Source organism: Pinus tabuliformis, chromosome J (assembly GCF_031772625.1).
Source record: "Pinus tabuliformis cultivar Carrire ecotype Pingquan chromosome J, CPIR1, whole genome shotgun sequence".
Lineage (NCBI taxonomy): Eukaryota > Viridiplantae > Streptophyta > Pinopsida > Pinales > Pinaceae > Pinus > Pinus tabuliformis.
In genome coordinates this window covers 1,163,975,984-1,164,264,341 of record NC_142295.1, presented here as the reverse complement: position 1 = coordinate 1,164,264,341, position 288,358 = coordinate 1,163,975,984, and positions in this window count along the sequence as shown.

The window sequence follows — 288,358 nt, the reverse complement described above, 5'->3', positions numbered from 1 at the left end:
AGTCCCACAAGCTCAATTTATTACTGAGATTAACAAATTTTTGTTTTAACCAATTATGGAGTTCGTAGAGATCAAAATCACAAATGGTTTCAGAGATTTAGTAATGTCAATCTATGAAGGGTTGGTGATCTAGTTCAATAACACATGGAAGCATAGGGTTTTCTACTACAGTTTTAGATTTACCCTTACAAGACATTCTGAAAAAAAATGGAACAGGATACTCTAGTTATCGAAGATCTATTTGGTTATGAATAATTTATTGGTTGCGGTAGTAGGTTGAGTTGCTCAGTTCGTAGGACAATACAAAGAATTAAACAAATGAACGAGGGTTTTTATTTGATAATGAAATTATTTACTGTTTAGAATATTTGACAATGGAGCAGGTTCATTAAATTTGACAAATATTATATCCTTCAATGGATAATTAATGGTAAATCATGGTTGAAATAGGAATGGGACAATTGGCGAAGGAGGATTGGTTGTTTAATTCTAGCGAGAGCAAGAATGAGTTTTTATTTAGGCGATTTCGAGGGGGAGAAGTAAGTGGTTTAGGCAGAGGGGGCTCTCAAATCCTTGATGAAGTGACACGTACATAAAGCGGGATGGAAGGAATTCAGTTTGTAGACCCCCCCTCATTTGATTAACCTTTGGAAGGGAAAAGGGGGTCTGAAGTCAATGAGAGCCATCGATCTAGGAAGAAATTATTGTGGCACTTTATTGTAGTGTGGCCGATACCATATACGACAAACAAGTCGCATCAAATAATTTTTTTATTAGAAACTAACTAATAGTAATTATAATTGCAATTTAAACTAATAAACTTTAGTAATTTAATATCTACTGCAGCATTTAAGCTTCCTCGCATATTTTTTAAATTTTTCTAAGGGTTTTCATCAATTTTTTATATTCATTTTTTTTAAATACCCTTTTGCTTTTTTTTTTGTTATATATATATATATATATATATATATAGTAATTTTCTTTCTTTCTTTGTTTCTTTCTTTTTCATTTCTGACATATAAATGTAAAATGAAGAATAATGTTACAACAAGGCAGGTGGCCATCAATATCCACATGAATCAAAGTCATCATTGTCAAGTTGTGACTTGTATCAATGTCATCATAATTTCATGTGTGTCCATGTGTCTTGCCACATTATTTGTGGATATAATGATGTAATTATCAAAAGGAAAGGAGAAATTGTAATTTGTTGAAGTCCAAGAGTCAAGTGTGGAATATGAAAAGTCACATCGCCATATATAGACAAAAGAGTCGTTAGGAAAAGTCCAAACTCATATAGAAGTTCAAAGGTCACATTAGAAGTCTAATATTGATGAAGGAGGCTTGAGAGTCATGGGGTTATGAAAGTTCAGTCCTCTTGTTATAAATACACCCCCATAACTCAAGAAAAAGACTTTTGGAGGCTTAACCTTTGGAGAGATAGCCTTGACTTCTCTAGCTTAACATAAGAGATAAGATCATTATTTGGAGAAGCAAGAAGTGAGTTGATGTTCAACTATTGGAGCTAGTGGCTCGGTACTGTAATTGTGTACTTGGACCCTTCACCTAATAACCAAAAGCTCTTTCAGCCAACACTCTTTTAGGCACATAAATGTTGTAACATTGTTGTTAGAATGTTTGTGATATATGTTGTTCTCATATGTACTAAATAAATTGGAATATTTTGGTCACTTTGGTTCTTATCTTGTTGAATGTGTGTTATATTTTCTTTAATGTTCATTGTGGTTGTGTAAACTATTTCACTAGATAACTAACAAACATTTGCCTTTCTCTCATGTGTCTCTCTTAGGATGGTACTATTACATTCCTTCTAGAGACTAACTTGTATTTCCCTCTCGTGACAGTCTATGTTTACACATCACAATTGCTGTTTCACAATGTCATCTTACTCGCTGATTCCAAAGGTTATGTGCATACTCTCTTATGGAATCCATAGCAGGTAAGGCAAATGTTAGACTTATGGTAGTCATGCTGATACTTTGGATGGGGCTCCTACTCCAAACAATGTGAAGTCTAATTGGGACTTCACATCAGGGAGACCCCCTTGATTGAAGGATTTCCAACACCATCAACAAACAGTGCTATAAGGAGGGCCAGATGACAAGTTGTGCCCACTGAGTCTATTTTGAATCTCTTATCCTAAATGGCTCATCCCCAAATAATACTTTTGGGGTGTTTTTCAAATAAATCTGATTGCAAACATTGAATCCATGATGAGTCTCTTCATAACTTGTCTAAATTGAAGTTTGATGGTGAGGGTGAAATATCCATAGCCAAGCAGATCCCTAATTTTCTCTATTTTTGTCAAAAGTTTTAAAATTGATCATGAAGATGACACTCTTATAAGTTTATTCCTCACTCTTGATAGCCAAGCTAACTAATACTATCATACCTTACCATCATCTTTCATCCACTCATTTTATCAATTCCTCTAGGATCTTCATAAAGGCATGATTACCGGGATGTTATTGAAAGGATTAAAAAACTAATAATGAATCCTAATGAATCAAATGAGGATTTTACTAATCGAATCCTCCAACTATGTTATGAATTTCTTGAAGAAGTTATGGATTGGGATTCCTTTAAACAAAAGTTTTAGAATTTGGTTTATATCTCTTTACACAACAAGTCTAAACCTCTTGATAATTCTATTCTCCACACTTTTCAAATAAATGAGACACCACTAATTTTAGAGGAGGAACCTACTATTCCTTTCATTTCATGTGCTCCTTTTTCTGTCCTTTTTGTTGAAACCATTGAAATCCGAAGATACGATAATCAGATCGTTGATCAATATTTTCAACCTTCATCCACTTCCCATGATTATGATCTAGGTGGATGTTGGTGGCCACCCACCTATCCCACTTGGACCCCCACAACTCTCTTTCAGTTTTTTAGTTTCCTTAATTGTAGCACAATTTACTATTTTTAGTAGTTTTTCGGGTGCTGAACTTCCGTAGCCATTTTGAGGCCCTAAACGACATTTTCTGGGAAAACTAGGAGCAACATGAATTGTAATGTTTCTCTTCCCAAAGTTATAGTCCTCGGATAGATATTCCTAATGAGATATTGTGTGCGTCAAATGGAGATCGTATGCCAAAGTTATGACCCTAGGAAGTTGATGTACCAATTTACCCTTTACCCAAACGGGGCCCATAGTTTGGCGCTTCATCTCCTACGGTTAGGTTTTTGGATGTTTATGGTTTTCCATTGTTTCTCAACAATAAATAGGCCTTCAAGCCTCATTGTAACACAATTCATAGGCATGTAGCCACCACATCTCTTCTCAGTGATAAGCTACCATTGCCCTAGCTGGTTTATTTCCATTTCTATTTGTAAGCATATTTTAGTATTTTATAGTAATGAAATGAAGTATTATTTCCATTGCATATTTGTATTTATGGTTATCTTTGTAATTTGTTGTGTTCCTGTTTGAATGCGGATCAGTGGTATTAGAGCGGTCTGCTCTTTCTTTGTTTTTCTTTGCATGTCCCCAATGAGGTTGGGATATAAGGAGTTAGGGCTTGAACTGGTCAAACCTTTGCAAGACCAGCCTTGCAAATCCCGATGGCCTCCCATGGTGGATGAATATAACGATGAGGGGGTAGGAGATCCTAACAAAATCTTGCTCAAAGAAGCCCTTGAGTGATAAAGGAATGCGATGATGGAAAACTTTGCCCAGATCCTTCAACAACTACCCAGAGGTGATGCATCGGCTTCCAACAGCTACTTTGGAAATGCCACACCCTTTAAGGTACATGTTAACTTTGAAATCCCCATATTCGAGGGTCAGATAGATGCAGATTCCGTAGATAAATGGTTAAATCTACTAAAGGGTTATTATTCTGTTCATGATTTTTCTAGTCAGGAAAAGATTATTTTCGATCTTCTCAAAGCAGCCCCCCACATCAAGGACTGGTGGGAAACCTACTACGAGCAAAATGATGAAAGTACGGGCTCACTATTTTTAGCCACAGTGACTTGGAATTCCTTCTGAGATGCCATCAAGGAGCAGTACTACCTTGTCAAAAGCTATGAGGACAAATACATAAAGTGGACCACGCTGCGGTAGGGGAGGGACAAAGATGTACCGAAGTTCACAAACATTTTTCATACCCTTCCCACACAGTTGGGTATCAAGGACTCTAGGCTGCATTTTGTTCTCAAGTACCACGTCTTCCTACACAAATACATCCAAGACGAGATGGAGATCCTAAACATCTCCTCGCTCAGCACGACGTACCGATACACTGTCAAAATCGAGCAAAAGTTTAAACAGAAGAAGCGAGACTTTGGATCAGCAAATTTGAAGCAAGGGAAAGGCTTCCCCAAATCACAGAACTAAGGATAAAGCTAAGATGGGGCAACCCAAGAAAACCCATCGAAGCAGTAAGAAAAGAACAACACCATGAAGTGGAAGAAGAACACAAGAAAGTGGTGTGAGTTCCACAAGAGTCCAACTCATAACACAAGCGAGTGTCGGACTAAGCAGTCGATGGTGGCTGAGTTGAAGGCTTTAGAATTAGATGCATGTTCTGACCCTGAGTCAAAACTTGACAAGGAGAATGGCAAAGGGAAGTAGATCATTGATGCAACTCCCAACGCCACTGTTGCCACCACCAAGATCCAGAAGAATGAGCCCCAAGATCCAGAAGAGGGGGAGCATCTTTTCCACTCATAGATGTGAGTGAAGGGTTCACCGCTGCAATTCATTGTCAATAGTGGTAGCCAAAATAACCTCATTTTAGTAGAGGTTGTGAAGCGGTTGGGCCTATCGACTACATCACACCCATAGTCGTACAGTATCGGGTGGCTTCACCAAGGATGAGATCTTCGAGTCCGCTAGTAGTGCTACCTTCCCTACAACATCAAGCTCTTTACAGATGAGGTATTGTGTTATGCTACACATCTTGATGTTTTTGGTGTACTATTAGGCCGACCATACTTATGGAGGCGACATGTTGTGTACGAATCAAGGCCTCGCATTGTTTTATCACTTTTGGTGATTCATTATATAGGGTATTGGAGGTAGCCCCACCTACCGCCACTTCTTTGATATCTACTAAGAAAGGCAGTAAGATCATCTCCAAGACTAGGAAATTTATTTTCTACCTGGTCCACTCCTAAAGTAAGGGGAAGATCGTCACCATATCCATGACCCCTGTGAAGGGTTCCTCCACGCAGCAACGACAACAAAGGGATACTGTCATCAAAGAACAGAGGAACAACTTCTCCTCACCCACAGGGGTATCACATGAGTTTTAGGCGGGCAACAAAGTCTGGTTGCATCAGCAGAAAGAACACCTTACCAGAACCCATCAGAAGCTTAGACCACTCCGACATGGCCCTTACTCCATTACCAAGGTTGTGGGAAACAATAATTGGAGCACAACATTCCCCCATTTATTTTCTTTCACCGAGTGTTCAATGTGGACCTCCCTCGACCATGCTTCCCACCATTACTGGACACATCAAAGGTTGCAGAACATCTCACCAATGACCCAGCTCAACAGAACCTTCCTCATCTCAGGGACGAACTCAACGCAACGTTGACCATTGCTTCCTAAGGGGGGAGTAATGATCCAGGTGGATGTTGGTGGCCACCCACCTATCCCACTTGGACCCCCACAACTGTCTCTTTCAATTTTTTCAGTTTCCTTAACTGTAGCACAATTTACTATTTTTAGTAGTTTTTCGGGTGCTGAACTTCCAGAGCCATTTTGAGGCCCTAAACAATGTTTTTTGGGAAAACTGGGAGCGACATGGGTTATAATGTTTCTCTTCCCAACGTTATAGTCCTTGGATAGATCTTTCTAATGAGCTATTGTGTGTGTCAAACGAAGACCGTATGCCAAAGTTACGACCTCGGGAATTTGGTGTACCAATTTCCCCAAATGGGGCCCATAGTTTGGTGCTTCATCTCATAGGGTTAGGTTTCTGGATGTTTAGGGTTTTCCATTGTTTCTCAACAATAAATAGGCCTTTGAGCCTCATTGTAACACAGTTCAAAGGCATCTAGCCGCCACATCTATTCTTAGAGATAAGCTACCATTGCCCTAGCTGGTTTATTTCCAGTTCTATTTGTAAGCATATTTCAGTATTTTAGAGTAATGAAATGAAGTATTATTTCTGCATCATATATGTATTTATGGTTATCTCTGTAATTTGTTGCGTTCCTGTTTAAATCCGGATCAGATTATGATCCAATGGAGAAAACCTTGGAATGGTTCATGGATCCTAGGGTGAAGACTAATCCTTCCATTCCTCAAGATGATATTAGCACTCTCAACCCCCTTCTTGAATTTGGTGCCACTGAAAGTATGACTTATTCAAGGGAAACCTATCATCCTCTACCTTCTATGTGACATGACACGTTATACCTTGATCCACTAGAACAACCTACTCCACTAGCTAGTTCTTCAAACTCTATTAATTTTCAAGTGGTTTGTTCGAATTTAAATCAAGTATAAGGTGGTCACATTACACAAGTAGAGGATCAAAAAGGTAGAAAATATTTCTATCTTTCTTCTCTTTTTCAAAGTCCTCCATGTGAGGATGGCGCCTCTTCATTCTTGGATGATTTTGAATCTAGTAATCTTGGTAGTCAGTCAAATGAAATTAATTTACTTAATCAATCTAAAGTCTTGGAAAACCACCATTCTGATGATGATGATTCCATTGATGTATACAATGATCAATGCCCAAGTGCACCTACTAATATTCTAGTTTCCTAAGAAATTTTTGATTTGAAATATTTAGATAAAGAGCTTGTGTATATAAAAGAATATGTTCTCATGGAAGCTTTGAATTCAATTCCTCATTCCTTGTGTCCTATTTCTTTAATGTCCTTCTTTTCTGATCTCCCACATGATAAGAAGAATTTTGAATGGTCACAAGGCAGTCAGGTCATCCATGACGAAGAAATCAATTATTAAATCATTGAGTATCCATTCTCTCCCTTGTCATTTCCGGACTTGCATGAAGAAATTTTTTTGTTTAGGTTACTCATAAGATTGATCCAATCTATCCATCCTTAGATGTTCAATTGGAAGAATGTTTTGACTTGAGTAAGATGATTGTTGAAGTTGAAAAATCTAATCGAATTAGTGATGTAGATGGTTTTCGTTTGGATAGACTGATCTAGTTGATGTTATTGATGGTGGTTGTCCACACACCATGCATGATCTAATCCAATATTAACAATGTGATTCTATAATTTTTGAAATTTCTCAGACTTTTGTTGATGTTTATGCCATGTTCTCACAACTCTAGTAATATCCTCAAAGTAAATCATATTTTCATTTTCTTGCAAAATAATTTCCTTAGCATGGTTTCACTAGATGTAAACTCCCTCTTGAAAGATGTTTGGTATCTTGGATATGGCCCTTTTAACATTCAAAATTTGATTTCTGATTAGATTGAAGATAATAATTTAGTTAGTTCATCTTCATGCAAATATCTTGTACCAAATTTGGGTTTGGAATGTATATCTTTCATGGATACAATGAGCTATGAATCCGTTCATTTTAAATATCTTAATTGGCTAAGGGACTCATGCTTATCAGGTTCTTTTGAAAATAATCAGCTCTTGGTTTTTCTTGGGAATTTTGTATTGCTAATAATTTTCTTCATCACACTAGAAAGCCTCCTGAGTGTTACTGAATTCATGTGTTATTTTGTGAATCGAGTTCCTCTTTTTCATCCACTACATCCTAATTGGTTTGATATATTTTCTATATTGGAACCGCTTTTAAATTATTTTCATGATTATGATGCTTGTACAATTTTCCACTGGCTACAAGGGAATGGTTTGTTACATTCATCATGTGAGGAAGATGATTTTATTATTGAAATCGTTTTCAAAGTTGTTCAAACTGGCCTCTCTTTATTGTCTATTAATCTAGAATCTTATGCTTTAATTATTCCATCTGATCATAATTCTAGTCCTCATGACTTTCATTCAACTTATCATTCTCCTGCCATCATATCTAATGACAATTTTTTTACATCCTCTGATATTTATGGCTTATTATCTCACTATTCATAGACCTATCAAGAAGTTGAGGAACTTCAATCCTCACCGATGGTTAAGTCTAATCCTCACTATCTTGAAAATCCTTCTGAACATGATCATATTCGTTTTCCCTCACAAGATTCTCATCCTGATCCAATAAATTTAATTGAAAATTCATCATTTCAAGGATTTTAGGGTTTTTCAGGAGATTGTTTCAAATTTCATTATCCAATATATGAACAATTTCATGTATCATACTTAGAAATCCCTTTTGCTAATAACAAACCTTGATTTCTTCTCATGATTTCTAAGGAGGAAAATATAGATGAAGATACATTCACAAGAGTATTTTGAGGTTTGTTCGATTATGGTTTTCATTGAAAGGGTAAGATTGTAATTTGGTTAGAATTAGTGGCCATGAAACATCTCTCTAATGACAGAAAACACCTTCAATTTGTTGTGCAAGTTATTCAAGCTCTTATATTTTCTATTGCACATTATTTTATACTTATTTTAATTTCATGTATCTTTATGTATGCAGGTGATTTGAAATGAGGGTTTAACATCTTGTTATATCTACAAGAACCTGCTACTTCAAAGCTTAACAAAAATATGATCTAGCTTATGTTGACAATTGCAGAATTAAGTACTTGAAATTGGTGTGTCTTTGTTTTAACTGTTTAAGTGCTTATTTGTTCATGTTGATATTAAACACATATAATAGTAAATGAAACAAATAGACAACCACATATAACAAAAATATAATCTAGGAGTTCACCCTAATATCATGGACTACATCTCCTTGAGCTCTTGTCAACTTGACTTGGCTCTTTGGGATTATGGTAAAGCTTATTTTACAAGTTCCACACTTAACTCCAAAGGTTACTGAATTGAACCAGTGGGGTTAGAATACCATCTATATCCCTATCATGGCTGTCATCACTACGAAAATAGATCTAACCTTCCTTAGACTTGATTCCTTCAATCAGTGCTCTAAGCTTGCTTAAGCTTCTTGATGGCACTAACTCCTTCAGAATTCTACAACTGTCTCTGAAACTTCTTCTTCTGTCTTCAGCACACATTAGACACCAATAACAGATTTGATCATTTGATCATTTGTTGCCTAAAACTTCCTTCATGGCTTCTTGGCCCTTCGAATTATTCAGATGCTTATGAAAATCCTTGCAATGGATTCAAAATGTCCTTTACAATCAAAATTGACTGTTGGTTCACTGAAAATGAGCTCTGGTAGCTCCTGCAACTGCCTCCAACCTCTGGTGGCTTCTGAACTCCATAATAAATATTCTTGGGTGGAATTCTCCATGAAGATGACTTCTTTAGCTTCTATGGACTATTCCATCAGCTTCAAAATGCTCTAATTAGTCTAGTGAGCCTCTTGGATCACTCTCGGGCTTTACTTCTGTCTCTTGGGCTTTGCCTCTGTTTCTCTAGAAAACTCTGTTTCCTCTGGAATATGCCTTTAAAAATACTCTTTGAGTGATTTTATGTGATATCTCCACCAATATTGGTGACTGCACCTGACTTCAACTAAACTTAGCATATTCGCTAAACATTAGCCGCTCCACCAGGCTGACCATCAGAGGTAACTGTTGCCGTAACCGTTGGGCATGTTCATGAAGGATAATTCATTATCGCACGTATATTTGGTGGTTAGGGATAATCCTCCATAGAGCTTGTGATCGGGTTTACTCTCAACCATCGATCTATCCCATCCATCCAATGGCTGTCACGATGTCCACTGGCCAACTTTCTCAGACAATCTCCGTCGTTGATGTGACCCCGCTCAATCCAATGGACATCGCTCAATCTCGTGTAGATTTCATGCACGAACGATATCAAATCGAGGGTGTGCGAGAAAAGCAGTTTTGCTCTGCTATGTGTCGACCGCTGAGTGGAATCGTGTGATTTTGGTAGATTACCACTTCCAGCCTTTGACGCATGCGATAAACCATTTACCGCTTGGCTGAATACTGCCCACGTGCTTAATTTGAGATTTAAAGAAAATGAACTTTATAAAGGTTTTAGTGCTTAATAAAGGTTTTAGCCCTTTACAAAGGTTTTAGCGCTTAAGGCCAATATTAACCTTTTAACACTAATTCATGTAGAACTGTAACCACATGTACAAACATTGTTCTTAACCTTTGTTCTTTACCTTTGTTCTTAACCTTGGTTAAGGTCCTCGATCAATATCTGATCACTCCTCCCCATTGAGAACCTTTTGGACCCCAAAAGACTGATATACTGATCTGTACAGTAGATGAGAGTAACAATTGTAGAATTTTTCCTACAAATTAGCTAGCTTTGATACCATGTAGAACTTTTTCTACAAGTCAGCTAGCTTTGATACCATGTAGAAATTTTCCACCTGTAGATCAACCTGGTAATGCAATGTACTAAAGCAAAACAGTTGATCTACTTCTACAAAAAATTTAGCGGAAGCTTAATCAACCATGAGCAACATCAATAGGACACATATTACTGATAAGAAGGAATCAATCACACATAACACAAAAGAATTTACTCGGGGAAAGCACCTACCTAAAACCACATCTCTGTATTATCATAGAAGTGGAAATATAGTCCAGATTACACAAAGCCTTAGCTTGGAAGCTATATAGCTCTCAGTACAATCCCTCTGCTGCTCATAGAAAGTTAAAGGCTTCTCATAAACCTTCCTCTCTTCCCTCCAAACCTCCTATTTCTATGCACAGTTTTTCTTGGGTCCTCCAGCTGCAACCTGTGTGATTCTCACCTCACACACAACACTAACCTCTGAAATAACTACACAAACTTGAAAGAGATAAATCCTCATCATGGATGAGCTTCCTTTATAGGAAAAATATTCATCCAATTGATAGTACACTGTCCCTTATTTGATCTCAACTGGGTCTCTGTTTGAACTGCCATGCATCAGTTATCCATGAGAGAATACTCAGTTATCTGAAAATAACAGTTATAACATGCATGCAAGCATTAACAAACTATGTCTCATTAATTTAACAACTTGTTAAATTAATCTAACTGAACTTGAGTAAGTTAAACTAAGTCAATTGATCCTCTCAATATAGAAATCATCCTTAATTCCTCAATCAGTGGAGCAAATTAAGGACACATTCCCCAATTAGTAGAGAAATAATTGCATGTTCTCACAAAGACTTCAAGTTTGATTTTCCTTAACTAATTAACTCATGGAGAATTAAATAATTAATATTCCAAACTACTAGTAAGACGAAATTCAAATTTACTTCCTATAAATAGACCAAGGACTACTATGAATAGGAAGGGACCCAAAAATTCTATTTTTAGAAGTTTCTATTTTTAGCTGTTTCACCTCTCACCTAAGGTGGCCAAAATGCTCATTGGCCAAACTGCTATTTTAGACATGCTATTTTTAGCAAATCTATTTTTAGCACTTTCTAAATTTAGCATTTCTTGTTGCACATTTTTCAACACTCCCTCTCAATAAGAAAGGATTCCTCTCGAACTCGATCCTGTAACTCTGGAATGTTCTGCATGCAACACATCTACCAAGTGCAGTTGCTCCAGCAACACTCAGAATAAAAAAAACTCCCAACCGACCTTTCTGTTGGGCTAGAAACATACTCTGATGTTGAAGCTCTACCTACTGTTGACAAGTGCTCCCTCTCTAACCTCTGCACTACTGCAACATCTCCATGCATCTCACACCGTTGCACCCTTCTCTATGCTACCCTGAACTGTGCAACACACTTGTGCCTCTCGCATTGCTGCAGCCTGCATGCTCTGCGCTGTCCTGGGATTCCCTGCACTGTAGCTCTCTTTACCGCTCCATCCACATCTGCCTCTACCCAATCAGTTAGCTCCTGTTGCTCCACATTAGGGCTCCCTTAGTAAGGTCTCATCCAAGAGGTTGGGTACCTCAAGGATCCTACCCCTCCTCCTTGGGACGATCACTCTATATCGCCCCACCTCCTACCTCGAGGTATGGCTGCATGTGATCCCTCTTCCCACCTGGCTTGAAGTTCCCCCCTACTGGAGGTCTCTACATGAGTAGATGTCTCTACTCGATCTCCACTCAGCTTCCCCTGTTGTGGTTGCTCCACAACCTCCTGAAGCTGCTGCACCAATTGTGGCTCCTCCACAATCATCTGAGACTTCTTCTGGCGCTGCATGTTGAGAGGTAATTCACTCTCCCTCTCAACCACAAAGTATCTAACCTTTGCCTTGCTCCTTAAGGCTTTGTATGCATCCTGTACCTCAAGTGCACACAGGTTCTTGGCTAGCACACCAATCTATTTCCACTTTTTCACTGTCACGAAATTTTCTAGAAAAAGAGCTGATTTCAAATTAGCGATATCTCCCTCATCCAAACTTTGATTCAGCCGATTTTTTATTTTATTTTTTTTTGGTATTTTTCTGCAAGGAATCCAAATCTACTATTTATTTCTAAAAATTTTATACAGAAATTTTCAGATTTTCTCTGCAAACTCTCAACCCAAAACTCAAAACTTTGAAATCTGCTCTCAGTATACTGTTCTCTCCTAGATCACTTGTGCTCTGATACCATGTAGAATTTTTGTAGAATTTTTCCTACAAATCAGCTAGCTTTGATACCATGTAGAAATTTTTCTACAAATCAGCTAGCTCTGATACCATGTAGAAATTTCCCACCTGTAGATCAACCTAGTAATGCAATGTACTAAAGCAAAACACTTGATCTACTTCTACAAACAATTTAGCGGAAGCTGAATCAACCATAAGCAACATTAATAAGAACACATATACCTAATAAGAAGGAATCAATCAGACATAACATAGAAGAATTTACTTGGGGAAAGAACCTACCTAAAACCCCATCTTTGTATTATCATACAAGTGGAAATACAGTCTGGATTACACAAAGCCTTAGCTCGGAAGCTATCCAGCTCTCAGTACAATCCCTCTACTACTCATAGACAGTTAAAGGCTTCTCACAAACCTTCTCCTCTACCCTCCAAGCCTCCTATTTCTATGCATAGTTTTTCCTGGGTCCTCCATGTGATTCTCACCTCACACATAACACTGACCTCTGAAATAACCACGAAAACTTGAAAGAGATAAATCCTCATCATGGATGAGCTTACTTTATAGCAGAAATATTCATCCAACTAATAGTATACTATCCCTTCTCTGATCTCAAATGGGTCTTTGTTTGAACTGCCATGCATCAATTATCCATGGGAGAATACTCAATTATCTGAAAATAACAGTTGTCACATGCATGCAAGCATTAACAAACTGTATCTCATTAATTTAACAAATTTCAAATTAATCTAACTAAACTTGACTAAGTTAAACTAAGTCAACTGATCCTCTCAATATAGAACTCATCCTTAATTCTTCAATCAGTGGAGAAAATCAAGGACACATTCCCAAATTAGTGGAGAAATAATTGCATGTTCTCGCAAAGACTTCAAGTTTGCTTTTGCTTAACTAATTAACTCATGGAGAATTAATTAATTAATATTCCAATCTGCTGGTAAGACCAAATTCGAATTTACTTCCTCTAGATAGACCCGGGACTGCTATAAATAGGAAGGGACCCAAAATGCTATTTTTAGAAGTTTCTATTTTTAGCAGTTTCACCTATCACCCAAGGTGGCCAAAATGCTCATTGGGCAAACTATTATTTTTAGACATGCTATTTTTAGCAGATCTATTTTAAGAACTTTCTAAATTTAGCATTTCTTGTTGGACATTTTTCAACAACAACACCCTCTTCTTTTAGCCTTCGTACACTTTCCATGCATACCTAGTGCCTCTGAACCAAAAAATTTGAAGGTATTAACACTTTCCTTCTTGGATGTGCTTGTCCTCCTGTCAAGAACTGTCTTTCTTGATCTCATTCAGAACTTCTGCTGAGAAGGTTACAGAAGGTAGTTGAACATCTCTTCCTTGATCATTGATCTAAGGTGGCTCAAACAAATGTGAAATTACATCTTCTTAACATAAATTTACATTTGTAGCAATGTAAGTATGTTTTACTAACATATTGTCAAAAACAACATAAGCTCTTGCTTCATCAAAGAAATAGATTTCACATCATGTGAATCGTCATCATGTCTTTACAGCTTGTATACAAATGATTGACTAGATAACAAGCCAACAAAAACATGCCTTTACAAACAATTGACCCTTCAATTCAAGCATGTACAAAAAGAAATTTAAGGATTCTTTTTCAAAGATGAAACACTTCATCATTATCTCCCTTTTGCAATCTTGGAGACAAAATCAACTTTTCCAAGTCAACATGGAATTACATGCATGTTTAAAACAAAGCAATCGACCATCAAGTCAATTACACATACATGTTCAAATACAAGGAAATCATCACCATCCATGTGTTCATACATACTATTATCATGTATGTATTCCATTCTTCAACTTTCTCTTAACATTGTACTTACAAACCTGAAATGAATATAATTTTTCTGCAATAAAGCGAGTCTCACACTCAACTTTTCTATTCCACCTTTTCGGTAAAACCCTACAAATTACATTCCATTGGCAAAGAAATGCATCAAATCAAAAGACATGCAACCTGAATTGGATAAGAACTCTAACCATTTCTTACCAATCCATATCAAAGGTTCTTCCTTTCTCTGCACATTGACATCAACATGTGAATCATCCTGCAACACATCAATTATGAAAACTTCCTTTCCTTTCTTGCCATTTTCTCTTCCCACCTTCTTCAAATTTTGTGGAAGCATTGTTGGATTCAAAGTCTAGCACTTTTTAGCAATATGTCCTTGCTTATGGTAGTAAGTGCAACACATGAGCATCTTCTTAACAACGTGATTTGCCTTGTCCAATGGACCTTTGGATTTTTGCATCCTTTCCTTCAGAAGTTTCCTGTATGTGCCCATTCTCTTCCAACATCTAGGAATACTATGGTTACCCAAACCACAAAAGGAACATGCAATTCTTTTCCCATGCTTATGTGGAAATTTATCATGCTTTACATAATCAAAAGGAATATGATTGAAATCATATCTATACCTTTCCCTATCACCTTTGTTACCTTCATGAGGAGGTGAATCGAATGAAGAAGTGGCTCCATTTGGAACACCGTCAATCTCTTCAATGCTTTCAAAGCTTTTACAATTCTCTGGTTCAAGTACCTGCTTATGAACACCTTCTTCCTGCAAAGCATGTTTCAAACTATTGCATTTCCCAAGAATACAATATTTACACTATTGAGGTAGAAGACTTGACATGAAACTCATTTTAGGAACTGTTTCATTTGCCTTCATGGCTGCTTTGTAACTTTCTCCATCAACTTGTCCATAGCCAAGACCCAAATACTTTGGCCTTTCCTCAACCATTATTAGCTCAAAAATTCCCTATGCATGTTTTCCAAATCCTTTTCCTTCATAGCCCATCCTTGACATCAACTTGGACCATATGCCTCTTGTATGTTTTTCAAAAGAACCAACATAATCATTTTTAGAGGAAATGGAAGAAAAACTAGAATTGTTTACCTCTTCTCCATACTTGACTAAGGCTTCTTTGGCAATAAGGATATGTGTCTCCATCTCATGCATCCTTTCCAGGTTCATATTTTCAATATGAAGTTGGCTTTTCACTTCCTGCAATTTGTCAGAAAGCAACTGCTTCTCTTCCATCATGGAATTGAACTGCTCTCGACGTCTGATGCTCTTCCTTTCATCCTCATACATTTCTCTCACCATATCCATCATGATGTACTTCTTGCTTCATGCATTCATCAAAGAATCTTGTGAAGGAGGAGGATTTTGAGAACTCACTTGTATAAGTTGTCATTGTAATGATGAACAAAAATAACTTCAACAAAATTTACAAAGAGCTTATTCAAGCAACTTTTTACACACAAACCTCTTGTGCTTCAAGGATTGCCTTGAGGTCCTTGGGGTAAGGAGAATTCCTTCTGCCCTTCTTCCTTCTTGTCCTCTTGTGGACTTAGCTATCAGTAGCTTTCCCTTCACCTTTGCAAGCTCAAATAATAGTTAGTTTACAACAATCAAACAACGAAATCCCTTGTACTGTTTAAACACCGTTCAAGTCAAACAAGCAATATATTTCTCTATCAATCAAGCAACTATGCTCTATCAATTAAGAAGATAGATGTGATACCACCTGATCTGAGATGAGGGTTTAACATCTTATTATACTTACAAGAACCTGCCACTCCAAAGCATAACAAAAATATGATCTAGCTTATGTTAACAATTGCGGAATTAAGTACTTGAAATAGGTGTATGTCTTTCTTTTAACTGTTTATGTGCTTATTTGTTCATGATGATATTAAACACATATAACAGTAAATGCAAAAAATATACAACCACACATAACAACAATATAATTTAGTAGTTCACCCTAATATCATGGGCTACGTCTCCTTGAGATCTTATCAACTTGACTTGGATTTTTGGGATTATGGTAAAGTTTCTTTTACAAGTTCCACACATAACTCCGAAGGTTATTGAACTAAACCAGTGGGCTTAGAATACCATCTGTATACTTGTCATGGCTGTCATCACTTTGCAAACAAATCTAAGCTTCCTTAGACTTGATTCCCTCAATTAGTGCTCTAAGCTTCCCTGAGCTTCTTGATGGCACTAACTCCTTCTAAATTCTACAATTGTCTTTGAAACTTCTTCTTCTATCTTCAGCACACATCAGACACCAAAAACAGACTTGGTCATTTGATCATTTTTTGCCTGAAACTTCCTTTATGGCTTCTTGGCCCTTTTAAGTCTTCATATGCTTCTGAAAATCCTTGCAATGGATTCAGAAGGTCCTTTATAGTCAGAATTGACTGTTGGTTCACTGAAAATGAGCTCTGGTATCTCCAGCAACTGCCTCCAACCTCTGGTGGCTTCTGGACTCCATAATCAATCTTCTTGGATGGAATTCTCCATGAAGATGAATTCTTCATCTTCTATGGACTATTCCATTAGCTTCATAATGCTCTAATTAGTCTAGCGAGCCTCTTGGCTCACTCTCAAGCTCTGCCTCTGTTTCTCTTGAAAACTTTGTTTCCTCTAGACTTTGCCTTTAAACCTACTCTTTGAGTGCTTCTATGTGATATCTCCACCAATATTGGTGATTTCACTTGACTCCAACTAAACTTAGCATATCCGCTAAACTTTAGCTACTCCGCTAGGCTGACCATCAGAGGTAACTATTGCCATAACCATTGGGCACATTCATGAAGGATAAGTCCTTATTTCACGTATATCTGGTGGTTAGGGATAATCCTCCATAGAGCTTGCAATCAGGTTAACTCTCAACAGTCAATCTATCCCGTCCATTCAACGGCTGTTGTGTCATCCACTGGCCAATTTGCCCGGATGATCTCCATTGTTGATGTGACCCCGCTCAATCCAATGAACATTGCTCAATCTTGTGCATATTTCATGCACGAATGATATCAAATCGAGGGCACGTGAGAAAAGCAGTTTTGCTCTGCTATGTGTCGACTGCTGAGTGGAATTGCATGCTTTTGGTAGATTACCGCTTCCAGCCTTTGAGGCACATGATAAACAGTTTACCGCTTGGCCGAATACTGCCCACATGCTTAATTCAGGATTTAAATAAAAGGCACTTTATAAAGGTTTTAGTGATTTACAAAGGTTTTAGCACTTAAGGCCAATATTAACCTTTTAATGCTAATTCAAGTAGAACTGCAACCGCATGTACAAACATTCTTCTTAACCTTTGTTCTTTACCTTTGTTCTTAACCCTGGTTAGAGTCTTGGATCAATATCTGATCAGCAGGTCAGAATCAATTATGTTGGATACATTAGAAATTCCATTACACATGTCCTTGAGCTTTTAGCTAGTTAGGTAAGGAGTAGGTCTAGTTGCATACTAGTCTCCCTTGAACACTCATCCTACACACACTCTCTCTAGTATTTCTTATGTTTTCTTACTTTCTCCTCACATCCTGTTTTTGGTGTAGCCTCCATTTTCTCTTTCCATTTGATTTTGTTTTCTTATGGTGTCTTGTCTCTTCTTCTCTGTTTTTTTTAATAATACTTTTCCTGAATTATGTTCCCTTTGGTTCGAAAGACAATTTGACAAAATTTGAAAAGGGAAATTATGATGACAAATAATGCTTGGTTGATTTGTTATCCTCTTCTCTATCTTGGATTATATCTTTTGGTCAATGATGTTTTAATGTAAAAGACGACCCTTTCATTAGGAAAGATTTGTGTATAATCGTGATACCTGTATTTATTTTAGGAACCTAATTTCTAAGCTCAATTTTGTAATGTCTCATGTTTTTCATGTTGATCAAATCAATTAGAGAAGGACAAGGGGAAAATATATAGCGAGAAAACCTATATCAAAGGTAAAAATATGCTTTTATGAAGGGACAACCTCTTCTTCCCTTTATAAGTCGAGATCCCTCTTCAACCCCAATGAAATAATAAGTTTCAAAGCACAATTCTATAATATATAAATAAATAAAGGGCGAAAGAAGAGAAGGCTTCATGCACGGAAAGTTGAAGCCACAAACATCACCGAGGAACTTTCTAGGCTTCCTAGAAGAAAAGCAATGCTTGTCTTCATGTAGTGATTCCACTAGGATACTGTTAAGGCCTGCTGGCATTATAGCAACACTAGAGATGAAAAATCATACTGTTATTATCTTAAACTTGCCATTATATATTACCCTACTCCTGAATCGAAAAAATTGTGATAACAACTAGTTGTGTGAATGTGTTTAACCGAGAAAGCAATGAATGGGACTACATCTATAGCTGGGCTAAGTGGTAAAACAAGAGTGACCCACACAATGAATCAATACTTCCTACAAAACTAGAACTTGTGCATAAAGGTAGACTAAGGCATAGAAGATGTAGTTATACCAATGTGTCGCCAAGTGTTGTTGTTGTGACAAAAACCCTCCAAAATTTTGTCTACACTTGAAATTTGGAGCCTATTATAGATCTTGTTATCGATTGATGCTTTGTTAAGTGTTTGAGTCTTCTTCCTAAATTGTAAGTGTCGTAATCTATTGCTCACACATGCTGCATCTGTAAGGAGCTCATGAGCACATTCCTTTGTGCAAGATTGAACATGAATAGTACAACCATCAAGATAGTTCATGTGCAATGTTCAACCTATTTTGGCTATGATTGTTCACATTGTACTGAAAATATCTCACTTTTGGCTGTCATTGTACTTCTATTTCAGTGAGCTTTTCTAACTATCACTTTTTGCGCAACTTCACTTTCACAAATCTCGCTTTCATATTTATGACTGTCACCTTTTCTTTCATTCAATTTGATAAGTTTAATTTTCATTTAATCTTCACTCTGACATGTGTCACTTTCAATGTTGTTTACATTTTACAAGTGTCATTTTCACTTTCCTCTTACCATCGTAAGTGTCATATTTTGGGCATGAGAAGTGTTTCACATTGTAAAAGTAGAGTTGTGATTCACTGTAAGAGGAAAATTTGATACCAATGGGTTCTATTTATCACACATACATGTATTTGACTCATTCCCAAAGTTTTATTCATTGTCGTACTAGTGTCATCAATGTCTTTGAAAACTATATCTTAAGAGTCGCACCTAGTCGAAGGGTGTCAATTCTAAATTATTAAAGGGAAGCTATGGTGCATTCTCCTGTACTCCTATGTCATATTCATCATAAGGAAATACATCAGGCACATTCTGAAAGTCTTGAGCACTATTGTATAAGTGTCGTCAATGTCGTCATAAAGTGTACCCCAAGTGTCGCACTTGGAGGAGGTTGTTGTACTGTTGTTGCATTCAGGGGATTAGGTTTTCTTATGTAATGAGTGTTCAATGTTGTTATTTCAATTTTTCTAAGTGTGTGTTATCATTCATGAGTTCAATATTTCTCTCACTTCTACCTTACTAATTTCACACTTAGCCAAACCCTAAAAAGCTTTCTACCCAACCAACTTGACCCTACTTAGCCTCCTTGAACTACACAATATGTGGTATAAAGGCTTAATTTTCCCCCTTCCCTCATGGTACTATGCAATGTAGAGTTCCTTCCTCCAAGGCATATGCATTGCGGAGTTTGAGTGCTCAACGATTTCCTCATTGCCCTTAGAAACTATGCAATCCTACCTCCTAGACAGTCTCTTGTTTCATATTGCACAATCTTAGTGATCAAGTTGTCTCCCTGAGTCCTTGAAATGCGAAACTATTCAATCCACCAATCATTATCCCTCAATAACTATATATTACATAGCCTTAAGGCTCAAGACTTCCTCACTCCCTCTTACATTTATTTGTCAATCCAGGGTCTGTCTAGTTATTTCATGCTTATCTTTTGAGATTTTATGACTCAAAAAAGTTTCCAACAATCCCAACTCGGTTTTAATTTCACCTTATTACTCCCATTCAGTTAAATGCCCTTTCCCATAAATATACATTCAACATATAGAATTGTGGAAATGAAATTTTCAGATTAAAACACATGGGACTCTCAACACATACTGAAAATAAATATGGACATAACCAGACCAGAAACACACATAAAAATACACACAGATTTTTGGTCAACTAAGACCCAGGCAAAACCCATTCAATCTTCTCTGGGGAAAGCTTGTCAGAGAGCTCTTCAAATTTATTTATATTTCAAGTTCAGGAAAACTGCATTTGTAGACAAAAAAAAAAAAAAAACATAAAAATACAACTTATCTCCTCAACCCAAATGCCTTGAAAATCATGCCCACTTTGCCTTGATTCACGTGCCCACTTGAAGCTAAAAATACAGATTGTATGGAATTTTTTTTCACTTTTTTTTAAAACTTCTCCTGAATAGCGTGCAACTCATAGAATTTAATGTTGTTTGTATTGTACCTTCTATTTTCTTCTAAGCCTTGATTTCCATGCCAGGATTTGCCCAGAAATCACTCCATCTTGCTGCAACAAATTTCTCCTTCAGAACTTTTCTTCAGCTATCAGCCTCCTTTCTCCAATATGCTCATGAAGAATCAATGCAGTCTCTCTTTTCTTTTCCCCCCTTTTGTTTCCCTAAATGACTTTTTGGAAACCCTAAGATCTAATGGCTCAGATTCATTTAGATCAAGGGATGAGAATAAATGTGCATTTGATTCTCACTTTCTATTTTTAAACTCAACCATTAAATAAGGTAACCACATTGTACTTTATGTCTAAAGTCATTTTCAACTTATAATTTAACATTTACTTTACCACTTATAAAGTCAATTTCACTTTATAAAGTCACACTTACGAAAGGAATTATTTTGGACACTTTCCCCTAGGTAAAGACTAACCCATGCATAACCACTTCTCCAAGGTACATTAAAAATCAACACTCCCTCTTACAGAGGAAAGTGTTTCTCACCACACCCATTTTGTCCCTGAAATGGACATGCTTGCTTCTTGGAAAGGACTTCATGAAAACATCGACCACTTGATCATCTGTTGATCTATACTCCAACTTCACTGCCCCCTTGTGAACATAGTCCCTGATGAAATGATATCTGATGTCAATGTGTTTTGACCTATCATGAAACACTAGATTCTCCATGAGTTTAATGCAACTCTTATTATCACAGTGAATAACCATCGGTCTCAACTCCTGATCAAGTAGGCCATACAACAACTTGTGAAGCCAAATGGCCTCACAACTAGCCTCACTAGTAGCCATATACTCAACCTTAGAAGAGCTCAAAGCAATTGAATTTTTCTTTTGGCTGAACCACGACAAAACTGTCGAACCCAATCTGAAGCAACATCCTGAAGTGATTTTTATGTCAAAAGCACAACCTACCTAATCTAAATCTGTGTCACCTACCAAACTCACACCATCTCCCCACCTATAGTTGATACCATAATCAACAGTCCCCTACACGTAGCGAAGAGTGTTCTTTGCATCTACCCAATGCACCTTCTTGGTCTCAACCATGAACAACATAAGTGTGTTCACGCAAAGAATATATCTAGTCTAGTGTTGACCAGTTACATCAAGGACCCACTAAGCTACCTATACAATGTGGGATCCACCAAAGTAGAATCTGAAGCATGAATCCTCTTCTAGTTGGTGATCATAGGTGTAGACATGGGTCTATAGTCTGCCATGTGAAATCTGCTCAACACATCCACATCATACTGCCCCTACCCCAGAAATATATGCCCCTCATGCATAAGCCCATTGTGCTTCATCTCGAACTCCATAGCAAGATCCTCCTTGAAACTAGTAATTAGTCTCTCTACCCCAGTAATGAACAAGTCATCAACATACAACACAAGAATGAGCGGATCATCCCCTACAACAATGTAGTATAGGTTCAGATCTGCATCACTCTTCATGAAAACCATCTGCTGCAACTAAGTATCAATCCTTGAATCCCAAGCTCTCAGAGCTTGGTTAAGTCTATAGATTGCTCACCTCAACCGACATACATGGGTCTCCCGCCCAAGTACCTCAAAGCCCTATGGTTGCTCAACATTCACCTCGTCCTCTATAACTCCATTCAGAAATGTGGTCTTCACATCCATTTGATGGATTTGGCAACCCATTTTTGTAGCAATAGAAATAAGGGACTGGATAGAAGTGTACCGAGATATGGGAGTGAAGGTTTCATCATAGTCAACTCCCTTTATCTGTGAGAACCCTCTAGCCACAAACCTTGCCTTGAACATTTCAATACTTCCATCCACATCATGCATGATCTTGTATAGCCACCTGGAAGTGACCTGCCCTCAGGCCTAGCCACCACTTCCCAAACATTGGTCTTAATGATAGAGGCATACTCCTCCACCATAGCCTCTCTCCATACCTCCGGCTAGAAGCCTCCTCATAGCTAGCACGGTCCGAGTCAACAATGCTAGTAGCCTTGGCTACATAACTCCAAAACTACTCAGGTTGCACACCCTCGCTGTTCACCCTCTTCGGAGGACCAACGAACTTCGCTTCCTTCAAGGTGTCTTGAAGCCACTTGGGCCTCCTCTTCCCTGAAGAAGCTTCTCCATAGGGAACCTCATCCTTTGCCCCCCAGTCTAGTGATCTTGAAGTTCTTCGAACTAACCCTGGTGTCTGTACCAGCACCTGTCCTCGAAGAACCTGTACCGACATTTTTTCCTGTGTCAGTTGAAGTGCCATGTGAACTATGTACGATTTGACTCCCTAAAGAAGTGCTCGGTGAACTCACCACTGGTGTGCTAGATGTCACTAACACTAAAGTACCTCATGTCCTAGTCACTCTAGAACCCTGAGGTCGTACTCCCTATACCTAACCTCAATGTTGAGGAGAAGTTTGTGAGTCTCTCTCATCATACTCCCATGATCTCCGATAGGCCCCCTCCTCCTTGAACTTCACATCTCTCCTAATCACCACTCTCCATTTAGAACGAATGAAGATTCTATATGCTTTCGAAGTCTCATTGTAACCCATAAAGATACCCTTCTCTTCTATGGGTTCTAGCTTCATCCTCTGCACCTTGGGGATATAAGAATATGTGAGGCATCCAAAGATAAAAATATGTGCCACATGAGGCTTATCTCCAGTGAAATCCTCCTTCAAAGTCATATTCCCCAATACTCTGTGAGGACTCCTATTTTGAAGATAAACAACAGTATTGCAGACCTCATCCCACAAAAACAAAGGCAACCCTTTATCATAAATCATCTTTCTAGCAGCCCCAAAAATATCTTTGTTCTTCCTTTCAGACACCCCATTTTGCTAGGGGTTGTAAGGAACTGTGAACTCTTTCCTAATTCCCTATTATGCAGAGAAGTAAAAAAACAAACCATTGGTGTACTCACCACCATTGTCTGACCTCAAGATGTGAATCTTCTTACCAGCCTGCTTTTCCACAAATGTTTTGAACTCTTTAAAGCAACCGCAGAACCTCACCCTTGGTCTTCAGGAAATATATCCAAGTCCTACTAAAGTAGTCATCGATCAATATAACATAATACTCATAACCAACCAAAGACACATGAGACACACGACCACTAACATCAGTATGAATCAAGTCTAGTATACCTATAGATCCATTGGCAGTCGTTGGGAATGGTAACTTGGTGTACCTGCCCAAACCACACCCTCTACAGACCTCATAATGCTTAACACTAAAATCAGGAACTCGAGTAGTGATCTCCCTCAGTACTCTCAAAGCTCCATGATGCATATGCACCATCTTCCACTGCCACAACTCACAAAAGTATCCACTTCTAGTGGTACTAGTGTGAGTGCTACCGGACATGCTACTCACCAATGCTCCTGCTGACTGAAAACTGAACCTGTATAGTTTCCCATAGCGGACTCCAATAACTTTGTCTAAAGTGATGGAAGCTCCATTGGGATAAGTCAATACTTTCACTCCTGAGAAAGTGACACCAAACCCCTTCTCCTCCTTAGCAAACACCGAAATCAAGTTCTTCTTCATCCTCGGAACATAAAAAACATCCATGAACTTCAAACAAGGAAAAGACTCCCTCTCAAAGGTCACAGTCCCCACACCAACAACTCTCACAGTGTGGTCCTTAGTACAATCTCAATATCAAATGCCCTCTCTGCAAGCTCTGAAAAGAACTATCGTGCACCTGTCATATGGTAGGAAGCCCCATTGTCTATGTACCACACATCGAATGATGTACTCATACTAGATGTAGAAGTAATAAATGTAAAGTCTAGGTCAAACTTTGAAGCAAACTGCACCACCTCTGCTAAAGCTACAATACCCTTCTTCCCCTTATTCTTCCTCTCAGAACACATAGCAACATAGTGTCCCATCTTCCGACATGCCCATATTTTGACTTTGGACATATTTGTATCTTTCTTCTTCTTCTCCTTTCCCTTAGCCCCATCTGACGAGGCCCCTTTCATGGCGTTCCCTTTGTTCTTCCCCTGGATGTCAAGGCTACATCCTCCTCATCTGTTACCTTCACCCCACCACTGACAACCTTCTATATCTCATGTTGCACACAATCATCCCACAATATGCCCAATTGGGAAGATTCTCCCTAGAGGTAATAACATCTCCAAAGACCTCCCAAGACTTATGAAGTCCCACTACAGCTATTTAGACTAACCTTGTGGGTGCAACTATCTCACTAATAAAAATCAAATCATCACGTACCTGTTTGAACCCACCAGGATAACGAACTACAATTTCAGCCTTTGTCATCTTAGTGTTCTTCAATTGTTCTTTGAGTACCATATTCCCGCTCACATTGGTACTCTGATAGAGAATGGTTAGAGTTTTCCACATATGATATGCATATGTGTTTCCTCTCACCTGAGGAACCACATGATCCTTTAGACTTTCCATCAAAATATTTTTGGCCTTTGCATTATTTTTTGTGAATTCATCTAGTTCATCTGTAGCAGTAAGAGGTACAACCACTTGTTGCACTATGTCCCAAATTGATGCCTCATCAAACATTGTTTGAATTATGTCCTTCCAAATGACATACTTGGATATCCCATCGATTCTATCCTCTATCCTTAAGAACGTGGCCATGACTATTGTCCGAAATTTACAAAACCAATAAAATTGAGAAATGAACTTTCTTGCACACCTTTGTGAAATTTCACCTTGCTGTCTCAAAATATCAGTTTGTTGTCCAAATTGAGTTTGTTGTCCAAACTAAGTTTGCTGTTGAAAACTTTAGTTTGTTGTCCAAACCACTGTTTGTTGTCCCAAACTATTTTATGCTATTCAAACTACAATTTTCAACTTGTGGCTTTGATACCATGTTGAAATTTGATGACCAAAAAAAAAGTTTCCAACAATCCCAACTTGATTTTAGTTTCACCTTATTAATCCCATTCAGTTAAATTCCCTTTCCCATAAACATACATTCAACATATAGAATTCTGGAAATAAAATATTTAGATAAAAACACATGGGATTGTCAACACATGCTGAAAATAAATATTGACATAACGAGACTTGCAACACACAGAAAATACACAGTTTTTCCATCAACTTAGACCTAGGAAAAACACCTTCAATCTTCTAAGGGAAAAACCTGTTAGAGAGCTCTTCAAATTTATTTGTCTTTAAAGTTTAGAAAAAATACATTTGTAGACAAAACAAAATAGAAAAATAAAACTTATCTCTTCAACCCAAAACTCCTTGAAAACCGTGCCCACTTTGCCTCAATTTTTGTGCCCACTTGAAGCTAAAAATATGTATTGTATGGATACGACTGTATGGACTATACGAATTATTTTTCAATTTTTTTGTTCAAAAACTTATCTCGAATGGTGTACAGCTCACAACATTCAATGATGTTCATACTGTACCTTATGTTGTCTTCTAAGCCTTTATTTCCATGCCCAGCTTTGCCCAGAAATCACTCCTTCAGCTTGCTGCAACAAATTTCCCCTTCAGAACTTTTCTCCATCTCTCAACCTCCTTTCTCCAATCTGCTCATGAAGAATCAATGTATTCTCTCTTTTCTCTTCCGCCCTTTTGTTTCCCTGAATGACTTTTGGGAAACCCTAAGATCTAATGGCTCAGATTCATTTAGATCAAGGGATGAGAACAAATGTGCATTTAATTCTCACTTTCTATTTTCTAACTCACCCATTAAATAAAATGCCCACATTGTACTTTATTTATAAAGTAACTTTTCACTTTATAATTTAACATTGACTTTACCACTTATAAAGTCACTTTCACTTTATAAAGTCACACTTAGGAAAAGAGTTATTTTGGACACTTTCCCTAGGTAGAGACTAACCCATGGGAAACCACTTATCCAGGGTACATTAAAAATCAACATTATGGTGCAAGGTCTATGCAGGCCACAGGTTTCCTACCAAGTATTGAGCAATTACAAAACACAAGGTCAATGGCCCAAAAGAGTTCTCAATCAGTTTAACAGAAATTAACAAACCAAATAAGAACAATCTTAAATATTAACTCTGAGTGAAAACAATCAGGAGTAACAAAAATTATTAGTAAGAATGAAGAAATAAACAACAATCATAAGATATTAATGATACCAGTAAAAAACATACCTAAACCACACAAACTATATTCCAACAACACCTCATCCAAAGAGTGGGCCCAACTCTCCCATCAGGGTCGTGGATGAGAATTATAGAGTACACAAAATTACAATTTTATGATATTCTCATTAGTTTGTAAGAAATAATTACAAGCTAAAGTTCTATTTTTACACACCAAATGAAGATCCTTAAATATTTGATCTTCTCTATATGTTTTATCTCACGTTTCTCCCTTATTTATGTCTTTTAAATACAGAAATAATAATGGGAAATGTACAACACACTCATTACAAAAATGATTCCCCTTACAATTTAGATTAATTACAAAATCTCCATAAGATAGATGACATATGATATATATTTCCATCGTGATTAAGTTGGAACAAATTGAATCTATTATTGCAATTGGAGTAATTTGGGAAATGGCCACAATAGAAAATATACAGAAATGTCCTTCGAAGAACTTTTCTTTTGTATCAATCTAGACCAAATTTTGGAAAACTGCGCATTAAGAAATTAATTTGGTCCTTCTACACAAAACCAATGTCTCATATTTTCAATATTATTTTTCGTTTGCCTGAAATGTCCAACGCAAAATGATCACTTTTTATCCCAACGAATTTCTGAGTTGGAATATTTGATTATGTGTTGAAGATCAAATTTTCAATCTGGAAGAGATCTTGGAGGCTAAAATTGTCAGTGATGTTATAACAATTTCATTTATAAAACATCATTGGAACAATGATGCATAATAATCATCAATTTATTAAAATTAAAGAACAACAAGTATTACTTATCTACAAGAGCATAAATAATTACGAAATGGAATGATATGATGAATTATGATAAATAGAATAGTAGAAATGGATGAAATGGATGTTAAGAAGTGATAATAATGATAAATTAGTGGCCCAACATCTCCCCCAAACTAAACATGTTACGTGTCCTCATGCAACCCAATGCCTCTATATTAACCAAGTTGTAATATAATAATCGAAATGCTCACCCCAGCTCATGATATTGATGGAACACCATGGTTCTTCCCCAAATACTTCTTTAAAAAAATATAGTTCTAACAATGTTGGTGAAGCTGTAACAATTTTCACTTTGAATTTCAACCATATTTATATGAAGTTGTAGCAAAATTTGATAGAAGTAACAACAAACTTCATTAACCATTTTCTCAAAAACTACAAATAAGATCTTGCTAAAAGTTTGCAAGAAGATTTCTACTATATTAATACCTCTTCACTCCAAAAATCAGAGCTATATGATCCATAGATCCCGAGATACAAGTATAATGGTTGTAGGTGATAGTGTGTGATTTTTAGAGTCTTACAAACCAATTTACCTTGAAATTTTCTGGGTTTGGTCATTTTAGTGATAGCTCTTTGTTATCCAAAAATTAGAAGAATATAGTTGATATTTTTAAGATATAAAAAAATAAATTTATGCATTGTATAAAAAGGAATTGTATGCCTTAAATGAGGAAGAAATGAGAAAACATCTATCATGCATAAGAACTCCTCCCGCAAACTGAACATGTTGCATGTTCTCATGCAATACACTGTAAAACAAATTGAGGTGGTTGTTTTTGAAATTCTTGCTTGGTGTATAAGAACATAGAATAAGGGAGGTTTTGAGAATGAATAAGAGGATCGATGGATGATAAATAATATTAATGGCATGGTCATGATAAATAAATTAATAAAAGTAACACTCCCCAAAAATGGAAGATTTTGTGTCTCTGAAAAAGAAAGTTGGGAAGTGGTAAAGAAGGGGAAATAATGGTTGAAAAATATGAGTGAGTAATGCTGTGCTTTTTCATGACATTCTCCTAAAATTTTAATAAATAAAAAAATTATGTTATTTTACCTCAAGTTTTACCTCCGTAAAAATGTGGAATGGCATGTATGGTCTGGTATTTGTTGAAGTTGATGTAGGGTGAGCTGATGCTGAAGGTGATGCGAAATGTGGAAGCAATGCAAGATGAAAGAAAGCAATTAGAAAGTGTAGCAGAGTTTCCCTCCCCAAAACTGATTAGTTTCCATGTCATCAAGATTTCTATAACACATCTAATGAGTATCTGCAATCAGTAATTCATCACCTTAATTACCTCATTATATATAAAAGTGACATAAGCATGTTATGAATGCCATGAGATAATAATGGATAAAAAGGGAATATAAAAGAGGGTAAAATGACGAGAAAAAGATGCATTCCCTAGACCCATAAGCTTTGGTCGTTATAAGCACAAAAATTGTGAGAATTAATTATCTCAATCTTTGCTTCTCAAGGTTTAACCAATTACCTGGGATTCAAAATCTGAATTAGGCCTCTTTATCCTACGCGAAAATAATAGTAGTATTGTTAAGTTACAAATAAATGATGACTGATTGGGAAAAGTAACTATCTTTGGTTAAAGATATGCAACTTATAGATTAAAGGAATGATATATTAGATGATACAAAATGTCAAATATAAAATATCCTAAAAGTTTCATCCCTGACATGTAAAGTGAATATTTATAGCTCAATAATAGATATAAACCTTAACCATCACCATTTAAGAACTGATTAAATATTACCCCATCAACCATGAGTTCTAGCAAACCTTATATATGCAACAATAGGCTTTATCATAAATTATTATTGAGAAAACAAGGTAAAAAAGTAGATCATAGTATTGAATTAGCTTCTATACCAAACACATGGCCACTGCTTCCAGCAAGCATCCATAGCCTCGATAATGATGAATTTTTAACCCATTGAGATGCCAGTGTCCCATCTATTATAAATAAGTACATAGTTATAAAAGCATTTCAATTTCCTTAGATGTTACTGAAGATCATTATTCTGGATTGGTAACCATTTAATAACAATGCCATTCATGGGAGCTAACAAAAGTAAACAAGTCAGCTCGTGATGAGACCTCTTATCCTTGAAGTTTATGACCAAAAGCCATCACTATGGCTTGGTGACCAATAGTGGTAATGTCATTCTATTAGGACCTATGATCATGGTAGGTCGACTCATGGTGAGACATCCTATCCTCCAGTTGACTATTTATGTTTAAAATTCAACTATGGTTATTGGTAATCAACAAAATATTACTTAGTAGATGGGCTAGTAGGTCGACTCCTTAAGACCTAGGGATGGCGTAAAATGTTTTGTAGAAACTATTTTCAACTTGGGTAATTTTGCTTCTCAAAAACTAATAAGCTTCAAATGACTATTGATAAATATATTTTTCTATGTTAAGATTGCAATTGAGGAACAATTCATTAGATAGTGATGAAAATATTTAAATACAATTTCGTGGTCATCATCTTAAATTTTAAAAGATTAGGGAACTGACAAATTAGGAAAGTTGAAACTTGACATGATGAAATCATATTTGCATAATTATTCCTTAAAAATAATATTATGTTTGTAGATAAACAAACATAAATTGACTACCCAATCATTATGTAAAAGAGGATCTAGACCATTAAAAGTATTTCCCATTCACCAAGGAGAAATGAAAAAAATCGAAAAGACCTACATGTGTTGAATCAAACATGAAAAAATAACCAATAACAATAGTTCTGATTGGGGTAACAATAACCGTGACTTTGGTAACAACAACCATGACTTAGGTAATAATAGTTGTGATAGAAGTAACAACAGCTGTGACTGAGGAAAAAACAGGGAATTGGATAAAGGCCATTGTGACTGGAGTAGTAGGAGGGAAAGGGAAAAAGGGCGTTGTGACTGGAGTAGTAGCAAGGAAAGGAAAAAGGGAATTCTAACTAAAGTAGTAGCAGGGAAAGGAAAAAGGGTATTGCGAATGGAGTAGTAGTAGGGAAAGGAAAACAAGGGTATTGAGATTGGAGCAACAATAGGGAAAGGGAAGAAAGGGTGTTGTGAATGGAGTAGCAATAGGAAATGGGAAAAAGCGAGTTGCGACTGGAGTAGCAACAGGGAAAGGGAAAAAGGGTGATGTCACTAGAGTAGTAGTAGGGAAAGGAAAAAGGGTGTTGTGACTGGAGTAGCAGCAGGGAATGGAAAAAAAATGAAAGAGTAGTTGTGACATAGGGAAAAACAATTGTAACTAAGGTAGAAAAAATTATGATTCGATATTTATTTATTCATTAGTACCATTGTTTCTTGTTACAACCTTGCAACTACCCATACCATTCTAATCTTGTAGACATAAAGTATCAAGTATGACTATGGAAATCATTCGCAGAAACTAACTCAGTGGGCAATCCTAGCAAGGTGACATGGAGGAGTATTAGTCATCCAAAAATCATAGTCACTTTATCTTGGGCATGGAATCCCCCCAAGGCATGTTTTGTGGCTTAAAGCCCAAGTTTGGACCAATTCCTTTCTAAAGACTCCACGATTTATGGGCGCGTGAAGTCATAATAGAGTCATAGGGTTGTCCGCCCTTGTTTTTGTAATGTAATGTTGGTTTGAGTGAGGCTATAAGTGTAGAAGATAGCAAGAAAAGAAGAAGTAATAGAGAAGAAGCATGGGGAGTCTAAGAGCTTGAGTCACAGTGTAAAGTGTGTCTTGGGTCGTAGGGTAGGAGAAAGCTCTGTAGCTATGTGCATAGAGGCCTAGTAGTCTGCAGCTGATTGCACGAACCCTTGCAGTTGAGTGCATAGGGCAGGTCGAGTCTATAACCTTGGGAAGAATTAATAAAGAGAAGTTTATCATATTTCTATGTATCTTTCCCTACTTTATGTGTTATTGGGTATAATTTGCAAGTTTATTGTTTATTGGCTGTGTGAACTTATATGTATGCACTGTATAAATAAATATAACACAAGGCTTCTACTTACGCAAAGATAACTAATTGGTGTAAAAAGGCAAGTAAGATCTCGGGTGTGATTTAGGGAAATAGTGCAAAACATTGCTCCAATAGTGTAAAAGCCCCATAGCCCGTAGTTAGGGTTGTACAAAGGAAAATTAAGAAGGCACGAAGGCCAGGGAAGTGCATGAAGCAAATTACACATAGGGATTAGAAGTTGGACCAAATCAAACCCTCAAACATCTCAAGGGTGTGGAAACCTGGTTCCTGCACGCCCCCATAATACTTCGAGTGACCTTAGTCCACGCTCAACGGACTGTTGCCGAAAGGGCTAGTAGTATAGTGATTTGTTTGGCTAATTAACTTTGAATGTGGGTCTTGCCCCAACAAGCCAACAAATGGTTCATTTCCGGGACCGGGATATGCATAGAGATGTTTGATGTCGTATCATTGGAATCCAACTAAGAAAGGAAGTGAGGATTGGTTGGATAGGAATATTCGCGAGTTCGTGGCACGAGAGAAAAGGAACCCACGACTATCAAAAGACTAGTGGTTAGGTTGCTACTTATACAGAGATCCATGAAATTTTCTTTGCATCTTTCCCTACTAAGCTATACAAGTGGATCGCGAAGCTAGCAGATAGCCAAGGAAGGTGGAATCTCGACATACCTATTGTGTGGATTCCAGAATTGGTGCGCAGATTAGAAGCATCAGAGGATAAAATCGCATGCGATGTTGATCACTGGCTCAGTCGAATTATAGAAGGATTCATCACCAAGTTCATGGTAGATACTTTAGTTAGCTATAGTGAGGCAGAATGACGCTTCCTCAAAGGACTGCGAGGTAAGTACCTTAAATATTTGAACACTTGGATTAAAATGCTATTGTGTGAAAATCGAGTTATGCGAATAAATTGAAGTTTGGGGCTATGCAAAGTGGGAGGATTTACAGAAATGAAGGTAGTGTGAAACTAGAAACTAGCCCCTTGAGTTCACCTCCATGAGGGGACGAGGAAGAGCTTGCGAAGGTCTCACCAAGAAGTGCGATCAATTTTATAAGGCAGAGGATTCCGCGCACACCACCCCCACGTACACTGCCACAAGTTTCATTGTCTTCACCCCCATCTTCACCCATACCACCTCGGCTACCAGTTTTGCTTTGTAATACAAGTTGTATGGGAAGCATAGGGAGTCATGGAAAATAATACAAAGAAAGCAATGTTGGTCAGTGCTCTGCAGGATTGAGCGCTGGCCTGGTACATTAAGCATTCCAATGATAATCCAAATGCGGGGATCGTAGATATTCAAATTGCGCTAAACAAAGAATTTAGTAGGCCGAAGTCAGAGGCGTAGTCAATAATTAGGTTCAAGGAAATCACAATGCTACCATGCGAGACCCCTTGGGAGTTGGATCAGAGACTGAAGTGCACAATTCGCGAAGCTAACATGATGCTGATGGATGGACAACACCGCAAATGGTTTGTAGCATCATTAACGCCGCATTTAAGGAACACGCTGTCACAACAGAGGCTAACAACTCAGGCATAGGCCTTGGAGATTGCGATGAGACTGCATGAGACCCCGATGTACGATCCCAACTTGGGAGTTTAGCAGATCCACGTGTAGTTGAAAAACTTATGCCAAGAGATGTAGAGTCTGAAACAAGACAAGGCAGCTTGCCCAAAAGTGCGCGACGAGGTATGGTGCGTAAAGTGCAAGGGCCCGGGACATGATAAGGACCACTGCCGAGTGTTCACGAAGTACCTCATGGGAGGAGGACCAATGCCATTAAGACTGGAGGCACAAGCAGGACCGAGTGTGTTGCCTGCATTATGGTGCAAGATTTGTTAGATAGGAGGAAAGCATGCTACAAATAATTGCCATTTATTGCAGAAGTACACGCAGAATTCACAACAATTGTTCTTTAATTTCTGTAGGTTAGTGGGACATGATGAGTGCACTTGTAGAAGTTATGAGCTGATGATGGATTGGACTCCTACCTATAGATTTCAGGCTGAAACGTGGTCCCTTTACTAGAATGCAGGGATGTCGCGAAATGAATTTTAGGGGCGCAGACGAAACCGAGGTGGAGGAGGACCTGGAAGAGGTCGCAGATAGCTGATATGTTACAGTTGTGGAGGGCCAGGACATTATGCCCGCTATTGTACGAATCCAATGCGGCCATCATGCTTGTATTGTACATTGTTTGATCATGAGATGGAGGATTGTCCCACATTGATAGCGAGGTTGCACAATAAAGGAGCACTCCAACCTCCCCTAACTTAGAACCTACAAATGATGAGGTCTGATCCGTGCGAGGAAGACGCTAATGTGAATATTGTGCTCTGAAGTGGAATTATGACATGGGATGACAAGGGAAAATAGCCCGAAGAAAGTACTTGGGTTCGCAAGGCTCCAACGAAGGAACCAGAGTTTGATTTGGAGCGCGCAAAGGAAACCTTCATGGAAGCCAAGAAGAGATTTGTTGATGCCTCCACTTTAGGAAGACAAGATAGACTGGAGTCAGAAATGGACACATCGATGCTCATAAAATTCCTGGAAACATGCATGAAGCTACTGTGTGACAACAAGGCTATAAAGGGGCTGCAAGAACTCATAAATAGATGTGCTGGGACTGCACTGGGAGAATTGCGTGTCGTCTGGAAGCTTGGAAAGAACACGATGAGGATGAGAAGGGAGATGAGATTGACCACACAGATTGGAGAATATGAAATGGACCAAGTGATTTTGGACCTAGGATAAGATGCGAACATTATACCGAAGAAAACATGGGAGTGTATGGGAAGGCTGCGCTACAATGGTCTCCTATCCAACTACGAATGGTGAACCAACAAAATATCCTACCTATGGGAAGATTGCAGGGAATCACAGTGGATATTGAAGGAGCAAGCACGCTAGCATATTTCGAAGTGATCAAGATTGTTGATGATAACAATCCCTACCCTGCGCTACTAGGAAAAGATTGGGCCACTCAGATGAATGGGGTGATAAATCTAAAGAAGTGCAAGATGATTTTTTAGAAAACGTCTATGCGTGTAGTTGTACCTTTGGAACCTCCAGAAGGATCATGCTACATGGAGCCAGTGCGCAACTATGATAGCGACGACGATTTGGACTGTATCTACAAGATAACTGCGCGAGAACAAGACTGGGTGAATCCAACCGCAGATGGACGAATCTCATGGGAGCGCGAATGTTCCTGCACATCGGATTTTGATGAGGAGATAGAATGATGGTAGAACTGATTACATGAGGTAACCACGTTGAAATGTAACATGATGATGAGATTACTGCGTTGTGTATCAACCGAGGTAAGGGATCTACCTACATATGATGGGTTAAGTGAGATAGATGACTGTTACAAAATTATATATTACAGAGCAATGGAACACATAAAATATTGCAGAAATATAAACACAGAAAACGCACAAAACAAGAGAGACATAGATATACATGGTTCACCTAGTTTGGGCTACGTCCACCCCGAATAGCCAGTCCTTCCTTTCTATTATCCAGCAAAATGAAGAGACACAACCTACAACATATCCGCTGTAATATCCTCTGTTTCTCTCACAGTCTCACCTCTCTATTTCCCACTCACCAGAATACACATCTATCACATAGCCTCAAATACAATGCCCTCATACAAAGAGAGGGGTTGCCTTCTATGGCAAAAAAACCCTAAACTAAACATAAGTTCTACCGTCAGATCATCCGCCTAATGAACGACCCAGAATGACTATAAATTATTATACCTTTACAAGGAAATTTTACAGTTGTTTTTAGCTTCGGGGGCGCTGCCCCCGAAACCCCCCAAAGGTCGCAGTCGCCCCCCCCCTGGACCCCCCTGCAGTGAATATTTTACGGGATACATTGCTGCCCCCATTTCGATCTGGGGTCGAATGTGGCAATACCTTTAAATATAGAAGATAATCAGGCTCCACACCCAACAATGACTTCCTGAATAGATTTGAAATAGAAGTGTTGGAGCAGCAATGTGTCGAAGCTTTGAAATTGGTACTACATGCTACACCCGTGAGGTGGTGGGGTATGCACTAAAGAAGCTTTGAGGACTGGCGCGAATGAAGAAGGATGCTGCTCATATGATTTGGGAAGCCTCAGATGTAATTAACATACAAGATTGCTAAGCGAGATGGTCCACGCACCCACCTATCCAGATGGAAGTAGGCATATGGTACGAAACCTACGCAGATGTACACAGTCTTCACATTAGGAGACACGGTCAGTAAGCATGTGTGGGTGAGGCAATGGCGCGAACAACCCCTTCGATTGAAACCATAGAGTATAGAAAGAGAAAGTGCATAGAAGGTTATCCACGTAGAAGCCTTTAACGAAGTATGGGAAGCACTGAACAAGGTCCACAATGCACAATGGACTATTTAGGACCTGGGCATACTAGTAGTTCTATGGGCTTATAGGACCACATGCAAGAAAGTGATGGTGCACACACCTCCGAGGCCGCAGTATGAGGCACATGCTGTAATCCCCATAAAGAATGAAATGCCTAGTCCGTGCATGGCAGCACTGACAGATACAACGGTTTGTAGAGCCTTCAAAGAAGGGATCACACAACTAAAGGAAGCAAAATTCTTGGGACCTAAGGAAGAAATCCAACAGGGTAATTTTAGGCTCCAAGAACTTGTGAAATAAAGGGTTTGATTAAGGGAGAAAAGCGCTCTGGTGGAAGTGGAAGTGGAAGTCATGAAGCTGGAGGAGGAGATAAAGGAAGATTTTCTCGATAAGAAGACCAAGGTGATAAAATGCGGTGCGCACGATCACACTGACAAATTTGGGGACTATCATCGCCAATTGATTAGTCTGATTCCTTGGCTTGGATCGCATATTACTACATGAATCAACCATGGTGGTGAGCTGCAGATGATAAAGTGCGTGATGTTTCCAGTAACAATAAAAGGTGGGTATTTTTCAGGAAAAGTGATCGATGACTGGATGAAACCCTATACAGGTGGCACGACCACCTGACTAGCCATGGGAAGTACAGTCTTAGCACTCTAGGTAGTTGAAAGGAGGTGCTGGGGTAAGGGGTCACAAGGTCTGCGACTACGCAAGGGGGCTGCACTACCGCATGGGTTGGCTGGAAAGTGACCATTGGAGTCACTATTCACGATGTGATGCTCGAATCGAGACCAAATGGAGTGGGTGACATGCATTTAAGATGGGATTTATGGGCAAGATTTGGGAAAATCTTCCGCCAAGGGGGCATTAATGAACCGTATTTGGGGGGAACGGTCGAATTCAAATTCAAAAGGTGCTATAAATTACAAAGGGCTTCCTAGCAAGCAACACATGGTCATTTTTGAATTGAGCTGTTGTATACCCCGCGCATTCTGTGTAGAGCCCTGGTTGACTTATCTAGAGCGTTGATTAAGATCCTAATTATGCGAGTGATATATTTCTGGATGGACACAATGACAACATCTTAGGAAGTTATGGAAATTGCAGAGATGACCATTGAAGAGGCCGTGTAGTCCCTAACTGTGGGGGATGCCCCTAAAGGCATTGGGATTGTGGCAGAAATCCATAAATCACTGCACACGCTGAGGTCAAAGAAAGACAAACATCTAATGGTTCCCGTACATGTGTCCCCATGAAACCCGCTGCGCCCTAGGTTAACGATGGAGGAGAAAGGGAAAGCTGTTAAATTGGAAACCGACGAAGAGGAGGAAGACCTGGACGACCTTATCATCGAAGAAGATGAGAGCGAAGGCATGGAGGAAGAAACTAAGCCTGCACACCCTACAACAAAGCTGCCCACCTATATCCCCCGGCGGGAGGGGAAGACAAAAGAGCTCAAGGATCTCGACCAAAGCAAGAGCTGTCTCTAGACCCCACTCCTCCCAAATAACATCATTTTTTAGGGAACGCACCTGGGATAGGTGCCTAGCTTTAAATTTAAAGATTGGGATCTCACTGACCACGAGAAGTTCCCTCACCTAAACATTACACATCTCATGAAGCCAAACAAGAACACCGTAGTGGGGGTTTCCGAGTTGCACCCGTGAAAGTGGTTACATCGAGTGGAAAAGGCAGGGTTACTAAACCTGTTCTTGGTGCCACATTTCCACCGTTCCCCAATAACAATTTTTGTCATCAGGCAACTGCTCTTCCTGGTGCATGGTGGGTGTTTGTGGCTAGAGGATCCCATCTCCATCATGGACCATTGAATCCACCGCATTACCCAACTCCCATACAGAGGAGAGTGCCTTGCAGACATCTTAGAGGGGAAGAGCAGTGACTTGGCCATTGTGGAGGCCACGAATAAAAAATATAAACTAGAGAAGAAGAAAAGGGGCTACGCCATATTTGGCATCAACAACAAAGTAGTTAAAGTGGTGACCCAAATACTGGCAAGTAAAGTTATCCGCAAGTGCCGCGTGGACAAGGTACCCGCGCCGGTGGTGGCACTTGCTGAGCAGTGCATGGAGGGGGTCTAGTTTAACTGGTCCAAGTTCATCTACAAGGAGTTCATGGAAAATTTCCATGAGGCCCAGGAACAAGGAAAAACGTTTCACTATGCATGAATTCTGCTGTCCATAGTGCTCGTGGCAGAAGAATTGCTAGAGGATAGTTAGTTTACCACAATTGACAGAGATCTACCAGATGCCATGATGTATGCTTCACTCTGGGCCATGAATGATGCGAACCAGATTCATGACAGTAAAATATTCTGGGTGTTCATGGAAATGAACCTTAGAATGGGGATTAACTGCAAGCCATGGTTGTCATGCACTGTCTATAATAGCCTGCAACTTTTTGTAGAATTTAAAGCGGATCTCCACAACATCTATATTAGAGCATGCAAGGACCCCACCAAGAAATGGAGAGAGCTACCCTTTGTAGCCATGGATGACGTAATTTTTTATGTACTAGAGACATGGCCGCCAGAGTGGAGCGCCCCAGACATCAAACCAATGGAGAAGTCTGCGGCACAGAGGAAGAAAGAGGAGGCCAAATTGCGCATGGTAGAGTTGGCAAAGAAGAGAAGGTAATAAGCAGTGGCAGCAAAAGCACAAGAGGCATGGGACGCTACACAGATAGTAGTAGAACATAAAAAGGCAGTAGCAGCTGCAACACAGGAGGCAACCAAGAAGGCGTGTGAGGGCCAAAAGTCACCTTTGCATGGGCAGGAAACAGAGGAAGAGGATGGCGGAATGGACGCACAAACTACATCAACATAAATGAAGCGCCAGTGCCAAGCGAGTGGACGGGGCCGCGCAAGAAGGTTAGTGCATAAAAGTTGTCTATTGATCCGATCACCCTTACTGAGGGTGATCTGCATGACATCTGTAAGATGGTGCATGATGTCACCTCCAAGGCCATCCAGAATTTTTCGTAAGAGAACTGGATTGTGTTGGGGGACCTTAAAGCGCAGCTGCAGGAGTTGCAGGTGTGAACTCATTAGACAGGTACCCTCTCGACTAGCCTCGCAGTAGGGACAACTACAATAGAGAAGATGTTGCACGCCTGGACAACAAACACCATTCCACTGCCAGAAGGGGCACTGGTCACCACAAATGAGGTCAAGAGGCCTACGATTAGTGCACTGAAGGGTCTAGTGATCAACATGGCTACACTCCCATGGGAGACACTATACATTCTGCAGGATGGGATTACTGCAGAACTACGGGGTAGGGAGAGCTGCATGCTGCAAGTGCTGACCGAGGAAAAGATCAACATGGAATAGTTGAGCTTGCAGCGCGATGAAGTAGTGTCGTAGAATAGGTAGATGGTACAGGTACTAGTAGAGGCACCATCCAATGAGCTGGCCATCCCAACAGACGCACCAGTAGAGGCACGCATCCAATGACTAGTAGCAGGGGTGCGTGAGGCACGGGAAGAAATGACTAACGTTCAGCTGGAGCTGAACCTTTAGATAGCAAAGTTATAGTTAAAGGCACAGTCATCCAGTCCTTTGGAAGTAAGAGAATAGTGCTCCAGCACTATTGCATTAGGGATGGAAGATATCAACAGTGCAGTAAGGGACTGCACCAGAATGTTGGAGGAATCATTTGAGGTCCTCACCAATCTGCAGGAGGACCCCAACATCCATTGCTTAGAGATATAAGCGCCTGAGCTCCAGCAGTAGTACAACAGTGTCAAAGGGACCATGCAGATGGTGGCCATCACTCAGAGGCTCACACGAATGAAAGAGGCCAAAGCGCTAAAAGAATAGGTGGACATAGCATGGCACAAAAAAGCAGTCCTAAAGGCGCACGTTCAGCCTTGGATCGACGAGGCCTTCATTATCATAGCAGCAATTGAAGGCAAGCTTGCACAAATGCAGGGGACGTAGGAACAAGTCTAGGGATGTAGTTCCAACACCGTGGACTTGGAACAACGCGTATAGGAGATTCAGGAAGCAGCTGCTCAATGCGTTGCTGACCTTGTAGTAGTTTGAGTAGAGTTGGAGGGACTCCACGCGACGATCTTTGCACTGATAGAGTGACTCGAGGGTGAGTCACGATGTGTCTGTTGGGGGCCTGTTGGGCATGGAATCCCCCAAGGCGTGTTTTGTGGCTTAAAGCCCAAGTTTGGACCAAGTCCTTTGTAAAGACTCCATGATTTATGGGCATAGAGCGTGAAGTCATAATAGAGTTATAGGGTTGTCTGCCATTGTTTTTGTAATGTAATTTCAGCTTTATAGACATACCCATGGTCCGTAAACCATGTGATTGTATAAATAGAGCGAGGCTCTAAGTGTAGAAGATAGCAAGAAAAGAAGAAGGAATAGAAAAGAAGCATCAGGAGTCTAAGAGCTTGAGTCACAGTGTAAAATGTGTCTTGGGTCGTAGGGTAGGAGAAGGCTCTGTAGCTGTATGCGCAGAGGCCTAGTAGTCCGCGGCTGAGTGTGCAGACCCCTGCAGTTGAGTGCGTAGGACAAGTCGAGTCTGTAACATTGGGAAGAATTAATAAAGTGGAGTTTATCATATTTTTGTGTACCTTTTCCTGATTTATGTGTTATTGGGTATAATTTGCAAGTTTACTATTTATTAGCTGCGTGAACTTATATGTATGCACTATATAGATAAATATAACACAAGGCTTCTACTTACGTCAAGATAACTAACTGGTGTAAAAAGGCAAGTAAGATATCGTGTGTGATTTAAGGAAATAGTGCAGAATGCTGCTCCAGTAGCGTGAAAGCCCCAGAACCCCTGGTTAGGTCCGCGTGAAGGGGAATCTATCTGGGTTCGAAGGCCAGGGAAGTGCGCGAAGCAACCTGTGCGTAGGGATTAGCAGTTGGACCAAATCAAACCCTCAAACATCTCAAGGGTGCAGAAACCTAGTTCCAACACCCCCCCATACTCCTTTGGGTGAGACCTCAGTTCATGCTTCGTGGATTGTTGCCGAAAGGACCAGTAGTACAGGAATTTGTTGTGCTAATTAACTCTGAGCCTGGGTCAGGCCCCAACAAGCCAACACTTTACAAAATAATGAGGAATTAAGAGTAAATCATTCCTGACAAGACTTACCATAAGATTTTTTGATATTAGATTTGAGGAAACCATATACTTGATAAGACTCAGGAACAAATGTATAGATGTGGAGCAACATCATGAAACTTAAGAACTTCCTTCTTTTATTTTGAGATAAAAAGGTGTGACTTCAAAGTAGTCAACACCTGAAACATAAAAACATAAGAAAAATTAGAAAAGAAACAACACTTTATTGAAAAAAAATAAATAAATAAATAACTTAAGTTACAACGAGTGTGATTTTGGTTGTAGCAATGTTGTTTCCTAAGGGAACATAAATTTGTTTATAGGAACAACAACTATTAATGGTGAAAAAAATGATATTTTGGAAAAATTCTTTGGTGGAAATGACTTGGATCTTCAAATGGAAATCAATTCCCCATTTCTGTTGTTATGAATCTGTTAAGTGATGAAATTTCTTCATGTTTTTTTCTCTATGTCATCAAAATTTTGCAGCAAGCTCTTATGATACATTTTTTTTTAGATAATGGAACATAGAAAGATTCAAGTTATATAATATTAAATTTCTTAGTATATTCTTGGATGAAATGCTCTTATTTAATTATCATTTCCTTCAAGAACCACTCATTCATAAATTTACCTCTTTATTCTCCTCGGACCTACAAAAAATGCGCATCTACCTTCAATAAAACATGAAATCATGGAAGAAGAGAGGTGTATGGGCTATCTTTAACCAAGAAATATGCAAAAAAAGGAATTATTTACTCTATAAAACAAATACATAGAAATAAATAACATAGTAAAATTTATTTGTCACTTGCGGGAGAATAGTGGTTGACATACAAACCAACAGTGTTTTAATCATAAATCCTTTGTTTTTCATCCAATTTGAATAATTCCAAATAAAAATGAAATATAATTCAAAGATATATCACCAATAGAAATATGCTTTAAAATTTCCATGATATAATTGTTAAACACACATGGATAGCAAAGACAATATGAAAGATAAAACATGCAATACATTTTTTATTAACATGAGATATACATTTATAGTACAATACGTGACTCTTGGGTTTCAGATCCCAAGGTCTCTTGGACTGCTTTGGTCTATTCGGCTTCCACACTAACCCATTTAGGATTAGGTGTCCAACATTCCCCCCCTTAATCCGAAGGGTTATGTATGAGTCCAAGAGGAGAGCTGTAATACAAAATGTGCAAAAAATGCATGGCAGCACTAGGTTGAATGTGCTCTCTAAAATGTTGGTATAAAGGGCGGTGGTTTAAGGATGACCACCAACACTGGAATCCTTAGTGCAGTTCCCGGAACTCTTCCAAAACTGGCAAGAAACTGAAGTTTTCTACTAGAGGAAGTGATCCTATTGTTTTAAAGAGGGAAACCTTCAACCATAAAAGGGAGGTCTCACCCCGCATAAAAGGTAAAACTTCAACCTGAAAAGGGAAGTCTCAACCTGTGATGGTTTAAGGATAACCAACAACTTTGGAATGCTTAATGCAATTCCTGGAACTCTTCCAAAACTGGCAAGAAGCTGGAGTGTTCTGCTAGAGGAAGTGTTCTCAATTGTGTTCCTGGAATGCTTCCGAAGCTGGCAAGAAGCTGAAGTCTTCTGCTAGAGGAAGTGTCCTAGATTGCCAATTGAAGGCATGTTCAGGGGCATCTTTGTCTCTGGCTACAACTCTGAAACTGTGTGGCAGGTTGTGGCTTAGGCTCGTTTGATGTGACTTTGAAGCTTGTAGATGACCATCATTTCCCCCCTTGTCAGATACAAGGTGAGATGATGGAGAAAACTCAACTGCAAGACTGTTCAATATTCTGGAACAAGTTCTGACATGTGTTTGGAATATCTTCTTGGCTGTTGATGCCCATTGCCAAGAAGCGATCCATCCAAGATGAATCTTTGTTCTTGCAGGACGTTTGTTTCTGAAGCATCTGTGTGAAGGATGGCATTTCTCAATCTGTTGTTGTTTTTGTTGTTGCTGTGGAAGAGGAGCAGAATCTGGAATAGCTGGAGGTGAACTGTCATGAGGAGCAGATGAACTGTCATGAATGAATCCAGCACTCTGAAATTGAATGGGCTTGGCGTAGTCTGGAAAATGAAAGGACAAGTCCTTGTCATATCCAAGACCAGTTCTGTGCTTGTTGTGGACAAGCTGTTCCCAAGGTCTGATGATGGGCTTGGGAAGTGCAGATTGAGTTTCTGCATCTGCATTTACAACTGCTGCTTTATTGGGAACTAAATCTGAATCAAGTGTAGCATTATTGACTTGCTTCTGATGGGTTGCAGTCTCAATGTTCTGAACAGAAACATGTCCAAAATGATGATTCCTCTGTTTTAATTCTTCTTGCTGAAACTGAGATTCAAGTTGTAAAAATTCAATCTTTTCATGTACATCTTGTAAACAACTATGAATATCGGTGAGAAAATCCTTGCTGATTTTGATTGTATTATCCATAGTAGAGAGTATTAGATTGTCCAGTGACTCTAATATTGCACCAATTGGAGCCATTTTTAACCTCAAAAAATAGTAAAACAATGAGGAAAAGATGGACACCAATTGCTCTTTTATATCAACAACTTCAAATCAATCAGCTTGCAATAGATTCAACACACAAAGAATGGTGATATCTGGAAAATAGACTCCTCATTCAAAAATGAATTTTCTTCAATTCACCTGAGAATTTAACTTCCAACAAAACTACAAACAATTTACGCCTCAAAAAGATATTTTCCTGTACCAACCTAAGGGAACTTGTCCTGGCAACAACTTCAATCTAGTTCAATAACAATCTCTGATATGAACAACCTTTAAGAAAATACACCAATTCGATCTACAAAGGATAGTCTTGGCTTGAAACAATTTCCACTAAACTCCTAATTAATGCCAAATTGCTGCAACTTTAAAGAATATAAACAGTCCCCAATTCTTATGAACATTGAACTCTGTCATTCCCAAAAATCCCCGAGCGTAATCACTTTTAAAGCAGAAATGATGGCTATCAAAAGGCAATACCCTTGTGGATTATCTTCCTCTCGAATTATAGAAATGCAAGTATGGAAATTAATAAAATAATTATTTGAAGTACGTGGGAATAATTATTTGAAGATGGAATTTTGAGTGCCAAATTGATAGTATGACAGGGCGCTCAGAGTAATACGATAAGAGTATTCCGATCGACATACACTGATTTTCTGTGGATTGCAATGATGAATAAAGAAGACAATCTGAGGCAACAACTTCTTCAATCTGATTACACAGGCAAAGCTGGAACAGCTGCAGCGGATTGTTTATTCGAAGCTAGATGCCGAGGTTCTGACCACCCCGGAGGCTATTATAACATTCCACCTTCCATACGCTTCAGTCATGACACTGCTTGGAAAGTTATCAAAAGTTCAACAATTGTTCTTGCAATTTCAGGTCATAGGCAAACAATTAAATTATGTCACTTTGTTGTACTTGAATAAAAAAGGTTGTTGTTGAAACCCAACCAGACATCCACATTACAGTCAGTGCTACGTTGGCTAGTGGAACACGAGGCTGCTTCTTCATTGCATTCTAGCTACAAAGTTTCTCCTTCAATATAATGACCTAGCATTATGCTTCAATTTAAATGTGACGCACCAAGAGGGAGATACCACCAACACTAATCTCCACAAAATAACAGGTTCTAGATTTCTTCCAAATTTATTGAATTATCGTGCAGGTAAAAATGTAGTGATATGAGCGGTCAACGTATGACTAGAATGTATGGACAGTAATTATAAAGGAGGTATATAACCAGCGTTCAAGAGTCGGGTCCCACATCGTTAAACAGAGCGTAATGGAGTATTGCAATGGTAACAACATAATACCTTTAACGAAGCATTATTATGACAGAAGTATGGCGGTATGGGAGGGCGTATTGGAGCAGTGGACTGGAGCAGCGCACTGGAGCAGCTGTTGCGTACTGGAGCAGGGCATATATAGGAGGATATGCAGTGTGTATTTTGTGAAGAATGTGAAGGGCTATTGTGAAAATGAAATGCTGTTCTGCGACAAATGTGACACGCACGGTGCACCCCATCTCGGTTTTAACCAAGGGAAAAAACCGGGATTCGAGTTGCTCTCATCTCGGTGAGTTTTAGCAGCGGGATTCCCGTTCGCAGACCAGCGTTCAATGCACTCAACAGTCGTTGGATCTTAGACAAGTGTTTTGCGGATCTATTCCAACGGGAAATGGATCGTCCAAACTATACCCGCGTCCTTCGGTCAGACAGCTGCCGCAACTCCCTCTGCCATAATAGTCCCGTGAGTGTCTCACTTTACCCCTTTTCAGATTCGACCATCAATAAAATGGTTCATACTCAGCCAGCATAGCAGATATAAACTCAGCCCTCATTAACAACCCAAATTGACTCTCAAATAGCAGAGATAAGCCAGCCTCTTTTAGCAATGGGAACTCAATCACTTAGTCAACAAAACTCGTCCAGCACATAGTAGATAACCTTGGCCCTTTATTAATGGTAGAACTCAGCCTTCAGAAAGAGATGGGACTCGACCTCCTGGCTATTATGGGCACGCCGGCAAGAAGTGACAGCGCTGGCATGTTATGCAGAGGAGAGCGTTTATGGACAGGAGCTGAAACGTTCAACTCAAAACATTTTATGTGCTATCAGGCTTAGCCAGAAACCAATTGACTATTATTTCGACTCCTCATGTAGCAAAAACGTACACAGTGATAGAGGTTATAATTAATGAAATGGCCAAGCGAACAGTGGACGTTGTAAAGAAAGAGCACTGACAATGGCAGAGAATGCCCAAAAATGAGAAAACGCCTTTCTGACAGAGCCCAAATTAGTGGAGCGTTAAGATTATTACGGATAGGTGTACAATGAGGAATAGAACGCTTATTTATGAGAATCAGATAGGGCAGCGCTGCATGCAACAGAGACCATCGCTACTACAAAGAATCGACAACGCTGAGTAAATGTCAGGGTTGGCAGGAATTTCATGGTAGAAGACCTAATGCATAAATGGTGAGATAGAAAACTACGGAATTAGAGGTTGAGAAACCCATGCAAGAAGCCACACATCATGGCTTTGATACCATGTTAAACACACATGGACAACAAAGACAATATGAAAGATAAAACATGCAATAAATGCTTTATTAACATGAGATATACATTTATAGTACAATACGTGACTCTTGGGTTTTAGATCCCAAGGTCTCTTGGACTGCTTTGGTCTATTCGGCTTCCACACTAACCCATTTAGGATTAGGTGTCCAACAATAATATATCAAATATACTTAGAACAACCGTCAGTATTTTAAGCATAATGTTTTCATTTGATGACGGATTGAACTAATTAAAATTGGAGATTAAATTAGATGCATGTAAATATATCCAATAGAGACATGTTTTGAAGGCATGAAGAATTGATGGGTCAATCGTGCTAAGGAACGACCGAGAAAACAAAGTTTTAAGGGTATTGATTAAGTTAGATAGTCAGTATTTTGGTCATAACGTTGTCATAAGATATCCAATTCGAGTGATTAAAATTGCGTTGAAAACTAGATTGACAGAGGAATATACCATATAAACATGCTTCCAAAGTCTAGTCATTTGGGCGTCCAAAAACTGACTGTCCCAACTTTGTTCATGAGTTTCCTACTAGACAACCTGTCAATGTTTTGGTCATAACTTTTTCATTTCAAATCCAAATTGAGTGATTCAAATTGGATTATAAATTAGACATAAATTTTTACTTAGGATAGAAACAAAATTTTAAAATATTTACATTTCTCCCCCAAAACATGACTGTCTCGACTATGTTTTCAGTATTTTTATCAAGCCCACAAGCCATAAGATATGATAATCAAGCAATTTTTCCAAAATTGTAATAAAAAACAATACGAGTGCTTGTAGAAATTTTATTTTTGATATAATAATATAAGTACATTAATAGCTTCAAATATTTATCACCGATTTAATGTTCACGGTGTGTTGCAGCAAAAAAAACTATTTTTACATATAAAGTAATTTATTTATTTATCTCCTTATTTATTCTATTTTCTACACTAACGTACTATATCTTGAAAAATAAAACATACTTATGTATAAGAGTAATTCCAATGGATCCATTTTCTAAATAAGGCCTCAAGTATGCACATAGCGAAATTTGAAAAATGCATGTTAATAAATACTAGGGTTTGAGAAACCAACTTCCCTATGAAGGATGGTGTTAGGAATTGTTGATGTATGGAGTGATGTTGCAAGCAAACCATAGAGTGAAATCAGACTTTAATATAGTCTTAATTTCCCATAGTTTTTATATCGTGAAGTTCTTATTGACCTCGACTGGGTTCTAGATTGTGTTGATATTTCCTTCCTTGACCTCTACCTGTGATTTTTTGGGGTCTTCCTCTGCCCCTTGGCTTATTTCCCCTGTTAATACAATCTAAGAGACAGATAATTAATTCAAAACAACCAAAACAAATTTAATGCTCAGGTTTTGGAAAATGGTTGGTACAAACCTTGCATGAACATGATAAGAGAGTGGTTTTTACAATAAAAAAGGTGGAAAATTAAAACAAACAAGGAAATCTAATGCTCATGTTTTGGAAAGGGGTTGGTACAAACCTTGCTTAACCAAGAAGAGAGAGTGGTTCCTATAATCAATGAAAAGACAGGGAAATTAAAACAATAAAAGAGATCTAATGCTTGGGTCTTTGAAATGGTTTGATGTACAACCTTGCCTAACTACGACGAGAGAGTGGTTCCTACGATCAATTAAAAGGTAGAAAATTAAAGAAATCAAAACAGTCTAATGCTCGAGTCCTAGGTTTGGTGCAAGCCTCACCTGACGAGGATGAGAGAGTAGTTTCTTTGGTTAATACTGGTTGTAATTTTGTGCCATTCTATGTCAAAATGTTGGAGTCTTAATATAGGTTTATAAATTCAGTCCCTCTTGCATTTATTTTTCAATCTCTGGTCCATCTGGTTATTTCAAGGTTATCGTGCAAGGTCTATGCAGGCCACAAGTTCCCTACCCAGTATTGAGCAAATAAAAAACACAAGGTCATTGGCCCAAAATAGTTCTAAATCAATCCAGCAGACATTAATAAATCAAATAAAAACAATATTAAATAACAACTCTGAGTAACAACAACTAGGAGTAACAACAATTTAGAGTAAAAATAATCACGAGTAACAATAATTTGAAGTAACAACAATTATGAGTAACAACAATCAGTAGTAACAACAATTATGAGTAACAACAAGCAAATAAACAACATTCATAAAATATTAGAGATACCAGTAAAATACATACCTAAACCACATGCACTATATTCCAACAACACCTAATCGAAAGGGTTGGCCCAACTCTCCGATCAGGGTCGTGGCTGAAAATTATAGACTACACAAAATTACAATATGTTGATATTCTCATTAATTCATAAAAAGGAATTACAAGATAAAGTTTTTTTTGTTACACACCAAAGGAAGATCCTTCAATATATGATCTGATCTATATGTGTTATCTCCCTTTTCTCCCTAATTTATGTCTTTTAGATACAAAAATAACAAAGGGAAATTTACAACAAACTGATTACAAAAATGATTCCCCTTACAGTTTAGATTGATTACAAAATCTCCATAAGAAATATGATATCTGAGATATCTTTCCATCATGAGTCAGCTGGAACAAGTCAAATATGGTATTGTATTTGGAACAATTTGGAAAACGGCCACAATAAAAAATCTACAAAAATGTCCTTCAAAGAACCTTTGTTATCTTTCAATCCAAAACAAATTTTGGAAAAATTCTCATAGGAAAATTATTTTGTTCCATTCTACCCAAAACTCATATCCATATTTTAAAGATTCTTCTTCATTTTCCTGAAATTTCCAACGCAATATTGTTACTTCTTATCCTAGCAAATTTCGGAGTTGGAATATTTGATTATGAGTTGAAGAACAAATTTGAAATTTGGAAACGATATTGGAGGCTAAAATCATGAGTGATATTATAACAAATTTATTGATAAACCATCAATGGAAAAATAATGCATAATAATCATCAATTTATTGAAAATAATGGAGAGGAAGTATTACTTATCCAAAAGAGAATAAATAATTATGGAATGGAATTATATGATGAATTATGATAAATAGAAGAACAAAATGGTTGAAATGGTTGGTAAGAAGTGATAATAATACTGATAAACTAGTGGCCCAACACATTTCACAACGACAATACTGAGGTTATGCATTGGGAAACTTCAAGTCTCAAGATTGCCTCACTAAGCTCCTCAATTATCCAGTCTCCCTGCCCAAGCCTCCAGATTTGTGGATTTTTCATTTTCAAGCTTCATTCCATCACCCTTGGTGCCTGGAACTACACATTGCATAACCCTTGAGTCTTCCTCCATGTCTAGTGCCCAGTTCCAGGTCAATCAATAATTTTTAGGAAGAAATCTAGACTAGGAGATTTCAGACTGATGTCATCTTTCCATGAGTGGATTTCACTTGCAAGTAATTTATAGTGACATGAGACGATGATACTCAAAGAGGAGGAGAAGGATACTATGCTAAAATGTACTTGTCAATATGAAACCATGAAGAGGTCATCAAGCGATAAGATGAAGGAACAATATTTTATGACAGAAGACCAAAGATTAGGACCACATGAAGACTCCATACTATTCAGCCCCTTGGAGGGTGAAGATGAATAATAAAGAAGATCTTTCATGAAGATGAAGTATTGAACATGGCTCTCATGAATATTGAAGACAGATAAGCGAGAGAAGCAACTTGGAACTACCACTTCATCATGGATTCCATGTCATCATTGTCAAGTTTTGACTTGTATTAGTGCCATCATAATGCCATGTTTCCATGTGTCTTCCAACAGTATTTGTGTATATAATTATGTAATTATAAAAAAAATTGGACAAAATGTAATGTGTGGAAGTCGAATAGTCATGTGTGAATATGAAAAGTCACATAGTCATATATGGACAAAAGATTCTTTAGGAAATGTCCAAGGTAATATATAAGTTCAAGGTCACATTAGAAGTATGAGAGTCTTGAGGGAATCTCAAGAGTCATGGGGATATAAAAGGTCATTCCTCTTGTTATAAATACACCCTCATAACTCAAGTAAAGGGATTTTGGAGGCTTAGTCTTTGGAGAGCTAGCCTTGGCTTCTCCAACTTAGAATAGGAAAGAAGAACATTCTTTGGAGAAGAAACAAGTGACTTAATGTTCCACTATTGGAGCTAGTGAATCGCCATTGTAAGTGTGTACTTGGACCTTTAACCTAATAACCAAAATCTCATTGATCCATCATACTTTTATGCATATGTCATAAATGTTGTAAGACTATCCTTTAAATGTTTTTGATATATGTTGTTCTCATTTGTACTAAACAAATTGAAATATTTAGGTGGCTTTGGTGCTTATCTTGTTGAATATGTGTTGTATTTTCATTAATGTTTGTTGTGTCTATCTAAAATATTTCGCTAGATAAATAACAAACCTTTTCCTTACATTCATGTGTCTCTCTTAGGACGGTATTATTACTTTCCTTCTAGAGGCTCACTTTTATTTCCCTCTCATGAGAGTCTTCGTTTACACATTACAATTGGTGTTTCACAATGTCAACTTACTTACTTATTCTAAAGGTTACGTGTGTATTGTCTTATGTGATTTATTGCAACCAAGGAAAACCTTAGAGTTTTGGTAGCCAGGTCGATACTCTCGATGGGGCTCCTACTCCAAATGGTGTGAAGTCTAGTTGGGACTTGACACTGGGGAAACCCACTTGGTCGACAGATTTCGAGTACCATCAACAATGTGTGAGCTCTTGTTTTAGCATGAAAATATTAGCAAGACCCAGCTAAGGAGAAAAAGGAAGGGAATCCCTGTGAAAGGTTAGGTAACTCAAAGCGATGCCCATAATGTATAGTTGAATACTTCCTTTCATCATTCAAAAGACTCGATCTATTGCAACTATGTAGGAAGAGATGTTGGATCCTACCGATGGTTCACCAATTGTTGTATCCATTACAACACTACCCAAGCTTTTATCCTATATATATATATATATAATTAAACTATAATTAAAAGTTAAAATTGCAGTATATTCAAGAGGTATGGCACCTATGCTGGGTTTTCCTGATTCACCCTCTACACTACGATTTATGGCATTTTACATTCATTCATTTTGCAAAAGGACCTGACAGTTATGTTCTTCAATGTCTATTTATTTAGGTGAAAGTTATTTTGTCTATATACTTATGTGTGCCTTGTGTATGTCTAGGGTTTTTGATGAAGTTATAGCCAAATCAAAGGGATGATCACAATTAGAAGTAGCTCTTAAAGGATGATTCCATATTAACTTTGCAATGCAAGAAAAGTAAAATTCCCAAGGATCAGACTGCATGAAGGCTCTAGGATGACTCCAAAAGGAATAAAAGGAAAATTGGTCCCAAGCACTCATTTAGGTTCCATATGTTCCATCAAACCCAAATAATATAGTGCAATATTAACCTAGAGAAATTATTGACATATTGATCGAATGATTATGACTAAAATTACAAAGGAAGTACAATGAAAGGTTGAATGTTGTCTAGCAAGTAGTAGAAAAGAGTTTAAGCTCAGAACTTGAAGAGGTTGTTATAGAGGTTTCTCTTGGAGAATGGTTTCATTCTTCTACCATGGAGAAGGTAGAAAATAAGGACAACCATGAACTAAATGGGAAGTAGAGTAACAATGTGCTTCACAAGGTTTGTACTAGTTATGGTTGAGAATACCATGGCTTCTTTCTTAGAAATAATAAAGGAAGGTTTTCAAAGTAGGAGCTACAAAAGTGGTTTATCTGCAAATGATGGAATACATTTTATTGACATCTTGGAAGTGTTTATAAGTTTGGATGAGACTGGATCAGAATGGTTTTTATCCAATTTGTTGGAAGATTCCTTTAGATTAGATCATTTAAATACACATAGAAAACAAATTTATTTCTTATATGAATCATAAAATTCATTCTAAGGACTATTTATCATGGAGATCATTTGTGGATGAATTTGAAGACATTCGTCACTGTGGGATGAATTTGAAAGAGAGGAGAAACTCAAAGTTGTGCTACCTTTCAAATATAATAATATGCTAGATGATAAGCTTATCAACCTAATTAGAACCACTGACACTAATGGTCTCCTGAATATGAAAACATCCAATATGTATATGGCTATACTTTTCCATGCATACAAAATATAGTCTATGTGGAGGAATTGAAGAAATATAGATGAAGCACTGAGATTATATTAGATAATGGGTTTGAGGCTAATATACAAGTATAACAAGATGAGTCAATCGACAAAATTTTAAATGCATTGCAGATGAAATCAGATTCAATATTGTTGAATATGTTTATGAGTGTTGAAGTTTTTTTGGAGACCCCACACTCAAATTTCTATCATGTTCTTCCTATAGTTTCCTAAGGTTTAATTCTTCCTTCACCCTAGTTAAGGCTTCCATTTTCCTGCTAGGAAGCTAATCCTTAAGGTCTCAAATTTTATTTTTCTAACCTGGTTGCAAATCACAATTTCCATTTACACTAAAAGTCCCACAAGCCACTGAAACAATTACTTGTGACCTCCTCTAGGCACATTTGAAAGTAGGTCAAAAGTCTAATTTTAAGTTTATAGTGGTTCCTCATTACAATCTTCAATTGTGACTTGCAACCCCATTGAGCCTATCACATAAAATAAAATTCAATATATACTTTGAAGTTGTGACTTCTCCTCTCATAACATCATTATATTTTTCATATACACTAATAATTTAACCAATTCATTCTCCTCATCATGAGTACTTATGCCTCCCAAATGCACCTTACCTTTCTCCTCTTAGCGTCCATCCTTAATTAAACACTCTTTATTGATTGTATCGCGTGCATGAAGCCTAAATATTTCCTCAAAAACTGTGCCCACCATCTCACTTTCAAGGGTATTTGACCTTGAAACCCCCTGTGCATCATCTCCTAAGTCTCTTTTCACCCACCTTTCATCAAAGAACCTAATCAAATATTCATAGAGTATGATTTCTTGTGCATATGAATTGAATTTGTGGGGCCTCATTGGATGAATCATATGAGACATTGATTCATTTATTGAACCAAATAATTAGAGGTTATCAAATATTCATTGATGTGGGATCGTTCACGATCATGAAATTTATTTTCATGAATTTATTAATGAGATCACAAGCTCCTTTCACTTGCAATCATATGTATCTATTTGGGTACAAACATGATCGATCTCACTGGTTGAAGCCCCTATTAAGTTGCATTGTTCATTATGATGGAGTAACTTCTCCAAAACCAAAAATCACACTTAAAACTTGTTTGTTTAGTCACATATTACAATGGTACTTTTGATTGTATCTTGGGACAACCTGCGATTAGTCTAGCACCTCCTCTCAACAAATACAAACAAAACATGTAGTGAGCAGTGGAATTATAACTTGCAAGTGTGAAAAGGCCTACAGATGAAAATTATGACCTATAATATACTTGGTCTAATTTCCCTTCAGGTCACAAGTCACACATTTAGTCATCACTGGCGCTATATTTTTAAAATGTGACTTGCGTTGTAAAAAGAAAGTGTGACCAGAATTGAGTTTTCCTTCAAACATTAAATTGTAGAGCTACCTTTGGAAGGCTAGTTTTGGGGTATTATGATCTTATCTCTAACATTCAATGGAATACTAGAAAATTTCACATTGATTGCAGAATGAACCACATATTTCACTCTTATGAAAAGACTTTGTGTAAATACCAAAGGATTAATCTCAAATGAAAAGGAATTTTTCATTACCATTGAGTCAATATGAGCGGCTTGGCAATCAATTTTAGAATGGTTACAATGCCAAAGATATAACATTAGTAATTTTAACTCAAAGTTAGTCAGCCTAAGTCAAAATTTTGACCTCCAATGTTTGTTGGTGTAAGTTTTGGTTAAAAATTCATTTGATACGATAGGTGAATCCTCGGGGAGAGAGGATCATGAAGTGGACCTAAATTCTCATGCATGATGAGATCATGTAACTAGTGAAATAATTTTGTACCTCTAAAGATTGAAGGATGCTAATATTTTGGTGGCCATATATAAAGGAGTTTCATCTATGAGAATTGGAATCTGGACCCAAAACTTTCCACAACTTCTAGAATGGTAATACACATATTCCTAAGGCCTTGATAAATATTTCAGTCTATCTTGATACATTGAATATGAATGAATCTTATGTTGACATTGTTGATGACATGGAAGGGGTGCTACATGATTTAGAGGAAAGTGGTGAAGGTAGGTTTCTTCAATTTCACACTAAAAGACTTTAATTAGGACATTCTTCCAGAGGTTTATAGCAATGGAGCTTTAGGTACCTCTACATCTGGTATTGATAATGCCCATCAACACCTGTCATATATCCAAAAGTTTTATTGGATTAAGGTGGTTGGAGCAAAGCAAAGAAAAGGAGCTTCCCTTAGGGAAAGGTTGGCTGGTGTAAACGAATATATTATATACCAAATAAGAGTTCATAGTGGAAGAAATCAATGGGATATTGGCAAGATATTTCATGACTTCCTTGGTCTTTACTATCAACTAAAAAGCACATTTTCTCCTCAAGGGAGGAGAAAGATCCCTTCTCAACGGGGACTTATTGGAAAGGATTCTTATAAGATATTTGGAAATGCTTCCCCAACTATCGTTAGTGAAAGAAGTATTCTTATTCAAGAACTCTCCCTTCTCTGTGTCGAAAGTCCATTTGATTCACCACCACTATTATTTTGGTTCTGGTTACTAAAGAGAAATTATCTTGAGTCACCTACTAGTTTTGAAGGACAAAAATATAGGTTACATTCCCCTATAGTATCATACTTTCTCATTGTTCTCAAATAATAGGCCATACCATCTTTAGGCATTGCCATGTTTCAACCATTGGAGCTATTATCAAGGGACCAAATATTGCCATCTTAGTAGGAAAATATATCTTAGATTCAGGTGCTTCTTGTTTCCCTGACACCCTCGGCTAAGTATTGTTTCAAACCTTAGAATGAAAATATTTACATTTGCGAGTTTGAGAAGATATTTGTGAAATCCTCTCATCCCTCATCAAAATTTCTATAGGAGAGAAATAGGCTCATTTATTCATTTTGTAATTAATGTTTATTGGCTTACGAAGAAATGCTTCCAATCATGTTTAAAGGAAATAATTGATGAAGGTGCTTCACTACATGCATTTTTTGGTAGTAAAGAAACATTCTAGTCGAACCCTAATTTTTTTACCAGACACAACATCCCTCACACTCCAAGTTATTGGGAGCGTGGTTAAAAAAATATTATGTTTATTTGCTAGCCTCCAAATGTTCACTTCACACCTTCATTTGATTCAAGGTTACTAAGCATGACATTGAAGATATTAGCCCATATTAACATAATAATTTGAAGTTCCTACTTGAAGGGATATTCCTAACCTTACATCTAGTCTGGATACGAGTGAAGAGAAATTGATACTATATGAGAAGGAAAATATGTGCATCTTCCGTTGCATGAAAAAGTTGGTCAATATTATTAAGATGTAAAGTAAAATTTCAAGAAAAGAAAGTGCAGCCAAAGTACTTGATCCTTCATGGACGAATTAAGCAACCATTTTAGTAAAAAGGAAGATTTTTAACTTTCTGAGGAGGTACCAAGAAAATATACATGCAATATAGAAAATGAAGATTTAAATCCATCACGTGCAAGTATCCATGACTTTGTAACAACATTAGAAACAAGTTATCTTGTGTTTTTTATAACAACCTATATTCTCCTCATAGCTTCTCTTCTATCACAACGTAAATATTTCTTACCATAATGCCAACAACTATGCAAAGATTGATTTTAACATGTAATAGGCATTATACATTAAATATTGATGAGGAAGTTCAAGAGTTATGAAGGTAGATGAAAGGTCATAGGAGAAGGTGAAAATACACCCCTGTCATTTCTATAAATCTAACATCATGCCTTATTCAATGGGATGTGAGCATTTGAGCTACTCTAGCTATAGATTGTTGTTATGTGCTTAAGTAGTTAGAGGCATTCAACTCTTCGAGACTAGAAGGGAGAGTTGTGGTGAGGCTATGGTTTTGTTTTGAAGATGATATGAGCAGCCCATGTTCCACTACTGGGTTTTGATGGTTGCAGGACATGTAGTTGAACTTGCAGCATGAATAATGAGAAGTTCTTCACTTTTGGCATTCATTGACATGTATCTTCATTATGGTCGTATTTGAAGTCTCATATTTCCATTTTTTTTTATGTGTGTGATATGTTGATGATTTAATTCATGGCTTATTGCTTGAATGTTTTCTTTGAATCTTTTTTTTTTACTTCACACTATGTCAGTAACTTATTGTGAACTGATTTGCAGTTAACTTCTAGCACTTTCCTATTCATGTATGTATGATATGGTTCTATATCACTAACCATTCTTTAGGCATGATTCCTCTTATCTTTTTTTCAATTAAATTCTTGTATCTGATTCCACAAGTGATCAATCGTGAATTAATCTCATCACAATTCTCCAAACATTTCATTCTCTCCCTCACTCTAACATCTCCACATTTGATAGGAAGGAGAAAAAAATCATGGTGGTAGTCAAGCCCACATATTGGATGGGGCTCCTATACTAAATGGTGTGAGGTCTAATTGGGACTTCACATCAGGGAGACCCCCACACTATTTCCAAAACATTCCCCCCTTATCAACAATATGCTAATATTCCTTCCATTAGAGCAAAGATAATTTTAATTATAAGTGAATGTGTTTAGGGGATAGGTTCTATGGGTTGGAAAAATATCGTTGGCTACTAAATTGAGTTCATAATATACTGTTGGAGTGGCTACAACCACCCTCCAAAATTTTTCCTTAGCTTCATTTTGGAGCATCTATACCAACCTTTCACAACACATTATCTTGCTTCGTCAAGTACACAATCTTCAGTGTTTTTCTTACACAAAGGAAGCCTGTTGATCATAAATTGATGAATTTCCCTCATAAATTGTTCATCTGGACTTGGTCCAACTACAGGTTGAGCAGCTCCCCCATGAAATTGTGCAATTCTAGAGGGAAACTAACCTTCCCTCCAAACATTGCACAATCTTGTCTCGTAGCCTACCGAGCTTCAGAATTGCACAATTCTGCCAGCCAACCCTCACAGTGAAAATTGCGGAATTTTCTCTAGCAGGGCTACTTAGCCCAGAATTTTCTCAAATCTAGGAAGTAATCAGCTGCTCTGAACAAAAATTATGCAAATCTTCTAGGAAGCCAGTCCAGCTCCTAGTCAGAAATGCGCATTCCCTTCAAGCAGTTGAGAAGCTTCATGCATGAGCAGTTTGGTTGACCAATTCCACCTGGGACCAAGGAAACTCGACTTGGATGCATGGCTTGGTTTTTCCCAAAATAGAAAAAGGCAACATGAAAAAGGCATTCCATGGTTCAGGGAGCTATTTTTAGCAGTTGGAAGTTACATGAAAAGTTGTTTTAAAAACATTCCTCGAATTGTCGCTTTTTCTTGGATTTGTGGCATGTGCATCATGAGCTCAAAACTTATTTATTCGACACATCAGAGCCCATTCTTTCACGTCAATATTGGAGCTCTGACATCCCACAGCACATCCAAGACTCTTTGACACATCCGGCTTAGCTATTCACGGGCAAGTGGCCTCATCTTGTCTTTTTCAACATTTTTGTTGCTTTTTGTGTTTTCGCTTGTGTGAGTGTTGTTTGCTTGATTTCTTTGAACACTTGCTGTCATTTACATGTATACTAGCTTTTCCTAGCACTATTTTAGTTTTCGTTGCTACCCCACTATTGTCGCATGCATGAAACTCTTTTTCACGAACGGTTGCCTTTTCGGTGACTCGCTTCACTCAAATGCATGTTGATTTGTTTGCTGAATCATTCTTTCATGTTTGCATGCACTGTTAATCATGTATTCTTTCACTTAGTGTCACCATTCATTCACTTTCATATTTTCTTTTAGTTGCCCGTTGGAGAGTCTGGCCAACCTTGGCCCGGACTCTACCTTCACCGAGCCAACATTGCGCAATCTGGGGAAGGAAGGCTCTGTTGTCCTATTGAGAAATGTGCATTTCCTCCTAGGCACTATCCTCCAAGACTATTTTTTGCATTTCTAAGGGACAGTGACTGCTGGCCCAGAAAATTGTATAATGCGGTCCCTGAGCTTGCAGTCACTCCTAGATGGAATTGTGCATTTCACAACCCCAGCAGCTAGCAGTCAGTCTGGATTGTGCATTGCACAAATCCAATGGCTAGTCTTGCCTCCCAGATAGCCAAAAATTCCTTTTGGGTAGTTCTAGTAGCCAGTCACACAGCCTTCAAGATGAAATTGCGCAATCTTTCCTATCAGTTCCCCAGGTATGTGCTATGTCATTCCCCGAAGCTGCTTTGGTTTTCAGTGACAGATTTCTTGCCATGCATGTTGCTTGTATCCAGATCTTTCAGGTATTCATCTACCTCTTAGAATTATATGATCAATGGCTTCCAAGAAAGTGAGATCATAGGACACTCACAGAAAGGCAGTTGTAGCAGCAATTGAGCGAGTGTCCTCTAGTCTACCTATCTATGAAGATACAGAGTTGTTTCTAGATAAGGACATCAAAATGAAGTGGCAAGAGGTTAATGAAGAATTCGAAGGCACTTCTGAGGAAGGCCTCGAAGAACATCAGGTGTATGTGAACATTCACAGGTATGGCTTGTACCAGATTGAATGTAGATACCTCGCGTTCGCATGCTCGGACATGATACACTAGATCATCTCCCACACTTATCCTGAGACGATGACCTTGAGCAATGTTAGTGGGATGAAGCTTGCAACCTTATGGGCATGAGAATATGATGAGATGTATCAGATGTTAGAGCCTGTGACTATCATGAAGACTCCCTTCAGCTTACCCAACAACAGTGCTAACTCCAGAGACATTTTGAAGAACTAGGTAAAGGAGCCTGCTCAAATCAGGTTGACACTGAACGAGATATACAAGATGAAGATACTACAAAAGGTGTATCAATACTTGGTCATATTCACATGTCGACTATATGGCCATGGAAGCATAGAAACCTTCCCAAAGAGTTGGGTGATCGTGCTGGACCAACTGGCCAGAGAAGGAAAACCATGTAACTGGTTTGAAATGTTGGTTCATCGGCTAAAGGAGTAAGTAACGAAGTCTCTATAGTCATCCGAAGGTATGCACGCAGAGATTTACATGTCTGCCTCCATATTATATGCAATATGTGCCTGAAATGAGTTCTTGGGCTTGGAGTGGGCATGGTCACCGACGGAGGAGTAATCACATGACTGTCTGATCATCTTGTCACCCCAGTTTACAAGATGATATTTAAATAGGATCCACCTTACATGTCAAAGGAAGCAATGGATACACTGTTAGATATTGCTGATTGGTATGCCTCACCATCCAACACCTTCATTCGAATGTTCAATGTGGATAAGGCTTCGCATGGTTTACCAAAGTTTACCTTGGACATACATGTCATGCAAGAAGTAGCTTATAACATCTCGGCAGGATTTACACTAGACTGCATCAGAAGAAGAAGGTACCTTAGCCCACTCTTCCATTGCGGATTGGGTTATATGAGATCTAGAGTATCAAGCAAGTGGTTGTCAAAGCAGAACAGACAAAGAAGTATCCATCCTACCTTTGAGGTTACAATCCGAATGACCCACATTGAACTGTGAAGGATCACTGCACGAGGGTTTAGTTCAACTAGATCCACGGGGAATTTCATTGAACCGAGGAGGACCCATTGAGATATTGCTACAGTTTCTCTAGACCTAATTAACAGGTCGACTTTGGTATGGAGTGGTTAGTGAAGCAACATGAAGCAGCATCACGGAGAGGCTAGTGAAGCAACATGAAGCAGCATCACAGAGAGCAACAACACCAACACCAGTAGTAGTAGCAAAGGAAAACATATTAGTGCACGACAAAGGTAAGAGGAATATTTTTGATCCCATGGAGGAGGAGCAAAGCCGCAAGTTCTAAGATGATCCATTAGTAGAGAAAGAAACTATGAATATGGAGGCAAAGAGGCATGAGCACAACATGTGAATCATGTATAGGTAGAGGGATAAGAGAAGAATGGAAGAAGTAGAGAAGGAGTTGCATGAGCTAAGCGAGAAATTCCAAAAAGAACAAGAGATGTGCAAATAGGAGAGGGAAGAGTAGTAACAACAGATACAGCAGGGGGTGCAACATGTGCAAAGAGATGAAACAATGAAATTACAGGTAGTGGACTTATCAGATTAGTTGGCATTAGGCCAACTGGGTGAACCATTGTAGGAGAAAGTTTTCGTTCATGAGATAGAACAAACACTTCAACAGCTTGATGTAGACATGGAGCAACAAGAGTTGGAATAGGATGCCGACCTCATGCCTCATCACCAAGAGGTTGACTTACCTACTTCACCACATCTAAATAATGAGAAAGTCTCGAGTGACCAAGGGGGAACTGAGATCCTTGGTGATTAGCCAGGAGGAGAGATGCATGACATCTCATTTGACGAATCTCAACATAGAGATGTGAAGTCTTGCAGAGTATCAACTCCGGAGGATCATACATCTCCTATGCAAGTTGAAGAATGAGTGATCGTGACTTATGTGCACAACATCTAGTAGCCTTAGCTAATGAAACCAAAGTGTATTCCAAGGCCATTAGCTCAGGTGTTCACTTTCTGATAGATAAGAATGAGCGAATCGTGAAGGAACTATAGATGGCCAAGCAAGGAGTATACTTTGTGACAACGTTCACCACAAATGAACTGAAGAAGGAAATACTAGATGAAGTATTGTCCCTTGACACAGTGATGCGAGCGATGTACTCCAAGTTTGGTACCATGCATAAGGTAGTCATCCATCTCAATGGATGGTAGCAGTGATGTGCTAGAAGAGCATGTATCTTAACGAACTTGCATCCTGTTGTTGATGACATGCAAACATGGACAATGAAAGCCAAGGGAGCCCCGATTCACTTGCCTAAGATGATGAGGGCCAATGTGGTCGAGCTGAAAGCACGTATTCGGAGTCAGCTGTGGAACAATGAAGATCTCCCATAGCTCATCACTAACATACAAGCTTCCCATGCACGAGTATTCAAGAGTATGGATGTTGTGGTGTGCACACATGCGATCCCATCTATTGGGACTCTCACCCAAGCGAAGAAAAAGAAACATGTCTGACTAGAGCTTGACTCGTACTTCGATGAGTTGATGAGCATTGCCACCCACCCAGACTTTCCCATCAGTGCAGACATCATACACAAGTATGTTGCTGGCCTAGCTGCATTGAAGACAATGATGCTGAAGCTTTCAGATGAGTTGGATAGAGGAGCCCGATCAGTGTACCCAAATGCTATGGAGGCAAGAGTCAGGTTTCTGATAGATGTCACTGTGGAGCACATGGACACCATTAAGGACTACCAATCTTGGAATCAGTGTGTTACTATCGATCAGCATGAGGATTTTGAGGAGTTGGACATCCATGGTTGTCTAAGTAAGAGTGATGTCTAGCTTGGCTTGCTCAAGCCATTTCGTTTCACATGGGTATATGTGCATTGTAATTTCAAGTCATGTCAAGTGTAAGTCAAGTTGTGATAGTTGGATGTAATAGTCATAGAGTAGGTGAAGTGTCATGAGGGTATTTGAACCATCACAAAGGGGAATGTCAAGGGCTACCCCGCCCTTTGCTATAAATAGTCCCTCATAACTCATTTTAAAGGCTTTTGGTCAACCAAGCTTCCAATAAGACTATCTTGGAGAGAGCATTAACAGTATTGTAACGAGCCTTGGCTTCTCCACTGTGCAGAGCTGGTACATATCTTTGGAGGAGCAGGCAGGTAAGGCTGTAACGTTCCACTATTGGAACTAGTGGTCAGACTTGGATGTATTGTATGACTGGAACTTACACTTCTTTATATAATAAGAGCCATCACGTTTCATGCATATGTTGTATTGTATTCTATGCTATCTCGTTTACTCTAAATGATATATGTATTGGTTTTCTTATGCATGCATGTATGGACTATTTTGTATAAGTATGTATGAATCCTTTTGAAATGTGTTGTTGGTTTAACTATAAGTTTGGATTTCTCGCTACCTTACCTTCCATGTTGTGATGTATCTTTGCTCATTTGTTCCCTTCCAAGTCGAGCACTATTACAGGTTTCCAAGCGGCGCACTCATCTCAAACCTTGTGTGTTAGAACATGTCATTCACCTTCCTTGAATCAATGTAGCTATCGCACCCTTGCTACCAACAGAGTTATCTTACTTACCTCTATGTGAAATCATGGTCAGGGCATTACCATACTACCTACTATTGGGACTCCTACACCAAACAGTCTGAGGTTTAATTGGGACTTGTTACCAGGGAGATCCCCTGACATGTTGGCGGGTGCATCGCCATCAACATTTCTGGCACTAGAAGGAGGGCCAGATGACAAGATGTGACCTCCCATTAGGTTTTGAACCTTTGCATATATTTCATGGATTCTTACACTCTTCTACCTCCATGATGTTTTTCGAATCATGAAGATGTCACCATCACAAGGGAGTTTTTGGATCACATATCCACTTACACATATGATGTTGAAGGTGAAGTGGCATGACCTGAGTACTTACATGACTTTCATTCCATGCTTCATGAGGAATATGGGTGTTCTACGAATAGGCCAACTTGCTGCTTCCATACACACTTCACGAATCTCCACTTCGATGACTATTCAGTCTACTAGCTGACAGTGTGTACTCACTTGAGCACTTCTGTGATCACATTGAAGATAATTTCTATCATTTTGATCTAGACCATTTTGACCAAAAACTGCTACAGCAACAGAAGGCTCTGCATGAATCAATTATGGATTTTTGGCAATGCTTCCGTGACTTGTAGTTTGAAGCTCCAAGGAGCCAGATGAAATTTTCCTATCTTTGGACCAATTCGAGTATTTCGTTAAGAAATATGCTCGTCCTAAGAAGAGGTTTGAAATCAAGCCCCACTCAACCTTCTTCAGTGAGGGAGCTACACAATCTCAGTTAGATGCGGTCACTGTCACAAGTGGTTATCTGCCATCCCCTCATCAAACAGGTCCACCATTGTCGAGTGATGTTGAGGATCATGCTCACACACCTATTCAGCTTTCACATCCTCCCAAAATCACTTCACTTAATTTTCATGTAGATTTAGCTGAGTCCTTCAAGTTGTCATATGAATTATGTTCCACAACTTCCGTCTTCGCACTCGAATATTCCTTCAGATGATATTGTCTTGTGTTCTTCCATTCCAGACTCTTCACTTGTTGTGAACAAGGAACAAGCAACTGATGGAGCACAACCAACATGCGCTTTCATTCATGAAGAGTATGAGTGGGATCTTGAACATGAACACTCTATGAAGGATGACTCCCTTTCGTTCGAACCTCCTCTGATCTTTCCTGACATCTTTGGTGAACATTCCATCCATGATTTTTCATGGGTATCTCCATCCACGGATGCACCCATTGTTGATCACTCACAGGATACACCAGATGTCAGTCCATCATTCGATAACAGAGAGGATAAGTTATTAATTGAAAATATAGTTGATGTTTCATCTGCATTTTCCAAAAACATAGAGGATGAGTTTGTTTTAGTTTAATCTACCCCTCTATTTAATTCATCTGATCATGAGGATACCGATGAAATCATTTATTTTTACGATCATGGTGGTCGTGATCCATTTACTACCATATTTGATTATGATCATGACTCTATCGCAGTTGATATTTGAAGCCATTGCTTTATGATGATCTACCTAATGATGAAGTTGAAACACCCAAGGTTATCGAGGCACTTCAGCCCGAGCTGATGGTTATGTAAGGTCCTTTCTCTCTTGGGGTTAGTCTCGCTTTCGATCAGGATGTTCAATCACCCAAGGCTCCTCATCATTCATCTATATGCATTGAAAATCCATCTCACACATAGATCATACTTCCTTCACTCGAACTACACAATCCTATCACTCATGCATTGGAGGAGTTCTACATTGCAAGCACATGTGCACGGCACAAGTTATATTTGTTTCTTTTGTTTTCTTGCATGTAACAATCAAGAGTGTGCTTATGCTTCAAATTAACACGCAGTGTCACGCAGCTTCATGATAAGTCCACGAACTGCTCGCCATGCACTTGTACTCACTTACATCCCGTGGGAACTTTGAAACACGAAGTGTCATTGTCTTCATTGTTATATCTTTCTTTCTTGCTGGTTCACACAACTGGGTTGCTCAAGGACCAAGCCTTCCCCAGCATGGGTCAATCAATTCACTAGTGGTTACATTTGAAATATCACTTCATGTGATCAGGCCCATGCAACGTTAGCTTAGGAGAAGGAGTAGTGTTTACTTTCAGTCAGTTTTCTTGCATGCTTGTTTTGTTACTTTCCTTGTTTGTTTTTTCGCTTGCTTGCTTACTCACTTTTATTTCGCTTTTTCTTGTTCTCTTGCTTTGTTTTGTTGTTTGTTAGTTTGCTTGTTCCATTTATAGGCTAGTTTCACATTAAACCATGTATGAATCTTGAAATGAGCTGGGTAAAGTACAAGAGGGATTGTACAACTATCACTACTTTGTTATCTATCATCATTCCTCTATATGAAGAACCTGTTACATTTATTCCATGATACGTCAAAGGAAAATACGTACTGTTTGAAGTGAACCTTGGTGAAAACACAACTCTTTCATGCTAACTAGTGTGACCAACTATAGTCGGTTGTTTTTGGGTTAACCCTTGTCAGCTTAGTCAAGTAGAGTAAGGTGAGGGGGAAAACCTTAACAAGCACGTCAGAGATATAATAAACTACTTCTCTGTTGGAACAACCTCTTTTGCTCTCAATAGGTCAGAATCCCTCTTCCGCATATGAAATGAATAAGTGCTATGCATAGTTGAGAAAATGAAAAATGAAAAAATGAAAAGTAAGAAAAATTCAAAATAAAAATTAATAAGGCGAAAGAAGAGAAAGGCTTCCTACACAAAGAGGTGATGAAAGTAACTCCGCTAGGGCTGGCCAGGCTCACTGGCAGTGAAGCCATGCTTGTGTTGCTATGTGACTCCACTGGGAGACTGTCCAGGCCTGTTGGCAACAGAGCAACACCAGAGATGAAACCAAGACTCTGAAGACTATACTGCTTGTGCACCAATATACCCCTCAACCCCAATCAAAACAACTGTGTTGTCTTGGATTGGAATGTGTGTCAACCGACCAAGAGCTTGGCAGATGCTACATCTTCAATCAAGTTAGCGTGAAACCAATATGAGCTGCGAACTGAACAATGCTTCTAGAGGTGTTAGAATTTATTTTCATGAACAAGGTCCATTAAGAGAGTTGGAGTTATGCCAGTGTGTCGCCAAGTGTTTTAGTGGCTACAACCACCCTCCAAAATGGGGGAGCCTTTCACAGTTCCTGTCATACGTATGATATCCGAATCCGGCCAGTCCTTGGCATATTTTTCCTTCTAGATGCTTTCCCATTGAGCTTTAGGATCCTTAACCCACCTCCACCAAAGTTTGGCTCCCAGAGCCTTGTTGAGAATCTCTGGGTTGTCTAAACCCAGGCCTCCTTGGTTCTTGGGTTTGCAGACTTTTTCCCAAGGGACTAAAGCCCATTTTTTCCTAGTTTCCTCTTTGCCCCACTGAAAGTCTCATTGAATATTCCAAAATTTCTGCAAGACTCCTAATGGAGCTGGGAGGGCTGATAGCATGAAGATTGGGATAGCTTGGAGAACTGCTTTAGTAAGAAGCATTCTACTAGCTAGATTTAAAGATCTATTTTTCCATTTCCTGACCTTGTGTTGCATTTTAGTTATTAAAGGATCCCATATACTCTTGTGTCGGGGTTTAGCTGTAAGTGGAGCTCCAAAATACTTGGAGGGAAGAGATTCTCTTTGAAAGCCTAAAATTCTGGAGACATTTCTCTGGATGGCAATATGAGTGTTAAAGAAAAACACTTTTGATTTGGTAAAGTTAACTTCCATACCTAAGGCTTTTGCAAAGTCATCCAAAATCTGTTTGTAAGCAAGTGCTTTTTTGACTGTAGGAATTCCCTGTAACATGGTATCATCTACAAACTATTAATGAGTTAGAGCTTGGCCATTCTCTGCAAGTTAGAGACCTCGAATTCTTCCCGTTACTCTTGCATGCTTTATGGACCGCCCCAGCCCTTCCATCATGAGGATGAAGAGGAAGGGAGAGAGCAGATCTCCCTGTCTTAGACCCCTGGAAAGGAGAAAAAGGTAAGAAGGAGAGTCATTCACTAAAATTGAAAAGCTGGACGAAGTTACAAGGGCCATGACCCATTTGACCCAATTATGATAAAAATCAAATGCTGCGAGCACTTTTTCGATGTATAACCAATACACTTTGTCATATGCTTTGGCTATATCCAGTTGCATGATCATTCCCGCTCTCTTGTTTCCAGTTAACGAGTGAACGACCTCGTGAGCTTATATTATGCTGTCTAGAATTTGTCTTCCTTCAACATACCCTGTTTGTTGCTCAGAGATAAGTGTGGGCAGCAGGGTTTTGAGTCTATTGGCCACCTCCTTGGAGATTATTTTGTAGACAACATTGCATAAGGCGATGGACCTAAATTTCTCTGGTGTTTGAGCATTATCCTGTTTTGGAATAAGGGAAATAAAGGAAGTATTGAGAGTTTTCAAGATGGTATTGTTTCGCCTAGAGTATTCTACTATCTCTACAATATCCCTTTTAACAATATTCCAGCAAGTTTTGAAGAAATCCACATTAAATCCATCTGGGCCTGGTGCCTTGCCATTTTGCATTTCCTTGAGGACCTCACTGATCTCCTTTTGAGTTACAGGTCTGTTGAGGTTACCATTGTCCTTTCTGGATACAAATTTAGGTATGTGTTTAATTAAATTCTTAATGAAAGGTTATCTTCCTGAAAAGTTTTCCTTGGCAATGTCCCGAAAATGCTTTACTAACACTACTTCTATCTCCTCATGGGCTTGATGAATTTGGCCATTCTTGTCCTTGATCGAAGATATTCCGTTGTGAGTTCTGTTCGCAATGGCAGATCTATGGAAAAATTTAGTATTGCGTTCTCCCACTTTTAGCCATAGAATTCTAGATTTTTGTTTCCAAAAAATTTCTTCTTGTTTGCACAGCCTTTCCCATTCTTGGTGGTATTTTTTTGCTTGATTATTTTTGTCTTTGTCAAAGCCATTCTTGATCAAATCTTGATTAAGCTCTAGGATTTTGGTTTCCACAATTTTTTTACTTGTGATAATATTGCCAAATTCCTTCTGGTTCCATTCCTTTAGCTTCTGCTTGATGTGTTTTAATCTTTTAAGTAGCAGGAACATAGATGATCCCTGAATTTGCAAGTCTTCAGCCCACCATTTTCCAATGTTGCTGATGAAATCCGGGTGTGAAAGCCATATATTTTCAAACCTAAATGGTTTATTTCTTGGAATGCCAATGCCCTTGATCTACATTTGAATAGGCTAGTGATTTGAGCCTCCAAAAGGAAGAATATCCGCTATTATTTCCTTGTCTAGAAGCAGGAGCTCTTCAGAGATCATGAATCTGTCTAGCTTAAAAGCTACCTGGGAATCCCCTCCTCTTTTGTTGTTCCAAGTGCACAAACCATTGTTTGTCTCAATTTCCACTAGCTTCATGTTTTCTGAAAAATAATGGAAGGCTAAGGAATCTTTGTATAGTGCTCTTGTCCCCCCTTTTTTCTCCGAGAGATATCTGATCATGTTGAAATCTCCTCCTATAACCCAAGGTATCCCTGCGAATCTACTCCGAAGGTCCACTAAGGAATCAATAAACTTGATTTTGTCATCTAAACTTTGAGGGCCATAAACATTTGTTACAAGATATGTGTGCCTGTCTCCTACAGGCTGTATAAAAAATGATAAATAATTTCTTGATGCCTCCACATCATTAATACCTATTTTTTCGGGGTTCCGGAGGATGAAGATACCCCCTACTATATTTTCTGATTTGAATTTCATAAACTCATATCTGCTGAGCCAGCTACTATGGATTTGTCTTATCTTTTTCATAGAGCATTTTGTTTCTTGGACAAAAATTATATCTAGAGCTACCTGTTTCATTCTATTATTTAGCATTCTCTATTTCCTTTTGCTTCCTAGACCTCTTACATTCCAAGTTGTAAACTTCATAATTACAGATTGGTAAAGGAGTAACTGGTTAGATATTTCATCTTACCTGAGTCTATCATGAGCTTTCGACATTCCATTAGAATCTCATTCTGCTTTTTCCTGCCCCTTTTCTTACCCGGGTTTCTTGGAGCTAATTCTGGGGTTGATTTTATTTCTTTTCTTCCATGATTACCCAATATTTCAATGCTATTATTTTCTACCAAGCTCTTTGCCTATGTTTTCCATAAGAATAACTGCTTTTTTCGATTCCATTCTTCTTGTGGTAGAGATTCTACCCCACCCGTTGTTCCCTCACTCAAGAATCCTTCTAGATCTAGGTTTTCTCTGTCAAGAATCTCTTGTAACTCATTGTCTTCCAGTTCCATCTCACTCTGAGTGATTTCCTGATCCATATCCATCTCTAATTCACTCATCATTATCCCTTTCTATTTTTCCTTTACCTGTTCTTGATCCTGTTCTTCTTCCTTTTCCTGCTTATCATTTCCCTCCTTCATTACTTGATTTTCACCTGCTGTATCTTCCTCCTCTTCAAGAACATGGAATTGATTCGGCCTCCCTTTTTGGTCATCTCTTGGGTGTTGATTTGGCCCTTTTTTTCCATTTTCTCCTTTGTGAGCTACCTTTTGAAATCCATTTTTTTCTTTCATTATGTTAGGTTTGCTTTTGTTCTCTACCTTGCTGAGAGGGAAGTCTCTAAGAAGGTGTCCGTGTTCATGACATTTTCGGCATCTAAATGGAATATGCTCGTAGTCGACAGTCTGTACCCATTCCTCATCATGAACCTCCAGTATGACCTCATCCAGAAGTGCTCCAGATAGGTCCATCTCTACACAGATCCTGGAAAAGGAGGTGTATTTACCCCTTCTTGTAGCTTCAGAAGTTTTAACATACCTCCCTAGTTTATTGCCTATGGCTGTTAGTGATTCTATTTGCCAGTAATCCAGAGGAAGCGAATAGAGTCTTACCCAAACTGGGACTGAGGTAAAGGTTTCCCGCTCCGGCATGAAGTTCATCATCCACGGCCGCATGTAGAGCCCTACTGCTGCATAGAAGTAGGGCCCACCTTCAAACACTCTGTCTTTGTCCTCAATGTTTGCAAACACCACAGTGAAAAAACCCTTGGATCCTAGATGAAGATCGATGCTTCCTTTAGGCTTCCAGTGGTATCTAATCCATGTTTGTAAAACCTTTTCGGTGGGGAATAGTCCCATGAACTTGCATATGATAGCGTAAGTCTACATGTGCTCCCTGTGGGCCGGTAGCTCTAGATTATTTAAGATTAGTCTGGGAGTGATTTCAGATTTAGGTCTGCACGGTCCCTTTTGTTTCCTGTCTTTTGTTCCCTATTTTTTGTCATTTTCCTCCTTGTCTTTTGTGCCTTCATTCTTCTTCTTCTTATTACCTTCTGTATCCTCTTCCCTATTTTTTCCTCCTTCCATCTTACTACCTCTGCCTAATTCTGGGGGAGTCTTGCCCTTGTTAGCAACCACCTCTCTGAAGGAGGAAGGGGAGCTCCCTCCTCGACCCTCATCCATGGAGAAAGACACGCGTAGATACCCTCGACCGTGTTTTTCTGATCGTCCACTCTTCCCACTCGGTCGATCCCCCTTATTGTTCCTTTTCATAATACATTACATTTTTCAAAAATTATGAGATGGAGTATATTCGAATGAATAGAAAGATAAAGTTATACAGAATTATGCCAAACTTAGCGGTCAATTGAGATTTGTATAGCAATGTACCTCCTTAAAACGCAAACACAAAGCCACTATTAACTACCTGCAACAAACAAGATTTTGAAAGATTGTTTGCTCGAGTAGAAAATTTAACCTTAAAACCAAGTTTAAAGGTATAACTTGTCCTCCATAGACATACATAAAACTATTCCATTATAGCACCAGACCACTGTCCCTTTTCACAACATATTACAACATCTAAGGATTATATCAAAATTACATTCAAGATATTACAAGTTATATCAAAATTTAGAAATAAGTTGAGATTCCTCCAACAATATACCTCCTCAAAATTCAAACACATAAACATTGTTAACTGTTATTAGTGGACAAACTTTTGAAAGCTTATATTCTAGAGTGTTCAGCTCTATATAGATGTGGAGGAATGTAGAAGTTGAGAAAAGGGCCTACATAAGCTTAACATAACCTAGATTGAATTACACCTTTAAGTTGTGTAATGTAGCCAACATTTAACCTACGTAAGTATCACTGGTGAAACCCCATAGATCTAAGGCCATTTTTCACTAGAAGATTCTAAAGGGCCTTCAATGTTGTCATCTTGACATAACTATTAGTGTGTTTGCCCAAATATACTTTAAAGATAAAAATAATTCGAAATATACCAACAACCTTGTCAGCACTAACAAAATCAATTTCTTGACTTGCTCCATAGAAAAGACCCTCAGAATTGATCTAACATTATGATAAGTTTTAATGATGCTTGCCTTAGTTTGGAAAAAAGTTTAAAGTTACCAACCAAATCTCTAATTTGAGAACCACATTGTAACAAATAATATGTCTATCATGAAATAAATGAAAAATATCTGAAAGCTTTTAAATCATTTTTTTGAATCCAGTTTTTGATGTCCACTTCTATAGTTGATCCATGCCACCCCTTCCTGAATTCTCCATCTTTTTTATGAAGGGTAAATCTACCAAACCATTTTTACTACACTTTTGAAGCACATCCCATGTCAAGAATTTTCTCCATACCACCAACAATACGTACAATTTGGATCGAAGACGATCCTTTTTTTCCATTGTACTTTCTTTCAAGAAGCCACAGCATATTGTTGAGCTTCTTCACATGAGAATCCATAACATTGACTTCACATATACTACAATAATACTATTTTCTTGGAACAACCAAAATGTGTACTTTATCATTTAGTCTACTATGAAATTTCTAACACTGACTAGTATAATACTTCTGCAACATTGCATCTGATTGGGATATTTATACGTCCTTCCCTCCTCTCTAGCCTTGTTTCCATAAGAAGTGGTTAGGTTATTAGTTATGTTCTAGAGTGCATATTCCATTCCTCTAGAAAGATTGAATTAGAACTTGAAGGAGCCTAAACCATTTCCCCAATGCCAACCCATGAATTAGCCCTTATTTTAACTCTATCCTCTCTTTCTAATTTCCAATCGTTGGAAAAGTCAATATTAAGCTCTTCCAAACTATTCACCCATTTTGAAACATTATGAAATAATTTCTTATCCATTCTTATAAAGATTGTGGATATATGTACTTTTGCACCATCACTTGTGTCCACATTCCATGTGTAGAGATAACACTCCTTAATATTTTTACAAGGAAGGCCTTACCAAAAAGATGAACATTTTTTAGGCGCTAATCACCCTCCCTCTTGTGTTTGGAAAATAATTGTTTTTTAAGAACAAGAATCTCTTACTATATATCTCTCTCTAGTTTATAAGTGCAAAGAAACTCAAAACATCGATTATTGAGATATTCAAAAACCCCTTTAGTGATATAGGCCATATGGTGCCAATATATTGGAATCACTTCTAACACTGGCTTGAACATAGTTAATCTTCCTCCAAGGGAAAGCCAATGATTACACCACTTCTTAGCCCTATGTTTTGTTTTATCAATAAACCATTGACAATATTTTTTCTAGTTAGTCATTTCATTTTAAGAAAAATATTAAATACTTAAAGCCTACCCGGCCTTTAAAATGGACAACTTGTAAAATAATTCTATTGGATTCTTCCTCCACCAAGGATCTCCTTTAACTGCTCTACCTCTCTCCTTACGAACTAGAGGATATGGGAGTAGTGGAAGGTCTAGGTAGTGTATGCAACCTCGAAGAGGTTACTTTGAGGGGAGATTTAAATAAGTGGGGAGGAGGGCATTTGTTGTGAATGAGAACCCCTTTGAGACTCCTCCATGTTCAGAGGCACTCTGTTTATTGCTTTTCTATTCATTTTATGTTACTATTGGATATTTTTGGTGATATTCAAACACTTTAGATATTAACATGAGCTATGATAGATCACTGAGTTGATGCCTTGAGTTTGGTATAGTGGGGATACTACTCAAATATGTCTCTCCTATTCATGTGTGTTACTGTCTTCCCATTTTACATTGAGTAGGAAAATGGTTTTCCTAGTTTCCTCCCCTCTACTAGAAAATCATTCTCCTTGGATATTTGGAGTGCTTCAATAGGGCCCTCTTAACCAAAGGCATTCCCCAAAAAACATCCTTAGGCTATGTTCTAGATTTGAACCTTTACTTCTGTCTATGTTGTTTGAATACGTTGTTTGAATCAAGTTCAAATAATTTTTCTCCTTTTCCATATAATCAATATCTACTTGTTGTTTAGGTTTTACCTTTTAGATTAACTCCCTTATATTTTTTTATTTTGTTTTAAAATTAATTCATTTGGTTCTCCCACATTACATTGATAGGGATATTAGAGATTAGTATAATTTCTTGTTTCTTTTTTTATGAACAATGCAAGAATACATGTTTTATAGCTCAATCAATGCAATATGTGTTATGTTTGTTTAATAATTTAGATATGCATTGTGAATTTTTAGTTGTAAAGATGACTCTCAAATTTTCTAATTTATGGGCTATAAAAAGGTGCATCATAAGTTTATAACTAACTTATAATTATAATCCATTTCTTTCTAATTTTGAAATTGAAATTGTCTTGTGGAACAAATGATTTATATCTACTGAAATGTTTTTTTTTTTTAAGGATCCCTTTATGTTGGGAAATTAGTCATAACAACTTATGTTCAACTAAACCTTTTCATTGTCTTAACCCCTTATTATAAAGAAATTTTTTTTTATTCATTGCATGGACTCAACTAAACTTTTCCATTGTCTTACCTCCTTGTTATAAGGAACTTGTTTTTTATTCATTTCATGGACTTTAGTAGGAGAATGAAGATGGGATATTTACTATTTTCTATTTGCAAAAAAAAATTACTCATGTTGGTATGTACTAGGTTGTTCATATAGTTCAGAGCATTTAGCTTTGATCACCTCAATCCATATCAATGTTTGTTCATTCACTTTTTTCATGTTATTAAACAAATAAAATTTATTGAAAGTGTGCAATGTAGTAGTTAGTAACATGTCTTGAATGACCTTGACAAAATAGAATATCTTCATCACTAAGCATCTAATGGAGGGTAAACACTCACCAAGTCACGTTTGAGAGATGAATATGAGGAAATTTTTAGGTAGGTTGGGCTTATAGTCTTATGAAATTTGCAACCTAAGTTAGTGTATATATGGTTTTGATACTCTTGTTTTGGTAGTTAGAGGAAGGGGGTGAAAGCATGGAGCTAGGTTACACTTTTTGGCAAGAGAGGGTGTGTTTGGGTGGAAAAAATGATGGCTTGATCAAGCCATTTATTGTTAGAAAATTATTTATTATGGAGCAATGGAACACATAAAATATTGCAGAAATATAAACACAAAAAACACACAAAACAAGAGAGACACAGATATACGTGGTTCACCCAGTTTGGGCTACGTCCACCCCGAACAGCCAGTCCTTCCTTTCTATTATCCAGCAAAATGAAGAGACACAACCTATAGCAAATCCACTGTAATATCCTCTGTTTTCTCTCACAGTCTGAGCTCTCTGTTTCTCGCTCACAGAATACACATCTATCACACAGCCTCAAATACAATGCCCTCATACAAAGAGAGGGGTTGCCTTCTAGGGAAAAAAACCCTAAACTAAACATAACTTCTACCGTCAGATCATCCGCCTAATGAATGGCCCAGATTGACTAGAAATTACTATACTTTTACAAGGCAATTTTACATTTATTTTTGGCTTCGGGGGCGCTGCCCCCGAGCCCCTGCCGGGGGACCGCTGGCCCTCGGACCCCCCAGCAGCCCCCCGCGTGGAGGGTGTACAAAACTTGTAGGGGTATACATCCGTCTGAAACAAAGACCTCTGAACAATCATGCTCCACACACAACAATCTCCCACTTGGAGAATGATTGTAGCAACTCCACCACTGCTTCATTTGCTGGACAATGACTCCTCTTTGGACCTGGCTGTTTCTCATCTTCATCGTCATCCTTGAAGACCAATTGAAACTGAGCATGTTCTCAGTTTCTCCCTGGTTACAACTTTTGTTAGCATATCTGCAGGATTCTAGCTAGTGTGTATCTTTTCCAACTTCAACTCTCCATCTTCCAACACTGATCGTATGAAATGATACTTGAGCTGTATGTGTTTAGTCCTGGAATGAAATGATGAGTTCTCTGCAAGATGAATGGCACTTTGGCTATCACTGTATAACGTGCCCATATCATGCTTCTTACCCAACTCACCCATAAACCTTTGTAACCAAATCATTTCTTTACTAGCCTCTGTAGCAGCAACATACTTTGCTTCTGTTGTTGAAAGTGCAACAACACTTTGGATTTTTGAAACCCAACTGACAGCTGTTCCTCTAACAGTAAATACATATCCTGTAGTGCTCCTCCTATTATCTCTGTCACCTGCCATATCTGCATCAACATATCCTTGTAGGGAGATGTTTGAACCACCAAATCATAATGCTTGATTTGTGGTACCTTTCAAATATCTGAGAATCCATTTCACTGCCATCCAATGTTCCTTTCCTGGATTGTTCATGTACCTACTTACAACTCCCACTGCATGTGCAATATCGGGCCTTGTGCAGACCATTGCATACATTAAGCTTCCAACTGCTGATGCATATGGAACTTTAGACATATAATCCATGTCTTCTTGGGTCTTTGGGCACATTTCCTTGCTAGTTTGAAATGGCTAGCAAAAGGTGTACTAACTGGTTTTGCATTGTGCATGTTAAATCTTTTCAACACCTTTTGTATGTACTCATTCTGAGACAACGTTAATTTACGATTTTTCCTGTCTCTAGTTATTCTCATACCAAGGATTTGTTTTGCAGCTCCCAAATCCTTCATTGAAAATGAATTTGCCAATTTTCTTTTGAGCACATTTATTTCCTGCATGTTAGATCCTGCAACAAGCATGTCATCTACATACAATAACAATATAATATAGCTGCCATCATTTTGATTTTTCAAATAAACACAATGATCAGAGTGACATCTAGTATAACCTTGTTCAGACATAAACTTGTCAAATTTTAGATACCACTGCCTTGGAGCCTATTTTAAGCCATACAAGCTCTTCTTTAACCTGCACACTAGTTTCTCCTTCCCTTTCACCTCATATCCTTGTGCTTGCTGCATATATATCTCTTCCTCCAAATCCCCATGGAGAAAGGTTGTCTTTACATCTAACTGCTCAAGATGCAAATCTTCAGCTGCTACAAGACTTAAAATAGTTCTGATTGAAGTCATTTTAACAACAAGAGAAAATATTTCATCAAAATCAATACCTTTCTTCTGTGAAAACCCCTTCACCACAAGTCTAGCTTTATACCTCTGTTTTCCTCCATCTTCTTCCTTCAGCCTGTAAACCCATTTATTCTGCAATGTTGTTTTACCTGCAGGAAACCTGACTAAGTCCCAAGTCTGGTTATGTGCTAAGGAGTCCATCTCTTCTTTCATGGCTTGCTCCCACTTCTTCCTGGTTTCTACCTACACTGCTTCTTCATAACATTCGGGTTCACCAGAATCAGTCAGCAATAAATAATATAATGAAGGAGAGTAACGTTCAGGGGGTCTACTTATCCTGGTAGATCTTCTAACACCACTTTCGGGTGTTTGGGGTGCCTGTAGCCGTTGTGGTGGTTGGTGTTGTTGTGGTTGTTGATTATTATTATTTTCAGGCACTTTACTTTTTCAGTGATTTCGTCAAGAACTGTGTATTCCTTGTTTTCTTTTTCTTGCTTCTTTTCCTGCAATTGATTCTTATACAAGACCTTTTCATTGAATATTACATCTCTGCTCCTAATGATTTTGTTATTTTCATAATCATATAAGCGATAACCAAAATCATTAACACCATATCCAATAAAGGTACATTTCTTTGACTTTGCCTCAAGCTTTGTTCTATTTTCTTTATCAATATGGACAAAGGCCTCACAACCAAAAGGCTTTAAAAAGGAGTAGTTTACCTTTTTACCTATCCATGCTTCCTCCAGAACACCACCATCCAAGGAACTTGAAGGCCCTCTGTTTATTAGATAAACAGCAGTATCTATAACATCTGCCCAAAACTGTAAAGGCAATCCTGCATACAGTCTCATGCACCTTGCACGCTCCATGATTGTTCTGTTCATCCTTTCTGACACACCATTTTCTTGTGGTGTTCTTGGAACTCTCTTCTCTCTACGAATTCCATGCTCTGAACAGTACCTATCAAACTCTTTGTTGCAATATTCACCTCCATTATCTGATCTAAGACACTTCAATTTCTTTCCTGTCTCAATCTCAACCAAAGCTTTCCATTTCTTGAAAGTATCAAATACATCAGATTTATTCTTAATACAATAAATCCAAGTTTTTCTAGTTGCATCATCAATAAAAGTAACATAATAACGAGAGCCACCGAGAGATGATACCTGAGCAGGTCCCCATACATCTGTATGCACAAGCTCTAATTTTTCATTCTTCTTTTCTTTCCCAACTCTGAGAAATCTGACTATCTTCTGTTTTCCATAAATGAAATTCTCACAAAAGTCCAAATCAACATTCTTCAAATTCGGCAACAGATTTCTTGAGTGAAGAATCTTCATCCCCTTTTCACTCATGTGTCCGAGCCTATGATGCCATAATGCTGCATCTGCTCCTTTGGAAGTTAAAGCATTAACAGAGTTAGAAATACCATTGCATAAATACAATGTACCAACCTTTTTGCCTTTTTCTATTACCAAGGCTCCTTTGGTGACCTTCCAAGCTTTATCTGTGAAAGTTGTCACACAACCTTCACCGCCTAACTGCCCTGTTGAAATTAGATTTTTCTTTAGATCTAGAACATGCCTTACCTCCTTTAATAGCCATTGGTTTCCATTCTGCTGTTTTACAAGAACCTTACCCATTCCAACGACTTTACAGGGTTTATCATCACCCAAACGAACTTGTCCAAAATCTCCTTGAACATAGTCATGAAAGTATTTCTTATCAGGTGTGGCATGGAATGAAGCCACTGAATCTACCACCCAGGAATCAGTAATATTTTCGAAAGAAAGAATCAAAGCATCTTGTAACACCTCACCTGTCACATTTGCTTCATGATTTTTTTCTTGCTGTGCATCTCCATCCTTTCCCTTCCGAGATCTACAGTATTTCTTTAGGTGTCCTTTCTTTTCACATTTCCAGCACACTATCCCCGATCTGGACTTGGATCTGCCTTTCCTTGATTTACTGCGATATCCTAACCTCTTTCCTCTTTCCATTTTTCTTCCTCTAGACTCTGCACTCAAAGCATTTCCCGATGTCTCATCAGAGCTTTTCCGTCGCATTTCCTCGCTAAGGATAGCACCGACAACATCATCAAACTTTAAAGTACTAGATCCAGAAACGGAGTTACTAATGGCCATTACCAAACCATTCCAACTTTCTGGTAATGAGCACAAGAATAACAGAGCTCTAACTTCATCATCAAAGTTTACCCCTCCAGAACTTAACTGACTTGTAACTGTATTAAAATCATTTAAATGGTTTGCAACAGATCCACCTTCCAACATATTCATATTAAATAACCATTTCATAAGAAATACCTTGTTTGAGGCCGAGGGTTTTTCATATAGTTTTGACAACGTCTGCATCAAACCCTCTGTCATGGTTTCCTTCGAAATGTTGAAGGCGACTGACGCAGCAAGGCACAACCGTATTGTTCCGAGTGCCTTTCTATCGAGAAGGTTCCATTCTTCGTCTTTCATACCTGTCGGCATCTTTGTTTTTCTGCCCAATGGTAGGTATAGGTCTTTCTGATACAGATAATCTTCCATCTGCATCTTCCACAGCGAGAAGTTTTGGCCGTTAAATTTCTCGACCCTAATCTTACCATCTTCTGCCATTGCTCCCACTCGAACCAGGAACCCTTCTTTCCTGCGAGTTTATCAGCCAAATAGACCTTTGGCTCTGATACCAATTGTTAGAAAATTATTTATTATGGAGCAATGGAACACATAAAAAATTGCAGAAATATAAACACAGAAAACACACAAAACAAGAGAGACACAGATATACGTGGTTCACCTAGTTTGGGCTACATCCACCCCGAACAGCCAGTCCTTCCTTTCTATTATCCAGCAAAATGAAGAGACACAACCTACAACAAATCTGTTGTAATATCCTATGTTTTCTCTCACAGTCTCAGCTCTCTGTTTCTCGCTCACAGAATACACATCTATCACACAGCCTCAAATACAATGCCCTCATACAAAGAGAGGGGTTGCCTTCTAGGGCAAAAAACCCTAAACTAAACATAAGTTATACCGTCAGATCATCTGCCTAATGAACGGCCCAGATTGACTAGAAATTACTATACTTTTACAAGGCAATTTTACATTTATTTTTGGCTTTGGGGGCACTGCCCCCGAGCCCCCGCCGGGGACCGCTGGCCCCCGGATCCCCCAGCCAGGGGGGATGGGCCCCCTCGGACCCCCGCGGGTGGGACAAGTCCACCCCGCACCTCCCCGCGTGGAGGGGTGTACAAAACTTCCTGGGGTATACGTTCGGCTGAAATAAAGACCTCTGAACAATCATGCTCCACACACAACATTTATGCACTCGATCGAGCTTATTTTAAGTGATCGATCGAGATGTTTGAAGGCTTAAACAATGTAACCAATGGTTAGCGAGGAGCTTGATCGAGCAATAGGCTTGATCAAGCCATTTTTTTGAAATTTCCCACCAATAGATCCTAGTCATGGAATTAAAAAAAGTGGCTTGATCAAGCATTAAACCTAGATCTAGCCTTAAAGCTAGATCCATCATTAAAGCTAGAACGAGCCTTTATTTAACCATGGTAAGGGCTCAATCGAGCTATTTGAATTTTGAAATCAAGCACTCGATCGAGCCTCCTAAGTCCTAAAATTCATAATTTTAGCAACCCTTCTGCAAAATTTCCCGCAACACCATTTTGTACCCTAGCATACTTCTGACTAAATTTGTCCTTAGTTGGGAGAGTTGATCACATTGAATTCATGAAGGGATCTTCTATCCAATGGAATATGAATTTGAAATTTTTGAATTCATACGATATTTTTCATCTAATTTCTTTTAAACATAATGCTTGAAATTTTCTTGAACTGTTTTAAAGAGGATAATTAAAAAAATCAATATCAAAAAACATACACAACGAAGAAATTTAAAAAAATACCACTATCTTTGTTTATGAGTCCTCTTCAAAACGATACCTTTTTTGTCAATTTATTTAAATAGTTGAAAAAAAACTTACGTGAACACATATGTCTACAAAATTCAATTGAAATATTACTTCGCCAACTTCAAAAAATAATAAAAAATATTTTTTTAATATGAAAAACTTAACTCTCTCCTTGTAGATAATGCTCATATATATATTTGTTAAAAAATACACATTTTATACTAAGTTATGCTACATGAACACACACATACCTCTTAAGATTTCTTTTAAACATAATGCTTGAAATTTTTATTTTAAAGAGTTTAAATAAAATATCAATATCATAAAATATACCAAACGAAAAATTAAAAAAAAATACCAGTCCTCTTCAAAAGGATACTTTTTTTTTCAATTTATTTAAATGGTTGAAAAAAAGCTTACGTGAACACGTGTCTACAAAATGCAATTGAAATATTACTTCACTAACTTCAAAAAATAATAAGAATTATATTTTTACATAAATTACATTATATATATATATATATATATATATATATATATATATGAAAATGCAATTGAAATATTACTTCGTTAACCTCAAAAAATAATAAAAATTATATTTTTACATAAAAAAAAATTGATATGAAAAACTTAACTCTTTCGGTGTAGATCATCCTCATATATATATTTGTTAAAAAATACATATTTTATATTAAATTATGCTACATAAACATACACATACCTCCTAATATGTGTGAAAATTTGTAAGGACAAGCATTTCATTTAATGAAAAATTGACATATTATACGACACTAAATATTTTTGCAAAACATATCATTAGGACAACAACATAATTCTCCACAATTTGTCTTTTTACGTTGAATCAAAATTAAATGTGAATTTTGAGGGCTTCAATTTGATAAAAGAGGAAAAACTCGAAATTTCATTGCCACATTTGGACCAAAAATGTAACCATATTCATGCTTTCACCGAATAATATACTATAGAAAGGCTTTAGAACTGCAATCTTTTCTAAATATGGGAAAACCAAATTGTGAAACATTGTTTATAAATATTTTGGAATCTTCTTGAGCTTAAGAATCTTTAGATCAATTTCCCCTACGATTGAAATTGATCATGTAATTGTTTTATCCGGTTCTATTATAAAGGATTTCTTTTGAATTTTTTCATAATATGCTGTTGGAAATTATGTTGTGCTCATTTGCTTTTGCTTTGAAGAAATTTTGCAACACCACAAGGTTGTTGCTCTTGAGAAAGACAATAGCCAACGATCAATGTACTACTAAATAAAGGGGCTTGTTAAGACATTAGTTTGATATGAAATAACGATTTCGTCTGAACTTACCCTTTTTCTATTTATTATTTATTTTAATTAATATTTATCGTCTCTTTGGCAACATAATATAAATCAATAAATCGTGTTACCCTCTCAAATCTTCATTTTGTTTTTGAAACTCTAGTGCTCTATCTAGGTCAGGGTTTTGAAAACTCGAGTGCATTGTCTCATTTGGGAGGATGATAATTTCAGCGATTCTTGAGGATGAGAAATGTGGACAGGGTTTTGAAACTCTAATGCTTTGTATCATTTTGGAGGATGAGAAATGCAACCATTATTTAGGATGAGAAATGTGGCCATCGTTGGTGAGTTAGACTATCACCCATCGAACATTGGGCTATATCAATCAAATTTGAAGCAACTTCCAGTTTTGTTTTCCAATTTATTATATTTTTCTACCTATTGGCCCTATCGTTTACTTGGGGTGTGTTAAAGGGTCATTGATAACAACTTAATATATTAGCTAAAAGAAAATCTAGGTGAGGTACTTGTAGAGTGTACAAACACTCATATAATACACACACTATGTTACCTATTAGATAAGGAGAACAACCTAGTACATATAGGGTGTCACACAGTCAAGTGGTTTGAACCACTCCCTAACAAATAGGATCTCAATCCTATTTAAGCAACAAACACATAAACATAGGAAAGCTTAACTTTCTCCATTAATGGTAACACTCCCCCTTATGGAGAGAGACTTCACTAAAATACTCAAATGACATGTGGTGCATGTTGGTCTCAGTCTCAGCTAGGCTTACAATGGTAAAAGACAGAGCTTTCATTTTTTTCTTCTTGCAGGCCCATACTTGTTCATTTGTGGATGAGGCTTCATCTTCACCTCATTTCTTCCCTTGTGAAGGAAATCTTGAATTCTTATTCTCACCCTTCTCAGAATTATGGCTTGCTGGTCACTATTTCCGGTGTCAACCATATGAATGTCAGCGATGATGTCTTCATCATTTATTAATGAAACTTCTGTGTTGACTTCATAAAGACATGGTGTTTCAATCCATGCTTCAAGAAACTTCAATTCTTCTTCAAACTTCGTTGCTTTTTCTTCGTAGATTTATAAAGAGAATGACATTTTCTTTTGTCTTCCTGCTCCTTCAGGAGAGCTTTCATTTCTCCATCTCTCCCCACTTCATCCCTTTCTACTGTCATAGTTATGGCTTCAACCACTTCACTCAGTTTTGTTGCTGTAGGCATGTTTTGCATTTGATCTGTATGTCCGGATAGGCCTTCAAACAGTAATTCATCAATAAGATGTTTTTCAATCATAAAATTTATCCACTCATCATGAGGTATATAAGTCTCATCAAACTTTGCATTAGGAAAACTTTCAGGTTCTCCAATAATGGATGTGTTTTGATCATCACAAGTTTCAGTTATAGACACACATTCATCACCCATCATTGCATCTTCAATTTCACAATCAAATATGGGATTATTTTCAAGAGCAATATATTCAATATCATTGCCCTCATTCAAACAATATTTCATTTCTAAAACATCCCATAAGAATTTTGCACTAAGAATCTCTCCATATTCATATATTACGCTGAGTATGATGTTATCATCTAATGCAGATGTTATAAAACTTAATGTTGATGCATCTCCACTATCATTAATAACATCTTCAACATAATCCAGTAAATTTACCTTCCATAATACTATTTTCATTTGCCCATATTTCATAATTCATACATGAAAAAGAGGGTAGATCAAGCATTAACATCTTAATGATTTCATCAAATTCTAGATCTGCATCATGATCCATGATTTGATCAGCTATAAGTCCATCAGCGTCGACTCGAAACTCTTCACCAAATTCAGCAAAACAATATATTGCACTGATCCCTTGATGCTTTCTCTTTGCTTTCTCTTTAGTTTCCTTTGAGACTCTTTTAGTCTCCTTTGTTGACCCATTTTTCCTTCTATTTCCTCCGCTGCATCGAGTGCACAATAATGGTCGCACTCCTTTGATCAAGCAATCTACAATGCCCTGAACTAAAACCAGTAGCAATCCAAGTAGATATGGATAATCCTTTCTTGATTTCAAGTTTATCTCGATGCCTAGAACAACAAATAGCAGAAATTAAAGAAGAAAATAAAGACTCCAAAGGCTCACGTCACCATAGATGAAGTTGGCGACTAGTATTAATATTAATAAACTTGATCATGTGGTCTGGAGAGAGAAGACTTTCAATTTGGTCGGTCGACTTCTTCTCAAGTCCGAAAGACACAAAGTTCTGCCAAGAGAGCTTGAAGTTGACAAATGTTCATCCAATACAACTAGCTTGGTGATGAAACCATCATGAGTTGGCAAAATGAGCCCGTCAAATGAATCTCCCACGGAGAACGCGTAGGGCTTGGCAGAAATTCGTAGGGACGGGACTCTCAATAGCAACAACAAGTTGATTTCAAGCAAAACACTGCAATATCTAAGCATAGATCGGCTCTTTGCCTCCTCGATCAATGCCAAGAAAAACGCCACCGTGAGCAGGCACCCTCGCTCCACGGGAAACCTCCACACAGAAAACATGACACATAAAAATCAAACAGATAGCAGCACCTCTAGGCATATGGCACAGCCACACAATGCCTCCACCGCACCAGATCCGCCAACGATCTCCACTCAACTATTGCAATGTCCACACATGCGACCTTCAACTCAGTCACAACAAATCCTCTTAATAGTCTCGATCCCTTTTACAGTGCCCTTTGGCCTTCTCGACAGTCTACAGATCTGGCAGCTCTGATAGGAGATGTTGGATTCACTGGAGGAATCAGGGTTTTGGAAGGGAGGAACCTGACTGGATAATATCCCAACATGGTTCCCGCGAGGCTCAAAGCTACTCTTACACCCTGCTAATCGGCGAATTCTATAAATGCAAAACGAAGAACTAAATTAGGATCACCACATATGCGACAGTCGATAACCCCTTCGCAATCGATGAACAACACTCATTTTGCAGCAGTCTTCTCCACGGCCACTAATGTCATGATCTACTACTGCCTCCTCCAACCCTCACAACTTGAAGGAAAAGATCTCCTCCGTGCAGCCTCTATAAATCTAGAAGGCACAGATCTCCAGATCTGCACTGGCTCAATCGATAGATGCAGCAGTGGGGCGGTGCAATGGCCCAATCACAGTGGCTTCCTCCTCATCCCAATCGATAGCCCTGATCTCGATTGCTGTGGCCCAATGCAATTTGAAAATCGTAGGACTCACATTGTAGTACTCAGTTGCGACAGACAAATCCTTCCACCTTTCACCACATACTTTCTCCGTCAGCTTGTTCACATACCATGCAACTAAATAATAAACAAAATACGACACAACATTTTCACGTAGAGATTTACTCTGTCGACGGTCGGCGCGATTTCACACCACGCATCGATCTACTCTATTGAGCTATGTTCATGGATCCAACTTCCCGTTTTTGATTCAAAACGTGACTGTTTAGTGGCTTTTCTTCGTTGGATTTCAGTGTGTCTCCACACAATGTGCAGAATTGGTCATCATAGCAAATCAGCCCTCCACCAGATCCGCCCTATGGCAACCACCGTTTCCATGTTCACTCAGGTCGATGGATCTTGGTCACACTGACAAGATGCAAACCACATGGATTTGGTCTTTGGCACGAACAGAGTTCCTTCTCGACAGAGCACCCCTTGTGTCTTCGGCCTCTTCCACGGATCTTTTTGACACAACAAGCTTTCCCAACCACGCAGCCTCCATCTCAGGTTAACAACTCTCCCTAACAGTCACACAGCTTAAAACAGTCAGCACGATTTACCACCGCGGACTCGCGAAGGTCTTGGCGACTGTACACCAGCTATCTGCAACGATAAATAAAATAAACGAGCTGGGAAGTGTGACAGTGGGATCAAGGCGATTATGCACCAAAAACTTACGATGATTTCGCCTTAGTTGTGCTTTCCATTCAGCTTGTAGGATCCACAACCCTGAAGCTCTGATACCATGATAAAAACTTAATATATTAGCTAAAAGAGTCTAGAGGTGAGATATCTGGAGAGTGTACAAACACTCATACAATACACACACTATATCACTTATTAGATCAGGAGAACAACCTAGTACATATAGGCTTTCACACAATCAAATGGTTTGAACCACTTCTTAACAAATAGGATCTCAATCCTATCTAAAGCCACAAACACCTAAACCCAGGAAATTTTAACTTTCTCCATTAATGCTAAGAGTCATTTGATGGATAAACCATTAAATCCATCCAAACCATGCCATGAACCCTTGCTCGTTGGGGAGTTTTGAAGTCACAAGACATTGTATAGATTCAATTGTTAAAAGTCATCAACCTTAACATTATTTCTTTCCTATCATTCCTATCATTCCTTTCATTCTTAAATTCTTTTTCCATATTTCCTTTCCTTTAATTCTATTAGAGGTGAATTATATCGACGAGAAGGAAATAATTTGTTACAGTTTAAAACTAATTTTATCGATAAAGATTCAGTGAAATTGGTAAAACTGCTTGTTCATTTCTTCTATTTTAGTTAGAGGCATATGTTATTACTAGGAAAAATTGCATTTGGTGTTGATATTAACTTTATTTATTTTATTAGTTCAAGATGAGTAGCGAGGAGTAATTAAATTGCAATTTTTGTTGCCAGTTTGAGTGACGATCTTATGTTGCTTGATCAAACCCTGCAGATTTCCCTCCTTCCTTTAGACGTGATTGAGCTTTTGATAATAAGATCAAACCCTGCAGATTTCCCTCCTTCCTTTAGACGTGATTGAGCTTTTGATAATAAGAAGGAAGAAAATAAGGAATTATCAAAAGGAAGAAAAGAAGGAAAATTTACACACTTGGTAACAAGTTCCTGCAACTTATCTAACTTCGCAAGATACGACAATACCAAGTTCCTGCAACTTATATGATTTCTCAAGATACGACAATACCTTTTTTGAGGTTAGGATTCATTCTTTTTGTTTTTTATGCCTCTATATTAGACTTATGAATGGATTTTTGGGTAATTGCATTGGAGCAGATGTCTATGATGATGTATGACTATTGTCTTTGAAGTTAGGCCTTATATTTTAGTTGGACATCCTTTCCTTTTTGGATATATGGTGTTGTGCCCTTGTCTATTGGATGTTTTGCATGAATATCATGATAGACTGTGTTAAAAGTTAGAGAGATCTATGATATAAGTCTGCTGACAAGGAGTTTCCTTCATATAGTATAAGTAAGTTGTGGAATAAATGCGGCCCTTATTCAATGTTTTGAACATGTTTTGAGTGTAGTGAGTTCATCATTATCTTGGTTTTTAGATTAATTTGTCACTTTGGTTGGTGGAGTAGGTCCATATGGAAATAATATATTGATATTTAAAGAATATTTACTCCAACATTTGTAAGTATTCATTGGTAACGTTCCACCTTGTTCACCACAACTTCACACTTAATGCTGATGCATAAGTGTTCAAAAAGCCCAAATTCTCAACTTGTTTCTCACTGGGAATGTTCAATGTGCTACCAAGATCAAGAATAACATTTACACTTCAAATTTTTAATAGGTGCATGAAAATTGAAGGCATCAACCTTACCCAAACCAGCGATTGTAAAAAGGGAAACCAAGGATTCTATCGTTTTTAATGGTGGAAGGAATAGGTTTTGTGACCTGGAGTCACTATTTTGTTCTTCTTAGAAGAGTATAAATTTCGTGTGCAAGTTCATATTTAGAATTGAATTGGTGTAGGTTGTTTCCAGAGTGTTGCAAATGTGGCCCTTAAACTAAGGTCTAAATAATTTACAACATTTGTGTTGGTTGACCAATAGAGAATTTGATTTGTGGCATTTTATGCTTTCCCTCTTCCTTGTCCCTCATTTTTAAAAAATATTTAGTTTGAAACGTTTTCACCTCAATCTTGGATTCCTTACATTTGGATTCTTCAGTTGGGATTTAGGTGTAAAATAGAATAAATAGTTTTATTTTTCCAAAAATGTAAGCATCAATTGTATGTATTTTAATAACATGAATTGAAGCAATGGTTTGGCATAGGCTCTCACTGTTCATAATTATAGTTGATTCACGAGTGTGCATCGAACATATCATTTTGCTTGACGTAATAAACTGAACTCTAACCTCTACTATCCTCTACTAGTTAATGTCAACTAACATAATGTGGAATTCTACCTTTGGGATCTTAAGGTATAACACCATAAGATCTCGAGGTGAATCCATAATATCTAACATGGCGCAAAACCCAAATGATTATAAACTTCGTAGAAAGCATGGTTCGATCCACACTTAAAAAATGATACTCTAAGATATTATCATATTGTAGGGACTTGGTTTTAATTACAAATAGGCTGCTAATAATAATCAATTATCTTGGTTGAGGGGATCATATAAAGTTCTTATTGCATAAGGATTTGGATAGATATTTGCAGTAGTTTGGTCGCAGAAAATTCCTTAGGTTATGATAATTGCAACACTCGAGGATTGATATACACCCTTACTCCACAAGTATGTGAATGATGCATTGTCACTCTGAATTTTGTTCCCGATTGACAATATAGTTTAAGAGGATCCGAAAGATCCATGACTCACGGTGACCATACACTCTTAATGTAGTATTAAAGGAAACTAGCACTCTTGGTATATTACAGTACTATTAAAGGAGACTATTTGTTATCAACAGTTATGTGGTACTTGCCCACCAATTTAGGGCAGACTTTTTCACCAACCACTTTCAAATTCATTGTTAGTATTAATGATTGTTAATTTATATTTTTGCAACTATGATTGTTCCTACTATTACATGATACTAGACTAGAGCTACCACTCTGTAAGGTTTTAATCAACGTTATTCATATTATGCAGGGACTTCATATCATGTAGGGAACAAAATTTAAATCGGAGTCAGACTACTGCTACGTAGTATATGCCCTGACAACCTCCCTCATCCATGTCTCAAGATGTAATTATTCGTATAAGGTATGATTAAGGCCGTATCATGCCAAATATAGTAAGATTAAACTTTAATCTTAATCTTAATTATTATTGTATTTCCCTCAATCTTGAATTCTATCTGGGTTTCCACCAGAGACTGTTTTTCAATCCCTTCTTGAATACAACCTTGTTTCAAAGGGACTTTTTCTTTCATACGCAATAGATTTTTTCGAGTATCTATTTGAGAACAGTCTCGATGATCTCCTAACATTGTTGAAGCGAGGGAAAATAGAAGATAATATTATTGATTTGTTCTCAATACAGAAACGCACCACTAAAGCATTTGCAAAACACCTCAATTGGGAGAGCTTTTTCTTGGAGCCGAATTGTTTACTTAAAGCTAAACGTAATTGTTGTTTATTGTTACTAACATATGTCTCTTAGACCTTTTGTGTGGCAGTGAGGACGGTTTCAAAGCTCTTGTTGAATAAAATGAAAAGAAAATGCTTGATGTGAAATGAAAGGAAATAAAGAGTGTGTTAACCACTCTTCTTGCAGAGAGTCTTGATATTTCAGAAGTCATTGAAAATGTGAAGTAGTGCCAGAAAGAGTCAAAGTTCCTGAAGTGAAGCCGAGACCACTCTTGCATAAGAAGCAAATATGTTAATTTTTACTGACTACTAAATTCATTTCTTGCAGCCAGATTAAAAATGCAGTAAGGTTTGGGTTCATGTTTTTACTTGCTCGACCTTCTTCAAAGCTTCTATTATTGTGTTGTTGAAAATTGGATTTCAAGGATATTTTCAGTTCAATAAAGTCGGTGATTGAAATCCTTATTTGCTTCAGAGTTAGTGTAAAATTCAGATGCGAATTCTCTAATTGAAAGTGTAGAATTTCCTTTCTTTTTTAAAATGGGGCAAGAACCTAATGATCAATATGTAACTTTGAAGGGTTCACTTGATTCAAACACAATTGTTCCTTCCAACTGTGCTTCAATTTGTTGTGTAAGCTTTACATTCTAGTTTCTAAACACTGAAATGTTTTGATACCTTTGCAATCCTCTCTTTTTTTCAACGGTGAATGCTTATCTGCGTCTAGAAATGCCAAACATTATTATACAAGAGAATTGATACTATCGTTTACTAAAAGGGACAATTAAAATAATAAACCAAGTGGGCTTGATCCCCATATTCTAAGATGCATCCCTGTTTCATAGTCAAGGATGATAAAAGTGATATTTGGTAGTTCCTGAGTGTTGTTTATCATTTTTGAAAACATATGAGATGAAATGGAGAGGATTTAGAAAAAAATTCTTTGTACAGAAAACATATCGTGGAAGTAGAAAATACTAAAACATCATCTTCAACAAGAGGCTTGATTCGTAAAGGTAGGTATGGATACATTTTTTTCTGAAAAAAAAGGTATGGATACATTTTGAGTGAAGAACATGACCATAAATTTTGTCTTACAATTGGTATAAATTTTGTCTTACAATTGGTATTCGACCTGGATCTGATGTTTCTTTGTGCCCAAGGCTCTAAATGTAGTGATGAAGGTGTAACTTCCTTTACTAACAACTTCAATAATAGGCCCATGTTGGGGGGGTGCCGGAACAATCATTCATGGATCAACCGTGAAAATCCTAGGTGGAAAGGTTATGGAAGTCACGAAAGGTGGGAACATAGATCAGGAGGCAACGACAAAGAAAGGGATTTCTCAAAACATGATATGGATGTTCGCGAACAAGTTTATTCCTTCTTTTCATTTATTTTTTTGTGTATGTACTATAAAAGGAATTTGGGTGCATGCACGGAATTTAATGTTCTAGCACTACTTTTAGAACATATTGTTTTATATATTGGAAATTTCTTTAAACATGGGTATACCTTGATTGTATATTTGAAGTTGACTATATTTTCATTTATGGCATAGTATTTAATAAGTATTTGTTCCTGAATTTTTTTTTGCATATTAGATCTCTCTATATGTTATGTTGTTTTTCTGTTTTGGGGATAAGTTGTATGCTTGATTGATTCTCTCCATGCTTAAGAAAAATGTATTTATAGATGGAGATATCCTTGGGATGGGGGTTGTATTCTAGTGTAACTATTGTGAAATATAAATAATTTAGTGCTACATTGTATAAGCATGTTTATGGTCTCCTTAATCACTAGTGCACCACAATTAACATGGAATAATGAGCTTAAAAGTTACTTTGTCTAGGTCTATTAGAGGGAGAGGGAGAGTGAGGAGAGAGGGGAATGAAAAAAAATTAAAATAGAATATAAATATTTTATTATACCATCTATGAGGCCGAGTGACCTTGATCTGAATCGGATCCTAAAGAACTCTCTAAGTTTTCATAACTCTGTAAAATTCATGCCAAAGTTTCAAAGACTTACAAAGGTCGATCTTATCAGAAATATCCTCGAACAGTTGTAATTTGAGAGCAGCGCCGAACAACGAGGACCCTCGGTCAAGTGAGCCAAACGTTGGCCCATGGTAACGCGCACTGCCACAAAATAGCAAAATAGGAAGCCCTTTTGAAAAACGGGGGAGGTTTCTGATATGCAATTAGTGACAAGTCGCCAGGCAAACCCCTCAGAGAAGAAAAAGCCTCGAGCGACCCGGACTCGAAAAGTAAAAAACCGTACAAAATTCATCGATTCTATTAGAGGCGGGTCCCACACGAAAATTGGCAGGATATCGGAAATGGATATTAAAAGATGATCCATTTTCAATATATATATATATATATATATATATATATATATATATATAGTCCCTATACATAGAATAATGTAGTTTGGCTTTATAAAACATAGGTATAATTATTTTCAAGTTGTAATAAGGTCCATGAAGGTTTCTGAAATTGATGCTTATCTTTGTAACAACTTTTTTTCCTTACTTTTTAGACTGCATTTGTTAAAATAAATTACCTTCTCAATGCGTTGTGCACACACATACATATCCAAGTCACCCAATGAGTGAAAACCTAATTTGTTCCCCTCATTTCATGTATGATACCGAGCAGGGTAAACCCTAAAATCTATAGGGCACCAAGGCTTCTCAATAACTACGAGTGAAGCCATAACAACAATATACTCGTGCAGATCTCAACATATCACTTGTCTTGGGAAATTAAAAAAAGGGCCAAGTGACATTACAGTTCTAAGACTTGGAAATGAGAAAAATGAAGTTTATATTTACTTAATATAGTTTAACTATTTTCAATTTGAAATAAACTCCATGGAGGGTCTACGAAAATAATTCCTTTCACTTAAACATTTTTTCTTCCTCATGTTTATTGTTTGTAGCAATAATGTTAAAAGGAATTCACTTATCTATATGTTTTACCTATTTTTACAACTATGTTTAAAAGAACTACAAAACACTTTCGGATAAACACATGCATTATGTGAAGAGATTAAATTCATAGTTCAAATCAAGAAGGTGATCGAATAGGAATTTTTTAAACATTTAGTACCTAATCTATGTCAGTAATTGACAGGTTTCATGATGCTTGAGTTTGGAGTGGTGGAAAAATTAGACTTGAATAAATCATGGACACTTATGTACAACATGTAAAAGCTCAAGATGAGTCCAAAATGATAAGAACAATAGAAATAATTGGGAAGGATAAGACCTTTGAGATGTTGAATTTCTAGTTTGTTGACATGGAGGCTTATCTTGTTGTAATGATGTATAAAAGACAATAGTTAAATCACCATAAACCCAATTTGAAATCCTTATACAAAACATAGTTTTTCTGTTGCAACTTGTATATATTTAGATTTTGAATTTGTATAATATCAAATTTGTCTTGAATGGGTTGGGTACAAGGTGTAAGTTCATGAAGAATTCACTATAATATTGGGGATGTTTCCTAGGGCACCCTAGGTCCCTCAAAAGTTGGAAGAGTGGGAATGGATTTTTTCTAGGGGAGTGAGTACCCACACGACATATATTTTATAACTTTTATAGGTTGTTGAGAGTGTACCTAGTGCTTAGGATAGGTTTTATACTGATTTTGGGCATATGGAGTCAATAGGGAAACATTACTAAGTTGTTTTCTTATATGATGGGGAAATCATGAAGTTGGAATAACAAGGCTGCAATAGTGTTACTTGATTGGCTATAAGTGCAGAATATTTATTTAAGGAACCCTAATGAAGGACTAACTTCAAACATGTAGAGGGGTGCATCTATAACTAGATGATGTATATTGCAGCCAACTTTGATTAAGAATCGAAACATACCTTGACATTTCTAGAAATAAACAAAGAAATTTGGAAGGGATATAAACCATAAATAAGCTATTCTAAATAAAGAAACAAGTTTGCTCAGATTAGCCCTTCATAACACATTTGATGTGGGAAATTTCAAACAATTATCTTTAGTTGAAGAAAATCCCAAAATAAGTTCTTTGTGTTATAAACAACATTCATGGAACCATTCAAATGTTGCGTATTTATACTTGATGGCATTAATAAGAGGAAAGAAAGTGAGAGTTTGGATTTACCTCTCTGTATCAAAATTGTGGAACTTTCTCACAATCAAAAATATTTATGATGTGTGATTGTTTCTTCTCTCTTGCATTAAGTGCAACAATGGAGACAAAATAGCTAATGTATTGGGTTATATATTGTATTGTTTGTCTTCGGCTCACATATTTGAAATTAAATGTGGCCACATTATTATTCACATTTACCCTCCAAAAGGGATAAAAGGTGCTAAAACTCATAACTTCTAACAAATTTATGGTTTTTGTATCAGAGTTTTTTATGTTTTAATGTTTTATAAAAAATATATGAGTAGGATAGTGGAATTTCCATTTTAATACACACGTAAAACATTAAGTTAAATATTTCAGTACAGATTCCTAAATTAAATATTGACTATGGTAACCTGTAGATATTTTGAGATACCCCAAAATTAAGTATCACACAATAGGCTACAAAGTTCAAGTGCAAAATTTATGATCATTCCAAGTGAAAGGTTAAGAATCTTGGTGATTTTAAAAATTTCTGTATTTAGAATCAATTACCCCTAAGGCATTGACATGATATGAAAATTAATATCCCTTATGAAAATCAATAACCCTTTATAACTAAACACTACTAATAATATGGAAATTAATCAACAACCTTCTCTACAAGTATTGATATCACTCATAAACTAGGCTTTTTGTAACAAAATTGTGGGTAGTTCAATTATGAGGAAAAAATCGATGTATGACAAAATAAATAAGGCTAGTTCAAAAATGGATAATTCTCCTTTTATGCTTAAATATATAGGCCAACATTATCTAATGTATGTTACCTTTTATGTTTAAGATCGCCTCACTTTTAAGCCCTTATAAATGGAGTCATAATGGAAATTCAAGAGAGGCAGAAGAAGATCATAAACCTGAGCTAGAATGGAGATTCAACTGGTTTTGTTGTGTAATATATATCTATGGAATCATTAATGAAGGCACAAGATTCACAAGATTGTTGGCCTAGACATGATTTTCATCTCAATTTGATGGTTTAAGATTCGTTTTTAATTCAATGACATGGTTAAGATCAAGATTTGATTTCTTCTATTATTAATTATGTTAGAATTAATGGAGAGTAGGCTATTACTATTACGTAGTTGTGAATTTTCTTCCTATAGTTATTCAGTTCCTATTCTCCTGGGATATGATTTGTCATCCCTAACAAATTGTATCTATTTAATATTGAATATTGTGAAGCCCGTGTGGCATTTCGCTTGAGGTAGCTCTTGCTGATCCGCACCTATGAGCTCCTCTTGTTTTGGTTTATCATTTCATGTCTTCCCTTTGATACTCTTGACATGGTATCATAGCTACAGGATTTTCAATCCTATACGTTGAGTGAAGGGTGCAACTGAGGCGAAATCGTCACGCAGTTTGGGTGGAAAAATGCGACGATCACACTGTAACACTTTACACAAGTTTTATTTTATAAGCTCGTCGCAAGTTTGGGTGGAATGTCATGACTTTGTGTTGAATAGTTGTGATGAACTTCAAGAATACTTGGTGGATAAATGCGACGACCTTGAGGTGAACAAGAAAATAGGTTGTGTGTTCGTGGTGGTCGTGGAATAGCCTATGTGGGAGGCTGCTTGGAGAAAGACTGTGTGGGTGCATGCGTGGCCATGAGGGAGAGCTGTTAACCCGAGAAGGAGGATACGTGGTTTGGAAAGTCTGCTGCATGAAAAAGAGGCATGTTTTTTTTCTTCATTTGCTGCATCTTCAGCCATGGAAGAGGTTGAAGTCCCGAGGAGCGGTCTGTCAAGGAAGAACTCTATCCGTGCCAAAGACCACATCCATGTGGCTGTGAGTGAAACTAGTGAGGATTTCCACGAAGGCTGCGTGGAGGAGTCGACCGCCAAGGGATTGGTGTGGATCGTTGAGTTAACTTATTGTTGACCACAAGGGGGAGGCCGAGGATGCCGAATTCTACTCTTTGTTTTTTGGCTGTGAGTAGATCAGTAGCAGCGGAAAAGAATTTGCCATTGAAGCCGCAAGAGGCATGCAGGAGATTGATATCCACGGTATAGCATGAGATCCCCATCCAAATGGTGATAGGGAGTGAGAACTGAATGTTCGGTGTTGTGTTGAATTAAAGTTTCTGCATTGAATTAATGTGATCTGCCAGTATTTTTTTAATATCTGTTGAGATGGCACCTTGTAACAAGAAGTTTGAATAATTATCACTCAGATAATTAATTTTTTTAATCAAAGTTTTTTTCCCTAAATCTTTAATTAAAAAATATGGAGTTTCTTTAAATTGAAGAGCTCTGCATTATTTTTGAATGGTTTATTATCTGATATAAGGGGGGCATTTTTGTAAAAAGGAATTTGGGCTCAACAAATTTTTTTTAAAGAAGGTCTGGGGTTTGTTTAAATTTATTGAAGTTTTTTGTTATTTCAAAATGAATAATCAAACCACAGAATCTTATCTCAATGAGAGTAATAAGCTTGATGGTTCCAATTACACTAATTGGAAGTTTAAGCTCTAGACTCTACTTGAGGGACAAAATGCCTATGGCATTGCTACCGGTGATGAGGTCAAGCCGACTACTACAACTGGTGGATCGAATACAGCAATTCAAGATTGGGAGAAAAGGGAGATGAAGGAAAAGGTTCTCCTAAAGTTATCAGTCAAAGATTGCATCATCCCTAACATTCGAGAGTGCAAGATGGCGAATGATATATGGACGATTCTCAAAGAAATGTACGAGATCAAGAACACCAGTCGAACTTTGTACCTCAGGAAGAAGGTTCTCTCCATCAATATGGAGGAGAATAAGTATGTTTCTTCATTCATATCCTGGATAAATGAGGTTAAAGATAAACTAACTGATATCGGTTAGACTGTGGTGAATAATGATCTAGTGACGATTACCATGAATGGTATGACGGATGATTATCAGATGTTTATAATAGGATTGAATGCAAGAGAAAAGCCTCCAAGCTGAAGAGCTTATCGGGATCTTGCTACAAGAAGAAGAAAGGAGGTTGTCCCTCAAACCTCAAAATCCAGATCTTGCATTGATGACCAAGTTCAAGCCGAAGGGGAAAGAAGTGGCTGATCACAGGAAAGGCAACGTATCATGAAAAAGGGCACCAGAAGGTATGACCTTGCATAAACATGAATCTGCTCCTAAATGTTTTTATTGTGGTAAGATAGGCCATATTACTAAATTTTTCCATAAGAGAAAGGAAGGTGGGGAGAGGTACAAGCAAAAAAGACATGCAGGTTGTTTGGTTGATACAGACTAGAACCAAGATGTCTGATTATTTATGGTTGAAGCTGCACTAGCCAATGAGGAGGATGAATCAGATATTTGGTTCGTAGATTCTGGAGCCTCCTCACATATGACAGGTAAAAAGCAATGGTTCGGAAAATTAGAGAATCCAACACTGGAGTAAAAGTATACCTTGGAGATGATAGAGGGTATGAGATCAAGTGACGTGGAGATCTCCTTGTCACTTTTCTTGATGGAAGCATAAGGAATATATCTGATGTGTGGTATGTACCTGCTATTAAGAAGAACTTGATTTCTGTATCAAAGATTACAGATTAGGATCTCAAGGTAGAATTCTTTAAATCTTATTGTATTAATAAAGACTTGTTGGACCAGATGGAGCCTATTACTATAGGTGTTGATATAGGAGGACTTTACAAACTGGATGTGAAGAGTACACCACTGCAAGCATTGATGTCATCGGATAAGTCTGCTAAAATCTTGTGGCATCAGTGACTTGGACACATCAATTTTAGTGCTCTTCTTTTATTGCAGAATAAAGGTATGGTAGATGGTATTCCTGTTTTGAAGAAATTGCATATTGATTGTGAAGCATGTGCATTTGGTAGACAACATAGAGATGAATTTCCTACTATTAAAGATAGGAAACAGAGGGATAAACTCGAACTTGTACACACTAATTTATGTTGGCCTATGCAGACAAGATCATTAGGTGGGGCCAACTATCTTCTAATCTTTGTTGATGACTATACAAGATTCACATGGGTGTATTTTCTTAGACTCAAGAGTCATGCCTTTGAGTAATTTAAGTAATTCAGGAACATTATTGAAAAGCAGACTAAAAATTTCATCAGGTTTCTTCGATCAGATCAAGGCAGAGAATTCAAGAAAGGGGATTTCATCAAATACTGCAAAGAGCACGGGATACAACAATAGTTTACAACACCTTACACTCCTCAGCAGAATGGAGTAGCTGAGTGGAAAAACAGAACATCGGTGGAGTGTGCTCATTGTATGTTGAAAGGTAAGAACCTAACTAATGGTTTTTTGGCAGAAGATGTCAATATTGTAGTGTATTTGAAGAATAGGGGTACCACTAGTAGTCTTGATTATAAAAATCCTTTTGAAGCATTGTTTGGCTTCAACCCTGTAGTAAGTCATCTTAGAGTATTTGGTTGTAAAGCTTTTGCCTATGTTCCCAAAGAAAACAGGAAGAAGTTAGATTCAAAGGCCATTAAATGTACTTTCATTGAATATTGCAGTGAGTATAAGGCTTATAAGTTGTTTGATCCTTCTACTCACAAGGTGTTTATTAGTAGAGACGTATTATTCCATGAACAGGTTGTTGATGGAAATCCTGTTCAAGATAATGAAGAATGACATGTACCCTTACTTTCAGATGAGGATGTTGAAACAGGGATCAGTTAGCAACAACAACAACAATAACAACAACAACAACAGCAACAAGATAAAGAGGAGGGAATTGAATTCAGTCCATAAAGAGAAGAACAAAGAAAAATAGTTGACACCCCACCACTCAGGAGATCTAGCAGGACATAATAGTTACCAGCTCGGTATAGGGATTGTGCGCTCATGACTGGTATGTTAAACATTGCAAAACCTTCTAATTTTCATGAAGCTAGTAGGAGTTGTGAATGGAAGGAAGCAATGGAGGAATATGAATCTATTATTAAGAATAATACTTGGGATCTAGTAAATCTTCCTCATGGTAAACAACCCATAGGTTGCAGATGGTTATTTAAGTTGAAATTTAAAGCAGATGGATCTATTGATAAGTATAAAGCAAGGTTGGTTGTGAAGGGGTATTCCTAGAAAGAAGTTATTGACTTTGAGGAAACATTTTCCCCTATTGCAAAATTAAATACTATTAGATTGATTATTTTTTTAGCCATTATGCATCATTGGAAAATACATTAATTAGATGTTAAATCTACTTTCTTAAATGGTGATTTAAAAGAATAAGGATACTTAGTGTAGCTTAAGGGGTTTTTTTAAGAAGGGAGAATTGCAGTTAGTCTATAGATTAAAGAAAGATTTATCTTGGTACGACAAAATTGATTAGTTTTTCCTCATGCATGGTTATAAACGGAGAAAACATGATCCTAATTTGTATACTGTGTTTAATGATGAGGGGCAGATAGTGTAGATTTCTTTATATGTAGATGATCTGATCATGACAAGAAGTGCAAACAATCTCATTGAAGAAATCAAGCAATAGTTATCACAAAAATTTGAGATGAAGGACCTTGGAGAATTGCATTACTCTTTGGGTCTAGAAGTTTGGAGAGATTCAAGCCAAACTTTCTTGTCCCATGGTAAGTATGCTAAGAGTTTGTTGACTAAATTTAAAATGCATGAGTGCAAGGCTACATTCGTGCCTTTACAACAGAATAGAAAACTTTAGGTGAATAATGGTTCGAAATATGCAGATGCAACATTGTACAGACAGTTGGTTGGTAGTGTTATTTATTTGATTACAATGAGACCAGATCTAGCTTATGCGGTAAGTGTTTTGAGTCAGTTCATGAATCAACCTCATGAGAACCATTGGCTTGCAACGAAAGGAGTACTGAGGTATCTGCAACGAACTTCAGACTTTGGTATTTTGTATTCTGATTCATTTTATGTTAGCTTGACAGGTTATACAAACTGTGACTAGGCAGGAAATTTTGATGATAGAAGATCAATTACATGTTACGCCTTTAACATTTAATCTGGGGTCATCTCTTGGTGCAACAAGAAGCAACATAATGTAGCCTTATCCTCAGCAAAAGTAGAATATCAATCTATCTGTGCAACAACATGTGAGGCAGTTTGGTTTCACATACTTCTCCAAGATGTAGGAGAAGAACAAAAAAAAGCTACGATTATCAATCGCGATAATCAAAGTTCCATCAAACTGGCTTACAATCCTCTCTTTCATAAAAACACTAAGCACATAGACACTCAGTTTCATTTTGTTAGGGAAAAGGTTCAGTCCAAAGAGATTTGTGTTGAATATTGTAATTCTGGTGATAATATGGTTGATATATTTACTAAGCCTCTGGGAAGACTGAAGTTTGAGTTGTTTAGGGACATATTAGGTGTGTTTAAGAACCATTTCTCCATTAAGGTTGAGTGTTAGAATTAATGGTGAATAGGCTATTACTGTTACGTAGTTGTGATTTTTCTTTCTATAGTTATTCAGTTCCTATTCTCCCGGGATATGATTTGTATTCGCTAACAAATTGTATCTATTTAATATTGAAGATTAAAGTGAAGCCTGTGTGGCGTTTTGCTTGAGGTAGCTCTTGGTGATCCACACCTGTGAGCTCCTCTTGTTTTGGTTTATCATTTCATGTCTTCCCTATGCTACTCTTGACAGATTATTCTAACCATTCCATTCAAAAAACTCTTATCAGCTCCAGAAGTTGACATTGTGGTAAATGTTCTTGGACATCCTGTTGTGACCTTCAAGAAAATATTATGGATATATCATAGTGAACGAAAGGAGAGACAGGGCTTTGTTCTACTAGTTTGTAGAAGTTGAAACAAATTTAGATTTGAAGCCTTTGCTTCTATGGCTTAGTGGAATGAGAATTATTTATTTTTTATTTTTCATTTTTGTGTTTTTTAAATGCTACCGAAGGGGAAATAATGGTTGATATGGTTCTTAAGTTGTTTAGGGTGATGGGCTAATTAGAATATGACTCTCTCTTTTCTAGACTCAAAATATTTCGGGTGTTCTCAACAGGGATGGAACTTATTACATATGTCATAATTTATAGAAAAAATTAATTACAAAAGGTGTTCTTCTTTTCATATACAAGCATTTTGTTGTTGCTCTTAAAGAGATTGAATTCTTAGGATGTTCAAGGCGATAATTTATTTTCCATATAATCTTTTTGTTTGGTCTTAAAATTTGAAATGTCTATTCTTCATTAATATCTTATTGGGATTTTGATATGAATATTCAAAACCTTTTTAGTTTTTAATGTGAATTTTCATGCTATATATAGCAAATAGAAATAACCTAATATTCTAACCTTTATTAGGAAAACAATAGCACAATTGATGCAATGCTTTTTCCAACCTACCTACCTCCCTACTTGCTACAAGGTCTCTTAGAAATATATATAAACATGATATACTTTATTATGGTTACAAATTTTATTTTGGTTGTGTTCTCACAATATATTAGTGTACTTAAATAAGATGATCTTAATTGGGAGATCCCAATTACTGTGTTACCTCGAAAACTTGTTATGGTTGGCATATGGGTTTTGATTTACAGCTACACATACCATTTTGATTTGAAGAATCCAATTCCGTCTATCAAGGTTGACTCTGTAATCTAACATAAAGTTATGATACATTTATATAAATAATTTGCTTGTTTCGAGTGCATATGAGGAGTCTATCATACCTATAATTAGTACATGCACATTAGTTAACAATCTTGCTTGTTCTTTGCAACTAAATACAACAATTCCCCATAGTATCTAGTTTCAAGGAATGCTCGTAGAATTCGATATGAATAATATCTAATAAATCATATAATTTTGTTATTGTCTGAATTGATATTTTTCCACGTGGCGGGATGGTATAGTTTTATGGAAATATTTTGTCATACCTCACAATAGGAGGAGCAGGTCATGTAGCAATAGGTAATGTAATTTGTCTTCATTAATAGGACAATATATTTTGCCTGGCCGATTTTTGTTCTTTTATTAAGATGAGACATTTTTTTAATAATATTATCTCAATGGGAGAGCACTTTCCTTGCAAGTATGAGGTTGGTGTTTTGGTTCCATTATGACCTAACATGAATTAATTATAGGAGAAACAAAAAAATCACATTCTATATTTTGTTTCTAAAGAGAATTCTTAATTGTACATATTATGTCTTTAATCATAGCAATAGTCTTTTAAAAGATAAAACAAAAGTGGAAGATGGTCACATAATCTCTTTTATTAAACCTCACATTATGTATGACTTTGTCGTAAAATTCCTCTAGTGAACTATATTGACCCTAATTTGCCCATATTTAACAATAAAGTTTTGTTATAGCCTTTGGATCCACTTAGCTTTCTTAGCTTAATCAACCCAACACAGCTCTCTGAACTATATTCTTCTATATATATTCTAGTCATTACAAACTTGTCTATATACAATTACAAATTTGTCTATATACAATAGAATGGTTTGCTCAGATCCACCTAATCATTCATCTCAAATAGTGTATTCCATGTTGTTGTGGAAATAATCCCTTATTTCTCTATTCAACACTATTACTTTGAAAAATCAAATTTTTATCTCAATTACAGTAAATTAAGTTAAGGGAATCCACTCTCTTTAGTAAATGGGGTAAGAGCTCCTTCGTCTTGTTGAGAAATACTTGTTGTATCATCCAAATTTAGACATTATATGCTAACTAAGATTGCAGATTTTGAGAATATTTTTGAATTTAATGCTAGAATTAGTATGAAGAATTCTTGTGATTAACATGATAGCTAAATTTAAAAGGATTACGGATTTTAAAAATATTCTAGAATTTAATAAATAAAAGTTAAGAAAATTATTTTACCTAGCTTAAATTCCTCACATTCCAAAATATTTCAAAACCCTGTAATAAACATTGAACATGAAAGTTTATATCATTTTTTGATTTAAATCCAACAAGGTCTAGAGAAACGAAGGGGCGTTAAAGGATTGTCGAAACAACATTGCTATTGGGATATCATGCATGCACATGCAACCATCTCATAAAGCTGGGGATTCTCACCTGTAGTATCTCCTGTCAAAAGCTGTGGTGCCTAGCAAACAGACATGGCAGAGTAAGAATTCCCATTTCCATATATGATTTAGTCGTCATATACTTCTGGAATTTTATTGGAATTTATATATTAGAAGGGGGAGGAGTCACAGCGGGTCAGAATCCCGCCGACGGTTCTCTCGGGAGATTGCTGTGTCATTTTGACTATTCCGTAGACGCTGGCGCACTTTATTGTCTGAGATTATGAAACTCGCCTGCGCTTGATCACACATTTTTGGGGACCAATTCATTTCTTCCAGGAAGCACGAATCTATAATCTCGCATGCGCTTGATCACACATTTTTTGGGACCAATTCATTTCTTCTAGGAAGCACGAATCTGGCTCATGTCAGGGCCGACGGTCAGGCACTCAGGGTTACATATTGTTCACACAAATTTATAATTTTTCTGTCTGACTGCTAAATTAGACAATCGACAAAACGCATGACCACGTCGATGTTTCTTTTAAATATTCTTTCGACGAGGGATATCCGACAAAATAATGTGTAGCACATGCTGTGCGTAGATGCGTGCGCTTTGGTATTTTCATCAAACAACATGTGCGATTGGTTCAATTTTCAGTCTTCTGACGTGTTCATTAAGGTGCATATCTGGTCTTATTTGTAGGCCACTATATCTATATCGTGTGCTTTCCATCTTGCACCAGACTCATTGGGCCAACCAGCTTCCATGTCTTCTTCCAACTAAACTTGGAACAATGCAATGTGAATTTATTTTTCAACATGACAAAACTATTCTCTTCTAGTACTTTCTATCTATCGCATGGCATGACATCCATTGGATGATAGGGCATTTCCCATCTCGTGCCTTCGTTAGCCATTGGCGACTTATGTCAAGTCGCTCTGTTCATAGTGCCAATGCACATTCCAATAGCCTGCACGTTGATTATATTAACCATCGCTTGATTGATAGTCTAGGTTAATTGCGAGCCCCCTTCTATGCTCGACAGTTAATATAGGTGTGGGAGCGGTACGCAATTTGTTCTATTCACGAGTAATCCCTGTATACGTTCCTCAATGCATGCCATGAATTAACATGATGCACCTTTGATCCAACGATCCACATAAATTATGGGGACCCCTTTGAGTTCGATAGTTAATCATGGTCCACAATTTAGGATTTTGTGGAATGAAGTTGTTTTGAACTGTTTTATTTTTCCACAAGAAGAAAACAAAATAGGACGCCTTCATTAAAAAATAAAAATAAAGGCTTACATTTACATAGTTTTTTTCTCGTTGAACATTTAGAAAATCCATCAAAACCATGATTCATATGGCTTAGTGACACAGACATAGGAAGCAAAACTCTCTAAGAAAAGCTCGAAACTTATGTCAAATGCAGCCAAGCAGAGTATACATATAGATAGATCTAAAAGGACAAAAAGCATCGAAATACCAGAAACCCAACCTGATATGAGGATACTAAACAACAAAAAAGAACCTCCTTCACAATGCAACCAGAAAATTGGATCCTAAGGAAAACCTGCATGTTTACACCTCAAAACAACCATTGCTTTGAATATAGTTGTGAACCATATGTTCGAAAAAAATCAGCCGAGGAAATATGGAGAACCCACATCTAGGCAAAGCAACTCCTTGTTGATTTTTCACATGAAAGACATGCTGGAAGGTGATATCAAGAAAGGAGGGGAGAAGCGACCTGGTGTTCTTCATCCATATGACCAAAGAGGAAACCTCGAGAGCATTGTGCCCCTGAATCTACTGAAAGATTTACAAAACGTCTCTAACTACAAGATTTTTGTCAATTGCAAACTAGAGGGCACACCATAACACCCCCCAGAGGGCCACCAATTCAACCCTGCAATTGGAACCATCACCTCCACAATAGCAAAAACTATACACCTCAGAAGGGATAATTCGGATATGAACCTCGCATCTGCAACTACCCCCGGAAGAGGCCCCATCAAAATATCTGATCGTGAACTTATCCTCCAAGTCTACATAGGAAACAGAGTGGGAATGCGACTGAAGATACTGTGGACCAATCTCCATGAAATTTGAAACGATCCAAGGGTTGAAAGTTTGAATGTCACGGTATATGCCCTAAAAAATGTAATCATTCCTACTACCCCAGATTCCCCAAATGACATACAGATGCAGAGCGCTATAGGCCTTCTGACTAGATGACGAGGAGTTTAGGCATGAAAGGTTGGAGAATTGATTCACCAGAGCAATAATCTTTAGATATCTTACGACATCCTCCCAAATGAAAACCACGAAGGGGAAAGATTAGAAAGACATGAGTGCAATCTTCAAAGTCCTACCACAAAGCGAGCATCTGGCCAGTCAATGAAAGTATCCCTTCATCAGGTTCTCCTAAGTAAGTATTCAGTTGTGGATGGGCAACCTAATGAAGCATTTGATCTTGAGAGGGACCTCCCATTTCCACATTTGTGCAGTCTAATCAACAACAGGAAATGGTAGAATATGCGATATATAAGAGTAAGATTCCTTAGCAAAAAAGGATCCCTTAGCCACATCAACATCCCAGAGTAGCTTGTCTTATTTTTGAGATAGCGAAATACCAACTTGTCTTAATTGACAATGATAGAGCTCCCATTCAGTGAAGAAATGCTCCAGAAGGCCAATATCCCAAGTGTGAAGCCATGAAGTTGAAGAGAGCATAGAGTCATTTGGCACCAAGGTTGGCTAGAGAATGATAGCGAAGCATGTTGAGACTTTGAATGATGGGAAGAGTGAGGATATGGTTTCCAAATAAGTCCTTCATAGTATCCACACTGATGAGCACCTTAGTCCCATCAAACACCTGCCAGTGTAAATTGGAACAAAACCAAGGGCGATTGGCCATTAAGCTATGCCAAATGAAAGTTGTGCTATAATGAGATGGTGCCCCTGCCATAATCCAATCCTCCAGATTGGCAGTTCGCATATATTTATAAAATCTAATTTCTTGCCATAGGCCCTTGGCATTGAATACCCACCAAAGAGTTGAGGCCAAAAGAGCTAAGTTGAAGTGTCTAAAGTCCTGAATACCACACCAACCCACTTATATGGTCCAGGAGATATAATCAAGTCTAATGAGATGTATCGCTTTTTTGTTACCTTCCCTAAACCAAGGGAATCACATAATGATGGAATCTATTCTATTTATGATGGCTCCAGGAATGTGGAATAAATGCATCCAAAAAGTGGAAATTCCTCGCAAAACATCCTTCACTAGCGTGACCATGCCTCCAAGAGTGAGTCATTTATTTTCCCAAACAATGAATTTTTTTCATTGTTTTTAATAATCCATAACCAATTTGGTATCTCATATTTGCAAGGCTTTAAATTAAAGCCCGGATATTTAAAGCCAACAGAAAGAGGGTGAATTTTAATCCCAAAAATAGAAGCAATATGAATGATGTCCTATGAAGCCCCAACATCAGAAATAATCTCAATTTTTCTTTATTAATTATGAGGCCTAAAGCTTTTCCAAAATTTGAGAAGGCCTGAAAATAAGTGCCCCATTCAGTAGTTTTTTCTTCGCTAGGACATAGAACGTCTTTCACGAGCATAAGGTGTGTTGGGCTATTGCTCCTTGTGATCCTATAGCCCTTAATTATCCGTGTCCCCTTTTCATCTCTTATTCCTCTACTAAGATCATCGATCACCGGAATAAAGTGTAAAGGAGACATGCACATCCTTTCCTGATCCCTCTATGTATTCCAAAGAAGCTGGTGGCCTCTCCATTGATTAGGACAACCAATGTAGCCAAGGTTATGGATGCCATAATCCATTTGACATTCCTATTTGGGAAACCAATTTTATAGAGGATCATCTGGAGGAATTCTTAGTCGACCCTATCATAGTCTCTAATAAGGTCAACTTCCATTAAGCATGCCTTCAATTTCCTAGTTTTGATTGAGTGGATGCACTCTTATGTGATTTCCATTGCGTCTTGAGTTTTCCTATCAACCAAAAATTCGAATTGCTTTGAAGTAATGTGTTGATATAAAACTAGAGGTTCTAGATTCTTCCACCATATGGATCAGTTTAGGTCCCATAATATAAAAGAAGGAGATAAAGAGTCGAAGGATCAAACGATTAGGTCTCAGGCTCTTTTGCTTCTTTATTTCCTTCAATGTTTGTAAGAGTTCATCTTCTGAGATAGGGACATCCATCTTTGTTAGATGTTCTTCCGTAACCATTATTGGATATAGATTCACAAATTTCATTTTCCCTTCAATGTTTCTCTGCTCTGCATCCTTGTATTGATTGTAGAAGAACAAAAATGCCTCATGTCTGATATCTTCCATGGATGTTATACTTCAACCATCATTTCATCTAATGGCCAAAATAGTGTTGATCCGCTTTATTTTTTACGTAGCCTCGTGAAAAATATTCACTATTTTATCTTCACCCTTAATCCAAGTGATTTGACTCTTGAGCCACCACTCCTCTTCCTGAAGTCTTAAAATATTTTTTTCCCTTTCCCCGGATCGATAATAGGTTTCTAAACATTCTTATAGAAGTATTTAGGGATGGATGGGTCCAACAATGAAGCAATATCTTGATCAATAGTTTCCAACTCTTTAGAGAGCAACAATTCGTGATTCTTGATCCATGCTGGCACCTCCCTTTTAAGCCTCTTCAATTTTAAATTGATAAACAATGATGGCTTGTTGATATCAGCCACAACAAGGGAATTCTAGGAGCATCTAACTAGGTCAAGAATTCTGGCTCATTCAACCTCATTTGATTGAATTTGAAAGGTACAAAATTAGGGCACATCTCCTCATCCCATTCTAGAAGGATAACATCTTGATTTAAAGCTTTTGAAAAGAAAGAAGAAGTCTGAATCCTTTTCAATCTCTGGAATAAGAATGAATGAACAAAGAACTAGTCAATTCGTTCGAAAATTCTCCAAGCCCTAATCCTCCCAATCGTCTAGATCAGGGATAAAGGGGATGGGATAATGTCACATAACACTTTCTCACTAAAGAGTTCTTTGAATAGAGAAACTAACAGATCCAGTATGGCCTTATGCCTCCAACATTCCTTTCCATCCAAAATGAATTTAATATCACCAGAAATGATCAATGAGTGCATGTCTAGGATCGTAGTAGAATCAGCTTTCTACCAAAAAATATTTCGATTGTTATATAGAGCATAGATGTTAAGTATACAAAGTCTATGTAGAAAACCCCTACAGAAGCCAGACATAAAAATTCCAGCACATGTCTTGTAATATTTCAAGGTGAAAGAATTTGGATTCCACATGGCAGAAATCCCTCTAGACAAACCAGAGGCGTTGGTAGCATAGACCTCTCATGCAAGGCATAGATTGAGAAAAATTTCTTATTCCTTTACCTTCTCCATCATTGTCTTGTGTAAAAGGAAAATATCTAGATTTTGTATTTGTATACTGTTAATAAGGGATCCTTTAGTTTAAGAGGTTCGTACCCCTCTATTGTTCAATGACATTATTTTCATTTGGAATATCTAGAGTAGATAAATGGTGATCTAAGGTCTCGATAATTTGAGTTTTCCAAGAAATATACCGATCCATTAGATGGGCCAAGATCAAAGGATGGGAGTAATGCCTCATCTATTGTATCATAAAAACGAGAATTAAAGTCAGCGTCCATACCATCATATAGGGAAATTTTTTTATATTTTGTTTCTTTTCTTTTCCTCTTGTCTGGATCATATATTTCCACTTCTGTACCTACAAATCTTGCCCCAATATGAAAGAAATTTCTCTTTATATACATTGGTTCTAGTTCTAATGATGAACTATCCGCTAGAGCCTTAGGTTCAACATCAACCATTGTGGGGGAGAAGTAAGTCAACTAAGAATATTAATGGCATATGGTTGATAATAACACATTTTTTGTTGCCTTATGACCTGTAGAGTACTTACCTTTAAGATTTCATTTTTTTGTGAGCTATTAGAGTGAGGAATAATAGTCTGAAAGTCCTTATGACAATCAACCATAACATGATTTTTAGGAAACTTCTCAGTGTCGACCCAAGGATCAATCTGAGCCTGATTTTTAGAAAGACCCAAATCCAAACTCAATTTTCGAAGGATAGAACAAATTGGGTCAACCTCGAATGGAAATTGAGTCCTCATTAGTAATCGATTTTCAATTGTACTCATCATGTTCACACAATACCTCCCACTACTATGGCGACTTGGTGTTAAACACATACATGGCAGAAATAGAATATTAAAGATAAGCATGAGAGTATATCTATTACTAACAAATGATATACATTTATAGTACATTCATATCACCTTTGGTTTCATATTCAAAGGTCTCTTGGACTTCCTTAGATTATTCAGCTTCCACACCAACCCTTAGAGGATTAGGTGTCAAATGTTCCCCCCCTTAATCAGAAGGGTTATGTATGAGTGCAAGAAGAGAGTTGTAATACAAAATGTGAAAAAATGCATGGCAACACTAGGTTGAATGTGTTCTATGAAATGTTGGTATAAGGGAGGTGGTTTAAGGATGACCACCAACACTGTAATGCTTAGTGCAATTCCCAGAACTCTTCCAATTCTGGCATGAAGCTTAGGTCTTCTACTAGAGGAAGTGCTCTTGATGTTTTGAAGAGGGAAACCTTAAACCATGAAAGGGAGCTCTCACCCTACATAAAAGGGAGAACCTCAACCTAAAAAGGGAGGTCTCAACCTATGATGGTTTAAGGATGACCAACAAATCTGGAATGCTTAATGCAATTCCTAGAACTTTTCCAAAACTGGCAAGAAGTTGAAGTCTTCTACTAGAGGAAGTGTCCCAAATTCTTTGAAGAGGAATCACCAATTGAAGGCATGATCTGGGGCATCTTTGGCTCTGGATACAACTCTGAATCTGGTATGGCAGGTTGTGGCTCATGCTCACTTGATGTGGCTTTGAATCTTGTAGATGACCATCATTTCCCGCTGTCGAAAACAAGGTGAGATGATGGAGAAAATTCAACTACAAGACTGTTCAATACTCTAGAACACGTTTTGACATATGATTGGAATATCTTCTTGGCTGTTGATGCCCATTTCCAAGAAGTGATCCATCAAATATGAATCTTTGTTCTTGCAGGAGGTTTGTTTCTAAAGCATCTGTTTGAAGAATGATTGGTTTTAATACAGTGCTTACATGGATGAAGATCAAAACAATGATCTTTCATATGGCCAACTCAGTCACAGTGTTGGAATTTCACAATCTGTTGTTGTTGTTGTGGAAGAGGAGCAGAATCTGGAACAGCTGAAGGTGAACTGTCATGAATGAATCCAACACTCTAAAACTGGATGGGCTTTGAGTAATCTAGAACATGAAAGGAAACCTCCTTATCATATCCAAGACCTATTATTTTGTTGTTGTTGACAAGCTCTTCCCAAGGTCTGATGATGGGATTGGGAAGTGTAAATTGAACTTCTGCATCTACATGTAACTCTACTACTTTATTGGGCACTGGATCTAAATCAACTGTAACATTATTGTCTTGCTATTTATGGGAGTCTGTTTCAATCTTCTGAACAGAAACAGGCTCAGAATGATGACTCCACTGCTGTAATTCTTCCTGCTATAGTTGAGATTCAAGCTGCAAAAAAGCAATGTTTTCTTGTGCATGTTGTAGACAGGTCTAAATTTTGGAGAGAGAGTCTTCAATGATTTTGAATGTGTTTTCAGTCGCTGAGTGTATCATAGTATTGAGGAATTCTAATACTTCACCAATTAGAACCATTTCACAACAAATGCACCAATATTACAGCCAATACAAATGTCTTCTCTCCTCCACAAAATAATTTTTTTATATAAACTGCAGAGAATACACTAAAAATGGTTCTATTTATTTATAGAGACAAATCTATAAACAACATTGGTGCAATCATATAGCTTTTCCAATACATAGTAGAGGCATATTTGACCCATAACACTAGTACAGCTGCACTTAGTAGCAATAAATATGACTCTAAAATTAGTGTTTAACACACATACAATGGTTTGCAACTGCAGAATGCAAAGAATGGCACCTAGATAACGCAGAAAGATGCACATACATTCCTAAACACTCACACTATATATAACACACATTTACTCTGCATCCCATCTCACAAATATATTGTAGCTCCAATGCACATATAACACCAGCCTTCAATAAACTTGACAATATGCATTCACAATCTAGCATTTTATCCAACGAATGAGTGTACAAACTTCAATGCTTCAATAGAGAAATAATGCACAGTTGAGGAGATATTCTATGTTTCAGTTTAGAGGTAACAAAGATACTGCTTAACAACTCTAATGTATTAGACTATTTAACGACTCTAATGCATTATCAAGTTTGGTATCAAACTTACACTTTAAAGAAACTGATCACAACTATTAACCAATGAGGAAGAAGCAACAGTCACTCACAATTCAATTTTACTGCAATATCCTCTGTTCTAGAAAGTCGCATAATAGTTCTTACTGCTTTTGTGCTCTTATGTCGATAACCTACCTCTAGCTTTGTTCAACTATATGGAAGTCGACTTTGTAATATCCTTCTTAGCCAAAGATAGAATCAACCAGAACCATTTGTTGTCCTTGTTCGAGATATTCCTCCTACACCAACTAGAATAACACACAAAGAACAAGTGGAATATTTCTTCAGGAGGTTGTACACGAAAAATTATGAAGGATCTGTCATTGTCACTGACATAGCAGAGGTATTTGAAATTTTAGACAATCTTATCCTTCTCATTGATGTTCTTGCTAACAGTTTTCAGAGAGGCCAGAAATTATTTTTCTACTATGTAGTGTATGGTTGAATGAAATAAAATTTTGTACACTAGTGAAGGGGTCCACAGAATGTTCGGTTGAGTCCAACTCTATTCGAGGACCTAAATTGTTCTTGGCCAAATAAACTCCCCGAAATCCCACACTTAAACCTTACCTTTCTTCCATTCAATAAACCTTTGCACATATATTGATGTTGTCCTTAACGCATTAAATCTTCACCATCGATCTCATTACTCAATCCAACAGTTATCACGCAATAACTCATGCCAACTAGCCTCAACCTTTAATTATAGTTATTTTTCTAAAATAAAAGAACTATTTAATTTACCCGGTATATGGAAAATCTTCAAACTTTCCACGATACCAAAAGGAATTAAAACCCTAGTTCATAATATTATCGCGTCTGAAATTTAAAGTAACGCACATGCATCTTCTGATGCAATCATTGTCAGATCTGACTCGTCTAATCGAACGGCTATTGCGTCACCCGCTCAACAACTAGCTTGGCTGATCTCCACCATCAATCAATCCCACTTGATCCAACGGCTATCGCGTAATCTCGTGTGAAATCTTGCACGATCCATCACAAGTCGAGAGCACGTGAGAAAAGTGGTTTTCCCTTGCTACGTGTCAACCCCTCAAGTTAGTTGCGTAAATTTGAAAAATACTATTTACAACTTTTAGGGCACGTGAGATACTGCTTACCGCCTATGAAGGCTCCATTATTCTACATGTTTTCCACCCTTCTGTCGACACATGCCTTGATGTGATCCGTCCATTTCTTAACTTAATATCCTACGATAAGATCTATGTCTCTCATATTCAATTAACCCTGTCCATTGATCTGAATAATCCAACTATTACTGTGTACTGTCGCCTGATTTTCTAGACCTCGAGCTAGAAGGATTTCCAACCTCCAGCAATGTATCAATTCTGGATGTTCAGCGTTGTGGCCTGCTTAAGGGTTTCAGTGTTGGCTTTGAGCTTCTTGGGAAGTCACCTATGGATGAGAAAGTCACAATCCATAGATCCTCTAATGCGGCAGTAGGGGAAATGTTCATATAACTAGACGGTGTATATACTAATATGATTCAAGGCAACCACAGCCACTGTGTACAATCATGGTGTACATGCCAACACAATTTCATTGATAATTTTACTGACAAGGAGGAGGTATTATGGTGCGGAGTCATGAGTATTAACTGTGCATAAGGAGAGGTGTTAACCAATAAACAGTCGTGGTAATGCAGTATTATGAACACAGTAATACCGCATGACAATCACTCCAGGTCAAGAAATACAATGTTCATCCAAAATGTAGTCAAAACATACCATTCAACTCATAATGCCATTCAATGCAGAATATTTATGGCTACATTACATACTTACTTCACTCATGGCACTCACCGTAGTCATCTCAGTCTTCCATGCAACACAGACTTTAAAGGTCATTCGATTTTCTATCAAATGCAGAGTGTTCAGGTGCAGAGTTTATGCACGTGCATTTTTCCTATTTGAGGTAGTGGATAGAGAACCCAACACAAATATAGCTAAGAGAGGTCATCCAGATAGTGTGAAGCATGAAATAGGCATGCACACAATAATAAAATTTCTATCCGTGGGAATGCAGAACTTACATGCACAGAGAGGCCACAACACAAGTGGCTCAAATTGGAGCAGGGCAGGAGTACGCTCGCTTTGATACCATGTTAAACACATACATGGTAGTAATAGAATATTAAAGGTAAGCGTGAGAGTATATCTATTATTAACAAATGATATACATTTATAGTACATTCATATGGCCTTTGGTTTCATGTTCCAAGGTCTCTTGGACTTCCTTAGACTATTCGGCTTCCACACCAACCCTTAGAGGATTAGGTGTCCAACACTTGTGATTTCTAAAAGAAAATGTCCAGTATTATGACAACCAAGGCACCGGTAAGGGACCCCCTAGTAATGAATTTGTTGTCTAATGTAGAAGGTACCCCAATATATATCGATGGCAGTTGGAAGAATCCATAGATTTCAACTTCAACCATAAAAAAAGTCACCGTTTTTTCCAACAAACCCATGCATCGCTCATCAAAATAATGTAGTTTTCCAATCTTGCTAGAAATTTCCTTGATTTCATCTATAATTCTATGGGAAGGCTAGGCAGTTTGGCCCATATGATTTTCCTTTAGGGCGACCTAGAAATGGGGTCAAAGCCAACTTACCAGGTTTATAGCATGAGAAACCCCCGACCTTTTACCCAAGGTAATTTTGTAATCCTTGAGGCATCTTCCTCCTTAAGGAAATGAAAATTGAACCATCCATTCACTATCACACTAATTTTAGGCTTATATGCAAGTAGGTAGGACCACCTCTTTTGAACCCAATATTTTATTTGTGCTCCATTCATCCTCATGAATTTCCAAGGTCCCACCAGCATGCTTTGTCTGAATTTGACCACATTCTCCCATTAAATATTGACACCCATAATGATTTTTAATATTTCTTTTGTTGCCTTAATCGAATTTCTACTTTGTCCTTTGTAATTTCTATTCTAACTATTAATCATGGATGATATCCCCCCTGGAAATGTGGCAACATATCCCTTTGGCAAGCCCATTTGTCCTGACATAGTGATGCCCTTTGATTTCTTATTCATATGTCTAGTTGTCGCCTCATTTTCAGTTTCCACAGTGACTCCAATAAGTTTATCCACATCAGTGATGTGGTCAATTAGAGGGGATTAACCCACCATTTGTGTTGAAATTAGCTCGTTACACCAACTACCAATAAATTTGAAAATTCCACCAATTAATTAATGAGGGTCGAAAATTTTTCCAAGATCAAATGATGAATATGCCTACATATTATGCAAAATCCAGGCCCAATAATATTACGGATATCGTGATCAACACCAACACCCACCAATGGAGCGTTTGCATCTGGGATTACCACTTTGGCATACCGTTAGTCAATGAACAACTTACATTATCAATAGAGTTGTTTGAATTCGTTGTCAGGATCTAGGGAGATCTTGGTTCATCATAGGAGGAAGAAGTTGATTGGATCCTTCCTACTAATATACTTGCTATGGTCCTCCACCCTATAGACATGCCAAAAACACCAAGGGAACTCAAACTGTTGTAGGTATTTCTTAATTGGGACCATTTCGGTGACACTTGATAACTTAATGGCAAGGAAAAACCAAGTTTTCATAAGATCTCCTGGGGATTTCTCTAGATCTACTTAATTATGTCTTTGTCTTTCCTTCATTAACAACTATAGATCTCATCATACAAATTAGGTCATGTTCACCAAAGTCATTAATTGTCACTTAATGCATGCAATCACATGTTTCTGCTCCATGACCTAAGAAATAGCTAACCCATGAGATATATGGAGTAACCATGTTTCTTAGACCTTATTTCATCATAACAAGAACTAGAATGATTGTTCCCCCACCTCCATGTTGGTTCATTCAATTTAACTTATCAATCATAAGAAAGGTGATGATCATTGAATTCAATCAGGGATAAAATCTTACAATACAAAACTCCCACTAACTAACTGACATATTGAGTCCATCTGCAACAGATTGTATACCAATAAAGACTACATTTCAACCATTTCTCACCATATTTTCATTTGAAGCTCCCATTAGAAATTCTAGTTCCTCCACCAACTGCAACAAATCCCTTGTTGTTTGTGACTTCCTCCTCCCTCACGAGCTGTTGTAGAGTTTTGAAAGGTTGCATTGGATTGTAACTTTTGACATAAAATTTATATTTTTGAAACAAATCCTTCCAAATTATTATACCTCCTTTATATGAATTTTTGACAATCTGCTACCAGAATCCTTTTTGTGGGTGTATTTTATACCATCCATCCTTTTTTTTAGAATATGGGATGGGTATCTAGTAAGATTTTCATCTTCCAAGATCTGTATAATAAGCTATAAGCAGAAAAATGAAATAGAAAGCTACAACTACTAACCCCACCACTTGTAAAATTTCTAATATTGACCTCTGTCATTTTTTATTATTCAGTTATTTTCATGCATCCAAAGATCTATACAGAAAGGTACTTACCACTTAAATTTATGACCAATGCACCTCCACTCTACTTCTGGGACTACCTTGGCATGGCACGTTCATTCGATGCTCCTGATCGCAGTTCCTGAAAATATTTCTTCCTTGTTATCTATGACACGTTGCTACTACATGGTTGTTACACCCTCTAGCACAATGTCCCATATCTAATTGAAGCTATTTCCAGGGTAGTCATTGGAAAGGTTGATGCCCACCACACTATAGAAATTTTATGACCATACTTAGAATCAATGTCATAGGTTCCATTCTTACCAATTTTCTTGGAACGCTACCAAATTTCAAACACCATAAAATCCATGTCCCTTCGGAGTTTTACCAAGTTCCATATACCATTCAGAAGGCCTCTGAGAAGACTATCCAACTATACACTTTTCAGGAGCACTTGACTTGATATACTTCAAACAAAATGGATTTAAATATAGGCCTCAAAATCATAAGTCCACAAATACTACAAGACTCCACAAATACAAAAAACACATAAAAAAATGATGAAAATTATGACTTGATGTCAATTAAAACCAAATTTCATCCTACTCAATAATCTCCAATATGCTCCTTTTGAACTTAACATTGTTTTCATTAATGGCTAATTCTCTGACATTAGTGAAGAAACTTTGCTGAACAAATTTATAAATTAAATTCCTAACTTAATTTCATTAAATTCAATTCAATTAAGGAAAACCAACTTCCTTTAGTAACTTTGGTAAGACCTCCTAGGTCTTGTTGGCAAATGATCTTGCCTCACATTCCCAAAGTGAAAATAATTCATGCACCCTTGTTCATGAGTCTTCTAATTGCTTCTGCTCGTTGTACCTTCCATTAATTTTCGATTGCAGGTTCACCTACTATAGTTTTGCCTAATTTTGGATCCCAAAATTATTTCATTATTGTTCATTTACATTAATTCCATCACCATTCTCAGCTAACTATATTATGATGTTGAGCTTCCTCATTAACTATGTCCTATTTACTTCTACTTATTGTTGCAACTTTCCAACTTTCCATACTTTTAGTTTGCAACTATCTACTTTCCCTACTGGTGTGCTCTCTTACAGTCAAATCATTTCTATGGTTGTCTATTATCATCACTTTAGTATGCCTCCTCTTAATTTATTGATCATTATTTATAACTCATAAATCTGAGTGTTAATCATATCTCTTTGTTGATGCATGTTGCTAGCACTATTTAATATTTATCTGTAGATGTAATTCAAAATATAAAATTTTATGAATTTGATTTCTATTTCCTTATTTCCATACCCTCCCATTATCTCAATAATAAATTTTGGCTTGAGACCTTTACTCCACCCTTTTATTGTTTCTATAATAGTATAATGTACAAAATATATACTCCATGCTTCATCATACATCTTCACAAATATGGTTAAGGAACTTATTAGCCTTCTCCTTAGTTGTTTTTCAACAAGTGTACTTTCATATAGATTTACATATATATAAAATATAAAGTTATGACAAAAAATATTTTATTATATTAGATTATTGAAAGCCATCACTAGTCATAAGAATGGTTGCAATTACAGATTGCTTGTCTTCACTGTTGACTATAAATATGTATCATGTTGCTCTTTCCTGTGCATTAAACTCTTTTTGAAGATCGAGTTCATCTTTTGCAACCTATTGGTTAACTTTACTACTTTTCCCTTTTTTATTGTCTTCCAAGATAATGCTTGGCTTTGCATCTATTTGTCTTTCAATTTTTCTCTCATATTCCACTAAGACATATAGCTACTCCATCATCTCATGAATGTCTTGTTCTTATTGTCCCCTATTTATGTATTCTAAAAAAAAAAAATCATTATATTCTTCAACTATCTCTTTCTCTTCATAGTTTTTATTTGCAATCTCTATGTAAACCTCCTCAATCCTTGGATTCACTAGATATTCTTCCAACATATTCAATTGTTCGTTAAAGTCTATCTCTTTTGTATGGTTTAAGGTTGTCATTCCACATTCCACATGTTGGAAAATTCTTGCTCCTTTTGTTATTCTCTTGCTTTGAATGAAATAAAACTTCATTTTCATGAGATATTTTTGTCTCGTCTCTCCTTGTCTCAGATTCCTTGGAACATGTACTTGTGTAATTTGGTTGAAAAAGCTATTTTGTCTCCACTTATGATTTAAACATCCCTTATTTGCTAAGTATTCATGAATATTTCTCAAACTTAGGTTCCTTCATAAATTTGTCCAATATATTGATCTCCTCATCAAAACCTATTAGCATCAAAACTAAATTCCTTTTTTCTTTGTCCTCCTTTTGGTTGTCTTAATCGTGGTCTTAATAAGCCAGTTTACCCTATTTACTTGTCCTTCAATAACTGCATCCTTTGAATTTGTACATGTTCCTCTTTTATCTACTTTATGAGACAATATTGTCTCTTTCATTACTATGACATATTTCCAAGCATGTCCTTCCTTAATGCGTTGAAAAAAATTCCTTCATCTTCCTCCATCCTTATCATATTTTGTAACGACTGTCTCTTATCTTCACTACCTACAAGAACTTGCATTCATACACAAATTATATTCTTGAAAACATAGGGCTCTTTAGCCTTTTTTAATGGCCTATTAGATCCTCATGTTAATCCATGAGACTCTCATCAAGTCTTCCACTCGCGTATTTACCATCATTTTTTCCAAGGAATAATCTCTACTGTTGTCAACAATAGTGGACCTCTCCTTCCTCATCCTTAGATATCTTGAGTTCCTCTTCCTTCAACGAAGCAATTAGCCTATGCCTAATCTTCTTTATGAACTTTATTACAGATAATTTCTTAACAATTTATGTGACATGCTTCTTCATTCTCCATTCACATCTCTGGTCTCCATCCTCATTGTCTTGTAGTAGCATCATCATTACACTATAATTGTATTTTCTGTTGAAAATAGCAACATGAAATGCTAAAAATAGAAGTGCTAAAAATAACACTGTTATAAATAGCATTTCAGGATACATTCAAATTTAATTAGTCCCTGAACTAAAATTGAGAATTAAAATTCAAATTTGATTTTAGGAGTTGTTTGAAAAATAATTGATTAATTCATCTTGAGTTGGTTAGTTGGAGAAAATCAAACATGAAGTCTATGTGAAGACATGCAACAGTTTCCCCTTTGATTGAGGAATTTGTCCCTTGATTAAGGAGATCAAGATGAGTTGTACTTTGAGTTGTAATTAGTTAGCTTAGTTAACTGAGTTAAGTCCATTTAGATTAGTTCCAACAGTTTGTGGAATTGATTGTGAGTTTAGTTAGTTAATGCATGCATGCATGTAACTGCTGCACTTCAGATAACTGAATATTCTCTCATAAATAACTCATGCATGTTAGTTTAGTCAAAGACCAAGATGAGATCAGATGATGGGATAGTGTACTATTAGTTGCAGGAATATTCCATTGAGGATATCTCTTGCATACAGAAGGAATTCATTCATTGGAGATTGCACAGTTACTTCTAAGTTTGGTGAGCTGTGTGAGAGGTCAATTCACACAGGTGGCAGCCAAAGGACCCAGGAGAAACTGCGCAAGGAAATAGGAGGCTTGGAGGACTGGGGGAAGGCATATGTTGTGTCCATTTAGTCTATGAGCAGCATTGAGGGATTTGACTGAGAGCTGGATAGCTTCTGAGCTAAAGCTTTGAGTAATCTTGACATATTTCCACTTGTATGATAATACAATATCAGGCTTTTAGCTGAGGCTTTTCCTAGAGTATTCTTCTGTGTTCATGTGCGATTTGTTTCTCAATCTCTATTATATGTGTTCTATTTCATCTTGCTCAAAGTCGATTAAGCTTCTGCAAGTTTATTTGTAGAAGTAGATCAAGTATTTTGCTTTAGTATATTGCATTATCTGGTGACCTACAATGAGAAATTCTACATGGTATCAGAGCACAGGTGATCAAAGTGAAGAACAATATACAAAGAAGGGAGAATTTCGAAGTTTGAAGTTCCTGATTATAGAAATTGAATTCTTATCACATCTAAAATTTCACCAATGGCGTTCAATGGTTTGAGACTCGAGTATGCCCTTGATGGCAACTTGAATTTTATAGCCTGGAAGGATCGCACATAAGTGGTATTAGAGGATAATGGTTTGAAGGAATTCATTGATCAAGAAGTCCCCAAGCTAGCAGCTTCTAATGCCCAAGAATTGGTAGAATGGAAGAAATGTGTGGCTAGAGCAAGGAGGATTCTTTTGGAGGGAGTTCGAGACCACTTAGTCTCGAGTCTCCATGGGAAGGAGACACCATCTTCAATGTGGAAAACATTGAAATATCTATATCAGAACAACAATGATCAGAGGAAGCTAGCGCTAAAAGACAAGCTTTGGAAAATCAGGTGTGAAAAGGGCGACACGATCTCTACATATTTGAACAAGCTCACCACCTACAGGGATGAGCTTGGAGGTGTGGGATCACGACATCTGATGATGACATGGTGAGTCTTGCTCTCCTCGGTCTTCCTAAGAGATGGCATAGCTACCAAGACTCAGTAAATGGAAGAGAGAAACTGCTAGGTTGGGAATGACTTTGGTCGGATCTAATTAAGGAGGAGATAAGGAGAAGCACCAGATATGGATCTTCATCAAAGGAAGATGATGAAGAAAATATAGCCTTAGCGAGTAAGGCGGGGAAAGGGAAAGGGAAGGTGTCCCATTCCAAATCCAGCTCTTCCCATGGCAGGAAGAAGATTGACAAATTGAAAGTGAGATGATTTCATTGTCATGAGGTGGGCCATTATGCTACGAATTGCCCATAGAAGAAATCCAAGAAGGAATCCTCGAAGGGATCAGATAGCGAGGCACTAGCCTCATAGTTCGAATTGGATTTCACACTCATTGCCTACATGGTTTCATCGATGGTGGGATGTGTTTGGTACTTGGACAGTGGAGCTCCATTCCAAATAACCGGTGACAAGAATGTTTTTAGTACCTTGGAGGAGAAGGATCTCTAGATGCGGATCGAGATGGGTGATGATGAAGTACCGTGTTTCAAGTGAAGTTACAATTTTGTTTCAAAGGGAGCATGGAGCTCCTCTCACCCTGATTGATGTAAAGTATGTACTGGGTCTGAAGTAGAATCTTGTGTCCGTTGCTATGCTGGAAGACAAAGGCTATGATGTAGTCTTTAGTAAAGGAAAGGCATTCCTGAGGCATATCAGCACTGGAGAGACGAAGAGGATTGGAATTCGAGTAAAGAATCTATACAAGCTAGAGGTAGATGATTGTGTTGCATTGAGTTCCAAGATAGAGTTGGTGCAGAGCCAAGATGTTGGCAAGGTATGGCATAGAAGATTGGGCCACTTGCACCATGGGGCCTTGAATATCATGCAAAATATTTCTACTGGTCTTCCAAAGGGAAAATTGGAGCAAATGGATGCATGCAAAGGTTGTACCTTGGGTAAGTATGCGAAATATTCTTTTTAGGATTGAGACAGTAGAGCTGGAGAAATCCTAGAGTGAGTTCATACAGATGTGTGTGGACCGTTCTCTATAGCCTCCACCACTAAACAAAGGTACTATGTTATTTTTATTGATGATTTTTCTTGTAGATGTTGGATCTATTTTATGTAGAAGAAGGATCAAACCTTCTCAAGGTTTTGTGAGTTCAAAACCTTGGCAGAGAAAGAATCTGGAAAGAAAATAAGGGCCTTGCAAAGCGACAATGGTGGAGAGTATGTCTCCCAACAGTTTAGGACTTATACGTAGCAAAAGGAATTAAACAGGAGTTGACGACACCCCATAACCCACAACAGAATGGGGTGGATGAAAGGAAGAATAGATCGATTGTGGGAGTAGCTCGAGCGATGCTGCATGACCAAAGCCTACCACTTCATTTGTGGGCTGAGGCATGTAATATAGTAGTATACTTGCAGAACAGAAGCCTGCATCGTATATTGGGAATGAAGACACCTATGGAGGCCTTTTCCTGGAAGAGACAAGATGTGAGTCACTTTAGGATCTTTGGATCATCTGTTTATTGCCATGTGACTAAAGATCCCCGGAAGAAGCTAGATCCAATAGCTGAGTTGGGGATACTTGTGGGGTATACTGATACACCCCACAACTATCGGGTGTTCTTACCTACTAGTCAGAGGATAGTGGTACGCAGAGATCTGAAGTTCGATGAGCAAAAAGCCATGTGAGTATCACTTGAGAGGGAGCTCAAGTTTCATGCAGAGGAGGAACTTTTAGTTCCTAAGGAGGAGCAGCCGCAGACTAATGCGGAGCAGCCGCATGTAGAAGATCCGGGAGTGGAGACATCCATTCATGCAGAGTCTTCCAGAGATGGGTGGAAACACTTAAGGGAAGCTGACAAGTTGATGTTGGATGCTAGAGAGAATGTGGGACAACCATCTTCTCAGTGCAGACAGAGGAGGTCACCCAAGCAGTACAATGGTTACATGGCCCTAGTTGGGGAGTGTGTAGAGACTGAACCTTCTTCATTCGAGGAAGCAATGTAGCAACTAGTCTGGGTTGATGCTGTGATGGAGTACGACTCCATTGTTTGGAACTGTGTTTGGGATGTTGTCCCAAGATCGGAGGACAATTCAGTGGTGAGTTCTTGATGGCTTTACAAGGTAAAGCAAGCAGCTGATGGTAGTGTTGAGAAACATAAGGCAAGGTTTGTTACCCGTGGTTTCTCACAGGTCGAGGGGATCGACTAGGATGAGACTTTTTCTCCTGTAGCAAGTTACTCATCTATCAGATCGATGTTTGCACTATCAGCTCAGATGGGTTGGAAGATCCATTAGATGGATGTGAAGACTGTGTTCCTCAATGGGAAGATTGAGGAAGAGGTGTACATTGAGTAGTCGAAAGGTTTTGAGACCTTCGATCATGAGTTGCATGTGTGTCGACTCAAGAGGGCTTTGTACACACTGAAGCAAGCACCTCGTGCTTGGTACACCAGGATTAACAGCTATTTCGCCAGCTTGGGCTTCACCAAGAGTGAAGCAGTTGTGAACCTTTACCACATCATAGTAGAAGGTAAGCCATTGATGATTGTTCTTTATGTTGATGATTTGATATTGATAGGTGATGATCAGTTGATCAAATATTGCAAGGAGGACCTTGCAAAAGAGTTCGAGATGAAAGACATGGGTCTTATGCACTAGTTTCTAGGCATGGAAGTGTGGCAGAAGGATGGGGAAGTGTTTGTGTCTCAAGGAAAGTATGCCAATGAGATACTCAGGCGATTCCACATGGAGAAGTGCAAGCCCATGTAGACTCCTCTAGCTGTTAACTGGAGGAAGGAGGATGTTACTACAGGTGAGGTAGTAGCTGCTACTGTTTATCGGTAGCTTGCGGGTTCATTGACGTATCTAATGAACACATGACCAGATTTGTGCTTCGCGGTGAACCAGCTGAGTCAAGCTATGGTTCAGCCTACCAAATTGTTTTTGAAGGCAGCGAATTATGTGCTAAGATACCTCAGAGGCACATCTCAGTATGGATTGTGGTATAGACAGACAGAGGGAGTGAAGCTTTAGGGCTTCACAAATGCAGATTGGGTAGGGAGTCCAGCAGACCAGAAAAGCACTTCAGGAGGAATTTTCAACCTTGGTTCAGTTGCAGTTTCTTGGTACAGCACGAAACAGAGGTTAGTTGTGCTTAGCTCAGTAGAGGATGAATACATGGCTGCCAGTCAGGCAGCATGTGAGGCCATTTGGATGCGGGAAATTCTGGTTGGATTGTTTTCATAGAGGATGGATCCAACTGTGATCTATTGCAATAATCAGAGTTGTATCAAACTCTCTAAGAATCTAGTATTTCATGATAGGTCCAAGCACATCTATATCCGGTATCATCATCTTGGAGACTATGTGGTGAAGAGGATCATGTTGTTGCTGTATGTTTCAACTAAGGAACAGGATGCAGATATTTTTACTAAGGCATTGTCAAAATGCAAGTTCGAGTTCCACAGAGACAAGATTAAGGTGACTGATAATCCCTTTCCTGTTGAGAGGGAGTGTTGAAAATAGCAACAAGAAATGGTAAAAAAAGAAGTGCTAAAAATAGCACTGCTATAAATAGAATTTTAGGATACATTCCAATATTAGTTAGTTCCTGAAATAAAATTGAGAATTAAAATTCGAATTTGATTTTAGCAGCTATTTGAAAAATAATTAATTAATTCATCTTGAGTTAATGAGTTGGAGAAAATCAAACATGAAGTCTATATGAAGACATGCAACAGTTTCCCCTTTGATTGGGGAAGCTATCCCTTGATTAAGGAGATCAGGAAGTTGTACTTTGAGTTTTAATTAGTTAGCTCAGTTAACTAAGTTAAGTCCAGTTAGATTAGTTTCAATAGTTTGTGGAATTTATTGTGAGTTTAGTTAGTTAATGCATGCATTCATGTAATTGCTGCACTTCAGATAATTGAATATTCTCTCATAAATAACTCATGCATGTCAATTTAGTCAGAGACCCAGTTGAGATTAGATGATGGGACAGTGTACTATTAGCTGCAGGAGTATTCCATTGAGAATATCTCTTGCATGCAGAAGGAATTCATTCCTTGGGGATTGCAAAGTTACTTCTGAGTTTGGTGAGTTGTGTGAGAGGTGAATTCACACAGGTGGTAGCCAGAGGACCCAGGAGAAACTGCACAAGGAAATAGGAGGCTTGGAGGACTCGAGGAAGACATATGTTGTGTCTATTCAATCTATGAGCAACATTGAGGGTTTGTACTGAGAGCTGGATAGCTTGTGAGCTAAAGCTTTGTGTAATCCGAACATATTTCCACTTGTGTGATAATACAGAGATCGGGGTTTTTAGCTGAGGCTTTCCTCAGAGTATTCTTCTATGATCATGCGTGATTGATTTCTCATTCTCTGTTATATGTGTTCTACTCGATCTTGCTCAAAATCGATTAAGCTTTCGCAAGTTTGTTTGTAGAAGTCGATCAAGTATTTTTCTTTAGTATATTGCATTATCTGGTGATCTACAGTGAGAAATTCTACATTTTCACTCAACAACTTCATTTTCAAGTTCCTCTTAACTCATATTCTTAATTCTTCTGCAAATTCTCACATGCCTTCGTTCATCTTGTTGTCGTTTCTCTTTGAACCCTTTTCATGACCATGAGTAGTTATCTTCACTCTACCTTTGTTAATTTATCTTTGTTCACTTGTGAAGTGCACCAATCCTCTACAATAACAAATCTTTTTCACCTTGCTACACAATACTTCAACAAGCTTCTCCTTAACCTAATATTATGGTCTTTTTGGTTCTATCTTGTGGATACTTTTGAGCTTCCTCTACTACACTGGGATTTTGCACTATACTTAATTCTCTTGAAAATTTCATACACAATAGCAACTATGGAATTGTCTCAAAATGACTTCTATCCAACCTTAGTTTGTAGTTGTTATAGCTTCTCTCTATTACGCAATGTCCGCAACATTTTTCGTTTACTTGTTGCTACATGCAATGAACAATTTTTTTTCCCAAATTAATTTGAAAATATGAAGACCACGTTACATCTGAGATTTCATTAGATATTCCATTCCAAAAACTTATGAGTTCTTTGCTTCAAACTCTTGAAAGATTCTTACTACTAACAATTTTCTAAACTTTTCATCAAAACTATCATTAACAATCCTCCCTAGCCCGGCTCGTTGGCTCTAGTTTTCTTCTCCTTTAGAAAAGACCCTTTATTCTCTATTTCCTTATTCAATGATCCATTCTTGCCTATATAACTAGTTTCTCATCACTTATCAATCATATATTCAAATTCATTATCAAACAAAATAAATCCATTACCTCAATATTTGTAATTTCTCTTCCATGCACATTTCCTTTTGATATGTTCTTTTGTATTCCTGTGCTAATCCATCATTAACTTCGCTAATCCACCATTAACTTCCTGTAATGCTTTCAAATCTCTACGAACATTGAAATGAGCAGGTTTATCCTACTATGATACCATTTGATACCAATGCACTCACCTTTCCCTAACCATGGTCGCCCAAAATAACATTTTCAATTTCCTTTCTCTATCGTTGTTTGATTTCATACAGAGGATTGCTTGAAAGCCCTCGAATCAAGACAATTAAGGTTAAACTTTTAAAAAATGGCATTAGTTCTTACCCTATCACCCAATACAACCAAAATTTACCATCAAATCTTTGTGCAAACCCCAAATTTATGTTTACAAGAGAACCCTCGAATTCCTTCTAAATCTAGATATGCGAGCAATCCAGTTCCTTCCCAGTCTGGATGTGATAGTGTGTTCTTCGATACTTGTACACCTAGATGCTTTTCAATAACGATTTTCCTTGTATATTTTTTATTTCTACGTGTAAATTCGGGTATCCTGTCATTCCTCTAGTCTGGATACATCCCACCTGGTCCAAATAGTTCGTGTTGATCCACGTATTGCATTATTTTGAATGCCTCCCTTTAATCCAGATAACTAGCTCCCTTGATTTCGATAATTGCTACTTGTAACTTTCAATCTAGATGCCTTTGTCCGGGTTAACTTGATTCATAATTTCCCAAGTTCTTTCTCCTCGATGTTTGAACCAAATATTTTATCCAAGGATTTAGATATCTAGCCCCTCGCTCGACTTCACAGTTGAATTAGCAACCAAATACACGAGTCAAATTAACATTTGAATGCTTTTATAGGTCCACACCTCATTGAGTCAACAATGAGGCTTAACTTCTTTCCATAGACCTTGGTTAAACTGGACATATTACAAACTGAATAGCTTATAGGTTCATTCTCGTGGACTTACCTAGACAAAATTTATTCCCGTCTCCATCAATTAATGGATCTGGGGTTAAGAATCGACTCCCACTTAACATTGCGCTGCTTATTTGTCGTGGATGTTGGACTACTATATTAGCGACATATGATGCACAATTCTTCATTCTTATCAACGGATCGGAATTTTATGCTGAAATATTAATCTCCCTCTTTGCTAGGTTTCATTATGTTGAATTTCATTTCAGTTTAGTAGAGTTTCACTCTAGTTATTTATTGTTGATATTTTCTATGTATTTTATTTAACTATTCTAAATATTGAGAAGAACAATTTTTATTTCACAATTTCTATTTATTCTTTATCATGGTATCAAAACACCATGTTACATAAGATTCCAGAGAGAAAAAAACAGAGACCAACAAATCAAAAAGACAAAAAAACGAAATTGGTTATTAAATAAAAAAGACGAAACTGATCATTATCTCAACTATAAGTGATTTTTTTTTTTTAAATATGCCCAGAGCACCATGCTGTGAGGAGCAGGGATAAAATTTGACGGGCAATTTACCTGAAGTGATTTGCCCATTAAATACAGTCAAAACTTCTTTTTACAAATCGTCAACATTTTATATTAAAAGGATTGAAACATTTATTAGAGTTGTTCAAACGGGTGCTTAGGATTTAAGATTCCTACTCTGGTGAGGAGCAAGCACGTTACTCAAAGTTAAGAAAGTCCAAAAAGGAGCGACTCACGTGTACAATCTTAATAGGTACGTTGAATTTGAAAGTCAAAGATTGACTCCTCATAACGAAGGCACGTATTCTCCATAAAAACCCCTTGCACAAACGACGAGCCATATTTGCAAAATACGAAGGAGCCTCCATTTATAACGTTCACGTTCTCATTTTTTTGTTCCTTAATTCTGCGTGATTGATTGAACGTTGTTTTCTTTTTATTATTATTATTATGAATTTTCAAATGCTTAAACGAATTGGAGATTTTGTTTTTTAATAGCTTCCTTAAAAAGGTTTTAAAAGGCAAGATCTCCTAACAAAGCTATTAGTTTTGTTTGGAATATTAATTCCTTTTGAAAAGGCTTAATTAAAAAGGGGTTCCACATTTTGAAAGGATGAAATATATTCTAAAAGAGGAATGTTATTGAAATTGAAAGGGTTTTTTAAGTTTTGTTTGGAATATTAATTCCTTTTGAAAAGGCTTAATTAAAAAGGGGTTCCACATTTTGAAAGGATGAAATATATTCTAAAAGAGAAATGTTATTGAAATTAAAAGGATTTTTTAAATTCAAAAGTTTTTTTTAAGACTTTTTTAATTAAAGAAATTTGAATTTGTTATTAAAAAAAAGGGAAGGCGTTGAAATTTTTAAGGGAGATATTTTTGTTTTGTAAAAAAGATTGTAAAAGTTATGTATATTTGCATTTCAAAAAAAATATTTTTTTTAGCTCTTTGTTACAATTTTTGAATTTGCTTGATAAAAATTACAAGTTTTGGTTTTTAAGAAAGAAGATATTTCTACAAGCTGGAGAGACTTGGGATACACTTCAAAATGAGTATATAGAGTCGACCCAAGAAGCATGAGTGACCATGATCAATAATCAAAAGAATGCAACTATTGAACTTAGAGAAAAAGAGCATAGAGCCAAACGTTGGATAAAGAACTCAGTTGATAACTATATCTTTGACAATATCGCTAGCACATACATAGTAAAAGAAGGTTTTGGTATTTTGAAAAATGCATATTAAGGTAATTATACAACGAAGACTGTTAAATTGCAAACATTGAGAGCTCAGTTTGAAACCTTCAAGATGACTAACATAGAGAATGTGGACCAGTACATGACTAGAGCCATGGGAATAGTAAATAAGATCAAACTCATTGGTGAAACCATTACAGATCAGAAGATTGTTGAAAAAGTCCTTCAAAGCCTGCACAAGAAAAATGACATGGTTGTAACAACCATTCTGTAATCCAAATATTTTACAACTTTCTCAATAGAACAACTCACTGGATCACTTTTGGCACATGAAACAATACTCGACTTGGTAGAAGATTCCATGGAACAAGCTTTCAAAGCACAACTCTCATTTGGAAAAGGCAAAAGCAGAGGATATAGAGGTGGCAGAAAGTGAGGCAGAGGTTGAGGGAGAGGCAAATCAGAACATCATCATGCAACAGAGCAATGGATACCTCCACAAAACTAAACTTAGAGAAGTAGAACATGGAGAAAATTTAATGTCCAATATTATTAATATAAGAAATTTGGGCATTATGAACATGAATGCAAAAAGAAAGAGTCGAATCAACAAAGAGGTAGTTTCATCTCTCTGAAACAATGTTTCTTTCATGCCATATTTCTAAAGACACTCATAGCGAGAAATTTTTGTTGTTGAATAGTGGCTGGAGCTATCGTATAATAGGTAACAAAAATATGCTTTCTTATCTTGATGCTTCCATAGCATCATAAATTACTCTTGGAGATTGTTCGTTTATTAAAGCTAAAGGGAAAGGTATTGTCATTTTTCTTACTAGACATAATCAATAGAAATACATATGTGGTGTTTATTATGTTCCATATCTGAAGCACAACCTCATTAGTGTAGGACAATTGATGGAACATGGTTATGACATGGTATTCCAAGGAAACACATGTTTTATCTACAACAAACCTCCCATTACAAGACTGACAACAAAAGCTTAAAAGCCCAAGAATAGGATGTTTCCATTGACTCTTAGAAATCGAAATCCCTTGCAGCCTTTTGCGCACAATGTATCAAGAATAGATGAGTCTTAGCTTTGACATTCTAGGTAGGGTATATCCCATTCAAGAGTCTAAGTCTACTTCAGAAACATTTAATCATCATTGGTATCCCTGATATGAATGAAAAAGATTGTAATTGTGAAATTTTTGTTCTATCTACGCAGAAAAGAGATAACTTTCCCAGATCTTCCTCTAGAGAAAAAGAACCTTTAAAGCTAGTTCATACAAATATATGTGGCTCAATGTAGACACAATCCATTGGTGGTAGTATTTATTTTATGACATCCATTGATGATTATAGCAAGAAGGTATGGGTGTATTTTCTCAAAAATAGATTATATACTTTCTCAATATTTAAAGAGTTCAAAACATAAGCATAAAAGAAGAGTGGAAAGCCTTTGAAAGTACTAAGATCCGAAAGAGGAGGAGAATACAGTTCCAATGAATTCAAATATTTTTTTCAACAATAAGGAATCATCATGCATAACACAACAAGATATACTCCGCAAGAGAATGGAGTAGCAGAAATGAAAAATCAGTCAATCATGAACATGGCCAGATGTATGCTCTGTGAGAAGGAGTTGTCAATTAACTATTGGGCTGAAGCAGTTTCGACAACAATGTATGTTCTCAACATATCTCCAATCACCAACTTTCAAGATACAATACCTCAAGAAGCATGGGATGGTAAAAACGTAAGCGTATCTCACTTTATAATTTTTGAATCACTATCTTTTTCACATGTTCCTCAACAGATAAGAAAGAAGCTTCATGATAGGAGTGAAATATGTATTTTCATAGACTATAGTGAGAATTCAAAGGTCTATAGACTTTACAATCCAGGTACCAAGAAGTTTGTGTTGGGAATCATGATTGTCGTTAGACCAAAACACATAGGTGTTGTTAGTCAACAATCACTTTGCAAAATATAAGGATCCATAAGAGTCGGTTAGTCTGGATGTTGTGAAACACATTAGGAGCATTGGTTTATCCAATTTCTAATAATCTCCCCCCAATGTGAGTTGGGTGTGTATCGAACTTGTGACCTACACTCTGATACCACTTGTTAGAAATCACGATCGTCGTTAGACCAAAACCCACATGTGTTACTCAACGATCGCATCACTCGAAATAAGGATCCACGAGAGGCAGTTAGTCCATGTTGCGAAACATATGGGGAGCGTTGGTTTATCCAATGTCTAATAATTTTTTTTAAGTAAAGATGTTACATTTTTTGAAAATAAATCTTGGTTTGATCATGTTGATGAAGGTTCACATCAGTCCTTTTATCGACCACATCTACCAATATTGTAGGTTCAAGAAGAGCCATACCATTATGAAAATGGTACATCTTCAAGCAGTGAATCTACTAGTGACTCAACATCTTCAGAAGAAAATTAGAAAACAAGAAGCATCAGAGAAATACATGAGCGAGAGAATGAGTATGACGAGAAAAATATGTTTGCATTTCTTTCATCCCAACTAACCCATTTTGAAGAAGCGGTTAAAAAAAAGCATTGGTTTGATGCAATGAACCAACAAATTGTTTCCATAAAGAAGAACGAGACTTGTGTGTGTTATATTTTTTCTATGACTAGTCACTCGTGTGGGGGGATAGAAACCTTCCCTGTTTGTTGTGCCGATCGTAGCAGGGGGGTCATAGGGGGTCTCAGGGGGGTGGTAGCCTCCCTGCACAGGGTCTGGGGCAGTGCCCTGAGAAATTTGTTTTGGACCCTATATTAGGTGGGTGGACCTACCTATGGTTTTCTGCATGGTTTTTCCACATGGTTTTGGGCATGATGGTTTTATGCCCATGGTATTTTGTAGATTCGGTCAATTGAACTACGGTTATGTTCTAATCTAGTGTTAATGAATTGGGGTTTATGAATGTTTCAGCATGTATATATATGTATCATAACATTGAAAGGAACATGATGAAAAATCAATTCGGTACTCCTTGTTTTGGGATCGGGAAAATCTTTCTGTATAATTGTTTTATGTTTTATGTTCTCACCATTTTTATTTTTATTTTTTTAGAATCCGTATGTAGGTGATTTCTGTACAGGTTTAAAACCTACAACTTGGTAATTAGCTAATCTCCAAAGAGACGAAATGAAGATTGATGTAAAATGGGTATATAAGACCAATTTGAATGAAAAAAGAGAGATTGAGAAACATAAGGCAGGTTTGGTTGCCAAAGGGTTCTCACAATAGTTTGGTGTCGAATATGGTGAACCCTTTGCTCCAGTAATAAGGTTAGATACTATAAAAACCATTTTATCCACAACAACTCAACACAAATGGAAGATCTATCAAACTTGGTGTAAAATCTACTTTCTTAAATGGTATATTGTAGGAAGAAATTTATGTAGAGCAACCTCCTAGTCTTGAATTTTTAGTAGATGAGCCTAAGGTATACATATTTATTAAAGCTTTGTATGGTTTGAATCAAGCTCCAAGACCTTGGTATAGTCGCATTGACACCTATCTCATCAAAAGTGGCTTTTGTAGAAGCAGTCATGAGCCAACTTTGTATACCAAAATACATTAAGGTAAAAGTCTTACTTTATGCCTTTACATAGATGATCTTCTTTATACAGAAAATATGATGTTAGAAGACCTCAAAGCAACACTGCAAGCAAATTTTGATATGACTGATCTAAGGGTCATGAAATACTTCTTAGGCATTGAAATTCAAGAATTTTGTAATGAAATTTCTGTTGATCAGCAAAAATATGCCAGTGACATCATCTAAAAGTTCAGAATGACCAATTACAAACCAACTAATACACATGTTGCTCAAGGCACCAAGATGAGCAAAGAAGATGTAGTACAAACAATTGATCCCGCATTGTATAAAATTCTAGTTGATAGTTTGCTATATCTCAATGAAACTAGACCTAATATCATGTTTGTTACTAGTTCTATCTCCAGGTTTATGCAATCACCTAAGATTGTTCATTGGAAGGTTGCAAAAAGGATCTTAAGTTATATTGCAAGGACCATAGACTATGATTTGTTCTATACACATTCTGAAAATTATTCACTTTCATGTTATACAAACAATGATTTTCCAGAGAGTTTAGATAACCACAAAAGCACCTCAAGGTATGTTTTTCATCTTGGAACCAATCTGATTTTATGGGAATCTAAGAAGCAGTCATGTCATTTCAATATCTTATGCAAAGGAAGAATATGTAGCAGGAAATTCAACATCTTGTAGTAGTGTGGATTTTCCAGAGTTTAGATAACCGCAAAAGCACCTCAAGGTATGCTTTTCATATTGGAACCAATCTGATTTCATGGGAATCTAAGAAGCAGTCAGGTCATTTCAATATCTTATGCAAAGGAAGAATATGTAGCAGGAAATTCAACATATTGTAGTAGTGTGGTTGAGAAGATTATTGAAAGATATTTCAAATGCTCAAAAGCAGTCAAATCTTATATACTATGATAATAGTTTAGCAATTTCTTTATCAAAAAAACCATGTTTTCCACAAAAAGAGCAAGAAATTTGACACATGTTTGCATTTCATCAGTGATCTTGTTAATGATGTAGACATAGTTTCACAAAGCCATTTAGCGAAAAAATATTTGAATTTCAAAGAGGAAAATTAAGCATTGTATGTGCCTCTACTTGTAACACTTGAGATTAGGAGGGAATGTTGAGATTCTAATCTCAATTTCTGTTAGGTGTCATCGCATTTGATTATGTTGTCTGCTAGGTGTCATCGCATTTGATTATGTTGTCTGCTAGGTGTCATACTAAATTTGGTTTTACTCATGGTTACCAAACTTGAATTTGAATACGAATTTGAATTTGAATTGATATGGAAAAAAAATCAGCTACCTAAAATTCAATGCGAAAAAATTCAGAAATATAAATCTTGCAATTTTATTTTATTTTAATTTAAAAATCTTTTATATATTTTTACTTTAGATCTTCTTAAATAATTAATTATAAACTAAAACAATCAATAATATTATATATATATCTAATATTATATAATTTAATTAAAAAAACCATAAAATTGTATCATTTTTAGAAAAGTGTAACAACCTCAAATAATATAATTAATAACTTCATTGTTAATTAATAACTAAAAACTAAATATCTTATTGTAGATTTTGTCTTTCCATCGAGTTGAAAGTGCACTCTGTTCATACAGTTAATAGATGCACATTCTACTCAACCCAAAATAGGGGGGAGGAGGGAAGAAATTTATTATTTTTAGCAACTATAAAATTACTATCTCTTATTTATTATTTTTCACAATGTAATTTTTTAATATGAAATTTACTATTTCTTATACTTTTTAATATAGAAATTTTTGTTTTTTAGCTTTTAATATTAATTTTTTTATTAACAAAATTATTTCACCAAATTAAATGAAAATTAAAATGTTTTAAATTTTAATATAATTTTTTTTTTTGATATTTAACTTTAGATTAACAAAATTTGGATATATCTTCGAGTTTTTCTGGTGAAATTGGTAAAAATGGTTTTACTTCAGTTTAATCAAGTTTCACTCGAGTTATTTATTGTTGATATTTTATGAGTATTTTATTTAACTATTATAAATATTGAAAAAAGCAATCTCTACTCCATATTTTGTATTCATTCTTTGTCACCTTAAAAAATATTGATGATTTGTAGAATTTTTGTGTTACAAGATATTAATTTTGATCTTATTTAAACACCTTAGACTGCACTATAACTCAAATCTCATTCTACAAACCCTTCCCTACAAATTTTCACCCTGCAATAATGAGTTCAATGATTAAGCTTTACACACAATATTGTTCAAATTTAAATCAATCCTTCAATAAATTTTACAAGAATCAGAAAACTGCTCAGATATGAGAGTCATCGCACAATCTCTTTTATTAAACCTCACATTATGAGTGAATTCATTCCAAAATTCCTCTCGTCAACTATATCAACCCAAATTTGGCCATATTTTACAATAAATGCTCATTATAACCTTTTGAATCTACTCAGCTTTCTTAGATTACTCAACCAGACATATCTCTCTGTTTTACATTATTTTATATATACTCTAGTCATCACAAACTTGTCTACATACATTATTTTATATATATTCTAATCATCACAAACTTGTCTACATACAATGGTTTCCACCTGATCATTCACCTCAGGTAATCATTCACCTCAGGTAATGTATTACTTGATGATGTGAAAATAATCTGTCATTTTTCCCATCAATCTCTATTACATTTGAAAAATCAAATTCTTATTTTAAATACAAAATATTAATTTAACCCATCAATCTCTATTACATTTGAAAAATCAAATTCTTATTTTAAATACAAAATATTAATTTAAAATATTAAATTAAATTAAATTAAGAAAATTAATTCTCTTTAGTAAACATGGTATGACCTCCTTGGTTTTGTTAAAAAATACTCCAGCATGACACATTGTATTTTGGGTGGTATTGCAGAGAACAAAACATTGTATTTTAGGTGTTATTGCATAGAAGAAATTTAATTGCATTAAATAGATTAATGCTTCTCTTGAAGGTTGGAATTAGTATGAGTTATTGCGTGTCCAAAATGAATATGTTAAGTTTAATTAGGTTGCAGATTTTAAAAATATTCTCAAATTTAATGTTAGAAATAGTATAAAAAATTATTGTGCTTAACAGTGAACTTAATCAAATTACAAATTTTGAAAATATTCTCACATCTAATATTGGAATTACTATAAAAAAAATTACTGTGATTAACATCAATGATGTGAACTTAATCGAATTGAACATTTTGAAAATTTTCTCAAAACTAATGCAGAGCTAGGTAAATTGTTTTACATAGCTCCGTTTCATCAAATTCCAAATGACCATCAAGGTTTATATCAATTGTTTCGAAAATCCAATATGCTCCGGAGAAATGAAGGGGCGCTAAGGGATTGTTGAAACAACATTGCTATTGGAACATCGTACATGCACATGCAACCTTCTCATAATGCTGGGGATTGTCACCTGTAGTATCTCCGGTCAAACTGCGGCGGTGCCCTGCCCCGGCAGAAAGACATGCACAGTAAGGATTTCCCTTGCTATATATGATTTAGTCGTCATATACTTCTGGCATTTTATTGGAATTTATATATTAGAAGGCGGGGGAACCACAACCGATCAGAATCCCGCTGGTGGTTCTGTCGGGAGATTGCCGTGTCAGTTTGACTATTCCGTAGATGCTGGCACACAAATTTGCGGTGTCATTTTGTCTTGAGAATCTGAAGCCCACCTCACCTCATCACAAATATTTGGGGACCAATTCATTTCTTCCGGCCAGCACCAATATGGCTCGTGTCAGGGCCGAGGGTCAGGCACTCAGGCTTGCCTCTTGTTCACACAAATTTATAATTTGTCTGTCTGACCGTTAGATTAGACCATTGTCTGACCGTTAGATTAGACCATTGGCAAAATGCATGAACGTCGATCCTTCTTTTAAATATTCTTTCGACGAGGGGAATCCCAAAATAATAATGAGTACCACATGCTGTGCGTATATGCGTGCGCTTTGGTATTTTTATCGAACAACATGTGCAATTGATTCAGTTTTTTGTCTTCACGTGTTCATTCAAGAGCATATCTTGTCTTATTTGAATGCCACTTTAACATCATTGATCTGTTAAACATGATTAGCTTGGTTCCTTTCTATTGCACAAACCTAATGAACTAAACTTGTTATCAAGCCGACGTGTCCATGAAGCAAACAATATTGAAACAACGAGAGAAATTGATGTTTGCATAGTTAGAAACAAAAATGAAACATCGAAAGAAATTGGTGTTTGCAGAGTTAAAGAGATGAATTTGATGGGTTAATTGTTCTTAGCATTTTAAGTTTTCGATAGGTAAAGTGTTAGTAGAGTTGTGCATTGAATCAAATCTTTTAAGGTTTGAATATGTTTTTAGAGTAAAAAATTTGAAAGAAAAAATTTCTTACCTTTAATGGATGTGTAGTGTTTTTTTCTCCTTAAAATTTTTTAGAGTGCAAATGTAAAAAAAAACAATTTCTCTTTCTCAATCAATCTGCAGTGGTTTTCTCTCTCTACATATATTATCTTTTCATTATTTAAATAATATTTTTGAGAGCAATATAAAATATATAAAAATTGACAACAAATAAACTATGCAAGAACCAAAACCAAAAAAATGCTACCTTTTCATTATTTAAATAATATTTTTGAATGCAATATAAAATATATAAAAATTGACAACAAATAAACTATACAAGAACCAAAACAAAAAAAAAAATGCTAGAATTTTTGAAAAATTGACAAGAAGTAAATTATACAAGAACCAAAATATAAACTAGTGAGACTACTTCAAACCCTTTAAATATAAAAACTTTTTTTTTCAATTTTTTTATATGATTTATACATAAATTTTTTAAACTATTTATAATATATACATATTTGACATTAAAATATTTGACATAACATATTTTATCTATGTACTACAATTCCCAAATTAAAATGGTTTTTTTAGTAATATATTTTAAGATACTTAAAATTACTTAATGCACCATATTAAAATATTTTACCGATAATAACACATCTCTCTCTTATTAGGTCTTCAAATAGTTTATTTAAATTATGTGTTGAAATAATTTTGAAAAGTATTAGGGTTAAACATCGTACTAACACAATTTTTAACTTCTATAAAGTAATTCACACCATTTTTAACTTCTACTTACTTTATGTGAAATTATATGATATGTTTACTACATACAATACAATATTGAGTTACAATAGTGAGGATGGGGTTATTGATGTTTTATAATGATTTTAATTAAAACTAACATAACATGCATATTCCATTTTGTTTAATTAAGGAAATTTTTTTAAGAGAGACACATGTCAAGTCCATGTTAAGGATAGACATAATTGTCGTAATAAAGCAATATTGAGAGGGCAGTGTGAATCAATATTGCAAAACCTTTATAAAATTTTATCTTTTCAATACTTAAAACAAATAACAAATATGCAACAATAAAAGTTCAGTTAGCACAACAAGAGAACACTAGGATTTTAGTTGGAAACCCTTGAATGGAAGAAAACCACCAAAATCCATTTGCTTGCTTCTCCTTTATTTTTTGAAAATATTATTCTTTACATAAATAAGCTAGCCCCAACTATCCATTTTATTGGCCACTACCAACAAGGAGCCACCGCCCCTGCAACAATATTACAAGCCTCCACTTGCTTGTGTTAAACACACAAATTGGAAACCAATTCAACTATATATTATTAAGAATGATGTACATAGTATACATATAAATACAACAAGAAAATCGTTGATTCAATTTACAGGTTTTCTTGGACCCTAAGAACTCATTACAATAACAGACCTACCCAAATCTCAATCACGAGGATTAGGTGTCTAAGTACCCCCTTAAACCGAAGAGATTTATCAAAGTCTAAGAATGAGAGCTAAAAATGCAAAAATGTGTCACAACCAATGGTTGAGTAGGCTCTGTCATGGTTTTTAAGAGAAAACCACAACTAATAAAAAAATGTGGGAGAGCCCAGTTTCTTAACTACTGATGGTTTAAGGATGGCCACCAAATAAGGAATTATCATAGTAGTTCCTAAAACAAACCAACTTTGGAACTATCAAAGAAGTTCCTGGAACGAATCTCAACATGCCAAAAACATACAGTCTTGCTCATAGAGTATAATTCTCATGGTGCATAAGTAAAAAAAGGTATGTCTACAACTCTGAATCTAATTTCTAAACTCAAACTCTAGGGTGTCGCAGTAATATTTGATTATCTCTGACCCAGGCTTGATTGAAAAATCTTCAAACATGTAGCAGACTATCAATTCCCCCTTGTTAGGTACAGGGTGAGAAGATGAAGTAGTCTTCACTACAAGGCTAGTTAATACTCTCGAACAAATTGTGTGGCATGACTTGTAAATCTTCTTGGTAGTTTTAGACCAATCCCAAAGAGAAATCCATCCAAAATTAATTTTCTCTCTTGCAGTAGTCTTATGCTTGAAAGATCAGTTAGAATGATGATTCTTTTGTTTACAATGTTCAAAAGGGTGAAGACCATAATAATGATATTTCTCATGTCCAACTCTATCATAATTTTGACATATAATGAATTTTTGTGGGTCAACATCATCCAAAAATGCAGCACTACAAAAATGTATAAGATTTGAAAAATCAAGAACATGAAAAGAAACATCATTATTATATTCCACATAAGTTATGTTTTTGTTGTGGACGATTTCTGCCCAAGATCTAATGAATTCTTTAGAAATGACAATTTTCAAATATATATGCAAATTACCGTTGCATACACTTGCTTTGTTGGTGCACTGAACTGCTCAATTATCATTTTCTAATTGTTGATCAATCTCCAATTCATGCTCAAATAAGTTGTTCAGAACAAAAACATGTTCAAAATTGCAACTCATCTTTAGTTCTTATAGTTCATCCTTTTGTAACTGCGACTCTATTTAGAGAAATTCAAATGTCTTTTTTACATCATGTAGATCAAATTTGATATCAACAAGAATAAATTTGTTGATATTTATTGTGTCATCAACATTAGATTTAATCAGAGTATTCAATAATTCTAATACTTTATCAAGCTTGGTCAAACTAAGGGTGTCGGCTTCAACTGAAAATGCACCCATTTTACAATCAGTAGTGAGGAACTATGCAAATCAACTAGAAAGGATTAGTCATGTAAGAACAATTCTAATATGATGTTGAATACTAATTGAACCAATAAAACATATGATGTTATCTTCTTGTTTCCCAACAAGTGCAATGAGTATCACAACCTCCAAAATTACCTTCCTCTTGTAAAATAAATAAATTACCAAGCACAAGGATTTGAACTTGTGACCTTTAATATACCAAAGTAGCTATATTAGCTTTTCTCACCACAATGTCATCTCCTTTTCTTGATTGTATACTCATAAATTCTATAGTTTAAACATAACCAAATCAAAATCAAATCTCAACAAAAATTGAAACCTGATGTCAACTTCGGAGGCTTCAACATCACTCCTCAACAACCATGTTCAAACATAAAATTTCTCATATTCTAGATTTTTAATTTTGTTTTTTCCAGTGATGGCAATAGTGACATCATTCATACTAAGCATTAATTCAACAATTGTGACATTGCAAGGAACAAAATTTCTCTTTGTTCAATAATTTTTCATCCAGAGAACTCAAAATGGATAGCTAATTCAACAAACATGCATTCATTGTGGGAGCTTTGTTAGAGCTGATGAGGTTGCAGATGATTTAGTTTGTCACCAACACTCGGTGCCATGGACGAATTGCTCAAAAGGATTTCCAAAGACACATCCAAACTTCCAGGCTTCACAACTAAAAATGATTAAAGAATTTGGTGAATTAACTAGGGTGATTAGCAACCTTTGAGGTTAGTAGATTGAAATGTCACAACATAATGTTCCATAGACGATGGAGGGAAAATGGAAATTATGTCTAGGGATGACCGTTTCCTTCTAATATTGGAGAAACATAGGTGAATTATCAACACCACTTGACTATAAAAGGAAAAAAAATATGTCACAGGCTCATGGAATTCGGTCATGTTGGAATATATGGATTGATGGCGAATATCTTGGATTGCTTGGAGAATATAACTCGTGTATGGCTATCAAACTCTCTTGGGGTGATTGGTGTAAATCTTGACAGAATAAACAGATATGTATGACGTGTAAATGAGCGATGTACAGTTATGTGTAAATGTGTGGTTTCTATTTGGCTTACAACCTAGTAATAGCATAAACTAATTCGAATTAGCATTTACTATTATTACAATCTTGGATGATAATCACAATCAACATAAAATATATTGGATTTGTACCTCATACCAGATTTAGGGGTGGCAGAGAAAACAATGGACAAAAGCATCAAAATAATTCAAGAATCTTAAGAAGTCTTTGGATTCCCTCACGCGCTAGTCCTTCACATTGGCATTCACTATGCTTAATCTGCTAGTTCTTGTATATCCTATATTACTCAGATTTTCCACTTGAATATGAATCAAATGCAACATATTATACCCCTTATTTCACCTTCTAACTGGTCTTTAGAGATATAGCCATACACAATGCCCTCGATTTTTGTTTTGATCCCTATGGAGGCTCTCTGCACAATGCTTCTTTTAAAGACCACCTCTCACACCATGGTTTGGTCAAAGATATTTCTTACCAACAAGAGATCATACTCATGAGTTGTAACACCCCCTTCTCCCAAGTCCACCCAAGCAATCAACCAGTCGAGGTAAACATGTGACGAGAGAGGCTACTATAAGGGATTCAAATTCCTTGGTAACCTTAAGTAAATGGGACCGACGGAACATATCAAACAAGCCTATCCACATCAACAACAACACCATTAGGAGACATGTCAGCCACTCAGACATCTTGCCCCTAAGTCCCACTGATGATTTAAGCATTTTAACCCTTGGTCGCTCTCATGCTATATGCATGATAGTGTCCAACAACCCAAAGTCGCTCTCATAGGCCTATGTGTTAGCGACTGTGGAATTTTCTCAACAGACCTGTGCCAACGACCCCGAGATTGAGCCACTTTTCTATCTCAAATTCCCAGCCTCTACCCACAACCTGCTACAACCTTCATAATCCATCAAAGACATGATAAAAATGTTGATAAAGAAAAAATAAACCTTACGAATAGGTCCGAGCATCCCCAACTAAGACTTGACATTCTGTCAAACACTTGGCATCAATGAAATCTACAATTCTAAGATACAAGACATATCATAAATGACTGAAAGAACTTATGAAACATAACGAGAGGGATCACCTACTTATCCATTGAACTATTATATCATCAATTAGGTCTTGCATCCATCAATTTAACAATTACAAGAAAATACATGAAATTACCATGACATGAACCAGTCATTTAACCATGCTTATAACCAGCATAAAACCATATAAATATTAGCGACATGATAGTCATTAAATCCACATATAAACCAATGAAAAAGTAAGACAACTTAGCTTTTATTAATCATAGGCAAATTCGACCAGGTTTGTGACTTCCACGTACCACCCGACCATAGACATTGCTGAACCAAATCTTTCTTTCAACTAGTCACCCCTGTGCCATATTCCAAGCAAGAATGTGGGATCTCATAGAAAAAACAATCAATGAACAACCAATGGAATCCAGAGGTTAAACCACCTCCATCTTCGTCAAACCATGATCACACGAAAACCGATGCTTTGATCACAACCCAATTGAACTTGGAATGTCATCCAGAATCCATCACTATCCTTGAGAATTTTTTTGTCTCCTTATCTCTCAGGCTTTACCGCAATCTAATCCTGGATCACTAGGCCATAAACTGAGACCAGTCTCTTAGGATTCACTGTAATCCAAACCTAGATCACTAGGCTCTAAATTGATACTTCTCCCTTGGGCTTTATGATGTATGCCGCCAAAACTAGTCAAGGGATTCATAGGCCTTTGGGAATGAACCTTGAGACCACCTTCGCCTTGGATTCCGAAATACATCCGGAAAACCAAATCTCAAAACCGAGATGAACATCCCAACATACCATGGCATCCAGAAAAAGGCAAGGCTAGGCTGAAAACCATTGTCATAACCTGAAAAAACCATGCCACCAAAAGAAAGAGCACCATACACCAACATGCAAAGCCATGCATGTCCAAACTAGTTAGGAAATCACACATACAAAAGGTTACCTACAAGTATTCTCGCTGAAGCTGCTTGATCCTTCTCCTCTTCCCTGATCCTTACTTTCCTTCCTTTCCCTTTCCATTATTTTCCTTCCTTTATCCAAAACTACAGTGCTCCAAGAAAACTCTAAGTGACCAAGAGTGAGAGAGAGAGAGAGAATAATGAGAGAGCTCCAAACTTGAACTGACAAAAGGTTACCAACTGATCCTCAAAATCATTTTTATTAATGAGGCCTCCATTTTCTTCATTTTCCATTATTTTCCTTCAATTTCCTCCTCACATGCAATTAGTGACCTTTCACCTTACTTTCTCCTAATTTCCTTTATTTTCATAAATAAATGTGCCAAAAACGCCTTTTTACCTTTTAATGGATTTTCCTTATCCTTTTCCAATTTTCCTTAGCCAAAACACACATCTAGTGATGCCCACTAGGATATCTTTGCCTAACGTTCAGCTTAGAATAAGTGTCCCTTGCCTGTGGTCTTGTTTTTCCTTTATTAAATTTTATTACATGAATATCTTTGACAAGGGTTGTTACAGAACCCTCCCCCTTGGGGTATACCATCCTAAGTGCTAAACCACACCATGACCTCAACAAAACCACTGAAAAGAAAACATACTTCCCATGGAGCTTTATAACTTAGCTTGTTGCAGTATTTATAATGAAAGACTTGGTCCAAAGAAAAACATCATAACAACATGACAATATAACAACCATAATAACATGACACCCATAACTTATTGGAGCTTTATAACTTAGCTCATGGAAGTATTTACATTCATATACATATACATACATATACCAAGATTGTTATAGCATAATTTACCACCTTTGTATTCTTGATGCTCTGAGTCATGGCCCCTTTAGACTTGGTCCAAATAAAAAAATGTTATTTTAAAATCCATACGCGACTCTTCCCTATAAAATGTGTGTGAACACATGGGTTCAGCTATACCCAACCCATGTATATGCTTTAAAATATGAAAAAAATATAAAATCCCTATTTTTTGGGTGGGGTTTACGGGCTACACCAAAAGCCTACTTACAGGAGCTTGTGGCCTAACTATTTCCCAACTGGAAAAATTGATTTGAGGTCATATAAATACACCTCATGGGGAAGGCCTAAGGGGAGAGAAATATATGATATCGATATTTTATCTAACTTGTCCTTGATCAACTCTGATTTATCCATGTGCCTCCTGCACTCCCAACTAGAGGAAACCCTTGTTACCTCATTCTGGTCTCCATCTCATTTATATGGCATCCACATGTATGCATTTGAAAGAGGATTATTCAGGCTTGGGCTGGACGGATATGGAGGATGGTTTCGCTTGGAGCCGTCGACGAATTAGGTTGTATTCTTCCAAATTCTTTTGCAGTCATCAATAAATAAGCCATGTCTTGTTCCTGATGTTTAGATCTTAATGCTTTAATTCATGTTTTAATCTAACTAATATATGATTTCATGTTTTATACTTATATGCTTATATGATCTAACACTTATATCATGAACACACTTTCAATTACTACTATTGTATATTCTTTTATTGAATGAGTTGTAGGTTTTAAGGCATTGGAGGAAGCAAAGGGTTTGGACCCTACAGGAATGACCTCAAATGTAGGACCTTTGGGTAATACTTCTTCTTCCTACTTTAATAGTTAAAGTATTAAGTGTTATAGACATTTTTTTGCCTTACAGCATTGAGCATGAAATGTCCATAATCTAAGGGATCCAAAGTCCCTAAACATGTTGTTCCTACCCCTAGAGGAACAAGGCTAACAAACCACAACAATTCACAGAAGTTCTCCACCAAAAACTACTCAAAACAAGTCAATTCAGGATCATTTCAGTGGCTACACTAGCTGTCTGCGCTGAATGTCAAAGCCAACACTGGCTACCTGCGTTGAATGTCAACTGGAACACTGGCTACCTGCGCTAAACGAGAGTGGACAAGTGGCAAGCTCATTTCTCAAGGTGTCAAAACCCAGGAAGCTTCCAAAATGACACTTGCCTCAGGGAATTCGACTGGTGATGAGTAAGAGGTTCCAAATCTCCAAGTGGAATCAAGAACCTCCAAGTGGACTCAAGAACTGACAGAGGGAGAGGACACTAGTCAGATCTCAAGCTGACTCATCCTCTCTCCAAACATCTATATATGGATCTCTCCTCCATGAGATATGGAGGCTGGAATTTTGTTATTGCAAAGAATTGCTGTTGGTTTGAGACTGGAACTATTGGGTGCTTAATGCTTTGAAAGGGGTGAAGATAGGAATTCCATTTGCTGGGAAGGAGATGCTGGATTGGAGCCCTCTGGGTTGTATCTCTTCCTGAACCTTGTTATTCATCAATAAAGCTATCTTGGTTTCTCCTATATGCTGATGTATTCTTGATGTATGATTGCATTAGTATGTTTAGTTTATTTCTAATCCCGAACTAGTGATGAATATGAATCCATGTCTTGTGTAGTGTTCTCTTCTTGTGATCTTGCAGAAACCTCTTGAAGCTGGGCGAGTGAGAAGACAAGTAGCTGGGAATCCTCCAAGAGAAGAGAGACCGGATCGAAGGACAAACAGAAGACACCGGTGAGTCCATCTATCTCTCTTCATTCTTAATTCATAAAGGAAGAAATATCAGAATAGATGTCTCTGTTTGTTGCTAAGGCACTGTCACACCTTAGGTGGATAGGATCGTCCTGCATAGGCATTTTTCCCCACAACAAATTGGTGACTCCACTGGGGAGATTTGTTTAGTCATTTTATTTGTGTTTCTATCATTGTTTACTTCATAGACTTGACAGCAACAATCGAACTGCATCTGCTTTTCCCGGATGCAAAGTAGACAATTGCTGCCTTGATCCGATCACTAGACTTGTCTATGATCTGAACAATGGATCCACAAATGATTTGATGATCCTTTGTGATAGATCTTAGTACCCCTCAAAGCATCCCTTTGATTGTACCTTGCTTGTTGCTTTTATTTGGCCTGAAACAGTTGATTAAATAGCAATCTGTGACCCAGAACCTGTGGGAAACGAGAGTTTCTCCTTCAGCGCAGACCCAGTGAAGGGATTCTGCATTTCAACGCAGGTCCCGTGAAGGCTACCTGCGCTGAATGTCAAATACTCTGTGTTGAGGTTGCGCTGAACCAGTTTGTCTTAGTGCAGTTGGGGTTCTCTGCTCTGTTTTGCCTTGTTTTGATCTTTGATTTTTGCAGCCTGTAACCAGCATAGGTACCAGTCTGATAACTCCTTTTCTCTGCTTACATTCCGCCTCCTTTTGTACAAAAAGACTGTGAGTGTTTTTATGTGTTTGTGGTGTCATTTGCAGTCTTCCTTTGCATGAGTGAAATAGTCATCCTGTAGCCTTTGATTCAGATCTGTTGATTGTGATCTTAGAAGAGAGTTCATTGGCTATTTGCAGATTGATTAAACATTTACTTTTTCTTATTGGTTTGAATTTGTCTCTTTTAAGTGTCAAAACAAGTATTCATTTCGAAAATCGTTAAGTGCTGTAATCTCTTCTACTCTCTCTGATTTCAAAAAAGTAAACTTGTTTGTATTGGTAATTTAAAAGCAAATTCAAAGTTGTGCAAAAAGCTTTCTTTGTAGGCATCAATACTAAGAAAGCGGAAAACAAACACCTGCATTGTGCATTTGCATTTTGATAAGTTTGCATGTTGGATTTAGGAAAAGTGCATTAGAGTGTGCTGATTGCTCTTTGAGAAAAGATGGTGTCTTTCTTTTCCCTTAGTAGCTAGGATTTTCAAAGTTGAAAAGATATAAAGCTTGCTTATCATCTTTAGACTGCATTTAGGAATTTGTATCATACATCTCGTGGTGAACCTTGAAAGGCAAACTTTAAAAAGATCAACCTAAAATAATTTGAATGAACTTAACAACGCTTTGTAACATAACGCACAACATAGAGGTCTAGGCTAGAGACGTGTTCTGGCGTCGTTAAGCCTGGTGACTGTCGATCTCGTGGATGGTGGGTGATTCCTCCTGAGAGACGATAGCGCCAGTACGGATTGTGCTCCCACGTACCGTCGTGTATATATTGGGAGACCCCTATAGGCATAAAACCTTTATCCTTAGGAAGCCGTGTCGGCCGCCCTACTAATCGCAATGCACTGAACACAGCATTCAGGAAGATCGACCGCTCGTACCCTAAAAAGTATTCTGCAGTTTTGCAAAAATTTTGGCACACCCTCTACCTAGAACTCCAGAGCAATTTATTTTGGCCTTTTTCAGACTCTATAACAGAAAACGTCCATCCGAGCATTTGTCACTTCAGGCTCGTTAAAACATCGAAGGAGACTAGAGTCATCTTTAGCTTTTTCTCGACTCTTTAAAAGTGAAAAAGCAAGTTGTGTCTAAAAGCGTCTAAAAAAATCATTTAATTCGGAAACATACTTTCCCCTTTTGTATTTTGGTTGATCGAGTAATCCGCAATCGTGGAAGAAAGTCAATTGAAACCCCGTCGTTCGCGGAGGCTTACGAGTCAACCGTCTTTGTCTCCGGAATCGAAACCAGTACAGACAAAGCGAACTCGTTTAACCGGTTCGAAATCTCCTATCAAAGTTAGAACAAGTGCTCCGACAACATTTGAGATTCCGGTTACTCCAAACATTTCTGGAAACCCTGCCTCTGTAGAAGAAGTTCAACAGCCACAGAGGGACAGTAACATTGATCCTAGTCTAGGGGCAAATACTTGCCTTACTGAACCAGTTCCATCTGTAACCGGTTCAGAGAGTCTTGCTCCTCAAACAACTGTCGCTGTCGATTCAACCCCTTCTTCAGCACCAGAAATATTTTACAGACCTGACGGTCTTCCCCTTCCACCTGATTTGATTGCGATAGAGGAAATTGTAGAGGATATGCAAGCAAGTACTCCAACCCATTTTGGAGTAGGGATCACTCTATTTCCTTCTACATCAGAAGTTAGTCTACCACAAGTGGAAGTCCCTGTAGAATCGCTAGGCAATCTATTGGATAGACTTAAAATGTCTGAACAACCATCAACATCTAGGACTGTGTCGAATGACACAGCGACAACAGAAGCCCCTGCCATCACTCCGACAATGTTTGCCGGCATACCATCTGTCCCGACTAGCTCACAACCGCTAGAAGGAGTCCACCAAGGGACTATTTCGACAGTGTGGTCTGTTCCAGTTTGTTCATCCAGAATAATATCCGGCAACTCTTATGTTGAGACTCGCCAGATTGATCCATTTGGAGGTCAATTTGGGCAATCTAGTCCCCAAGGACAAACAATCCCCTTGAGTTCCAGATTGCTACCGTATGGGGGGCAGTATGCCCTTTCATTACCCCTTCCGGGAGGGTATCCATACGGGAGTTCACAACAGTATTCAGGTTATACTGGAATTACGTCAAGTGGTTGGGTACCTATGCTACCTCAACAACCAAGGGTTGTATATTCTATGCAACAGTGTGTACCTATGACGAACATCCCAACCACACCGGCTATTGTGACAGTGTCGCAAGTTCAAACGTTGCCTATTGTATGTCAACCTCAGATTTCTCAGGTCGTAATGCAACAACCCCTTGACCCTGGGACACAACCACAATCGCCAACGGGTGGGATGACACAGGTCCAAACGGGTACAATTACCCCACACCTTGGTCCGACAGTTAGTATAGCGCAACAGAACATGGCCTCACAACCATGGCTGGTGCAATACCAACAACCACAATTCCAGCAAGTGTACCAAGGTTCTGAGCAGCAGATCTTTGTGAACAGTGGACAACCGTATATTCAAAACGGTCAAAATCAATCGCTTTACAGTGGTCAAGTCCACCAACCGTATCAATCATATCAACATCAATTACATTATGCTGGTATGCAAAGGCCCACTGCTCAGGCAATTCCATCGTACCCTGGGTATGCCTCACCTAACCTGAATCAACAATTACCATTCGTGGCAACTTTAGAGTTACCCGATTTACACCGGTTAACCAACGATCTGATTGCTTACGCCCCTTGGTGGCCAGTGATTCCTCACAAACTTCCATCTGACATTCCTAAATTCAATGGAAATCCAGGTGAAGATCCATTGAATCACGTGATGACTTTTCATCTGTGGTGTTCATCAAACACCCTAAATGATGATTCGATAAGGCTTCGCCTTTTCCAGAGGACGTTAACGGGTCCAACGACAAAGTGGTATATTGAATTACCTAGAGGCTCGTTCGACAATTTCAGCTCCCTAGCCACAACTTTCTTAACCCATTTTCAATTACCGATAAGGTATGAAACGGGAACAGAAATCTTAACCAACTTCAAGCAGACAACGGCCACTCATATATTTGATCATATACATGAGTGGCGTCATCGTCGTAGGATGGTGAAAACATACGTTCCCGATCAGCTATTAGCTAAATGGTTTATTAAGTCGTTACTTCCTGCCATAACAGAAGATGTGGCCAAGGGGGGAGTCGTAACGGAGGAGCAAGTTATTGCTTGTGCACAATATCTAGACTTAGTTTATACTCAGTCTGGCACGCTCTATGACAAAATACCTGATGCCTATAGACTGGGATTCTCAATTCCTCCTCCTAAATCAAATAGTGACTCTCATGCCGGCGATGGCGTGATTGGCATGACAAACGCGAAATCGACAAAGGCTTCGTGTAAGAAAGCCCGTAAGAATTCGGATCAAAATGCAAAAGAAGAAATTCTTGCTTCGGAAGTAAATGCCGTATCAGCAGATAAAGGCAAAGAAACCAAACAACCAGGGAGCAAGAAAAAACAAAACAAAGGGAAGAAGAAGAAACAGGGTGAGTCATCTCCTGGAAAAACTCCTTCAAACCCTCCTGGAAATAGGAAAAATCCATGTCAAATATGTGATGAGGATCATTGGACAAACAAATGTTCGTACAAAGCTGAGCTTAAGAGATTCTTTAAAAGTTCGCAGACCTCAGCTGTGTTAACTGATCCATTTCCCAATCCAGGTCAAAATCTAGTTGATAGTGGAAATGCTTCCCCGTCGCAAGTGCTTATGTTGTCGGTTTCAAAACAGCAGAATGATGCTTTGATTTCGACAAGGAACAAAGATTACGGGAATCCGCAGCTGTCGAACGACAAAGGTAAAGATCAACCAAGTAGTTCGACAACAACTTCGACAGAAGTTTTACCACCCATCATTCCTGAAATAACAATAAAACTGCCAAAGGGAGTAGTACACAAGTCGACATTTAATCCTCGCGCCAGAGCGGCGCAGCATTATAACATAGTGGAAGATTTGGCCCAATCGCCATCCGCTATGTCGACTCTTGAAGTACTACAAAATTTCCCATCCCAAAGGCAGGCTTTGTTATCAGCTATTGGTGGGGTTGATCCTAAGGATTCCAATCTTGTATCCTTGGACCACAAAGGATACAATCCTCAGTTACCAGCTCAACTAGCTTTCCTTATTCAAGTGAAAGCCCTCAACAAAACTGTTCACCGAACAATTATTGATGAGGGGGCATCTACATGTATTATGTCGATGAGTTGCTGGAAAACTTTAGGATCTCCGACCTTGTCGCGATCTTCGACGACATTAAAAGCATTCGACAGAAAGACATATACCCCGTGCGGTATCCTTAATAACTTAAAAGTTGAACTGGGAGGAAAAATAGTAGAAATAGATGTTGAAGTCATCGATGGGAATCTTGACTACAACATCCTACTGGGAAGACCATGGATCTATGCCATGGCAGCTGTTGTGTCGACTTATTTTAGGAAGATCACATTCCCGTTTGAAGGAGGGATTACGATCGTCGACCAACAAGACTTCCTCCCTAATGGTTCACAAGTTACCGGAAGCATTCCCATGATCCATGGAAGCAACCATTCGCTTCAAGACATCGGAGTAGGCCTACTGAAAGACCCCACATTAATGGGAACTTTCGCACTTCCACCTCCATTCTATATAGGGGAAGTAGCATTGGTAAGAGCCTGCAACATGATATCTTCCACGAAGATCTCAGAAAACGATATCAACATGGATCATGCAATGGTTTTGCCCCCAATCCCTATAGAAATATTGTAGCAATCAATGTTTCGGGCATGGGAGGCGAACCCAAATCAACGCTCGTCAAGCGTTTGGGTAGATAGGTCTAGAGAATATGGTACCCCATTAGATCCTTGGTCGAAAGTACATGGGACTGACGAAGGAATTCTACAATCAATGTTGATTGAGGGGGCACCATGGAATTATTTCCACCATCGTTCCCTTCTTCCGGAATATGAGGAAGATACTCAACATGACCTTTATCACCCTTCAGTTTTTGAATTCCTATCAAATACTGTAAATACGGTGGATTCCGAGTGAAACTTATCCAATATTGAAGAGACTATAGCCATAAATATCTCGACTAAAACAAATGTTGTAGAGAATATTTATGTCGGCAAAGGTTGTTCCCCTTCAGAACTGGAAATATATAACGCTCTTTTTCGCGAGTTCAGAGATGTCTTTGCTTGGTCATATGATGAAATGCCAGGCATTGACTCGAGTATCGTTGAACATGAAATTAAAATGTATCCTGATGTCAAACTAGTAAGACAACGGCTTCGGCAGGTTCACCCCAAGAAAGCCGCTGCCATTAAAGCAGAAGTTGAAAAGCTCCTCCATGCTGGTTTCATCTACCCAGTTCCTCTAACTGATTGGGTATCGAATATTGTCCCTGTTATGAAGAAACAAGGGACAATTAGAGTGTGTGTCGATTATAGGGATGTAAACCAAGCTTTTCCGAAGGACAACTACCCTACACCCTTCATCGACCAGATAATTGATGAATGCGCCAGATGTGAAATCTTTTCATTTATGGATGGATTTTCCGGGTATAATCAAATAAATATCCGCCCACAGGACCAGTCAAAGACTGCATTCATCTGTCCGTGGGGCACATTCGCTTATCGAAAATTACCCTTTGGTTTAAAGAACGCAGGGGCGACGTTTCAGAGGGCAATGAATTATGCCTTCCATGACATCAAGAACATCGTTCAACCATATCTCGATGACCTTCCGGCTCATTCGCGAAAGCGGACTGATCATCCGCAGCATTTAAGAGCGATATTTCTACGTTGCCGACACTACAAGATAAGACTAAATCCGCACAAATGTGTGTTTTGCGTTAGTTCTGGTCGTTTACTTGGCTTTGTAGTCTCTAAGGATGGGATTCGTCTCGACCCTTGTAAGGTTCAGGCAATCATTAATTTGCCTCCACCTACAAATTTGCTTCAGATTCAGAAACTCCAAGGGAAAGCAAACTTTCTGAGGAGGTTCATTCCAAATTACGTAGAACTTGCTAAAGGTTATACTCGTCTTTTGAAAAAGGATGTACCCTTCGTCTGGGACCAGGTTGCGCAAGCTTCCTTTGATGCCCTGAAAGATTCTCTAGTAAAAGCATCATTAATGTATGCCCCGGACTATCAAAGAGATTTTAACCTGTATCTGGGTGCAGCAGATACGACCATTGCGATGGTTTTAGTTCAAGAAGTCGATGGAATTGAACATCCTATATATTATTTAAGTAAAAACTTAAATGATACAGAAAGCAAATATTCTTATGTTGAAAAGCTAGCACTCGCTGCTGTTCAAGCAATACAAAGATTTCGACATTATGTCCTCTTTCGGAAAACTACCATTCTATCAGATTGCAACCCCATGACTTATATATTGTCACGATAGTTGCTGGGGGGCAAGTATTCAAAATGGATAGCGATCCTGTAAGAGTTTGATCTGGAATTTGTAAGATCCAAATCAAAGAAAGCTTTAGTCTTCGCAGAATTATTGTGCGATCTCCCATCGTCGTCCAACAATGAAACATCAGAAGAGTCAATCGTGGACGAAAGTTTTTTTCTGATATCTGCAAGCAATGAGTGGTATGGAGATATAATAATTTATCTCCAAACCCAAAAATTCAGGCCTGACACCTCTCACTCGAAACAGAAACGTATACGATACCAAGCGAAAGACTACATGATCGTCGGTGATATGCTTTACCGTCGTGGTATCGATACAGTTCTGAGGAGGTGCCTCACCCATGAAGAGGCCGAAAAAGCTCTGAATGAATGTCATTCAGGCGCGTGTGGGGGGCATCAATCTGGATATGCTACAGCACAAAAAATCTTACGAGTAGGATACTTCTGGCCAACCATGTTCAAAGATTGCATAACCGCAGTCAGAAGTTGCCATGCTTGTCAAATTTTTTATAGCAAAACCAGAAGACTGCCTCCACCTTTACAGCCAATAATTGCTGTTGGGCCTTTCGCCAAATGGGGCATCGATTTCATGCAATGTAACCCCACCTCGACTAGGGGGCATGGGTATATTATAGTCGCCGTTGACTATTTTACCAAATGGGCCGAGGTGATGCCTACATTAGATAACACTGGTGAAATAGCTGCCCTTTTCTTTTTCAATCATGTAGTCGCCAGGTTCGGCGTACTACAGGCTATAGTTACAGATCATGGGTCGCATTTTCACAATCACATGATGGTTGAATTAGCTGCCAAGCTAGGGCTATCTCACGACAGCTCTACCCCGTATTATCTGCAAGCCAACGGACAAGTTGAAGCAATCAACAAGGTCCTAAAGCGTATGTTGCAAAGGATGATCGGGGTTCACAAAAGAAGGTGGCACCTAATCCTGTACTCGGCCTTGTGGGCTTACCGAACATCGGTAAAGAACGCGACCGGGTTCACACCTTTCCAACTGGTGTATGGCCTGGAAGCAATCTTGCCAATCCAGTGTGAAATCTCGTCTCTTAAACTCGCAATTGATCTCCTCCCCGGAACTTCGGAAGAAGAGGCTTGTTTCTTGGAATTAATCCAATTGGATGAAACCCGTTATGATGCCACTTTGGCTAACGAAGCCCGTAAGAAACGAGTCAAGGCGCAGCTCGACAAAAATGTCAAACCCCGTGTCTTCTCAGAAGGTGACTTGGTCCTGCTTTATGACCAAGAATCCGATAAATTGGGAGTGGGTAAATTTAATTCTTTATGGATGGGCCCCTATATTGTTAAACGAGTGTTAGCAAAAGGAGCCTATGAGTTAACGGATTATGAAAGAATTCCACTGGCGCAACCCCGTAATGGGTTGTACCTCAAGCGTTACTATGCTTAAATAGTAACCAGTATGCTTTTGTTGTATTTTTTTTTCGCTAAAGTGTTTGTTTTGGTCGAGTAATCCACCTTTTTACATTTATTGCAGATGTCAAACCTTCTGGAGACATGTGTTGGATATGCCGACGGAGCGAGTCGTAGTTCGCGGAACCTATCCTCCGCAGCCTGGGCCATTTTTTATCCAAGCCGCGAGTTAGTAAGTTTCAGAGGTGTATGTATTGGGCAATCAACGAATAACATCGCTGAGTATAGCGCGTTGATAGAAATACTCTCTGATGCCATCACCCATGGTATACGCCGACTAATTGTCAGGCTAGACTCACAACTCGTAATACTACAACTCAATGGTATATATTCCGTTCGCAATCCAGCTATTTATCGCATGTTCCTAAGGGTTAAGATTTTGGAAAGACAATTTGATTCAATTCAATACCAGCATATTTCCAGAAACTTAAACACATTAACCGACTCATTAGCAAACTATGTGTTAGATAGACATTTGCGACATTTATAAAAAGAGACACATCATCAATGTTGTACATATGGATCATATAACTCAACCAAAATAAACCCCGAAAATCAAAATATATATATATAAGCTGTTTATCGTTCATACATAATGTTCTGTAACCAAGACAAAATCGGTCATATGACCCAAAAGCTCAAAAATGCTAGGGGGCACCCTAGCCTAGTGATGCTCATGATAGCAGGTCACGGCCTGTGCAATCATGCGCAAGAGACGAGTCCATCGTCTAGGCACGCCAGTAGTATGCCGCTGCAACTGTAAAGGTAACTCATCAATCCTCACATCGGGAATGCCGAGAGTAAGGCTCTCAACCTGCTCCTGCACAGCTATAAGGATCTCAGCCACATCAAGGTCACGGAGAATAACCCTCCCAGCAGTCTCCCCTGCTGGGGCAGCAACTGGCGCTCTCGAGCGAATTGCTAGACGAACAGGACCGACATCTGCATGCACACATGAGTTTGATTAAAGTCTTGATAGAATAAAGCACAAGGACATTATAAATAAGAACAGTAAATAGTAATATGGTAGAAGATTTTACCAATAGCGCCCCATTGTTCGCCATCCGGCAATACCAAGTCCGGATCACCTCGGAAATCCATACCAACATATGGATACTCGGAATAGACCATCTCCTGACGCTCGAACCACCTGAAGAAGGTATCAGTGAAAGAAATCTGAGATTGACCAGCATGCCTAGACATGTGATCAACCCATCTCTGCATGCGTGGCTCGGTAGGAGAAGGCAAGTCGAGTGCGATATACTGAGGCTGCATCAGTGGAATTTTCTCCAAGGCAAAGGCAGTCAGAATAGAACCAAGTCCAAATTTCTTCAGCTTCCTGTCCTTTACCTTGTTCAACTGACTTTTCATCTGAAGAAGTACTGCATCACACCAGTTAAATACTTTCGGTTGGAGACACTACAAGGTGTGCTGCACATAAGATCTGTTGGCAACATGAAGAGATGCGCTACCGGCCATCCTACCAATAGTATACAGAATGGACCGGAGAGACTTGTTAGTAATCTCATGGATAACAACCTTGCCGTCTCTACTCGGCTGGGATACCTCCCTGCAACACTGGCGGACATAATCTCTCACGGAGTCATTCCCTCGGGCTGAACCTGACAAAGAAATGGGAGCACCCCGCCTCGACAAACCAGTCAAGAAGTAAATGTCTACCACGGTCAAAGGGATGGATTTGCTCCTGATTTGAAATACTTGGTTGATAGGATCCCAAGCATCAAGCATATACTGCAGTAAAGAAATCTGTGCTCTCATGCTAGAGATACGGAAGAACTTCGGCAGGCCACAGTTCCGCAGTGCGTTCACCGTGACAGGGTCATGGAGGGCAATCATGTCCTCTTCTTCATGTTCTCGTTCTCGCCATGTGAGGGTCATTTTTCTCAAGAGTCCCTACAAAACAAACAAGAGAAAGAGTAAGATCCTGGATTTGATGAGAAACTGGCAAAATTTCATCAAAAACTATGCAATAGAACTGTTTTTCTATGACCAACGCAATTGGCTAGTGTCCTACCTGCGTTGAAGGTCCAACTGCCTTCATGCAGCTTGACATTCAACGCAGGTTTCGAATGGACTGCCTGCGCTGATGGCAGAGCACCCTAGCAAAACCCGAGGGGCTCATGGGAACTAGAAAACAGGCATAGAATGGAAAAAGGAAACCATGAAAAGAAAGAGCTAGAGTTTAGCTCCTACCTAGTCCAGACGGCGCCGAAAATCGTCCGCAGAATCTCCAGGAATCAGCTGGTGAAAATCAAGGGGGAAGAGGCACCTCCAAAGCTCCAACAAACCAAGTTCAAATGAAATGGTAAAATGAGAGGTAAAAACATCTTTTAATTGCTTTTTACGTAGTTCAAAGCGAAATATTAGGGTTCTAATCTCATTTTCATGCAAATGTTATTCATTTCTAACTAGTTTGATGTAGCAATTGAGGATACAGTACTATCTTTGAAAAGGGCAAAGCTAGTGATGGTAAAAATCAAAAAGTTGACCATATAATATCGAGCAGTTTTAGCACAAAGTTCATGCTCGTTAAAAAATAAACGCAAGATTCGAGCAGTTTTAGCACGTAATTCATGCTCGTTAAAAAATAAACGTAAAATCGAGCAAATGTTTCCACCCGCGTTTAAGCTCGTTAAAAAATGAACTATCCCGGTAAATAACCACTGTGAATATAATATAATCAGCCATCGAAGCCTTGGTCGTGTTTGCACCTTCACCTCCACTTTCCATTTGGCCGATCGTTCACCTCCATATGATTGTTTACCCATTTTGAGGAACAGCTGCGAAGAGTGATTTCACCTAGCCATCCTTGTAACACTGTCATGATTGGAAAATTCCAAACTGTACCTGGAATCAGCTGCTAACCCTGTTTATCACGAGTTCCTCAAAAGACGAGTCTTCTTTAAGCTCTTTTCAACTTACTCATAAAATATGAAAAGATTGCCGAGTTTTGGCCTTCCATCTCGATAAAGTGACCGGAAGAGCTATCCCTCCTCTAGATTTTAATCTTTTTGGACCTGAGGGATTATTGCACAAAAAGATCGAGCGCTTGTTTTATTCGGCTCGTTAAAACTATCGAAAACTCATCCCTTCTGTATTGTTTTATACTTTTTCGGACTCAAGGGATTAGATGGCGAAAAACGACTTTTGGAGTTAACTTTATGTACCTTTTCAGACTCTCTAAAAATGAAAAGGACCGAGTTATCCTTGTCGTTAGACTCGTTAAAATCATTAAATAGCGACAAACTTGTCTTTAGACGAGAACGAGTTTCCCTATCGCTAAGCTCGTTAAAACATAGCGATGGGCTTGCCCGAAGGGCAGGTTATAGAACAAGCATATGTTATCCTCCTCAAGCTTGACAAAAATAAAGAGGTACTGGTCAGCAATGACTGGGGAAAAATTGGGAGAAACTAAAGAAAACTTTGATGGTAGCAAGTCGCTCTTGAACATGACACTTTTCCTACGTACCATAATCGGGTTGGGTTGTTTCATTCACCGGTCACATCCATGGTCTCGCCATACCATCCATATTTGGGGTAATGCTACCGATCCATCACATCAGTGTCACCATATGTTCAAGAGAAGTCGTTCAGAAAAAGTCAACCGTGTCCCATCCACTGCCATACATTATCCTTCATCCTTTCATGACCGCCACCGTGAATCATATGTCACAGATCGTTTTCACCTCCATTAAAATCATTAGCTCCGTTCCGTGTCACTGATGTGGGATTCATTAAGGCCCTCCTGTGACGGATCACTTCTTGTCGACATCAGCTCATTATCCAAGAAGTTGATCTAGGAACAACCCCTTCAGTACTTGGAAGCTTGCATGCCACAATGGCAAGTTTCTCACTTCCGGCGATAGGTATACATCAATGACCTTCGACCGAAAGATTTTGCGTGGTGTTCGACGCCAAGTCCTTTATTCACACCACGTTTATTGTACTGCAGTACCTTGAGGATCATTATCATTATCGGTGGTTCCTCTCGCGCTTGTTCACGGTTCACATCATTGACCGGTAATCAAGCGATGTCTTTCCATGTTCGACTTCAGAACAATTCTCACATGGATCGACTTGTACTTAGAGTGAAGATCGAACGAGTTAGAAGACCCTGGATCTAGTTTCATCCATCCGGGCTGCGATATATATTCAGGAAAGATAAAGACATTGACATGTACATCATTGTAGCAGATAATCATCCTACTCAAAGGATGATAATTTCATCAAAATTATCAGTCTACCATCAGACGATTGTCTGTTCTATGTACAGAAAAATGAATTTATAAAGCTGAGCATGGGAATGCCCGCCTCAGCTAGATCATGAAAGCAGTATGAAAAATAATGTATTGTATTGTATTGTATTACAGGTCTCCTCCCAGCATTGGATGAACTTCGGATCCCCCTGATAAAGCATTTCACCCGATAAACAGCCTCATACTTTAGGGGGCAACTGTTATAGACATTTTTGTGCCTTACAGCATTGAGCATGAAATGTCCATAATCTAAGGGATCCAAAGTCCCTAAACATGTTGTTCCTACCCCTAGAGGAACAAGGCTAACAAACCACAGCAATTCACAGAAGTTCTCCACCAAAAACTACTCAAAACAAGTCAATTCAGGATCATTTCAGTGGCTACACTAGCTGTCTGCGCTGAATGTCAAAGCCAACACTGGCTACCTGCGTTGAATGTCAACTGGAACACTGGCTACCTGCGCTGAACAAGAGTGGACAAGTGGCAGGCTCATTTCTCAAGGTGTCAAAACCCAGGAAGCTTCCAAAATGACACTTGCCTCAGGGAATTCGACTGGTGATGAGTAAGAGGTTCCAAATCTCCAAGTGGAAGCAAGAACCTCCAAGTGGACTCAAGAACTGACAGAGGGAGAGGACACTAGTCAAATCTCAAGCTGACTCATCCTCTCTCCAAACATCTATATATGGATCTCTCCTCCATGAGATCTGGAGGCTGGAATTTTGTTATTGCAAAGAATTGCTGTTGGTTTGAGACTGGAACTATTGGGTGCTTAATGCTTTGAAAGGGGTGAAGATAGGAATTCCATTTGCTGGGAAGGAGATGCTGGATTGGAGCCCTCTAGGTTGTATCTCTTCCTGAACCTTGTTATTCATCAATAAATCTATCTTGGTTTCTCCTATATGCTAATGTATTCTTGATGTATGATTGCATTAGTATGTTTAGTTTATTTCTAATCCTGAACTAGTTATGAATATGAATCCATGTCTTGTGTAGTGTTCTCTTCTTGTGATCTTGCAGAAACCTCTTGAAGCTGGGCGAGCAAGAAGACAAGTAGTTGGGAATCCTCCAAGAGAAGAGAGACCGGATCGAAGGACAAACAGAAGACACCGGTGAGTCCATATATCTCTCTTCATTCTTAATTCATAAAGGAACAAATATCAGAATAGCTGTCTCTGTTTGTTGCTAAGGCACTGTCACACCTTAGGTGGATAGGGTCGTCCTGCATAGGCATTTTTCCCCACAACATTAAGGATACTTGTTTGTTTGCTTCTTGTTGGTGTATTCCCTCTGCTCTGCTGGGGTGCTCAACCCATACCCTAGGGTGTATTATTCCCATAACAGAATACTTCTAGTATTTCCTAGTTTGGGTTATTTCTTGCTTGATTTGGGCTTTCATGTTTGGTTTCTTGTCTTACTAGTAACTTTGACTTGTCTGCAACCCAAGAAAAAAGTTTGATCTTCTGGTTCAAGCCTAAATTTTTTATTTTTCCTTGATGACTTTTATATACATGAGTTTTAGTTTACACAATAGAGTATACATGGGATTTTTTCTAAAGAAACATGCGCATACCTAGGTTTCCTTCAGAATAGCCATGTATACACATGGGTCTGTCACTGTACAGTCTTGTATGCCTAGTTTTATTTGAAGCTTTCAAATGTTGAATGTAGTAAAGGGCTTTTCCTAATGTTTCTTTCTTTTGTTTAGTCATTAATTGTCTTGGAAAGTCTTGCTTCTCAAAGACTATGAGTTTCTTGTCTCTCTTTGTGAAAATACATAGTCAACCTAGGGTTTGCTTTTCGGTAAGGTGTTGGTTTCTATGTTTGGGTTCAAGACTTCCCGGTGAAGTTCTTGGCTGCTCTAAGCCTTTGGAATAGAGAATTGGTTTCAATTCATTTATAACCCAACCTTTGCATTACTTTGCCTTACTTTCCTGAAGGTTGGTGTTCTTAGTTTTCTCTTGGTTTTTGAGAAAGATTTTCTTGCAATCTTGCAAATTTCTCTTGGTTTTTCTTGAATTCTTTCTCGTTTGTTGGAGTTTGTATGATGCTCTTCAGATCATGTCATTTTATTTTGTAGTCTCTTGACATTCGAATTCTTATAATGCCTGTGATATCTGTGGGTTGTGAATCTTGAGGTTGTTTATTCTTGAATTTGATTTTGAAGCCTTTAGTAGTTTTTTCTTTCTTGAAAACTCTTTGTGTCCTACAAAGAAAAAGATAAAAGCATTGTTGTGTTGCCTTTATTTTTACTTTTTGGTTTTTTTTTTGGTCTCTTTACCATTTAGAGAAAGTGTGAAGTATTTTCATTAGGTTGAATTCCTTTGATTTTGGGAAGAGTTTGTGATTGAATTTGTTCTTCCTTTGATCAAGTTTGGCATCTTGATTGTTTTGAGAAACACATTTTCTTGTTTTAAGAGTAGTGTTTTGAATATTGCATTAAGCATTTAGTTTGCATTAGGATAGTTGCACTTTAACCATTTTTAGTCCTTTTGTAGAGTTTGAATGTGTGAGCATGTGTTTTGAAAAACGAAAAAGACTTTTTTGCTTTCATAGTTTGTTCATAGAGCCTTGTAGAAATCTCCTTTCATTGAAGAAAAAAAGTTGCATGTGCATGTAGCCAGGTTTTGTATTGGTTTCTTTTGCATCCATAACATCATAAAGTTGCACTTCCATTTTACCCATGACTTAAGAAAAGCCATTAAAATCAAGCACTAAAATTAAAATGAACTAGAATTTTTTGATTTGTCATAGTAACATCAACTAGTCTAGGTCATATTAGCGGCTTGGAATAGGTGTGTGGAGAGTTAACTCTCCAAGGCCACTTTGAATTTAAACATATAAGTTGATTAAAATACTAAAATGTAGTGTGATGAAGTTGACTGGGAAAGCTATTCTCTTTTGAGAGTTAAGAATGAGGGTGAGTGAAGGAAAGGAAGAGAGATACCCCCTCTCTGACTTGTTGGATCTCGACCAAAGACTATTCCGCCCGGTTGTCGATACAAACTGGTGACCTCAGTTGCCTTTCCTAGGGACCACATAGATGATTGTGGGGGGGAATACCTATGGTGCCTGAGGAAGACGCTTTTGTCCGGGGGTCAACGTAACTATTTCTGTTACCTTTCCTGGTAGGTTTGGGCCATAATTATCCCAAACTATCTTCAGAAGGTCCCTTATCTTAAATTTCTCGTATTTTGGTTTCTCGTCCTCATCACCCAGAGCAAAAATACTTGGAATTTGCTTGATTGGTTGCATCTTTAGTAACTTTATAGTGGAGTTTTATTTTCTCTTTGTATTTAGTTGGCTTTAGGTGGATTTGTCTTGCCACTTTTGGAGCTTAGATTCTGAATGATTGACCAACCACTCAACTGGCCTTGAAAGACTTTTGATCTTTCTTTAAAAGATGTGGAGGTGTCTCCTTAAGGGCAAAGGTTTGATTATGCATCTCTCTTCCTTGAAAAGTCATTTGTACGATCCCGTAAAGGAAGGATCTACGTATAAGTTGGGTATGGACAATCTCCTATGGAGGCCAACCAAGGGACCCTTCCAAAAGGGGATCCTTGTGCTTTTCCTTTCTTTGGAAACATTGGTACACCCTTGATGACCACTTCGAATATTCCTGGATTGACTATTGGATTACCTATTTGGTGATGGTCCACTCCAAATATTTGAAAGGTTCTTGAAGCATCTAAGATGAATGCTTTATTTCAAGGGCATCAAATGAGTGCTAATTGTTCATCTTCTTCGAAAGTGAAATCTAGAATTCCTCTTTATGCTCCTGCTTTTAATAAGAGATGTAAACGGAAGAGAAAGAGGAAGAACAATTCTATCCATGAATCATCACGAACCCCTGCAAGTCATGTTGAAGATGAGCTTTCAACCATTGCAATTCACGTTGGGAGCATAAGACTAGTCACTGCAAGTCATAGTAGAAATGGGTCACCTACCTCCGTGAGTCATATTTCTGTTGATTCACCTGCTTCTATGAGTAGGCCTAGGGGCACAAGTCCTATCTCTCTTAGGAAAAAGTCACTAACCTCCGCGAGTCATGTTGGGGAATCTCCACCAACAACTACTATTCATGTTGGTGGAATGGATGTTGATCAGAAACCTAGGAATAGAATATTTAAACCTAAGTTCCCTTGTAAGATATGTAAGGGAGACCATATTACTGATTTGTGCCCTGGTATTCCTATGGTACAAACAATATGGTCTGAGTCTAAAGTTTCTTCTACTCCTGAATCTGTTATGGTTTGTTAATACTCTAATCAACCATTGGTTGATTAAGTTGTGAATCTAATGCAATCTTTGGTTGTTTCCACTCCTCTTTTGGGGGGTGAAGTGCCTAACAATAGAATCTTCTTGATTTCTGTTACAGATTCTTCTAGTCTAGGGGCATTCTAGTCTCTTCAAGTGTACCCCCTCCAAGTTCTAAGAGTGCCTCCTTTGATTGAGATAATATTGTCGAGCCTTGACTTCCTTGTAATGCACCTTTTCAAATAAGGGTTAGATTTCATTCCAAAAATGTCTGTTGATGTATGGTAGATGAAGGATCGTATGCAATTATTATATCCTCCTTTACTTAGAATTCTTTAGGTTCTCCAAATTTGTTGGCAGCTGATAGTAAGTTGTTAGCATATGATAGAAGACCTAGTGAATCTATGGGTGTTCTTCCTCAATTGCATATTAATTTAGGTGGGAAGACCATCTTAATCAATATGATGGTGGTTGATCTGCCTTTAGACTTTAATATGCTACTTGGTCATGATTTTGTATATGCTATGAATGATTTGTTGTCTTCACTCTTTCGAGTGATATATTTTCCTTATAACGGAAATATTGTCACTATTGATCAACTTGCATTTGATAATCAACCCCCTAATTCAAATTTACTTCATAATACCCCTTGGTATGTTCCAAGTGTTCAGGTAGACTCTACCCAGCCACAGGTGAACTATGTGGCATTGTATCCTCAATGTTCAATTGCTTTTGAGAAGGATCCTTTGAACTATTATTTTCCTTCTCGGGACTTGGTCCTAGTAGTTGACTGAGTGATTTCTCCTATGGGGACATGGGACCCCTTAATTCCCTCTTTTGATCCTTCTAGTTCTCATGATTTCTTGGAAGTTGAGTTTCCTTCATAGGAGGAACTTTTTGAAGCCATGAGTTTTAACTACCAAAGGAGTCCTTGGCCTGAGCCCCACAAGGGGCTTGTCCTGAAGAACTATTATGCATAAGCCACAAGGTTGCATGGTTCCTTATACCATATTGTACATATAAGGGAAGTATTTTCAATTTTTGTATTCTATAACACAAGAGTTTACCTGAAGTTTATATATGGGATGTATTAACTTCTTGTCTAGTGTTCCTAAATGTGTCTATAAAACTTGGAAGACTTCTCCTTTGGGGCATTTTTGTGATTGATCTGCTCTGATGGATATTGGTTCTCGAAATTGGCATATGAGTTAGGTTTCTCACCTGCTTTGTGCATTTGTTAGTTTCATTTTCCATTTTTGCCTTAGGATCGACCCCACCAAGATATGACGTAGGATATTCTCATTGCTTAGAAGTTTCAAAACTTGCGTGGTAGAGCCTACCTTAGCATGGGTGACCGAGATAGTACCTTGTTGTCACTTGGCACCTATTCTGAAATTTTTTTCTTAGGTTCAGGAGTCCTCTTTAGTCCTACCATGACTTTGTGACGAAGCCTCATTCTCCTTCTTCTTAGTTATCTTTCTAGCTTTATACCCTAGAGGCTCCCACATGTTGAGTTGTACCATTTCATTTCATGTTGAATATTTATACCTTTTGGCCTTAAGACGACTTCACTTGGACTCATGTATAAGCCACTTCTTGACCATGTCTTTGTGTAAAATCAACTTTTCAATCACTTAGCCTCTGCAACTTGACGCCTTTTACTCGTGGACAGAACGTTCCTTTGAGTTTCATTGCCCTGTTTCGTCACCTTGCATTGAGCATAGGAATGTTCCCCTCCCACGAACTAGCGCATCTATATTTGGACACTTGTTATTTCCATTATACTATAAGCATTATTTTATTCTTGTTCAGGATTTCCAAATATCAAAAAGGAAAAAAAATAATATATTCCAAAAAGAGTGGGAACAAGACTTTACTTCCATATTTGATGGTAGCAAGAGTCAGTTATGTCACCCTTGAGCTTTCCTCCATCAGGATGGGCTTTAGTTTGACTTAGGAGAGCCATAACCTTATTATTGAGAAATTAGTCCTTTGGTTGGTTATCTCTTCCAATCATATGAAGAGTTTGTTTATGCATCCTGCATGACAAACTTATACAAAGTTATCATATGTTGCCATATAGTCATAGTTGATTCGTGCTTTTGCTCAAGGGAAGTAAACCCGATTTGCCCTTTATATAGTGTCTCTTGACTCATATTCAGTCGACCATACCTAGTCTATGAGAGTTATGTTTGGTATCACATCAGCAATTCGGTCCTTTTGCTTGTGTTGGTTCGAGAAGGTCTCCATTGACTACTTATTAGTGGGTCTACTCTTATCCACTTCGAAAAATTTATCTAAGAGTATGCCTAGAGTCACACTCTCGCCCTATTTCCATCATTGATAGTTGACCTTGTGCTCAACATCGATCAGTATTATGGGTCTTTGACTGAGTGGTTTCCCTTGTGTTCCACATCATCTTACATTATCACACATTGGGATTCATGTAGTACCTTGGTTCCCATTTCACCCTATTGGTGGATTCCTCGCCTCTGTGTCAACTTTCATTATTGGCTAGTTTAGAGGGTTTTTGTCATGCGCTAGCCACATCTTGTGTAAGCCAATAATGTGTGTTGGCTTGGTTACATCATCTTTCTTCATCTGATTCCTTCCACATTATTAGCCTGCGGGTTACACTCGCACTGAATTGATTTAGGATGCCTTAATGCCTACCTTCCAACAAATATTTTCCCATCAACTCTAACTTATTGCTCTACAAATAAGATATAGAGTCCTTTTTTTACTACCTTAGGGTTTGCAATCATTAGTGGCAGACTCTTTCACTATCAAAAGTGAGAATACATCAATGTCTCCTCATTTATAGATTCTCTCAAGTGTTTGACTTCAAATCATTTATTTTCACTTGTTAGATTTCATTGGGGTACCTTGAATCTTATCATCATTATCGATGAGTTGTCTCGTGTTTCTTAATAGTATACATCAATCACCGGTAATCAAGCGATTTCTCACATGGTCGACTTCAACTCATTTTTTCCCATAATGTAGAAATGTACCATGGTGGTCAGTGAAGACCTCTGGTTGCATCATAATTTCATGGTTCACATGTTAGTCCCTCTAGTTTACTGTGAGTGACATCATCCACTTTATATGTTCCAATTCATCATAGCGACATCCTATATGTTGGAAACCGAGTTGCATGCAGTACCATTATTCCACTTTTTGAATTACTTTTAAGGATCGGTTATGTGACTTTAGTGATCAGATATCTAGTTCAACATCATTGATCAGTTCTTCTATATATGATACTGTCACATGGCCTTGATATGTACTTTTGGGGCTATGATCAAATGATCCACTATGTATTTCTCAGTTTCCTTTGTACTTGTATACATATTGGATTATCTCTACACTTGATATGCAGACATGATTTACTATCTCTACGCATGGATATCCCTCCCTCAGATATGAGCTTTCTTTCAGATCTCTTCTATTGGTCTGGCAGGCTGGAATCTGGTGATCTCCTCCCAAGTCCTCGCATGATTCGTTTTATACACTTAATAGATTTCAGCCATCATGTACCCCTTATGACCTCATATATTAAGGCATGTCTATTATAGCATCATTTTCCACCGTTGTATACTTGATTCTTTGATTCATGGCCTTGGGCAACCCTTTCCCTTCAGACTTGGTCCAAATATTAAAAAATGTTATTTTAAATTCCATACACGACTCTGCCTTTTAAAAAGCGCTTACACACATAGGCTCAACTATACCCAACCTGTGTATATGATTTAAAATGTGAAAAAAATATAAAATCCCTATTTTTTGGCTGGGGTTTACGAGTTACACCAGATGCCTATCTACAGGAGCTTGTGGCCTAACTGTTTCCCAACTGAATATATATATATATATATATATATATATATATATATATATATATATATATATATATATATATATATATATATATATATATATATATATATATATATATATATATATATATATATATATTGAGGTCATATAAATACACCTCGTTAGGAAGGCCTAAGGGGAGAGAAAGATAGGATATTGATATTATATCCAACTTTCTTGTGATCAAGTCTGATTTAACCTTGTGCCTTCTGCACTCCCAGCTATAGGCAACCCATGTTTCATCATTTCCATCTCCTTTATATGGCATCCATGTGTATGTGTTTGAAAGAGGATTGTTGAGGCTTGGTCTGGATGCATCTGGAGGAAGGTTTCACTTCGATCCATGGATGAATCAGGTTGTATTCTTCCACATTCTTTTGTAATCATCAATAAAGAAGCCATGGCTTGTTCATGATGTTTAGATCTTAATGCTTTAATTCATGTTTTAATTTAACTGATGTATGATTTGATGTTTTATACTTATATTATTATATGATCTAACACTTATACCATGAACAAGCTTTCAATTATTGTTGTTGTATATGCTTTTATTGAATGAGTTGCAGGGTTTAAGGCATTGGAGGAAGAAGACGGTTTGGACCCTACAGGAACGACCTCAAATGTAGGACCTTGGGGTAATATTTCTTCTTCCTACTTCAATAGTTTAATAATTAAGGTTGCTTGTTTGTTTGCTTCTTGTTGGTGTATGTCCTCTTCTCTGTTGGGGTGGTCAACCCATACCCTAGGGTATATTATTCCCATAACAAAGACATCAGCAAAACATATACCAAACATATATAAACATCAAACCAAAACTGCTTGGCCTCAACTAGAAAACAATGCAGAATACAGGTCCCGCATCTAATATTCCATCTTCCATGTAGATTCTTCAAGCCCAAGGTGCTTCCACTGCACCTTAACTTTCTATGTGGCTTTGTCCCTTAGCATGAGATGTTTTGTTAGGAAACTAGCTCACAAAAATATAGAAAATATAGATCAACGCCTTATAATTCAGCCTCTTCGAAGGGGAAACCTCCTTTACATTACACATATGAACAATTCTTGGATGATACAAATGACTAAACATTCCTTCTATATATAGGAGTCTAAGGGGTCACAATATAATCAAGTCGACATAACAGTAATAACATAAGGGCACAACAATAACAATAGTGGGTTTCTATGGGGCACACTAATAATAATAAGGGATACAATGACAATAGTAATGGGGGAATTGCTAGTATTATAGGGACCTAACATGCCTCTCTCCTTCCGAAAATCATTTTCCTCAATGCTTCAGTAGTTCTAGATGCTTCTGTATAAAATTCTCATCCTCCCATGTGGAATCTTCAGTGGATAAGTTCTTCCACTTGATGAGATACTCCAAAATTGATCGATTACATAGTTGTCGAGTTCTTGTTTATGTGACTGCTTTTGGTTCCATTGTCATTTTTACTTCCTCATCATTTGAACTGGGAGCGTTTCACCTATAACCTTCTTTAAACATAAAATATGGAAAATTGGGTGCACTTGGGAAGCTACAGGAAGCTCCAATTTGTATGCCATAGTACCAATCTTTTGCAACACCTTGTATGGACCATAATACTTTGGTGATAATTTACTATCCTTCGTAGCTTCCTTGAGGGACATTTGTTTATATGGTTTTAGCCGTAGGAATACCCAGTCACCTACATCAAAACTTATTTCACTGCGATGTTGATATGCATGTTGTTTCATTCTATTCTACGCCAACGTGAGGTTATCCTTTAAGAGTTGGAGGACTTGTTGTTGATGCTCGATGTGATGTTCCATTGCTTGAACTTTAGAATTTTATCTTAAATATGATGTGATGGATGGTGGATGATATCCATAAAGTGCCATAAATGGGGTCATTTTCGATGTAGTATGGAAGGAAGTGTTATACCACCATTTAGCTAAAGGCAACCATTTGACCCATTGTGTCTATTTATCAGATACAAAGCAACGAATATGTCCTTCTAAACATTTGTTTACTATCTCAGTTTGCCCATCAGATTGAGGATGATAAGATGAGCTATGAGCTAACTGAGTACCGAGATAAGAAAATAATTTTGTCCAAAAATTTCCAACAAAAATTGGATCTCTGTCGCTTACAATAATCTTTGGGTTTCCATGTAGATTTTGAATTGTTTCCATAAATGCAGTAGAAACTGTACCGGTATTAAATGGATGTGATGATGAATAAAAGTGTACATACTTGGTAAGTTTATCAAACACCACCATGATGACACTCTTTCCTTCAGACTTGGGTAAACCTGTGATAAAATCCAATGAAACCTCCTCCCAAAGTTGTCTTGGAATGGATAAAGGTTGTAATAGACTTGGGGTCTTAATTGTTTCAACTTTATATTGTTGGCAAACCAAACATTCTACCACAAAATTTTGAATATATGATTTAAGGCCATCCCAAAAAAATTCCTTCTTAAGCTTGTGGTAAGTTTTTAAAAATATTGAATGACCTCCTGAGGGAGAAGTTTGCAATTCCATAAGAATCTTTTGTTTGAGTTGGGAATTCTTAGATAGGTATAAGCGATCTTTGTACCATGACAAATTATTTTTCCAGCTAAATGTATCAGATGTACTGGGATCTTGTTGTAACTTTTGAATGAGTGCCCACACTTCTTTGTGATTCTTCCATTCATCTCTTGCTTCATTTATCCAATCTGGTTAGATAATAGAAATGACACACTTCAATGCTTCCACATCCTCATCCTTTCTTGGGAGTGCATCTGCCACAACATTTTGCTTCCCTTTTTTTCTAGATGATTTCAAACTCATAACCCAACATCTTTGTGACCCATTTTTGCTGCTCTTCAGAGGATAATCTTTGTTCTAAAAAGTATTTAAGACTACCATGATCCATTTTTACCTTGAAATGTCTTCCCATTAGGTAGGGTCACCATTTCTTAAGTTCATGTAGTATGGCCAACATTTCCTTCTGATAAATAGCTTCGTGCAAATACTTTCCTTTGATTAGACAACTTTCAAAAGCAATGGATCTTTCATATTGCATTAAAACAACACCAATTCCATTTCCTGAAGCATCACATTCCACAATAAAGGTTTTTGTGAAGTCTGGCATAACTAAGACTGATGCTTGGCACATTGCCTCTTTAAGATGCTCGAAGGCCTTTGTTGCTTCTGGAGTCCATGAAAATGCATCGTTCTTCAATAATGTTGTTAGAGGTGCTGCTATTCTCCCATAATTCTCAACAAACTTGCTATAATACCCTGTCAACCAAGAAATCCTTGCAAATGCTTTATGGATGTGGGGATTTTCCATTTCTTAATGACTTTAATTTTGCTAGGGTCTACCTTAACATCTTCATGAGATACAATATGACCCAGATATTCTACCGCTTGTACTCCAAAGAAACATTTGGAGCTTTTTGCATATAATTTTTTCTCCTACAATAGTTTGAGCACCCTATGAACATGTTCAACATGATCCTTCCAAGACTTGTTGTAGATTATTATATCATACTAACACAAATTTTATAAGGAAGGGTTTGAAAATGGAATTCGCCAAACCTTGAAATGTAGAAGGTGCATTGGTAAGGCCAAAAGGCATGACCAAATATTCATAATGACCCTCATGAGTTCTAAATGTTTTTTTTGGAATGTCTTCAGTCTTCATTATGATTTGATGATCTCCTGAATGAAGATCCAACTTGGTGAAGTAAATTGATTCATGCAATTCATCCAATAATTCATCAATGACAGGAATGGGAAATTTATCTTTAATAGTGAGCTTGTTGAGCTCCCTATAATCCAGACACATGCGCCATGATTCATCCTTCTTGTACACCAATACTACTGGAGCAAAGAAATAACTTTGACTAGGTTGAATTATACCAGCCTCTAGCATTTCTACAACCATACATTCAGTTTCACTCTTTTGGGAATAGGGATATCTGTACGGCTTGATGTTTGGAGGAACACTTCCTAGAATAAAATGAATAGGATGATCATGATTATGAATAGGTGGGAGGCCTTTGGAAGTCTCAAATACCTTGGAATCATTGTCCAAGACTTTTTGGAGATCTGGAGAAATAGATGTTTTTGATGTGGGAACCTCTAGCGAACATAATTGTGCAATTACGCCTCTTTGTTTCTTCTTTAGATTCTTTCTCATACTGTTAGATTTGATTATCTTACCCAGTTTCCCTACAATACCCCTTAATTCAACTTCATTTCCTTTCACACAAAATTTCATGAAAAGTTCTTGAAAATGAAAAGCTATTGTACCAAAGGATTGTAGCCATTGGACTCCTAGTACAACATCAGCACCACCCATTGGAATGGAAAGCATTGGGCTATTGAATACATATTCTTCCATGGATAGCTTGATATTATGGCACTTTCCAGAGCAATTTATGGTTCCTCCACTTGCAACCATCACTTGACACTTTGGTGCTGGATATAGGAAGCAATTCATGTTATAAAATTATATATTACGAAGCAATGGAACACATAAAATATTGCAGAAATATAAACACAAAAAATGCATAAAACAAGAGAGACATAGATATACATGGTTCACCCAGTTTGGGCTACATCCACAGAGAAACAACCAATCCTTCCTTTTATATTATCCAGCAAACTGAGGAGATACAACCTACAGCAGATCCGTTGTGACACCCTCTTTGGACCTGACTGTTTCTCATCTTCTTCATCATACTTGAAGACCAATTGAAACTGATCATATTCTTAGTTTCTACCTCGTTACAACTTTTGTTAGCTTATCTACTAGATTCTGGCTAGTGTGTATCTTTTCCAGCTTCAACTCACCATCTTCCAACACTGATCGCATGAAATGGTACTTGAGCTGTATGTGTTTAGTCCTAGAATGAAATGCTAAGTTCTTTGCAAGATGAATGGCACTTTGGCTATCACTGTATAATGTTCCCATATCATGCTCCTTACCCAATTCACCCATAAACCTTTGTAACGAAATCATTTCTTTACTAGCCTTTGTAGCAGCAACATACTCTGCTTCTGTTGTTGAAAATGCAACAACACTTTGGATTTTTGAAACCCAACTGATAGCTATTCAACCTACAGTAAATACATATCCTGTAGTGCTCCTCCTGTTATCTCTGTCACCTGCCATATTTGCATCAACATTTCCCTGTAGAGAAATGTTTGAACCACCAAATCATAATGCTTGATTTGTGATACCTCTCAAATATCTAAGAATCCATTTCATTGCCATCCAATGTTCCTTTCCTGGATTATTCATGTACCTGCTTACAACTCCCATTGCATGTGCAATATCAGGCCTTGTGCAGACCATTGCATACATTAAGCTTCTAACTGTTGATGCATATGGAACTTTAGACATATAATCCATGTCTTCTTGGGTCTTTGGGCACATTTCCTTACTAAGTTTAAAATGGCTAGCAAAAGGTGTACTAACTGGTTTTGCATTGTGCATAATAAATCTTTTCAACACCTTTTGTATGTACTCATTCTGATAGAATTTTAGTTTGCGATTTTTTCTGTCTCTAGTTATTCTCATACCAAGGATTTGTTTTGCAGCTCCCAAATCCTTCGTTGCAAATGAATTTGCCAATTTCCTTTTGAGCACATTTATTTCCTGCATGTTGGACCCTGCAACAAGCATGTCATCTACATACAATAAAAATATAATATAGTTGTCATCATTTTTCTTTTTCAGATAAACACAATGATCAGAGTGACATCTAGTATAACCTTGTTGAGACATAAACTTGTCAAATTTTAGATACCATTGCCTTGGAGCTTTTTTTAAGCCATACAAGCTTTTCTTCAACCTACACACTAGTTTCTCCTTCCATTTTAACTCATATCCTTGTGGCTGCTGCATATATATCTCTTCCTCCAAATCCCCATGGAGAAAGGTTGTCTTTACGTCTAACTTCTCAAGATGCAAATCTTTAGTTGCTACTAGACTGAGAATAGTTCTGATTGAAGTCATTTTAACAACAGGAGAAAATATTTCATCAAAGTCAGTACCTTTCTTCTGTGCAAACCCCTTCACCACAAGTCTAGATTTGTACCTCTGTTTTCGTCCACCTTATTCCTTCAGCCTGTAAACCCATTTATTATGCAATGTAGTTTTACCTGCAGGTAACCTGACTAAGTCCCATGTTTGGTTATGCATTAAGAAGTCCATCTCTTCTTCCATGGCTTGCTGCCACTTCTTCCTACTTTCAACCTGCATTGCTTCTTCATAACATTCGGGTTCACCAGAATCAATCAACAATAAATAATATAATGAAGGAGAGTATCATTCAGGGGGTCTACTTATCCTGGTAGATCTTCTAACACCACTTTCAGGTGTTTGGGGTGCTTGTTGCTATTGTGGTGGTTGTTGTTGTTGTGGTTGTTGATTATTATTATTTTAAGGCACCTTTACTTTTTCAATGATCTCATCAAGAACTGTGTATTCCTTGTTTTCTTTTTCCTGTTTCTTTTCCTGCAACTGATTCTTATACAAGATCTTTTCATTGAATATTACATCTCTACTCCTAATGATTTTGTGATTTTCATAATCATATGAGCGATAACCAAAATCATTAACACCTTATCCAATAAAGGTACATTTCTTTGATTTTGCCTCAAGCTTTGTTATGTTTTCTTTACTAATATGGACAAAGGCCTCACAACCAAAAGGCTTTAAAAAGGAGTAGTTTACCTTTTTACCTGTCCATGCTTCCTCTAGAACACCACCATCCAAGGAACCTAAAGGCCCTCTGTTTATTAGATAAACTGCAGTATCTACAACATCTGCCCAAAATTGATCTCATGCACCTTGCATGCTCCATGATTGTTCTATTCATCCTTTCTGACACACCATTTTCTTGTGGTGTTCTTGGAAATGTCTTCTCTCTGCGAATTCCATGCTCTGAACAGTACCTATCAAACTTGTTTCTGCAATATTCACCTCCATTGTCTGATCTGAGACACTTCAATTTCTTTCCTGTCTCAATCTCAACCAAAGCTTTCCATTTCTTGAAAGTATCAAATACATAAGATTTATTCTTAATACAATAAATCCAAGTTTTTCTAGTTGCATCATCAATAAAAGTAACATAATAATGAGAGCCACCAAGAGATGATACCTGTGTAGGTCCCCATACATCTGTATGCACAAGCTCTAATTTTTCACTCTTCTTTTCTTTCCTAACTCTGAGAAATCTGACTCTCTTCTGTTTTCCATAAATTCAATTCTCACAGAAGTGCAAATCAACATTCTTCAACCCCGACAACAAATTCCTTGAGTGAAGGATCTTCATCCCCTTCTCACTCATTTGTCCGAGCCTATGATGCCATAATGATGCATCTTCTCCTTTGGAAGTTAAAGCATTAACAGAGTTAGAAATACCATTCCATAAATACAATGTACCAACCTTTGCACTTTTTGCTATTACCAGGGCTCCTTTGGTGACCTTCCAAGATTTATCTATAAAAGTTGTCACACAACCTTCACTGCCTAACTGCCCTGTTGAAATCAGATTTTTCTTCAGATCTAGAACATGCCTTACCTCCTTTAATAGCCATTGGTTTCCATTCTACTATTTTACAAGAACCTTATCCATTCCAACAATTTTACAGGGTTTATTGTCACCCAAATGGACTTGTCCAAAATCTCCTTGAACATAGTCATGAAAGTATTTCTTATCAAGTGTGGCATGGAATGAGGCTCCTGAATCTGCCACCCAGGAATCAGTAATATTTTGGAAAGAAAGAATCAAAGCATCTTTTAACACCTCACCTGTCACATTTGCTTCATGATTGTTTTCTTGTTTTGCATCTCCTTCTTTTCCCTTCCGAGATCTACAGTCTTTCTTTAGGTGTCCTTTCTTTCCGCATTTCTAGTAGACTATCCCTGATCTGGACTTGGATATGCCCTTCCTTGATTTGCTGCGATATCCTAAGCTCTTTCCTCTTTCAATTTTTCTTTCCCTAGACTCTGCACTAAAAGCATTACCCGATGTCTCACCAGAGCTTTTCCATCGCATTTCCTCGCTAAGGATGGCACCGACAACATCATCAAACTTTAAAGTACTAGATCCAGAAACAGAGTTACTAATGGCCATTACTAAACCATTCCAACCTTTTGGCCATGAGCACAAGAATAACAAAGCTCTAACTTCATCATCAAAGTTTACCCCTACAGAACTTAACTGACTTGTAATAGTATTAAAATCATTTAAATGGTCTGCTATAGATCCACCTTCCGACATCTTCATATTAAATAAACGCTTCATAAGAAATACCTTATTTGAGGCCGAGGGTTTTTCATATAGTTTCACTAATGCCTTAATCAAACCCTCCATCATTGTTTCGGAGTTCGAAATGTTGAAGGCGACCGATGCTGCAAGGCACAACCGTACTGTTCCGAGTGCCTTTCTATCGAGAAGGTTCCATTCTTCATTTGTCATACCCGTTGGCGTCTTTTTTTTCTGCCCAATGCTAGGTACAGATATTTCTGATATAGATAATCATCCATATGCATCTTCCACAACGAGAAGTTTTGGTTGTTAAATTTCTCGACGCTAAACTTACCATATTTCGCCATTTCTCCCACTCGAACCAGGGATCCTTCTCTCTTGCGAGTTTGTCAGCCAAAAAGACCTTCACCTCTGATACCAGTTGTTAGAAAATTATATATTACGGAGCAATGGAACACATAAAATATTGTAGAAATATAAACATTGAAAACACATAAAACAAGAGAGACACAGATATATGTGGTTCACCCAGTTTGGGCTACGTCCACAGAGAAACAACTAGTCCTTCCTTTTATATTATCCAGTGAACTCAAGAGATACAACCTACAACAGATCCATTGTAACACCCTCTTCACTCTCAATCTCCTCTCTCTTTCTCACTCAGAATACAGATCTACATATATGCAATATAATTCCCTCATATATAGTGAGGGGTTGCCTTCTAGGGCAAAAAACCCTAAATTAAACATAACTTCTACTGTCAAATCTCCGGCTAATGAACGGCCTAGATTAACTAGAAATTACTATACTTTTACAAGGAAATTTTACATCTATTCTTAGCTTCGAGGGCGCTGCCCCTGAAATCCCCCGCGAGGGCGGGGCTCCCCAAAGATCACAGCCACCCTCTCGGACCCCCCTTGTAGCGAATATTTTACGGGCGGCATTGCTGCCCCATTTCGAAATGGGGTCCAATGTGGAAATAATTTTGAATATAGAAGGTAATCAGGCTCCACACCCAACAATTCAATTCCTTGGTTATCTTATAATGAATAAAATTATGGGTACTTCCCAAATCAATCAACACTATTACCTTTTTCTTCTTGATATGTCCTTCTATCTTAATAGCTTGAGGAGTGGTAATTCCATCCAATGCATTACAAATATTGTTGGATTCATTTCTTCTTTATCTAGGGTTTGTTCCTGGAGTATATCATCTTCTTTTGACATTTCTTGTTTTTTTTCTTCCTCCTCTTCACAATATATGTAGAATAATTTCTTCTCAACACACTTATGACCTTTAGTGTATTTGCTATCACAACTGTAACAAAGCCCTTTTGCTCTTTTTTCTTCCAATTGTTGTGGTGTCAACCTTGTAGGTTGTGGAAGGCTAGGGGCAAAAAAGCTTCCATATTTATAGTTGTGAGTGGTAGGCTTCCTGGTTGCCATAATTTTGCTTTTGATTTTTCTTGCTAACCTGAATGCCTTCTCCAATGAATCAAGTTCCCAAAGGTGAACTTCATGTTGGATATTATTCTTTAAACTCCCTATGAACACATTAATCCTATGCTCCTCTGGAATATATTTTACCGTTATGATCAATTTTTGGAAGTCCTCAATGTGCTCCATCATTGAACCCTTTTGTTTGAGATTTATCAATTGGATAAAAAAGGTGTTTCTTTTTGTATCCTCATAGTGCATTATCATTTATTCCGTAAAAATTTCCCAAGTGACAATTTGTTACAAGAGCAAAGCCATCCTTACCATAAAACTGATTTGGTTCCAGATATAAAGTTGCAATACATACCTTTTGTGTGTTTTTCACATTATGGAGATCGAAAAGTTGCTCCATATGTAATATCCATGTTCCAGGATCCTTTCCATCAAACTTCCTCATATCGAGCTTTGGAACATGATGGGTCTTCAATCCAACATTAGAGTCTATGAAATCAGTATTAACATTTCTTTTGTTCTCATCATGAGTTTCCTTTACTACTTTTTCACCATTAGTAACCATTTATTGTAGCAACTTATTCAAATTTATCTCCAATTCTTCCATCTTAGCATCCATTCCATTCATCTTAGCGTCCATGTCATTCATCTTAGCTTCCATGACATCCATCTTAACTTGCATGCCATTCATATTAGCTTCCATTCCGTCCATCTTAACTTCCACGCCATCCATATTAACTTGCATGCCATTCATATTAGCTTCCACGCCATTCATCTTGGCTTCAGTTAGCTTTTGTGAGAGTGAAATTTGTTGTACTTGGTCTTGTAATTTTGATATATCATGTTTCATTTCTTCCTCTTCTTCAGGAGTCATGCTAGAGATTTCAAGTTGCTTACTAGGTGTTTCCATTTTCTTTCTTCAGGGCATCAATTAATGATAATAATTATTCACTATTCCCTTTGAATTCCTTAAAACTATTTTTTCAAACCAATCTTATGCAAAATTTAAAAAAAAACACTACACACTTTCTTTTTACTTTGTAAGAGCTCGATATTGAATCTGATGTAACTCTGTAACTATGGATCTCGAATATCTAAAATCACATCCTGCAATAGCCCTTTGAGTTGTCTTTATAATCCCTTAAGTCTGATCAAGATTGGATTTTCCAAGGAATATTTATCCCAAATCTCCCATAGTGACCTGATTATAGACTAGTTCAGTAGAGTGAACTTGTACAAAGTTCCACATGTCACTGTTTCAACCTTAGTACCTGAAACCGATATACATAAAACTACCGGCTGTTCTCTTTTTGAAACTTCTTATGAAATTTCAATCTGATGCTGAGAAAAAAAGTTATGATGATTTTTCCCAGGTCACCTGTTTGGAATTTAATTCGAGAGTCTACAAAAACCCTAACTTTCCAAGATCATATCTCCAAAAATATAGCGAGACAAGCTCTAAAATTCTGACCTGAAGTTCTGAACGAGTTCGGCTCAAATGGGTTTTTTTAATGTTTCTGAAACATCACATAAATAAAGTTATAGATAAAATTCCACGATGACCTGTTTGGAGCAGCGAAACCTGAGAATCCAAAGCTATAATACCGAATGTTAGGAAACCAACTCACAAAAAGATAGAAAAAATATAGATCAATGCCACAATTCAGCCTCTTTGAGGGGGCAACCTCCTTTACAGTACACAAATGAACAATTCTTGGATAATACAAATGACTAACCTCCCTTCTATATATAGGAGTCTAAGGGGTCACAATATAATCAAGCCAACATAACGGTAATAACATAAGGGCACAACAATAACAATAGTGGGTTTCTATGGGCCACACTAATAAAACTATGGGGACAATTGGGGAAAAATAATAACAATAGGGATACAATGACAATAGTAATGGGGGAATCACTAGTATTGTAGGGACCTAACATGTTTTGATTGCAATATGCACTAAGGCTCCAGCTAGAACTCTCCTTCTTGCTCCACCTCCAATACAGAACAATCAATAACATGATCAACATCCTTTATATACTTTTCAAGCAATAAAATATGGAAAACATCATGGAATTTTAGTTTTGGAGGCAGTGCAAGTTGATATGCCATTGGTCCAATCCTCTCAAGTATCTCAAAATACTTGCAATACCGTGGTGCCAACTTGGAACCTGAACCAATCCTCAAAGAGATTTTCTTGGGCTTGATGCACAAATACACATGCTCCCCAACCTAAAACTCCTTGAACAACTTGTGTTGGTCCACATGACTCTTTTATCTATCCCGTGCTAACTTTAGATTCTTCTTTATAATCTGCATTTCCTACTCCACATTTGCCAACATATCTGGTCTAATAAGTACCATGTTCACTAGATCACTCCAGGTGATGGGAGTGTTACAACTCCTCCCATACAATGTCTCGAAATGAATCATCATCAATCACTTCTGCTAACCATTTTTATATGTGAACCCAACCAATGGAAGATACTCCTCCCATTTCCTCTACTGGTGCATCACGTACATCCCCAGCATATCTTCCAAGATCTTGTTGACCCTCTCTATTTGTCCACCTCTCTATGGATAATAAGTTGTACTGAAAACCAACTCTCTGTCCACATCTCCAAATAGCTCCTTCCAAAATTTGGAAGTGAACTTTACATCCCTGTTCGACACAATCTTCTTTGGAATGCCATGTAGTATCACTATGTCTCTGATGAACACCTATGTTACCTCTGGCTAAATATGTAGTCTTTGCTGGAATGAAGTGAGATACCTTACTCAACATGTCAACCATAACCATAATAGAATCATGTTGCATTATGGTCCTTGGAAGACCTATGATGAAATCCATGGAAATGACCTCCCATTTCCATTCTGAAATTGCTATATGTTGTAGTAAACCACTTGGATTCTTACATTTTGCCTTTACCTGTTGAAAATCTAAACATCAAGCCATGAACTCTTCCACTTCCTTCTTCAGATTCGGTTAATAGTAGAACTTATTCACCACCGTCAACGTCTTTTGATTTCCTGTATGACCCGAGTATGGCTTGGTGTGAAATTCCCTCAAGATAATCTTCTTGATCTCACTACAATTCAATACATAGATCATGTCTCTAAACCTCACCAAACCATCTACTATGAGATGATAGTCTACATCCTAATCACCGACACCTATACTTTCACCTGTACCTGTACCTATATTTGTGCTCTGCTGTAACCTGTGCATAATATTGATGTATTTGTCATCTCATTGTCCTACCTGCAAGATTGTTGGGCGCAGGATCCGCTAAGCCAAGTCTTGGGGCTTAATGCCTAGATTTTGACCAAATTCGATGTAAAGACTCCGCGTTTTGTGGGTACAGAGCGCAGAGATTGTAAATGAGTCATAGGGTTTCCTGCCCTCATTTTTGTAATGCAATGTCGGATTTATAAATCTACCCATGGTTGGCGGACCATGGGATTGTATAAATAGATTGAGGCTCTAAGTTGTAAATCATTTAGAGAGAAGAAATCAATAGATGGAGAATTAAGTCTTATCTAAGTGTCGAGTCGAGTCTTTGGGTCGTAGAGTAGGAGAAGGCTCTGTAGCTGAGTATGCAAAGGCCCAGTAGTCCGCACCTAAGTGCACGTACCCCTGTAGTTGAGTGTACAGGGTGAGTCGAGTCTGTAACATTGGAGAAGTAATAAAGAGAAGTTTTACATCATTTCCGTGTATCTTCTTCCTGATTTGTGCATTTAATTTATCGGATATAAATTGCATTTCTATTGTTTATATGATGCATGAACTTACATGAATGTGTTGATAAAGCGAATATAAGATAAAATATCTATTTACACAAAGATAACTAACTATTATAAGAAGATAATTAAGATCTGTGGTGTAACTTGGGGAAATAGCACAGATCGCTGCTTTAGTTGCGTGAAAGCACCTTAGCCCCTGGTTAGGGCTACGCAAAGGTGATTATAATAGATCCTGAAGGCCTCACAGTTCAGGATAGTGCGCGAAGTGAGCTGCATGAAGGTATTCACAATTAGCCTAAACTGACCCCTCAGACATCTCAAGGGTGCATAAACTTGGTTCCGGCATCCCCCCATACTGCTTCGGGTGAGACCTCAGTCCATGCTCTGCAGGCTGTTTCCAAAAGGGCCAGTAGTATAGGGATTTGTTTGGCTATAACTCTGAACCTGGGTCAGGTCCCCTCAAGCCAACAAATGGTTCTATTTTCAGGACCAGAATCTCCATAGAGATTTCTAATGTTGTATCATTGGAATCCAACTAAGAAGGATATTGAAGGTTGGTGGGACAGAAGAATTCACGCGTCTGCGGCGTAGGAAAATAGGAACCCGTGAGTGACAAAAGAAGAGTGGTTAGAATACTACCTATACACAGAGATCAACGAAATATTTTTTCGCATCTTTCCCTACTAAGTTGTATGAGTGGATCGCGAAGCTAGCAGGTAGCCAGGAAAGGTGGAAACTCGACAATGCTATTGTGTGGACCCCAGAGTTGGTACGCAGATTGGAAGGATTAGAAGATAAGATCATGCACATTGTTGATCACTAGCTCGATCAGATTATAAACTTGACAATCCTATTGTGTGGACCCCAGAGTTGGTATGCAGATTGGAAGCATCGCAAGATAATATTGCGCGCGTTGTTGACGACTGGCTCGATTGGATTACAGGAGGGTTCATTACTGAGTTTGCGGTAGATACTTCAGTCAGCTATAATGAGGCAGAGCAATGATTTATCAAAGGACCACGAGGTAAGTACGTAAAGTCTATGAATACTTGGATTAAAATTCTATTGTGTGAAAAGAGGGTTATGAAATTACCTTGATGTCCAGAGCTACGGAAAGTGGAAAAACCTACAGAAATGAAGGAAGTAATAGACCAGAGAATAACCCTTTGATTTCACCTCTATGAGGGGATGAGGAAGATCTCACGAAGTGTGATCCATTTGATAAGGTGAAGGATTCCATGCATACCACCCCACACACAGTGCCACCAGCTTCACCGCCTTCACCTCCATCTTCACCCGTACAACCTCTGCCACCACCACGAGTCAACATGGCAAGCACAATAAAGTTTCCTATGTTCAGGGGAGTAGGAAATGAGAATCTGGAACAATTTTGGTTCATGATAAGAGCCATATGGGAAGCACAAGGAGTTACATATGACAATATAAAGAAAGAGACACTGGTTAGCACCCTGCAGGACCATGCACTGACCTGGTAGATTAGGCATTCTAATGACAATCTGAATGCGGGGATTGCAGATACCCAAACTGTGCTAAATAAGGAATTTAGTAGGCTGAAGTCAGAAGCGCAGTCAGTCATTGGGTTTCAAAGAGATCACAATGCTGCCAGGTGAGACTCCTTAGGAGTTGGATCAGAGGCTGAAGTGCACAACTCGTGAAGCTAATATAACTTTGACAGATGGAAAGCACTGCGAATGGTTTGTAGAATTGCTAACACCACATTTGAGGAACACGTTGTTACAACAGAGGTTAACGACTTAGGCAGAGGCGTTGGAGATTGCGATGAGGCTATGTGAGACCCTAATACAGGACCCTAACTTGGGAGTTCAACATATCCACACGCAGTTGAAAAACATATGCCTTGAAATGTAGAGTCTGAAATAGGACAGAACATCTCGACTAGAAGTGTGCGAAGAGGTATGGTGCATTAATTGTAAGGGTCAGGGTCATGACAAGGACCACCTCTCGGTGTTTGCAAATTACCTTGCTAAAGTAGGACTAATTCTGTTAAGGCCGGAAGTGCAAGCAGGACCTAGTACGACGCCTACTTTGTGGTGCATGATTTTTCAAATAGCAGGGAAACACGCTATGGACAACTTCCATTTATTATAGAAGTATACAAAAAATTCATAGCAATTGTTCTGTAAATTTTGTAGGTCAGTAGGACATGATGAGTGCACTTGTAGAAGCTATGAGTTAATGATGGATAGAACTTCCACCTACACAGTTCAAGCTGAATCGTGGCCCCTAGACCTGAGTGTAGGGATGGCTTGAACCATATTTTAGGGGCACAAACGAGGCCGAGGTGGAGGGGGACCTGGAAGAGGTCATGGATAGCTGATATGATACAATTGCGGAGGGCTGGGACATTATGCTTGCGATTGTATGAATGCAATGCACCCATCATGTCTGTACTATACCTTGTTTGATAATGAGACAGAGGATTTTCGTACACTGATAGGTAGGATATGGGACAAGGGAGCGCTACCTCCTCCCACGACTCAGAACCTGCAGATGATGAGGTCTAAGCCATGATAGGAAGATCAAAATGTGAATATTGTGCTCTGAAGTGCAATTACGATGGGAGATGATAAAGGAAAACATCCCAAAGATAGTACTTGGGTTCGAAAAGCTCCAACAAAAGAAGCAGAGTTTGATTTGGAGCACGCTAAGGAAACCTTCATGGAAGCTAAGAAGAGCTTTGCTAATGCCTCCACTTCAGGAAGCAAAGATAGACCGGAGCTGGAAATGGACCCATCTTTGCTTATGAAATTCCTGGAAACATTAATGAAGCTATTAGGTGATAGTAAGGCTATAAAATGATTGCAGGAACTCATTAACAGATGCGCTGGGACTGTGCCAGGAGAACCACGCGTAGTTCGAAAGATTGGAAAGCATAAGACAAGGATGGGGATTGAAATGAGGCTAACCGCATAGATTGGAGAATATGAGATGGACCAAGTAATTTTGGATGTAGGATCAGACGTGAACGTTCTGCCGAAGAAGACATGGGAGCGCATGGGGAGGCCTACACCACAATGGTCTCCTATTCAGCTGTGAATGGCAAACCAGCAGAAGATAATACCCATGGAGCGATTGCAGGGATCACCGTGGATATTGAGGGAGCGAGCACACTAGTAGTCTTTAAAGTGATAGAGATTGTTGATGACAAAAATCCCTACCCTATGCTCTTAGGAATTGATTTGGCCATTGACATGAACCGAGTGATTAATTTGAAGTGAAACATGATTTTTGAGAAGAAGTCTCAACATGTAGTTATACCTTTAGACCCTGTTAAGGGATCGCACTATACAGAGCCAGCACACGACTATGAAAGTGACGACGATTTGGACTTCATCTACAAGATAACCATACGAGAGCAGGACAAGGTGAAGCCAGCACACGACTATGAAAGCGATGACGATTTGGACTTCATTTACAAGATAACCATACAAGAGCAGGACTAGGTGAATCCTGCCACGGATGGATGAATTTCATGGGAGCATGAAAGCTCCTTCACTTCAGATTTAGATGACGAGACAGAGTGGTGGTAGAACTAGTGACACGAGGTAACCACGCTAAACGGCAATATGATGACAAGATCATTTCACTACGTATCGACAAAAGTGAGGAATCTACCTACTTATGATAGGTTAAGTGAGGTAGATACTTTCCTAGATAAGTTTGAAAGGGAGGTGCCAGAAAAGAAATGCTTCCAGGCCTTGAATTGGGTACTGCGTGCTATGCCTACAAGGTGGTGGGGTACAAACAAAGGGATCTTTGAGGACTGGCGCAAATGCAGAAGAATGATGCGCACATAGTCTGGGAAGCCTAAGATGTGACTAGCAGACAAGTATGATGGACAAGATGATCCACGTGTACACCTGGCCAAGTAGATGCAGGTATATGGAGATAAGCCACAACCTGAGTGGGTGCACCTGTTCTGTAATATCCTAGATGTTATACCCATGAATTGGTATATAGAGATGGAGCTCTGCCATGGGACAAGTGAATGGGATATCCTACGCGATGGGTTCATGATGACCTTCAATTTTGAGGATAGATGGTGGGAAAACGTTGATGAAACACTATAGGAGGTAAAGGAAGCTATCTTTAGGATACTACAATAGCCAGTAGAATTGATTTAGCCTGAATGGGCTACTCAGATGAGTTGTGCACTGGAATGTTATAATGTAAGTGCTGAAGAACAAGACCAAGATCCATAGAAAATTAACATTCCAGAAACAGAAGGACATCGCGAGGTTCAAGGACCACAGATTGAGAACCCTGACATGACTGTGTCGGTAAAAATTAAACAGGTAAACATTGGTATGGAGGCGAACCTAAGTTTGCAATGCTCAACGACTACTAGGATGACATGACGGTGGATAAGGTCGCTGAGTTACTCCGTGAGTACCAAGACTTATTCCCAACCAAGTTTACAGATTTAAAGGGAATCATCAGAGTTTTAGGAATCATGAGGATCACGTTAAAGCCCGATGTGAAGCTAGTTAAGCAATGGCCTTACTACTTGGACCCGAAATACAAGGAGAGGATCTAGGTAGAACTACACAAAATGCTCGCAACAGGAATCACTGAGCTAGAGGAAGAATCTGATTGTGTAAGTCTAATTGTGGTGCAGGAAAAGATGCAGAAGGACGAGTTAAGAATATGCGTGGAAGGAATCACATTCTTTCATTGATGGGTTATGAGGGTACCACCAGATCAAAATCACACCGAAAGATAGGAGCAAGACAACCTTCACGACTGAGTGGGGCTGCTTTCAATACATTGTCATTCCATTTGGGTTAAAGAACATGCCAACCATCTTTTCACGCGTGATTGTTGCAGCATTTAAGGAATATATTCACAAGTTCTTGGAAGTTTATTTTGATGATTGGATTGTATTTGGGCTGGTTAATCACCATGTAGCAAGCTTATAATTGATGGTGGATACCTACCGAAGATACCAAATCACACTTAACCTCAAGAAGTGTACGTTCCTCGTTTCTTTCAGAAACCTTTTGGGACATGTGGTTTGCATACAGGGACTGATGGTAGATCCTGTGAAGATTGCGGTGATTCTAAATTTGGAAGCGCCACGAAGTGTGAAACAGCTACGCGCTACTCTGGGACATATGGGGTACTACAGGAAGTTCATCAAATGCTATGCCCATATCACTGTGCCTATGGAATGATGACTGTAAGAAAATACTGGATGTATTAAGAGAAAAGATGGTCACTATGCTGATCCTAGTCTTCACGAACTTGGGCAAGGAGTTTCATGTCCATGTTGACACATTTTGTATAGCATTGGGAATGGTACTAACACAGGATGGTGGAGAGGGCTTGGACCACCCTATTGTGTTCATGAGTCGTAGATTGTCTAAAGAAAAAAATAACTATTACACCATTGAACGTGAAGGACTGGCTATGGTGTATGCGCTCTAGAAATATCGACACTAGCTAGGGGGACACTTCAAAATGTATACAGATCATTCTGTGCAGAAATACTTGGTCAATAAGCTTGTGTTTGGGGGGTGCATATGTAGATGGATTTTATTGTTCCAAGAATACGATTTTGAAGTTGTTGTGAAACCTGGACGATTGAAAGAAGGACCAGATCACTTGTCACGCATCTGAGATGGGAGAGGAACCTACTAGACTGGAGGAAGGATTACCTGATGCACAACTCTTTGTTGTTCACATAGCGGATGAACATTTTTAAGATATAATCCGCTTTCTTATGACTAAAACTGCTCAGAAAAAGTACTTCATCCAGCATAAGAAGGAACTAGTGGTGCGTGCGGTAGATTTCTCTATCATTGCGGGTCACGTATATAAGATGGGCAATGATGAGATACTGTGAAGGTATGTACCTGAATTTGAATGAAGCAATATCCTCGCAGATGTTCATGCGGGTGTTGTGGGAGGAAATTATTCAGGTAGAGCGACCATTCAGAAGATTCTCCACACAGGGTTGTGGTGGCTGACCCTTCATCAAGATTCAAAAGCACATTGCAAGGCTTGTGATGTATTTCAAAGAACAAGTAAACCATCGTGGAGGGATGAGATGCCTTTGAATTCGTAAATGATGTTGCAGCCCTTTGAAAAGTGGGAAATTAACTTCGTAGGACCTATCAAACCTCAAGGAAAAACGGGTGAGAGATATATTATCACTACAACAAAGTACCTAACTCATTGGGCAGAATCACAACCGATAAAAGATTGCACGGACACCACGGTTGCAGATTTTATGTTTAAACACGTATTGAAATGATTTGGATGTCCGCAGATCTTGATGAGCGGCTGTGGTACACATTTCCTGAACGAGACGATCAGCGTGCTAACATAATAGTTCCAGGTTTATCATCAGAAAAGCACACTGTATCACCCACAAGCCAACGGGACAGTAGAAGCATTTAACAAAGTATTGGAGACTGCACTGACCAAAGTATGCAATGCACAACGAAGTGATTGGGACCTACATGTACTTGCAGTATTATGGGCTTATAGGATGACATGCAAGAAACTGATGGGACAAACACCTTTCTGGCTGGTCTATGGAGTGGAAGTCGTAATGCCGATGTGTTGGGTTGTGTTATATTCTTTCCACGACTAGCCCATGTAGTTAATCGGGGGGTTAGAGGAGGGGGGGGGGGGGGGTGGAGCAACCCCACTTTATGGGGTCCGAGGAAGTGCCCTGGAAAATTTTGGTTTTGGACCCTATGTTAGGATGGGCGAACCCACCTATGGTTTTATGCATGATTTTCGCACATGTTTTTGGACGCGATCATTTTCGGTCCATGGTATTGGACGCGATGGTTTTCGTTCCATGGTATTGGATGCTTCGGCATGTATAAATATGTATTATAACATTGAAAGGAACATAATGAAAAATCAAGCTGGTAGTCCCGGTTTTGGGATCAAGGGAAGAATCTCTGTGTATATGTGTTTTATGTGCTATGCTCTCGCATTGTTTATTTTTTGTGTTTTAGAATTCGTATGCAGGTAGTTTTTGTACAGGGTTAAAACCTACATTTGGTATCGAAGTTGTTTTGGCTTCAAGGGGATGCCTTTGTTGCTAAGGGGTTTCGCTCGGGCCTGTGGTAGACCCTGTTCTGTGGGAGATCTGCGAGATCGATTCTGGTGGTGAAAGAAGATGGCGAGCAGTGGAAAGATAGAGATCGAGAAATTTAATGGTCTGAGTTTTGAGTTGTGGAAACTCAAGATGGAGGATCTGTTGGTGGATGAAGATCAGTGGATCGCGGTAGATCTAGGGTACTAAACCAATGGGAGTGTCTGATGAAGAATGGAAGAATTTGGATCGGAAGGCAAAGAGCACAATAAGATTATGTGTCTGATAAAGAACGGGAGTGTCTGATGGAGAATGGAATAATTTTAATGTATCAGGGGAAGCTACGGTGAAGTCTTTGTGGGACAGGTTAGGGACTTTGTACCAATCTAAGTCTCTGGTGAATAAACTTTTCCTGCGGAAAAAGTTGTATAACTTGAGGATGAAAGATGGAGACTCAGTGACAGAGCATCTGAATAAGTTTAATACTGCGGTAAGTCAGTTATAGTCTGTTGATATCAAAATTTTAGATGAAGATAAGTGCATTAGTTTGTTGTGTTCTCTACCAGATTCGTGGGATAGTCTAGTTATTGCAATAGGTAGCATTGCAATTACCTTGCAGTTTGATGAAATACTCTCATCCTTGCTAACGGAGGAGACGAGACGGAAAAATATGGAGATACAGAATGGTGATGCCTTGTTTGTATGAGGACGGTCCCAGAACATAAACAAAAATAAGTCATTGAGTGGGAGATCTGAATCTAGAGGGAGATCTAAATCTCCAGGAAAACCTGTAAAGGTGTTGTGCTAGAAATGTAGAAAGGAAGGGCACTACAAAAGGGACTGTAAATCTAAAGCTCCTGACAAAGGAAAGGGATCTGATGATGCTCCTTCTGCAGAGGTGAAAACCACCTCAGATGAAGGTGGGGATGTGTACTTGGCTTCTTCAAGTACACATGTAGATCATGAGGTATGGTTGATTGACTCAGGTGCATCCTTTCACTTCACTCCCATAGAGAGTGATTCTGCGAGTATGAGAAATACGATGGTGGTGATGTCTTCTTAGGGGATGACAAGAAGGCTATAATTGTTGGTCGCGGAAAAGTAAAGCTAAATTTGCAAGGTGGAAGAGTTAGAACACTTCTAGGTGTTCTGCATATTCTTGCATTAGCTAGAAATTTGATTTTTGTAAGCAGGCTGGATGATGCAGGTGTAAAAACAGTGTTCGAGAAAGATACCTACAAGATGGTTCGGGGGGCACTGGTATTGATGCAGGGAGTTCGGATTGGAACTCTGTACAAGCTGCAAGGTAACACTATTGTTGATGGGTGCAACAGTTCTGTGGTTCCTAAAAGTGGAGTATAAAATCTAGTGGTCTCTGGAGAGAAGACCATGCTGTGGCATCAAAGGCTTGGACATATTGGAGAGAAGGGCTTTCGAATACTTGATGGTAAAGGTATGGTAGAAGGTATGAGTAATAGCTCTTTCGATTTTGATTTATGTAAACATTGTGTATATGGGAAGCAAAATCGGGTGAGTTTCCCCTCCAGTGGTAAGAGGGCAAAACAGATATTAGAGCTTGTGCACAATGATGTGTTTGGACTTGTGAAGGTTCCATCACTGGGTAAGTCTGTGTACTATGTATCATTGATAGATGACTTCTCAAGGAATACATGGATATATTTGCTTAAGAAGAAATCTGAAGTCTTTGACAGGTTTAAAGAATTTAAGGCTCTGGTGGAAAACCAGACAGAGAAGAAGATAAAGGTGTTGAGATCAGATAATGGTGGAGATTTTTGCAACAAGGAATTTGAAGAATTATGTAAGAAGTGTGGTATAGCACAACAGAATACTACTCCATATACACCTCAGCAAAATGGAGTCGCAAGAAGAATGAACAAGACATTAATGGAAAGGGCAAAAATCATGCTCAGTGGTGCCGGGTTAGGATAGGAATTCTGGGCAGACGCAGTGGAGACAACATGTTACCGGGTCAGCAGATCACCTTAATCAACATTGGAGGATAAAACTCCACAAGAGGTATGGACTGGTAAGAAACCCTCTCTTTCACATCTGAGGGTCTTCGATGTGATTCATATGTACATGTTCCAAAGGAGAAACGAACCAGGTTAGATAGTAAATCTGAAAAGTGCATCTTTATTGGGTATAAGGATGGTTTAAAGGGTTATAAGCTCTGGAACCCAGTAACAAGGAAGGTTGTGTACAACTAAGATGTGGTGTTCAGAGAGGTGAAAGACGTTATTAAACATGAAGTCCAACCAATGGAACCTAAGAAGATGGAGTTTGAGCTAAAGGAGGAAGAATCAGACCCTACAACAGAGGAGGAATCAGAAGATGAAGAGCTACAAACTCCGGGTGTAAGAAGATCGACTCGAGAAAGAAGGCAGCCAGAAAGGTATAATCCATCTTCTTTCTGTTCAATTTTTTCTTTATCTGTTATTGATGATGATCCCAGAACTGTGAAGGAAGCAGTAGATTCAGAGGATGGAAAACTCTAGAAAGAGGCCATGGTTGATGAAATGGTATCTTTGCCCAAAAATGAGGCCTGGGATCTGGCAGAGTTGCCGACTGGAAGGAAACCCATTGGCAGCAAATGGGTGTTCAAGAAGAAGACAAATGCAGAAGGAAAGGTTGAGAAATACAAATCTTGATTGGTATCAAAATGTTATTCGCAGGTGCCAGGAATTGATTTTGGTGATATTTTTTCTCCTGTTGCCAAGGTAACTTCTATTAGATTACTTTTATATATTGTTACTGCTTTTGATTTTGAGGTAGAACAGATGGATGTGAAGAAAACATTTCTTCACGGGGATCTGGAAGAGGAGATCTACATGAAGCAACCTGAAGGCTTTGCGGTGAAGGGTAAGAAAGAACTGGTATGCAATTTAAAGAAGTCTCTGTATGGGTTAAAACAGTCGCCAAGGATGTGGTATCAGAAATTTAATACATTTATATGGGGACTTGGCTTCACCAGAAGCAGAGAACATCACTATGTGTATTTTAAATTAATTGGTGACCATGTTATTTATCTGGTCTTGTATGTGGATGATATGTTGCTGGTTGGAAATGACAAAGAAATTATCCAGAATTTGAAGACCCAATTGTCCTCCAAATTCGACATGAAAGATCTTGGTGCTGCAAACTATATTTTGGGCATGGAAATTAAAAGAGATCGGGCAAAGAGGAAGCTCTGGTTAAACAAGAGGAAGTATGTCGAGACAATACATTAGAGGTTTAATATGTAGGATAGTAAACCGGTGAAGGTTCCTATTCTTGTAGGTGTGAGGATATCTGCCGAACAGTGTACCACGACACAAGAAGAGGAATAGTACATGTCTCGTGTTCCATATGCAAGTGCAATCAGTAGCCTGATGTATGCAATGGTCTGTACTAGACTAGACATTGCACACGCAGTGGGAGTATTGAGCAAGTTTATGTCAAAACCAAGGAAGCAGCACTGGACAACAGTGAAGCGGGTTTTCAGGTATTTGCATGGCACTAGTGATTATGGTTTGTGCTATCAAGGAAGATCAGCATTAGACAGAATATTGGACATTGGTGGCTTCGTTGATGCAGACTGGGCTAGAGATCTGGATTTTAGAAGATCTACAAGTGGGTATGTGTTTAACCTATTTGGAGGAGTAGTCAGTTGGATGAGTAAGAAACAATCTGTAGTGGCACTGTCAACTACAGAGGTAGAATACATGGTAGCTACTCATGCAAGCAAGGAAGCAGTTTGGTTGCAAAGATTGTGTTCAAGTATGGGGTTAGTACAGGGAGCTATAAGGATAGTAGAGGGAGTGAAGTTTATGTTTGAACATGTATTGAAACGATTTGGATGTCCGAAGATCTTGATTAGTAGCCATGGTACACATTTCCTGAACGAGATGATCAGCATGCTGACAGAAGAATTTTAGGTGTATCATCAGAAAAGCACACCATATCACCCATAAGCCAATAGGACAGTAGAAGAATTTAACAAAGTATTGGAGACTACACTGACCAAAGTATGCAATGCGCAATGAAGTGATTGGGACCTACATGTACCTGTAGTATTATGGGCATATAGGATGACATGCAAGAAACTGATGGGACAGACACCTTAACGGCTGGTTTATTGAGTGGAAGTCGTAATGTCGATGGAATATATCATGCCTAGTCTATGCATTGCAGTGCTCACAAGTATGATGGACTGTGGAGCCCTAGAGGAGAGGCTTGAGTAGTTGTAGGAACTCGAGTAAGAACGATTTTTGGCTGGCTTTTACCAACAGGTAAAAATGTAGCGTGAAAAGGCCTGGCATGATTGACATATTAAGTTGTGCACCTTCAAGGTAAACGATTTGGTGTTACTCTATGATAATAAGTTTGATAAATTCCTAGGAGAATTCAAAATGAATTGGTTGGGACTATATGTTATTAAGGAGGTCAAATATGGAGGCGCGATGTAGTTGGTAAAGTTAAATGGAGAACATTTCCCAGGGAAAGTGAATGGTAGTCGGTTGAAGCCATACACGGGTGGCCCAACTATCGGACTAACCCACTGAAGCACAATCTTAGTGCTCCAGGTAGCTAGAAGAAGGTGCGGGACTATAAACAGATGTAGGAAATGTAGGACCAAGTACAGGAAAATAGTTCCACTACAACGGTCTCTGAATAGCGTGTCCAGGAGTTACAACAGGCGGCCGCTCAATGCGTTGCCGACCTTGCAGCAGTTTGGGCAAAGTTAGGAGTTCTCCACGTGAAGATCTCTGCACTGATAGAGTGACTCGAGGGCGAGTCACGATGTTTGTGTTGGGGGCCTGTTGGGCGCGGGATCCCCCAAGGGAAGTTTTGGGGCTTAAAGCCTAGAATTTGACCAAATCTGATGTAAAGACTTTGCATTTTGTGGGCGCAGAGCACGAAGATTGTAAATTAGTCATAGGGTTGCCTGCTCTCATTTTTGTAATGTAATGTTGGGTTTAGAAATCTACCATGGTCCGCAGACTATGGGATTGTATAAATAGAGCGAGGCTCTAAGTTGTAAATCAGTTAGAGAGAAAAAGCAATAGATTGATAATCAAGTCTTATCTAAGTGTCGAGTCAAGTCTTTGGGTCGTAGAGTAGGAGAAGGCTCTGCAGTTGAGTGCACAAAGGCCTAGTAGTCCACAACTGAGTGCGTGGACCCCTTCAGCTAAGTGCGCAGCACGAGTCGAGTCTCTAACCGTTGGAGAAGTAACAAAGAGAAGTTTTATATCATTTATGTGTATCATTTTCCTGATTTGTGCATTGAATGTATTGGATATAAATTGCATTTCTATTATTTATATGATGCGCGAACTTACATGAATGTGTTGATAAAGCGAATATAAGATAAAGTACCTGTTTACGTGAAGATAACTAACTGTTATAAAAGATAAGTAAGATTTGTGGTGTAACCTAGGGAAATAACGCAGATCGGTACTTTAGCTGCGCGAAAGCACCTTAGCCCCTGGTTAGGGTTGCGCGAAGGTGATTATAACAGATCGCGAAGGCCTCGCAAGTCAGGATAGTGCGCGAAGTGCCTTGTGCGAAGGTATTCATAGTTGGACTAAAATGACCCCTCAGACATATCAAGGGTCTGGAAACTTGGTTCCAGCATCCCCCCATACTGCTTCGGGTGAGACCTCAGTCTGCGCTTTGTGGGTTGCTTCCGAAAGGGCCTGTAGTACAGGGATTTGTTTGGCTAATTAACTCTAAACCTAGGCCATGCCCCCTCAAGCCAACAAAGATCATATCTTGTAACTCTGTCCCATAAGGGCTCACAGCTATTATATGATTTACCTGTACCTTCTTGCTAAGAGCATCTACAACCCTATTCTTGCTCCCTTTGCTGTATCTAATCTCGAAGTCAAACTCACTAAGGATAGCCAACCACATATCTTGCCTCGAATTTAGGTTCAACTGATCAAACAAATACCTCAACACACAATGATCGCTCATCAATGTAAACCTCCTGCGAAGAAGATAATTCCTCCACATCTTCAATGGATGTATAATCACTGCTAGCTCCTGATCATGCACTGGATAGTTTTTCTCGTGCTTATTTAGTTTTCGTAACTCATAGCACACTACTTGTCCTTCTTGCATGAGAACTCCACCAACCCCTCTCTTTAAACCATCTGTACACACTATAAACTCCATGTCTAGATCCATAATCTTCAACATTGGTGCATGTGTCAACAACTACTTAAGTTGCTCAAAACTAGCCTCACATTATTACGTCCATTTGAACTTCTCACATTTCCACTGTTGGCATTTTGGCTCAGGTATGGCGCTATGATACAGGTGTTGTCCTTGATGGCAACTCTCTTTGATGACAGATCTCCGTTCAGTCTACAGAATGAAGAGAAATCTCATATACGCAGGTTAATTAAGTCCAAGTTGCGTATACACGCTGGTGATATGCATAATAAGTCGTGTATACGCAGGAGAGCTATATAATAAGGCGCGTATACACGCAGATGCATGAACAGAAAAGTGCGTATATGTCGGGAAGTTTCCTTTTGGTCCATGGTAGTTAGTCCTCGGTACTTGTGCCCATGTCTTTGGACCAAAGTACCTCGACAGTCGTGTAGATCTCTAGTTTCGCAGTTGATGGTTTTGGATTTCTATGGTTTTGGCTCTTGGTATTGAGCAAGGCCTAAGGCTATATAAGGAGAAGAAGATCATTAGGCAAAATCATCTTTCGAAAAGGCTTGAATATCTGAAAAAGAAAGAGATCTGATATGCAGGTTCTGGGTTGCTTGATCTAAGCCAAGGAGAGATCACATCGGTTGATGGAAGACTAGATCTAAGGATAGATCGGGATCTAATGGTTTGAAATGCACTATCATGATATGGTTGATTATGCGTATTTCTAGATCTGCATACTGTCGCAATGTTATGTTCTGGGTCTAACTAATGTCTGGTACAACTGCAAATTGAGAAAGTTTATTTTTAGATCTGTACGCAGGTTGGCTTCGGTAAAAGCGCGTGTATACGTGGGTTTTGCTCATTGAAGTAGCGTATATCTTTTGAAGCTTGATTTTGGGTTTACAGTTGGGTCTGACTGTTATTGCAGAGTTCTGTAGTCTGTTCTGTGTTCTGGTAACTGGTGATTGACAGGGTTCAGTGGTTCAGTGATTCAAAGTTTGGTTGTTTTATGCTTCAATGATCTGTTGTGAAAGGTGAATGAATTGTGGCCTTCAGATTGTAATGTTGTGCTTCAGGAATATCCAGTCTGAAAATGTATGAAAGGTGGTACCTGAAGGAAAGAAGATTGTAGGTCAGCACCTACCTACTAGTATCTTGGCTAGTACAAGAGCAAAGGGGGTTGGAGCTCCCTTCCAAGGAAGTTTGGAGAACGAGAGAAGGTTGTAGCCTTCTGCAGGTTGTAGCCTGCGTACTGGTATAAGGCTGCACCAGTACAAAAGATTGTAAACTGAAGTTTCATATTAAAGAAAGATAGAGACAACTTGCAGCAGGTGGTTTTCACCCACATTGGGTTTCCACCTTATATCTTGGTGTTCATGTGTGTGGCTTTTGATCTGTTCTGTTATACTGCACCTGTTTACTGTTAATGTGGTGAATAATGTCCTGATGAACTTAACTGAAGAATAAGCTAACTAAATTATGAGTTTTCTTCTTATACGCTGTTTTGTTTAGTCACAGTAGCGTGTACACGCTGGTTCACTTAACTGAAGTAGCGTATATGTTTCTGAGCATTGAAAAAGTTTGATTGATCTGATAATACTGATTCACCCCCCCTCTCAGTATTATTTCCAACAATTGGTATCAGAGCAGGTCCTTCAGAGAAGCTTGATCGCTTGAAGGTAGATCATTCATCATGAGCAACTACGAGAAAGAAGCATCAATCAGGCCACCGATTTTTGATGGGACAAATTTCAATTATTGGAAGGTAAGAGTTACTGCATATCTTCAATCTCTTGGTACAGAAGTTTGGAACATTGTAGAAACAGGCTATGCTTTTCCTTCAGCTACTCCTACAGATCCAGCTAAGAAAAAGCAGTATGAAACAAATGCAAAAGTAGTCAGTACTCTATTAGGAAGTATATCCCAAACAAAATTCATGAAGGTCATGCACTTCAAATCAGCAAAAGAGATATGGGACAAAATGATCACTAGCTATGAAGGAGATGAACAGGTAAAACAAGCTAAACTTCAAACTCTCAGGATTCAATATGAGACTCTCAAGATGTATAATGATGAAAGTGTGGCTAATTATTTTCTTCGGGTAGATGAGATTGTTAATTGTATGAAAAATTTGGGTGAAGAAATAAAAGAGACTATAGTAGTTCAAAAGATTCTAAGATCATTATCCCCCAAGTTTGAATCTAAAGTATCTGTAATAGAAGAAAAAGAAAATCTCCGTGTTCTCACTATGTCTCAGCTACATGGAATTCTAACTGCTTATGAAATGAGAAAGGGAGGTCCATCAGACAGAAGGGAAGCTGCTTTTAAGGCATCAGGAAAAGAAGATTACTATGTTCCAGAAGAAGAGGAAGAAGAATCAAATTTTGTCAGAAATCTTCAAAGGGGTTCTGGAAGGTTCAGAGGTAAGCTACCTTTCAAATGTTTTGCTTGTGGAAGAGTAGGTCATTATGCTGCAAAATGTCCTTATAAGGATAAAGGAAAGGAACCTGCTAGATGGAACAAGAAACTAAGTGCAAATAAGAAAAGCTACTACACCCATGAAGATAGTGATGGTTTATCAAACAATGATGAAGATGAACAAGGTAATAAATATAAGTTGTTAATGGCATTTGAAGATGATGATTATGAGGATGCTGTAGATGTGAATAACCTCTATGATGAAATTACTAGACTCAAGAGATGTATAGAAGAAAAGAGTGTGATCATTGATACTCTACAATTTCAAATTGATGAAAAAGAAAAACATCTTGAAAAACTGGAAGGTGAAATTGTTGGTCTCAGAAAAGAAATTGAGAAAACAAAAGCTATTAATCTTAAGTTTGTCAAAGGATCTGAAACCTTGGATGAGATTATCAATGTGCAGCGATCTCCTCTGATCAAGACAGGTCTTGGATATAATGGAGAAACATCTCAAGCCTCTACCTCTAAAAGTTATCTTGATGCAGCAAGGAGAAGCGAGCAAAGGCCAAATAAAAGTCATCAGGTGAATCAGGGACAGTTTATCTCAAGAACAAATAAAGACCATCAAGAAATTCAGGGACAAACAGCCTTAAGGACAAACAGAAGCTACAATCAGCCACAGGTAAAATCTTCCCAATTTGCTCCAAGAATGAATAGAAGCTATAATCGGTTGGATGATAGATCCGATTATCGCAGAAGTTTCTTTAATGGCCAATGCTTTTCTTGCCATAACTTCGGTCACAAAGCAGCTCAATGTGTTGCCTACAAAACAATCATGACTAGAGAAGCTCAAAAGCAAGGGAGAATGACTGGAACCATGAAAAGGACTTATAACAATTTTTCGGTTCTTGAAAATGAAGTTGAATGCTCTATTTGGAATAACTTTGGTCATGAAGACTCTGAATGCAGGAGCAGATTCCGGAAGACAACTCAGAAGGAACAAACCTCAAATGTTAGAACATGGAGAATAAAATAATCACAACCAGAAAGATGTGGGATAGCCTTTTATGCAGAAGGTCAAGAAAGTCTATGGTACATTGACAGTGGATGTTCGAAGCATATGACAGGGGACAAAGAAAAGCTTGAGTCATATACCGCATTAGAAAAGGGGAAGAAAGTTTCTTTCGGGAACGATATCTCTGCAGCCATAAAAGGAAAAGGTGTTGCTCCATTGAAAGAAGAGGTCAAAGTAGGAAATGTTTTATATGTTGATGGATTGAAGCATAATCTTCTCAGTGTCAGTCAGATGTGCGATCAAGGAACTGAGGTAATATTTAGATCAAATGGATGTTGTGTTCGCGATCTTGATACAGGTAAAACAGTGATCAAAGGAAGAAGGACTCCAAATAATCTATATATCTTTGAGGAAAGACAACAATGCTACTTAAGAAAGGATGATGAACATTGGCTATGGCATCGGAGGTTGGGGCATCTAAGCTTTTCACAAATAAGGAAAGCATGCAAATATCAGGCAGTTCGTGGTCTTCCAGATATCAAAATTCCAGACAATACCATATGCAAATCTTGTCAATTTGGAAAGCAAACCAGAACTAACTTTCCAGAAAAGGAAGGATCAGCTAGCATGCCTCTCGAGCTAGTCCATACAGATGTATGTGGTCCATTTAGGAAGAGGACACCTCGAGGAGAAGAATATCTGATATTATTCATTGATGATTTCTCCAGATTTGTTTGGTTAGGGCTCATGAAGCACAAAGATGAAGCATTCGAAAAATTCAAATCCTTCAAAGCCTTGGTTGAAAATGAATCAGGACACAAAATTAAGTGCCTCAGATATGACAGAGGTGGGGAATTTACCTCAAATGAATTTTTCGATTTCTGTGCAGAACATGGGATAAGAAGAGAATTCTCTACAGCTAGAACTCCTCAGCAAAATGGGGTTGCGGAAAGAATGAACAGAACAATCCAACAAATGGCTCGTGCAATGCTTGATGAATCAGGTACTCCTGCAACCTTCTGGGGTGAAGCTGCACATGCTGCGGTTATTATTCTTAACAAAACAAATGTCCGAGTAAACAGCACTCAAACACCTCATGAGCTCTGGAGTGGTGAGACTCCTTCGGTGAAGCACTTCAAAATCTTTGGGAGCAAATGTTATATTAAAAATACTGATGAGCAACTTGGCAAACTTGAACCAAGAGCAGATGAGGGCATTCTTCTTGGTTACTCTCCACATAGCAAAGCATACAAGTGCTACAATAAAAGACTTGGCAGAATTGTTGACAGCATTGATGTAGTGATTGACGAGAAAGGATATATTCCTAGGCAAGTTCATCATGAAGACATTGAAGAAGATGAAGGTTACCCCCAAAGGCGGAATGATGAAGAAGAAGAACCTCAAGAAGAAGAAGAACCTCAGGAAGAACCAGAGGAGCAGACACGAATAGAAGAGAAGACTCCATCCAGATATGTTCAAAAGAATCATCCAGAATCTCAGATTGTGGGGCAGAAAGAAGCAGGAGTACAAACAAGAAGGACACTTGCAGAAGCTTCAAGCTACTTGGCATTACTCTCCTCCACTGAACCACAAAATGTGAAAGAGGCATGCAAAGATGAATGTTGGGTCAAAGCAATGGATGAAGAACTTGAGCAAATCGAAAAGAACAACACTTGGGAATTAGTTCCTAGACCAAAAGATAAGAATGTAATAGGAACAAAATGGGTCTTCAAGAATAAATTAAATGAAAATGGAGAAGTAATTAGAAACAAGGCCAGACTTTTTTGTAAAGGGTATGCACAGCAAGAAGGAATAGATTTTGAAGAGACCTTTGCTCCTGTGGCAAGACTTGAGGCCATCCGAATGTTCCTTGCTCTCTCAAGCTTTCAAAACTTCAAGGTATTTCAAATGGACGTGAAATCAGCCTTCCTGAATGGAGACTTAGAAGAAGAAGTATATATTGAGCAGCCAGATGGCTTCATTCTTGGGAATGATCCAAACCTTGTATGCAGATTGAAAAAGGCACTCTATGGACTCAAACAAGCTCCAAGGGCTTGGTACTATCGGTTGGACAAATATCTTCACCAACAAGGCTTTTCAAAAGGATCAGCAGATAGCAATCTCTATATAAAAGTTGAAAATAACAAATTGCTAATTCTTGTTGTTTATGTAGATGATATTATTTTTGGCAGCAATGAAGAGACTATGAGTCAAAACTTTGCCTTGGTTATGCAGAAAGAATTCGAAATGTCACTTCTTGGAGAATTGACATATTTTCTTGGATTGCAAATCCAACAAAATGAAGGAGGTATCTTCTTGTCTCAAACCAAATACCTCAAGCAGATCTTGAAGAAGTATGGCATGGAAGAGTCAAAGCCAGTATGTACACCCATGGTTACAGGATGCAGCCTCAGTGCAAATGATGAATCAGCAGCAGTTCACCAACCCACTTATAGATCCATGATTGGGAGTTTGCTTTATTTGACAGGTACTCGACCAGATATTACACATGCAGTAGGAATGGTTGGAAGATTTCAAGCCAACCCAAAGGAAACTCATCTTCAGGCAGTCAAAAGAATCTTCAAATATCTTCAAGGGACCCAAAACTATGGCTTATGGTATCCTAGAAATACAGATCTCACTCTTCATGCTTACACAGATGCAGATTGGGTTGGAAGTGTGGATGATAGGAAAAGCACAAGTGGTGGTGCTTTCTTCATGGGTTCCAGATTAGTATCTTGGTTCAGCAAGAAACAGAGTTCGATTGCCTTATCTACAGCTGAAGCAGAATATGTGGCTGCAGCATCTTGTTGCACACAACTTCTTTGGATGATGCAGACCTTGCAGGACTTTCAAATCACTTGCACTCCACCCGTCTCTATCTTATGTGATAATACAAGTGCAATCAGCATTTCAAAGAATCCAGTCATGCACTCAAAGACCAAGCACATACCAATCAAGTACCATTTTCTTCGGGAACAAGTGCTTGAGCAGAAGGTCAAGTTGGAGTATGTTCCTTCTAAGGAACAAGTTGCTGATATTCTCACAAAACCACTGCCCAGGGAAACTTTTGAATATCTCAGACAAAAGCTGGGAGTAGTTGATGCTTCATCCTGCTGTTGAAGTTTGTTTATTCTACAGAAAAGTTGGTATACGCAGGTTACGGAAGGGCTATCCGCGTATATACGCAGGTTACGGAAAAGGAAGTCGCGTGTATGTTGGACGCTTGTTTCAGAAAGTATATCCGCGTACATACGCAGTTTCATTCAGGAGAAAACGCGTATATGAAGTTCTGAACAGCAAGGGCAATCTCTGGAGTTCTGAACAGCAATGGGTATGTCAGAATTCTTCAGGCACAGTTTCAGGGGGTGCAGCAGGCACAGGTTCAGGGGGAGCAGCTTAAAAGTCTCATAAAGCATTGTTGGCATTCAGATGTTTTGGTTGTTGGGTTCAGGAGAAGGAGCTCAGAAAGAAATCCTGGTTGCTGATCTAAAAGGATGTTTCTCAGATGCTGCTGGTGACTTTCATAAGTCTTGGTCTAGATCTGTTGTCTCTATGTCATATCTCTTTTATGATGTCAAGGTCATGTAACGGCCTATGTTGGTTTCCCCACTATGCCTGGGATGAATGATTTAATATAATTGATTGTCTCTGATGTGTCCCCTCTTGGTAGGGAGTATGGATGTATGTATTGAGTCTTTTGGTGATAGGAAGGTAGTCTTGGTTCTTGTTGAAGAACATCTTTTGCAGATCTTGCCTACAGTCAGGGGGAGCATGTTTCAGCACAGCCAAGCAGAGGTATCAGCATGTTCTCAGGGGGAGCACAGCCCTTTGCCCTTGATGACAAAGGGGGAGAATGATTCTAAGGATCTGAAGGTTGCCATCAAGTCCAAAGGGGGAGATTGTTGGCATTTTGGCTCAGGTATGGCGCTATGATACAGGTGTTGTCCTTGATGGAAACTCTCTTTGATGATAGATCTCCGTTCAGTCTACAGAATGAAGAGAAATCTCATATACGCAGGTTAATTAAGTCCAAGTTGCGTATACACGCTGGTGATATGCATAATAAGTCGCGTATACGCAGGAGAGCTATATAATAAGGCGCGTATACACGCAGATGCATGAACAGAAAAGTGCGTATATGTCGGGAAGTTTCCTTTTGGTCCATGGTAGTTAGTCCTTGGTACTTGTGCCCATGTCTTTGGACCAAAGTACCTCGACAGTCGTGTAGATCTCTAGTTTCGCAGTTGATGGTTTTGGATTTCTATGGTTTTGGCTCTTGGTATTGAGCAAGGCCTAAGGCTATATAAGGAGAAGAAGATCATTAGGCAAAATCATCTTTCGAAAAGGCTTGAATATCTGAAAAAGAAAGAGATCTGATATGCAGGTTCTGGGTTGCTTGATCTAAGCCAAGGAGAGATCACATTGGTTGATGGAAGACTAGATCTAAGGATAGATCGGGATCTAATGGTTTGAAATGCACTATCATGATATGGTTGATTATGCGTATTTCTAGATCTGCATACTGTCGCAATGTTATGTTCTGGGTCTAACTAATGTCTGGTACAGCTGCAAATTGAGAAAGTTTATTTTTAGATCTGTACGCAGGTTGGCTTCAGTAAAAGCGCGTGTATACGCAGGTTTTGCTCATTGAAGTAGCGTATATCTTTTGAAGCTTGATTTTGGGTTTACAGTTGGGTCTGACTGTTATTGCAGAGTTCTGTAGTCTGTTCTGTGTTCTGGTAACTGGTGATTGACAGGGTTCAGTGGTTCAGTGATTCAAAGTTTGGTTGTTTTATGCTTCAATGATCTGTTGTGAAAGGTGAATGAATTGTGGCCTTCAGATTGTAATGTTGTGCTTCAGGAATATCCAGTCTGAAAATGTATGAAAGGTGGTACCTGAAGGAAAGAAGATTGTAGGTCAGCACCTACGTACTAGTATCTTGGCTAGTACAAGAGCAAAGGGGGTTGGAGCTCCCTTCCAAGGAAGTTTGGAGAACGAGAGAAGGTTGTAGCCTTCTGCAGGTTGTAGCCTGCGTACTGGTATAAGGCTGCACCAGTACAAAAGATTGTAAACTGAAGTTTCATATTAAAGAAAGATAGAGACAACTTGCAGCAGGTGGTTTTCACCCACATTGGGTTTCCACCTTATATCTTGGTGTTCATGTGTGTGGCTTTTGATCTGTTCTGTTATACTGCACCTGTTTACTGTTAATGTGGTGAATAATGTCCTGATGAACTTAACTGAAGAATAAGCTAACTAAATTATGAGTTTTCTTCTTATACACTGTTTTGTTTAGTCACAGTAGCGTGTACATGCTGGTTCACTTAACTGAAGTAGCGTATATGTTTCTGAGCATTGAAAAAGTTTGATTGATCTGATAATACTGATTCACCCCCCCTCTCAGTATTATTTCCAACATCCACTGCAATGATGTGATATGATATGCAATGCGTGAAGAGTAATTGATGAACCTCCTGTAGTAACCTACCAATGCCATCAATGATCTCACCTCATCCACATTCTTAGGAGCTATCCACTCCATGATGGCCCTTATCTTTTTTGGATCCACGGCTATGCCATACTTGGAGAAAACATGCCCCAAATAATGTACCTTACTCTGAAAGAAGTTTCACTTGCTATGTTTAGCATACAACTAATGTTCTCTTAGCAATCTCAACATCGTTGCTAAATGCTCGACAAATTCTTCCTAATTTTTAGAAATACCAATATGTCATCAATGAATACAATAACAGAATTTTCCAGATAAGGATGTAACACACTATTCATGAAACACATAAATGTAGCTAGAGCATTAGTCAAACTGAATGGAACAACAACAAACTAATAATGCCCATACCTAGTCCTAAACGTAGTCTTCAAGATATCCTCTTCCTTGATGTGTACCTGATAGTATCTTGATCTCGAGTTGATCTTAGAGAACACTATTGCTCCCTTCAATTGATCAAACAAATCATCAATCATAGGCAAAGAGTTCATGCTCTTGATTGTCACTTTATTTAGCTACCTATAATCAATGCACAAACTAAGAGTATCATCTTTCTTCTTCACGAACACCACTAGTGTGCCCTAAGGCGATACACTCGTCCTAATGTACAACTTTTCCAACATTTCCTTCAACTATAACTTTAAATCAAACAACTCAAGTGTGCTCATTCTGTAAGGTGATTTTGATGTTGGGGCTTCCCCTAGCACCAACTCAATAGAAAAGTCTACCTCCCTATGAGGTGGAAAATTTCTAATGTCCTCAGGAAATATATCCCGAAACTACTGCAAAAATGGGTACCTGCTCAACACATCAGCATCCTCAACCTCCTTACCCTTGTCACTAGAAATGTGTTCTGAAAATATCACACAAACCTTTCTCCAACTAATATTAGCCTGCATAGCGATATCCATCCTCTCTGTTGTAGGCTTCTTCTTCCCCCGCAAAGTCGTGTTTCCCCACTATCATCCACACACTCAATGTCCTTGTCGAAGAAATCCACTTTGGTTTTATGAAGGTATATCCAATCCATAACCAAAAGCATACTATACAAACCCAATGGAAATACATTCAAATGTGTTGTCTTAGGCATACCATTTAACTCAAATAAACAAGATCTTATTCAATGGTGAACTCGCTTCTTCGTACGTGTAGCCAACTGTACCAACCAGGATTCTGCATGCACTTCTTTTCTCAAACCACACTTATCCACCAGGATAGGATTAATATAACAATAGTTAGATCCAGGATCAATAAAAATAGAAACAACTTGATCACAAATCTTACCATCCATCTCAATGATCGATGTCTGATGATCTACCTATTATTGTCCACAATTGCATAGATATGAGGAATGATATGACCAACATCACCAACTTTATGTGCCTCCTAAGCACTGTAAATCTGGGTTCTACCACCACTCTGATACTATAGAAAATCCCTCTTACGATGATTCTTACCACATATCCAACACTGCAATGGTTCCCTACCACTGCCTCTAACTTGCAGCTCTCGACCTCCCTTCTTAGTTGTATTGAATCTCTTGTAAGGCCCGGCATTTTATTTCTCACTTCTTCTTGATGTTTTCCTCTCTTTGGTGGTCATTTTCCTTTAGCTTTCTCATTTCTTTTCAAGTCGTGTTTAGGCTCAACTTTTTGGTTCGACTACTCATAACAATGCTTCAACTTTCATATGGTCTCTTCCAATGATCTAGGTTCATCGAAATAAATCTGGTCTTTGTATGCAATTGGAAGTCCATTGATGAATCTTTGAACCTTACCCTTCTCCTCGCTGAGGTAAGGCACATATCTCAACAAATCCAAAAACCTACTAGTATACTCACCAGCTATCATAAAATCCATCCACAACTCATAAAACGCCTTAGCTCTATCATCACAATACCTCTCCCACAAGTACTTCTTCTTGAAGAGTCATTCAAATGCATGCGAAGTCAAATCCTTTTCATGTATACCTTTGAATTTTTTCACGTGTTCCCACAAAAGATCCAATTTGTCTTTGATACTAAAAGTGGCTATCTTTGCTTTCATGTTTTCTGAATAATCATGTAATTGGAAGAAATTCTTCATACCAAGTAACCATGCTTCTGCATCTTATGATTTGTTCATCTCTCCATCAAAGCTACTTTTCCTTCTTAAACTCATCTGCAAAGTATCCCTTATCACTCCTCATGTAAGGATGATAATGATGATGATCATGATGCCTATCAGAACCATAATTTTAAAAGTACATGTGTCGATCACCTCTCCTATCTGAAGTATCCAACAACCTACCATCTTTGATCGTGTCAAATCTATACGACTTTTGTCTACTCGGAGACCTACTACCATATGCTCCATTAGTCTTGTCCTCATGTCCATGGCTGATCCGAAGTGGTCCTGTGACACAGGAAAGTTCACTCTGCAGACAGAGGCAACCCCTTTATCCCTAGAGTGGGTCCAGTCACTGCAAAGACAATATCGAAGCCAATTTTCTTAGAAAGTTAGTGTTATAAAGGCCTACCTTCAGTCCATCATTCGATGAAGTCCTCTTTGCATTGCTCCATCTCTCATTCTTCTAGTCACCTATACTTGAAAACAACATGTAGAGAAACACCATAAACGGAATAGAAAATGACCAAACAATCTACTTGAAGAGTCAAGGAACCTCAAGCTATCGGCATACAATTCAATATATGATATAGGAAACAAGCTATTTATTTGTATTAATATAAATCAAAGTAAAACTTACAACCGAGCCTTAACGTCGTAAGTCTCCTTGAAGGGTCCCATCACCATGTCCCCGTAAGCATTTACTTGTGAACCATCTCCCAAGGGAACAAATGACTCTCTCTTTTCTTCAAAAGATTGATGCGAGAAAGTTCTCAAACCAACTCTATGCAAACATCTCTCAAACCAAAGTACATATGAGGCTACTTCCACACTCCAATGACACTCTCTACCTCTACTCCTCTCTTAGAAGCCTGAAGCTACCAAATTACATCTAGTTATCACCTAGTTACAACCAAGCTAGATGATCTTATTCATGGAGGAGACTTTTATAGGAGGGAGAGGTTCCATAAGAGATGGAAGGATGAACTTATCTCTTAGGGAGGTTTCACAAAAGGTACAACTATCCCAAAGGAGAGAAGCGAGCTCATTTGACCGAACAACTAGCCCTAGGACTGCATGAAGCAGTTTAATCTAAAAGCTTTGACGAGTTTGTTAAAAAACTTTCCAAAACTAGATCGGTGCGGGTGAAACATAGGGACAAAGCGATGACGTCACTAGGTCTAGTGAAAACTTGACCATCTTCATGGGTGGGACAACTTATGACCCACAAAACCCAAAAAGTTAGGTAAAAATGGGTCTACTTCAGGGATAATGAACTAAAACATTCTTCCTGAGATTACAAGGAAGGCATTAAAACACAATTAGCAACATGACACAGAATAGATGTCAGTAATATGGATTGGTAGTAGCAGGGATTAGGGAATGCAAAGTCGGTGACAAATTATTGTGTAACAGATTTCCCCTAAAGCATGAAGGCCGAGAGAGTGGGAGGGGTGAAATGCTTTACGAATCCATAACCAAAATAGAAAATCCTTGCGGAGAACCTGAAAATGCAAGTACAACTGATATCTCTGATACATGAGTACATAGTGAAAGGAAGTACATGTTTATAAGGCATGGGCATAGCCATTCAGAAGATAAACATAAATAGTTTGTGGTATGGACGTAGTAATCCAATCAGAAAGACCACAAAAAAGACTCAGGTATGGTCGCATCCATCGAATCAAAAGAGTCATGTATGAATCAATCCACACAACCTGCACTTGTGTAATCTGAGCCCGAGTTCTTGAATCCCAACTAGATCAGGGTACAAATTCTAATATGTGAATAAATGTGCTGAAGTTGAGCATACTAGAAAATCACTTGATTACTGGCCAATGATGTAAACCATTAACAAGAGTGAGAGAGACCACCAGTAATGTCAATGGTTCTCAAGGTACTGATAGTACAATCCACAAACTGTGAAAAATGATCTGAAGTCGAACACTTGTGAAATCACTCGATCGAATACTCATGATGCAAACATGTCATTGAATGTGGAGAACTTTCCATTGAGGCATGCAAGCTCTAAGGTACTAGAAAAGAGTCTTTAGATAAACTTCTTGGATAATGAGCTGAAGTGGATAGAAAGAGACCATTCGATTGAGGGCCATAATGTTTCCCACATCATCGATGTGAGACAAAGGAACAAGATGGGACAGAGAATCTGAGGAAGGAATGTAAGGCTACAAACTGCAGAAGGATTAAACTCTTGAACATATCGGCGACATGACTCTAGAATTTGGCAGGATTTTGAGACCAAGGGATAAAGAGTGATGATGACACAGCAAGGATCAAATGGAACTAGGAAAAATGAATAAACCAAAACCCGGAAGGCCAACGATAGAATGAGGATATCCCAAACAGACATGAAGTAGAAAGAGTGTTGATGTCCAAGAGCAACAAGTTGCAAAACAACCAACAGAATGTTTCCAATTCCCCCCCACCATTTCTGGCGACTACCCCAATTTTTTTGAAACACAAGCTTGAAGGGGATAGCATATGCTTGTAATGTAATTTCATCCTTCGGATGAATCTAACCTAGTGATTTTTAATGGGCCCTAGGAAGGATAAGCCTAGTCTTGTCATGGTGACAAGTCCAATGTCGTCAGGGTTTAACGAGTCCAACATAGGTAAAACTTGGAGTCTTTTTCATATTTAGAGAGTTTTAAAAAGACATGGAAAAGAAAACTCCAAAGGTCCCTTGTCGTAAATTTGTCCCTCGAATCTGAAAAGGTAGAAAACAATATCCAAGGGAACCTATTGACCATGATAGATCAACGTATACCTTTTTCGTAAGTAATCTATCCCAGCCTATAAAAGGGGTAAACTTATACCGGGTAGATGATGCTTCACAGCCTTTAACGAGTTCAAAACGACAAGAGCTTGGCAATCTTTTCATTTTTCGAGATTCAGAAAAGAGCTTAAAGGTGACTCCAAAAGGGAAATTTTCATGTTTTTACCGAGTCCAAAAAAGTATAAAATATAACTCGCAAGTTCATCACCAAAGTTCACAGAAACGTATCGCTGCACAAAAACAAGTGTAAGATCCGTTTTTGATATAAAAATACATGAAATATTCAAAAATAGATAAAAACCCTAATTTTACCAAAAAGGCTTATAAAAGAGTCATTAGGTAAAAATCAAATTACTTTTCACTGTTTTACCTTAGAGTGAAAAATTTACCCTTGCGCATACAGAATTTCAACAGTTGACTGGAGGAATATCAACACCTTGTTAGCAAATTCTTCCAGTCTACGTAGGGACTCCTCGATTTCCTACATATTTCGATAGATTATGATTCGTTTTTTATGGTATGAGTCGCCACTTAGGAAGATTTTAGTGCAAGCATATTTTTGGCGGTCGTTGCGAGTCGCTAGCTCAGGACCACGATGACCCAAAATTTTCCATGGGGAGAAAATGGGGTCTTAGCAATTGTACACTGAAAAGTCGCGAAGATCTTGAATTTTTGAATGGTATATTTTGGCTCGATGCACCTGTTAGAAAAATGGGTGTGACAAGTGCTGATACTCAATATTTTAAAAAAACTAGGAAATTTTATGGGATTTTGAGCACCAATGGAGCACTTATGGTTGCCTATGTGTGTATTCAGGAAGAAAACATGGTGATTAAGTGGAAGGAATGGGAGCATAGCGGTGATGATGAATTAGCCATGGGGGATCAAACATACCTGGACATGCTCCGAAATTGCGGGCTGCTAAAATTCTTCATGGTGCCCTGTCTGAGGGCACAACCAGACCTACTCCAATATCTGGTTGGGGCATGAGATCCTAATGAGAGTATTTTCAACATACGAGGGCAAGATCTAGAGATTCAGGAAGTAGACATTTATTCCCTAACATGGTTGTCATGGAGGGGGGAAAGGCCTTGCATGACCGGGACCTGTATCACTGGGGAAACCATGGATATGCTTATAGAAAGACTATGTCTGGAGGCAGATAAATCAGATAAGGGTGGAAAACTCAAGATAACAACAGTTAGAGACTTGTCTCTTCGAGTTCTCATCTTTACCATCACTAGAGCACCTGGCTCACAGGGCCCACATGAGGCCACCAAAACCCAACTCCGGCTTGTAGTTGACTGTTTGGATCCCACCATTTTTAACTAGGCTGAGGCCGTAGCAGACAACTTAAAATGCCAATTAACAAAGTGTTGGCGAAGGGACGTCAAACAGTTTGGGTATGGGTCTATCCTCATATCATTCATCCTTGAGCATCTTCTTATCTTCCAGAGATAGGAATCAGTCACGGCATGGCCAATTCCGCGGGAGCCACGGATGACTCGGTGGGAGATGTTGATGCCTCGAGGAGGCGAGGGTCAACATATGTCATGGCTACCTGAGTTTTTCCAATGGCTAGATAGCCAACTAGTTGTTATCGAGTACTGGCCATATGTTGGGATAGATTTCAGGGGTGATCTAGATTTAGTACTCCCCCATGGGGAACATTGGGATAACAGAGGTAACAAATTCATTTTTTGATTTTTAAAAGATTTTGTAATTTTTATCATTTTTCACATATATGTTCTCATCATTATGCTTCAATTTTGCAGATGTTGGGCCGGAGAGGCATGTCGGTTTGTCTCTAATTGCTCGGAGAGTTGAGTGGGAGTTTGAGAATCCTTCCCCCGGTGGAGATGTAGAGGATGAGATTGCCCATGATCTTGAGGGGTTAACGGAGGGGATCCCTGACTACGTGAGATTCGAGAATGTCCCTTGACAGTACCAATGACTCACAATAGGGGTGTCGAGCATGATTCACTGACTACTCAGGCATGTCATCCGAGCAGTCGTGTGCTATATAGAGTACCATGCAGATTAGACTCCTAGGTTTAATTTCTACAATTTTGAAAGACATGTTGTCTTGCGATGTAACCTGAACATATATTTTTTGAGCACTGCGATGTGCAACACTTGATATACATATATATACCTATGTTTTGCTATATTGACTTATTATGTCTTTAATGTTTATCTTTTACAAATGTCGCAAATGTCTATCTAATACATGATTTCCCAATTCATCAGATAATGTATTTAGTCTTCTAGGAATATGTCGATATGTAATATAATCAAAATTCCTTTCCAGTAAACGAACACGTAAATACAACCTTAAAATTTGAGGGTTTCTGATAGAATAACGCCCGTTCAGTTGAAGAACAACAAGTTGTGAATCTTGATTCATGATCAATGTGAAAATATTGAGGGCAACAGCCTCAACCAATAATTCAATGACTGCGCTATATTCAATGACATTGTTCATAGTACATCCTAGACAAACACCTTGAACATCTATAAACTCACCATGAGGATCGTAGATAACCCATGCCGTGGAGGAAAGATTCCAAGTACTGCAACAGGCATCATTAGCGAAACCAACGTAAGGTGTGATAGAAATCTGCATAAGAAGCAAGAAGGACACAATAAGTAGCAAACACTTACACGCCAAGCCAAACATGTACGAAATGAAAAATACACTTATGTGCATAGAAATGCATGAAAGACTCATGCATAATATTTCTTGAGATAAATAAAGCCCATTCCAGGGCTTATCTAAAGGGTTGCCTTAGTAATTAATTAGCTAATAGGCCTCTTTTTGCAAAACACATTTGACAATATAGGGCCCATGCCACATGGGTTCAAATTTTCCTGCCCAAGCTTGTCATTAGCTTGATCATATAGCAGGACTAAATCCCCCTTTATGAAAGAACGTGGGTTGACTATCTGATCAAAGTGAGCTTTTACTATCATCTTCTGTGATTTAATGACTAAAGAAGTAAGTCGACGGGTCTCATCAAGCCATTCTAGATAAAGAAGACGTTCTTCCACTAGAGTAGTATTTGGTAGAAATTCGATAGCTAATTTGAGAGAAGGGATTTCACATTCAATTGGAAGGGTAGATTCCAGACGATAAAGAAGTTGAGATGGTGTGAATCCAACCGCATCCTTAACCAAGTTACGGTGGGCCCATAGAGAGGAAAGCAACATCAAATGCTAGTTGGACTTGTGCATCCCAATGGTACGTTGAAGCATTATAACCAACACTTTGTTTACTACCTCGACTTGGCCATTGGCCTAATGGTAATATGGCATTGAACTATCGTAATGAAAACCTAACTGGGTTGTTAACTCAATCATCATATAACCACAAAAATGGGAACCATGATTAGTGACTATATCTTGAGGGACTCCGAACTGGATAATTACGTGATTGAACAGAAATTGCACAACCATCTTACTGTCGTTAGACAATGTAGGCATTGGTTCTGTCCACTCTGTAAAATAATTGACGGCAATGATGATATACCCATGTCCCCCGTCTGAGTAAGGGTTACAAGTCATAAACTCAATGCCCCATTTAGTAGAAGGGCTGACGTAATGACATGATGCAAAAAGGAAGGTGGCACATGCATCTTCTGCTGGTAAATTTGACATGTGTGACAGGAGTGGACAGCCAGAATGCAATCTTTGAAGATAGATGGCCAAAAGTAACCAGCACAGAGAATCTTTTGGGTAGTATCATAACAAGACATATGACCGCCACAGGCGCTAGAATGGTAGTCATTTAAGACCTTTTCAGCTTCCTAAAAATTTAGACAGTGGTGGAGAACTGAATCAATGCCGAGATGATATAAAGAGTCTCCAATGATATGATAGGGTTGAGAATGGTGGCAAACGAATAATCGAGCATCCTTATAAAAATTAGGGTGGAATGAAGACATTTGGAGGTAAAAAATAATGTCACCATACCAGGGAACGAGGGTACTAATCAAGAAAAGTGTGTCGACCAGAATGCAGTCCTCTATCCAAGAGGGAGAAGAAGTAGACAGTAATGAGAAAATCAACTCAGCGAAGACCAGTGACTTCTTAGAATTTCCAGTGGTAAATTCAAAACCAAACTCTTGAAGGATAACAATCCATTTAGAGAATTTTCCCCCCAGCAATTGACGTGACAGAATGTATGTCATTGGGTTGCAATCTGAAATCACGGTCGTAGTGCGCAACAAAATGTAATGACGAAAACATTGGATAGCTTGAACAACTACCAAGGTTAACTTCTTGACATAAGCATAGTGATTCTCAGTTTCAAGAAGGTTAAGGCTAAGATAATATATGACATGCTCGGAACCATTGTCGTCATCTTAGAATAGAACCATACCAACAGTACTATCGGTGACAGCTAGATAAAGCAAATAATCATGATGATAGTTGGTCGAACACAATAGGGGAGAGAAAACAAGGGGAATCTTGAGCTACTCAAATGACCTGTGGGCAATGTCATCCCAAATAAGTGGAGTTTCACGCTTAAGGAGACGTGTGTAACCTTTCACAACCTTGGCATAGTTAGGGATAAAAAGACGTAGGAAATTAGCCTTCCCGTACAAACTTTGCAATTGATGCGAAGAAGTAGGAGGCAGGAGATTCAGAATAACTTCGACCTTGAGTGGATCGAGATGGATACCTTCTTTAGAAACGACAAACCCAAGGAGTATGCCAGATTCGATGTAGAAGACACACTTATGTAGATTGAGATGAATACAATAATGTCTATAATGAAGAAAAATCTGGCGGAGGTGCTTCGGATGGTCTGTGCGTTTACCTGAATGACTCGGAAGATCATCCAGATAAGGTTGAACAATGTGTCTGATGTCATGAAAAGCACAGGACATTGCTCCTTGGAAACTTGCACTAGCATTATTCAGGCCAAAACGGAGCTTTTTGTAAGAAAAAGTACCCCATAGACAGATAAAGGTAGTTTTGTGTTGATCGATAGGCGAAATATTGATTTGGTTGTAGCCAGAAAAGCCATACATAAAAGAGAATACCTCACTCCCAGTACAGTCATCGATAAACTGGTCAATCAAGGGAGTAGGATAGTTATCTTTCAGACACACACTATTGATGTCACGATAATCAGCACAAACTTGAATAATGCCTTGCTTTTTGGTCATAGGGACAATGTTAGATACCCAGTTTGTCAGTGGAATGCGGTAAATAAACCTAGCCTTCAGAAGTTTTTCAACTTCTCCCTTAATAGCAACAACCTTTCTTGGGTGCACGGGATGTAAATGTTGACAAACCAGTTTTGCATCAGGATACGTACGTATCTCATGTACCACAATACTTGGATCAATACTGGACATTTATTCATACGACCAGGCAAACACATCTTGAAACTCCTGGAAAAGATCGGTGTAGATCTGGATCTCCTTAGGAGAACAAGTCACACCAATGTGAATATTTTCAACAACCCTGGTTTAACAAAGATGTCAATGGGCATGATTTGCGTAATATTTCCCATATTCCCTTCAAAAAATACCTCATGAGTGAGGATGGACATCTGAGGTGGTTGAGAAGGAACATTGGAAGAAAACTTATCTAGACAGGCAGTCGTGGACCCATGGCCTCGGAGAAACGAGGAACGATGATGATTATCGACCCAAGGAGGATACTCAAAAGACAAAGTCTCAAGAATCGCATCATCAGAAGGAAATGTCTCTCATAACAGATCTGGAGAAGCAATATCTCCAAGCCAAGGGGATTGCACATATGCATCGAGAGATCTACTCGAAGGAGTAGAGTGAGAAGATGAAACCAAAGCTGAAATGATTTCAGCATAGTTGATCTCTGCAGGGCTCATTGACATAACATCACCCCATGAATCCACCTAATTAAGGGGGGGAATCACCCATGGATCAGAATTGATAGAGATCATATTGACAAAGGCGACATTAGGTGGTGGGAGTGAAAGAATGCCCATAGGGGTAGGATCTTTAAAGAGTCCAGCACCTACACTCTCATAGGGAATACTGGTATGCTCCACAAATGGAACATTTCCATTTGAGGAAGAGGAAGCAAAGAAGGACAATTGATCGACCGTAAAAATTTTCCCTTGATGAGGAAATATGAGTACGTGAAATAATGGAGAAGCCACAACACACATAGCATATGTCCAACTTTGACCCAGCAGAAGGTTGTAAGTCAGATTAGCATCAACAACTTCTACTTTGACGTCAACTTTCTTCCCTTCCAAGTTGATAGGCAAGCGCGAGAGAATATCAAATGGATGAGAATCTCTTCCATCAAAGGCTTCCAAGCTATTGGGAGATTGACTCAAAGAGGGAGAACCAATGACCTTCCAACAAGCAACAGACATAATGCAAGTGGAGGCTCCTTCATCAATAACCATGGGGTGAATATTATTTGAGTTAATAATGACTTTGATGAGAAAAGCAATTTGATGAGGCAAACGCAACACATGATTTTCAAAATCAAATGTAATTAACTCGGAATCAACCGGGTCAATGCCACCAATAGCAGATAATAGAGACTTCCATTGGGGAGGACAACTCTGGAGAACCTCCAATGTGGACATAGCTAAAGGAGCTTGGGCTAGATCTTCAACAATACTATAGTGTTGCACGGCATGAGCATTGGGGTTATAGGAAGATTTCCGGAGAACTCCCTTCGTAGGCTGTCTAATGACAGGCTTGGTGTTGGGCCGTTCAATATGAAGAGGGCCAGAACTGGATGAAGGAACGTTAGAAGGTACTTCAGGTTCCTTCCTAGCGGATGGAGCATAATCTTTCGATCAAGTACTTACATGAATAGGGGTAGTCCCAATCATAAAAACCTGAGAGCCAAAAGTGGAAGAGGATTGAGGTTGGTGTACCACCATTTGAGTTTGTTGGTAGGGAAAAGGCTCTTTAAGTACAACAGGAGTCCCCAAAGTCCCCTTAAGCAAACGCCTAACCTCAGACCATCTAGGACAGTCTTTAGTGTAGTGATCCTCATCACAAATAAGACAAGCATACTTAGTTTTGTGTTTAGAACCATCATCGGTAGGAGTCTTGCGAGGTTCTTGCTTTGGGACATCAGCCTTGTTTTTACCTTTTCCTTTAATTTTACCTTTCGAAGTTTTCTCTGCCACAGTAGACTTAACAGCATTAACTTCAGAGGTTTTCCTAGAATTAGATGAAGGCTGAGAAGCATTTTCAAAAGGAGTACTAGTTTCTTTCTTCATAGGAGTCGTGGAAGGCTTTCGAGAAGATTGAGCAATGGAACCAATAACACCATCGACTGAAGGCGTTGACATGGCTTTAGAAGTTCCAGGTCGTGGAGCATCAGGTAAGACATCATAAAGCATGCTATATTTTGAATATACTAAATCAAGATACTGAGCACACACGATGGCTTGCTCTTCAGTAACACATGCTCCCATTGCAATATCTCTACCTATCGGACCGACAAAAGAGGTAGTAAACCAGTTAGTCAGTAGCTGATCAGGGATCTAGAACTTAATCAAATGGTGCTTTCTTCTCCATTCATGAATATGATCGGAGATGTGGGTATCCGTGTTCTGTTTGAGAGAAGTGAGGAGATGCGTTCCCATTTCATATCGAATTGGTAACTGAAAATGGCTAAGAAATGTCATTGTGAGAGAGTTAAAGTCTTGGAAATTTCCATGAGTGAGTTCAATATAACATTTCGTGGCGGAACCAGTAATAGTCCTTTGAAAAAGATGGAGACGGATAGAATTGTCAAGCCTGGAATTAGATGAACACCAAAGGTGATACGTCATAACATGCGCTTGGGGATCCTCTCTAGATTTACCATCAAATTTAGGACAATAACCAAGAATCTTGGTCGGAACTGGTGGCCAATATGGATTATGAAGTATAGGGTAATTTTTCAACTTCGACACATCAGGCAGTTCCAAAGTCGCAGGAAAATGTAATTGAGGGTTGAAAGACATCATGGGTCTTTGATTAGGGCCAGCGTTAGGGTTCCAACCAGAGCCTTGTTGCCCCCATGGATTTTGTCCATAAGGGTTATAGTTAGGCGGTTTAACACCATAACCTGGTTGTTGACCCCGATTTTGACTGCCAACGAACCATTGATTACCAGCTTGACCAATAGGGGTAGCATATGGCTGCTAAAAATTCTAATAAGGATTAACCTGAGGTTGCTGATAATTTTGATACAGAGTACACTGAGGTTGCCATTGGGTTTGCTGAGGAACTTGGAGACCGTATTGCAGCTGAGGTCCAAACTGTGCCTAGGGCCCAGGTTGCATCTGATAAATAGCTTGGGGTTGGAATCCAACTTGACTCTGGGGAATGGGTTAAGTTTGGGGTCCAGCCTGAGTCTCGAGACCGGGTTGAGCTTGGGAACCATATTGTGTTTGAGTGCTAGGTTGATTAAGAGATGGATTGACTTGACCAAACTAATGTCCTTGCTGGAACTGGGGCTGACCCACCTGACGAGAAGTTTGGCCTTGTTGGAACTGAGGTTGACCTACCTGACCAGAAGGTTGGCCTTGCTGGGAAATAGGTTTGCCTTGCTGAAACTGAGGTTGTTCTACTTGACCAGAGGGTTGTCCTTGTTGGGAAACAGGTTGGCCTTTCTAGAATTGAGGCTGACCTAGCTAACCAGAAGGTTGCCATGAATAAACAAAGGAGGAACCTGTGGAGGCCAAAGGTTGTCCTTGAAAGGGTTGTCCTTGCAAGCCCGAAGGTTGTCCTTGAAAAGGTTTCCCTTGCAAGCTTGAAGGTTGTCTTTGAAAAGGTTACCCTTGCAGGCTGTGGTAAGTAGTGTGATTCTAGGCAACCGAAAGTGAAACGTAATTCTCAACTGGGACCCCTAAAGGAAGAGACCCAGTGTAATAAATATGAGCTCCACGGTGATCAATGTAGTGCGGAGGGTTATGCAGAACGGACAGTGATTGAGAACCTAGAGGGTTATGAGACGGATTTGAGGAGAAAACATATACTGCTCATACAACAATCCCGCCGAAATGGAATTTGAAGAGATCGGTACATTACCCGTAGGCTGGATGACTCCAGAAACTAGAGGTGAAGGACCATTGCCAATGGGTCTGGAAGATATCCCAGTAACAGTAGTAACTACCGAAGATGCACTAACTGCACTAACAAAAGGAGCTGTAGATGCCACACAAATGGTGGGCATCGATGGAATAGAGGTAGCTAATTCAACACGTGTCTCAGGAATAGAAGTCAAAGCTGATTGAGTAGACATGAAAGGTCCTGAATTCATAATTGTAGTACGAGACCATACAGAGCTCTGACATAGAGATGTGGAACCAAGAATGTCAGCCAGAGCATGATAGTGAAGCGGTAATGACACATTTGGAGCAGTGTGGAAAGGGAAACCTTCTGAAGGAAACTGATGTTCCCTAGTCGACACAAGGCTCTCTTGACTACTAATGGGACTTCACTCATCCATGTCAAAGGTGGCCATCGAAATCGAAGAACCAGGAGGAGTAGACAGGAGGTCCTCGTCTAGGAATTCCTAAATGTTAGGAGGAGTCCAATTGATATCAAAAGGTTCCTCACTTGGAGCTCAAGAGGTAAGAGGTTGAACACTCGAAACAATATGAAGAGTACCGGTAATAGTCAATACCTCAGAAGAGACATGAGAAAGGGGCTCTCCATCACTTGGTAGGGACGATGGATTTGGTGAGTCCGCCAGGATGGCCTAAACTCAAAAGTCCAAGAGAAAAGATATAATAAATAGGGTTGCAAAACACCTTCAAAGATATAACTCACAATGTGGCCAAGATTAAAGATGTTATCGTAGACAGATAAATTTTATGACATCGGAATGAAACTTTTGCTTTTCATGTTTAAAGAGTCGAGAAAAAGGACAAATGATGACTCTAGTCTCCTTCGAAGTTTAATGATACTGAAAGGAGAAGTGCTTAGATGATCCTTTTACTTTTAAAGAGTCGGAAAGGAATGAAAGTGACTACTCTGGAATTCTAGGAAAAAGGTTTACCAGACAAACTGTAAAACTGCATATACACCTTGGTAATAAAATGAGAGAGAAATGACCAAGGACTTCCGTACGACAGTCAATATTCCCAAATTCTGTGTTCGGTGCGTTACGATTCGTAAGGCAGTAGACTTGGCTTCCTATGGATAATAGGATGATAACCTAGTGGGGTCTCCCAACATATACACAACGGTACAGGGAGCACAAATCCTTTCTAGTATCTATTGAATCATAAAAGGAGGAATCACCCAACCTTAGTGAAATCAATAGCAACTAGGTTTAACGACACCGAAACATGTCTCTATCCTAGACCGCTAGATGTGTGAGCATTAGGTTCCAATGTTTTTTTATGTTTATTCAATAAATTTTAACAATTAATCTTGAATTAAGTATATGTTTTAGGCCCTATCGAATGTATCTTCAAAACTCCTAGAATTCAACTAAATGAGCAAAAAGACCATTTTCATTGGATGAACAACTAGCTAAGGAAGAGTGAGAGGTTCAATGCACAATAGTTGAATGAAAAGAAAGCAAACCAATCAAAGAAAAAGGAATACTTCTACCATTTAATCAAACTTGCAAGAAATTTAAACAAGAAAATGGAAAACACACCTTTTGCTTTTCAGTGTCTTAATCTCAAGAATCTACTAATGCAAAAATTGTCTTTCAAATATTAATACAAGATGAATGCAATTTTTTATTTTTTAAATAAATGATAAGCAACTAAATGCAAAATGAATCAAACAATCAAAACTAAGCAGTTATCTTTTTTGCAAAACTGGAAAGTTGTCTCACTCATTGGGAAGCAGTGTGATCTATGCTGAGTGAAGGAAGGAAACCACACAAATAAGACATGAAAGTTTGGTAACCAAACATCACATACCCATCAGGAAGATGACAAATAGCAAATAGGAAGAAGCCTCAAACAATGTAAGAGATTATACTAAGCAGAGTCTAAACATCCTAATGATTGGGTGACCCAAGCAAACCAATCGTTCAAGAAACCCTAAGGCATTAGGTCACACGGTTCAAGAGGAAGGATTTCAAAAGACTTGAAATCTGAAATTGAAAATCCTAACAACCAACACTTCTAATAGAATAAAGAGGAACAAAACAAGCTTAGAGGATAGAACACACTGGCCAATCAACTAAGAAACTTCAAAATTTTAAACTTACAGGAATCGTTGCAAGTATAAAACTAGCAATGTGCACCAACAACAAATCGTCTCACCCCTCTAACTAAGCACTCTGTGACATCATCGCGAAAGTACACCAGTTAGCTACACTGAGCCAATTTCAGGACTCATCGTGACATTTAGGCAATTTAAACGCGTCAGACAGTAAAAGACATAACCCAGAAGACATCGAAGGCACGAGTACTTTGCGACTGTTAGAAAATAAACGACGATGACCTCAGATCAACGTCAAAAAATGAAAGTTTGGTTGAGGCAAGGCCAATTCTATCACTCATGAGAGTGGGAAGACTACATAAGTAGTCTGATAGCTTCCAAAATAGAGCATGCTACCCAAATAATAAGGGAGACAACAAAAAAACAAAACCAATAAAAAAAAAAGACAAAAGACAAGGCATCCCCAGTGGAGTCGCTAACTTGTGACACATGCAAGTTCCCTCTGTGGATAGAGGCAACCCCTCTAGCCCTAGAGTGGGTCTAGTCACTGCAAAGACAATACCAAAGCCAATTTCCTTAGAAGTTGGTGTTATGAAGACCTACCTTCAGTCCATCATTCGATTAAGTCCTCTTCACGTTGCTCCAGCTCTCGTTCTTCTAGTCACTTATACCTAAAAACAACATGTAGAGAAACACCACAAACACAATAGAAAATGACCAAACAATCTACTTGAAGAGTCAAGGAAGCTCAAGCTATCGACATACAATTCAACATACGATATGGAAAATCCACTGGGGATCTGAATAATTGTTTGTTACTGCTATTTATTTTTTAAAGCTACAGATGGAGCCTGAAGTTCACCGGGTAGCCTTTGAAACTGCTTTTTCTATGCAATTGCAGGAGTAAATAAAAGCTGCTTCAATCTATCTTCAGTCTAGTTTATACTTGGAATAGCTGTCTGAAATACTTGATCAGTTCCCTGTTTCAATAGATATTTAGGAAAACTTAAAACTCCCATATTTTAAAAATTTCCTAGGAAGATATTGTCTAAAGTTGTATCCTTCAAATATTTCAAGAAAAACCAAAAAATATATTCAGAAACTGGCTCCAAAGAAGAAGATTCGTTACACTAGATCAAATCCATATCTGAATCCCCCACCTATGTTTCAGAATCCTAATTTGATTCCCAAGAACCTTAGAGGCCAACAGAACTTTACCCAATCTAAGCTTACTCCTGCAAAAGCATCAGTCCATTCTGCCATTACCGTTGCTTCTCCTAGTTCACCATCAGCACTTCAAACCATCTTTTCCATTCCCCCATACACAACACATATTTCAACTAGTATCCCTGCTCTTCCAACTGTTACATTTATCTATGCAAATATGGCAAATCGATATGCTCCCCTGCAATTACCTGCAAATCCAGGGGCTATACCTCAAGATTATCAAAGAAAAATCACCTATTTTAATGGTACTGGCACTTACACAGCTCAATAACACACCAAGAAAATGATGGATTATTTTGAGAAATATGAGATTAATGATGATGATGTAAGAATGATAGTTTTTGTCCAAAGCTTAACTGGAGATGTTAAAACTTGGTTTAGAGCACTCCCTGCAAACACTATCAATGATTTGGAATCTCTTTATTAGACCTTCTTAAACAGATGGGAAAAGAAAAAAGATCATTTACATATTTTATCAGAATATGAAAACTTAAAGAGAGGTCCATAAGAGTCTTTTCAAGATTACTGCAGCAGATTTAACAATGTATACAATGCTATTCCTCAGAATCTTAGACCTCCACCAGACTTGGCCTTGATCAAATTTCCTAATGCATTTGACTCTAACATGGCATACCAGCTTAGGGAAAGAGCTCCTTGCAGCCTAGAAGACATGCAGAGTATAGCTGTCAGTGTTGAGGCTAACCTGATTTCTAAACGAGCCCAGGCTAGAGCTGAAAGGAGGATATCCATTAAAGAAGAACCTTCTGCATTTGAGCAAAAATTAGATGCTATCATTAAAGGAATGGACATACTTGGTGATAGGGTAGAAACAATTGAGAGAAAGTCCCCTTGGGATGGTCAACCAAGCAACACTGCAAGAAACCCAAATTTTAGAAAAATTCAGAATCCTAACACTAGAAAGGCTGGCCCTGACCAAAACATTAGACCTCCATTACAAGAAAACTATGCTGAAGCTTCAACTTCTAGTGAACCAACAAAAGACACTCAAATCAACTTAATGCGGCTCAATAGTGAACAACAAATTTTCCTAACCCAAGAAGACCAAGAGGCTCACACTCTTAATTAGTTCCAAATCCAATTAGGGGAATCATTTGATTTTAGGGAGGGATATGACACAGCCATCTATGAAGTTCACAAGCAATATAATCTGAGAAGCAGGAGAATAGATGTCCCTAATGACAATAAATAGAAAGAAACCAAGCAATCTAATAGAGCTAAAATCAAGAACCCTCCTATACAAACTCCTCTTGAAGTAGTTCCTAACCCAAAAAATCCTACAGTTGAAGATATATCAGATGATCAGCAACCTAAAAAATAATCTTCAGCTTTCATTTCTTCCAAAGAAATTGTGGAAGAACCTCCAGAAATTCACATAGAAATAGCTTCAGCTCATAACAAAATTCCTGTAAAAGAGATTCACACAAAAAATGCAACAGAAAAAGAAAACCTTGCTGCCCGAAATGCAAAAATACAAACAGAGAAACCGTTCAACCTTGAGACCGAAATAGGCAAGTTAAAGATAGCAATTCCATTGTCAGAATTGGCTAAGCACGATGTCTATAGAGAACAAATCAGTAGATCACTTCAAATTTCAGAAAAGAGAGATGCAGTAAATGTCCTTAATGACCAACCAGAATTAATTGTTGGCCTAGAAGTAAATGGAAAATCAGTAGATGGAGGGTTTCCTCCTTTCTATGTTAGTCTAAACATTCATGAAAAAATATTGCACAATGCAATGTTTGATTCTAGAGCTTCCCATAATTTGATGCCAAAATCTGTAATGGAAAAGTTGGACCTAGATATCACCAGGCCATACAAAGACTTGTTCTCTTTTGATTCAGATGTCTAGGATTGATCAAAGACTTATGTGTATCATTAGTTCAATACCCTGCCAAGACAATTTTAATGATGTAGTGGTAGCTGATATTCCACCAAAGTATGGCATGTTGATGTCCATATCTTGGGGTGCAAAGCTATAGGGATATTTACAATTGGACATGTCCTATGCTACCATTTTAGTATTTGGCCAGCTGAAGAGATTGTGCCGAGAGACCTTGATGAAATACGTGGTCAGCAACCTGGAGAAACCCCATAATTTTCCTATCCATGCCATGCATGCTAATATGGACTCCTTTATCCTATACAATGCTGAGATTTACCCTCCAAATGATGACAAGGTTTTAGCACTTGAACAGGAAGAGATCATAAACGAAAAACCTATTGCTCAAACCCAAGAAATTTCACAAATGATTGTTATATCATATACACAAGGAAAACCACATGAAACTGAAGATCCAAATCTGCCTAGCAAGCAAATTTCTAAGACCCCTGATTCTAGCTGTAATCAAGAAATCATATGGTATTTAGAATTTGATGGATCAGTCAATAAACTAGGAGCTGGGGCAGGGACATGGAAAATTTTAGGGGCTAATGTTCGCCCAGTGGGCTAATTTTCCATGATTTTTCCAAATAAAAGATTCGCCAATTTCCAATTTTATAAAAGACGATTTGCCCAAATTTTAAAATATAAAATTATTTTACCTTAAAAATCGCCAACATTATAGAGAGACTATATATAAAATAATTATAAATTTGATTAATTTTACAAATATATCAATAAACATTTATAATTTGCATATTATGGATTAGTGAGATTCGCCAATGTTTTAAACTTCAAGAAAATTTTCCATCCTTAAAATTTTCCTTGGGCAGGGATTTGGATACATAATATGGAAAATGATCATGCTGAAGGACATGCATACAGGTTGAATTTTAGATGTACTAATAACATGGTTGAATATGAAGCCCTCTCGCTAGGACTTAAATTGATCAAAAGCTTAGGGGCAGTTAGGGTATCAATTTTGGGAGACTCTGATTTAGTTATTCAACAAATCAAAAGAAAATTCCTCACAAATGATCTCAGTTTAAGGTCTTATAGAGGGGCAGCAATTGAAATACTCAATACCTTCCTAGAAACACAGCTTGCCAAAATTCCAAGGAAACACAATTTGCATGCTCACAGTTTGGCAACATTTGCCAGCACTTGTAAACTGCTGTTTGAGCCTAGTCATCATTTTACAACTGAGATTAAACACAGGCCAACTGTAACTGACAATGTAAAAAATTGGCAAGTGTTTGACAATGACACTCAGATTAATAATTTCATGGCCTTAAAAGAAGAATTTTCCAGCACTAATATAGACACATGCACTGTGGGAGAAGTTAATCAAATAGACAAAATTCAAACACACATTTTAGCTGAAACAACAACTAAAATAATTCATCCAACAAAGAGTTGCAAGAGCTGAAAGAAATAGACTTTGATGAAGCTATTAGAGGAGAATCTGAAGTTATTGATTTAAAGGACAATTTTTTGCCCACAGGATTAACTCCTTTGGAAGACATTTTTTATTCTAATGATATCCCTAGGAAGCCCAAAATGTAGCCATTAAATGCAGACATTGAAGACTGTAACATAGGGACTGAACAAAATCCCAAAATGATAAAATTGTCCAAAACCTTGCCCTCTGACCAAAAGCTGAAATATATTGAACTGTTCAAAGAATTTCAGGACGTATTTACATGGAGCTATGAAGATCTCAAATCCTATGACACTTCTGTAATTTAGCATATAATACCCCTTAAACAGAATCAGAAACCTTTCAAGAAAAAACTCAAAAGGGTCAACCCTGTACTCCTCCCTCTAATTGAAAAAGAAGTCAAGAGAATGTATGAAGCTGGGATAATTGCACCCATTAGGTTTTCAGAATGGGTCTCCAATTTAGTGCCCACTAGGAAGAAAATAGGAGAAATCAGACTGTGTGTTGATTTGAGAAATCTGAATAAAGTCTCTTTAAAAGACCACTACCCCTTATCTAAGATGGACCACATTTTACCAAGGGTAGTGGGTGCCTCTAGAATTTCACTGCTAGATGGGTTTTCAGGTTTCAACCAGATCTTATTTCACCCTGATGATCAAGAAAAAATTTCTTTTACAACTCCATGGGGAACTTTCAAATATGTGAAAATGCCATTCGGACTCAAGAATGCAGGGGCAACCTTCCAATGTGCAATGGACATAGCTTTTGCTAAGGAAATTCATGATTTCCTGGTCATATACCTAGATGATCTCACTGTGTTTTCCAAATCAGATCAACAGCACCTAGATCATTTGAGACAAGTATTTTTAACCTGTAGAAAATATGGTATATCACTAAATCCAAAGAAGTCATTATTTGGCCTAGAAGAAGGCAAATTGTTAGGTCACATAATCTCAAGAGATGGCATCAAAATTGATCCTGACAGAATACAAGCCATCTTACAAATACCTCATCCCAGAAATGTCAAAGAACTCCAAGATTTCTTAGGGAAAATCAATTTTCTAAGAAGATCCATACCCAACCTGGCTGAACTAATAAGATTGTTGAATAATATGCTGAAAAAGGATTCCAAGGTCAAGTGGACATTAGAAGCCAAACAAGCATTTGAAGAAATCAAGATATCTTTAACCAAAACAACAATCCTCACAAGCACAAAATTTGATAGGGACTTCATAATATTTTCATTTGCATCAGAACACACTATTTCTGCTGTTTTTCTACAGAAAGATGATCAAGGATGCAAAAAACCCATAGCATTCTTTAGCAAAGCATTGAGGGATGCACCTCTAAAATACCCAATCATGGAAAAACAAGCTTATGCACTTGTGAAAGCCATCAAAGACTTCAGAGTCTATGTACTATACTCTCATATAATAGCTTATGTGCCAAGCATTGTTGTCAAAGATATCCTAACCCAAGAGGGGATTGAAAGCAAAAGAGGTAAATGGATTGCTACTATATTAGAGTATGATATTGAAATAAAACCTACAAAGCTCATAAAAGGACAGGGATTGGCTAAACTCACGACTGAAACCAATTGCCAAGCCCTAGATATTAATGAACTGGATAATGAATAGTAGATGGCGACTCCACAAATCAGCCGGGCCTTCCTAGAATCACCTTGGTATGCTGATATAGGTTATGCATTATTAAACCTGCAGGCTCCTCCAGGGTTATCCAGAACAAAGAAAAGGTTTATTAAAATGAAGGATTTGAAGTTTTGCATTTTAGATGGTGCTCTCTTTTGGAAAAATCATGAAGGTGTTCTGTTAAATTGTCTAATTAAAGATGAAACTGACAAGGTACTCAAAGAATTTCATGTAGGGGATTGTGGTGGACATTTGTACTGGAAATCAACTCCTAATAAAATCCTAAGAGTTGGATTTTACTGGCCCACTTTGTTTGCTGATGTCAAAAAGTTTGTTACTGCTTTCCATAAATTTCAAATCTTTGAAGGCAAGAGGAAACTTCTGCCTCTACCCCTTAGACCAGTTTCCACTGAAAGACCATTTAAGCAATGGGGTTTAGATTTCATCGATGAAATTCACCCTCCCTCTTCTGGCCAGAATAAATCGATTTTGACTGCTACAGATTATTTCACCAAGTGGATAGAGGCCATCCCTTGCAGACAGGCCAATGATTCAGTGATCGTGCAATTTTTAGAAACCAACATCCTATCTAGATTTGGCTGTCCTGAAAGGATTATAATAGACAATGTTGGTACCTTTAAATCCAAGAGAATGATCAATTTCTGTCACAAATACCACATTACGTTAGGCCACTCCACAGCCTATTACCCTCGAGGTAATGGTCTGGCTGAGTCATCCAATAAAAGCCTAATGAATATCATTAAGAAAGTATTGGAAGAAAACAAGAAAAATTGGCATATGAAGCTCATAAATGCATTATGGGTAGACAGGTTAACTGCCAAGATATCCATTGGAACTAGTCCCTATGAGCTTGTCTATGGTATAGAGGCTGTATTTCCTTCATCCTTGGGAATACCTGCAATGAAATTACTGTAAGAAGTTCAAGTACAGCCCAATGACATCCAGAGAAGAATAAATCAGACTATACATTTGCAGTGGACTAGAGAAGAGGTATATCAAAGATCTCAAGTGTTACAAGAGAAACTAAAAAAGATATTTGATAAGAGGACTAAGGCAGAGGATTTTTTCATAGGAGAAAAAGTTCTGAAATGGGATTCCAGAAGAGAAGATAAAGGAAAACATTGGAAGTTTGACTTCCTATGGAAGGGACCTTTTATTATTCAGGCCTCACAAGGAAACAATACCTACTTTTTAAAAAGCCTGGATGGTACACACGCAGAAGATGGACCAATTAATGGTTGGATGCTGAAGCACTATTTTGATCCAGTTTGTTGATATATCAGGACTCTAACTTGTACATAAGAATTCTTAGTTTCTGTAGTTTATTACAACACTAAAAATGGGAAGGAATGTGTAGGAGATTTTGAAGAGCAGTCAAGGAACTTTACCACTTTTTGTGTTACCTTTTTTAGTTCAAACAGAAGTTGAAAAAGAAGACTTGGGAGCTGAAAATATAAGAGCAAACATTCACATAAACAATACAAAACATAGGTGCAATTAATTGAATTAGCTCATAAGAGATGTCTACTTTACATGGTCCTCTGTACAGTTTGTTTGTTTGCAGCAAAGGAAGATTTCATAATACAGCAAGAATTTTTTAGAAGGCCATCTGACCTGCTCTTCTTGGCTTTTCACCAAGAAAAGCCATCCCAAAGTGGAGCCAGTGTTATGCTCCTATAACAATAGGTGTCATATTTCATGATTGACTGATTAAATCCCAAATATGTTCATCCTTCCCCTGCTGCAAAGGTACCATATTTTGAATAAATAAAAAAATTAAAAGAGGGTATGCCCTAAAAGAAAGATCAAAGGGCAAAAAGAATGAAGTGGTCAAAAAGAAAAGAAATGAACCCCAAAGAAAAGACCAGGAAAGTGTGCTAGTCCAAAATGCCACTACTATTCTATTTTTGCAAAAGAATCTCATTGTGTGCAATTAGTTGACTCTTTCCACAGTTGATGGATGACCAAATAGCTTAATCTTGGCCAGTTCATGTTTGAATTTCTTGTTTTAGAGATAGAGAATAAAATCTGTCCAAACAGTTCAATCTTGGCGGATAGGTAGCTAGGTAGAGAAGCAAATGACCTCAACAGTTAAATCTGAGCCCTTGGAAGAAATAAGGGCAGACTTAGATATAATTCCCATGAAAAGAAAAAGAAAAATTTGTAAGGGTTTGCTAGTACAAGTGAACCCATGGAAGAACAAGAAAAATGTTAGGTATTGTAGGCTGGGTAAGTAGTTTTGGTGTTGCAGAAGCATGCTTATGATTAATTTTTGTTTCTCAAGAGGCTCATCTCATTTGATATCATAAGTACAATGGCAATTGTTTGGCTACAACTCAAGTGATGCATGTCTAACTTCCCTTCACACTCCTCCCAAAATCACTTACTAACCTCCCCCTAAAGATATTGAGATCTTCTCAATACTCTTAAATCAATCCATTTCATGAAAAAAGTTGAGGAAAATAGCATTCCTGCTTAATGCAAAGAAACCACATTTCTTGTGTAAAAATCCTCTTGTTCCCTCAGCCTAAGTTATTCAACTTTATAGCTTGGCGCCCTTTTCATAAACCCATATTAACCACTAACATTATTACTTAAAAACCCTTACAAATTCCCCTTCCCGTATTAATATATATTTATAACAAAAACCCCCTATGTATAATAATCCTGCCCCTGGTTAACCTATAACCATATCATTATTTATCGGGGATTAATGGTTTAGCTGGAATACATTGAAAACCCTCCCCACGTGCAAATGTTCTAAGGTTAATTGACATCAGGTTAATTAATTGTTAAATACCTCGAGAACCAGTAGCAATCACCCCGGCAAGTCTTAAACCCTAATTTATATTGCATGGGCCCCACGCCGTACCCCTCAACCAGCTCCATTGAGCGCCAGCCGTTGGATCTAGGCTCGCGCATCCAACGGCCCACGATTATATCGCAGGGCCCTTCCCCTTCGATGATTACCGCCCGGGGAGCCGACGGTATTACTGCCGTACCTAGGACATGTGGCATCTCCCCGCCATGCTCGTTGCCCCTCCTCCCGATACCACCTTGGTTGATAAGCGGTGTGGGCTAATACCGCTTACTGCCCTCCCGCTGACCCTGCCCGCTTATGTCACCTCCACGTCATCGCCACGTCAACATCCGTACCCCACGTCGTGACAAAACATCATGTCCTGATGATGTCATCAGACCAAAAAGTGCCAAAAAGCCTGTGAAGCCAATTTTTTGTTAAAAAACCCATAAAAAATGTCATTTTCATTCATTTTCATTTGTTGGTTTCCCAAGACTGTTGCATGCAAAATTACGTCCAGCAGCTGCTGAAGCTCTAGTCCGCCACCCCAACCAGCAAAGTCTAGCATTCTGCTCCTCAACTTGTCCTTCGACCTACAAATTACACTTTTGCACTTCCAAAACACAGGTATTTACCCTGTCCCACCTCCCGAACCTGTGTTTTTGGTTTTCCTCTGCAAAATTGTTCCTATACGAGACAAATTCAAGCCAAAACAGTCCATAATTGCCATACCGGCCGATTTTAGAACTGCTATGTTGCCCTTTTATCCACAAAAATTCAACCTCGGGTTTAGAAACACAGAAAATTGAACAATGGAAGCCCCTGTGGCCCTTAATGTCACGCCTCTCAATGCACCTCATACAGACCAGCATCATTTACCCTTGGCCTATAGAGATTTCCAAATAAAAGACCCAATTGGTTTACAAAATCATCTTCATACTTTCTGTCTTATCAGAAATAGTCATTTGAACAACTCTGATATCTATGGAATATGGGAATCCATTCTCCCCAGGTACTACCTTCCCTCAGTCAATGTGTTCCCTAATATTGTCTGCCACTGTTGTGCCAATTATGACCCTGTCAGTAAAGCAGTTTTGACCGCATCAAAAACTGTGCTCTTTTACATAACTACTGAGTCTATTAATGAAATGCTACAATTCCATCCAGTTTAGCCTCTTGCTCCACTTTCCATGGGATTTTTACTTGAGCAAGGCTCTCAATTGTCCAGTGCATAAATAGCCCGGATTGCTAAGATATTCATGAAACCAGAAAGCCAGCCCCAAGGCCCACCTCCATATTTATATGTCTCATTCAATGAGACTGGAAGAATTCTTCTTGACATGACATCACTAATCTTGGGATTCAGTTCCAATGAATTTGTGGATGAAATAGTCATGGTTCTGTTATCCACCTTTACTCCAAGATAGCCACTTGCTATTAAGTATGACTATGCCTCTTTCATTGCTGACAAAATCCATACTCAATTTATTAATTTGGAAAGAGAAGGAGTGTTTAAATACACAACTTTCATATACCACCTGTTGTTGTATTATCGCCCAAACATTTTTATATTTCCCATCAGGAAATTGGACTCCAAAGGAGAAAGGAGGTCTGTGATCTTTTGGACCTCTATCTTCCACAGAATTGTTGAATCCCCTTATACCTACTGTGAATTCATTGACCTGTTTATACATCCAGCCTCCACTCTATTGATAGGAACTCCTCCTCCTAGGCTCTCTGGTGACATAAGGAAGATTTTACAGCTCTCAAAGAACTATAGGATAGGTGATTGGTACTTCTACCAAGATCACACTGAAATCAGGATATATGGCTGTGAGTTGTGCCCTTATAAGCTGCCCAAATATGTGCCTATGATACTGCTTTCTCTGGAACATTTCAAGCAACTTATTAATGCAAATTTGACTCACTTTTGCAATGTGAAGAAAAAATCTTAGCTGAGGATAAGAAACCAATTAGGCCCCTTTATCATTAATAAAAGGGAAGCATGGGAAGATGCTGATAAAATATTAGGGGAAGACCTTAAATTGAAGAAAAGCTTCTGGTGGGTACCATATGACCCAAATGGCTTTATAAGTGAAAGAAAAGTAAAAAACCGGCTGTCAACTTACACACATCATAGGATCTCGGAAGTAGAACAATATGCTAATCAGGATGAGTGGATAGAGGGTACATTAGTAGAAGAATTTACTCAGCAGGAAAAAATGGAACAAGATAGGAAAGATTTAAAAAAGACCCTTCACCTGGACTCTTTTGGACATCTATCTTTCAAGCTGCCTCAGCAAGCCAGAGTGGGTACATCTTCTGCTGGGACTTCACAACAACCTATACAAGAGGCCAGCACACCAGTTTCAGGTTCTTCAAAGGGTAAGGAAGTGGTAGGCACAGAGCAGCAAGAAATGACTGATCGACAGGAGCGAATTCCTCCAGTACAGACCAAAGCAGCAGAGATTCTTGCACTACAGACTCCTCTAAATGAGGAAAAGGGCAAGAAAATGGATAGAGAAGAAACTACACCCATCAGTGGACCTGTAGAACAGCCAGGTGCTAAAAGGTAAAGACTCAATCCTCTGCCTGAAGAGGAAATCATTGAAGAAACAATAGAAAGCCTAAGAGGTGAGAGGGCAACTAACCCACAGACCTCCCCAGTGATAGACACATGAACCAGCTCACACAGGCAGGAGTTGGAAAGGCAGCATAGTGTGGAAGTTTCATCCACAAGGCCACCAAGCAAGCAGACCTCTGATGTCCAAAGAACATTCACAAAGATAAAGGCTAGAAATGATCCATTGAGGCTGTAAATTTATGACCAATATCTCAAGATGGCCCCCAAAAAGCAGCAAAGATTAATGTCAGCATATGACATTAAAGAAGGGAAAATGATCATGAGCTATGTCAAGCCCAAGGTACAGCAACCACAATCAGCAGCTGATTATATCAGGACAAATCTGGAGGTCTTGGCCAAGGACATTCATCTAATAGACCAGATTGAGCTCCAAAAACAGACAAGAGAAATGGTGTATTCTACACTAGTTGATAAAGCAATGATGGCTCACAAATTGGAAAACTCATTGGAGAAAACCTTTGCTCAGCTAGATTTAGAGAAAGATTCTTCCCTAACAAACGACAATAGGATTAAATCCTTCAAAGATATTATCATTGGACTGGGACATGATCCCAAAGATGCCAAAGGCATAAAAGCATTAATAAGGAAAAGGGAAGAGGACATTGCTACCCTCAGAAAAAAGCTCAAAATGCCTCCTTCTATGCACCCATAGATAGCAGATGTTGTATAGCAGAAGTCCGAGGAGGACATGATGGACTTGATCATGAGGTTAAATGAAAGATTGAGTCAGACGGAGCAGGCATTGGAGAAAGCACTACAAGAAAAGTAGGGAGATTAGACCTCCTAGCCACCTAAAGTAGCTCCAACAGTCACAATTGCCCCTCCCACAGGTATAACAGCAGTGCCTCCCACTGTCCCAGCATCAACAGCACCAGGCAGCAACACTACTATGACCACAGAGCAATTGATAAAAGCCATGGAGGAGTTGAAACTCCAAGCATCTGAATTGAAGCAAGTCAAAGAAAAACTGGCAAAGATTGAGAAAAGCTATGATAAATCTAAAATGAATGTGGCAGAGAAAACAAGGGAAGTCAAAGCATTGGAAAATAAGGTAAGTTCCTTAGAAAAGGATCTCTCTCTGCATAAGCCTCTAGCAAAAATCAGAGGAATTTTGTGGACCAACATCATTCAATCACTTAGTGGTGTATGGAGGTCTATTCAAACCATTTATGAATAGATTGATTTTATAAAAGTAGCCCAAGTTGAAGTCCAGAAAACAAGAGCCTTATTGGGACAGATGTCTAAGCAAGCTAACACGATAATACATTTTTTGAATACCAAGACTAGTGAAGAACTGGAAGCACTGGATATTAGAGACAAAACATGTACCATTTTGGACATGAAGAGAGTTCTAACCATGAGAACTCTAATGTAAAAATTGGACAGAAGATGCCAGGACATGCAGGTAGAAATTGATTCTTTCATAGACAAATTTACATTCCTGAATCAAAAGGGTCTGCTGAGTCCTTTGGGAGATAATGATCGTTTGATGAAGCTCAAGGACTATGTACACAAATTAAATACATTTTCTGTCAATCAAGCTAGTGCATCTTCAAGTACTTCAACAGAAAAATCACTTCCATCTGGCCAGTCCCTGTATGACAGCCTGGAAAATCTTTTTTACATAGAGCATGAGGTGAAGCATCTGTTTACCATCCCACCTAATTTCTTTAGGTACACAGAGACCGATGAGACTTTGAGGAAGATACAGAGAAATCAAATACCAGGACCAGAGTGGTGGTAGAGCATGCTAGAGATCCTGTAAACTTAACTTTGATCAAATCAAAATTGTGGACCATTTATTATAATGCGCAGAACAGAAATAAATCATGGTCTTGCAAATTAAAGCATATCACATCAGCATTAAAGAAAGTCCAGCCAAAGCAGAAAATCAGCACAGAGGATCAGTGGAAGACAGCTGGGAAACCGACTTACGACACCTACCTCCAGTATGCTTCGTAAAGACGGATTAACCAGTGCAGCATGAATTCATTGCATCTATTTATTGTCTCCCTGTTTTCGAGACTGTTGTCTCTATCTATGTAAAAGAAACATTAATCGTTAGCAAATATTTATTTCTATCAAATATTTTGCATAATATCTTGACATTTTTTATAAATACCCCCCAGATGAAGTATTTGGGGTTGGTTGGTGGTGGATGTTCATAGCTGTGACTGTAATACTAAGCAATTTTGGAATAAAAAGGTTGTTGGAACCATTTTGCATTGCTCTCTGGATGAAGATTTGATGCTTAGGACCATGTTGCAGAATTCTTGAATCATTTCATGGATCAATAAGTCTCTTCTAATCTGTGTTTTACAGTTTCTGTGTTTATTATATCATCTATGTTTCATGATCTAAATAATAGAGAAAAAGAATAACTAAGAATTTTCTTGGCTGCACTCTGTGCTCAATCTTTGTTATTATTAATGTTTTCTTCAGAATTAGCATAAACAGTGAATTATTAATTGCTCATGTTTCCCCTGGTTCTTTCATCCTGAACATTAGCTAAGGAATTCTTAATTGCTCCTTGGCAGTAATCATCCATTATCCCTCTGTCAACATGATGAAAGATTCTTAGTTGCCCTTCACCCATTGACTCCATTCCATCTGATTCCAACTTATAAATTGTTCCATCTTTGAGTACCTTGCTCTGTGATAAATCCTCTGATAAAAAACTTAACCCGGGAAGCCATCTTTCTTTGAATCCATCATGCCCAATGGACTGAAAAGTTTCAGTTTTATCTTACTATTCTATTGAGTCCCTATCCTTCCAACCAAAACTCAAAACAAACCTTGTGCTTCATAACTATCCTAATACACCCCAAAACAAAGCTAAACTATAAAGAGAGAGCCCTCTCTAGATGCAGATTGGCTAGAATCTGTGTCTAAAAGATTGGTCTGTGGTTACCTCGGCCGTATTCCCTTTCTTACAACTTTTGGGAACAACCTGAGTGATAACACGATATAGGAAACAAGCTATTGATTTGTATTAATATAAATCAAAGTAAAACTTACAATCGAGCCTTGACGTCGTAAGTCTCCTCAAAGGGTCCTGTCAGCGTGTCTCCGTAAGCATTTACTTGTGAACCATCTCCCAAGGGAACCAATGACTCTCTCTTTTGTTCAAAAGATTGATGCTAGAAAGTTCTCAAACCAACTCTACTTAAACATCTCTCAAAACCAAAATACATGTGAGGCTACTTCCACACTCCAATGACACTCTCTACCTCTACTCCTCTCTTAGAATCCTGAGCTACCAGATCACATCTAACTATCACCCAGTTACATCCAAGCTAGTTGATCTTATTCATGGATGAGACTTTTAATGGAGGAAGAGGTTCCATAAGTGATGGAAGGAAGAGCTTATCTCTTAGGGAGGTGGCACAAAAGGTGGAACAACTATCCCAAAGGAGAGAAGCGAGCTCATCTAACCCAACAACCATCCCTAGGACCGCCCATGAAGCAGTTTCATCTCGAAGCTTCGACAAGTTTGTTAAAAAACTTGCCAAAACTAGATCAGTGTGGGTGAAACATAGGGACAGAGTGACGACGTCGCTAGGGCTAGTGCAAATTTTACCATCTTCATGGGTGAGACAACTTATGACCCGCAACGACTCAAAAAGTTAGGTAAAAAGGGGTCTGCTTTAGGGATAATGAACTAAAACATTCTTTCTAATATTACAAGGAAGGTATTGATACATAAGTGGCAACATGACATAGAATAGATGTCAGCAATATGGACTGGCAGTATCTAGGATCAGGGAATGCGGATTCGGTGACAAATTACTATGTAACAGGTCCTTGTCACTGCAAATATGAAAAAATATGAAGTGGTACCGCATTCACCTCTGCTTATTTCTTTTTTTCCTACACAATTTTTTCATTGTCTGCTTTGAAACTCCTTATTTGTTTCTTTAGGCTTATCAATGTGTCTTCCATGTCAGAAGAGTTCCCCACACCCCGCTGCCCATCTGATGAATGGGGAGATTCGATTTATTCTACTTCCTTGCTAGCCATCTGATCTTTGCTACAAGGCATACTATGTCAACTAAACCAAATCACAATAAACCAATGTACCTTAGCATAATTCAGGGAGGACACCTTGTCTGCAAGATCATCAAGTCAACGTGATACATGTATGACATAATCATAACAACATATATAAATTTATAAAATAAGTGTATCGATGCATAAAAATCATTCTAGCTAGGGTACAGTGATCAATGCAAGGCCATATCAACAATGCATGCTATGACCTCATGGATGAAAACAACCATTACTCCATTACATACATTGTGACATGCAACTATCAACATGCATAAGCAATGCCTAATCAACTACACATGTCTGAATGCACGTAGTCGAGCATAAGCGATGAATTCTTGTAACTAGCCTACAAGATGGATACATGTAATAAAACATCCAAGAATGTAGTCTAACATACAAGGAATCAGGATGTAAGTAGGAAACATAAAATCAACATGTAAGTGACATGTAACAATATGTAACCAGTCATATACTTCTGATGATGCATCCCATAAAATCACATCAAGTTCCTCATGAAAGCCTTACTACACTCATGATCGACATAATATACGACATGCTCAAAACCATCATCGTCTTCTTGGACTAGAACCATACCAACAGTACTATCAACGGAAGCTAGATAAAGCAAATAATCATGATGATAGTTGGGCAGATGCAATAGGGGAGCAGAAACAAGCAGCGCCTTGAGCTACTCAAATGACCTTTGGGCGATGTCATCCCAAATAAATGGAGTGTCAAACTTAAGGAGATGTGTGTAGCCTTTCGCAACCTCGACATAGTTAGGGATAAAATGATGTAGGAAATTAACCTTCCCCTACAAACTCTGCAATTGATGCAAAGAAGAAGGAGGCGGGAGATTTAGAATAGCTTCGACCTTGAGTGGATCGAGATGGATACCTTCTTTAGAAATGACAAACCCAAGGAGTCTGCCAGATTCGATGCAGAAGACACACTTATGCGGATTGAGACGAATACGGTAATGTCTACAATGAAGAAAAACCTGGCGGAGGTGGTTCAGATGGTCTGTGTGTTTATCTAAATGACCTGGAAGATCATCCAGATAAGGCTGAACAATGTTTCTGATGTCATGGAAAGGATAGGACATTGCTCATTGGAAAGTTGCACTGGCATTCTTCAGGCCAACAGGGAGATTTTTGTAAGCAAAAGTACCCCATAGACAGATAAAGGAAGTTTTTTGCTAATTGGTAGGAAAAATATTGATCTGGTTGTAGCTAGAAAAGCCATCCATAAAAGATAATATCTCACTCCCAATACAGTTGTCGATAAGCTGGTCAATGAAGGGAGTAGGATAGTTATCTTTTGGACACACACTATTGATGTCACTATAATCAACAAAAACCCAAATAGTGCCTTGCTGTTTGGTCACAAGGACAATGTTAAATACCCAGTCTATCAATGGAATGGGGTAAATAAACCCAGCCTTGAGAATTTTTTCAACTTCTCCCTTAATAGCATCAACCTTTCTCAGGTGCAGAGGACGTAAATGTTGATGAACCTGTTTTGCATCAGGATACGTAGGTATCTCATGTACCACAATACTTGGATCGATACCAAGCATTTCTTTATACAACCAAGCGAACACATCATGAAACTCTCGAGAAAGATCAGCGTAGAGCAGGATCTCCTTAGGAGAATAAGTCACTCCAATGTGAATATTTTCAACAACCCCTAGTTTAACAGAGATTTCAATGGGAATGGTTTGCGTAATATTTCCCATATTCCCTTCAAAAAAAGACCTCATGAGTGAGGATGGGCATCTAAAGTGGCTGAGAAGGAACATGGGAAGAAAACTTATCTAGATAGGCAGTCATGGCCCCATGGCTTGGGAGAAACAAGGAACGATGATGATTAGCGACCCAAGGAGGATCCTCAAAAGACAAAGTCTCAAGAATCACATCAGCAGAAGGAAATGTCTCTTGTAACAGATCCAGAGAAGCAATATCTCCAAGCCAAGGGGATTTCACATATGCGTTGAGAGATCTACTCGAAGGAGTAGAGTCAGAAGATGAAACTGAAGCTGAAACGATTTCAACATAGTTGAGCTCTGCAGGGCTCAACGGCATAACATCACCCAATGAATCCACTCGATTGAGGGGGGAATCACCCAGGGATCAGGATTGATAGAGATCATATTGACGGAGGAAACATTAGGAGGTGGGAGTGAAAAAACGCCCATAAGGGCAGGATCTTTAAAGAGTCTCGCACCCACACTCTAATAGGGAATAATGGTATGCTCCACAAACGGAACACTGTCATCTGAGGAGGAGGAAGTGAACAAGGACAACTAATCGACCGTAACAATTTTCCCTTGATGAGGAAAAATGAGTACATGAAATAATCACGAAGCCACAACATGCATAGCATACGTCCAACTTCAACCCAACAAAAGGTTGTAAGTCAGATTAGTGTCAACAACTTTGACTTCGACATCAACTGTCTTACCTTCCAAGTTGATACGCAAGCATGGGAGAATACCAAATGGATGAGAATCTCTTCTAGCAAAGGCTTCCAAGGTATTGGGAGATTGACTCAAAGAGGGAGAACCAATGGCCTTCCAACAAGCAACATTCATGATGCAAGTGGAGGCTCCTTCATCAATAACTGTGGGGTGAATATTCTTCGAGTTAATAATGACTTGGATGAGAAAAGAGATTTGATGAGGCAAACGAAGCACATGATTTTCAAGATCAAATGTAATTAACTCAGAATCAGCCGGGTCAATGCCACGAATAATGAATAATAGAGACTTCCATTGGGGAGGACAACTCTGGAGAACCTCCAATGCGGACATAGCCGAAGGAGCTTGGGTTAGGTCTTCAAAAATACTATAGTGCTGCGTGGCATGAGCATTTGGGTTATAGGAATATTTCCGGAGAATTCCCTTCGTAGGTGGTCTAATGACAGACTTGGTGTTGGGTCGTTCAATATGAAGAGGGACATAACTGGAAGAAGGAACGTTAGAAGGTACTTCAGGTTCCTTCCCGGCGGACAAAGCATAATCTTTCGATCGAGTACTCACATGAATAGGGGTAGTCCCAACCATAAAGACATGGGAGCCAAAAGTGGAAGAGGATTGAAGTTGGCCTACCACCATTTGAGTTTGCTAGGACGGAAAGGGCTCTTTAAGTACAAAAGGAGTCCCCAAAGTCCCCTTAAGAAAATGCCTAATCTCAGACTCTCTAGGATGGTCTTTAGTGTAGTGATCCTCATCAGTGATAAGACAAGGATACTTAGTTTTGCAATTAGAACCATCATCGGTAGGAGTCTTGGGAGGTTCTTGCTTTGGTGTGTCAGCCTTATTTTTACCTTTCGAAATTTTCTCTGCCACGGTAGACTGAACGACATTAACTTCGGAGGTCTTCCTAGAATTAGATGAACACTGAGAAGCATTTTCAACATGAGCAGTAGATTTTTTCTTCGCATGATTCATGGAAGGCTTTCGAGAAGATTGAGCAACGGAACCAATAACACCATCGACTGAAGCCGTTGATGGGGCTTTAGAAGTTCCAAGTTGCGGAGCATCAGGTAAGACATCATAAAGCATGCCGGATTCAGAATATACTAAATCAATATAATAAGCATGCACGATGGCTTGTTCTTTAGTAACACATGGCCCCATTGCAATATCTCTGGCTATCAAACCAATAAAAGAGGTAGTAAACTAGTCAATCAGTAGCTAATCAGGGATCCATAACTTAATCAAATGGTGTTGTCTTCTCCATTCATGAATATGATAGGAGATGTGGGTAGTCATGTCCTATTTCAGAGAAGTGAGGAGATGCATTCCCGTTTCATAGCGAATTGGTAACTGAAAATGGGTAAGAAATGCCAGCGCAAGAGAGTTAAAGTCTTGGAAAGTTCCACGAGTGAGTTCAATATACCATTTTGCGGCAGAACCAGTAAGAGTCCTCTGAAAAAGATGGAGACGAATAGAATTGTCAAGATAGGAATTAGATGAGCACCAAAGGTGATAAGTCATAACATGCACTTGGGGATCCTCTCTAGATTTACCGTCAAATTTAGGACAATCATCGGGAATCTTGGTGGGAACTGGTGGCCAATATGGATTACGAAGTATAGGGTCATTTGTCAACTTCGACACATCGGACAGTTCTGAAGTTGCAAGAAAAGGTAATTGAGGGTTGAAAGACATCATGGGTCTTTGATAAGGGCCAGCATTAGGGTTCCAACCAGAGTCTTGCTGCCCCAATGGATTTTGTCCATAAGGGTTATAGTTAGGCAGATTAACACCATAACCTGGTTGTTGACTCAGATTTTCACTGCCAGCAAACCATTGATTACCAAGATGACCAATAGGGGTAGCATATGGCTGTTGAAAATTCTAATAAGGATTAACCTGAGGTTCCTGATAATTTTTATATGGAGTACCTTGAGCTTGCCCTTGGGTTGTTGAGGTAATTGGAGACCGTATTGCAACTGAGGTCCAAACTGTGCTTGGGGCCCAGGTTGCATCTGACAAACAGCTTGGGGTTGGAATCCAACCTTAGTCTGGGGACTGGCTTAAGTTTGGGGTCCAGCCTGAGTTTGGAGACTGGGTTGAGCTTGGGAACCAAGTTGTGTTTGAGTGCCAAGTTGACTAAGAGCTAGATTGACTTGACCGGACTGATGTCCTTGCTAGAATTGGGGTTGACCCACCTGATGAGAAAGTTGGCCTTGTTGGAACTGAGGTTGACCTACCTAACCAGAAGGTTGGCCTTGCTGAAACTGAGGCTATCCTACCTGACCAGAGGGTTGTCCTTATTGGGAAATAGGTTGGCCATTCTAAAATTGAGGCTGACCTAGCTGACAAAAAGGTTGCCCTGAATAAACAAAGGAGGAACCTATGGAGGCCAAAGGTTGTCCCTGAAAGGGTTGTCCTTGAAAAAGTTTCCCTTTCAAGCCCCGAAGGTTGTCCTTACAGGCCGTGGTAATTAGTGTGATTCCAGGGAACCGAAATCAGAACGTAATTCTCAACTGGGACCCTCGGAGGAAGAGACCCAGTGTAATAAATATGAGCTCCACGGTGATCAATGTAGTGTGGAGGGTTATGCAGAACCTATAGTGGTTGAGATCCTAGAGGGTTATGATTTGGATTTTGAAGAGAAAATAGATACTGCTCATATGACAATCCTGCTGGAATGGAATTCGAATAGATTGTTACATTACCCATAGGTTGGCTAACTCTAGAAACTAGAGGCGAAGGACCACTCCCAACGGGTCTAGAAGATATCCCAGTAATAGTAGTAACTACCGAAGATGCGGTAACCGCACTAACAGAAGGAGTTGTAGGTGCCACACAAATGGTGCACATCGATGAAACGAAGGTAGTTGATGCAACCTATGTCTGAGGAATAGAATTCAAAGTTGATTGAGTAGACATGAAAGGTCCTGAAGTCAGAATTGTAGTATGAGACCATATAGTGCTTTGATGTAGAGATGTAAAACCAAGTATGTTAGCTAGAGCATGATAGCGAAGTGGCAATGACACATTTGGAATGGTGTGGAAAGGGAAACCTTTTGAAGGAAACTGATGTTCCCCAGTCGACACAAGGCTCTCTTGACTGCTAATGGGACTTGACTCGTCCATGTCAGAGGTGACCATCAGAATCGAAGCACCAAGAGGAGTAGACTGGAGGTCCTCATCTAGGAATTCCCAAATGTTAGGAGGAGTCCAATTGATATCAAAAGGTTCCTCACCTGGAGCTTGAGAGGCAAGAGGCTGAACACTTATAACAATATGAAGAGTACCAGTAACAGTCAATACCTCAGAAGAGACATGAGAAAGGGGCTCTCTGTCACTTGGTAAGGACGACGGATTCGGTGAGTTCGCCAGGATTGCCTAAACTCAAAAGTCTAGGAGAAAAGATATAATCAATAGGGTTCAAAAAAACCTTCAAAGATATAACTCACGATGTGGCCAAGATTAATAGGTAAGATGTTATCGTGGAAAAATAAATTTTATGACAATGGAACGAAAATTTTCCTTTTCATGTTTAAAGAGTCGAGAAAAAGGACAAAAGATGACTCTAGTCTCCTTCGAATTTTAATGAGCCTGAAAGGACAAGTGCTCAGACGATCCTTTTACTTTTAAAGAGTCAAAAAGGAATGAAAGTGACTTCTCCATAATTCTAGGCAAAAGGTTTACCAAACAAATCGTAAAACTGCATATACACCTTGGTAATAAAATGAGAGAGAAATGAGCAAGGACTTCCAATACGGCAGTCAATCTTCCTGAATGTTGTGTTCGGTGCGTTACGAATTGTAAGGTAGTAGACTCAGCTTACTATGGATAATAGGATGATAACCTAGTGGGGTCTATTATTATATACGTGACGATACAGGGAGTACGAATCCGTACTAGTATCTATTGAATCATAAAAGGAGGAATCACCCAATGTTAGTGAAAATAATAGCAACTAGGTTTAATGATGCTGGAACATGTCTCTAGCCTAGACCACTAGATGTGTCAGCATTAGGTTCCAATGTGTTTTTAAGTTTTTTCAATAAATTTTAACAATTAATCTTGAATTAAGTCTCGGTTTTAAGGCCCTATCGAATGTATCTTCAAAACTACGAGAATGCAACTAAGTGAGCAAAAAGACCATTTTCGTTGGATGAACAACTAGCTAAGGAAGAGTGAGAGGTTCAATGAACAAAAAATGAATGGAAAGAAAGCAAACCAATCAAAGAAAAACGAATACTTCTACCATTTACTCAAACTTGCAAGCAATCTAGACAAGAAAATGGAAAACCCACCTTTTTCTTTTCAATGTCTTAATCTCAAGAATCTACTAATGCAAAAATCGTCTTTCAAATATTAATACAAGATGAATGCAATTTTTGATTTTTCAAATAAATGAGAAGAAACTAAAAGCAAAATGAATCAAAGAATCAAAACTAAGGAGATATGTTTTTTGCAAAACCGGAAAGTTGTCGCAATGACTGGGAAGCAATGTGATCTATGTTGAGTGAATGAAGGAAACTACACAAACAAGACATGGAATTTTGGTAACCAAACGTCACATACCCATCAGGAAGATGACAAACAATGAATAGGAAGAAGCCTCAAATGAAGTCAGAGATTATACCAAGCAGAGTCTAAACATCCTAATGAATGAGTGACCCAAGCAAACCAATCGTTCAAGAAAACCTAAGGCATTAGGTCACATGGTTCAAGAGGAAGGATCTCAAAAGACTTGAAATCCAGAATTGAAAATCCTAACAAACAATACTTCTGATACAATAAAGAGGAAAAAAACGAGCTCAGAGGACAGAAGGCACTCGCCAATCCACCAACAAACTTCAAAATTTGAAACTTACAGGAATCGTTGCAAGTATAAAACTATCAACGTGCGACGACAACAAATTGTCGCACCCCTCTAACTGAGCACTTTGTGATGTCATCACGAAAGTACAGTAGTTAGTTGCACTGAGCCGATTTCAGGACTCATCGTGACTTGTAGGCAATTTAATCGCGTCGGATAGTAAAAGGCACAACCCAAAAGACATCCAAGGCGCCACTACTTCACGGTTGTAAAAAAATAAATGACAATGACCTTAGATCAAAGTCAAAAAATGAACTTTTGGTTGAGGCAAGGCTAGTTCTATCACTCATGAGAGTGGGAAGACTACATAAGTAGTCTGATGGCTTCCATAATAGAGCATGCTACCAAAACAATAAGGGAGACAACAAATAAACAAAACCAATCAACAAAAAAGACAAAAGACAAGGTGCCCCTAGTGGAGTCGCTAGCTTTTGACACAGGCAAGTTCCCTCTATGGATAGAGGCAACCCGTCTAACCCTAGAGTGGGTCTAGTCACTGCAAAGACAATACCAAAGCCAATTTCCTTAGAAATTTGGTGTTATGAAGGCCTACCTTGAGTCCGTCGTTCAATGAAGTCCTCTTCACGTTGCTCTAGCTCTCGTTCTTCTAGTCACTTATACCTGAAAGCAACATGTAGAGAAACACCACAAACGTAATAGAAAATGACCAAACAACCTACTTGAAGAGTTAACGAACCTAAAGCTATTGGCATACAATTCAAGATACGATATAGGAAACAAGCTATTGATTTGTATTAATATAAATCAAAGTAAAACTAAGAACCAAGCCTTGATGTCATAATTCTCCTTGAAGGGTCCCGTCGGCATGTCTCCGTAAGCATTTACTTGTGCACCATCTCCCAAGGGAACAAATGACTCTCTCCTTTGTTCAAAAGATTGATGCGAGAAAGTTCTCAAACCAACTCTAATCAAACATCTCTCAAACCAAAATACATGTGAGGCTACTTCCACAGTCCAATGACACTCTCTACCTCTACTCCTCTCTTAGAAGCTTGAAGCTACTAGATTACGTCTAGCTATCACCCAGTTACATCCAAGCTAGTTGATATTATTCATGGAGGAGACTTTTATAGGAGGGAAAGGTTCCATAAGAGATGGAAGGAAGAGCTTATCTCTTAGGGAGGTCTTACAAAAGGTGGAACAACTATCCCAAAGGGGAGAAGTGAGCTCATCTTACCCAACAACTAGCCCTAGGACTGCCCATGAAGCAGTTTCTTCTCGAAGCTTTGACGAGTTTGTTAAAAAACTTGCCAAAACTAGATTGGCGCAGGTGAAACATAGGGAAAAAGCGATGACGTCACTAGGGCTAGTGCAAGCTTGACCATCTTTGCGGGTGAGACAACTTATGACCCACGACGACCCAGAAAGTTAGGTAAAAAGGGGTCTGCTTCAGGGATAATGAACTAAAACATTCTTCCTAAGATTACAAGGAAGGTATTGACACATAATTGGCAACATGACACAGAATAGATGTTAGTAATATGGACTGGCACTATCCAGGATCGGGGAATGCAGAGTCGGTGACAAATTACTGTGTAATAGGTCCCTGTCACTGCAAATCTAAAAAACTCTGAAGTGGTATCGCATTCACCTCTGCTTATTTCTTTTTTGCCTACACGATTTTGTCATTGTCTGCTTTGCAACTCCTTATTTATTTCTTCAGGCTTCTCAATGTGTCTTCCATGTAAGAAGAGTTCTCCACACCCTGCAGCCCATCTGATGAATAGAGAGATTCTATTTATTCTACTGCCTTGTTAGCCATCTGATCTTTCCTACAAGAAATACTATGTCAACTAAACCAAATCAAAATAAACCAATGTACCTTAGCATAGTTCAGGAGAGGATACCTTGTCTACAAGATCATCAAATCAACATGATACATGTATGAAATAGTCATAACAAAATATAAACATATATAAAATAAGTGTATCAATGCATAAAAATCATTCTAGCTAGGGTACAGTCATTAATGCAAGGCCATATCAACAATGCATTCTATGACCTCATGCATGAAAACAACCATACTCCATTACACACATTGTACATGCAACTATCAACATGCATAAGCAATGCCTAATCAACTACATATGTCTGAATGCACGTAGTCGAGCATAAGCGATGAATTTTTGTAACCAGCCTACATGACTGATACATGTAATAAAACAACCAAGAATGTAGCCTAACATACAAGGAATCAGGATTTAAGTAGGCGACATAAAATCAACATGTAAGTGACATGTAACAATATGTAACCAGTCATATACTTCTGATGATGCATCCCACAAAATCACATCAAGTTCCTCATGAAAGCCTTACTACAATCTTGATTAACATGATGCAATGCAACAAGCACATGGAATGGAAGTATAAGAGACACACATGCAACTAACATGTATGCATGACTAGCACTTTCACCCTAGGAGAGTGCAATCACACTTTGATACCAATTTTTGGTATCACATATGATCCAAAGAGATAAGAAGACACTCTCATACCAATCTGTAACAACCCCTCCTCCTAACTCCACCCAAAAAACTTGCTAGCCAGGGTAAATATGTGATGAGAGAGGCTACTATAAGGGATTCAACTTCATTAGTGACCTTAAGGAAATAGAACTGACAAAACATATCAAACAAACCCATCCACTTCAGCAACAACACCCTCAAGAGACAATCAGCCACTTAGACATCCTATCCCGGAGTCCCACTCATGATTTAAGCCTTCTAACCCCTAGTCTTTATCATTCTATAGGAATGCAAGCATCCAACAACCCAAAGTCGCTCTCATACGCCTATGTGCGAGTGGTTGTAAACTTTTCTTAGTAGACCTATGCTAGTGACCCTAAGATTTCAGCCACTTTTCTAGCCCAAAATCTTGGCCTCTGCCCAAAACTTGCTACAAACTTCAGAATCCATCAAAGACATGATAAAAATGTTGATAAAGAAAAAAAGAACATGAGGACTAGGCCTGAGCATCCCCAATCAAGACTGATATTATGTCAAACACTTGGCATCAATGCAACCTGTAGGTCTAGGATACTAGATAGAGCATAAATTACTGAAAGAACTTATGAAACATAACTAGAAGGATCAACTCATTCTCCATTGAACTATTATATCACTAATTAGGTGTTGCATCCATCCATTTAAAAATTACAAGTAAATACATGAAATAACCATGGAATGAACCAGTCATTTGACGATGCTTGTAACCAGCATAAAACCATATAAATATTAGAGATATGACGACCTTTAAATCCACATATAAACCATTGCAAAAGTACAAGAGAACTTAGCTTTTATTAATCATAGGCAAATCTGATCAGTTTGGGACTTCCATGTACCACCCAACCATAGACATTGATGAACCTAATATTTCTTTTAGCTAGTTACCCCCGTGCCATATTCCAAGAATGAATGTTGGATCTCATATAACAATGAATCCATGAACAACTAAGGGAATCCATAGGTTAAACCACCTCCACCCTCATCAAACCGTGATCACACCAAAACCGGTGCTCCGATCACAATCTAATCAAACTTGGAATGCCATTTGGAATCCATCACTATCCTTGAGAATTTTTTTATCTCCTTGTCTCTCATGCTTTACCGCAATCCAATCCTAGATGACTAGGCCCTAAACTGAGACTAGTGTCTCAGGCTTTACTGCAGTCGAAACCTTCACTGGCCCTAAACCAATACTTCTCTCTCATGATTTACCATGTATCCCACCAAAACGGTTAAGGGATTCCTAGACCTTTGGGAATGGACCTTGAGACCACCTCAGCTCCCGATTTCGAAATCCATCCGGAAAACAAAAGCTCAAAACCAAGATGAACATCCCAACATACCATGGTATCCGAAAAAAGACAATGCTAGTGTAAAAACCACTATCATAACCTGACAAAACCATACCACTGACAATAAGAGAACCATACACCAAGATGCAAAGCCATGCTTGTCCAAACAAACTAGGAAATCACAAATGAAAAAGGTTACCTGTAAGTATTCCTGTTGAAGCTGCTTGGTCCTATACTTCTTCCTTTATCCTTGCCTTCCTTCATTTCCTTTGCTTGCTTTTCCTTCCTTGAATCAAAACTAGAGTGATCCAAGAAAACTCTAAGTGACCAAGAGTGAGAGAGAGAGAGAGGGAATAATGAGAGAGCTCCAAACTTGAACTGATAAAAGGTTTCCAATTGATCCTCAAAATCCTTTTTATTAATGATGCCTCTATTTAATTCATTTTCCATTATTTTCCTTCAATTTCCTCCTCACATGCAACTTGTGACCTTTCACCTTGCTTTGCTCCTAATTTCCTTTATTTTCATAGATAAATGTGTCAAAAATACATTTTTTCCTTGCCATATGCTTTCCTAGTTTTCCTTAGCCAAAACACACATCCAGTGATGCCCACTAGGATATATTTTCCCAGCATTAAGTTTAGATTAAGTGGCCCTTACCTGTGGTCTTATTTTTCCTTTATTGACCTTTATTACATTAAATTTTTCATTGGGGTTTTGACATGAGCTCAGGCCACAAAAACTAGTGGCTTATTCTGTTGGATAGAGAAGATTAACCTCTGCTCTGATACCACTATTAAACATACAAATTGGAAAGAAACTCAAGTGTATATTATTAAGAATGATGTCAAATAATGATGTACATATTGTACATATAAATAAAACAACAAAACCATTGATTCAATTTTTGGGTTTTCCTTGACTCTAATAAGTAGTCACCATAACACACCAACCCAAATCTCAATCACGAGGATTAGTTTTCTAAGTAAAACACAAATTGGAAACCAATTAAATTGTATATTATTAAGAATGATGTCAAACAATGATGTACATTATGTACATATAAATACAACAAGAAAACCATTGATTTAGTTTCGAGTTTTTATTGGACTCTAATAACTAATCACCATAAAACACTAACCCAAATATCAATCACGAGGATTAGGTATTTAACAACTTTAGGCCAAAACCTCAACTAATACAATTCTTAAATTTAAAGGAAATTACAATGCATTTAGTTTACTGAGCTAATGAAGCTCCATATATGAAATAAATGTAAATTATATAGAATCTCCTTTAGCTATAGCTACCTCTTGAGAATAGCTCAAATTCAATCTAAATAATAGAGACAATTCTCCAACAATTTTCTTCATTGCAAGTATTTATGCCCTGCATAAAAATCTCACTGAAACAAACACTGCAATCTCCACGGGGCTTCACTGCAAGAGCAATACCATACCACGGGGGTTCATATCGGGGGATATATATTGAAGAAAAAAATGACACAATATATTGAGCATGTAATAAAGGGTAAAAGGTTTTATTATTGGCATGTATAAAAAATGGAGCTCAAAGTTAATGAAAAAATATAAAGGGGTGTAAAAAATGCTAATGAGAAAATGGAAACCTACAATATCTAGTGAAATTAGGTGTTTTTTAAATTGGGAAGGTGTATTGGGTTTGTATTGGTAAGATATTAAATAATATAATTTTCAGAGGCATTTTCCAATTTTTAGTCAAATTAAGGGTATTTTTTTGTATGCAACGAAGATACGTTCTATGTTAGAGGTGCATTGAGTGAAGGGCTCATGGGAATCATTATTTGACAATATTCAGAAAGTTTCTAAAGTCAGTGAATGCAAAGATCTCCTCACACTATTATCTCATAATTCATAACAATGTCACTCACTCACAAAGCAACGAATGCCTCCTTTACAAAGGTTTCTCATATAAACCAACCTAGATCAATCTTAACTTTAGATCTCCAAGCGCCTGGAGGGATAAATTTTCTTTTCACTCTAAAATATGTTTGCATCTCAAGAGATTTGATCCCTCTCAACGCTTGGTAGATTTATATTTAAGATGGATATAGGATGGTTTAATTTCCTCCTTTAAATAGACTATATTCGACATGAACAACATGGGTTCTCATAAACCCCGAGATCAAAAGCCACTAGTTACTTCACCAAGTCAATTTTACTTTATTTTTCTAGTTTAAAGGTATTTTTATTTTGATGTAGGTTATTTTTAATTTTAAATTTATTTTGATCGAGTAAAAATGTTTACAGGACATTATATTGCATTGTTATAACATATCTACCATAGTGGGATGGAGAGCAGATCTCGGTGCAACCAACATAGATCCATCTTAACTTCATATCTACCAAGCACCAAGAGGGATCAAATCTCTTTAGATATAAATCCTTTTTAGAATGAAAAAGGATTAAGATGGATCTCTCTTGAGATATAAATCATTTTTAGAATGAAAAAGGATTAAGATGGATCTAGGCTGGTGTTGTAGCTGTTGCAACAACCCCTCCAAAAATCTGGGAACCCTAAAATTTTCGGAGCCCCTATATCGGGCGTCACTGCCGGCACCACTATGATCTGCTCCAAGAGTTTAGCAATCTCAAAGAACCTAGGAAAAGTCTAAGTTGTCTTCTAAGTAAAGCTAAGTCCCTCGTTCCTACCTAAGTCGGTCGGTCGTTGTGTCAGAACACGACTAAAGATAAACCTAGCGACCATTGCGACTCACAGATCACACAGGTCGCGTGGTTGCATCTTCCTTATCGTACCTCCTTGTGACCCTTGTGACCATCTAAGTCATATAATTTGCGTAGGTCACGAGGTTACACCATCCTCATGCACACATGGATGCGACTACGTGACCCTTGTGACTATGCGACCTGTCGGGTTGCAATGTCGCACTGTTCTCACGCATACATGGATGCAACTCTACGACCCTTATGAATTTGCAACTTACCAATTTTCAAGGTCGCATAGGTCACAAAATCGCATGTCAGACCCATCTGACCTTGCATGCGAGACAAAAATTATATACGGAAGGTCGCCTGACCTCATTTGTAACTGTTCCTTTGGTTGCACATAGAGCTAGGAAAGTCTTCCCTGCGACTCTCCTTCCACCTACTAAAACCATTTTGCTTTGCAGTTTTAATTAATTTTCATGTCGTCTCTCTCATCGTGTGACTGTGTTTTTTACATTAGATCGAGAGTGCATATCCATCTCTTCCTTTGAACATGAAATGGCTCCCCCTACCATTAAGTCTTCTCACAGGGGCTCAGGAAGCGGGTCATGGGAGGTTGACTAAGACTAGGAGCCACTCATCTTTGGGGACACTGCTTGCAACATCAGCAAAACCATAAGGCTCTCCTGGTACAACATTTACAAGGAGTTTGCGAAATCAGACATTCTAGAATCCTAGGAGGATTTTCAAGTATACCTCAGCGTCAAAAGGTCGAGGTTACACAAGGTAGTGGTGCATGCCTCGGTCTTCCCATGCTCAGAAACTATTGAATGGATCTTGCAATGCACAGACACAGTGTTCTAGATGATCAGGGGTGATGATGGGGCACCCATAGCCGCTATCTCCCTGGCAGATATCAATGCCTACTATAGACTCCCTGAGAAGGAGGACATTTTTAATACCAGGTGGCTCACCGATTTCGTGACTCCAGTGAAGGACATCCTAAGGTAATGGTTGCAAGACCCATTAAAGTTCTAGGTCAAAACCGATCAGGCTTACAAGATAGAAGGATTACACAAGGTATATCAGTTGATTACTGCAATGGTGTGTTGATTATATGGTAAGGCAAACTGTGATGTTTTCTACAGGACATGGGTACCCCTTATGTATGGTATCACCACCTGAGGAACCATTTTTAATTCGCAAAGCATGCTCTCCTCATCCTTGAAAATGAAAATAGTTGCTGCTAAGCTCCCAAAACCATAATATCCTCTGGAATTATATATGTCTTCATACCTCCTCGATGGTGTCTGCTCGAGATGCTACTTCGAGAACTAGACCTGCAACTGGGACCCATTAGTAGCCAGCCCCATCCACAACCATTACAATGTTTTTTGGGACATGGGTTACAAAGGCATGCTAGATATAATCTCTGAAACTTTCATTAGCTCGTTGTTCCAGCTACTATTCAGGGGTGAACCACCACGCATGTCTATGAGGGCTATGAAGATAGTGGACAAGGTAGCACACTAGTTTCCCATTGAAGAAGGAACATTCATTAGAGTGTTCGGTACCCATAAGCCTCCACATGCCCTACCCAAATTTATCATGGATAAGATGCTCCTGTGAGAGGTGTGCTACCAGATGATGCAGGGTTTTTTAAAGATATTGAACAAAGTCAAAAAGAAACCCTGGCCTGCCTTTCCTCTCACCAACGGAGCATACGTGGTAGGAAATTTCAAACAGGTAGAGTGAGAGGCTAAGGCATTGAAGGAAAGCCCCTTCCTAACCCTCAACTACCGAACATATGATCCTGATAAACTCATGGCCACTCATTGAAAAAGTCAAAATTCAACTGGTCTTATTCCCATACCAAAAAGGATCTCAAAGATGGGATTAAAAACTTGCATAACGCTACAAGGGAACTCAGCCAAAGTAAGTAGTGGGCCACAAAATATGAGCTCCAAGATGATTCCCAGGAAGACATGAGCCTCAAAGAAATATCTTCCACCATAAAGAAAAAGTAGTACGAGGAACCAAAAGACACCGGGGAATCTAAGAAGCGAAAAGGAAAAGAGGTAGAAGACACCGTGAGAGAGCACGAGGAGGAAGATGCTATGTTGGAACAAAGTAATTCCAATGTGGCAAGGAGGAAGTGAGAGCTTAAAAGGAAAAAGGAGCCAGAGAGAAAACAACCTCAAGATTCTAGAAACTAGGGCCAGAGCAAGAAAAAGAGAAGGCAGGAAGAGCAAGAAAAGGAGAAGTAGCTGCAGGAAAAGCAATAGGAAGAAGAAAGGAGAGCGCAGGAACAGGGAGAGAAGAAAAAATAGGAGGAAGAAGCTGAGAAGAGAAGGCAAGAGGAGAACAAGAGGTTATAACAAGAGCTGAAAAATATGGAAGATGAGCTAGAGAGGCAATGAGCACTAGCAGAGGAAGAAAAAAGGCAACAGGAAGAAGAGTTTAGGAGGAACAAGGAGAAGGAAGCTAGGGAAAGTGAACAAGGGGAGACTAGAAAAATAGCTAACCTGGGCACAGGACAAATTGAGCTCCCTCCATTAGACATACATCCTCCTACTCCTCTCACTCGTGGACACCTTCCCCTCCATGAACTGGGTATCTCGGAGGATTGGGATGAGGAGGCCATAGATCTCACTAAACTCATTTTCAATGAAATAAACCTCAAGATTGTATAAGAAAGGAAGAAGTATTTCAGCAAGAATCCATCCAAGCCTTTATCAGTAACCACGACCAAGGAGATTGTGCTTAACATTACAACAAACCCTCAAATGATTGCCTCGACTGGGATAACTTACGTTGCCGCCAAAGAACACAATGTGGCTCGAATGAGAAAACATATTGCGGATTGGGAGAACAAGATTTATGCATCTGAAAAAAGGGACACCATGGAGGAACACAAGAAAAGGAAGATGGAGGAAGAGAACATGGCACTCCATTTAGTACACACAAGTGTAGCAAAATTCCAAGCAGAAACAGAGACTCTGGGGGAGGCCATGGTATTAGTCTACGAGGAGATGTCTAAACTGCACCATATAGTAGCCCCCATTGTGGCCATCCAAGGCCACATAAAATAAAGAGTCGCCATGCTTAAGGAGGCTATGATTTCTTTCGATAGGATTCACGAATGGCCCATCAAGTACGTAGGAGCACCAACAATGGTCCCTATGAAGGATTGGATCACCATGCAAAATACTAAGGTCCAACTCCACATCAAAATTTAGTCTAAAGACAAATTGAGCAAAGATGTGGAGAGGGTACATGCATCCTACAAGCATCCACTCAGCGGCTTGGAATCAGTGATCCAACTACATGGGGTTCCCTCGATAGGGGAAGTTAGACAGGTAAGAAAGCAAGATGAGATCTCCAATGAATTGCAAGCATTCATAGAGACATATAAACAAGCAACCCATACAAAAGACATGCCGATCACCATAGAAAATATCACGCGTCATGTGGTAGAACTAGTGAGGCTCTACCCAAAAATCGGTAACCTTGAACAATCAAGTGTATGCCAAATTAGTGAATTAGATTGATAGCTATTTTTTGTGACGTATTTTCTATAGTAGCATAGAACACTTTGTGAATATGAAAGGTCATGTTGACTACAAAAAGTCATTTTTGTGAATATGAAAGGTCATGTGGAATACCAAAAGTCATCAGGTAGATGAAAGTTCATGAGGAAGTTCAAGAGTCAAGGGTAGGCCAAGAGTAACTCTTACCCTATAAATATACCCTCATGCCTCATTTGTAAGGACCTTTTGCAGAGGACTCTTTTGGAGATATATACATTGCTTAAGAGAATTTATGTCCTTCTAATTTATGCAAGGAGTGATTGTACATTTCCACTATTGGATTCTTCAGATCTCTTATGTTCAAATGCCATGAGTATTTTGTTCACTTGATGGATCAGATGTTCCTAAAAGATCTTTGATGTGAGATTTCCTCATATGTTGTCTCATACTCTAAATTTTGTGTTGTTTCATTTGAATGGTATTTGATTCGCTAACTCTATGTTGATGCCGGTGAACTATTTCTTTGGTATGGGTATAATTTGTTTTGGCTGCACCTTTGTTTATGCTCATAAATGTTTGACCGTTGTGAACTGATTTACAATTATTAAGCATTTTATTTTGGAAAACATGAGTCTTATTTGAAGCCTGCTATCAGTAAATTTATGTAGGATTTATGTTGTTTATAGTTTGGATATTCATGGTTTATGTGGCATAAGATATTTTTCAATTATTTCCTTATATTTATTGAGGTACATGCTTTCAATTGAGTTCATATTTCGCCTCCATTTGAAGCAGGCTCAACAAAACTGAACGAAAGCTGGGCCTACATCCAGAAGGGACCCCTTGCGCAAACAGTGTAGGCTCTAGTTGGGAACCTACACTGGCGAGGTCCCCCTTGCCGTTGGCAGAAGATTCTAGCCATCAACAGATTTGGTGCTAGAAGGAGGACCATGGCAAGTACTAATCCACACCCTCACACTAAAATTTCCAATCAAGGTAGTAACCAACCTCGGCCTCCCACACCCCCAAAAATACCATACAATCCCCTTTATGGCTAGCCTTCATGAGGCCGATTCAAGAAGAATTCCAACTTCCCCCTCTCGAAGATGCTCTCGGAGGAGAGGAGCTTCCCATGTTCGAAGTCACTAGTGAAAAACTCATGGCTTTGCGCCATATTACTCGACAGTTCACCAGGGGTCTAAAATGCATTCCCACCACTAACTCCATATCCAATAGGTGCACCTCCAAGCTTCACCACACGTGTCAAGGCATCCTTGTTAACTCTATCTCGCAGTTAATTGACCTAGTGCTGGATGACTATGTGGATGTGGTTGAGAGGCTAGCTATCAAAGGGTTGAGAAGTCATCTTGAAGATGAGGGAGGTGACATTAGGAATACCTTCACCAGTGAAAATAACTGGTCACACTGGGAGGAGATGCAGGTAATGATCGACGTATCACAGATGAGACCCCTATTAACAATCAACCTCTCACTGGGGGCACTCAAGGGTTCCTGGAACAAGGAACCAGGGATTACCTTAGAGGCCGCGTAAACTTCTACAACAATTAGCGTATCCTAAGAAACCTAAGGAATACCAAGAATGTGAGAAACACTAGAGGTATAGGACACCTGAGAGTGCCTTGAGGACAAGGCAGGCAACCCCCATGCACTAGCGAGGTATCAGGCATAGAGAGTGAACCAGAAGGCAATGAACACTGCCTCCTTTTCAACCCTAGAGGAAATTGTCATCCACTACCATTGGCCTGAATGGCTCAATCCCTATTGAACCTTAGAGGCCTACTCCATGACATGCCTCACCATTCAGAGAAACACCTCTGAAGTTTGACCCTAAGAAAGGGATCTTAGTTGACGACCACATTAGCAATTTCTACCTAGCCTTGCAGATGATGAAGGTATAGTACGATGATGTAGCATGTTATTTATTCCCACACATCTTGGACAATAAAGGGGCCACTTGGTATTGATAGCTACCCATCACCTCCACCCGCACTTGGGAAGAGTTTCAGAAAACATTGCTGGACAAATTATTAGAAGGAAAGACACCTTCTATGCTCCTCATTGAGCTCAACACGCTGAAATTTCATAAGAAAGAGAAGGTGAAATATTTCAATTAACATTTCACCACCATTTTGAATAAGTTCCCTATGGATGTAACCATTGATGATTCCATCACGATTGATTATTACATGAGGACCCTGCCAAGGGATATTTCCGTGTTCATTAAACGCAAAGATAAACTCACCCTAGTAGAGAAATTTGTTATTGCACTCAAAGTCGAAAAGGGTCTTCTTTCTATTGGTGCCTTAGAGCATGAGTCCCAGGAGGATGCAAAGCCCTCTAGGAAGAAGAATCAGGCCTCATCAAGTAAAACTATAGATAAAGACAAAGATTCCTTCGATTTCGAGGGATTGGCCAAATCCCTAAAACAATTGACTAATGAAGTGTCTAAGCTAAAGATAAGAACTAGTAATGCTTTGGGAGGAGAAAATACCACTAAGCCATTTTTCCAGAAAACTAACAACCCATCCCCTAAAGTGTCACAAAAATCTAGCTCAACCTTCAACGTGGAGGAGCTGGGAAAAGACACTTCTACACTTTCCATCAGGCCTCCCACTCTGAGAATACTTGCCCATAATGGCTCCATAACATGAATGTCGTAGTCACCCAGCTATTAGAAGATCAAGCCATCAAGGAGGGGGAAGAAGAAACTAACGATTCTGAAGAGAATGACTCCCCTCCTGATTTTCATGCTCCATCTGTTGTGTTAACCTTCGAAGTTGTTCATGGGGGGGAAGTGTTCACTGCTCAAGAGGCGATCATTGGAGATGCTCCCCACAAGGTTCCCAAAAGTTACAACCTCAAGAGTAAAGGTACTGTGTCGGACGCTACTCTAGAAGACAAGAAAAGAGAATTGTTACGAAGGATCCTACTCCCCACCAATACTAGCCAACCATGCACTTCTTCAGCTAGAGAGACAAATTATTTAGGCCGTAACGAGTCACTAATCAGTACAAAAGGAGACTCGTCCGCACCTAGAAATTCGTCCAAAGGGGTTACGGCTAAAACTACCTTGGCAATGCCGCACTTGGCACAAGAAGTTTCATCTATAGATTTAGATTACAATATCATGAAAGATTTGAAGAAAAATCGAGCTAATATCTCTTTGTACGAGTTATGCAAGTTGACGACTCAATGTGAGTTAATTACCAAAGCCTTCACCTTTATTCCCATCACTTCAAAATCCTCCACATCAAATGAGGAGAGCACTACAAGCCAATCCTCAACTTTGGTCGACCTTCAAGCCATAGTGAATGCCATAAACACTAACTTGAGAGGCTCGACCCCTCCTTTCCTCTGAACCTTCGAGATATTCAATTTTCATGTTTATAAATTCCTTGTTGATTATGGCATGTCAACCAATGTCATGCCCTGGTCAGTATGCAAGAAGCTAAATATTCAACTAGAAAAAACTTACACCAAAATCATCCAACTCAACAGGTCTCAATTTGAGCTGTGGGATAATTAAATAGTGTTATCATTTAGTTATCTTCTAATTCCCGAGTTCACTAGTGTATTAACACAATTTTTGTAGACATTCCAGAAGCCTACGATCTTCTTCTCAGTAAAGATTGGTCCTGTAAGCTTCAGGGCTATTGAAGCACACCGTCACTAACCTGGAGTGGTCTAATGAGTGAATTAGCTATACCCAACAAGATTTGTGAGTGTGCCTCCTAGAGTCCATGTTCAGATGCTATCAGCCTCAGACATCAACCCTTCCCCTGAATACCCAGGTTGAAATTCCCATGCAAACCCCAATCCTTCAGAGTGAAGTTTGTGCCTTAAATTTACATACATCAGTTTAACTTCCCTCAGTACCGAGACGTGGACATTGTATTATGATGGATCTAAAACTCATGACGGAGTGGAGTTAGGGTGCGTCTTGCTAGATCCCAATGGGAACAGATTCTTGATCTCCTATAGGTTATAGTTCCAATGTCCCAAAAACACATCATAATATGAGGCATTTGTCCTCAGCCTCAAAAAGGCCATCGACCTAAAAGCAGATTGCCTAAAGGTAATCAGGGATTCTGAAATTTTTACAAGACAGGTACGCAATACCATTCACTATTTGTCCCCGCACCTCAAGAATTACCAGCAAGAGGTATGGTGTCTCATAAATTCATTTAAATATTTCAATATCATTTCTATTCCTAGATTTAATAATGTTGCTGTTGATAATTTAGCTAATGTTGCACCTAGATTCACACCCCTTAGAGATGGGTTTTCTATTAAAATTATGTATAAACCGGAAGTGCCTAATAACATAAAAAACTTGCGCGTTTTCAATGACGACCAACAGATTCTGGAGTTCATGACAAATGTGGAAGTGTTCAAAGACACACCTATTGATGAAGAGGAACATGAGAGATCGCTACAAGAAGAAGTGGATTTGCCAAAAGAAAAACCCTTACCTAAGGGGGCGGTGACGTTAGAGAAATTTGTCAACCTCTAGAATCATTTCACAGGCCCCCCAAATACCAAAACTCATAGTTCCACTCTCTCACATGAGCAGATCAACCTCAAGACGGAATTTCATTCCAATTATGTTAACTTGGGGGTGGGGTGAACCCCAGAGGAAAGACATGCATTCATCAACATTTTTCAAATATACCATGATGTTTTTGCTTGGACATATGATGACTTGAAAATGTGCGATACTCGAATTATTCAACATCTCATCCCAATGAAAGAAGGGGCCAAACCGTTTAAGTAAAAATTGACGAAGGTGCATCCCTCGTTAGAAACCCTCATCCAAAAGGAACTCAAGGAATTGTTGGATGCATGCATCATCTTCAAGGTTAGAAACTCTACATGGGTATCTAATCTAGTGCTAGTTCGAAAGAAATCTGGGGAGATACATCTATATGTCGATTTCTGGAATCTTAACCAAGCATCATATAAAGATAACTATCACATCCTCTCCATGGAGCAGATCCTCAAAATCGTCTCAGGGTCTGAAATCTTCTCCATATTAGATGGCTTCTCTGGTTACAATGAGATCCTGGTAGCTGAGCTAGATCAGATCAAAAAAACATTCTGAATAAATTGGGGAACATTTGCATTCCGCCGAATCCAGTTTAGGTTGATAAATCCCAGAGAAACCTTCCAGAGAGTGATGGATATCGCCTTCTGAGGTCTTATGGGTTAGTGCGTGGTGGTCTACCTGGATGAAGTCACCTTTTTTCAAAGAAATGGGGGACCACCTTCACCATTTGAAGCAAATTTTCGAAAGATGTTGGAAATATGGAATCTCCCTCAACCCAAAGAAGAGCATATTTGTGGTTTTGGATGACAACTTGCTTGGTCACATCATCACCAAGAACAGAATCACCATAGATCCCAGCTGCATTAAAGCTATAGCACAGATCCCTCATCCAAGCACCAAAAAAGGTATGCAATCTTTCCTTGGAAAAATTAATTTTCTTCGCAAATTTATTTCAGATTTCATGAAAATTGTCAAACCTTTACGTAATATGTTAAAGAAGGATGCAATATTCAAATGAAATCAAGAAGAGAAGGAATCTTTTGGTCATATTAAGATAACGATCATGGAGACTCCCTCACTCTCTAGCACAGACTTCTGTAAAGACTTTATCTTATACACTTTTGCCTTAGATTCATTTTGTATGCGGTCCTCACACAAAAGGACTCTAATCATGACAAATGACGTATATCCTTCATGAGCATAGGGCTCCAAGGCACAGAACTAAACTACCCAGACTTCGATAAGCAGGCATACGTAGTCTACAAAGCAATGAAACACTTCAGACCATACCTCTTGAAAAACCATGTCATAGTGATGGTACCACACCTAGCCGTCAGATCCCTCTTTGTACAATAGGAGATGGGGGAGAGGATAGCCAATTGGATGACCTCCCTCCAAGAATATTATTTTTATTTTAAGCCCTTGCACATTGTCAAAGGACATAGAATCTATAAACTAACTGCTGAGGCAGCTGATCAACAAAAAACGGAGTCTGATCGAACGACCCTAGAAATAGAAGGCTGGGAACATGAAATCAAAATGTACCAAAATGAAATCCTCGGCTCACACGAATCCTCATAATGGTACTCTGATTTAAAGCAGTACCTAGTGCAGGGATCTCTACCCGAGACTATGTCAACCAAAGAGAAGAGAGTTGTCAGGCTTAAGGCTGCCTCATATCAAATGGTTCAAGGAAACCTTTTCAAGAAGCACCACCTTGGCATATTACTAAGATGTTTAGAATATGAAGAGGCTCAACGAGTACTGAAAGATCTACATGATAAACTTGTAGGAGGCCACTATGCAAGCGACACCACGGCTCACAAGATCATGTGAGCACATTTTTACTGGCCTACACTTTTCAAGGACACTCATGCCTAAGCTCGGAAGTGTCCCATATGCCAAATACATTTAGGTAGGCAAGCGAGATCATCTACCCCACTCCAACCCGTAGCAGTTGAGGAACCTTTTTCAACAATGGGGTTTGGATGTCATAGGTGAGATCGTGCTAAATTTGTCAAAGAAGTAGGGGTATATACTCACAACTACTGACTATTTCACCCGATGGGTAGACGCCATCCCATTACAAAATGTGAATGACGATGAGGTAATATCCTTCATTAAGCAGTACATCATAGCCAGGTTCAGTGTTCCAACATATCTTGTCTTTGATAACGCAACATATTTTTCATCTTTAAGATTATATGATTTTTCTTTTGAAAATAGTATCGTGTTGAAACATTCGGCCAACTATTACCCTCAAGGAAATGGCCTAGTAGAATCATCCAACAAAAATCTTATTCATATCATTAAGAAAACCCTGCTTTCGCAGCAAAGGAATTGGCACAATGCATTAAGTGATGCCCAATGGGCTTATCGGGTCACTCCCAAAACCTCAATCGACACATCTCCCTACTTCTTATTTTATGGGAAAGAATCCATTTCAAACCACCCAACCCATACCTCCGTAGACTTACACTGGCTCAAGAGTCACAAGGCTCCTTGTGTCCCGCCATTCAAAGCTAAATCGATACCTTGGTAAAATTGGAAGAAGAAAGACGAAAATCTAAGGAAAAATTTTCCATCCATCAAGCCCGGATGAAGAGATGGTTTGACAAAAAATACATAGGGTCCCGCAAGTTTGATGTGGGTGATCTAGTGCTTAAATTGGATCGAGCGCATGAGGACGAGGGAAAGCACACAAAGTTCCAAGCTTTGTGGATAGGCCCTTTCCAAATCATAGAGAAAATTAGCCATCATACCTTCAAATTGCAAACTCTGGGAAGGCGAGTGGAACCCCTCCCCATGGATGGCCATGACCTTAAATTCTACTTCACCTAGCAACCCCAGAGTTGTTGTCCCCACCTTGTACCATAGTTTCCCTTTGTTTTCTTAGATAGTTTTCGTTTGTTGTCAGTATAGTTTGCTCCTTTGTTGTCATCTTTCAAAACAAATTTGAGGTGGGAGGTAGAGGTAAGAATGACCTTGCACATTGGCTCCTCTGGATGCTCTCCGGAACCATTTACTCACCAATACTTAAGTCACAGAAAAAAATCTAGTATGTTGAATTGGTGATAGTGGGGAACTCAATGGTAAACACAACCTCCTTTCCTGCTCACATCGGTCTGACCCACCTGCTTACATGGCTAATATGTTTTGAATTGTTGTAGCTCACCTCTGGTTCTAGTAATGACATGGAAACTAAAGGAACCCTTTTTTGAACATACATATATCTTGAGAAAACAATAAGGTCTCTGAAAAACCATAAACAACCTCTTTGCAAGTCAAATAAGTCGAGATCCCTCGTCTGCCCAGGCTTTAAGCCACCATCAAATAAGTGCGTATAAGCATAGACAAATAAGTGCCAATGAGCACCTCCATCCATTCATAATAAGGGCTAAAGGACCGAGAAAGGCTTCCTACACAAAGAGGTGAGGCAACGACTCCGCTGGGGTACTGACTAGGCTCGCTGGAAACTGAGCAACATTCACAACTTCTAGGTAGTGACTCCACCGGGGTACTGTTCAGGCACACTGGCAGTGAAGCAACACCAAAGTACCATGACCACTATATTGAGAAAACTCCAAATCTCAAATTGTAACTTCATCTTCCCTTTTCTTTCCCAAGACAACAGAAGGTAGCACCCTATCTCATGCGTTAAAGACCATGTTATGCAAGATGGGACAGTCGACCAAGTTCGAAGGGGAGGCCTCAAGACCATCAAAGGGACCCATGTCTCCATGAAGCAATACTTATTCAAGTCCCCTTAAGCTAGGCCAGAAGGTGTCAGAGATCCTGGAGTCTCCTAGGGAGTCGCCAATTATTATAGCTGCTGCAACAACCCCTCCGAAAATTCGGGAACCCTAAAATTTTCGGATCCCTTGTATTGAGCAGAGTTGCCGACACCGCTAGGACCTGCTCAAAGAGTTCAAAAATCTCAAAGGACCTAGGAAAAGTCTAAGTTCTCTGCTAAGTAAAGTTAAGTTGCTAGTTACTGCCTAAGTTGGTCGGTCATTGTGTCGGAATGTGACTAAAGATAAACCTAGCGACCATTGCAACTTATACGACCATTGCTACTCATAGGTCACACAGGTCGCATATTCCTTCTCGTACCTCCTTGAGACCCTTGCGACGTTGCAACAATCCGAGTCTTAGAAGTGACATAGGTCGCAAGGTCATGCCATCCTCATGCACACATGGATGTGACTATGCAACCCACTGAGTCGCAAGGTCGCCCAAGTATCAAAGTCACATCGTTCTCATGCATACATGGATGCGACTCTGCCACTGTTGTGACTTTGTGACTTACCAGGTTTCAAGGTCGCATAGGTCACAAAATCGCATGTTAGACCCATGTGACCTTGCACGTGTGACCAAAATTATATAAGGAAGATCATCGGGCCTCATTTGTAACTACTCCTTTGGTCGCACAAGGAGATAGGAAAGTCCGCAACTTGGGTGCACACATGTCTTTCTCTGGCTAGGTAACCGTCCACCTTCCCAACAATCATTATTTTCTCCCAAGTCTCTCTGTCTGCATCCCCCAACCTCTAGCATCCCATCTCCCTGGAGTATTAGATTTTCCACATCATTTTCCTAAAACAGTTGCCTTGGCTACTTCCTTTCTTCCTGGACCCAGACATTGACCTTCTTGTTTTCACTAGTAAACCTAAATTTACTTGTCTGGATGATACCCTAGCCTCCTAAGACCACTAAGTGTCTTCCTTAATCCTCTCAAAGCCTAAGTCGCATGTCTTAAATCCACAATATCCCTTTTCCCATGACCTTGTGACCTTGTGACTTGCAACCCATCTACCTGATCTACGACTTTGCGACTCCTATCAAGTTGTGACCTATGCCGCAAGTCACTTAGTCACATTTCTATACCTGCGACCTTGTGACCTGCCTTCCCTACGAATCTCCTTCCACCTACTGAAACCCTTTTGTTTTGCAAATTTAATTGATTTTCATGTCGTCTCTCTCATCGTGGGACTGTGTATTTTACATTGTAGGTGACATAGATGTAGAGTGCATATCCATCTCTTCCTTTAAATATGAAATGGCTCCCCCTACCACTAAGTCTACTCATGGGGGCTTAGGAAGCGGGTCATGGGAGGCCCACCAACATGAGGAGCCACCCATCATTGGGGACAATGCTTGTAACATCATCAAAACCATAAGGCTCTCTTGGCACAACATTTAGGAGGAGTTTGTGAAATCAGACATTCCAGAATCCAAAGAGGGTTTTCAAGTATACCTAAACATCAAAAGGTCAAGGTTACATAAGGTATCAGCGCACCCCTCGGTCTTCCCATGATCAAAAACTATTGAATGGATCTTGCAATTCATAGACACAGAGTCCTAGATGATCAGGGGCAAGGAAAATTTTAAGAACCCCCCCTAAATTTACATGTATAATAAATGGACGAATCTCCATGGTATATAGGAAAAATAGAAGGCGATTTTATCAATAATATGATATGTATATATAATTTTTTGGCGAATCTCTCACCAAGCATGGCGAATATTTTACTCAATTATAAAATCTTGTGTTTATTGAATACACAAATGAAATCATTGCATTTCTTTAAAATATCTTTTGAAATTAAAATTACCGAAATTACATATCAATAACCTAGTGGGTGTAGGATAAAATTCACCTGTGCCATTCACAGAAAGCATGATAAAAAACTTAATACTATATATAAAACCAAGAAAAATTCAAATTCATTACTTCTAGGGACCTCGTAGCCACCCTGCAAGTCTGTTCCTGTTTGCAATTAGAAAAATTACCCAAATTACAATCTGTTTACTCCAGCATATGTTGGAAACTTATAGAAGGATGACTAGTGCAATCAATCCATTCCTTTTAGCCCTAGATTTGTTTCAGTTTAAAACCGAAGTATACAAATATACTTGTCCAATGTCTATGCTTTAACCATTCACCTTAAGATGTTTTTATAATATAATTTCCTAAGTCTATTTAATATCTTCATTATCATAAAACCCAACCTATATCCATCTTAACTCCACATCTACCACTCTTAGGGGGATGAAATCTATTTATCCCTCTGAGCACTTGGTAGACCCAGAATTAAGATGGATCTAAGATGATAGAATTTCCCCTTTAAATAGTCTATGCTCACATGAATACCATGGTATTACCATGCATCAATACCATGGGCTATCATAAACGTGGAGCTTAAAAATTACTATTAGTAATTTATAAAAATTAATAAAATTAATAATTGATTTTTATTTTATTTTTTATTTTAACCAAGCTAAAAAATTTAACATACATTAAATTACAACATCCATTTTTACTTTTGATCGGATCAAATAAATTTTCACTCTATGCTAGTTTGTATATCACGATATTTGATACCTCTCGGGGGTTAGTAGATCCAAAGTAAAGATGGATCTATGCTGGTTTAATTCCCCCATTTAAATAGGCTACATTCCAGGTGAATACCATGGGTCAATACCATGTGCCATTTTGGTGAATACCATGGGTCAATACCATGTGTCATTTTTATTTTTATTAATATTAATATTAGGGTTAATAATGTTTTTTTGCATGGTATTAATAACAATCTAGTCCATGGTATTTGTCCCATAGTATTTTGCCCATAGGTTTCACCTAAATATAACGCATTTTTTGAGTGTTCGTAAATATAAGGTGACTTATGGAGTAAATATAAAAAAATGTTTTATTTGTTTACCATACCTCTCGTTTATTTATATTTTTATTAATTTACCATACCTCTTTTACAAATATGGTATTTGGCCCATAGGATTCACTTAAATAAAACCTCTTTCTTGAGGCTTCATAAATAGAAGGAGGGTTATGGACTAAATATAAAAAGAGGTTTTATTTATTTACCATGCGTCTAGTTTATTTATATTTTTATTTATTTACCATACCTTTTGAGTAAGTATAAAAAAACGTTTTATTTATTTACCATACCTCCACTTTACTTATATTTTTATTTGTTTACACCCTTGCATGTATATAAGGTGACTTATGGAGTAAATATAAAAAATGTTTTATTTATTTACCATACTTCTCATTTATTTATATTTTTATTAATTTACCATACCTCTTTTATAAATATGGTATTTGGACATTTCACCCATAAGATTCACTTAAATAAAACCTATTCTTGAAAATGGGCGAATGGAAGTTTGTAACTCCTAATTTCAAGGGCTAAATTTACCTTTTTTACCCTCTCCCTTAAAATAAGGTGGGATATTTGAGGTGATTTGTAAAAATGTATTATGATACAAAATATTCGCCCACTAAAAATTTAAAACCCCTTAATTTCGCCAAAGGGCGAACATTCGCCCCTAAAATTTTCTATGATCAGGGCCATGATGGGGCACCCATAGCCGTTATATCGCCGACAGATATTAGCACCTACTACAGGATCCCTGAGAAGTAGGAGGTTTTTAATACCAGGTGGCTCACCAAGTTCGTGACTCCAGTTAAGGACATCGTAAGGAAATGGTAGCAAGACCCATCAAATTTCTAGGTCAAAACATATCAGACTTACAAGACAGAAGGATTGCGCAAGGTATATTAGTTGATTGTTGCAATGATGTGTCAGTTATATGGCAAGGAAGACTGCGTTGTTTTCTACAGCACCTAGGTCCCCCTTATGTATTCTATCTCCACTCGAGGAACCATTTTTAATTGGGCAAGCATCCTCTCCTCATCCTTGAAAACGAACATAGATTCTGCCAAGCTCCCACAATCGGAACAACCTCCAGAATTCTATATGTCTTCATACCTCCTCAATGTTGTCTGCTCGAGATGCTACTTCAAGAACTGTAGCTACAACTAGGACCCATAAGTGGCTAGCCCTGTGCACAACCATTACAAAGTTTTTTGGGACACGGGTTACAAAGGCATGCTAGATATAATCTTTGTAACTTTCATCAGCCCATTGTACCAGCTACTATTCAGGGACGAACCACCATGTATGTCTATGAGGGCTATGAAGATAGTGGTCAAGGTAGTGCACTAGTTTCCCATTGAAGAAGGAACATTCATTAGAGTGTTCGGTACCCATAAGCCTCCACGTGCCCTACCCAACTTTGTCATGGACAAGATGGTCCTGCAAGAGCTATGCTACCATATGACATAGGGAATTTAAAAGATATTGAACAAAGGCAAAAAGAAACCTTGGCTTGCCTTCCCTCTCACCATCGGAGCATACGTGGTAAGAAATTTCAAACAGGTAGAGGAAGAGGCAGAGGCATTAAAGGGAAGCCGCTTTTTGACCCTCAACTACAAAACATATGATCTTGAGAAAGTCATGGCCACTCATTGAAAAAATGAAAATTTGAGCTGGTCTTATTCCCATACCAAAAAGTATCTCGAGGATGGAATTCAAAATTGGTATAACACTACAAGGTAATTCAGCCCAAGTGAGCAGTGGGCCACATAAGATGAGCTCTAGGATGATTCCCAAGAGGACATGAGTCTCAAATAAAGAGCTTCCAGCGTAAAGAAAAAGCAGCACGAAGCACCGAAAGGCACTGGGGAATTTGAGAAGCGAAAAGGAAAAGAGGTAGAAGACACCGTGAGCGACCACGAGGGGGAAGATACTATGCTGGAACAAAGGAATGACAACTTGGCAAGGAGGAAGCAAGAGCTTAAAAGGAAAATGGAGCTAGAGAGAAAACAACCTCAAGATTCTAGCAGCCAGGGCCAAAGCAAGAAAAAGAGAAGGTAGGATGAGCAAGAAAAGGAGAAACTACTATGGAAAAAGAAACAAGAAGAAGAAAGGAGAGTGAAGGAAGAGGAAGAGAAGAAAAATAGGAGGGATACGTCGAGAAGAGAAGGCAAGAGGAGAACAAGAGGTTAGAACAAGAGCTAATAAATATGGAAGTTGAGCTAGAGAGATAACAAGCACTAGCAGAGGAAGAAAAAAGGCAATAGGAAGAAGAGCTTAGGAGGAACAAGGAGAAGGACGCCAGGGAAAGTGAACAAGGGGAGACTAGAAAAGCAGCTGACCTGGGCACGGGACAAAGTGAGCTCCCTTCATTAGACGTACCTCCTACTACACCTGTCACTAGCAGACACCTTCCCCTACAAGAACTGGGTATCTCCGAGGATCAGGACGAGGAGGTCATAGATCTCACTCAACTCACTTTCAATGAAATAAACCTCAAGGTTTTACAAGAAAGGAAGAAATATTGCAGCAGGAATCTAGTCAAGCCTTTATCAGTAACCATGACGAAGGATATTGTGCCTAACATTACATCAAAACCTCAAATGATTGCTTCGTTCTAGACAACTTTCGGTTCCACGACAGAACACAATGTGGCCCAGATGAGAAAACAAATTGCGGATTTGCAGAACAAGCTTTATGCATCCGAACAAACAGCCACCATGGCAGAATAGGAGAAAAGGAAGATGAAAGAAGAGAACACGACACTCCATTTAGTACATACAAGCATAACAGAATTCTAAGTAGCAATTGAAGTAGACACAAAGACTCTGGGGTAGGCCATGGTAGTAGTCTACAAGGAGATATCTAAACTACACCACACAGTAGCCCCCATCATGGCCATCCAAGCCCACACAAAAGAAAGAGTTTCCATGCTTAAGGAGGCTATGACTGCTTTGGATAGGATTCACGAATGGTCCTCAAGTACCCAGGAGCACCGACGGTGGTCCCTAAGAAGGATTGGATGACCATGAAGAATACTATGGTCCAACTCCACATCAAAATTTAGTCTAAAGACAAATTGACCAAAGATGTGGAGAGGGTACTAGCATCCTATAGGCATTTGTTCAACGGCTTGGAATGAGTGATCCAACTACATGGGGTTCCCTTGATATGGGAAGTCGGATAGGTAAGGAGGTAGAATGAGATCTCCAAGGAAGTATAGGCATTCTTAGAGACATATAAACGAGCAACCCATATGAAAGACATCCAATCACTAGAGAATATCACATGTTATGTGGTAGAACCAGTGAGGCTTTACACCAAACTAGTAACCTTGAACAATTAGGTGCATGCCAAGCAGACCACCCTCATCCCAGATGCACTCGATTGCCTACAATGACATGACAAAGAGCAGCCACAGATCACTCCCATTGCAGCGAAATACAACCTATAGGCAACATATTTGACACAACAACTTGTGCTTGACATTATAGAACTTGCCATTTTTAAATTAGTGAATTGGATTGAGAGCCATTTTTGATGACGTGTTTTCTACAGTAGCATAGATCACTTTTTGAATATGAAAGGTTGTGTAGAATATGAAAAGTCATTTTTGTGAATATGAAAGGTCATGTGGAATACCAAAATTCATGAGGTAGATGAAAGTTCATGAGGAAGTTCTAGAGTCAAGGGTAGGCCAAGAGTCACTCTTATCCTATAAATATACCCTCATGCCTCATTTGTAAGGACCTTTTGTTGAGGACTCTTTTGGAGGTATATACATTGCTTAAGATAATTTATGTCCTTCTAATTTATGTAAGGAGTGGTTGTACATTTCCACTATTGGATTCTTCAGATCTTTTATGTTCTAATGCTATAAGTATTTTCTTCACTTGATGGATTGGATGTTCTTGAAAGCTCTTTGATGTGCAGTTTCCTCATATTTTGTCTCATACTCCAAACTCTGTGTTGCTTCATATGAGTAGCATTTGATTCACTAACTCTATGCTCATGCTGGTGAACTATTTCATTGGTATGGGTAAATCTATTTTGACTACACCTTTGTTTATGTTCATAAATGTTTGATCGTTGTGGACTGATTTACAATTATTAAGCATTTTATATTGGCAAACATGAGTCTTATTTGAATCCTGTTATCAATAACTTTACATAAGATTTATGTTGTTTATAGTCTAGCAATTCATGGTTTATGTGGGATAAGATATTTGTCAATTATTTCCTTGTATTTATTGGGGTACATGCTTTCAATTGAGTTAATATTTCGCCTTCGTCCGAAGTAGGCTCAACAAAACTAAACGGTAGTCGGGCCTACATATCGGAAGGGACCCCTAGCACAAATGGTGCAAGCTCTAGTTGGGAACCTACACGGGGAGGTCCCCCTTGCTGTTGGCAGAAGATTCCAGCCCCTCAAGAGCTGGTTTAATTTGCTTCTTTAAATAGGCTATATTCCACATAAATACCATAGGTCAATACCATGGGTGAATACCATGACGATATTTTTATTTAAATTAACTTTATTTTTCTTTATTATTTTATTTTAATTTTACCAAGTAAAAATGTTTTCACATTTTTAATTTTCTTTTCAGCTTTATTTTAATTTCATTTTTAATGTAATTTGGGGTCAAAATGTTGACATTAGATCTCTTCATTACTAGGTTAGAGATTATTAAACAATAGTTACATAAATAAATGGAGAAAAAGTCACCCATATTAATATACCATTGATCCGTTATACCACCATAATCTTCAATGAATGAAAAACGCTTAATCAATCACCTTCTTCAATAAATGAGAGATTTTTTTCAAGTTTAAATAAATCACTTTCTTTAATAAATGAGACTTTTTCAAGTTTAATCAATCACCTTCTTCAATATATGAGAGACTTTTTCAAGTTTAACCACAATCACCTTCTTCAATAAATGAGAGAACTTTTTAAGCTTAACCACGAGATATATATTTTTTTCGAGTTGTCTTTAGTATGACTTTTTGGAAGCTTTTCATATACCTTTTTCCCGTCTAATTTCTCTATCCAGTAGGAATTTGTTGAAATCACAAGCTTGATGGCTAAACCGTGCACAATCGAAGTACCTTGAGGGTTTTTCAGGGTGTTGAATCCATATATATATAGTCAAAAAACTAGTTTAAATAACAGAAATCAAGTTTTCACCTTAAATTTTTTTCCCAGATTCTAGCACTGGAAAGTCCAAAAAGTCGGATTAAAAACAACTCCTATTTTTTTTAAATGTGATACTTAATAAAATAAAAATTATTAAATAATATTAATATTATTGTTAAACTTTCAAAATAAAACAATTGACTAGTCTTTAAGCGAGACTTTTTGGAGTTTCTTGGAGACTTGAACAAGGGTAAGAGTGGTGATGTAGCATCCTCACCTCTACCGGTAATTAATTGATTCTATTTGCACAAAGCTTAGTGCAGAGTGAAAGCTCACCGCACAAGCATTTAACTTTAGAATTGAATAGTTTCTCAACTCTCTCAAATTCATTGCATTTTACGGAGGCTTTATTGTTTCTGAGGTCAGCATTTTCATTCACACTTTTGTGTGGAGCTTTCCGCACACTAAAAGTTCCGCACAAGTTACGAATGTTGTTTGTTTTTGTTCTATTAGGTAGCACTTTGCAGTATTTGAGAGATGGCTCTAGTATTCCTCCATATCATTAATTGCTTTATTGGGTCCACTAAAATAATCCTATTATATATTAGTGTGTAGTATCAAATATTAACATAAAATCATAGTTATTCATATAAGTATTAGTTATTATTCCATAATTAGCATCAACATAGCCAGCTCATATATCTAATAGCTTAGTATTAATACAAACCATTACTAATAGGTTATCTAGTTAAGAGTATAATAGCCAATAACATACTAGTTTTCATATAGTTATTAGTATCACTAATTTATTTGTTGACTAAGTCAACAACTTACAAATTGTTTTCTAGTGATTTAATTGTTTGTGAGTTTAATATAATATAATTGTGATAATATAATTAATTAACGTTGTTTCCTATGGAGGTCATAATTCACACTTTTGTGATTTAATTATTTTCTTTTAATATAATATAATTAATGTTGTTTTCTCATCATAATATAATTAAATTAATTAGTTTCAAACATTGTAGGAAGGTCAGCAATCATTCTTTTATGCTTAGCCTCACTTGCGTAGAGCTTTCCACACTGTGAAATATCCCCACAAGTTATTGATGTCATTTTTGCTTTATTTTATTGGGTTGCGCGAAAGTGTGGAGAAAACACTTCCTTCGCACAGACAAAACTCGCGAGATTTTTTTATTATGAACATTAATGCTTTTCTTAATTACGCGGAATTGTCAGAACCTTTCAGAACTCCTCAGATCCATGGTGCACATGGTTGTGACCCACTTTCCAATAATGGTTACTATGTCATGACCAGATAGAAAGCTTTCACAGGTGGCGTTAATATAGTTTTAAATTCAAAAAGGTATGTGCCCCACTCAAAACAAGAGGTGTTAATATAGTTGGAATTCAAAAGGGTATGTGCCCCACTCAAAACCAGAAAAGGCTGAGTATGCTAAGATGGCTAAACAATATAAGCTAAGGGAGTATGCACAGCTCCCCACAATGAATGTTCATTGTGCAGGGCTCTGTACTCCTGCACAAGTGCTTTACTACTAGCGCTTCACCTCCTCAGCTCTCGACATCACCTTATTCTAGTAGTGAAGAAGGAAGGCATGAACTTGCTTTTCGATATTCAATATGTAGTCATTTGTCTCTAGAAAAGGGTATCTAACCCCATTTTCCTGCCACCGGGAACAAGCTTTCACAACATCCTGAGTCTCCTCTGAATTGCACCATGATCATCATGGCCACCTATTTTAATATCTAAATTTTCACTAAATCTTGAATTGACAGAGGCCAATCGCATCCTCCTCGCTACCATTATACTACGATTTCAACTTAGGGACAATTTTTTCATCTTCGTGCTTATTATTGTCTTTTCTCTACTCATGAGGCCGAGGAAAAACTCTTGTCCTTGTTTGCAATGTGCACCAGAAACATGTTCGCTACAAATCAAATGGATGTTTGATGTATCAATCCATCAAGGCTTCTGCCTTTTCGATCCATTATCTACCATATTTACTGAACAACCATAATCAATGGTGCAAACTTGGAGGAGCGTTACGACTTATAAACTAGGCCATGATCCATCGGAATACCCAAGCATGGTGCGTATGCGCCATGATAAAAGAGGTATGTATCCAGAAAGAATGGTTGTGTTTCTAGATTTCCGGACGAGTAATGTAACAAACCAAAATCTAGAAAGATTGGTTCTGTTTTCAACATTTTAGACCAATAATATCCATTTTGTTATTTTGTATGTAATGTTGGAGATTTCGAAGGGGAAATGGTCGAAATAATTTTAGCTGATAATTCATCAAGTGTCCAATTGTGTTAATGTATCTATTCGAGGTAGTATGTGTGACTATGTATGATCTTGGAGATGCTCAATAGGACAAGACTTAGTTGGGATTCTCCACCTGAGTTAGCCCTTTTATACTCTTTTCTTTCAGATAGAGCACCCAAATGTTAGGGAAACTGTGATCTGTTGATCCCTTGTTTGAACAGAATAACAAGAGCCCAGGAAGGTGGGTTGTTACTGCTTTCCTTGTCGAGAGAGAACCATGGGGAAGGCTTAAGATTTTCACCTCTCTTCAAATTATTATCTCGACGAATAAAATATGTGTCCATTTTTTTACAGATTCGGTTCATTGTTTACTGTTACGTGTATGTGGGTATTACACATCTGCTTTTCTGAACTTTGCTTGGTTAAAGATAAATGTGTGAAAGAGTATGTTACTCCGTTGTGAACATTAGCGACGTTGATGGGGGAGGCATATCCGAAAAATATAGAGGAACTTCATTGTTCGGAGATTTTGCACAATTAACTTAACTCAGTGTGCAGAGCTCCACGCTCCCGCACAATGAAATTCACAGATTTGTGAGACTTGATCATACTATATGTGTCGTTGACAGATTAATTAGCTAGATAGCTTTTGCGGTTCGATTATACGACCTGTGTTGTTAATCATATTGTCATTTCTTCCTCACCTAGATGCTTTTTTTTGTTTCTTGACACATGTAAGAAGTGTTGAGAAATCTAGGGCATAGAAATTAAGTGATTTCTCTTTAATTAGTCACTGCTTGTGAGAGCCACAAGCTTTTACTTATTATGTTGATATTAATTTTTACTTAGATTATTAGTTTTCTTTTTCGTCAAACAATTACCAATTCATAAATCATAAAGAGACAAGAGACACAAAATGTAGGCAATCAGCGACTGCCAGAACCTTCCACTTGAGAGGAAAACCCAAAAAAATTCTTCTTATTATAGAGATTCCAAATGACAATTACCAATACCAAGAACCTTGACCTATTCTCCTCTCAAAGACCAAGACATAAGTCCTCTTTCATTACTTCTCTTCCGAGCACAAATCAACACTAGTCAAACTTTTTCTCCTTCCTTCTTTTCAGCTACCCTTTAGCTTCGACTTCCTAGCCCTTAATTAGTTTTGGCCTACTAGAATTAGGCCTTATTTTCACAGGGACTCTTTCTAGCTTGCATTGGGTTCCTCTTAGACTTGTCTTCTTCCAACTCAGCTATCTAAGAAGATTGTAATTCCTCTCAACCTTACTGCAGCAAATGATCTCCCTCTACGCCAATGTGACAATAAAAAACCTTAAAACAGACCCAAGAAAATGAAGCTAACAACTTCGCTTTTCTTCCTTCTCCCTTCGCTAATTATTAGGATTCCAATTCCCATTCTCACACTTCCTCCAACCGAAGACCGTAAATGAATGTTTCACTGAAAATATCACTAAAATTTTGTCTCTGAAATAGGGCAAGCTGCCATATTTATAGTTTTTTCCCATGCTTAATTAGCTGACATGAAATGTGGTGACCCGATGTGTCCTTTTATGAAGATATTCTATCCTTTGAAGCTGACTTGTATGAGGAGACTTCGCTTTGTCTTGGAGGGTTATTTATACTTATCTAGTTACTCATACAAAATGTAACATGCCCAAGGGGTCCTACATACATGACATTGAATCTCTTTGACTTTATCTCCAATCCTAAAGGCTCACAATGGGAGGCATCACTAAAAATAAAATTCCTTGCTGATGAAACCCATGAGACAAGCATTACAAACAATATTTTATTTTTCTTTGCATCAATTACATAAAATCACATTTACATATGTCATTATGAAGACTAAACCGAGTCACATTTTTCAACACTTCCTCTTAACTAGGGAGGTATTCATAATGGTACTTGGTCATTCTCAATATGAACTTCTAATAAGAAGAGTCAAATTGGTAACCCATATTTGAAGAATCATATCAACCAGCGTTGTTACATAGCAAGGCCTCGACTAACAGCTCTATCTTTCCATGAGATCTAAACACAATTTTGGTGAGACCAATGATATCTAGACACCCTCATCATTATCTCTCTCGGAATGTACCCCATTCGGGTTCTCAGGGTGTGTTCCACTAGGACTATTCTTATATTAGATTCCTAGTCCTCAAAGAATATGAGTCCTCTGTGACTACTCTTATCTTGGATGCCCTAATACATCTGCAAAGAGCATGAGATACGAGATGCTTACCCAACCCTCCATTTTTTCTTCCGAAGTGAAGACAAGAATGATGTGTGTATCTATCCCTCTTAATTAGGGAGGATATATCTATTCCAATAAAGGAATGTACTCATTCCTACGAAAGGAATGTACCTAAACTCCCTCTTGGCTTAGGAATTTCCAAGTTTACTCCAAGTAAGAAATGTGTTTCCAGGCTGCCTCTTAATTAGGGACCTACAATAAATTTTCACGTGGTGACGATAGGATAACCAACTCCTTGAAGAAATCCTCTTCACATTGTCATGAACTTATTTTTTTTATTTAGGAGTCTTCATGTTTGGTACTTCTACATAGGGCAACGACCATCCATCTCTTTTATCCATGAGTTAGCCATTTTATCATTGTAAAGTGATCCATCAATCCATATCTTGCCTTCCTTCATGTTGCTATCTTCATGCCATGTTTACTTAAGGATATTTCATCCTACTACATGTGCATTGGTGGTGGAAGATATCCATATATCTTCCCTTGGTAGCCCAGCATAAACCCATCCAGATATTGAAAAATAAAGGAATGAACATTAAAATCAACATTACCTTGTGATGGTCTTTCATCATGACATATTTTAGTTTGCATTAGCATCATGCATACATATCGACACATCTCCCCAAGATATGTATTGTCAACGGTCTCTTTTTTTTTGTAGACTCCATCAGAGTCTTCATATCTTCCATGGAGATATCCTAGTCAAATGTTCTTGGTCTTTCAGATGTTTATTTCCTTTACCATGGTTGCATATTCCATTCTCTCTTCCTTCCTTTCTTCTCACATTTCATTTCCGGGAGCTTCCAATCAGAGTTCCTCAATTATAGTCAACCACCTCATATTTAATATGAGAACATATTATGTTGTTTTCATCTAGTGAATGTGTGACCCATGCATTCCTTCATTCGAGGAAGGAGGTCCTTTATTTTGGTCATGTTATCAAGATAGAGAATTGTTCCATGTTACCTACAAACATATGACATGACTTCTACAATATCAAATGTAAGCATACATACCTCATTTTTCTTTTGAGTAATCTAGATATTCTGCAACATCTTCCTTGATTGAAATAGATTCAATCCCTTGATTTTATTCATTTTTATGTCATCATAACATCATCCCATTAATTCCACAAGTTTGGAATTCTTGATGAAAACTTTGCTTCCCGTCATGATCGATCAAATGTTAAAGGTGTATTCCACCAAAGAATTTATGGATCTAAAGTATCCCTATTAGCAAATGTTTCCTTTTGACAGATGTATGATGAACCTTGTACTGGATGACCTTGCCACTAGTGCTTTTAATGAGATTCCCAAGAGCTATATCCTTGAATTTCATAGATTCTAACCACCTTTTCTGATTCTCTATGATGATATTCGAGCTCTTGCTTCATTTGTATGTTTACCATGATTCCTTCTTACTCAGATGCATTAAGCCATGGCAGTGGTCTCTCATATTTTAATTTATCCATGCTATCAAGCTATATATGATGAGTAGTGTCTAAGGGTCTGTATAGTTCCCTTATCTCATCATGCCTTTCAAAATATTAGCCCATCCATATTTTACTTCTTGTACTTTTATCCAAATGGATTTTGGTGGCCACCCACCTATTCCACTTCGACCCCCACCAGTGTCTCTTTCAATTTTTCAGTTTCCTTAATTGTAGCACAATTTACTATTTTTGGCAATTTTGCGAGTCCTGAACTTTGTGAGCCGTTTGGAGAACCTAAACGATGTTTTTTGGGAAATCTTGCGCCCCCAAATATAATAAACCAGCGTTGGCTAGTCAAAATTTGTATCCCTCATATAGATATTTCTAACCTTGGGCCCCCAAATATAATAAACCAGCGTTGGCTAGTCAAAAGTTGTATTCCTCATATAGATATTTCTAACGAGGCAATGTGCACGTCAAACTTAGATCGTATGCCAAAGTTATGACCCCAAGAAGTTGATGTACGAATCTACCCAAACCAGGCCCATAGTTTTGGTGCTTCATCTGCTAGGATTAGGTTTTTGGATGTTTAGGTTTTCCCATTGTTTCTCAATAATAAATATGCCTCCGAGCCTCATTGTAACATAGTTCATAGGCATGTAGCAAGCACATCTCTTATGAGAGATAAGCTACCATCGCCCAAGCTAGTCTTGTTTCCATTATGCTTGTAAGCATATTTCAGTGTTTGATATTAATGAAATGAAGTGTTATTTTTGTTGCATCTCTATATTTGTGGTTACGTCTGTAATTTTTCGCATTTTTGTTTAAGTTCGGTTCAGTGATATCAGAGCGGTATTCTCTTTCTTTATTTTTCTTTGCATGTCCCCAATGAGGTTGGGATATAATGAGTTACGACTCGAACTAGTCGAACCTTTAAAAGACCAGCCTTGCAAATCCGGACAGCATGCTATGGCGAAAAAAAAGAAAAATGAGGGGAAATGAGATCCTTTACAAAAATTTTCTCAAAGAAACCCTCGAGTGGTAGGGGAATGTGATAATGAACAAATTTTCCTAGATCCTTCGGGGACTACCTAAGGGCGACACATCTCCTTCGAACAACTACTCTAGAAGCGCCACACCCTTTAAGGTACAAGTTAACTTTGACATCCCCATATTTGAGGCTTAGATAGATGTGGACGTCGTAGATAAATGGTTAAATCTACTAGAAGGATATTTTTCTTTTCATGATTTTTCTAGCTGGGACAAGATTATTTTTGCAATTGTCAAAGCTGCCCCCCATGTGAAATACTGGTGGGAAACCTATTGTGAGAAGAAGGATGAAAGTAGACCACCACTACTTTCGATTGTACCTACTTGGAATTCATTCTAGGGCACCATCACAGAGCAGTACTAACCCGGTGGGAGCTATGAGGATAAATACATAAGGTGGACCACACTGCAGTAGGGAAGGGACCAAGACATGCCAAAGTTTACCAATTTTTTTCATACCCTTCGCACGAAGTTATGTATCAAGGATTCTGAGAAACATTTCGTACACAAGTAATGCAGATACCTACACTAGTACATCCATGATGAGATGGATTTCCTAGATATCTCCTTGCTTCGCACGATGTACTGATATGCTGTCAAGATTGAGGAGAAGTTTAAACAAAAGAAATGATATTTTGGATCTGTGAATCTGAAGCAAGGGAAAGTTTCCCCCAAAATAGAGAACAAAGGACAAAGCCAAGGTGGGGATATCCAAGACAATCTATCAAAGCTGCAAGAAAAGAACAACACCACGAAGTCAAGGAAGGACGCAGGAAAGTGGTGTGAGTTCCATAAGATCCCCACTCACAACACAAGTGAGTTTCAGGCCAAGCAGTCATTGTTGGCCGAGTTGAAGGCTTCAGAATTAGATGCATGTTCCAACATTGAGTTAGAACCTAATAAGAGGAATGACAAAGGGAAGAATACTATTGATGCAGAGCCAAGAACCATTATTGCCACCACCAAGATCTAAAAGAATGAGCCTGAAGTTCCAAAGGAGGGGGGGCTTCTCTTCCACTCACAAATGTGGGTGAAGGGTTCATCGCTACAATTCATTGTCGACAGTGGGAGCCAAAATAACCTCATTTCAGAAAAGGTCATGAAGTGGTTGGGCCTACCAACCACACCACACCCGCATTTGTACAACATCGGGTGGCTTCACCAAGGACAAGATCTCTAAGTCAGCCAGCAGTGTTGCCTTCCTTACAACATGAAGCCCTTAACAGATGAGGTATTGTGTGGTGTTGCTCCTCTTGATGTTTGTGATATATTATTAGGACAACCATACTTGTGGAAGCGACATATTGTATATGAGTCGATACCTCGCGCTTTTATTATTTATTTGATTAATATGTTATATAGGGTACCAGAGGTAGCTCCACCTACTGCCATCTCTTTCATCTCTGTTAAGCAATGCAATAAGATCATATCTAAAAATATGTTTTTTTTTTCTTTCTGATTCACTCACAAAGTAAGGGGAAGAGCATAGCCACTCACCCATAGGGTTAACCTTGCATTTTCAGGTCAATCATTTGTTTAATCTGACTCTTGGAGCACCTCTACACAAGAGGTCGATATATCACTCCTCCATTATGGAAAATGCCAAGTAGAAGTAGCGACATGATCAGCATCGGGTGGCACAAAAGTTTTAGGTGGGCAGTAAAGTTTGGTTGCATTTGCAAAAAGAACGCCTTTCTAGAGCACATTATAAGCTCATAACACTTTGATATTGTCCTTAAACCATTACCAATGTTGTGGGGGACAATTCTTTTGATCTTAGAATTCACTTATTCCTTTGATTTCACCTAGTGTTCAATGTGGACCGTCGTCGACCATACTTCCCACCACTACTGGACACATCAGACATTGAAGAACAACTCACACCCACATAATTAAACTCAGACTACATGGAACAAGCCACAAATGATCGGATTATAGAATAGGTCAAGAGCACTTGCTAGTGAAAGATCAAACTATACCGGGTTATCAAAACTGGAAAACTCCTGCACCAAGGAGTGTGGCTCACCAAGGACTAGGTTCAATAGAAGTTTCCCCATCTCATGGAGGCACTCAACATAATGGGGACCATTACTTCCTAATGGGGGAGGAATGATCCAAGTGGATGTTAGTGGCCACCCGCCTATTCCACTTGGACCCCACCACTGTCTCTCCTAGTTTTTTAGTTTCGTTAATTGTAGCACAATTTATTATTTATGGCAATCTTTCAGGTCGTGAACTTCCGGAGTCGTTTTGAGGCCCCAAAAAACGTTTTTTGGGAAAACCAGGGCCAACAAGGGTCATGCAATAGTGTTGTTTTGTCATAAGTTTTATTCCTTGGATAGATCTTTCTAACGAGATATTGTATGTGTCAAACGGAGATCGTATGCCAAATCTATGAAACTGGAAAGTTGATGTACCAATTTATGCAAACGGGGTCCATAGTTTTGGTGCTTCATCTCCTAGGGTTAGGTTTTTAGATGTTTAGAGTTTTCCGTTATTTCTAAATAATAAATAGGCCTCCAATCCTCATTGTAACATAGTTTAGAGGCATGTAGCTACCATATCTCTTCTTAGAGATAAGCTATCATGGCCCGAGCTAGTCTAGTTTCCATTTTGTTTGTAAGCATGTTTCAGTATTTGATATTAATGAAATGAAGTGTTATTTCTGTTGCATCTCTATATTTATGGTTATATATGTAATTTTTTGACTTCCTGTTTAAGTTTGGATCAATGGTATCAGAGGAGTCTAGTCTTTCTCTATTTTTCTTTGCATGTCCCCTACGAGGTCAAGATATAAGGAGTTAAAGCTTGAACTGGTCGAACGTTTGCAAGACCATCCTCGCAAATCTCGATGGCCTCCCATGGCAGAAGAGAAGAAATATGAGGGGGCAGGAGATCCTTTTAAAATATTTCTTGAAGAAGCCCTCGAGTGAAACAAGAATTTGATGATGGAAAAATTTTCCCAAATCCTTCAGCGGCTACCCACGGGTGACCCATGTCCTTCTAGTAGCTACTTTGGAAGCGTCACACCCTTTAAGGTACAAGTTAACTTTGACATCCCCATATTTGAGGGTCAGGTAGATGCAAATGTCATAGATAAAAGGTTAAATATGCCAGAAGGATATTTTTTTGTTCATGATTTTTCCAGCTCAGAAAAGATTACTTTTTCACTTCTCAAAGTCACCCCCCACATCAAGGACTAGTGCGAAACCTACTCTGAGAAGAAGGACGAAAGCACACCCTCACTATTTTCAGTCGCACCCACTTGGAATTTGTTTTGGGATGTCATCAAGGAGAAGTAATACCATGTCATGAGCTATGAGGATAAATACATAAAGTGGACCATGTTGAAACAGGGAAGTGACCAAGACGTGTTGGAGTTTACCAATGTTTTTCATACCCTTCGCAAGAAATTTGGTATCAAGGATTCTGAGAACCATTTGGTACTCAAGTACCATGGCTGCCTACACAGGTACATCCAGGCTGGGATGGAATTCCTGGACATCTCCTCGCTTGGCATGATGTACTGATACGATGTCAAGATTGAGCAAAAGTTTAAACAAAAGAAGTGACACTTTGGATCTATGAATCCGAAGCAAGGATAGGTGCCCCCAAATTGGAGAACAAAGGACAAAGATAAGCCGTAGAGACCCAAGAAATCCCGTCGAAGAGGCAAGATAAGAACAACACCATGAAGTCAAAGAAGGACATAGGAAAGTCATTTTAGTTCCATAAGAGCCCCACTCACAACACAACTGAGTTTTGGGCCAGGTAGTCATTGGTGGCCAAGTTGAAGGCTTCAAAATCAGATGCATGTTCTGACCCTGAGTCAGAACTTAAAAAGAGAAATGTTAAAGGGAAGAATATTATTGACATGGAGCCCAACGCCACTATTTCCACCACCAAGATCCAGAAGAATGGGCCCGAAGATACAGAGGAGGGGGAGCATCTCTTCCATGCACAAATGTGGGTGTAGGGTTCGCTGCTACAACTCATTGTTGACAGTGGGAGCCAAAAGAACCCCATTTCAACACAGGCCATGAAGCGGTTAGGCCTACCAACCACACCACACCTACAGTTGTAGAGCATCAGGTGGCTTCACCAAGGACGAGATCTCTGAGTTAGCCAGCAGTGTCGCCTTCCCTACAACATCAAGCCCTTCACAGATGAGGTATTGTGTGATATTGCTCCTCTGGACGTTTTTGATGTATTATTAGGACAACCATACTTTTGGATGCAACATGTTGTATATGAGTCAAGACCTTGCTCTATTATTATTTCTTTGACTAATACATTATACAGAATGCCATAGGTAGCTCCGCCTACCTCCATCTCTTTGATCTCTACTAAGCAATGTAGTAAAATCATCTCCTTGACTAGGAAATTTTATTTCTTTTTTGTTTGTTTGCAAAGTAAAGGGAAGAGCATAGCCATATTCACTGCCCCCAAGAAGGGTTCCTCGACGCAGCGGTAGAAGCAAGTGGATACAGTTGTGGAAGAATACAGGGACATCTTCTCCTCACCCAGAGGGGTACCCTTGCATTGTTAGGGCAAGAATTTGTTCGATTTGACTCTCGGACCACCTCTACCTAATAGGATGTTATAGCGCCACTCCATTATGGAAAATGACAAGTACAAGCACTGACATGATCAAAATCAGGCGCCACACAAGTTTGAGGTGGGCGAAAAAGTTTGGTTACATTTGGAGAAAGTATAGCTTACCAGAGTGCATCAGAAGCTCAGAAGACTCCGATATGGTCCTTACACCATTACCAAGGCTGTGGGAGACAATTATTTTGACCTCAACATTCCCCCATTCCTTGACCTACACCCTTTGTTCAATGTGGACCTCCTTTGACCATACTTCCCACCATTATTGGACACATCAGACATTGCAGAACAACTCACATCAGTAGAGTTAAACCCAGACTACATGAAATAGGCCACAAATGATCGAATTGTGGACACACAGGTCAAGAACACTCACCAACAGAAGATCCAACTATATCGCGTTGTCAAATTTGGCCAACTCTTGCACCAAGGCAAGTGGCTCATTAGGGACCAAGTTCAACAGAAGTTTCCCCATCTCATGGACACACTCAACACAATGGGGACCATTTCTTCCTAAGGGGGGAGGAATGATATAGCTGGATGTTGGTGGTCACCTGCCTATTCCACTTGGACCCCCACCCTTGTCTCTTTTATTTTTTTAGTTTCCTTAATTGTAGCACAATTTACTATTTTTGGCAGTTTTTCGGGTCTTGAACTTTTGGAGCCATTTTAAGGTCCTAAACGAAGTTTTGTTGGGGAAAATGGGGCCATTAATTGTTTTGGACCATTTTTGTCTTATAGAAATTTGTATTCCTTGGATAGATATTTTTGACGAGGTATTGTGTGCATCAAACGAAGATCATATGCCAAAGTTACGACCTGGGAACTTGATGTACCAATTTATCCAAACAGGGCCCATAGTTTTGGCGCTTCTTCTCCTAGGGTTAATTTTTTGGATGTTTAGAGTTTTCCATTGTTTCTCAATAATAAATAGTTCTTCCATCCTCATTGTAACACAGTTGAGAGGCATGTAGCTGCCACATTTCTTCTTAAAGATAACCTCCCATTGCCTGAGCTAGTCTTGTTTCCATTTTGTTTGTAAGCATATTTTAGTATTTGATATTAATGAAATGAGGTGTTATTTCTATTGCATCTTTGTATTTACTATTATATCTATAATTTTTTACGTTCTTTTTTAAGTTCACATCATACCCACAACACTGTAGTGTTCAGTACTTTGGTAGCCATGATTCCTCACAATGGTATTGTATTTTGTCATTGATTATTTGTCATCTTCAGGACCTTCCTTTTAATGAGTCTTCAAATATATTTCTGCTCTTATGATGGTACCTGCTCCTTCATGTGTTCCTTCAAGATCTAGTATGGTTGCTTATGAAACTTCTTTGCGACTAGAATTTCAATGTAGAGATTCTTATGCCTGCAGTTTCTTGGTTCCACCATATTTTTCAAAATGTATAAATAAGTATCAGTGTTCTTGTAAGATTGATCGTGTTATGGAGTACAAGAATGATTTGTAGCTGCACTCTTTATACCACAAATATTTAGTGATAAAAAATAATTTTTTTATCTTCTTGAGGAGCTTGATCTTTCTCTAAGGTTGTTCTTAAATTTGGTTTTGTGATTTTGTTGTCTTTTGAACAGTCCTTTTTCCTCAATGTCCAGAGGGTCACTTTTTATGTGATTAGGTTTTCGATCTTTTGAGATAGTAATACGGTTATCTTCAAAAGTTATTGCATTAAGTACATGGATAGAGGATCTACTCACTTCGTTGAAAAACTAATATTGTAGCCTAAAACTTTGCTTGACTTTGGAGAGAGTTTGATTATGTATAGAGAGATGAAGCTCATTGTCTCTTTCTTCCTATATTGAGATCAAATCTTGAGAATATTTGTGCCCAGAAGTTTTAATAGACTCATTTTGAACTTGGTCCTTAAGCATACTTGAAGATTAATTGTTTTTCTTTTATGACTTGAACTTTCTTGTTACTCCTTTTGATGCCTCTCTTGAAACTAATTTTTCTAATCTTTACCTTAGATGTTGATGATCCTTTTAGTGATTCAATTCTCAGTTTCCTTTTTTAAGCTGCCCTACCTTCTTGAATTGACACCTTTTCTCTTGTACTATATTGAGAAATCTAGGGCATAGAAATTAAGTGATTTCTCTTTAATTAGTAACTTCTTGTGAGATATTTTTACTTCTTAGATTCATATATTCTTTTACTTAGATTTTTGTTGTTCTTTTTCATCAAATAGTTACCAATGCATAAATCATAAAGTTACAAGAGACACGGAATGTAGGCTATCAACCAGGGCCAAAACCTCTCCCACATGAGAGGAAAACCTGAACAAATTCTTCTTATTATAGAGATTCTAATTGAAAATTACCAAGACCAAGACCCTTGACCTATTTTCCTCTCAAAGACAAAGACACAAGTCCTCTTTCAATTCTTCTTGTTCGAGCCCAAGTCAACACTAGTCAAACTTATGCTCCTTCCTTATTTTCAGCTACCCTTCAAGTTTAGCTTCCTAGTCCTTCATTAGTTTTTGCCTCCTAGAATTAGGCCTTCTTTGCATGGGGACTCTTTCTAACATGCCTTGGATTCATCTTATACTTTTTCTTCTTCCAACTCGGATATCTAAGAGCACTACAATTCCTCTCAACCTTATTGCAGCAAATGATCTCCTCCTACGCATATGTGACAACAAAAACACCTTAAAACAAACCCAAGAAAATGAATCTTCTTCAATTTTATTCCTTCTCCCCTCGTTGATGATTAGGCTTCCATTTCCCCTTCTCGCACTTCCTCCAACTGCAGACCATAACTGAATGCTTCACCGAAAATCTCAATGAAATTTTGTCTCTGAAATAGGGCCGAGCTACCTTATTTATAGTTGTTTCCCATGCTTAATTAGCCAACATGACATGTGGTGAACCGACATTTCCTTTTATGAAGATATTATTATCCTTTCAAGTTGACTTGTACGAGGACACTTTACTTGGTCTTGGAGGGCTATTTATACTTATCTAATTACTCATACAAAATGTAACATGCCCAAGAAGGGTTTTACATACATGAGATTGACTCTATTTGGCTTTATGACCAATCCTAAAGGCTCCCAATGGGAGTCATCACTAAAAATAAAATTCCTTTCTCATGTAAACCATAAGACAAGCATTACAAAAATAATTTTATTTTTCTTTACATCAATTAGACAAAATCACAAATTTTACATATATCATTATGAAGACTAAACGTAGTTACATTTTTGAACACAGAGGGTGTATTTGGGGTGCATACTTGCAATGCTTTGGATTCTTAAACTACCACAGTTTTACATTCATCCCATTCTTTATGCTATACCATCCATGGTCATTATAAGTTCCAAGTTATGGTTTTTGGCAAACAAAAATATTGTCATGGTTATGTTCTTGAAAGTCTAATAGATGTTGTAAATTTCATAATATCCATATACTACTGATGTTGGGGTGTACCATTTTAACGGATTTACTTAATGTTTAAATCTATAAATATTGTAGAATTGAGGCTTTTGTGATCCATAACAAGTATATGATAGGGTTTTTGGTGTAAATCACACTATTAATCAATTGTCGACGTGTTTCGAACCAACAAGTGTGGTTCATCATTAGGACAAGTTGAAGAACCAAATCATGGCTGCATGTTAAATAGGGAGAGAGAAGATCATCCAACAACTGTATTTGACTAGAAACAACTATAATAGACCATGAAATGACTATATTTGACTAGACTGGACCAAAGGATAGGGACAATGGCTATATTTGACTTGACTCGACTGAGGGATAGGGATAGGGAGAATTAGTTTATATAATTTATAAGTTAGTTATTTTATTATTAATGAATTGTATTTAATTATTAGTTGGAAAGGTTAATTATAACTTAAATCATTTCAACAATTAACCCTTTGGAGAAAGAATATATTACTATTTAAGATAATATTTATAATTAATTTTATTCAAAGGCTCAAATATTAAAAGTATATGGAATGAATCAATTAATGGTTTGTTAGAAGAATAACCAACTTATTTAGTTAAGTTAATATTAATTTTTATTTGAGGGTTGAGATATTAATATAGTATCAAAAGTATATGTAATAAATAATTTGTTAGAAGAATAACTAACTTATTTAGTTAATTAACCCAATTTATTTAATAATAACCCTTAATATTTTTTTTTTTCTCAATCTGTCTACTCCTATTATTATACAGAAAATATTACAGCAAGGCCATGGCCTTGAAAGTCTTGCCATGAAGTTGGCATTTTACACAGTGAACCTCCAGCAGTATTTTGACTACACAAAAGACTCGAAACAATGTTGAACATAAACTAAGACGAACTTGCACAACTAGACAACGATAGACATAAACGACACATTGACAAACAGAGACCTGAAACATGCATTAACTTCGAGATTCAAAACAGAGTCGAGTTCCTACTTCAGAAACTGCAAAGAGCATAAACCCGGGCGAGATCAGTCATCCTCAGAGGTGTATGGCTCCTCGACGACCCTACACCCAAATTGTAGTGAGTCCTTCGAGTCAGAATGATGAACCGCCGAGCCTGTAGGTTCTCCACGAGCTGGCGCACTTGGACTTGCATGGACAACCGGATTCACCAGAGAGGTACCTCCCATGACCTGGCGCTGATTGTCCATCGGATTCGCCATCCTCTGTTCTGCAAGAGCTCCTGGATGGGCCACTCCCGAACCCCGGACATCTTCACATTTTTCAATAGTGACTGAGACTATAAAGGTGGAGTTGGCGAGAGAACACGGGATGCGGTAGCGAACAGTGGGGTGGACAGCATCCTCACAATCAACCATCCTGGTGCGCCCATGACCCCTGCCTCTGCCATTCTGGTGATAGGGGGACTACTTCTCCCAGGTTCCAGTGCATCCGGGGAAGAGTGAGAAATGAGGGTGGACCGCTGAGAGGTGGTGCGACCACGGGAGCCACCACGTCTGCTCCCCATCCTGGGCCGTTCGCGCGACATGGCAATGTACAGAGAATTTTCGAGAGAGCGAATACACGGAGAGGAGTACCCTGAGTGAGGTGGAAATAGAACACCAATTGAACCGTATGAACCTGGAACCAGAGCCCAGCAATTATGGAACGCTCCTGAGCCTAGAAAGGGAATGACAGGCCTAAGCTCGCTTGCAAAAAAGCTCTGAGAGACACACAATGCTGCAATCCATAAAGCCGCAGAGGTATGTGACGAAGCCGCGGGAACGAAGAGCTTATGGAGCGCCATAGCATAGTAAACCATGAAGCAGATGGAAGGAGTAAATGCCTGCATTAATAGGCTTGTGCGAGACCAGCTCGCTCGTCCTGCGCCATACCCCATGGCATGCTTGGGCTGACACCTGCCCACGTGATACGCCAGCTTCATACCCTCTGATCTATCAAGCACCCGCATCCGGGAATAATAACCCTTAATATTATATAAGAAGTAATTGTTTATTAAAAGAAAAACTAATTCTAGTTTTTTAATCATTTCTCTTATAACCCCGAGGAGAAATGAGATAATATTTATAATTAAAATATTCAATATTGTAATATTATTTGGACTAAATGGTTTATTAGAAGATTAACAAATGAATTTAATTAAATTATCTAATCTCTCTAATTAAAACCTTAGGAGAATGATTGTTGATAGTTATTAATAGTTATTGAGAAATAATAATAATAAATAATAGTTATAATGTTAACTAACCTATAATAATAATAGTTATTATAATAATAATTAAGTTAATTATATAATAAAATTTTATGAACCTGCACTTATTACCAAACCAGAAGGGAATTAAATAAGATTACTAAACAAACCGACAAGAAATCGAATAGCGAAGACGAACATACTAAAGGATAACACAAGGGGCGGGGACAAGGGGGGATAAGAAGAAAGAGCAGGGATCCAACAGTTGCTAATTTTCTAGCCATCATCCCTATTGAGATTGATCGACCTCTTTTCAATTTCAATGGCCTCCCTAAATTTCTGGTGATGAAAAGGGGAAATACTGGCAATAACATAGGCCTCCTCAATGCATATGTGATGTTTAGTCTTTTCTGCGTGTTTTGCCAAGACGGAAAAACGAATCCTCCCATGTTTTATGTCAGCTGAGTGCTCATGAATTCTTTGAGTAATGGAGCACCCTGTCTCACCAATGTAGGGAGTTCCATAGGAACAAGGAATAACGTAGACGCCTTTCATGTCCTTGGGTTCAATAGGGTATTTTACTGACCTAAGGGAGTTACGAATGGTGTTAAGGGGTCTAAAGGTAGAGGGAATATCATGCTTCTTAAGGATCCTCACAATCTTATCACTGGTCCCTTGGATGAATAGGAGATGGACCCCTGATACCCTATCCTTATGGTCTTTCTTAACTTTGGGACCCTTGCTGGCTTTTAGGAAAGCTTTGAGGCCTTGGTGCCTACTATAACCATTGTTAACAAATACGTTAAGAAGATGGTATTTTTATTTCTCAAGGTTCTTTTCATCAGAAATCCTAATTGCACGAGTCTCAAGTGTGTTGAGGACACCCATCTTTTAAGCAGGGAAATGATGGCAGTTGTCATGAAGGTACTGCTCTATATGGGTTTTCCTCCTAAACACCTGGTGGGAGAAAGAACCATCTTCGTTTTTAGAAAGGAGAACATGAAGGAAAGGAAAAAATCCATTAACTTCCTGTTCCATAGTGAATGTAATGAATGGGGATTAATGGTTGAGATGCTGGAAAAATAGATCCAGCTCTTCCTGGCCATGAGACTAGATGACATTTGTGTCGTCAACAAATCTCTTCCATAGCTTTGGTAAGAGACGGGAAGAGGCTAGAGCTCTAGGCTCAATTAATATTAACTTAACAAAATAGTTTAGTTATTCTTCTAACAAATCATTAATTGATTCATTCTTTATACTTTTAATAATATACTTTTAATATTTGAGCCTTTGAATAAAAATAATTATAAATATTATCTTAAATAGTAATATACTCTTTCTCGAAAGGGTTAATTATTTAAATGATTTAAGTTATAATAAACCTTTCCAATTAATAATTAAATACAACTCATTAATAATAAAATAACTAACTTATAAATTATCTAAACTAATTCTCCCTATCCCTATCCCTCAATCGAGTCAAGTCAAATATAGTCGTTGTCCCTAGCCTTTGGTCTAGTCTAGTCAAATATAGTTGTTTCCTAGTCTAGTATAGTTGTTCCTAGTCAAATATAGTTGTTTCTAGTCAAATATAGTTGTTGCATGGTCTTCTCTCTCCCTATTTAACAAGCAGCGATGATTTGGTGCTTCAACTTATCTTGACGATGAAACACACTTGTTGGTTCAAAACGCGTCGACAATTGATTAATAATGTCATTTACAGCAAAACCCCTATCATATTCTATAAATATTGTTGTCGTTAACTATATTTAAAATTCATTCAATGTTCACTTTACTATACCATGGCTCATGACAAATTATTCATTAAGCTTTCTTTTCTGATGAAAATATTAAAAATATAATTGATGTTCATTGGAACCTAGTTGGAAAAATGATGAGAATGAACTACCATTCAAACTGTTAGCCCAGCTTATATCATTTAATAGAAATACTCTATGTCTACATTGAATTATTTTTGTCATCTATTTTTAATTATTTTCCTCATGTGTGGAGACTTAACAAAACATATATTATATAATGCTTCGCATTATTATAGGAGTTGATATTATAATAAATAATTCTACAAATCATTTATTAGTGAAAGTTTTGATTTTGCATCCACTGGCAAGTAGGCTAAAATGGAGGAACAGATAAGAAAAAGTATATCCAAGAAGATGCAATAATGAAAAAAATGAAGAAAAGCATCGAAGTGTGGCTAATCCTTCAAAAACAGACATGGTGATTTTTCTTGAAAGATCACCAAAACCCTTATCTAATGGAAATACATCTGACATTGACTGCATACGGTGTTAATGCCAATTTTATTTTGACCTGAGTCCAAATTTGCAAGGTTTCTGAATGTTGTAGCATTGCAAAGTTTTTTGTTTGTAAATTTTCAATGAAATCCAGGAGATTGTTTCTAAGAAAAATTAGTGGATTTTGCAGTTTTTCCTTTAAAGATTCAAAATAATTAGTATAGTGTGGTGTATTTAAGTGATATTTGGTGGATAGAAGAGATTCCATGGAAAATTTATTAAACTCAGCAAAACGGAGCTAACGTCGAGAAGAAACGTTGAGAAAAAAGCCCAAAACTTGAAGTCCAGAGCTATGGAGCAGTCACCACACTGGATCAATTCTTGAAGCCAATAGTTATCTGTTTTCCACGGAAGCTCTTCTATCCACAATGCAAAGAAAAAAATCCCGAAACTTGACACATCTTGTAGTGACAATGATATTTTTACCTATATTACATCAATTCAATGATGTGTTTCTAGAAGAAATATCTAGATTTTGACCCTCGAGGAAAATCGACTTTTCCATTGAGTTGATTCTTGGGGTAGTGCCAATTTCAAAATCTCCATATAATATGAGCAAGCCATAATTGGTGGAACTAAAGTTGTAGCTGAATGAAGTGTTTGACAAGGGGTATTTCAAATCCATTGTGTCACCTTGGGGAGCCACAATGCTATTTGTATATACGAAGGATGGAAACCTACAGTTTTTTTCACTTACTGGTTCACGGAGACCCGGGTCAGTGGGTAGCCGCTACGTCCAGGGTTTTAAACACTGAGTGGACGCCACCCGAAAGGCATCAACACCCCTCAGCCTATTTACTGACCTAACCCCAAGAGCTTTCAGGATTCGACCCTGTGACCTCCCATTGGCGAGGCACTTGATTTGACCGATTGAGCTAACTCTTGGGGCTTTTTTTTTTTTCATTTTTTTTTTTTGTAAGCTGGGGTGGGACTCTCCGATTTACATGTCCATCATGTACCCCTCTACGGGGGAGAGGTAGCCCAAGATTTGAACCCAAGACTTCCGGTTCGGTAAGACTTCATTTCCATGGCCCTTGCCGCTTGAGCTACCCCATGTGGACAATGGAAACCTACAGTTGTGCATTGACTACTAGAAATTAAATAAAGCAACATTTATGTGCCTTATGAACCATGTCTTGAACTAGTATTTAGATAGGTTTGTATTTGGTTTTCTGCATGGCATATTGATTTACATGAAAACCAAATAAGAGCATGAATATCATTTGAGATAAGTGTTCCAATTATTGAGGGAGCACATTCTATATGAAAATCTCAACAAATATGATTTGTTCCAATCTTAAGTTTCATAATTAGGCATGCCATTATGAGAGAAAGAGTGGTTATGGACCCTAAAGGGATTACGACAATAATGGAGTGGCCCACTCCCTAAAATGTCATGGAAGTCAGATCCTTCATGGGATTGGTTAGATATTACTGGTAGTTTATTCAAGATCTTTCAAAGATTGGGCATCCATTACGACATTACAAGGGAAAGGAGTCAATTTTCAATGGTCATCGAAGTGTGTAGCTAGTTTTGAGAAACTCAATAAATTACTCACATGTGCACCTATTTTGAGGATAATAGACCCTGAAAAGGACTTCTTAGTCTGGACAAATTCTTGTAATGAAGGACTAGTTGAAGTTGTTAGTGCCTAAATCTACCTCAGGCTGAGAAAGGTAGGATCCAGGACCAACATCAAACCACGCTTAACCTGATAGCTAGCCCTACCAGGTCAGGAGAAGGCTCTCCCTTGGTGAATATCAGCAAATTATGATCAATGAGGGCTTGAGATGACTGATAGAAATACTGATCTCAGGCTAGGTATGTGTGTGTGATAGTTTGATTGAATAAAATGATGATTTGTTGGCTCAGATGGAAAGCCAGATTTTGGGTGCGGGGAATGAGGCTCAATCTCGCAGAGATCTCAATGGGGCAAGGTAGGCAATTTTTTTTGGCACTTCAAATTGAATGAGATGGAAAGATTAGACAGGTGAGGAGCTAAATAGGGCAAAAAACCTCATGGATCCTCTCGAAACAGCTGAAAACATCAAAAACTAAAACAAACCCAAGGTAGAGCACTACAATTTCAATGGATTCTACCTTTCTCCCTTGTTTGATTTAGCTAAGAAGAAACACGATAGATAATGGCATACAATCACATAAATAAATTCACAATTAGAAAAGAAAGCACTATACCAAGACAAATTGCCACATGGATCCCAAAGAGTGCTGCAAACCCTGGTCTCAATTCCTTAGCCAAAATGGTGATATGAGTGTACAATGAAGCTCAAGGCTTTCTCAAAAGTCCAACCATGCTAATGACTAAAAGATCACAAGATATAGATACACCATAACTCATCCTAGCCTCTAGGGGTCTAGCTCACAAGTTTAGGAGCTGTTCCAACTAATTCTAAACTAAGAACTAGAAATTAGGCATTGAAACAACATGCCTCTAGAAACAAGGGAACTAATTCATTCAGTTTCAAACAACCTTTTAACAGATGAATATACCTTCATAAGTGAAAATTTTACATATTTACATCATGATCCATCAATGTATATTAAACTACATCACAAATTCGACACTAAGCATGTGAAAAAGTCAAACTAGCAAAAGCTGGGTGAAAAACAGAGCATTCCTGGTCAAACTGGGCCAAATTTCCTCTATGTGCAACGCCTGATTCTCTATGCATAGCGCCTGTTTGGACAAACTTTTGAAGGCCTTCCCGGTGTCCCCATTTGCTCCAAGTGTGCTTGTTATAAAGGCCTGTCTGTCTACTTTCCAACCGATGTGGAATTTTCCAATTTGGCCTCCATTTACCCCTCCAAAATTCGGTTCTCCAAACACTGCTTCCTGTGTCTCAAAATAGGGGAAGTGAGGTCATTTTTTGAGTGTTTTTGACCTTTTTGAGGGCTCAAAACCTATCCAAATTCTTGGCCATT